We start from the raw sequence: 288,358 nt of genomic DNA on the forward strand, positions 1-288,358 counted from the left end.
AGCTTCTTTAGTTGTGAAGAACGTTTACAAACAAAAACAAAAAAAACCAAGAAAGTCCAGCTGCCTTTTGAACAATACTTGTGGGATAATCTATAAGCTTATATCTGAAGGGAGGAATTATGTGGTTTTAATTCTCAGTTTGATGTTAAAAGTATTGCAAATTTGTAAGTTTCTGTAATTTCATACCACCATGAGGGGCTTACAGTAATTTTAACTGAATGCATTTATTAGAAACTCTGCGTCTTTAAGATAGCTCTCTTGTCCAGTTTCCTGAACAAGGATGAAAAATAACAATAGATGCAAATAATGAAAAATATATTTCTTGCTTCCAACAGCCTTAGATTTTCTATAACTGTAATAATACCAGGGAAATGCAAAAATATTGAAAAACAATATAAAGAATTAAAAGAGGAAAAATATTAAAGATGAAATATTAAAGATTACCAAATATGTATCATTAAAATCAGTGGCAGACAGGACAGATTTTGCTCGCTGTCTTGAGGTAAAATGATGGCACCAAACTTTTCTCTCTGTGAGGGAAAAAGTCTTTAATTTGGGCCGCCTTATCATTATAAAGATGGGCACTGTGGCTCAGTGGCCAAGATGCTGAGCTTGTCGATCAGAAAGGTTGGCAGTTTGGCGGTTCAAATCTCTAGCGCTGTGTCACGGAGAGAAGTCCGGTTACTTCTCCCAGCTTCTGCCAACCTAGCAGTTCGAAAGCATATAAAAAATGCAAGTAGAAAAATTGGGACCACTTTGGTGGGAAGGGAACAGCATTCCGTGCGCCTTCGAAGGTGTTTAGTCATGCCGGCCACATGACTACGGAGACATCTTTGGACAGCGCTGGCTTTATAACGGAGATGAGCACTGCTGCCTAGAGCCGGAAACGACTAGCACGTATGTGCAAGGGGAACCTTTGCTTTATTATTATAAAGAAAACTAGCAATGGGTTTGGGGAGACCGATTCTGTAGTCCTCATTTATGTGTGTAGGTTCGACATAGCGGCCAACAACCCAGCACTCAGGAAATTGTGCAGTTTTCCAAACTGTTTGAGGATGAGCTGACCCTGGAACACTTGGAGAGGTCCCAGCTGGTCATCCTTTGCAAACTGCTGGAGTTGCAGCCCATTGGCACCAACAACCTCCTCCGCTTCCAGCTTTTGATGAAGCTCAGATCCATCAAAGTTGATGACGAGGTAAGGAGATGCACCCGTCTTTTGCCAAGAGCTTGGGGGGGAAAAAATCGCTCCTTCAATCTAGTTAATTTGAATGCGCTTGCAACTGTTCTCAGCGAGTTTAGGGATCTTTCCTCATGCTAATAACCCACGAGAACCGTGGTAAGTTAGGCCGAAAAACCATCATTAGCCCAGAACCCCCTGATCAATGCAGAATGGAACCAGGGTCTCTAGCTCAGTGCCGAGTTTGCAAAAAGTTTGCAAGGTTGTTCAAATAGTGAAAATTTAATACTCTTTAACTCCAGATGGATACTGGAGCTGTATGTTGAGATCTGCAAACAGTTCTTTGAGATAGGAATGATATAGCAAGGCAGGAATCCCCAACCCCAAGCAATGGGGGAGCACATGTGCGCAGCTCCGCTTGCACAACTGGCGGGCATTCATGCTTGCGCTCACTAGTGAAGCTCCATTTGTGTGAGCAGAGGGCCACACCTACTGCTGACACAGAACCATCCCTCCACACACCCTCCCCAGCCTGGCCACCAAGGCGGAAAGGTTGGGGATTGCTGGCTTAAGGTCTTTAAGGCATTGGTTACTAGATGTTTTGGAAAGAGACCATGAAGATCATCTGGTCTGACTTTCTATAAGTGCAGGAAAAACCAAATCAACCTCCATGAATCCAACTTCTTCTAAGATGGCCTCTCAAGTCTAGTGAGATCCTGACTGCAAATGAAAACAAATTACTTTTGGAAGATAGGCTCAAGATCCATCTGGATCTTGACAGACTAGAACACTGGGCCATATTTAACAAAATGAAATTCAATGTAGAGAAAAGTAAAGTCCTACACTTAGGCAAGAAAAACCAAAAGTACACATATAGACTGGGTGAAACCAGGCTTAATAGTAGTAACCGTGAGAGGGATCTTGGAGTCTTAGTGGACAACCAGCTAAATAGGAGCCAGCAGTGTGCAGCAGCAGCGAAAAAAGCTAATGCAATCCTAAATTGTGTTAACAGAGGGATACAATCAAGATCAAGGGAAGTACTAATACCACTCCGTAAAGCCTTAGTAAGACCACACCTAGAGTGCTGCATCCAGTTTTGGTCACCACACTATAAAAAAGATATTGAGACTCTAGAAAGAGTGCAGAGAAGAGCAACCAGGATGATTGGGGACTGGAGGATAAAACCGATGAACGGTTTCAGGAACTGGGCCTGACTAGTTAATGAAGAGAAGGACCAGGGGAGACATGATAGCAGCCTTCCCGTATTTGAGGGGCTGCCCCCAAGAGGAAAGGGTCAAGCTATTCTCCAAAGCACCTGAAGGCCAGACAAGGAATAATGGATGAAAACTGATCAAGGAGATAGATTCAATCTGGAAATAAGGAGAAATTTTCTGACAGTGAGAACAATCAACTAATTCTGAAACCTAATTCCCTGGTGTTTATCTCCAGAGGCTGGCCTGCCTGCCTGTATTGTAGAGAAAAATAAAGTCTTACACTTAGGCAAAAAAAAACACACCAAAAGTACACATATAGACTGGGTGAAACCAGGCTCAATAGCAGGAACTGTGAGAGGGATCTTGGAGTCTTAGTGGACAACCAGCTAAATATGAGCCAATAGTGTGCAGCAGCAGCCAAAAAAGCTAATGCAATCCCAAGTTGCATTAACAGAGGGATACAATCGAGATCAAGTGAAGTATTAATACCACTCTATAAAGCCTTAGTAAGACCATACCTGGAGGACTGCATCCAGTTTTGGTTGCCACACTGTAAAAAAGATGATGAAACTCTAGAAAAAGTACAGAGAAGAGCAATCAGGATGATTAGGGGACTGGAGACTAAAACAAATGAACGGTTACAGGAATTGGGTATGGCTAGTCTAGTGAATAGAAGGATCAAGGGAGACATTATAGCAGTGTTCCAATATTTGAGGGGATGCCATAGAGAGGAAGGGGGCCAACTATTTTCTAAAGAACCCGAAGGCCAGACAAGGAATAATGGATGGAAACTGAACAAGGAGAGATTCAAGTTGGAAATAAGGAGAAATTTTTCTGACAGTGAGATCAATCAACCAATGGAACAGAAGTTGCCCTCGGAAGTTGTGAAAATTTCATCACTTGAGACTTTCAAGAAGAGACTAGACTGCCATTTCAAACAGATCAGATAATCAGAGTTGGAAGGATCCTTGTAGGTCATCTAACCCCCGCCCAAGCGGGAGACCCTACACCATTTCTGACAAATGGCAGTCCAATGTCTTCCTGAAAGTCTCAACTGATGGCGCTCCCACAACTTCCAAGGGCAAGCTGTTCCATTCGTTGATTGTTCTTACTGTCAGAAAGTTTCTCCTTATTTGTCAGAAATGGCCCAATGTTACTTGGGCAGGGAGTTGGACTACATGACCAACAAGGTCCCTTCCAACTCTGATTCTGTTATCATCTACACTTTCTTCACTTATCAACAAATTGATTAGCATCCTCATCATTCACAAAGAATCCATTTGTAACGTCAAATCAAATCTAAACTGAAAAGGCCTCTTTTTTTAAAAGAAAAAATCGATCTTAGGTTCTAAACTGAAAACAGTACAGTTGCTGAGATTTCTTCGATCTTATTCCACTTCTGTTCAAAAAACCGTTAAACATAACTTCACAAAAACCTCCTTTTCAATTGTAGTTGGGTGCCGAGAGCGTAAGAGTCTTGTCTGATTCTAGAGCAATGGTACTAATTGCAACAGGAGGAATCATGAAAAGTATTAAATAGGAAATTTGCTTAATTAATGAAATAAAGAAATAAGGTAGGAGAAAGTAGTTTAATATCAAGGCAGATAATCACAAGAGGGAAAACAAAGGCTTTTAAGCTAATTAATGAGCCTGCCTAAGGATTCTCTGAGATTGATTTAGTATCGTTAGGTTGAGGCAGCCAGTGAATTTTGATTGTTTCCTCCCTTGTCATCTATTGACCATAAATGCAGTTTATAAATTTTCATTAATTTATTTGATGTGCTTTTCTTGAGACGATTGAAACTAGGCTCCTAACCAAGCAGGATATTGTTCATCTGTCATCTGCCTTTTAACCAGTTGATTGCTTACAACATGTACAGCAGGGGTCCCCAACCGCCGGTCCGCGGACCGGTGCCGGCGTGAACAAGCCTTACCGGGCCGCTGGTTGCTGGGCGCCGCCATCTTTTTGGTAAAAAAAGCAATTTTTCGTCAAAAAGATGGCGGCGCCAGCGCTTGAGTGAGCTTTCCGGGTAGAAAGCCATTTCTACCCGAAAAAGCTCACCGAGCGCTAAGCGCATTATCTTTTGACGAAAATCACTCCCGATGACGTCACCGGAAGTGATTTTCGTCAAAAAAGATGGCGGCGCCCAGCTGACGCCGGAACCGGGCGCAGGCGTCGAAAAGGTTGGGGATCCCTGATGTACAGGACTAAAATATCAGCATATGTGTCTTCTGAGCATGGCTGCAAATGTGCAGATTTAAGGAAGCAGAGCTATGTTTTGCAATTTAAAATTTTCATTGTTAAAAAAGAAAGCTATCTTTAAATGCAGGGCAAGCTGGCCGAGAGAATGAAGTTGGCTAAATTTTGCATGTTATTGGCAAGAACAGGTTACTTAGATCCCTTCTAAAATGGCAGTAGCCTGAATGGGAGCCTTGATTTTGTGAAATGATCTACGTGATAGCAATAGCAAAAGCACTTAGATTTATATCCTGCTTCACAGTGCTTTCCAGCCCTCTCTAAGCGGTTTACAGAGTCAGCCTATTGCCCCCAACAATCTGGGTCCTCATTTTACCCACCTCGGAAGGATGGAAGGCCGAGTCAACCTTGAGCCTGGTGAGAATCAAACTGCCAAATTGCAGGCAGCCGGCAGCCGGCAGAAGGAGCCTGCAGTACTGCACTCTAACCACTGCGCCACGGTGGCTCACAACCATATGAAGCTGATTTTTGCTCTTTCCTGCCTGTAGATGATAGCCAAGGAAGGCGTTAATGGCTTGAGTGTGTCTGAGCTGCAGAGTGCATGCAGAGCAAGAGGAATGAGGTCACTGGGCCTTACGGAGGACCAGCTCAAAGAGCAACTGAACCAGGTAAGTTAGGGATGAGGGAGGGAAGGAAGGGAACTGAGTATGAGAAGAATATCCAAAGGTATCGGGCGGCTTCATCATCCGGACTGGATGGAAACCACAAGTCACATGTGATCTTTCCCTCCGAGCATCTGTTTGGGATGCTAAAATGGGCCAAGCCAACCTTTTTAATTTTTTTCCCCCCCAAAAGGCCCATGTGATATTTTAACACAGCGTCTACCGACCTCTGTTGCTTTGCCGATAGGCAATAACTTCTTACTCCAAACCAACATCTGCAAAAATGGGAGATGTTCCCTGATTCTGAAGAGCATCACATTGGAAAAGGTTGCTATGAGAGTTGGCAGGTCTAGAATATTATCGAACATGGAACTTAATTTCATCAGTGGTTGGGGAAACATGGGGTGGAAAGTAAGAATGGAATCTGTATTGCTAAGCAAATTCAACATCCAGATAACATGGTGTTTATTAAGCACTAAGAAATGTAATTAATGCAAAATTAATAAAATTTGTTTAAAAAAAAAAAGAGAGAGATGGCAAGTCTAATTTTGAGGCCAGATCTTTAGTTGGCCTATTGGCTCAGAACGAGATTCGAAAGTATTCCAGTTTAACTTTACAGATATAAGCAGTTGTTCCGGCTGAGCTAAGGACCCAAATGGAGCAGAGAGGAATGAGAGGCTGCTTAAGTAGGCGTCATTAGTGGCTCTCATCAGCAGGTACTGAAAGCAGCTTCTTAGGATGGAGTGCTGGGCTGCAGGAGGCTCCCTTCCCATCCTGAGCAGTTAACATCTCAAGAGTATAGCTCAGGTTTGGCAGCCAGCAGCTTTAGAGTCAGATAGGGTCTCGCCACACCTGCAGCCACTTCAATCTTCCAGCAAGAGCGGGGGGCTTTCTTCTGAGCTTTTTAACTCCTCTAGCGTACCTTATGGTTGGAGTTCTTGCAACCTAAAAGGTAACGGTAAAAGTTTCCCCTGTCCAGTCGTGTATGTCGCTAGGGGGTGGTGCTCATTTCCGCTTCCTAGCCAAGGGAGCCAGCGTTACCTGAAAACATTTCCGTGGCCGTGTAGCCAGCACGACTATACACCCAGATGCACAGAACTCTCTTACTTTCCCATTGAAGTGGTACTTATTTACCTACTTGCATGCTTTAGAACTGCTGTGGGGGCAGGAGCTGAGGCAAGTGATGGGAGCTCATCCTGCTGCACAGCACTCGGGTCTCGAACCACTGAGCCATTGCGCCTCCTGGCAACCAATATCCCGCCAATTTCAGTGTGGGAAAGACTCCATTTACCTTGATGGTTCCTTTCCAAAGCACCTTTGGGGAAGGACCATGAGAACAAAGCATAATGTGCTTTTCCAGTTTCAGTGTGTCAGGAATTTTCCGGTCTCAGTCAGAGAGCCATACCAGTGCAGAATATAAAGGAAAGTTTTTTGCTACAGAAAAAGGTTGTTTGCATCTGGATGTTTCGGATTTGCAAAAGGTTAATTTCCCAGAAAATTGCTGTGAACGCTCTCTCTCCTCGTCTCTGCTGTACAGTGGCTGGATTTGAACCTCAAAGAAAAAGTTCCCCCTTCTTTGCTGCTGCTTTCTCGTGCCTTGTACTTGACAGATGTGAGTCCCAAGCCAATGGTGGTGAATACAACTAAGGTGAGCAGGTTTTGGAGCAGCGACTGTCAAACAGACTTGGTCTGTTTCCCGAGCAAGACTAGGGAGCGAGGGGTAGCAGCTTCTCCTTGCTTGGCCTTGGAGGAACCATGGTGGCGCAGTGGATGGAATGCAGCATTGCAGGCTGACTCTGCCCACTGCTATGAGTTCGATTCTGACCAATGTTAACTCAGCCTTCCATCCTTCTGAGGTTGGTAAAATGAGGGGCCAGACTGTTGGGGGCAAGAGGCTGATTCTGTAAACCGCTTAGAGAGGACTGTAAAGCACTGTGAAGCAGTAGATAAGTCTAAATGCTATTGCTATTCTACCTTCCTTCCTTCCTTCCTTCCGCCCACTGCCAGCAGTTCAATTCTGACCAATTCAAGGTTGACTCAGCCTTCCCTCCTTCCGAGGTGGTAAAATGAGGACCCAGATTGTTGGGGGCAAGAGGCTGACTGTAAACTGCTGAGAGAGGGCTGTAGAGCAATGTGAAGTGGTATATAAGTACTCTTCCTTCCTTCCTTCCTTCCTTCCTTCCTTCCTTCCTTCCTTCCTTCCTTCCTTCCTTCCTTCCTTCCTTCCTTCCTTCCTTCCTTCCTTCCTTCCTTCCCAGTTTAGAATGCAGCATTGCAGGCTTACTCTGCCCACAGCCAGGAGTTCAATCCTGACTGGCTCAAAGTTGACTCATCCTTCCGAAGTGGGTAAAATGAGGACCCAGATTGTTGTGGGCAAGAGGCTGACTCTGTAAACCGCTCAGAGAGGGCTGGAAAGCCCTGTGAAGCCGTATGTAAGTCTAAGTGCTCTTGCTAAGTGCTATTGCTTGGCCTCTTCCAGATGTGCTTATTGTAGTCAGATGTCCCTGGAGGGTACATTCATTGCACTGAGTGGGTTTGAGAAGAAAGAAGAAAAACCTGTTAGAATAACAGATTTCCTTCCTTTACCTTAAACCAGCAGTATATTTCAGCCAACTTACACACAGTACAACAAATCCCATGAGGCTTTGATTTTACCATCAGCATGGTAGAAGGTAAATCCAGAAATTTATCCCCCTTCCCCATGAAAGGCTTTGCCCTTGGGGGAAAATGGAGTATATGGAATCAAAGGCTCAGGTTTTGCTTTATTGTAATTTTAACGGAGATAATCATAGTAAATTACTGATTCCATTTCTTAAACCTTTTTCTTGAATGGACGCATTAACTGTACGTACAGTACAGCTTCTGGGAGCCTAAGAGAACTCTTATTCTTGCTAAGTGTTTAATTGCAGCATGTACAGCTTGAGCTTTGTTGATAGCTAAGTAGACTAAAGAAGGTCACAATGCCTTCTAACCACGTGTGTGTTATATTGTGCTATTGTGTCATCCAGGGTTGTCTTAACCCAGGCATTTCATTTGTGCTTTAGCCTCTGAAGAGTGAGGATGCAGAAATGGATGAGGAGGAGGAGGAAGAGGAGGAGACCTTGTTGGATTCTGCCCCCAACGTGCAGGAAAGAAAGGTGAGAATTGGGGTGTATGTTTTCAGCTGTGCCTATTTTGGAGTCCTTGGTGTCCTCTGAGCTTGGGTTGTTTGCTTGGAGACATTTCATTACCCATCTAGGTAGCATCATCAGTACTAGAGAATGTGGTCTTATAATAGCTTACCCTGCCAGTGTTGGTGGGAGTGTGATTTTTTTTTCCTAGTTAGTTCCTTGATTGTCAGGGCGTAAGAGCCAAGAAAGACACATCACACTGCTTCTGAGCAATTACTTTGTTGTTCCTCTCCTATAGACATAAATCTTGCCAAACTAAAAAGAACTATTTACATCGCTACAGATACACTCTGGGAACAGTTAGGGAGGATCCTTCTTAATCCTCTTTTTGTCCCATTGTACTTTCCATGCTTCGCTGCCTCTTTGCTCTCTGAATGCAGCCCCTCCCTCCTGGGAATCCAGACTACATTCCACTCCAATTATGGTATTGTTTTCTGCTTGATAGTTTGTCTCTTTGGTAGTTTCCTTAAGATATTGTTTTCTACTTGTTTGTTTGTCTGGTGTCATCCCCCGCTTATCTGGGTGTTGGTAGATATAAGAGGATGTGGTTCTGGTGTTTTGGTTTCCTTCTTAGCTTCTGTCTCTTTTGAAGGGCATATAAATACAGTTTGGCTTTATGTGTCTGCTATGGAAGAATATGGTCCCATCAAGAATTAGCTCATATCCCATAATTTTTCTACCAAATCCAGATTGTAGTAGAAATGAATAACCAAGCTCTGAGGGGTCCTTGGAGCTCCCTTGTGTCTTTGAAGACGTTTTATTACCCTAACTAGATAACACCATCAGTGCTTTTGGGTACCACATGATAGCCAAGCTTTTTTTGATAGCAGAGGAAAATTGATAGCATCCTTAATCTTAAAAGTGTCGGAATATGGAATAGTTCAGTCAGTTGGTTCTGATTCTGGAATACCAATCTATGGAATTTGGTTGACTTCATTTCTTTTTTCCCTCTGCTTCGAAGAGTGAAGACTTTATATTGCCGCCAAAAGACAAATTATCAGTTCCTGAAATGTCAGTGAAGCCTCCTGTGGGAGAGGTGAGTTTTACTTTTGGACCCATAGTGTACAAAAAAAAAAAAAAACAAAACCTGGCAGAAGGTCCATGGGTGGGAAGAACCTACATCTCTTTCCATCCATTCCGTCAGGGTTCCGGCAGTTACTCCAATTAAATCATGAGCCTCGAGCCACACACCCCAAAAATAAAGAGGATTTATTTGAAGCTACCATTCTACGTCCGGCACTAACCTGGGCCTAGCCAACTCTGAGATATGTAATTCACTGTCACCCTTGATCCTGCTTTCCCCCCCACCCCTCTGGGTGTATCATCCAACAAAAAACGTCCATAGCCAAGAGTCATCAATCATGCTTTCCAAAGATTTTTTCTCGGCAGAAGCTTCAGCCATCTAATCAGTCTTTGAAGAAAATATGAATGGAATGTACTTTCGATTCCACACTGCTGCCTGCTCTTTGAAACACTAATTGCTTTTTTGGTCTGGAGAGCAAGCAAATGCCACAGTACATTCATTTAGTGACTGTGAAAATGACTTGTGATGGTTTTTACACATCCATTGCGGCATTCCCATGGTCACCTGACCGTAATTCGGGTGCTTAGCAACTGGCATCGCAATAGCACTTAGACTTATATCCCGCTTCACAGTGCTTTTACAGCCCTCTCTAAGCGGTTTACAGAGTCAGCCTATGGCCCCCAACAATCTGGGTCCTCATTTTACCCACCTCGGAAGGAGGGAAGGCTGAGTCAACCTTGAGCCCAGTGAGAATTGAACTGCCGAATTGCAGTCAGCTGGCAGTCAGCAGAAGGAGCCCGCAGTACTGCATTCTCACCACTGTGCCACCACGGCTCTATTTATGATGGTTGTAGTGTCCTGGGATCATGTGATCACCATTTGTGACCTTTCCACCTCTGAAAACACTGAGAGCCAGCTGATGTACTACAGGTAGTCCTTGCCTAACAACAGTTCATTTAGTGACCATTCAAAGTTACAACGGCACTGAAAACAGTGACTTATGACCATTTTTCACACTTACCACCTTTGTAGAATCCCCATGATCATGTGATCAAAGTTCAGAAGCTTGGCAACCGATTCATACTTATGACCATTGCTGTTTCCCAAAGTCACATCATCCCCCTTTTGCAACCTCCTGACCAGCCAAATCAACGGGGCAGCCGGATTCATTTAAGAACCGAGCTGATCAACTTTATCAATTGCAGTGATTCACTTAAAATGGTGGCCATTGTAAAACGGGGCAAAACTCACTTCACAAATGTCTCACTTAAGAACAGAAATTTTGGGTTTCAATTGTGGTCATAAATCGAGGACTCCCAGTATACTGTTTTTCAAACATGACAAACTTTTAAGATGTCTGGATTTAAAACTCCCAGGATGCCCCAGGCATCTGGTTGCGAGTTCAAGCCCACAGAACCTAAAAGGCCCTGTTTGGAAAATATGGGTGTGGTGGTTAAGATGTGTTTAATATGTGTTTCCTGGTTAAGAAACCAGGAAACTTGAGTTCTAGGCCTCCTTCTGATAGGAAAGCCAGCTGGGTGACTTTGGGCCGGTTGCTTACTCTCTCAGATCAACCCACCTCACAGGGTTGTTGTTGTGGGGAAAAAATAGGAAGAGGCAGGAGTATTAAGATGTGTTTACCTCCTTGAAGTGACACACACATCCCGTGTTTCCCCGAAAATACGACCTACCCCCCAAAATAAACCCCGGTTTGGTTTTTATGTATGCGGCGAATATAAGACCTATTCCCAAAATAAGCCCTAGTTAAGACCCCACCCACTCCATTACACCGTCTGGTTGTGCGAGGTGGGGCAAGGTGCAGGCGTAAAAATCAAGGTGGGGTGAGGGGTGGAGATGCCCCACACCTGTTTGTGGCTGCGGTGTGGTCCTAAGGTAAGCGGGTAAGACATCCCCCCAAAAAATAAGTCCTGGTGCTTATTTCGGGGACCAAAAGAAAATAAGATCGGGTCTAATTTTGGGGGAAACATGGGTACATATGGGGGGAAAAAAGGATAAAATAAAAACACAATAATTGTCGTCCTTTTACCTTCATTGCTCATATTTTGCCCATGGTTCCTTCCTTTCAAAAGAGTAAAATAGAAGCTCCCCGGAACAGCAAAGCCAGCGCCAACGGCGTCTAACTGCTTTCCCATCAAAGAGCTTGGACCCTCAGGGAGAAAGAAGAAAAAAAAAAAGACCTTGGAAGCACTACCCTTGCAACTTTGCAACACGTTCGTTGGCAGCTTAAATCGACCGGCTCCTTCGCGAATCGCCCTGTGAACTCCAGTTCTCCAGACGTGACGGCCGTACATCTCAGCCAGGTGGGGGGGAATCGCTTTGCACCCCAGGGTGAAGATTCACATTCGTGAGACATCCATGTAACTTATTCCATTTTGTAAATATGTACATAATCCGCGGACTAGACCAGTTGTAACTTCATGCAGAACGGTTCCCACGTAGTAGGTATATATAATTCCTTAAAAACTTTTTTTTTTTTGCAATTAATTTAAACTTTGTAAGAAGGGACCTCCCTGCCACCCTGAAGCCTTTTTTTTTTTTTCTATGAGAAATTGTAGAAAGTTGGGCTTCCCTCCGCTCATCAGACAAGACTTGAATTGATTTATAGTCCGGTGCTTAAAAAGACTTACTTATAAGTAGGAAGAAGGCCCTTCCAAATGGTCTTGCAGAAAATTGCAGCCCCGCTTCTCAAAGTCAAATGAGAAGAATGGAAGATGGACAGCATTTTCCTCTGAGTGCGCAAATAAAATGAAAACCATCCTTGCTCCGGCTGGTTTCCTCCTGTCACACGTATAAAAGCATTATCCCTCCTTTTTACCCATTGGTGAAAAGACCACACACTCCAGCGTGTTTTTCTGTTATTTCAGAAGGAGCAAATGTTACAAAAAAACACACAGAATTGAACCACAAACCTATTTAAATAGAGTAAGGATCAATTGGAAGTATGAATTAAGTTATCTATAACTCGCTCAGGTAGAGTTAATTGATAATTTGATGATTTGATTGATTATTGATTATTATCAATAATTCGATTATTTGTAATTTTATTGTCTTTGTTGATTAAATTGTGGGTGTTGAATTAACCTGTAACCAGTGTCTGTCTGAATTGGGGTTCTAAAATAAGACTCAGTCGGGCCATACTACGAAAATGTCTGTAGTTTTTCTGCCAGATTTGCCTATCCTTAAAGACCAGTTTAAGATAAGATGACAAAAAATATATATGATAATTTCACCCAGTTTCTTAGCTTCTAGCTGAGAAATAAGTAACTTGAGGATTGCATTCATAACACAAGACAAGCTGTCAGATATATCCCAGTAGAGAATCATTTTAATCTTAACTTCATACGTTTGTCCCTGAAATAAACATTTCCAATAGACGTACAGCTAGTCCTCAACTTACAACAGTGCATTTACAACAGCACTGAAAAAGGTGACTTATGACCATTTTTCACACTTAACAACCGTTGCAACATCCCCATGGTCACGTGATCAAGCCAAGTCAATGGGGAAGCCAGATTCCCTTAACGAGCCTCTTACTGGCTTAACAACCACAGTGATTCACTTACCGACAGTGGCAAGGAAGGCAGTAAAATGGGACAAAATTCATTTAACAGCTGTCTCGCTTAGCAATAGACGTTAGGTGCAATTTTGGGATCGTAAGGACTACCTGTATAAACATCTTTGGGAAAAATCAAAGCTCACTTTTGCCCTTTTGCCAGTCTCTAAAAGCTTTGTTGTTTGCACTGACAGTACCAGAATTTCTAAAAACATTCTGAAAAAACTTGGTTGCAGATCTGTTTCAACCGTGGGGGCTCTTGATATGTGAGCTACATGTTCACTCAGTGTGTGCGCGCACACACACACACATACATAAACATTACTGAAACGAATGCTGGGATAAAAAGAGCCACCGGAGATAGCTTTGAGGAACGAAGCGCAAGGCTTGCACGCAGCTAAGCTTTCCATCTTACGTTAACTCCTGGCTTATTTAAAGTGTGTGAAAATCCCAGTGGTGGAGTTCCTACAACAGGCTGAGCCAAAACAAACAGATGTCGTTTAGTACAAAATAGGAGCCTGGGCGTCAGCTGATGGGAGAAAAAAGATCTGCAAACATGGTAAAGAAATAAATGTTAACAGAAAAACACAGATTCAATATTAAAAAGCAGGAATGAGAGCGGCGGGAATAGAACGATATATTATTTCCTTGAAAGTTGCTGGTTTGTTTTTATTTCATACTAGCTGATAACCCGGCGTTGCCCGGGTCTTTATTTATCCTAATCCTATATTAGATAGGAAAAGCCTCAATTTGGGCGACCCGGAACAAACGTAATTTCTTAACGTTGGATTTTCCCCCTTACCAGAGAGAGCCCCTTGTGGAGTACTGTGAAGCCGTTACCACAGCGCTGTGCAGTAGAAGCCATTTGAAGGCAGTACGGTAGAAGCCATTTGAAGGCACCACAGTCTGTAGCTTAACAGAACACTCACCCCGAGGGGTGTTAGGGATGTCTTACCCCCCACAATATTTGTTTCCAGAGAGTAAGTAATCTGTGTACCAAGGTTGATTGAAATTGCTTGAGACGTTCCAGAGTTATGCTGGAACATTCACACACACACAGCCATTTAGATTAGATAGATAGATAGATAGATAGATAGATAGATAGATAGATAGATAGATAGATAGATGATAGATACAGAGAGAGAGAGAGAGAAATGATAGAGATAGAGAGAGATATAGATGAGAAAGAAAGAAAAGAAGAAAGAAAGAAAGAAAGAAAGAAAGAAAGAAAGAAAGAAAGAAAGAAAGAAAGAAAGAAAGAAAGAAAGAAAGAAAGAAAAGAAAAGAAAGAAAGAAAAGAAAGAAAGAAAGAAAAGAAAGAAAGAAAGAAAGAAAGAGATTTCTTAATTGCCTATCTCCTCCAGAGAGGGATTCTGGGCAATGTATGATATAATAATCTAATGCTTATCTAATGTTACAGACTTTCTAAATTAGATCCAGCATCCTAGTTCATCCCAAAATGAAGCTTCCTAGCCCCCACTACGTTCCTGGCAGCCGGATCCTTGGGGGTTCTCTTTAGGGTCCACCAAGCAAGTCCCACCTAATAATGGAGCTCTCAGATGCCGTAGTTTGCTTTTTGACAAACGAGCCCAGCTCTCCCTGACTCTCCAGCGATCCATAGCTGACATAACTATTATTGTGGAGCAAGTGTTTTCCAGCACTACGTGTGAGGTGTGTGTGTCTATGTGTGTGTGTCACTTAAGCCCAGCCTGTGCAGCTTTGATCACTTAATTCTTTTGGAAATGTCTGTCAAAACCGACTTCACCAAGCTTTCCAATCACAACACACAATCCTTGGCAGTATTGTTTTCTTGTTCTTTTTACCCCTATTCAAAATAAGAGCCTGCTGTTTGTTTTACTGTACGAATGTTTCTATCCCTGGAATCCTTGCAATGCTTCTTAACCATTGCCTGGAGGAAGACTTTCTGGAAAGTGGGGCTAAATGTCTAGGGGGTGGGAAACCCTATCAGTGCTTTGGTACTGATCTGAAGTTTGGAGAACCCAACTGTTAAGAGTACATTTTAACAACAACAACAACAACAACCCTGCAGAGATTCTTCAGTGGGGTTAGAAGTCTCTTACAGCAGGGATCTCCAACCTTGGCAACTTTAAGACTTGGGGACTTCAACTCCCAGAATCCCTCAGCCAGCAAAGCTGGCTGAGGGATCTGGGAGTTGAAGTCCCCAAGTCTTAAAGTTGCCAAGGTTGAGGCCTCTGTCTTAGAGGTTTGCTGGCTGAGGGATTCTGGGAGTTGAAGTCCCCAAGTCTTAAAGTTGCCAAGGTTGGAGGCCTCTGTCTTAGAGGTTTGCTGGCTGAGGGATTCTGGGAGTTGAAGTCCCCAAGTCTTAAAGTTGCCAAGGTTGGAGGCCTCTGTCTTAGAGGTTTGCTGGCTGAGGATTCTGGGAGTTGAAGTCCCCAAGTCTTAAAGTTGCCAAGGTTGGAGACCTCTGTCTTAGAGGTTTGCTGGCTGAGGATTCTGGGAGTTGAAGTCCCCAAGTCTTAAAGTTGCCAAGGTTGGAGGCCTCTGTCTTAGAGGTTTGCTGGCTGAGGATTCTGGGAGTTGAAGTCCCCAAGTCTTAAAGTTGCCAAGGTTGGAGGCCTCTGTCTTAGAGGTTTGCTGGCTGAGGGATTCTGGGAGTTGAAGTCCCCAAGTCTTAAAAGTTGCCAAGGTTGGAGGCCTCTGTCTTAGAGGTTTGCTGGCTGAGGATTCTGGGAGTTGAAGTCCCCAAGTCTTAAAGTTGCCAAGGTTGGAGGCCTCTGTCTTAGAGGTTTGCTGGCTGAGGGATTCTGGGAGTTGAAGTCCCCAAGTCTTAAAGTTGCCAAGGTTGGAGACCTCTGTCTTAGAGGTTTGCTGGCTGAGGGATTCTGGGAGTTGAAGTCCCCAAGTCTTAAAGTTGCCAAGGTTGGAGGCCTCTGTCTTAGAGGTTTGCTGGCTGAGGGATTCTGGGAGTTGAAGTCCCCAAGTCTTAAAGTTGCCAAGGTTGGAGACCTCTGTCTTAGAGGTTTGCTGGCTGAGGGATTCTGGGAGTTGAAGTCCCCAAGTCTTAAAGTTGCCAAGGTTGGAGGCCTCTGTCTTAGAGGTTTGCTGGCTGAGGGATTCTGGGAGTTGAAGTCCCCAAGTCTTAAAAGTTGCCAAGGTTGGAGGCCTCTGTCTTAGAGGTTTGCTGGCTGAGGGATTCTGGGAGTTGAAGTCCCCAAGTCTTAAAGTTGCCAAGGTTGGAGGTTTGCTGGCTGAGGGATTCTGGGAGTTGAAGTCCCCAAGTCTTAAAGTTGCCAAGGTTGGAGATCTCTGTCTTAGAGGTTTGCTGGCTGAGGGATTCTGGGAGTTGAAGTCCCCAAGTCTTAAAGTTGCCAAGGTTGGAGGCCTCTGTCTTAGAGGTTCGCAGTCCTCCAGGTCATGGTTGTCCCAAAGGTGCTTTTTTTCAGGAGGCAACTGAACTTTCTTGTTTTTTTTTTCTTTTGAAGATGTTTCACTTCTCATCCAAGTAGCTTCTTCAAGCTCTGACAGGATGGTGGGGAATGGAAGGGATTTCTATTCCTTGCAGACAGCTGGCCATTTGAGCACCACTCAGGTGGCCCCGAGAACACAGATAAACCTCCAAGTGGCCTCAATGACCCTTTAAAAGGATGCAAATGACCAACTGTCTGCAAGGAGTATAAATCCTTCCCTTCCCCGCCATCCTGTCAGAACTGAAAACGTTTCTTGGATTAAACGAAAAAAAAAAACCAGAAAATTCAGTGGCCTCCTGAAAAAAGCACCTTTGGGACTTCAGTGGGGTTCAAAGTAGCTTCTACCTGCCCTCATAGGGATGCAGCCATGAAGAAGATGGCTTCCCGATGTTCACCATAACTAAGAATTCCCCTCTTTAGTCATGTCAGGGATGGTGCTCATCTGTTTCCTAGCTGAGGAAGCCTGTCAGAAGAGGCTTCCGTGGACATGTAGCCAGCATAACAATATACAGAGGCACATGGAATGCTATTACCTTCCCATCGAAGTGGTACCTATTTATCTACTTACATGCTTTCAAACTGCTAATAAGTGATGCGGTGGCCTAGAGGTGGAGCTCTCGCCTCACAATCAGGAGGCTGTGAGTTCGATCCTAAGTAGAGGCAGATATTTCTATCTCTGGGCACAATCTGCTGGGGGGAAAACCCACTGCATTGACGACAGGAAGGGCATCCAGCCAGTAAACACTCAGCTCCATTTAGTTGCTCAGACGCAAGGGATTATGGGGTCATTAAAAGAAGACTATGATGATGCTTTTGAACTGCTAGGTTGGCAGGAACCTGGAGCAAGAGCCCGCGAGCTCATCCCGTCCTGCGGTACTTGGGTCTCAAACTGCCAACCTTCTGTGGTACACTGTAACTTTTCTCTGCAGAACATCTTCCGGAGCTCTTAAACAATACAAGTAGACGCATCTATGGAAGGAAGGCTTCACAAGATTAGAACTTGCCTTCTTCAATCTAGTCCATGCCAGATGTGTTGGACTACGCTACATGTCATCCCACTCAGCTCAGCTGGACTTGGATGTCACATTCCAACGATTCCAATGAAAAAGAAGATAAACACATTTTGTGTGTGTGTGTGTGTGTGTGTGTGCATAAAGACAAACAACAGTACCAGAATGTCAGGAAAACAGAACATATACACACACACACGAATTTGAAAAGCAACTTAATTAAATGAACTCTATGCATCCGTGGCTTTTCCCTGTTTATTGATTTATAATAGAATCTAATTGCAGAAAGCTGTTTTCAGCTGCTGTTCCTACAAATTCCACCAGGGGGCAGCAGAAGCCCAGCAGCCAATTCTAAGAAAGATGGAAAAAAATGTGCTTTTTGGTTTTTTTGGTACTTGATGTAAAGATCTGCAACGTGTCACTGGTGGACGTCAGGGGAGGGATGTTCAATCCAAAACAAGGCAACTTTTTGAAAATACTTTCTACCTCATAGGCTCAACTTGAGGCACGTCACATCTGTGTACTTAGACAACTTTTATGCCCTTGTACATTAGCGAGGTTGCCAGTGTGACCTTTTTTTTTTTTTTTTTTGAAAATGTTCTCCTTTCTCTGGTTGAAACAACTTCATTTGGACTCTTATGAGAAACATCTGGATTGATTTACTTGGCTCTTAAGAGTTCAGCTGGGCTACTTTTCTGCCCAAAACAGCTGTGATGCAAATGTGAAATATGCTCCTTTTGAAATCCAATTGCAAAATGTTCTTGATGCAAGTGGACATCAAAAGGGCTGGTTTTGCACAATGCTGAACCAGAAATAAACCAAACACATTTTTAAAGTTTGCAGTCAGGCCAATCCAGTCTGTGCAAACAATTTATGATGCATTTCCCAACCCCAGAAAGTTAAGTAAACTATAGTTCCTAACCATAGGCAACCTGTCCTGCGAATGCAGCTAATATCGAAAATAATTTTTAATTGACTCCTATTTCATCAGTATCTTTCAAGTTCTGTGCTTTATACATCTGCAAAGGATTTAAAGCTCAGCTGAATCCATCATTATTTAGTCGTTCACACTATTACATAGCACTGTTGCATCATCTTACTTGATTCAGCCTGTTGCAAATGAAGAGATTGACTAAGAATAATATGACACCTCTTAAAAAAGCAAACAGAATATTTTGTATCAATGAATGGCAAACCCCAAATAACTTGCCAGTCAACCTTGATGGAACAGGTTGTCCTTCCGACGTATAACCACTGTCTCAGGAACACAAACTAGGCCTCATCCTCAAACAAGGATAGCTAAACAGGCTAAAAACATTGCACCACGTGAGCAGCCCAACTTATGACCTCTTTTCCATCAGTCATTAAGTGACTGTGGCAGTTGTGAAGCGACCAGTGTGGATCGGGTAGGATTCTACCGGTTCGGACTGGTTCTATAGAACCGGTTGTTACGATTCTGCGCAGTTTGGAGGACCGGCAAATCGTGGCCCTGGCTGGCCCCGCCCCTCTCTGCTCCCCCCTCCCCTCCCTGCCCAGTCAGTCCTTATTGAGCATGCCCGACATTGCTGACTGCATTCTCCCCTGCCCAGTCACTCCTTAAGGCAGGGGTGTCAAACACAAGGCCCGCGGGCCAAATCCGGCCCGCCAGACCTCGTCTGATGGCCCGCGGTGCCACCGCCAGCCTTGCAGCCTCCCCTTTTTTTTCAATGAATTTACTCCGTGCCTGCACGGAGTAAATTCATTTTAAAAATGGCTCAAGTTAAAAAAATAATAATAATTACTTACCTTCCGGGACCTGGCCCGACTTCTTCCTGCCCCGCACTGCTCCCTGGGTGTCGGACGTGACGTCATCACGTGGCGTCCGCCCGACATCTCCAGGGATCAGAGGAGCGCGCGGACGCCGCGGAGAGGAGCAAGAAGAAAGAAGTAAAAGAAAGAAAGAAGTAAAAGGTAAGTAAAGTAAATGGAGGGGGCAGATGGCTGGGCACTATAAAAGGGGGCAGATGGCTGGGCACTATAAAAGGGGGCAGATGGCTGGGCACTTTAAAAGGGGGCAGATGGCTGGGCACTATAAAAGTTAAAAAAAAGGTAATGCCTTGTGTTTTCCATATGTTTAATAAACAGTGTTTGGCAATATTTGTATGTTTAAAAAAAAATTAATGTTTGTTACCAAAAAACATTTTTCAATACATTGTACAATAATTGTACATTTGAATATCTACTTGTCATTATTCTGACTATGTTTCTGCTTTCAGAGCTAGTTATTACTTACATTATTACAAAAAACAGTAATAATTGAATGCAGTGACATTAATTTATGATAATAAAGAGTGGACACATAGACCTACAGATACAACCGGCCCTTTGATGGGGACCAAACTGCTGATGCGGCCCCCGATGAATTTGAGTTTGACACCCCTGCCTTAAGGTATTTTCCCCCTCCCAACGATCAGCTGTTCCGATGATCAGCTGTTCCGGGATTCCACCTTGCTGTCTTACTGCTTCCCTGAGGCCTAGGAGACGAAAAGGGGTATGCGGGGGGGGGGGGGAGTGCAAAAACACCCCCCCGGGAGGCTTCCCTGAGGCCCAGAAGGCAAAAAAACTGGCGGGGCCCCTGCAAAAAAAGAAGCCACGCCCACTCAGTCTCATGGCCACACCCACCTAGCCATGAACACAGAACCGGTTGTTTGAAAATGTGAATCCCACCCCTGGTGTGGATATAAAAAGAATGTCGCAATTAGGTGATCCAGTAATTGACTATGGAGGTGGTTTTGCCCCAAATCAGATCATTTTTGACAAAATCGTCATAAACACAGTCACGTGACCTCAGGACGTTGCAAGTGACCATAAATGCCACCCTTGAGGGCCCAAGATGCAGTCACATGACTGGGGAGGGAGGGCAATAGTCAGAACTTTGAATCCCGTCACTTTTCAGGTCGGTCGTAAGTTTGAATGCTTGCCAAGTGACTGGTCATAAATTGAGGAATGCCTGTAGCCATTTTGATGACACATAATCATTAAAAATACAGGTAGCATTTTTTGACTTGCAACCGTTTGTTTAGTGACTGTTCAAAGTTGCAATGGCAATGAAAAAAAGTGACTTATGACCTTTTTTCACACTTATGACCATTGCAGCATCCTCATGGTCACAGGATCAAAATTCGGACGCTTGATAAACCGACTCATATTTATGACGGCTGCAGTGTCCCGAGGTCATGTGATCAACTTTTGTGACTTTCTGACAAGCCAAGTCAATGGGGAAGCCAGATTCACTTAATGGCCATGTCACTAATTTATCAACTGCAGTGATTCACTTAGCAACGGTGGCCAGAAAGGTTGCAAAATGGAGCAAAATTCAATTAACCAATGTTTCACTTAGCAACAGAAATGTTGGGCTCCATTGTGGACATAAGTTGAGGACAACTTGTATTCTTATATATTAAAAGACTAATATATGCTAAAACAAAGAATAAAAAGAAAAAAAGGGAAGTGCAGGAAAAAAAATAGAAAAGCATTCTGGGAGTTGAAGTTCACACATCTTAAAGTGATTGATGTTGAAAAACGACGACTTTGCCTTTTCAATAAAATTTGTTAGTGACATAAAAACTACTAGAATGGTTCTGATTTTTTTTTACTAACGTAGACTAACACAGCTCTCTTCCTACAAAGTTTCTTAAAGAATTTCAAGCACTTCCTGGCCTTTGAATGTGGAAAAAACAGAAAATTTATATTGGAGAATTGTTGATTTATGCAAGAATACAATATGTTGTTTCCCAGATGTAGTGGTAGGCTATGCTGGGTTAGCAGGGATTTTCTTAAGATGCTACAAAAATACACATTAATACACATCTTCTTTTTAACAGAATAACAGATTTGGAAGGGACCTTGTAGGTCATCTAGTCCAACTCTCCACCCAATTCAGGGCGCTTTAGCTATAGTGAGCTAGTTTCAAGATCATGAGAAGTGATAGTACTGTTTTATGCTGCATTGGTGAGACCATGCTTGGAATACCATGTTCGGTTCTGGTTACCACAACACAAAAAAAGATGTTGAGACCCTAGAAAGAGTGCAGAGAAGAGCAACAAAGAGGATGAGGGGTATAAATGTCAGAGCGTTTGCAGTGTGACTACTATTATGAGACAATCCAGGAGTAAAACAGAGCACACAGAGACTTAGACATTTAACAATGGTTTATATACAAGACATATACAGAAATATATGTGGTAAGCAAAATACCTTCCAAGCAATCAATCTTCTTAACTCTACACGGAGAACTCTGCAATGGCTTTCGGACACAAGGAGAGAGAACACTTCCTCTAATTGCTGCCTTATATAAACACCTCTTAAAGGGGTAGAACCCACCCTCGGTCTTAAAGATGCAGTACTAATGCTGATTCATCTTCATTGCATCAGCCTTATATTGCATCAGCTTCACTGCTGGTTGGCTCTTAAATCCCAACACCTTAAACAATGAAGGCTGAAACATATAATGAACAATTGAGGGAATTAGATATGTCTAAAGAAGAGAGGGGGTAAGGGTGATATGATAGCTGTCTTCCAGTACTGGAGGAGCTGTCACACATGTCCTCCAAAGTATTTGAGGGCAGGACAAGAAGAGGAAGTGTGGAAGACCACTAAAGAGAGATCCAAACTAGAACTAAGGAGAAATTTCCTGACAGAACCATTAATCCGTGGAAGGGCTTTCCTTCAGAAGTTGTTGGAGCTCCATCGCTGGAGGCTTTCAAGAAGAGAGGTTGGACTAGAAGAAGACCTCTAAGCTCCCTTCCAACCCTGTTATTCTGCATTCTATGAATATATCTGAAAGACACGGCTTTGGAGACGATGCCAATAGATGAGATTTGAGGATTATCTAAGAGAACCTGCCAGCTTTAAGAAATACCAAATCCCTAATTATAATCAGCAACTCTTTAAGTATAGACGAGGCTAACTGTTCTCAATTAAAAAGGAAAAGAACACATTTCATTGAGCAACCATTTAAAAGCGACATCCAAAACTTTATCCACCCATCTTCCCCCCCCCAGAATGGAATCACACTCAAGAATTCAAATCTGCAAAACTAAGCTGTTCATTAGTGGGCACTGTAATGAAATGTTTTCTGTCCCAGCAAAACTTCAAAAGTTCCTCCTCTTCTGAGTCAGCAGATGAAGCCGAAAGCTTCAAAGCTTGGACCACGAGCCTGCATCGTTCCAGACATGGCCCGGCCAAATAGAAATTAACAGAGCCTGAACAACAAATCCCCAGCAAGACTTTTCAGAGAAAAAAATAATAATAATCTGGCAGAGGAAAGGTTGCAGAGATGCACATTTAAATGTGCCTCTTGTGCAAAATGTGCCTTTGGGTCTAGGAATTTACAGGCCGGGATTTAGTCTCGTCTTCCTGATTTCCTGACCGAGTGAAATGGGAGAGGCAACTAGGCATGCGGAGCTGGGAGAGTTGTGGTGTCCCAGTCTCATCCAACTGGGTTGTCACGGTGACCTAGGCCAGGTTGACCTGTTCATTCGGAACCAATCTTGGTTGTTTTCCCCCATTCATAAACCCTTCTTTCAACACCTCTGCTTCCAAACCCCAATAAGACCAATTCTCGAGACGGGGCTGCAAAACAAAAGAATTCAAGCTAAACCCACGTTTCTTAACTTTCTTCCCAATTTAAAGATGTGTGGACTTCAAACTCTCAGAATTTCCCAGCGAGCATTGCTGACTGGGGAATTCTGAAAGTTGAAATCCACATTTTTTTCAGGTTGCCAAGAAAGTTGAGAAACACTGTTCTAAACTGTAAAGCAGCTTGGTTTAACAGTCCGTGTGAACTGAAACACTGTGATCCACAAGCGATGGATTATGGCTAAGCATGCTGTATGGATTCAGTCCATTTAAGTTCTTGCATTCGACACATGTTTGAATAAATGTCTATGGAGATTCTTAGACTGTAGAAACCATGCCAGCTATGTATCCAACAAGCAGGATCCTTGCTTACTTAGAAATACCTTTTACAGTATGTGAGATTGGCTCGTTTGACAGTTGTCATGTCCCTGTCGAAGTCTGAATCCGAGGAGGAAGACGAACAACTGACAGGGAGTGGGAGTGTGGCTCCGTTGGCTGTGGAGGAAACTGGGGAAGGGCAAAGTCCGGCTGGGCAGAGCAGGGGAGAGGTAGAGCAAGGGAGAGGGAGTTCAGAGGAAGAACCAGGCCCACCCCCCTCTTCATCCTAGAGCATGCAGGGAGTAACAGAGAAGAGAGCAATGTGGGTTGCGTGGCTTACAGGGGAGGAAAGGGCCCTGATTCCCTTCATTAGCCATAGCTGAGGGTGTTTAAAAGAAATGCAAGTTCAGAGCGGCTGCTGGGAACAAATATGAGTTTATCTTGTGTTGACTTTGTTTATCTGTGTTCCTGGCGTCTTCCCAACCATGTTGAGTTATTGCCGTGTCTTCACGTCTGGAATTCTTGCTCCTGCCCTGCCGAACTAATTACCTCCTTTTGCCTTGTTTGGACTTATAGTTACAGATTTTGTTGACCACATTTTGGACTTGAATCTCTGCATCCAAAGGCTGTTCCTGGGAGAGTTTTTCTCCAGCCAGAAGGTAACCAGGACATTGGGGGCAAAGTTGGAGCTAATAAAGGGACTCCTACTGATTATCTGACTGTGTTGCCTTTGTGCCATGCCCCGGGTCACCACAGGTGCTGTTTTAAGCGGCAACTGGACATGGGCCACATGCAGCCCTGGATAGCTAGTAATACACAAGATTGTAAACTTTTAAGATTGTCGTGTCCATTTATATACATTATATAGTTAATCCTTGACTTACAATCATTTGTTTAGTCACCAAAGTTAAACAGCACAGAAAAAAAAAATGGCTTATGACCATTGCAGTATCCCCATTGTCAATTGATCAAAATTTGGATGCTTGGCAACTGGCTCATATTTATATAGAATACATTGAATAACAGAGTTGGAAGGGACCTTGGAGGTCTTCTAGTCCAACCCCCTGCTCAAGCAGGAGACCCTCTACCATTTCAAACAAATGGTTATCCAATCTCTTCATAAAAACTTCCAATGTTGGAACATTTACAACTTCTGAAGGCAAGCTGTTCCACTGATTAATTGTTCTCACTGTCAGGAAATTTCTCCTTAGTTCTAAGTTGCTTCTCTCCTGGATTAGTTTCCATCTGTTGCTTCTTGTCCTGCTTTCTGGTGCTTTGGAGAATAGCTTGACTCCGTCTTCTTTGTGGCAGGCAAACTTTCCTCACTGTGCATGTACACGCCTCACCACTCATTTTTGGTGGGTTTGAGGCCTTTTTCGGCCTCCCAGAGGCTTCAGGGAGGCTTCTGCAGGCTTTTCAGGATGAAAAGTAGGCCCGTTTCATCACTTCCTCTTGTTCCGGAAATACCGGAAGTGATGAAACAGGGCTAGTTTTCATCCTGAAAAGCCTGCAGAAGCCTTCCTAAAGCCGGACCCTGAGAGATTGGAACGCTGCTATCATATGTCTCCCTCTTCTCTTCACTAGACTAGCCATGCCCAGTTCCTGCAACCATTCATCATATATTTCGGCTACCAGTCCCCTAATCCTCTTTGTTGCTCTTCTCTGCACTCTTTCTAGAGTCTCAACATCTTTTTATATAACCAAAACTGGATGCAGTATTCCAAATGTGGCCTTACCAAGGCATTATAAAGTGATATTAATACCTCACGTGATCTTTATAAAGGTTATTTATGACGGTTGCAGGATCCTGGGAGTTGAAGTGCACCCATCTTCAAATTGGCAAGTTTGAGAAACACTGGTATAATATATGTAAATGTGATCTTAAAAGTTTACAAACTTGTGTATTACTAGCTGTCTAGGGCCACATGTGGCCCGTGGACTGCAGGTTGGACATGCCCACTCTAGACCAGAGGTGGTATCCAGCCGGTTCTGACCAGTTCTGGAGAACTGGTAGCGGAAATTTGGAGTACTTCGGAGAACTGGCCAATCCCACCTCTGACTGGCCCCGCCCCCATCTCTTCTCCGCCTCCCATTGAGTCCCAGCTGATTGGCTGGATCTTCTTTTGTTGCCCTGCAAAGGAGAATGGAGCTGGAAAGCAGGTTAGTGGGGTGGGGAGGGAATGGGGATTTTGCAGTAACCTTCCCCCAGGAGTGGAGTGGGGATGGGGATTTTGCAGTGTTCTTCCCCTGCCACGCCCACCAAGCCACGCCCACAGAACCAGTAGTAAAAAAATTTGAATCCCATCACTGCTCTAGACTTCATGTTAGTATTTTCTGTGCTGTTGACAAACGGTGCCCCTCTGAATTAGATGCTCGTTTTCTACAGGAATTTTTGCTAGGAGCAGAACTGCCATACAATCATTGTTCAGAATTTGTTTCTTCCCATAATCTTGGAAAAAGATCACATTTTCCAATGTGTGGGCAGAGATTGTGACGTTTTCTCCCTCCGTACTTCCTTAGCATGCTCCGTTGGCTTTCTTTTGCGGTCACCTCTTCACATTCTCAGCCCACATGCAAAAAAACCATTTTAATCATTATTTGTTGATGTTGGAAATGCAGAGGTTTGCCTCTGTCTGCTAACTCAGTTTTCCAGCATTGTGCCAAAAGAACTGCCAAGCAGGTTGGAAACCATATGGATGGAGTTCAGCAAGTTTGTGGGTTGGCTTCCTCATTTCACTAACATATTGTACTACCATAGAAGGGAGTAAACTGGGAGATGTAGTTGGTTATTCAGTTATGCGTTGGGAACCCAGCCAGTGCCTTACCAAGTTTTATTTTTATTTATTTATTTATTTGATTTGTCAAATGCTTACAATATAATATAAATAAAAATAAACACAAGTTTAAATATAAGAAATAGGAACTAATAATTGGGGGCAATAGGACAGGGACTGTAGGCACGATGGTGCGCTTATGCACACCCCTTACAGACCTCTTAGGAATGGGGTGAGGTCGATAGAGGTTAGTTTGAGGGTAAAGGAGTGGGGGTTTGAGCATGTAACAACAGAGTCAGGTAGTGAGTTCCAGACATTGACCACTCTGTTGCTGAAATCGTACTTCCTGCAATCAAGTTTGGAGTGGTTTACATTAAGTTTATATCTGTTGTGTGCTCTTGTGTTGTTGTGGTTAAAGCTGAAATATTCATTAACTGGTAAGACATTGTAGCAGATAATTTTGTGTACTATGCTTAAGTCCAATCTTAGCCAGCGTAGTTCAAGGTTGTCTAAGCCTAGAATCTCAAGCCTGATGGTGTAGACCAGGGGTCGCCAACCTTTTGGACCTCAAGGACCACCAAACTCATAATTTTAAATCCCACAGACCAGAGACCCTGGGAAAATCCCCCAAAAAGTCTGCAGGAAAATTCCCCACCCCATTTTCCTACTGATCGATCATTCTTTGTTTGGGATTGCAGGATACCGTCTCCAGCTCCATTCTCAGGGGGAGAGAAAGAGAGAGAGACTTTTGGCTTCATGCAAGGAAAGCAGCAGAAGCAGCAGAAGTCTTTCCTTCTCTCCTCCAAACTCTGCCAGAAATGAATCTTTGTGAGACTTGTCGCGCCGGCGCAGCCTCTTGGAGCAGGAGGCCTTGCAGGGTCCCAAAGACTCATTTCTGATGGAGTTTGGGGGAGAGAAAGAAAGACTTTTACTCTTTCCTTGCCAAAAGCAGAAGAAGAAAGAAGTGGAAAGAAGCAGCCCAGTGACTAGGCGAGGTGCGTGGGGCAAGTGGGGCAAGTTCCCTCCCTCCACCCTTTCCGACCTCCCCTCACTACCTTGTGTTGTTGCATTGCAAGGGATGCAAGCCTTGTGTGTTCCCGCACAACCTGGATTAATTGCTTTGGCGGGTGACATTTCTCTGTGGACCACCACAATTTTCTCATGGACCACTAGTGGTCCCCGGCCCACTGGTTGGTGACCACTGGTGTAGAGTATTCTGTTGCGAGCAGAGGAGTGTAATACTCTTCTCGTGAAGTACTTCTGGAGTCACTCAATTGTATTAATGTCCGATATACAGTGCGGATTCCAGACAGAGGAGCTGTATTCAAATATTGGTCTAGCAAAGGTTTTGTATGCCCTAGTCTGCAAGTCAATAATACCGAAGGAGAAGCTTTGTAAGATTAGATTTACAACTCTTAAAGCCTTTTTGGCAATGTTGTTGTAGTGAGCTCTGGCACTTAGGTCATTCGATATGAGAACTCCAAGTTGTGAAACTTTATGTAGTCCTTGATTTAGAACCATTAATTTTTTTGTTCTAAATTACAATGGCACTGAAAAAAGTGACGTATGACTGTTTTGCAGACTTACAATCATTACAGTGTCCCCATGAACACACGATCAAAATTCAGACCCTTGGCAACTGACTCCTATATATGACGGATGTGGAGTCCCAGGCTTCATGTGATCTCCTTCTGTGAGACCTTCTGACAATCAAAGTCGATGGGGATGCCGGATTCACTTAACGACCGTGTGACTAACTTTACAACTGCAGTGATTCACTTAACAACTGCAGCCAGAAAGGTTGTCAAATGGGGAAAAACTCACTTAACCACATTACTTAGTCATGGAAATGTGATGACCCAGGGTGGGATACAAAACAAACACAGTCACAGAAAACAGGTGAAGCCCATTTTTTTTGGCCTCCCGAGGCTACAGAGGCTTCCCTTGAGCCTCTGGGAGGGTGAAAACGGCCTCAAAAGAGCCAAAAATCAGCCAGGAGGCGTGCGCATGTGCAGTGCAGGTAAGTTTGGCTGGGGCTCGCGTGCCCACACAAATGGCTCTGCGTGGCACCTGTCGCACAGGTGCCATAGGCTCACTATCATGGGTCTAGTGGTTAAGACACCAGTCTAAAAACTGGGAGACCATGAGCTCTAGTGTCACTTTGGGCATGAAAGCAAGCCATGTGACCTTGGCCCAGTCTTCTCTCTCTGCCTAACCCTCCTCACAAGATTGTCGTTGTAGAGAAAATAGTAGAAGGAAGGAATATGAGGTATGTTCGCCACCAGAGTTCGGACTGGTTCTGGTGTACCGTAGCAAAACTCTTCCTATGTTTTCTCATAAAAATGAAGATCTGTGAGATACTTTAGCTGAGCATCAAAGGAACTAGCCCAAACTCATGAAGAAAATTCCATATCTGAGATCATGATACCCAATGTGGTATGTTGTTAAGTGGTTGGCTTAGGAACGGAAGGGAGCCAATTTGCCATGGCCAACTCACCATGGCCAACTCATCACAGGACAAGAGTTACACTAATATTGAAGAAATAGTCAAATAGAATAGAATTGTTAAAGAAAAAATGCCAAAGGAGGGACAAAATAAAATGTGAATGACAAAAATTAAAATATTTTTATTATTTAAAAAAGTTAAATTGTTGGAATTATCCCTCAGAGAGTTGTGCCATGGTGAGTTGGCTCCCTTCTGTTCCTAAACCAACCACTTAACAACATACCACATTGGGAATTGAGACAATCATCATTAGTTTTTAACAAATTTAAGTAAGGTCTTAGATTCATAACTGAAATAAGTAATAACATTTCTGGACAGTTCATCTACACAATACTAGATTAATAAGCCTATTTCAGCATTTGCATGGCTTTGCAAATGGTTCCATTAAAGTTTCTTTATTTGTACCATGTTAATTGAAATATACTTGAGTCAGAGCTAATGCATTGGACTTGATTTTGGAACAGTGGAACTAGTTAAATACATTCATATCTGAAACAAACAAGCAAAACCTCAACAACTTTACGGATTCTGTTCAGCCTTTACTGAATGTCACAGTGCAAGGTATTTTATTTATTTATTTATTTATTTATTTGATTTGTCAATTGTTTACAAGATAATAAGTATAAATGTATACATAGTTGTGAATACCGTATTTGCCGGCGTATAAGACGACTTTTTGCCCTGAAAAACATGCCTCCAAGTGGGGGGTCGTCTTATACGCCGGTAAATACGTTGTCACTCGGTGCAAGAGCGATGGGGCGGGCTCGCAACTTGCGAAGCCCCTTCAAGCCCAGCCGGAGTCTCTCTTCCTCCTCCTCCCCCCACCCACCCCCACCCCCTCCGCCCGGCTCGGGCGCTGCGGAGGCCAATCTGGAAGTGGGGTGGGGTGGAGCGGGAGGGTCTCTGGCGGGGCCGCCGCCCAGCCAGCCCCGAGCCCGTAATGGCCCGGGAGTGGGAGGAGAAGGTGGTGGGGTGGACTGTGGCGCCCCTCCTTCTGGGCAGCGGGCGGGGGCTGCAATTGCTCCTCCGCTTCTCCCTCCCTCTTTGAAAGACCGGGAGGGGCTGTGCTTGGGGCGGGGGGTTTCTCGGGAAGTTCCTGATGGGACCCTGCTGGGCAGGGCCACCCGGCTCCCGAGCTGCTTTCCAGGGTCCCCTTGGGAAGAAAAGGGTCCGTGAGCGGTGGAAGAAGGCGAGGGACCTCCTCCCACCCCGTCCCGTCCCACCCTCCTCTTGTCCCCTCCTCACTTAAGAGAGAAAGATCCGCCTCCCCTGCACCGAGCTGCCACCCGGCGCCGCGTCTCCCGGCCAGCGCGCTTGCGACTTGGGAACCGCCAAGTGACTTTAAAACCGAGCGGAGGCCAGAGATAGCGGAATTACCCTCCACACCACACACACACACACACACAGAGAGAGAGAGTTGGCAGCTGTCTATCCCCCACCCTTGGAGTCCCGATGCACGCACGCGGGGCTGTCACAAAGAAAGGGAGAGGAATTGAGTGCCAGCCTGAGAAAGGCGAAGCTGCCTCTCTAAAGCATTTTGGTGGCTTTGTAAGTTTGGGGAAAGGGGTGGGGGTGTCAATCAAGAATTATATCCAGAATACCCCAAGTGTTACAACTTACCGTATTTGCCGCATGAGATGACTTTTGCCCTGAAAAACATGCCTCCAAGTGGGGGAGTCGTCTTATACGGCGAGTATATAACAAACTCTATATTTTGAGTGGAAATGTTGGGGGTCGTCTTATACGCCCAGTCGTCTTATACGCCGGCAAATACGGTATATGAAATGGTTACATATAAGAAAAATAAAAGAATAGGAGAAACAATAGGACAGGGACGGTAGGCACGTTGGTGCGCTTTATGCACGCCCCTACAGACCTCTTAGGAAAGGGGTGAGGTCAATAGTAGACAGTCTAAGGTTAAAGTTTTTGGGGTTTGGGGAAGAAACTACAGAGTCGGGTAGAGTATTCCAGACATTGACCACTCTATTACTGAAGTCGTATTTCCTGCAATCAAGTTTGGTGCGGTTAACTTTGAGTTTGTATCTATTGTGTGCTCTTGTGTTGTTATGGTTGAAGCTGAAGTATTCATTGACAGGTAGGACATTGCAATGTATGATTTTGTATACCATGCTTAAGTCAGACCGAAGACGGCGTAATTCAAGGTTTTCTAGTTCTAGAATTTCAAGTCTGGTGGCATAAGGTATTCTACAGCGAGTAGAGGAGTGGAGAACTCTTCTTGTGAAATATTTCTGGACTTTCTCAATTGTGCTAATATCAGATACGTAGTGTGGATTCCAGACTGATGAACTGTATTCGAGTATTGGTCTAGCAATGTTTTGTATGCTCTGGTTAGTAGTGTGATATTACCAGAGAAAAAGCTACGTAGGATTAGGTTAACAACTCTTAATGCCTTTTGGCTATGTAGTTGCAGTGGGCTCTAGCACTTAGATCATTAGAGGTGAGTATTCCAAGGTCCTTTACAGAGCTTGGGTCATCAACAAGATCTTGACTATTCAGCTTGTATTTTATTTTCTGATTTTTTTGCCAATATGTAAGACAGAGCATTTATTTGTTGAGATTTGAAGTTGCCATTTGTTTGACCACTCTGATACATATAAATAGATAAAGGATACATTTTCATGTGTCCTTTAGCAAATTGGTCTTAATGGTTATTAAAAACCATTAATGGTAGGAGGGAATTCATTTAATTTCAGGTCGTGCATAATATTCTAGAAGTAGCTAACTGGCCAAGAAACTTTGGTGTTTTTTTTTAATGTTCTCAAAGATAAATTTTAAGCTGTTCAGCACAATTTTGAATAACACTTTCTTAATTAACAGGGAAAGGAGCCAGAATCCCGACTTTAAGTAGAATAAAATTTTGGGATCAAAAGAATCTAACTTCCTTTCTTTGGAGTTTTATCCAAGCAAGGACACAACTCCAAACAAAGCAAATTAAGATTCTTTTGATCTAAAATTATACTCTACCAGGAACGCAAGCTGAGTTTTTCCTCTACAGTAATTAATTAGGTCAGATTATGCAACCTAATGATTGACTCCTTTGAAACTATGGTCTCTGTGGGGTCTCTGAAGGAAATCTTTCTGATCCCACAGTTGATACATTACCTTCTTAGGTGGGATAGAGATGTGGAACATCATGCTATCATGTCATCCCTTTCCTTCTTTTCATTAAACTGGACATATCCATTTCAGCCAATCAGGTTTAGCACCTGCTATTTTACTCTATGGGCATAGCAAAGGCAGCAGCTTTGCTTCTTCCTTCCTCCTACTTCCCCAGATTTAGAATACAATAGAATAACAGAGTTGGAAGGGACCTTATAAGTCATCTAGTCCAACCCACCGCCCAAGCAGGAGACCCTACACCATTTCTGTCTGACAGATGGCAGTCCAGTCTCTTCTTGAAAGCCTCCAGTGATGAAGCTCCCACAACTTCTGAAGGCAACTTCTGTTCCTTGGGTTGATTGTTCTCAGGGTCAGAAAATGTCTCCTTATTTCCAGGTTGAATCTCTCCTTGTTCAATTTCCATCCATTATTCCTTGTCTGGCCTTCAGGTGCCTTGGAAAACAGCTTGACCCCTTCCTCCTCTCTGTGGCAGCCTCTCAAATATTGGCACACTGCTATCATGTCTCCCCTGGTCCTTCTCTTCACTAGACCAGCCTTGCTCAATTCCTGCAACCGTTCATTGTATGTTTTAGCCTCCAGTCCCCTAGTAATCTTGGTTGCTCTTCTCTGCACTCTTTCTAGAGTCTCAACATCTTTTTTATATTGTCGTGACCAAAACTGGATGCAGTACTCTAGGTGTGGCCTTACTAAGGCTTTATAGAGTGGTATTAAGTACCTCTTGATTTCCCCGGCTGCTGCAAAAAAACAGGAGTGAAGATTAAAAAGGCATTTCTATAAATCAGGCAGGATGAATCATCTTGCCAGTTTTGCATAGAGCCATCCATCGTTTGCAGCAACCCTGCAAAACCCAGAGCCACCTCAAGTCAGCCTGAGGAATTCCCCTCAGATCTGATCTGAATCAACCTACAGGCTAATATTGATTTTATTGATGTTCGCAGTGGTGAGCAAGGCCTGACTTCTGTTCTGGTGACTCCATAAACCCGTGAGTTATTATCACACCAGCTGTAATTTATAACGAACTGTGTCACCAATCCCTACTGTTTTCAAACAAAAGGGGGTAGAAACTGTCATGGATCCCAGATTTTTCTAGTCAACCTTCAGCAAAGCGATTCACGACATTATGCTCACAAAATTCAGGGTCTGTTTCAAAAGCATCCTCAAGACTTCAAATTCCTGTCTGAGGAGAGAAAGGTAGAAAACGAACCCAAACAGATAAAGCCATCCCAGATTAATATACTTAAGGCTTCATTTCAATAATGGATGGAGCAGAGGTGGTGTTCAACAGGTTCTGACCGGTTCTGGAGAACCGGTAGCGAAAATTTTGAGTAGTTCAGAGAACTGGCAAATCCCACCTCTGACTGGCCCCGCCCCCATCTATTCTCTGCCTCTCGAGTCCCAGCTGATTGGCTGGTTCTTCTTCGGTTGCACTGCACAGGAGAACGGAGCCGGAAAGCAGGTTAGTGGAGTGGGGTGGGAATGGGATTTTGCAGTAATCTTCCCCCAGGAGGGGGAGGGAATGGGGATTTTGCAGTATCCTTGCCCTGCCATGCCCAGCAAGCCAAGCCACGCCCAAGCCACACCCACAGAACCAGTAGTAAAAAAAATTTGAATCCCACCACTGGGATGGAGATTGTGGCATTTCCAACAGGCAATTCTTCCTTTTGAGGAAATACTTCTCTTTTGATCTTCATTCCAGAATGAAGTTTATGTATAGAGAAGAGGCGTATGCCTTTTTTTTTTTTTTTTAAGAAGGAAAGCACATTGGAAAAATATAGGTGAGCAACATATGGGAGACAAAGAGCTTCTGAACCTCCATTTTGTCCCATCTACATGGAAACCCAAGAGAAATTGGTGCCAAAACCTTAAGGAAATGATGGGGATTCAATGGGCCCATTTTTTTCCTCTCAAGTGGCAAAAGAATCACCTCATGAAGATGGTTAGGAAGGAAATTCCAGGCATAAAAGGGATTTAAAGACACTTATAATTAGATTTCACATTCCCTTTGACAGTCTTCAAGGTATTGACCAACACTCTTAGCGTTTTCTCATCTGGCACAAATAAGAGGTAGTTCATGTATGGGAACAGCTGAGATTGGGTGGAGGCCTTGCCTAAGCCTTACAACCTTGGACCTCTATGTGCTAAGTCCTTGGCTGGGATACCTCACAGCTGCACCCTTCCAAACCGCAGTTCATGCTCAACATCTGTGTGTATGTGTCTCATTTCAAGAGGGTGGGGGGATATTTTCTTTTATCTGCCTGCAAAAATGGCTTCAACTAAAAAAACAAACATCTGGAATGTTCTAGAGGCTAGAACGTTTCCTTTCAAAATCGATGAAGAGCATGCATGCCAATGAATAGCCATTTGCTTCCCCCTATGACAACTGTCACCACTTGACACGGTAGAAACGATGGCCTCCATAACAACATCAAGAGACGCTTTCGCTGCCTCTGACAGGAATTTGGAAGAACATGAAGTTTTGAGAGACATAATATTGGGAGTGCCAGGTCCCCCTTCATGTCAGTATGAAAGACAGACTTGATCTGTGACCCTGGACTTCACCTCATCCTTCAGATGTACTTGTCCTAGCAAGACCCTGTCAATTAGCAGGTCTCCCCACCGAGAAAAAGGCCGAAGGCTGGGACAGTAGAATCGAATAATAATTTAAAGTTTGGAGACAACATAGGACATGGATGTTGATCATTTCTTCCTACTAGGAGTTTACTACACTTAAATGTATATAGACTGCTCAAAAAAATAAAGGGAATACGAAAATAAGACATCCTAGATCTGAATGAATGAAATATTCTTATTAAATACTTTGTTCATTACATAGTTGAATGTGCTGACAACAAACTCACACAAAAATTAGCAATGGAAATCAAATTTAGCAACCCATGGAGGTCTGGATTTGGAGTTACACTCAAAATTAAAGTGGAAAAAAACACTACAGGCTGATCCAACTTTGATGTAATGTCCTTAAAACAAGTCAAAATGAGGCTCAGTAGTGTGTGGCCTCCACGTGCCTGTATGACCTCCCTACAATGCCTGGGTTTGCTCCTGATGAGGTGGTGGATGGTCTCCTGAGGGATCTCCCACACCTGGACTAAAGCATCTCCCAACTCCTGGACAGTCTGTGGTGCAACGTGGCGTTGGTGGATGGAGCGAGACATGATGTCCCAGATGTGCTCAATTGGATTCAGGTCTGGGGAACGGGCGGGCCAGTCCATAGCATCAATGCCTTTGTCTTGCAGGAACTGCTGACACACTCCAGCCACATGAGGTCTAGCATTGTCGTGCATTAGGAGGAACCCAGGGCCAACCGCACCAGCATATGGTCTCATAAGGGGTCTGAGGATCTCATCTCGGTACCTAATGGCAGTCAAGCTACCTCTGGCGAGCACATGGAAGGCTGTGCAGCCCCCTAAAGAAATGCCACCCCACACCATTACTGACCCACTGCCAAACCGGTCATGCTGGAGGATGTTGCAGGCAGCAGAACGTTCTCCACGGTGTCTCCAGACCCTGTCATGTCTGTCACATGTGCTCAGTGTGAACCTGCTTTCATCTGTGAAGAGCACAGGGCACCAGTGGCGAATTTGCCAATCTTGGTGTTCTCTGGCAAATGCCAAACGTCCTGCATGGTGGTGGGCTATAAGCACAACCCCCACCTGTGGACATTAGGCCCTCATACCACCCTCATGGAGTCTGTTTCTGACCATTTGAGCAGCCAACATGCACATTTGTGGCCCGCTGGAGGTCATTTTGCAGGGCTCTTGCAGTGCTCCTCCTGTCCCTCCTTGCACAAAGGTGGAGGTGGTGGTCCTGATGCTGGGTTGTTGCCCTCCTACGGCCTCCTCCACATCTCCTGCTGTACTGGCCTGTCTCCATGCTCTGGACGCTACGCTGACAGACACAGCAATCCTTCTTGCCACAGCTCGCATTGATGTGCCATCCTGGATGAGCTGCACTACCTGAGCCACTTGTGTGGTTGTAGACTCCGTCTCATGCTACCACTAGAGTGAAAGCACTGCCAGCATTCAAAAGTGACCAAACTATCAGCCAGAAAGCATTGGAACTGAGAAGTGGTCTGTGGTCACCCCCTGCAGAACCACTCCTATATTGGGGATGTCTTGCTAACTGCCTCTGCTTTCCACCTGTTGTCTATTCTATTTGTGAAATTGATTGTCAATCAGTGTTGCTACCTAAGTGGACAGTTTGATTTCACAGAAGTGTGATTGACTTGGAGTTACATTGTGTTGTTTAAGTGTTCCCTTTATTTTTTTGAGCAGTGTATAATGGAATCAACAGACGGAACCTGTTTGAAAAGGATTCATTAGCAGTTCTCACCTTAGCACTTAAAGATCTGGCCAATTCATTTCATTTGAAGCTTGTTTATTTATAATGAGGAGGGTGTTAGTGCATTGTGCCAGCTCAGCAGGTTTGGCTTGTTAATGGTTCAAGGCCGTGTGCAAACTCAGAACATTAATTCAGTCACCTGAATACTTGGGTGATTCAAACACAGCTTAAACAGTAACAAAAAGAAGTGATTTACACATAACGCATTGTGATTAAATCACAAACCCCCATAAGTTATCATTATGCTTTATAGATGAATTCCTATCCTATCTGCCCATACTTTATTCTGCGGCCAAATAGAATTTTCTAATTATGTTGTTCTAATCCACCTGGGGTATGAAGCCCCCTGGTTGACCTTGGGCCTGTCATTCTCTCTCAGCCCTGGGAAGGAGGCAACGCCAAACCACTTCTGCAATCTTGCCAAGAAAACTGCAGGAAATGGTCCAGGTAGTCTTCCAAGAAGTGGACATAACTGAACAGAAGATTTTTTTAAAAAGTTGCAAAATCCAGATGACAGCAGAGAGTGATGGGAAATTCTAATTCTCCCTCGCTATCTAGCATTTAAGGTTTTAGCAACATGGATATTGTTCTATCGCCAGAACAAAGCAGACTCGAGACCGGAGTTGAATTCAGCTCTTTATTGAACTACCAGTAACTTCAACTAAAGACGAGCCGCGGCAGCCCTTTTTATAGCGGCTGCTCACGGATCGCAGCCAATGGCATGTGTTTAAAACTCCCGCCGCTTAGGCGTCCAATCGGAACTGTTGTTATCCACCAATTGCTCGGTGGCAGTATCTGTCCAATAGGAATGCAGTATTACGAGTATGCAAAACAAGTACATAACAGATATGATAGTCCTACTCTTGATGCCTAACCCTGTGACAAATGCGACACCCATTCTCCATGGCTGACTTAATGTCTATGGAAATTCTCAGTCATCCAAGTTGTGGTTGTCCCAATGGTGCTTTGTCAAGAGGCAACTGGACTTTCTTGTTTTTTTCTTTGAAGGAGCTTCGCTTCTCATCCAAGAAGCTTCTTCAGCTCTGACTGAATGGTGAGGAATAGAAGGATTTATATTCCTTGCAGACAGATGGTCATTTGCATTCTGCAATATAAATCCTTCCATTCCTCTCCATCCAGTCAACTGAAGAAGCTTCTTGGATGAGAAGCGAAACATCTTCCAAGAAAAAACAAGACAGTCCAGTTGCCTCCAGAATAGGCACCTTTGGGACAAGCATGACCTGGAGGACTGAGAATCTCTACAGACTTTTTAGCCATACAATTTGGAATGAACAGCCTTGAAATGGCGTGGGAGTAGGAAAGGATTTCCAGAGAGAAAATATTGCAGACTACAGGAACCATTTGCACTACTCAGGTAGTACCCTGAGGACACAGATAAACCTCCAAGTGGCCTCAGCGACCCTCTAAAAAGGATGCAAATGACCAGCTGTCTGCAAGGGGTATAAGTCCTTCCCTTCCCCACCATCCTGTCAAAACTGAAGAAGCTCCTTGGACGAGAAGCGAAACATCTTCAAAAGAAAAATCAAAAAGTCCAATTGCCACTTGAAAAAGCCCCTTTGGGACATGGGTGATTTTAATTTTCTGGCTTTGAATGTATTACAGAACAAGATTCTCTAGTCTAAAGTTTTATTAGTAAATTGTGGAAATGCAACTACAAGCTAGCCGTGAGGTCGGCTTTCGTATCTATTCCCGCCTCCAAAGGGAACCAAGACAGTGGTAGGATTCACATTTTTTTACTACCAGTTATGTGGGCGTGGCTTGGTGGCCATGATGTGGCTTGGTGGGCGTGGCAAGGGAAGGATACTGCAAAATCCCCATTCCCTCCCCACCCCACTAACCTGCTTTCCAGCTCCATTCTCCTGTGCCGGGCAACAAAAGAAGACCCAGCCGATCAGCTGAGACTCGGGAGGCAGAGAATAGATGGGGTTGGTGTGGCCAGTCAGAGGTGGTATTTGCTGGTTCTCTGAACTATTCAGAATTTCTGCTACCGGTTCTCCAGTACTGGTCAGAACCTACTAAATACCACCTCTGGAACCAGATAGATTTCAATTGCTTCCTGAGCAAACTTCAGATTATCTAAGATTGCGGAGGAGAGCTGGGTGCCATGCCGTCTCTGCAGGAAAAGAAAAGAGGAAAAAGAAATACCATCCGGTGGTCATCTGGATTTTTGTAGCCCAGATGGGATGACAATAAGGAGGAAATTCTGACCAGATGGCAAATGTAAGGAAGATTATCATAATTGAGTGCCAACATATTTCCAGGCGATACCTCTTTGCCACAAGCTTTAAAAAATAAATGAAAAGCATGTTTACGATATCTTGAAGGTATTACAAGTGTGAATGCACACATAAAGATGTAAGAACTACGTGTGCTACAAAAAGAAGCACCATATAGGGTAGCTCCCCAAAGCTTTAAAAATATATATATAAATCTACAATGAGTAGCATGAGACAAGAGTAAATTAATGCCAAATATAGGGGTACCATCTAGCAAAATGAAAGACCCTGATGTTTGCTACATACATTGGAAGAACGCCTACCATTTTATACCAAGTGCCCACACACACAATTAAAAATTATGCTAAAAATATGAAGAGGTTACAAATTAGCAGGAATTATTGTCATTGAGAAGCAGTAAAGCTAATGCTAATTAAGCTAAGTTTAAGAATCCTGTAAAGAAGACACCATACAGTGCAGAATATATAAAGCAGACACACATAATCTAGAGAAAACCATGGAAAAGACAGTCATATTAACTTACCTACCAATAGTATGCTGTAATGAAAACAGTGTGTAAAGTTTGGATGCACTGAGAATGTGGGGGTAGATCAATTACCATCAGTTAGTTCTAGTAAAAAAAAGAAAGAGACCAGGTGGAACAAGCATGCAATTGCTAGTTGCTGTGAGATTCAGGGACTTGATCCTGCAAATAATGACACCAATTTAAGCAAACTACATTGCCAGACCCTGAAGCTGAGAAGCAAAGAAAATAACTAACATTCAATAAATTCCCGGTTGCAAAAATATATCTAAATTAACAAATTATGAAAGTAGTGAAGTCAATGTGAGATCTTCATTTATGGCTTTTAACTCAGAAAGCTCAAACTGCCCAAGGAGCTGCTGATCCAGTTCTACTTCTACTTCTATAACTGTCTGGTTTGGTTCTGCAACCCAACAGGACAGACACATACTTCAGAGAATAATTGGGGCTGCAGAAAAAACAATGACTACCAACCTGCCTTCAATCGAGGACCTGTATACTGCACAAGTCAAAGAGGGCTGTGAAAATACTTATAGACCCCTCACATCCCGGACATAAACTGTTTCAACTCCTTCCCTCAAAACGATGCTATAGAGCCCTGCACACCAGAACAACTAGACACAAGGACAGATTTTTCCTGAACTCTGCTAAACAAATAATTCCCTCAACATTGTCCAACTATTTACAAAGTCTGCATTATTATTACTATTAATCTTCTCATCACTCCTTATTCACCCATCCCCTCCCACTTGTGACTGTATGACTAACTTTGTCGCTTTTATCCTTACAATTTATATTGACGGTTTCCTAGTATGATTTGATTGCTTATTGTACCCTATGACTATTATTAAGTGTTCTGCCTGATGATTCTTGACAAATGTATCTTTTCTTTTATATACACCAAGAGCATTTGCACCAAGACAAATACCTTGTGTGTCCAATCACACTTGGCCAATAAAGAATTCTATTCTATTCTATTCTATTCTATTCTATTCTATTCTATTCTATTCTATTCTATTCTATTCTATTCTATTCTATTCTATTCTATTCTATTCTATTCTATTCTTATTCTTATTCTTATTCTTATTCTTATTCTTATGCTATGTTATGTTATGCTATGCTATGCTATGCTATGCTATTTAAGAGGCAAGCATGACCATTCTAATATCCAACTAAGCTCTGTATAGAAAATAATTTTCTTTCTTCAGGAGGCACAGAATATGAATGGTGCAGTTCCTAAGCAGAGGCAGATATTTCTCTCTCTGGGCACAATGAGAATATATCTGCTGAACAAAACTCCGCATTGGAGACAGGAAGGGCATCCGGCCAGTAAACACTGCTAGCTCAGTGTTTGCCCAGACTCCACCCCCAAGGGCTTATGGAGTTATTAAAAGAGGATGATGAAAAAGAGGAGGCACAGAATATGTTCCAAAATCTAATAATGAATATAGTTAGTCGTCGGCTTACAACAGTTCACCTAGTGACCGTTCAAAATTACAATGGCACTGAAAAAAGTAACTTACGATCATTGTTCACACTTATGACCATTGCAGCACCCCCATGGTCACATAATTCAGATGCTTGGCAACTGACTCATATTTATGACCGTTGCTGTGTGATCACCTTTTGCGATCTTTTGACAAGCAAAAGCAATGGGGTGGGAAGACAGATTCATTTAACAACCGAGTGACTAACTTATCAACTGCAGTGATTCACTTAACAAATGGGGCAAGAGAGGTTGTAAAATGGGGCAAAACTCACTAAACAACTGCTCAACAGCAGAAAATTGGGGTTCAATTGAGCAGTACCTGTCTTGATACTGTGATGAAAAAAGATCCTTGGTGAGCTTGCGTTGAGGAATATTCTCCCATCTTTTTCCTTTCCATTTTTCTGATGGTTTTATCTACATCTTCCATTAATAGGTAAAATGGAGACTTAGTACATCAATGATTTCTGAGGAATTACTCGGAGAAATGTAGAAGGGAATATTGTAGATCAGGGGTGTCCAAACTTGGCAACTTTATGACTTATGGACTTCAACTCCCATAATTCTTCAGCTGGGGAATTCTAAGAATTGGAAGTCCACAAATCTTAGGGGTGCCAAGATTGGACCCCACTGGGGTTGATGGGAATCTCCATAGACATGGACATTCTGGTTGCAAGGGTGGTTGAAAGTTAAGGGTGACCTCTTTCTCTACTTACTGTCCTAGGAGACAAAGCAAGTTGTATGTTGGTTCTGGGCCCAAGACCAGCAAGTGGCTGATGGAGGAGGGTGAGCTGCAGGCAAATCAAAGGTTACCTTTCCCCCAAAGGTGACTTCGCAAGTAGATGGATGGCTTTGCTTTCCTTCCTTCCTCCTACCCACCCCTGTAGCAAAGCCCACCCTTCCATTGCAAGCCCCACTTCTCCTTTACAATGCCTCCATTGTCCGTGATTATCGTCTGCAGATGCCCCCTATGAAATCGGTAGCCTTTTTCCATTGGCCCCGCCTCCTTCCTTTTTTTCCCTTTCATTCTTGTGGTCCAAGCTTTGATTTTGCTGGGCCTAAATTCTTTCCCAGGCTTGCCGTCTTGATTTTCATCCCCCAAGGCTTTCCCCGCTAACATTCAAGGTGGAGGTGAGCGGAGGAAGAAAAGCCACCAGGCACCTTTTACTGATAAAAGATATTCTTGCCCTTAGACCAGGGGTCTCCAACCTTGGCAACTTTAAGCCTGGAGGACTTCAACTCCCAGAATGCCCCAGCCAGCTTTGCTGGCTGGGGCATTCTGGGAGTTGAAGTCCTCCAGGCTTAAAGTTGCCAAGGTTGGAGACCCCTGCCTTAGACTGTCTATTGTGGCAGAGAATGGCATCAATGGGCCTGCTGAAAATTAGCATCTTTCATCAGGCTTGGAATGACATCAGGCTTGAAGAAGGGAGTGGATTGATGCTGCTATCAACAGAGAGCAGACTTTAGCAAGGAACTCCTGTCTGTGGAAACAGGGCGATTGCAACCAGTTCCTTCCTCCGATTTAATGCAATTCAGGACGATGGGAAAGGCCTGGGAGACAGTTCTCTGTTGTTGGAAGACACAGCCTTCTGGGTTCCGTTCCAAGTGGGGAAGAAAGACACTGGAAACATGGTGACTGCTTGGAAGGATGGTTGAATGGTGGACAGGACCACATGGCTTGGAGCTCCAAAGTGAAAAGAACAATGACATGCTTCAAGACGAAGGAAGGGCTGATATGCTGAGAGTGCCTGGGTTTTATACCCTCTGTTGGGATTTGAATTTGAGCTTGTATTCTGATCGGTTGTCAGGCTCCCATGGAGACATGCAGGGCTAACTTAACCATAACAACACAAGAGCACACAATAGATACAAACTCAATGTTAACCGCACCAAACTTGATTGCAGGAAATACGACTTCAGCAATAGAGTGGTCAATGTCTGGAATACTCTACCCGACTCTGTAGTTTCTTCCCCAAACCCCAAAAACTTTAACCTTAGACTGTCTACTATTGACCTCACCCCTTTCCTAAGAGGTCTGTAGGGGGCGTGCATAAGCGCACCAACGTGCCTACCGTCCCTGTCCTATTGTTTCTCTTATTCTTCTTTTATTTTTCTTATATGTACCCATTTCATGTATTCACAACTATGTATACACTTATACTTATTATCTTGTAAACAATTGGCAAATCAAATAAATAAATAAAATAAATAAAACTTGGTAGGTTGTCTTTTGAGTCTGGGTCAGAACACATAGCACTCAGACTTATATACCGCTTCACAGTGCTTTACATCCCTCTCTAAGCCATTTACAGAGTCAGCTTATTGTCCCCAACAATCTAGGTCCTCGTTTTACCAACCTTGGAAGGATGGAAGGTCGAATCAACCTTGAAGCAGGTCAGGAACAAACTGCTGGCAGTCGGCACAGTTAGTCTACAATATTGCATTCTAACCACTGCGCCATCTTGTTCAAGCCAAGATTATCTGCGCCTACGGAACTGGTAGAAATTATACACATTCTGGAAAGCAATTTTAGGAGAAAAAAAAAGAACGCTTTGGGGTTTTGTGAGAGGCAGAAGCAGCTGCGGTCTGTTATTCTAAAGGTACCTCTGGAGCTTGGTGGATTTCAAAGCTTCCAGAGAGAGATGAGTCAACTTACAAGGGGATGACAGTGGAAGAAGCATCTCGTCTTGCTCAAGAAGGCTCTTGTGACTCAAGAACTAGCTCTAGCTGTGCAGTGACAGAAACCATAAAACATCTACGTGACAAAAATGGCCAGGAAGAAATGAAATGGGGAAGGAACCAGCTGAGATCTGTCCGTTTTTAACTATCTTTATCCCCAAGGGATGTGAGTGTACAGTTCCCTACCCAGGGACAGATTATGCCTCCGAGTCCAGCAGGAAGGCAATTAAAGTTACATGCTCAATTGGTCACATTTCAGGACGTTACTAGAGACCAGCTGTCCCTGAAATGAAGCTATTTCATAAGATAAAGACAACGCACAGAGCAATGCCAAAACATCTGGCGCTCATGGCCCATAACTATGGCTTGTTTCTTTTTCTTTTCTTTTTCTTTTTGTATTTGCTGAAACAACCAGAGAGTTAGAAGTGACCGAGCAGCCTCAAATTCTTCTGCAGAACATGAATAGGAAGCATGGGTTAGGTTGGCCAGCTCTCAGATAGAATGGAATGGAATGGAATAGAATAGAATAGAATAGAATAGAATAGAATAGAATAGAATAGAATAGAATAGAATAGAATAGAATAGAATAGAATAGAATAGAATAGAATAGAACAGAATTTAGAATGGAATAGAATAGAATAGAACAGAATTTAGAATGGAATAGAAGTAGAATAGAATAGAATAGAATAGAATAGAATAGAATAGAATAGAATTTAGAATAGAATAGAATAGAATAGAATTTAGAATAGAATAGAATAGAATAGAATAGAATAGAATTTAGAATAGAATAGAATTTAGAATAGAATAGAATAGAATTTAGAATAGAATAGAATAGAATAGAATAGAATAGAATAGAATAGAATAGAATTCTTTATTGGCCAAGTGTGATTGGATACACAAGGAATTTGTCTTGGTGCAAATGCTCTCAGTGTACATAAAAGAAAAGATACATTTGTCAAGAGTCAAGAATCATAACGTACAACACTTAATAATAGTCATAGGGTACAATAAGCGATCAAATCATACTAGGAAACAGTCAGTATAAATAGTAAGGATACAAGCGACAAAGTTACAGTCATACAGTCTGTAGTGGGAGAGGATGGGTGATAAGGAGTAATGAAAAGATAGTAATAGTATTGCTGACTTTATAAATAGTTGGACAGTGTTGAGGGAATTATTTGTTTTGCAGAGTGATGGCGTTTGGGAAAAAACTGTCCTTGTGTCTAGTTGTTCTGGTGTGCAGTGCTCTATAGCAGTGGTTCCCAAAGTGGGCCGTACTATCAGTCCTTATTGCGCATGTGTGATATCGTGTGTGACAATCGCTGACGGCCACAGTGGCATGTTGGAGAAGCGGAGCAAGCAAAGCTGGAAGTCTGTCTGTCTGTCTGTCTATCTATACACACACACACATACACATAAACACACACACACACACACACACACACACAAGGTACTCAACACGAGACCTCTTGAAGAGAATTTGGAAGCTTCTGCTGATGCAAAATACAGCGATGTGGGCAGTTATGGGTGCTTGTCATTTGCCACATGTTCCATGAGTGGTATTGGCTATTGGTAGACTTCTGGATATAACTCTAGGCATGGTGGATACCTTTAAACTAGCCTTCATGGCTTGGGGGCAGGTTATTTCCCCAGTGGTGTCTGTTAGATCTGGCAGGAGAGGCATGCTCCAGGTCCCATCTGTCAGTCCCATCTGTCAGAATCTAGGAAGAAGGCCTTCTCTTGTCATGTTGTCTATCCTCTGGAACATCCTTATGATTAGACTCACCCTGACCTTTCGTGAGGCCTGAAACACCTGATCTTGTCATCGGGACAAGTCAGTTTCTTGGTTGTGATAACTGTGATTTCTGTGTTTGTGTGTGTTTGAGATGTGAGTTGGTTTTAATCATTTGCTATCCATATTGGTGTGGATTATCATTTTTACAGGTTTTTTTTATTTGTTAGCTGCCTGGAATCATGCACCTGAGAATTCACTCGGACTCTGACAACTGGGCTGTTTAATCTTGAGGGAGATGGGTGGTCTAGAACAGTGGCTGCCAACCAGTGGGCCAGGGACCACTGGTGGTCTGCGAGAAAAAATTGGTGGTCCACAGAGAAATGTCACCCCCAAAGCAACTAATCCAGGCTGCGCAGGAACACAAGGCTTGCGTCACTTGCATTGTGAACAACACGAAGTAGTGAGGGGAGGGGGGAAAGGACGGAGGGGAGGAACTTGCCCCACTTGCCCCACACACTTGGCCTGGCCACCGGGCTGCTTCCTTCTGCTTCTTTCTTCTTCTGCTTTTGGCTGCACGCAAGCAAAGCAGCAAAAGACTTTCTTTCTCTCCTCAAACTCCTCCAGAAATGAGTCTTTGGGACCCTGCAAGACATCCTGCTCCAAGAGGCTGCGCCAGCGTGACAAGTCTCACAAAGACTCATTTCTGGTGGAATTTGGGGGAGAGAAAGAAAGACTTTTGCTGCTTCTGCTGTTTTCCTTCCATGAAGCCAAAAGTTTCTCTCTCTTTCTCTCTTCCCCCAAATGGAGCTGGGGACGGCATCCTGCAATCCCAAATAAAGAATGATCAATCAGTAGGAAAACGGAGTGGGGGAATTTCCTGCAGACTTTTTGGGGGATTTTCCCAGTGTCTCTGGTCTGCGGGATTTAAAGTTATGAGTTTGGTGGTCCCTGAGGTCCAAAAGGTTGGTGACCCCTGGTTTAGAAACATGAAAAATCAAATAAATCAAATAAATAAACGCAGAGAGGTGCTGTGTTGGCATTAGGTCCCAAACACTGCTTCCAAATCATCTTCAAAATGGTTGAAACCTAGAAGATATCGGTTATGTATCTTCATTTTTCTCTCCCCCCTTGCATCTAGCAAGCAAAATGGGACCAATCAAATTAAATGCAAACAAAACAAGAGATTAGCTAAACTGGAGCTGTGCTACCTACTTGCAACTAGACAAACCATGTCAGGTAAGCTGTACACACCTTTATGGAATAGGTTTGTTGATCATAGATGCTGCATCAACCGAATATACTCTCTCCAAGGGCTTCCCTCAGAGTCCTCTTTCACTTCCCTCCTCAAAATAGTCCTCCACTAAGCCAAGGATTGGGATGCGGTGGCTCAGTGATTAAGACGCTGAGTTTGCGGACCAGAAAGGTCGGCAGTTCAGCGGTTCGAATCCCTAGCGCCGCATAACGGAGTGAGCTCCCGGAGCGTAACGGAGTGAGCTTACTTGTCCCAGCTTCTGCCAACTGAGCAGTTCAAAAGCACTAAAAATGCAAGTAGAAAAATAGGGACCCCTTTGGTGTGAAGGGAACAGCGTTCCGTGAGCCTTTGGCATTGAGTCGTGCTGGCCACATGACCACGGAGACGTCTTCGGACAGCGCTGGCTCTTCGGCTTTGTAACGGAGATGAGCACCGCCCACTAGAGCCAAAAATGACTAGCACAGATGTGCGAGGGGAACCGTTACCTTTACCTTAAGCCAAGGAAGTCCAGAAATGGTTATGCTCTGCATTCAAAAGATCTGATTCTTTCTCCCCCTTTCTTCTGTGAACTGGAAAGGTCTCCTTCTTGGCTGAAGAAGACCTTTGCAACACATGCAAAGGAGGTTGGATTACAAGACCTCTAAAGTCCCTTTCCAACTCTGTTAGTCTGTATTCTGTTCTACATGGGCAGCCTGATTTAGACCATGGTCCAAAATGGTTCTCATGCTCCCCCCAATAGGATCTGCTTCCGGAAACCATATTTTAATTTAGATTAACAAGATGAGCAACAATAATTATGTATGTACCCAGACAGTCTTCCCAGCAGGGGGAAACATCTATGATCTCCAAGATGACTGTATCAGGCTAATGTTCCAAGGGTTTTCCTGTTTTTTGTTGTTACCATTCTCTAAGCCAGTGTTGCTTCAAGTTGTTGGGAGAGAGAAACACTATTTTAGGTGACCACCTCCTCCTCCTCCTTTTTGTACCATATCTGTCATCGGACAATGGCGATCCTATTTTTATCAACAGCTGCATGAAAAAGGGCTGCTGAGTTTTGTCCAAACATTTTGAAGCCGTGATGTCCTTCTTCTTGTTTGCCTTCAATATTTCCCTGGAGGATTAAGTGAAGGATTTCGCGAACGCCATCACTCTGCTAAACAAATAATTCCCTTAACACTGTCAAACAATTTACTAAGTCTGCATTACTATTACTATTAATCTTCCCATCCTTCCTTTCACCCATCTCCTCCTACTTATTACTGCATAAATGTAACTTCGTTGCTTGTATCCTTATGATTTTTAAAAAATGACTGTTTACTAGTATAATTTGATTTGATTCTATCGCTTATCATTGTTTCCTAGTATGATTTGATTGCTTATTTGTACCCTTTGACTACTACCGTGTTTCTCATATAATAAGGCCGGGTCTTATTTTTTTTTGAGCCCCGAAAAAAAGGCTAGGCCGTCTTTTCGGGGGTGACTTAATTCCCCCCCCTTGCATCTTTGGGCGGGCGGGCAGCGATGGCTTGGATGTTGACCTCAGCGTTGGTGGGGCACTTCATATCGGGGTCAACGCAGGCAGCACCATATCCGGGTGTGCAACAAAAGTACTTCCTAACGGCAAGCCCCCCCACGATTCTCCCCATTTTGCATGTTTTAATATAGGCCTTAATTTGGGAGGAGGGGCTTGATTTCATTTCATGCCTATAAAACATGCTGGGATTTCCTATTGGGGGAGGCCGTATTGTTGGAGAAAGTATTATACCTATGATTCTTGATGAATGTATTGTTTTCCTTTTTCTTTTTATGAACACGGAGAGCATTTGTACCAAAACAAACGTCCAATCACACTTGGCCAATAAAGCAGGGGTCGCCAACCTTTTGGACCTCAGGGACCACCAAACTCATAATTTTAAATCCTGCAGACCACTAATATGAATTTTGACTGATGGTGGCTTGCTGACGTTGGCGGGAAAGTCGGTCCTATATTCCAGAGCTGCAGTAGTCACAGGACTGGCCGTTTGGTCATCCCGGAGCAGCTGCTCCTCCACCCGGGTGCACCGGCCTGCCATGGACTGGAGGAGCTGCTCCATGATGACCAGAGGACCAGTCTTGTCATTACTGCAGTTCTGGAATATGGGACCAACTTTCCCACCAATGTCAGCAAGCCACCCTGGGGAAGATTTCCCTCCCGCGCAATTGGTCTCACCTTCCAGTTCCATCTCGCATGGCTCTACTCTTTGTGCTCGGCCAAAGGGTGGAGGCCAGCGGGTGGGCGGGCCATGTGGGTGGCGCAGCCTTGTGTTCCCCCACAGCCTGGATTCATTGCTTTGGGGGCACATTTCTCTGTGGACCACCAAAATTGTCTCGCGGACCACCAGTGGTCCCCGGCCTACCAGTTGGTGACCACTGCAATAAAGAATTCTATTCTATTCTTAAAAAAAAAAAAAAAAAACAGAAAAGGATGCCGTATTTTCCCGGGCATCGCATCGCATCCCATGTCCGAAATATTCTTAACTTTCACTTTTTAATGGTTTTGATGCTTTTCCTTGGCTTTCGCAGGCGGCTTATCACCTCCTCATTTCTGATTTTGTCGACCCAACTTTGGGGCTCTGGGAATTGCAATCGGAAGCTGAATTTAGCCATAGTAAGCCAGTAGTTGTGCAGCTTCTATCTGCTGCCTTGTGACTTTGATACTTAATTCTTTAACAGCACAACCTGCCTGTGTGAAACTCTCTGGCTTAAAGACTTCTGCCTGTGATGTTCGCTGCGATGGATTGACTGACTTTCTCTGGGGACTCGTTTCAGATGTAAAACCAGTGGTATATTACCCATTAAGCAGACTAAGCTTGTGCTTAGGGCACTAGGCCCAAAGGAGGCACCACAAAAACATTTATTTAGCCTAAGTTTGGCTTCGTTTGTACAGTATATACACCAAGATTTGTCAGTGCTTAGGGCACCAGTGAGCCTTAATCCGCCACTGTGTAAAACAGATCATTAATGTTCTGGAATATTTTCTAAAAAAAAAAAAAAAAAATGCACATAGAAAATTCATGTTCCTGTCAGCTTTTCAAGCCCCTGCAAACTTAACCCTGTCAGATCTCTAGGCCCATGATGGCGAACTTCTGTGGGCACACGCACCGTTGCCAGCTGTTCTTTTGGTTTCTGGCACACACTTGCATGCCATCCAGCTGGTCTTTGCAACCGCCGGCATGCTAGAAAATGGCCCCCAAAATGCCCCCCAAACAGGCTGCTTTTCAGGCCATTTTTCGGGCCATTTTCAGGCCCAAAAACATCATGAAAACAGCCCCAAAACAGGCCTGAAAAACATCCAAAAATGAAACCCAAAATGCCCAAAAAACAGGCTGGTTTGGGGGCTGTTTTCAGGCAAAAAATGGCCTGAAAACAGCCTGAAAATGGCCAAAAACAGCCAAAAAGCAGGCATGCGCACACCGGCCAGCTGATCTTCAGGCTTCGAGCACTCCAGCCTGTGCAAGTGCACGTACATGGATGTGTGTTCCGGTGCCAGAAAGTTTCGCCATCACTGCTCTAGGTTGAAATGCAGACATTCCAGCCACCAAAGAAAAGATATTGAAGTGGACATAAATGTATGATTTATTTTCCAATTTGCCATCGATTCTGGAAAAAAAAAAAAAGGCACACAAAGGGAGGCAACAAGAGAGTTCCAGGACTCTCAACAATTAAAATTATTTCCTTTGAAAAATAAATTACAAGACTTCCAAATCTGATACAGAAATGTTTAAAAACGCAATTCATCTGATTCCATACAAAGGCAGGACAAGCTTCCGAGTATAGGATGAATGATGGTGGATTTAGGTTACATTGAAACATGACGCCAGATATATGGGGGTGCAACTCCCAGAATCCTCCAGGACAATGTTGGCTAGAGAATTCTGGGAGCAGCAGTCCCAAAAGATTTGGTGGGTACCAGGGATTCATGCCTTTACGATGGTAGGAAGAGAGGAAAGAACTTGAGAATACAGGTAGACCTTCACTTACAACCATAGTTGAGCCCAAAATGTATGCTGCTAAGAGAGACATATATTGAGTTTTTTCCCCATTTTATGACTTTTCTTGCCATGGTTGTTAAGTGAATCATTGCAGTTGTTCATAACCCAGTTGTTAAATGAATCTGGCTTCCCCATTGACTAAGCTTGTCAGCAAAAGGGAGTCCTGTGACACGGCCACTGTCATAAATATGAACCAGTTGCCAAGCATGCAAATCTTGGTCACATGACCACGAGAATATTGCAATGGTCATTTTAAGTGTGAAAAATGGTCGTTAAGTCCCTTTTTTCAGTGACGTTGTGACTTCGAATGGTCACTAAATGAATTATTCTAAATCAGGGGTCCCCAAACTGGGAGTTGGAAGTTCACAAGTCTTAAAGTTGCCAAGTTTCAAGACCTTTGTTCTCAATCGAGGACTATGTGTACTGTATGAGTGTTAAGAGTTGACTTACTTTGATTCTGCAGAGAAGGTCGAATTGGACACCGGCATCCACAGAATGGGTTAAAAATGGACACACCCCGGGAATAAAGTACTACTAGGCAAGTTCAAAGCAAGTAATACTTCACATAGCAAAATTTGTACAGGTTTGTTACTGTATTTCCCTGGGAAATACAGGGCGTTATATGAATTTTTGCTCCAAAAGATGCGTTAGGGCTTATTTTCTGATTAGGTCTTATTTTTGGAGATTGTGTCTGTCTAGCTCAGAGGTCTCCAAACTTGGCACTTTTAAGACTTGTGGACTTCAAGTCCCAGAATTCTGGGAGTTGAGTCCACAAGACTTAAAGTTGCCAAGTTTGGGGACCACTGGTCTAGCTGATTATCTTAGCTGGGGCTTATTTTTAGGGAAGGGTTTATATTACAAGCATTCTGGAAAATCACACTAGGGCTTATTTTCCGGTTAGGTCTTCTTTTTGGGGAAATGCAGTAGTAGTTGGGATAATGTAGTGGTGTTTGAAGAAAAGGAAGTGGCCATTTTTCTCACAACTTGGGAGAAGCCCCTTCTCCTATAAGACTTGAGTTCTGACATGGCCCCCAGTTGTTGTTTTTTAAAGAGGAAATGAGGATAGAGACAAATCATTTAAATGTTTTTTCCTATGCCCAAATACAGGTAGTCCTCGACTTACAACAATTCATTTAATGGCCATTCAAAGTTGCAACGGCACTGGAAAAAAAGTGACCAATGACAACTTTTCACAATTACGACCTTTGTAGCAGCCCCATGATCTTGTGATCGAAGTTCAGATGCTTGGCAACTGGTTCATACTTGTGACCGTTGCAGTGTCTTATGGGTTACGTGACCCCCTTTTGCAACCTTTCAAGGAACAAAGTCAATGAGGGGAGCCAGATTCACTTAACAACCGTAGCAAGGAAAGTTGCAAAGGGAGGGCAAGACTGACTTAACAAAGGTCTCACTTAACAATGGAAATTTTGGGCCCCATTGTGGTCATTAAGTCGAGGACTAGCTGTAAAGAAATGGAAGAGGAAGACTAAAAGAAGCACCAAGGATGAGAGTTGCAGGTTGGGGAACTCCTACCTCTTGAAGAAGCCAATATTACTCCTTGAAAAAAAAACAACTGGGTAATTACCAAGCATTGGGCTAGGTTAGATCATTCTTATAAGGAAAAACAGAGACAGAAATTCAGAAAATGAAAAGCAAACCCTTGGAAGGTCCCTGTTGTCATGCCCTTGTTGGAATCTGATTCTGAGGGGCAGATTGAGCAGCTGACAGGGAGTGGGAGTGTGGCTCCGGTGGCTGTGGAAGAAACGGGGAGCACAGTCCGGCTGGGCATTCAGAGGAAGACCCAGGGCTGCCACCTCTTCATCTTAGAGCACGCAGGAAGGAACGGAGAAGGGAGCAATGTGGATTATGGGGAAGAAAAAGGCCCTGATTCCCTTCATTAGTTGCAGCTGGGAGAACAGGATATAAGTGGGGTGTTTGCACACAGCACCTTGCTCAAAGCAGAGCGTGCATTTTCTTGGTCAAGGCTTATCTGGGTTTTCGCGTCCTCCCAACTGTGGGTGCTGCGTTATCTGTTGGAAGTCTGCAATTTATCATCCTGGCCTGCCGTGTTAATTACTTCACTGTGGTTTGTGTTGGGATTTTTTAATTTCTAATTATCTTTACTTTGGGTTCGGACTGCATTTCTTTCCTTCGTAGATTGTTTTTGGAAGAGTTTGATAATCGAACATTGGGGCCCAAATTGGAGCCATTAAAGGGAATTTATTTGACTTTTGTGACTTTGTTATTTTTATGTCACTCCCCAGGTCATCACACCTGTAGCTTTAGATAAGCCACTCACTAGGGTTCTTTGGCATTAACCCAGGAGGAGAATTACAGGAAGTCCTCAACTTACAGCCATTCATTTAACGACAGTTTGAAGTTACAACACTGAAAAAGGTGAATGATGGCCATTTTTCCCACCGCCAGTGGCAGCTTCCTTGTGGTCACATGATCCAAATTTGGATGCTTGGCAACTGGCATGTACTTGTGACGGTTGTAGTGTCTTGTGGTCACGTGATCCCCTTTTGTGACCTTCTGAGACAACAAAAGTCAACGGGGAAGCTGGATCAACTTCACAACTTAACTGCAATTATTCTCTTAACAGCTGGGCAAAGAAAGGTCCTATAATGGGGGACAAACCTCACTTAACAACTGTCTTAGTTAGCAATAGAAATGTTGGATTCCATAGTGGTCGTACGTTGAGGACGTCCTGTGCTTAGTCAAAGCTGCCAATCTAGCACGATCTGTTGGGAGAATTTGTCCATGGACAAAACCTGGCTCCTTCAGTATAAAAATGGGAGATGGGCCATTGGTAAAGACCAGCACCTAGTCTTGTTAAAATTCACTAAGTTAGGAATCTTCAGGCCTAACATGATGGATGGCATCACTCTATCTCAGGGGTCTTCAAACTCGACAGCTTTAAGACTTGTGGACGTCAACTCCCAGAATTCCTCCTCCAATCATGTCAGCTCAGGAATTCTGGGAGTTGAAGTCCACAAGTCTTAAAGCTGTCGAGTTTAAAGACCCTTGCTCTATCTTAACAGCAAGCGAGTGAGCAAAGGGATTTAGGGAGGGGGACTCTGGTTCTAGAGGGGCCTGAAGCACAGGTGAGCAGGTACATACAGGAGATGGGTAAGGTTTCAAATCCCTCCCCCAAAAAGCTCGATTACCCACAAACTCGCCCGTTTGATATAATCCCATATAAAACCGAAGCAGCAATCTTTATTGAAGTACCTAAACTGAAAATAAAAAGTTTTAGAACATAATTTAAAATAAAAATAAAACAAAACAAAAAGCAAAACCAGCAGAAGTAGCAAAATATATGATTTGTTTTGGGGTTTTCTTTTATAGCAACTGATACCTACCAGTCACTAGTAAACTGACTATCAAGGTGATATTCTCTCTGGTAACCACCATTAAAAAAAATGACCATGTAAATATATAATTAATATTTATACATTTTGTGGCAGCTATGTACAAAAGTTTTCTCTTAATTTCCTTGGTTTTGTCTGAAAATGTCCAAGCCCTGGGATCCTTGGGGCTGCCTCCTTTAAATTTTAGGCCAGAGAGCTGTGTATGATGGATGTATGATGTGGTAGATCACTTTCAGGTTTGGTCAACAAAGTACCAATGGACGGTGCCCCCGTAAGACGCCTCAGGAACAGACACTTCTCTGTTCAACCTGCAGAATGTTGGGCTGCATAGCTCCCAGAATTAGGAGGTTATCGTGGGAGTGGACTCCACTTTTGGATGAGACAGCAACAGAGCCTCGAACAGGGGAGGCTGAAGATTTTCCCCCCAGGTAGCATCTCATGCATGGCAGCTTTGATTTTTGCTTTCTGAGTTCTCACAGGTTGCATTGGGTTTATGAATGGGAAAAAGAAAGGACTTCCATCCTTTCATTCTTCACCCCTCTACTCCAGAATCTCCTTTCTGTTGTTGTTTAGACACTGCTTCCCACTCCAGATCACAAGGTATGAGCAGCTCTTCAGAAGGCTTAAGGCTTGCAAGAGATGGCAGTGTACCGAAGAAGAAGAAGAAGGTGATTATGATGAGTAGGCTTGGTTGCTTGGAATGGACTTTTTTTTTTCCACTGTTCCTCCGGTGGTCCTTCCCCTCCAGCCCAGCTGGAGGGAGACTGTGCACACATACGCACACCCATTCATTCATGGACACCCACGCTCCACACTCGTACGCACAGAAGGGTCCCCCAGATGCTTGCGGCATCAGCGCCTTTTGAGCCCACCATGGGCAAGGTGAGGTGGATGCTTGGGAAGACAAGGTTCGTCAGGGAGGGGATCATGGGAGAAAACGGAGTCCTCTCCAGATGAGCAGGTGGAACTGCGGGTGTCTGGAAAACTGGGAGAATACTGGTCCAATGGTAGAGAAAGGTCCAGGTATTCCTAAAGAGAAGGAGAGGATCGTGAGAACAATGTCTAGTGCTCTTCTCAAGTTGGCGTAAGAGTCTTGGAGACAAAACTCAGGTGAACATAGAGAAATGGGGAATTGGTCACTAACATTAAGTTTGCTCTGGTGGATCTCCCAGCTGCAACTGTAGGGATAAGTAGATAAGTTTCCATGACTTACTAACTAAAATGAAGCTGGTGTCATTTCTCTTGAAGAAGGTACAAAAGTCAACAATGGAAGAGGGAATTTGTAGCTCAAGGTTCAACTGCAGAGCCTCGATGCTCTCAAAACTTGGGTTTTCTTGCAACCTTTTCATTATCAAACTAGGTAACATCATCAGTGCTATATGTTGATGACGATTCTCAGTCATCTGCATAGAATTATATGGAAGTTTGAGTTATGGCAACTAGATTTCTTTTCTTCTTCTTTTTTTTGGTTTGAAATTTTTCGCTGCTTATCCAAGACTGAAGAAGCTCTCTGGATGAAGAGCGAAATGTTTCAAACAAACAAGCAAACAAAAAGAAAAAAAAGAAGAGCAGTCCAGTTGCCCTAACTCAACTTCTGGATCATCCGTGCTAGCATTTCTTACCTAGTTTGGGTAATTAAACATCTGCAAGAAAACCACTAAGTTCAGAGAGCATCAAGGGCCCTCACAGTACAAAACTCAACTGGACATCTTTCTGCAGATGTGAACACATACTTATGAATTCAGTTGTTGGTATTTAGAGACTAAAAATATGAAAACCATGGCTATGTTCTGTTTAGCTCTGTACCATACAGAGGCTGTGTCACTTTCTGTTTATTTAGGAATTCATTGGCCCATATAGCTGGGCCAATAGTGCCTAAAATTGTTCATCCAATGGTATGTATGGACTGGAATTTCTACTTCTCCATTCAGGAACTGAGTGTAAAGTACTCCCAATAGTGATGAAGTTGGAACTGAGTATCTGTTAGCTTTGGAAGCCATATTTTACTTAGGAGCTTCCACGCGGCCACATTTTAGTGCCTGGGAATTTGGGAGGGGGGATTTCATAGTGGGGGTAGATTAGACACAACAACATTCTTTCTCAGAGAGTCAAGGACATGTTGTCCTGCACCTGGAGGGGAGTGACTGGAGGAATGTCTCCAGTTGGGATAAACATTTGATTGGGCCATGTGAGGGACTGGTGGACGCAGGATGGATCTTCGATTTCTCTTTTGGGAAGGAAAAACCCGGTACTTCTCAGATTCGGGTTTTCCCAGATGTGCCAATAGGACAATTCTAATAAAATGGAACTTTGAGAAAATGCTTGTCTCAGAGTTTACTGGGTTGGAGTTTGTTACTTGGAACAGTGACAGTATCTAGCTTTGGATAATCTACTTAATCCAGAATAAAGCTAATTGCAAACTTCAGGCAACTGTTTTAGCTCCAGACCCCTCTGGCTTTATGGTAAAAAACAAGTAGACAATCTCCTGCTACATGAGACAAAAATATACAAAACCTGTAATTTGTCTTTTATCATGGTCACATACCTTAATTTTAAAACTACAGCAACCTTCCTAACATCTCAGATAATTTGCCCCTCCTGCTTGTGATTTTCCACTGCCCTACCTATTTGCCAATCTATCTACCTACCACCCCCCCATAAGAAAGCAGCAAAGGCTTCTCAGCAGTCTATTTAGGGCAACATGGACTTTGGGGGTCTTTTACCTGGTTTGAGGTCATGGCCACAATCCTATCTAAGTCTTCGACCAGCTGCTTAAATGTCGGCCGTTGGGATGGAACAGCGTGCCAGCAATCCCGCATCATCATGTACCTGAGAACAGAGAACAGTTAATGTGCCTGCATCTACGCTGTTAAAAACAGAGAGGAATGGGGGGGAACAGCTATCTTGTTGCATCTATTTTGCCATGGACAATCGCCATGAGACAGCTCACTATGGTCAAGTCGCCGTGGGATCATTCTACGTGGTATAATTTAATGCGATAAATGTTATCTGCCACTGTTTCTTCATTATTTCCATTGACAAAAATGGAAATAATAGCAATAGCACTTAGTGTCAGGGCTCCGACAAATCTACCCCTATTCAAATCATAAGTCTTTAGCCGCATCTCTCAGAGTTAAAAAAAAAATAGATTTATTGGGAGTGACCATGTTGGCGCTACCTGGGTGTAGCCGACACTAAGATGCATCATTCATTTCCCCCTTGACCCTGGTCTTCCCACCACCCCTGGATGTATATTCTCCAATGGGACACATCCATAGCCAAGAGTCATACTCTTCAGTAATAATCTTGCATGCCAACAGCTTCGGCTGCCTAGCAATTATCTGAAGCATTTGAGGAATGCACTACTTTCCCCCACTTCCTTTCTGCTGGCAAATAAAAAGACCAAAAGAAGTATTTTTTTAGTTGACACTTAGATTTATATACCATTTTACAGTGCTTTTACAGCTCTCTCTAAGTGGTTTACAGAGTCAGCATATTGCCCTCAACAATTTGGGTCCTCGTTTTACCCATCTCGGAAGGATGGAAGGCTGAGTCAATCTTGAGCCTGGTGAGATTTGAACTGCCAAATTGCAGGCAGCCGGCAGGCAGCAGAAGTAGCCTGCAGTACCACTGTGCCACCATGGCTCATATAATGTCAAATAATGTTGAAGAAACAGTGGCGAATAACATTTATCACATTGAGTTCTCCTGCATGGAATTATCCCACAGCAAGCTGTCCTAGACCCATTAGAGAAAACCACCAATTCCAGGAGTTGCCAATTTTTTTTATACTTGGGCACCATCATATGACCTAACATCTCACATTAAAAACACCCCAACTTGAGAACAATGATTTAAAGGGGAAGAACTGCCTGAAAATACCAAATCATGCATGTGTCCATCCAACTATGCAACACTTACGATTCCAATTGAAGACATAATTTACAATAATTTATAATTCACTTTTAAAGATTCCACCCCTTTTTTTGCCTTCCATTAGCCTTTGGTGGAATAACTAATTATCGTTCTAAACTGTATTTTTCTTTAAAAGATTCATTATTTATTAATTAAATGTAGAGGCTGCCTATCTCAACAATGAGGTAATTCTGGGTGACTTACATATTTTTTTTAAAAAACTATAGACAATAAACATTATTCATTTTATTTAATAACATTAAATTATTTTAGTTATATTGGCCAGAGATAAGATTAAAAAAAAACACACAAACTAATGTCGTATTGTTGGAATCTAGTACTCCTCTGAGAGATTTTCTCCTGTCTACCAGCCACGCTTATTTGTGGAAGATATTATTTGTGGGGATCGCAAGTTTTCCTGCCTGTTGAGCTGTTAAACATTGGGAGGGGGAGAAGACCCATATTTTGAATGTTTTTCATAACTATTATATTGTGTTTTTAATCTAATTGGTTTTATTGCCACCACCTGAGTCAGTTCAGAGCTGGGCAGTGCCTAGAAGGAATAAATTAAGTAAAATTAATCGATAACCTCCATTAGCGGAATTAGTTGGGACAATCTTGAAAATAAATGCGGTCCAATCCTGAATTAGGAAAAAAAAATGGCCTTATAGTCTAATTTAATTTGCGAAACTCTTTCTGCTGAGAAAAATAGAAAAGCTCCATGTAGAATTACACCTGGCTTTCACAGGTGCTGAGAAAATAGCAACCCTGACCATCAAGCATCCTCCATCTCGGCCAGTCAGCAGATATCCTGCGAAGTTACACCTGGTCTCTTGAATTTGATGAGGCTTTTCTCAAACTTGGCAGCATCTCAAAGGAACTTGTGTTCGCAACAGGCTGACCTCAGAGTCTGCCAAGAAGACGTTGGCCAAAGCTCCTTTTGCAAATGACCCCATCCTGCTGTGGGTCGCTGTCCAATGGGAAGATGAAGCAGAATAGAATAACGGAATAACAGAGCTGGATGGGACCCTGAAGGTCTTCTAGTCCAGCCCCTGCTCAGGCAGGAAACCCTATACCACTTCAGACAAAAGGTTGTCCAATCGCTTCTTAAAATCCTCCGGTGTTGGAGCTTTCACAACTTCTGGAGGTAAGTCATTCCACTGATTAATTGTTCTTGCTGTCAAGAAATATCTCCTTATTTCTTCCTCTCCTAAATCAAGGAGAGAACCAAACTGATTTCCTGGGCTGGTTCTCTCCTTCATTAGTTTCCATCCATTGAAGCAGTAAAAAGAGACCTCTTGAGCCGAGGAGCAGTGAAAAATCGATTTACATTTTCATAAACATTAAAAAAAAAATTGTCTTCTTTTTTGGGTCTTTTCAGGGCCATGGCATTTTGGGAGAAGCTGAGCATGGTTTGTGGAGCTGCAAACACTTTTTTGCCGAATGCCAGGGCTGTCGAGTGTCTTTGCACGCTGGGCATGCAGCTTGGCATTCTTACCCATCAGCCACTTAGCGCATTTTTCGGAGTATAAAATGCCCTTTTTCCACCCCCAAAAGTGGGTGGAAATGTCTGTGCCTCTTATACAGCAAATGTTTATGAAGCCCCGCCCACCCGCTGGCCTTCGGCCTCTGCCTCCCAGCAATTTGCCTCCTTGCAGCAAACAGTCTGTTCAGTTTTAGCACAGCCTGATTAGCACAAGCAGCTGACTGTCAGTTGGATTGGCTTCCCAATGATCAGCTGTTTCAGGCTGCAGAGATTGTCACAGCCTATTGCCATCTCCATGTGCCCAATTTTCGGCCTCGGTATCCCATTTTTGGCCTCTGTGTGCCCCGTTTTTTGGCCTCTGCGTGACCCATTTTCCACCCATTTTGATCCCCGCTGCCTGGAACAGGCCAAAAACGGAGTGTGCGGAGGCTGTAAACCAGATGCAGAGGCTGAAAATGGGCCGCGTGTAGGCGGTAACAGGCTATGGCAATCCCTATAGCTTGAAACAGCTGATTGTCAGGTGGTTGATCCAACTGACAATCAGCTGCTTGTGCTAACCAGGCTGTGCTGAAGCTGAAACAGGCTGTTTGCTGTAAAGAGCCAGAGGCAGATTTTTTTCTCTCTCGTTTTTCTCCCCAAAAGCTAGGTGCGTCTTATACTTCGGAGCGTCTTATACTCTGAAAAATATGGTAACTAGAGGCGAGGTGGCTCAGTATCTTAAAAACGCTGGAGAAGGTCTGTACTCGAGCCCCAGTATTGCACGACAGTTCGAGCCCCAGTATCGCATGACAGAATGAGCTCCCGTCACTTGCCTCAGCTCCTGCCAACCTAGCAGTTTGAAAGCAAGCAAATGCGAGTAGATAAATAGGTACCACTTTGGTGAGAAAATAATGGCATTTTGTATGGTAGTGCTGGACCTTTCCCACTGCGATGCCCGACTGTGAGGCAGCATCGGTGGAGGGAGAAAGTCCTGGATGACACTACAGAATGTTGTTGAACCTCCAAGTCTGACTCCTGTGGTGCACGAGCATGAACTGAATGGACTAGCAATTATTAGAAAGCAAACAACTACTTTGTACTCATGCTATACTGTCCTGGCTAATGTAACATTGCCATATGTTAAATAAAGGTTTCCCTTGCCCAGTCGTGCCCGACTCTAGGAGGTGGTGCTCATCTCCGTTGTCCAAAGATGTTATCTGTGGTAATGTGGCCAGCATGACTATATGCTGAAGTGCCCAGAGGGTTGTACCTTTCCAATGAAGTGGTACTTATTTATCTGTTAGGTGGGCAGGAGCTGGAGCAAGGAACGGGAGCTCATCCCCTCATGCAAAGTTTAGGTCTCAAACCCGACCTGTCAGTTTTCCAGTTGATAAGCTCAGCGTTTTTAACCACTGTAGAAAAATTCAAAGGACTAATGCAAGATTGGTGTCAGGATTCCAGCAATCGCTCTAATTAAAACATGATTCTTGAGCCAAACTTCAATAAACTTCAAAGGATTCATTAGAGGCGACATACTGGCACTGCCCTGTATGAAGCCAACTCTGGCACATGTAATTTACAGTTCACTTGTGACCCTGTTTCCCCACCTCCTCCCTGCGTGTCTCATAAACCAGATTCTTCAATTGAGCACCTTCACCGGCTGGGTGTCATCATTCATGTTCTCCAATTAAATATATTCACAGGCAAAAACTCTGGTATTTTAATTACAATCTTTTAAAGCAGTGGTCGCCAACCAGTGGGCGGGGAACCACTGGTGGTCCATGAGAAAATTTTGGTGGTCCCGCAGAGAAATGTTGCCCCAAAGCAATTAATCCAGGCTGCACGGGAACACAAGGCAGTGCCACCCACATAGCTCATGGGAACACAACTCTTGCATCGCTTGCACTGTGAACAACATGAGGTAGTGAGGGGGGAAAGGGTGGTGGTGGTGGGGAACTTGCCCCACTCTCCCCATGCGCCTTGTCTGGCCACTGGGCTGCTTCTTTCTGCTTCTTTCTTCTTCTGCTTTTGGCTGCAATGCAAGGGAAGCAGCAAAAGTCTTTCTTTCTCTCCCCCAAACTCTGCCAGAAATGAGTCTTTGGGACCCTGCAAGGCCTCCTGCTCCAAGAAGCTGTGCCGGCATGACAAATCTCACAAAGACTCGTTTCTGGCAGAGTTTGGGGGAGAGAAAGAAAGACTTCTGCTGCTTCTGCTGCTTTCCTTGCATGAAGGCAAAAGTCTCTCTCTCTCTCTCTCCCTCTCTCTCTCTCCATAAGAACGGAGCTGGAGATGGTATCCTCCGATCCCAAATAAAGAATGATCAATCAGTAGGAAAATGGGGTGGGGAATTTTCCTGCAGACTTTTTTGGGGGGATTTTCCCAGGGTTGCTGGCCCGCGGGATTTAAAATTATGAGTTTGGTGGTCCCTGAGGTCCAAAAGGTTGGCGGCCCATTTTAAAGATAAGAATTGTAATGTACTTTCGCTTCCCCCCCCCACTTTTTAGGGCAACTACTAAAACAGGTATAGGAATGTTTTATGAGATGACAATTGAAAGAGGTGGAGAGACCTGGCCCATAGAATCCGCCAAGAGCTGGATATGACTGAAGGGATATCATCGTCGTCGTTGTCGTCATCATCATCATACTAAACAGATAAATCACCCACCCAACTGGGCACTCACAGTTCATTGGTGCAATTGCTGGGTTTGTCCATGCGATGCCCTTCTTTCAGCAGTTTGAACAGCTCCTCCACTGGCACCCCTGGGTACGGAGAGCCCCCCAGGGTGAAGATCTCCCACAAGAGGACACCAAAGGACCACCTGGTCAGCATACAAGATACATCATGTCTTACACTGCAGCAGTTACAAGCAGGCTGTTACTTAGTGGTAGACGGTCTATGGATGTATGCCGCTTTGGTAGGTTTTTTGGAGTGTGTGCGTGTGTGTAAACTTGCAGTGGTGTGAGAGGGCCCTCAAAATGGCAACCAGACATAAGCCAAGAGCAGATTTTTAGACCAGCCAACCCTTGCTGCCAAGTAATACAGACTGAAATACTCTTCTTGCCTGCAGAAATTAGCATTTCATTAAACGGAGATGGATCACATCTGCTATAGTCCACCTTTGGGAATAATTCCCAGCAGACCAGCCTTAATTGAAAACGGTAGAAAATTTAAGGGAGCTGTGATCTGCAACCAAGTTAATTTTGGGAGGTGGGGAGGAATGTTAGAAGGGGGAGGGAGAATGTGACTCTAATTAAACAGGCAGGACTAGAAGCCGTAAGCATAATGAGACCTAAGTAAAGACAGTGAGAACACGATTGCTGAATCAATTGAGGTAGGAAAGTGAAGGCTGTTGTAGCTTTTATCCATCCCTTGCATCCCACCCAAACTTCCTGCCAGAGCCCCTGAAGGTGGAGTAGATGGGCAGTGAGAACAGAAAACTTTCTTGTCCCAAAGGTGCTTTTTTTTCAAGAGGCAACTGGACTTTCTGGTTTTTCTTTTGAAGATGCTTCGCTTCTCATCCAAGAAGCTCCTTCAGCTCTGACTTCTTCAGCTCCGTTCCCCACCATCCAGTCAGAGCTGAAGAAGCTCCTCGGATGAGAAGCGAAACATCTTCAAAGGAAAAACCAGAAAGTCCAGTTGCCTCTTGAAAAAAAAGCACCTTTGGGACAACCCTGGCCTGGAGGACTGGATGATCTCCATCGTCACAATATCTTGCATTTATTTGGCATGCAGGTCATTCTATCTGCTACTTGTGGGTCTGCAGCTTGGAAAAGGATATTCAAGGAGCAAGGGTGGAGAAGTTATAAAACACACAGACATGTACTACTCTCAAGCAGAAGACAATCAGATGCACACACGTAGGGTTCAAGCCAAGTACTTTATTATATTCTGCCTATTATACAGGAATCTCTCCAGAAAGCCAACCTTCAGCTGAGAATAGATAGATATAAGGCTCTATGGAGCTCAGGGAGGAGGTCAATTCCAGATCCTTAAAGAAGGGGAGGGAGGTCAATTCTGGACCTCTTGTGGCTACGCAAGGATTTGAAGCTAATTCTGCATTTGAGATCTTCCCACTGGCAGGCTGGGTATTTCCCAATAACTATCCACCTCATGAGAGAGTATGAGGTGCATGGAATCTTTAAGGAGTTAGAGAAATACTCACACGTCACTCTGGTGGGTGTATATTCTATCAAACAAGGCTTCTGGGGCCATCCATTTGACTGGAAGACGACCCTAGAAAGCAGAAAGAAGCCATATGAATCCAGAACCATGGGGAAGAGAGAAGCCATATTGATCTTCTGGTGGGGAAGAGAGAAGCGCAAGGGGGAAAGATCACTAATGCAAAAGTTCGTGGGGTAGGAAGGGCTGCTGAGCCACCAGTTACCACCCAGGCTTAATTCAGCAGCTAGCTCAACACTGAACCTCTAATACAACTTGTCCCATTGATCTGTATCAGAAAAGACAGATTGCAGTTAGGACCAAGGTAAGCTGTTCCGACCTAGGCTTCACCAAAATCACGAAGCAGACTCCTCGTCCTCAGAAAACCCCTTTTTATTAGGCTAATGTGAATTCCTATCATTCACATCCAGCAAAGTCCCGGCAAACAGGCTTTCAAGGGTGAATTACAATCATAGACCTTATCAGGCTTGGAGAGTTGCCAGGCCAATAGCTTCCAAGTGCAACTGCTGTACCAGAAAATACTAGGCAAGGAGTCATGAAGAAATCTTCACACTAATTAAATGAACAAATTGTCTCCTGCAAACACCACTCCCCTTTCACTCCTCTTTGTTCCCTATGAGACGGGCCATTCACCATTCACCTGTGGCTTTACTCCCGAGTCAACCCTTGTTCCTTATCTGTTCCCTTCTTCTGGCAGCTCTGTGCATGTGCACACTGGGAACAGGCTCCAGCTGTTCTTCTTCCCCACTGCTGTCCGACTCTGCAGGCAGCTGATAATTGTCTGACGGCCCTGGCCCTCATCAGAGCCTTCCCCAGATTCCAGGACTAGCCCATGTTCCTCCCCAACCTCCTCACTGTCCGAGTCTCCCATCAACTCTGCTGGCCACCTGCGGGCCACAACATAAACAACACTTTTCTTAGCTACCAATAATATCCAAATATATCTCCTTTAGTTCAAAGCAGTCTTGATTTTTTTTAAAAAAAAAAGTTTAAATAGGAAGCTTGATACTGGAACACATCTATCTGCAGAAATTATTTTGGGATCCACAAAGGCCTCACTGGGATATTATGGAGCAGGGGTCTCCAACCGTGGCAACTTTAAGACCTGTGGACTTCAACTCCCAGAATTCTGGGAATTGAAGTCCACAAGGTTGGAGACTCCTGGTATGGAGCACATCAGGGAACTAGCTTGCTGTCTAGCAAAAGTATGTCTTGTGGCTAGCTTTACTCACCAAACTATAGGAACGATAAAGTCTGAAGACGAAGCCTCATTTGTGATTGTAGAAAGAGATTCAGTTAATTTAGTGTGGGGTTCATCATACCAAAGCAGTAAACAAAAGCAATGAATAGATATAGGATATTTGGAAATAACTGGAAATAAAATCTTCTCTCTCATGTTTGAAGGAAGCCGATGCAATCATCCTGCTGGCTGCTATTTAACATCTTACCACCTTTATCTCCTCTTCCACAAAGGACAGGAGCATGGATAATAAGAAAAGAGTTCTTGTTTTTCTGCACTGTATGAACCATGTAAGCTATGTGAATTTAGGAACGTACACTTGTATTGGCCTTATTCTGCAATACAGTTGTCTATTAGTCTCAAGGACAGGAAGGGCTACATCTTGCCAACTGAATATCTTGGGAAGTTGGGATAACTTCTGAATGGGATTTAATTGTATCCCAAAATCTATTTTTCCCCAGATCTTGTGACTGGAGGAAAATTACACTGGGAAATCATATCATACCCACTTGTACAGACCTCAACAATCCAGCTTTAATAGGTATGGATTCCTCCTTTTTCCTTCCTTCCTTCCTTCCTTCCTTCCTTCCTTCCTTCCTTCCTTCCTTCCTTCCCCTTTTCTTTAAGGTCTACGTCACTGAAATGTTCTGCAAATTTCCATATCCCTTCTCATATCCCTCCTTCCTACTGAGCTCTCTGGAATGCTTGACAATGGAATAATTTGGGCCTCCTTTAAGAGATGCGACTCACATTGGTTGTCTTTTTGTAATAATCTATGTGATGAATGTCTCGAGCAAGGCCAAAATCAGCAATCTTCATCACAATGTCTTCTGTTACCAGCACATTCCTGGCGGCCAAATCTCGGTGAATACACTAAAGAGAAAAACACAGACCATAAAAAGATTTCTTACAATGGAACACTTCCGGGAAGGCAGAGCTAAAAGGGTTGAGACTGAAGATAAGTAAATTCACTGGATTCTTCTTTGTTTATTGGTATCCTGTCTTTATTTATTTTTACAGATAACTCAACAAAAAACATATCTCGTTAAAAGGGTATGTTAAGACAAAAAATGACACAAGCTAAGCAAATCTATACAATTACAGCTAATCCTCAACTTCATTTAGTGACCACTTCAAGTTACAATGGCACTGAAAAAAATGACTTATGACTGTTTTTCACACTTGGAACCATTGCAGTATTCCCCATGGTCACATGATCAAAATTCGGATGCTTGGCAACTGATTCATATTTATGACTGACACAGGGTTCTGAGCTCATTTGGTCCCCTTTTGCGACCTCGAGAGATTCATTTAACAACCATGTTCCTGACTTAGTAACCGCAGTAATTCACTTAATTGTGATCTTAAGATAGCGAGGACAATCAACTAATGGAACAGAAGTTGCCTCCGGAAGTTATGGGAGCTTCATCACTGGAAGCTTTCAAGAAGAGACTGCCATCTGTCATTGTCTCCTTCAAACACCATTCCCTTTTGCTCCTCTTTATTACCTATGGGAGGGGTCATTCACCATCCACCTGTGGCTTTACTCCCCAGTCGACCCTTGTTCCTTAGCTGTTCCCTTCTTCTGGCAGCTCTGTGCATGCACACACTGGGAACAGGCTCCAGCTGTTCTTCTTCCCCACTGATCTCCGACTCCAAAGGCAGCTGATAACTGTCGGACAGCCCTGGGCCCATCTCTGCCTCCGATGCAGAGCCCTCATCAGAGCCTTCCCCACACTCCAGGACTGGCCCATGTTTCTCCTCAACCTCCTCATTGTCTGAGTCTGCCACCAGCTCTGCTGGCTGTTGACAGGCCACAAGAGTTACTTAGTTTGGGTAATGAAACGTCTGCAAGAAAACAACCAAGCTCAGAGAACACCAAGGGCCCCTCATTTCAACCCTGAGCTACGAATATTCCCCTTTATTAAAATCCCACCTTTTTTCTAAGGCATCTTCATCTTTTCTGTTTTGGCACCCTAACTTATTTCTCTGAGGCTCTTCTTAAACCTCACAAGCTGCTAGTCCCCTGACCACCGCTGTTCGAAGTCTATCATTCTTGCCTTTTGCAGTTGCTCACCTTTTTGGATGCAAGGTATTCCATGCCCCTGGCCACTTGGTATGCACAGGATACCAGATCTTTGAAAGAGAGCTGTTCTTCTGGGACGTGGGTGGGGTTATAGCAATATTCCATGCCAGGAGGGCGGCGGGCTTGCAGGTATTCCCGTAGGTTCCCCTTGGATGCATACTCTACTATCACATAGAGCGGGCCTGTCGTAGAGGAAGGCAAGAAGCTTTAAGCAGAGACAGTGATACAGTCACCATCCCAATTCAATTCATGTGTATCATTTCTGATACCTAGCAGGCCATCTGGGGTGATGGCCAATTGAAGATGCCAAAGAATGAACCCCAGATCTTTTTCCTGCAAAGTAGGACTTCTGTCATGGAGCTACTACTGCCTTCTACCTTAGAAAGACTTACCGTCTTGAGTACATGCTCCAAGGAGATTGATGATGTTCTTGTGTTTTCCAATCATCTTCATCATCTCCATCTCCGAGATCAAGTCAGACAGGTCTTTTTCAGTGGCATCAGCTAGGGAGGAAAAAAAGATACCAAGTCCTCACTGAGTCCAAGATGCATTGAAGAGAGGTCAAGGTACTGGAAGTGTCTGGTTGAAATAACTCTCCTACTAATAGCATTAGCATTTAAACTTAAATACCGCTTTATAGTGTTTTACAGCCCTCTCTAAGCAGTTTACAGAGTCAGCCTCTTGCCCCCAACAATCTGGCTCCTCATTTTACCCACCTCGGAAGGATGGAAGGCTGAGTTAATCTTGAGCCGGTCAGGATCGATCTGCTGACAGTCATCAGTCGGCAGAACTAGCCTGCATTCTAACCACTGCACCACCACAGCTGTTCATATATGAAATCTGCACTTTCAGTGAACGTCAAATCATCCATAGTGTCTGTGTGTATATGTATTCCTGACACAGCCACACACACACACACCTGGATACACACACACATTGAAGGAGGTTTGAAATTCACCCGAAACTGTAGTCATTGGTTGATGTGAAAGAATAGATATTCCCATGTAAATAAGTTCAAATAAAATAAGTTCAAATATTAAAGGACTCAAAAGGCGTCGAACAGAACAAGATGGCTTTCATCAAGAGCTTCTTGCAAGAAGCAAACAAGGAGGGGTGGTTTTTTTTGGGGGGGGGGGGGAAACTTAGAAATAAAACTGTAACCTTACTTACATTTTAGCATTTTGACGGCCACTTTAGTAACTCGGTTTGGCTTGTCTTTATCCAAGCCTATTGCTTCAGCCAGTACCACTTGTCCAAAGCAACCTTCTCCCAGGGGTTTCCCTAGAATCAGCCTAGAATAAAAGCAAAGAAACGCGGTTATTTAACAGGATGCTCCCAATCTCCGCAGGAAATTCACCAAAGCTCAGCCGATAAGGTTGAAGTGTGGGTCTACGTTGCTTTTTTTGGGCTTTCTGTTCAGTGATACTATCTGTATTATCCAACAAATACCTCACTACTACTACTCTCAGAGACTTTGTAGAACGGCGGTCGCCAACCAGGGGGCCCACTGGTGGCTCGCGGGAAATTTTTTTGGTGGTTTGCAGAGAAATGTCACCTGCAAAGCACCCCCCCCCAAGCAATTAAAGTGGGGTGTGAAGGATGTGTGTTTGTGTTTATTTTCATGGTCATGATGTGCACTGAAGATGGTGCTTAATTTCATTGTACGAGGTGTGATGACAATAAAGTAAACCAACTAACTAATCCAGGCTGCGCGGAAACACAAGGCTGTGCCGCCCAGGTGGCCTGCAGGAACACAAGGCTTGCGTCGCTTGCATTGCGAACAACACGAGGTAGTGAGGGGAGTGGGGGAAAGGATGGAGGGGGGAACTTGCCCCACTTGCCCAACGCACCTTGCCTGGCCACCGGGCTGCTTCTTTCCGCTTCTTTCTTCTTCTCCTTTTGGTTGCACGCAAGGAAAGCAGCAAAAGTCTTCCTTTCTCTCCGCCAAACTCCTCCAGAAATGAGTCTTTGGGACCCTGCAAGGCCTCCTGCTCCAAGAGGCTGCGGGACAAGTCTCACAAAGGCTCATTTCTGGTGGAATTTGGGGGAGAGAAAGAAAAGACTTCTGCTTCTGCTGTTTTCCTTTCATGAAGCCAAAAGTCTCTCTCTCTCTCTTTCCCCCTGAGAATGGAGCTGGAGACTGTAGCCTGCGATCCCAAATAAAGAATGATCAATCGGTAGGAAAATGGGGTGGGGGATTTTCCTGCAGACTTTTGGGGGGATTTTCCCAGGGTCTTTGGTCCCTGGGAAAAGAGCAGTGTGGCAGTTTGGAAATCAAAAATGCATTCCATAAATAGTTTTTCAGAGACAGTAACTAGGTGACTGAAGTTTCTGCCGCGCAAAATTCTAACTGGAGAGCATGATTGATGACTCTTGGCTATGGATGTGTCCCATTGGAGAATATGAATTGTGATACACCCAGGGGGTGGAGGGAAAACCAGGGTGAAGGTTGACAATGAATGATGTGTCTCAGAGTTGGCTACACCCAGGCAGTGCCGGACATGTTAACTCCCAATAAATCCTTTTGAAGCTTTGGAAGTTTGGCTTGAGACTCATGATTTAATTGGGGGTAAGTGCCAAAATCCTGACAGCTAGCTGGGACACATAATTAGTCACTTTTTTTAGTGTTGTTGTGACTTTGAATGGCCACTAAATGAATTTTTGTACCTGTAACAAAATATTGAAGAGAAGAAACAGATTTCTTAAGCAGGGGCAATCCTTAACAAAAAGTTCAGGACCTACGAGAAAGTATTTTAAATACTGACCAGTCCCCTCTCAAACAGTCCCCACTATACGATTAACTTACGTATGGGGATTTTTGATGAGCAGGATTTCAAAAATGTAACATCTGCAATTGGGTGCAGACAGAATTGCAAAGGTCTGCTTTTGTTTTGTTTTGAAGGGAATCTGATATTTGACATTTTATTCTAGTCTTTGTTCAACGTAATTCCTCTCAGGGAACAAAACAAGAAATGCCAAGTGCACAAGAAGGGGGTAATTTTAGAAAGAGATTTGCATTTTTGCCAACCTTCGCATACATCCCTTCCAAATTCTACACTCTTGGCATTCTTTGACGCACTTTAAAGAGCGAGCAAAGAAATTATTCCCCAGGACTTGTCCTCAGTACAGCTAGTCCTCAACTTACAAATTTGTTTAGTGACCGTTCGTAGTTACGGTGGCTGAGAAGTCACTTATGACCATTTTTCACAGACTTATGACTGTTGTAGTATTCCCCAAGATCATGGGACCAAAATTAAGACATTTGGTTCATATTTATGACGGTTGCAGTGTCCTTTTGCAATCTCCTTTTGCAACCTTCTAACAAGCAAAGTCAACGAGAAAGCCAGATTCACTTAAAGACTGTGTTCCTAACTTAACAACTGCAGTGATTCACTTAACAACGGTGGCAAGAAAGGTCGTAAAATGGGGCAAAATTAACTGAATAAATGTTCCACCTTAGCAACAGAAATTTTGGGGCTCAGTTATGGTCATAAAGTCAAGGACTACCAGAAATACTTAAAGGCTCTCCCTCACTTCATGCTAAAAAAAAAAATCCTCTGATTGATGGTTCAGAAATGTTATCCTGAATGAGTTGTTTTTTGTTTTTTTTTTAAAGACCCTTCTTATGGAAAATAGCATAATGTTTCTGGAATTTTTCTGCCTCTCCTTTTTCAGTTTATAATTGCACTAGCTCTATACCCATGCTTTGCTACGAAACCATGTGGGGCTTAGTTTTTGGGGAGGAAAATAAGGGGGGAAAATTCTGCCTCTGCTCTACCAGCATCCACCGGTATTCATCTGGCTAGGTCCTGTCAGTGTGTGAGAGATTGAGGGCTGTTTGGAAACTGAAACAGTATTAGCTGTGTGAGCAAGGAGACAGCAAGGAGCCTGGGCGTGGCTTAGCTCAACTGTTCTGCACTAAAGCTGCTTGGTGCTGTGAAATTGAGACTCCTCTCCTCTGCTTGTGTTTTGCATTTGGAACAGATTTCTTTTCCGGGGAAGGGGGGGAGTAGAATTCCTTAGCATCAGAGCGTGTTAATAATAATAATATAGGAAATACTAATGCTCTGATGGTCATTTTGAAAAATCCTTTCTTAGTGAGCACCTAGAACCCAAGAGGAACCTACGTGCCAAATTTATGGTTCTGGAGACTTGGTGATGATGCATGAGTGGTATTTTGCTTTTATATATATGGATTTATACTTTCTATATAGCTGCTTTAAAACATTAGACGTGCCTCTTTGGCTGAGCCCTTCCAGAATTAAGAGGAGCATTTGGTACCTGTCCCTGGGCAATTCCCAGCGAGGGTCCTCTGGAAGCTCGTATTCCGAGACCCCGGTCAGCATTGGGGTCCCACTGGAGGAGAGCCTTGAGGGACGCACAAGCATCACACCAGAGTTCATGGAGGAACTGGAATCCGCTGAGACCTGCACCAGAAGAAGGGAGACAGTGGGGGTTACCTTTGTCAAAGTCTCCTTGAAAATAAGGTAGTTGGGAGTTTGGTAGGGGAAGAATCACCTGTCCTCCAACAAATCATATCACGTGAAGTGGTTAATACCACTTTATAATGCCTTGGGAAGGCCACACTTGGAATACTGCATTCAGTTTTGGTCGCCATGACATACAAAAAGATGTTGACTCTTGAAAGAGGGCAGAGAAGAGCAACTAAGAGGATTAGGGGACTGCAGGAGAAAACATATGAAGAATGGTGGCAGGAACTGAGCATGTCTTGTCCGATGAAAAGAAGGACTAGGGGAGACATGATAGCAGTGTTCCAATATTGGAGGGGCTGCCTCAAAGAAGAGGGAGTCAAGCTATTCTGCAAACCACCTGAGTAAGGGCAGGACAAGAAGCAACGGGTGGAAACTAATCAATTCCTGCTTCAGTGTAAGAGGAGCAAGCTAGCTCTCAATCAGAGAATGCAGAGAACTTCTAGACTGGTCCTTGCAAAGTAGACTTCTGTTGTCAGCAGCGGAACTGCAGGGGTGGTCTGCAGAAGTGAAAATTGCAATGATACAAGATAAAAAACAGCCACCTCCTCCTTCCTATTCTTTCCAAGGATTCATGGCAAATTAGAATGGATTCTTTTGTGCTTCCCGTAAGCCTCCTTGATTGCATTACGGCTGGAAGAAGAGAGCTAGCAAAAGACAAGGACATCCTTAACATGGCTCCCCTCTGCGTGCATATCTAAACTAAATCTAAATCTAATCTAAATCTAAATCTAAATCTAAAAAGAGAGCTGTGAAAATATTTACAGACCTCTCACATCCCGGACATAAACTGTTTCAACTCCTACCCTCAAAACGACGCTATAGAGCACTGCACACCAGAATAACTAGACACAAGGACAGTTTTTTCCCAAACGCCATCACTCTGCAAAACAAATAATTCCGTCAACACTGTCCAACTGTTTGCAAAGTCTGCACTACTATTACTGTTAATCTTTTCATCACTCCTTATCACCCATCCTCTCCCACTACAGACTGTATGACTGTAATTTTGTCGCTTTATATTGACTGTTTCCTAGTATGATTTGATTGCTTATTGTACCCTATGATTATTATTGTTGTACCTGATGATTCTTGACTCTTGATGAATGTATCTTTTCTTTTATGTACATTGAGAGCATTTGAACCGAAGACAAATTCCTTGTGTGTCCAATCACACTTGGCCAATAAAGAATTCTATTCTATTCTATTCTATTCTATTCTATTCTATTCTATTCTATTCTATTCTATTCTATTCTATTCACTAAGTCTGCATTACTATCACTATTAATCCTCCTATGCTTCCTTTCACCCAATTCGTCCCACTTATGAGTGTATGACTGTAACTTTGTCACATGTATCCTTACGATTTATATTGACTGTTTCCTAGTGTGATTTGATTGCTTATTGTACCCAATGACTATCATTAAGTGTTGTACTTTATGATTCTTCATGAATGTATCTTCTCTTTTTATGTACCCTGAGAGCATTTGCACCAAGACAAATTCCTTGTGTGTCCAATCACACTTGGCCAATAAAGAATTCAATTCTACTTCTATTTCTATTCTATTCATAATGTCAGGCTCTGATTCTTCCAAGCACAATGATCTCAGAGTCTCTTGGAGAAAGAATTTTCAAGAAGAGGTTATAAAAATTCCAGCAACTGAACCCTTTCCCATTTCCAACCAACATATCCCCAAGGTACAAGAGGGCAGAGGCTTCCCCCCCACACCCTGAGTTGTTTTTCTAACTGCTTCTCATGAAGCTTGCAGCTGGCTGTTTATGTAAGAATCTTTAGAATTTTATCAGTCTGGGAACCAACTCTTCTATCAACTGCACTCGGTGATTGTGCAGTTGATAGAAGAGTTGGCCTCCAGTTTATAAGAGATCCATCGGAAGCCAGGGGGGTTTCAGGGCCAGAACCTTGAATACATTAATATAAAACGGCCAACTAAATGAGAAAAATACAAAGCAAGGGGTCTGCAAAGCTGTGGAAAGGGTAGCTCACAGCAGCCCCAGGCTTACATTCCAGAGGAGGTAAGTAGGTTTTGCATCCTCATTTTGGCAGGGAGCCACCAATTAATTTAAGTGGCTTGGTGTAGTGTACAATAAAGATCCTTAATTAGCCAGGCCGTGAGGAGGATCTGAATAGCTTTTGTTGCTAACTCAAGAAGGGATCCTGACGCAGAATTCCCAAGGCATGCTGGAAAGCTGGAAAGCAACCAAAACCGCCCGATTGTTTGCAGCCCAAGATGAGATATTTGCACAGAAGCGTTTGCAAGACGATACTGCCTTTCCCCCACCCCCCACCCAACACATTTTGGTTGAATAGATGCTTGTTATTGCCTTCAAAGAGTTTGTTTCGGGGCTGATCGCTTTGTCATTTTTACTGATGGTTGTGTATGTGTTGATTCCTGGTGTGCTGTTCTGAACCCCTCTGTGAGAAACGGTGGTGCCGAAAAGTAAAATGAAATAACCTGGAATAATAAACCTGGCTATTTAAAATGGAGACCCTTGTGTGCAGTAGCTGTTGTAACATGACACCCATCTTGATGGCTCACAAACTGTGCAAGCTCTACTTTTGTTGTGGTCCACAGGCAGCCTGCGGAGCTGGCAGCAGAATGGGACAGTGGGGAAGAACATGGGCCAGTCCGGGAGTCTGGGAAGGACTCGGACGTTGGTCTTGCATCAGATACAGAGATGGGGCCAGGGCCATTTGGGAGTTATGTGCTGACTCCGGAGCTTCCAGAATCTGACAGCAGCAAGGCAGAGGAACAAGGAGAGCCTGTTCCCAGTGCACGTGTGCGCAGAGCTGCCAGAAGGCAACAGCAGCTAAGACAAAAGGGGCGACTCGGGAATAAGGCTTGGAGGTGATTGGCCCTCCCATAAGACATAAAGGAAGAGGAAAGGGACATGAGTCTTTGCAGGAAGCAACTTTGTTTGTTCTGATCAGTTTAAACTCTGAAGCTCTGTGTTGACTTTGTGCTCCGTTTGGTTTTGAAAGATTAATTGGTACTTTAGTTGTTGGCAGCATTTCAAGAAAGATAAAGGTGCGTTCTTATCAGACTTCTCCCGAAGGGCTTTGGCAGACTTCCATGGGACTATTTATAACTGGTTGAGACTCGTTATGGGCTGTGAATGACATTAATTCACAGCCGTTGAACTAAAATAAAAGGGTTTGGGATTTAACGTGTGTTTGTTGGTGTCTCAGGAAACCTTTGTCAGAACAACTTTAACATCATATGGATAGTCATTATCACTGACAGTTTTTTTTACCTCTGGGGCTTTCTCCTTCCTTCTCAGGTGAGCCCCCAAATTTCATTAATGAGACTTCCGCATTCCTGCAATATTTTAGGTGGTTTTAAAACAAAGCTGTCTAAATTGAGGGGAAAAGGAAGAATCCTGGGAGCCAGCAATACCCACAGATGCTACATATTTTAATCACTGCCCAGATTTCTGGTAAACTAAAGAGCTCTCTCTGGTACCAGTTTCTCCTTTCCAAAGAATAAAAACATATGCTGAAGAAGGCTGGGAGCAACTCTTTAGGATTACATAGACCTCAACTTACAACCATTTGTTTAGCGACCAAGTTACAACAGCACTGAAAAAAGTGGCTTATGACCAGTTCTCACATTTTTGACTGCTGCAGCATTTCCAGGGTCATGTGATCAAAATTCGGGCACTTGGCAACAGGTATATATTTATCAGGGGTGGGATTTTAACGGTTCGAACTGGTTCTATAGAACCGGTTGTTATGATTATGTGCAGTTCAGAAAACCGGCAAATCGTGCACCCTGGTTGGCCCCTCCCCTTCCCTCCCTGCCCAGTCAGTCCTTATCATACATGCGTGACATTGAGCACATGTCCGACATCGCTGACTGCGTTCTCCCCGCCCTTAAGGTCTTTCTTTTTTCCTCCTCCCAACGACCAGCTGTTTCAATGATCAGCTGTGCCAGATTCCTCTCGCTGTCTTATGGCTTCACCGAGGAGGCTTCCCTGAGGCCCAGGAAGGCAAAAATGGAGCGCCCCCTGTGTTCCATTTTTGCCTTCCTGGGCCCCAGGGAAGCTTCCTGTGAGCAAAAAGTGCCCGCCCCAGGAGACTCCCTTGACGCCCAAAAATGGAGCACAGGGGGGTGCTGGGCATCCCCCCCATGCTCTGTTTTTTTGCATTCCTGGGCCCCAGGGAAGCCTTCTGGGAGCAAAAATGCTCTCCAGCAGGCTTCCCTGAGGCCCAGGAGGCAAAAAAAAAAACAAAACAAACAAACAGGGAGGGGGGAATGCAAAAAAAAAAAAAAAAAGAAGCCATGCCCACCCCAAGTCTGTGAAGGGGAAAATGTCACGACAATGTGACACGATGAATTTGACACCGATGCTGTATATTCTGAGCTATTGCCCAACTGCCTCTCCCATGGTAATGGATGGGGGACATTTTTATCCACAGCTCCTTGCCAGATGGAGCTCATTTTCAAACTTCAGGTTCTTTAGCTTCTTCCTCCACGCTTTTTTTTTTTTTTGCTCCTGTTCTATTTAGATTTTGGAGAGTTATCCTGCTAGCGGACCAAGTATTAGAATGCTACCCAATACCTTCTTAACGTTCTGTTGAGTTGGAAAGAAGAACAGATGCCTCTGATGGACCCGCGGCCTGCTTTGCTATAGTCTCAAAGGGAAGGGGGAATCATAGGTTGCAATCAAACCCCCTATCTACTTTCTGTTACCTGTCTGCGCAAAGGGATGCTCTTGGCCAGTTTATGGACAGCCATCTGGCTGTTGAAATCGGTCTTCTTGGTAGTGCTCTTCATCTTGTAAATGAGGACGGTCACGATCATGCAGGAGATGAGGAAACCCCCTGTGCAGTAAATGATGATCTCCAAGTACAAAGGGGAGGTCATCATAGCTGGTTTGTCTTCTATAGCTGAATCAGTATAAAGAAAGCATTAGCACAGAAGATCTTCCATCAGGGCAGCTAGAAAAATCAGTAGGATCAAAAGGACAGCTCATGCCCAGCCCACAGTGTTGGTCCTGGCATGATATGCTTGTCAATCTTGCTATGATTTAGTATAATACTTCAATCAGGGCATGAGTGATTGGTCAAGAAATTATAATTTTAAAAAGCTGGCTTGGTACAGTGTCTGTACCATTGAACATAAAGCTGGTGTGTGTGTGTGTCTGTAGACCTCTGCATGACCTTGAAATAAAAGAGGGAGAGGTGATACCAAAGACTGTTCACCTCTCAACCCAACCAGCACCACCAATTCAGTTTCCAGAACGAAATCTTGCTATGCTATGCTGGGATGCCTTCCTTTAGTCCGTAACTTCACATGTGGCTACTGAATCGAAAGAAAGCCCATTCATGTTTGATGTTACGGCAGTGCCCGTTTCAAAAGAGGCTTCCTTTGAGCTTGGCCTGTGGAACAGGATGCTGGAGGGAAATAAAGTCTTCTCTTTTATATTCTTCCCTCCCAAATGCCCATTAATAATAAATGCAGGAGAAAGATTTCCAGCTCATTCATTTTGTTCTACTTTGAAAAATGTTGCTGACTTATGGACCTCCTCATGCTGCCAAAGAAAACTTTCCAGAATAATACAGACCAGGTTGGCACATCGGATACATCAAAGAGATCAAATGGTGCCACTTTTTTTCTGTTGTACCAAACTGGAAAAAGTTTTGCTCAGAAGTATTCTCAGCAGCAGAACAGTTTCTGAGATGGCAGAGCCACCTTAGTTAGCCTTTTCTAACTCATGCTACTGTAGCAACAGCTTAAAACTTGAATATACATCATATAATACCAGCAAGAAAAAAAAAATGCTGGTATTATATCAACAATCTGAATGTATGAGTAGAGATACAATACTTGAAAAGGGGATGAAGCAAGAAGTCAATGTTTCCCCTTCCCCACTCCAACTTTCTTTCCCCAAAATAATAAACAGAGAATGGTAGTGGGGATGAGAGGAGGGTAGAGGAGATGTGATCGAAGAAAATTGACAGCCCTGTTATCACCTTTCCCATCAAAGATGGCAGGGCAGTGAATGAGTGGACATGAGACAAAGAGAGGAAAAGTAAACCCTCATAACAGAAAAGACTTGGAAGGGAGCATGAATACAATTCTATAGCAATAATTCATGCCTTTCTCCCCAGTCAGTTATCAGGTTCTTGCTGGCCACCCACTGATGGCTGGAAAAAGAAGCCATCACCAAGCCAGCAGACCTGTCCACCAAGAGAAACTCATGCAGAACCTTCTAAGCCCACAGAGAATGCAAGATTCCAATCTACCAAGGCAAGATTCCAGTCTCATTCAAGGACGTGTAGGAATCATTTTGGGTCTTGGGGCTCTTCATTTTGGTAATCAGCTCTTTTGGGAGACAACTAGGAACCACTAGGTCTCGTCTTCTCCTGTGTCTCTTGCATCAAGATAAACTGGAAAAGGGGAAAAAATGGATCTCCAGCTCCTCCAAGAAGAATGGGACAATTTGCCATGGCTATTTCACCATGGCCAACTCAGCTTGGCCAACTCGCCATGGGCCAACTCGCCATGACAACTCGCCATGGACAATTCTACATGGGAAAACTCAATGCAATAGTAGTTATCCACTACTGTTTCTTCGACATTATTTCCATTTTTGTCAATGGAAATAATGTCAAAACAACAGTGGTGGGTAACGTTTATTGCATTGAGTTATCCTGCATGGAACAGTCCATGGCCATGGTCAGATGGCTGCAGCAAGTTGTCCCCTTCAGGATTCCTACATATATTGTTGAATACTTTGGAGTGAGGTTATTCATGTGGATGTATATATGCAATGGTGAACAATTATTGTGCTGTTGTGTTGACATCTAAGTAGATGTATTTGTACATGTGGACCACACCTGGATAAAAGGGCAGCCAGTGGCCCCTTAAGTTTACAACTGGCATTTTATTGTGATGAAGGAGGGCAGAGCTTAATACTCCCAAGAATGAGAAAGTCAGCGTGCTAGGGGTTCTTACTTGGACACAGTGAACATTAGACAGGCACTCAGCACCGCAACCCTGGTAAAGAGAATTTTACAATGGCTTCTTGGTAGGGCCTGGGGCTCATTGCTGTCTTTTAATGGTTCTTTTTGGAAAGCAATACAGTTTGGGTAAAGGTGAATTTTCAAAGAGGCATTTGAGCATTTACAGATGTGTCTTCAATTTGGAAAAAGTTGAGAATGCAAAGGATCTCAAGTGTTGCCCCTCTTCCTATCGTGTACTGTCTTTGGCTGGCTTTCCTATCATCCCCAAGTCCATCTTGTACATCTCCTGGAATTGAATCTTTGGGCCATGTGTGCCAACTCTGTCATTCCTCTGACAAAGACAAATCACAGAAAGGGTGACCGCCTGCCTTGAAAGAATGGAGCTGGCCTATGAGAAACTTGGATCTAGCCTCTAGTTGAGTTCTAGCTCAAATCAGAAATGCACAAGACCTTGGCTTGCGAGAGCCATGATGGGGCTGTGAATTATCCCAATTTAGCAGGTGAGGAACGAGGACCAAATGGGAGGTGATGGCTTACCTTGCAGGATGATAGAAATGTCCTATATTGGACAGGGGCTGGCAGACACATTTTGATTCGCCATCCCATCCATAAGAGGAAGCCAATTGGTGGGGGCCCTCTACTATTCCTCCTCCTCCCCCCCCACACCTCCAAACAGCCCAGCTCTTGCAAACCACGGCAAGCTACTTCCCAAAGCTAGTCAAAGAGACAGCAAGGAGACAGAGAAAGGAACAGAACCGGTATATACCTTCTAGAACCGTCAACCATGCAGAGTGATGGGAGATCCCAATAGAATTACCCGCCAAACAAGTATACTGCCCAGCATCCTCAAAGGAGACATTCCTTAAGTGAAGGACTTCCATTTCTTTGTCAGTTGTGTTAACACCAGCTGTCTAGAAAGGGGGGGGGGAGAAAAATGGAAGCAAAACAAAACAAAACAAAACAAAAAAGGAAAAGAGGACGAGCAAATGTAAGACAAGCTGAAGGAAGAGGAAGGAGATAAACATGCCTCTCAAGATCTCCTGAAGGACACAGAGACACCACTGTAGCCTAATGACAAGACATCCATAGGGCAACCACCAGTCCAGGCTGGCTTAAAGCGGGCAGTGTTAAAAACAAACAATAAAACAACCCTTCACCATATTGAATTTCCCTGCCCATCGACATGCTGGGGGATGGGCCACATGGAAAAATGGACCTTGGGAAGGCGGAGACCAGCTTAGTTTCACAGCATAGGACAGGCCAAGGGATGGATGGAAGTGGAAGGGGCAGAGAAGAGAGAAAATGTGGAGGATAGAAGCCGACAGACTCTTGACAAGAGGGAGCAGGTTGCTTCCAGCAGGAAGACACCCAAGAGGAGCCACCATTTTGTTTTGGCGGGAAAAGTGAAGGCAGTAGCAGAATTCAAAAAATAGACCTACTCAAAAGGAAGGCCTGCATCATCGACAGCCAGGTTAAAAGCAATGGGGCAAACAGTGTAACACCCACACAAAGGGGCACTTCTTTCAAAGGAGGTTTTGATTTTGCGGTCTCAATAGGAGATCTAGGCTGAGACAGCGATATGGAAATATTTTAATAATTCGTGAAGAAATGAGATCATTATCAATATTCTTCCGACCAGCTTATAACAGGGCCCTGATGGAGGGGAAAAAGAATCCCACAATTTGGTGTTCAAGCAGAAGAATTTAAGGAATAGTTTCTCATTTCTAGTTTAATTCATAAAGGAAGAGGATTAGGGACTAGAATGGAATGGAGTGGAGTGGAGTGGTGGAGTGGAGTAGAGTAGAATAGTTGGAAGGGACCTTAGAGGTCTTCTAGTCCAACCCCCTGCTCAGGATGAATGCAACAACACACTGTTAGGAAGAGGAAGAGGAGAAGAGCGTGAAAAGTAACTGATCAGCCGTTCCGAGGATTTTTCCATGGCTTCTGGCACCAGAAACAGAGGAGAAACAGGAGAGCCACAAAAGTTTGGTTTTCCCACCGCTAAGAATCGCCCAAAGTGGCATTCTTCCCGTTTACCTTCAGCCACGGGTCTGGTGACGGTCAGCCACGCAGACTGGTTAGCCTCACCAATATAATTGGAAACCTTACAAACATACTCCCCGCTTTCAGCCTCTGTCACATTATAGAGGGTCAGCACTTCCGCATCAGAGCTATTTATTCCCGAGTGCTAGAACAAGACCAACAACACAGGAGTCACACAGGGATGGGCTTCGCAGCTCTGAGACAACACCGACAATCCCATGACCGCTTCCCCTTGCCTCAGTCCAAAACAAGGAGTGGGACATTCCCTGTTCGCCTCCCCTTTCCCCATCCCCCCCCACCCCTTTGCTGGCATCTCTCACTTCCGAGAAAGCTGTAGGACAGGGGTGTGCCAGCCTTGGCAATTTTAAGATGCATGGACTTCAACTCCCAGAATTCCCCAGCCGACTGGGGAATTCTGGGAGTTGAGGGTAAGGTCCATGCATCTTAAAATTGCCACGGTTGGGAAAGCTCTCTTTAGGGGCACCAACTATATCATACCCAGGTCTTGCTTGTATACCTTGTAACAGGCATCAGTGATAATAAGAAGCTCATGGACTGCAGTTTTATTCCTAAACATAGCCTTGGTGTGTCTAAGAGTGACACTTTCAAAGGGGTTCCCTGTCTGTCAGCCTTGGAAGCCATTTTTTACTTGGAAGTGTCGAAGCTGCCACATTCAGTGCCTGGGAATTTGGGAGGGGGGATTTCATAGTGAGGTAGAAGATTAGACACAACATTCTTTCTCAGAGAGTCAAGGACATGTTGTCCTGCACCTGGAGGGGAGTGACTGGAGGGATGTCTCCAATTGGGAAAGAAGATTTGATTGGGCCATGCGATGGACTGATGGATGCAGGAGAGGGATGTCTCCAGCTGGGACAAAGATTTGATTGGACCATGTGATGGATTGATGGGTGCAGGGGAGGGATGTCTCCAGCTGGGACAAAGATTTGATTGGACCATGTGTTGGACTGATGGGTGCAGGGGATGGATCTTTGATTCTCTTTTGGGAAGGGGGAAACCCAAAGCTCTCAGATTCAGGTTTTCCCAGATGTGCCAATTTGACAATTCTAATAAAATGGAACTTTGAGGAACTGTTTGTCTCGGAGTTTATTGGTTTGGAGTTGGTTAGTTGGAACGCTGACACTGTCTCTTTCAAAATTTCCTCAGTGTTGACTTTTCAAAAGACTTCAATAGAAATCCAACATTTGGCATTGCCCAGCAATGATCCAAGATCATCCTCTTTTACCAAATGTCTTTGAGGTCCTCCAGGGATGCTGAGAACTGTTAGCATTCCAGCAAACTTCCACTCCAATCAGTAACTCCGAGACAAACATATCTCAAAAGTATCTTTATTACAATAGCACCTGGCACATCTGTGGAATCCCGAACCTAAAAGTTTTCGGGCTTCCCACAATTTCCCAAACTATAAATCCATCCCCCCTTGGCCGTCATCACAAAAGAATTTTATTTTGTCTACTTAGAGCTACTCAGTTGAACTTTCTCAGGCTATGTGGCAGCATGGAATATGGCTTCCAAAGCTGACAGAGAACATTTCAGGGAACCAGTTTATCTTTTGATAAAAACAAGTAATGTTTGTCTGTGATACTCAGCGGCATAGTCATTTATTATTACATTTATATGCCACTTTGTCAATGGTGAAGCTTTCAGTGGCAGCCATTTTGTGAATGCATCCACCATATGCTTCCAAAAGTCCACCCATGACCTCAGCTTAAAGGTTGCCTCCCAAACACATGCTAAAGGAGCAAGTGTGTTCATTTTACAGCTGTGTGGCCCACTTCAGTTCCACAGAGGCAGTCTTACCAGAAGTTACTGGAAAACTACAGGAAATTCTTCTTGGCATACAAGGATATTTAAAGCAATCTTTAACATTTGATGAGGAGAGCCTCAAATAAAAGAAGTCCCTGGCCATTTCAGAGTCCTCAAACATTGTGTCCTTGACGATTGCCTTTGATTCTATTCATGACTGTAGACATGAACCATGGCATAAGAGTTTCATCTTTTGTAGATTTTGCTAGAACTGCCAAGTTCCAAAGTTAGATGAGTTGGCATTGTCTATCTGATTGACTGGACCCATATTACTTTTCCAATCCAAGCTACATGGCCGTGTTTCTGAGATGTACCATGAGCTTCCCCTCCTAAGATTTAAGAAATAAGCCCCAGGTTAACTCAACTGTCACATCACCCAAGTGGAAAGACCTTACCTTCAAGACTTGAACAAAAGGCAAGTTATTTGGTCCAATCTTGCTTCCATTGACCTCAATGTGCTTCAGCCATTGGATGTGGGGCTGAGGGTCACTATAGACCTTGCAGACAAATTCCACATTGCTACCTAATGAGACTGTCTTGTTAGCTGGGAGCCCAGCTTGTAGGATAGGCCGGTGAGGAGATCTTTCTAGAGAAGACATAAGAGAAAAGAGTTTCAAGCAGGCTGACAAACGCAAGAGAAGAAGAAATGGCGAGAGAGTCCATATCACTCTGCCAATTTATTTTGATGCTGCCAGTCAGTCAAGAGAGTTTCACTCCAGAAAGAAAGAAAAACAAATATTACAAACAAAACTAGCTTAGCAAACAAAAAAGTAGATTGCAATAAGTATTACGACTTAAAAAGAACTTAAGCGAGCAATCGCTTTTACCTCAACCAAACAACAGATAACATCTCTATCAGTTAAATCTCTGAAGGAAATAATTCCACTCAGCATACAAAAATCTCAATTTCTGGTGAATTTTGAATTTGATGTTTCGTGATTGCGGCCTATTTAAGATATGCATTTGGTGTACACTTTTTAAATATAGACATTCTCCTTTGCAAGCAATTTCTCAGTGTTTTGGGGGGACACGTACTAATTTTTGTGTGGATTTTGCTTTATGTTTCAGTTTTCAAAAACAGAGCATTATAAAATCCTGAAAATTGCAGTGAATAACAGTAGCAAGTTAGTTACTTATTTTATCTTTTCCTGAACTCCAGAGAAAGGAAGCACTACTAAGATAATCCACCGCCTGCTCACGACTGCTAAAAGAAAAACTGTACAAACAATACAGTCAAATTTCACATCTCTTGGCATTTTGAATACTCCTTTCTCTGCTCTGTATCAGAATGCTAAAACGCCAGTTTGAAGGAGGGGATTCCTGCTGCCCAACTAACAGCTGAAGAAAAGTCAAGATTTGGAGATCTTTGAGATACCAGAGGTGGCTCTGGATGTCATCTCAACTGTTGAGGGAGAGGTCCCTCAAAGATTCCTGAGGCAATCTGAACTCATTTATGGATGTTATCAACACCCACACCCAGCGTCCCCCTTCTTCCCAAGGGGGTTGGGGAAATCCCGACCTCTTTGACATCTTCCTCACATCAACAGTGATTCTCTTCTAACACGAGTTGCAGATAATTCTTTTTTTAGCAAGATTAATTGAGATTTATTCCTCCCCATGTCATACCTACAGTGCACCAAAGTTCATTAGAATTGGAGCCTTCCTTCCTCCCCCTTCCTTTCTTCTTTTCTTCCTACCTTCCCTCCTTTCTTTTTCTTTCTTTCTCTTCCTTCCTTTTCCTTCCTTCCCTCCCTTTTTTCTTTCCTTTTCTTCCTTCCTTCCTTCCCTCCCTCTTTTCTTTCTTTCCTTTCTTTTTCTTCCTTCCTTCCCTCTTTTTTCTTTTTCTTCCTTCTTTCTTTTTTCCTTCCTCCCCGCTTTCTTTTTATTCCTTCCTTCCTTCCCACCTCTTTCTTTTTCTTATTTCCTTCACTCCTTCTTTTTCTTTCTTTCCTTTTTCCTTCTTTCTTTTTCTTCCTTCCTTCCCTCTTTTCTTTCTTTCTTGCTTTCCTTCTTTCCTTCCTTCCTTCCCTCTTTTCTTTTTTTTCTTTCTTTCTTTCTTTCTTTCTTTCTTTCTTTCTTTCTTTCTTTCTTTCTTTCTTTCTTTCTTTCTTTCTTTCTTTCTTTCTTTTTTCTTTCCTTTTCTTTCTCTTTCTGAGAACTTATGAGCTGGGATTCTTTCCACTGATAAAGGACCTTTGCAGGCAGTTCTTTAACATAACCTTCTCATGAATCCTTATTTGTCCAGGCAACCATTTTAAGTTTATGCCTCCAAGCAGATGAGAAAAACCACGATTGTAGCTTTTATGACATTAAAGGTAAAGATGCCCTTTCACAGGCTTGGGTTCTTGGTGATTCTATAGAAGCATCCATATTTTCTTGGCAACACAGAGCAGTGGGTGCCCCTGCCCTTTCCCATTCTTTTTTTTAAATAAAAAAATAAATCTTTTCAGTCTATTTTACAGCTCTAGTATTCTTTCATTGTCTCCCATTCAAATGCTAACTAGGATGAATCCTACCATCGTAGCTCAGGAAAGGTCAGCTAGGTAGGGCTACCTGCTGAGACTCTACAAAACCTCAGCCTTAAATAAGCTTTATACTCCCCTTTGTGCATGCTGGACCGCAGGGGCAAATTTTTTATTATGCCGTGTTGGCCGTAATCAAAAGCTGCAAATTCGACGGCAGAGAAGGTCACGTGTGGGTCACTTCTATACTTAGGAGAAGTGTGTGTTTGAATCGCCTGGCCAGAAAGCTATAAAGCAGTTGAGTGGACCCCCTGTAGTTACTCAGATGCAGATAGAAGTGGAGTGGGCAACTTCTTAGAAACAAAAGAGAATTACAAGACAGCTGGCTCAGAAACCAAAGCTTCCCGGTTGTCTGCCTTCTTCACATCTTCACTTCTGATGTGACAAAGCAGGGATTAGGGGGGGGGGGGAAATGTTTCCCCCTTAATTACAAGAAGCCAGAGCCAAGATTCCCCTGCTTTTTAAAAAATATTGTAGCTTGTCACTTATTAAAAATATGAAGGGAATATGTCCTTGTTGCTGCTTGTTAAGAGTTCTTAGTGACTGTATGCTACAGTCAAATTGTGCTTCAAGAAGGAAATATCACAGGACCAGGTTTTTTTCCCCCTGCCAAAAGCGGTGATTATCTTGGATTAAAAGGCAAACTTTTGCAAAACTTCACATGACTGTCCTCATCCGTGTTTTCAATCTCTACCCCCATCTGGGTTGCTGTCAGTTTCATTAGAGGGACCAAAGCTCTTAGCTCTTGCATAAAAGCCAGGGTGAAGCCTTCATGTTAGTCGTTGCTTCATAAGACACACACACACACCCATGAAATAATGCTTGGATTAATCACTTTCCCGATATTGAATTAACTCTAACATCTCAGAGTTCATTGTCTGTGGAAAATGCCACATAATAGGAAGCAATTAAAAAGAAAAAAAGTCTATTGGGAAACACAAACGGGTAGATCAGAAGTTCCAATGAATAATTAGTTTCTATCTGCGGATTTACAGTAATAAAATACAAGTTCACGACAAGGCAAATCATCAGATGTTTTGTCCAAGTAGTGAAGTGAAGATTTTTTTTCCGTTTTCTTCTTTGAATCTATCTATTCTATATTCATTTCTCACTCCCTTTTTCCCCCCACCATGGATGTCAGTGAACACAACTGGATCTAAGGGGTTCATTTTTCTGGAACTGGACTTGGGCTTCAGGGGGGCTGGGAGGGGAGCAAATATGGCTACCTCTTCACTGGAAGTCAAAGGTCAAACAAATCTAACAAGGCCCTAGTTGGTTAACAAAGAACCAGACACCATAGTGAGTGAGCATTAACCAGCCCCTTTGTTCCCCCTTGCAACCTATTTCCTTTGGTTTGCTCAGTGTAATCAAATTAAATTGCATTCTTAATGGTTCATTTAGTGGCATTTAGAGCAACTCCACAAATGACGGAGATCAGCAAGCCTAGGTTGGGAATCGAGACTAATCAGGAAATTAATTGGGGAGGCTGATGAGAAAAAGTTCTTGTATAGCCTCCGAAATTACCATAAATGTGACATGCAAGATGAGACAAAGCCTTGGGTTTGAGTGGTGGAGGCAGCCTTCTGAGAGCTGGTATGGGTGAAAATTTAAAAAGTGAACTCTTGGGAACAGACCTCTTGGGACACAGAGGCAACCCCAAGCTAAAATGCAGCATGCATTTCTTCTGTCTCCTCCAGAAAGGCTGCGATGTTTATGGAGAACTTCCGTCTACCCATTCTAAGGCAGGGGTGTCCAACCTTGGAAACTTTTAAGGCTTGTGGACTTCAACTCCCAGAATTTCCCAGATAGCCATTTCTGGGAATTGAAGGCCACAAGTTGTAAAGTTGCTAAGGTTGGACACTCCTGATCCAAGGACTTTCCAAAAACCAAAGGGAAAAAAAAAAGCAATACACTGTAGAAGAGCAGACAGAGCAGGTGGGCGGAGTTAAGTGTATCATAAGCTTGGAGTCATTACACTCCCACAAATGGTCTGAGAGATTAATGTCAGGTGCAAAGGAGCAGCACCATACATGAAGTTGCAGTTCAGAAGATTTATTGCTCAAGGCCATGGGTCTTCAAACTTGGCAAGTTTAAGACTTGTGGACTTCAACTCCCAGAATTCCTCCTCCAGTCATGTTAGCTCAGGAATTCTGGGAGTTGAAGTCCACGAGTCTTAAACTTACCAAGTTTGAAGACCCTTGCTCAAGGCTGTACACAATTTAGTCAACTAAATTCAGTGCTACATTGGTTCCAGATAAGGGTCAATGGAATTCAAAGAGGGTTGGACTTAGACTGTTTGTGGGAACGTCAAGACTCTAAGCTAATGATGCGCTTAACTCCAGCCACCAGCTCTGCCTGGTTTTCTCTTACCTAAACCACTCTATTACAAGGAGTTAAGAATCCAATAGCTCTTCCTGTACTGTCTTGCTTTTATTCATTGATTATCACAGTGATGAATAAAAACAAGACAGTACAGGGAGAGCTATTGGAAAAGAACTTTCCAGGCCTCCATCCTACTTTTCAATTGAAAGCAGGAAATATTCTGGCTGCATCATCAAGGCAAAGATCTCATTATCTGTAGAGCTCTGAAACTTTCAATGTCTCTTACATCAGCATTCTCCTCTTCATATACAAATACTAACAAACATAGACTCCTACACCAGAACATTACTGGTGCCAAAAAGATATTGGTTGCAGAACTGACTGTCACATTATTTCACAGTTATTTTTCAGGGAAACTAAAACTGTCAGCTATGAGCAGCCCAATCATGGATGGAGCTGTCCATGGTTTACACAGGAAACCAAATTTACCAGCAATATTAGCTGTGTCCTGTCAGCCAGAGATAAAATCCTGGTTTTCTCCTATCTTGCTTTGCATGATGTGGTGAGTGAACCACAAACCAAGGTTAAAATGCAGTACTGCAGGCTACTTCTGCTGACTGCCAGCTGCCTGCAATTTGGCAGTTCATTTCTCACCAGGCTTAAGGTTGACTCAGCCTTCCATCCTTCTGAGGTGGGTAAAATGAGGATCCAAATTATTGGAGGCAATATGCCGACTCTGTAAACCACTCAGAGAGGGCTGTAAAAGCACTGTGAAGCAGTACATAAGTCCGTTATTGCTATTTGTCACTGGTCAGCCAAGTCCGCTTAAAAGATGAGCCAGATGTCACAAAGTAGCATACACTGCTTTGCGGAAATTGTCCTAGCGATTCCTCCCCCTTCTGAAGATTCCCATTTCTTACCAACAACATCAAGGTGGTAGGTGTGATTGATGGTTCCATACTTATTCTCCACAATGCAAGTGTAGTTGCCTTTATCTGATGGGACCACAGAATCCATGATAATGCTCCAAGTTTGATGGCGAACCTGTTGAAAGAGGATGAAATGACTCAGAGAGGCTACCTGTTGACTTAAGGGTTGGGACTCAAGAACAAAAGGAGATGGTGGACGTGACTGCACTTTTGCCTTTTCATCTTAGAGGAAGACCAAAGGTCTCCCCCAGACCCTCTAGGTTGCACGTAACATCATCAATTGGTGGCTAAGTTTTCCTCTTCAAGCTTGCAGGCTTGTAATTGCTGTCAGCTGCAGGGTTGACCACGGAGCCATCTACATCTGGAAACAGATTATTCTTGAAGAGTGGGATGAAGGTGCTTTGCCAGCACAAGAACCAGACCTGAAAATACCTACAGCTGTTTTCCTCCCACGAAGGAAGGTTAGTTAGCCCCAAGTTTCACCAAGAAACCACACAGTACATAGACGTACATTTATTTGCAGCATCTCCAAATCTGGAATCTGAATGTGTGGACCACCTGTTTTTTTCACTAAAGTGACAGTTTATCCGTCCATCCTATTCCACCTTGCAAGTTGCACAACCTCACCAAGCAGCTTAGAAAAATTCGCAAAAGCAATACTTCAAGCTAAGGAACACTCACAGGTCTATAAGCTAAGAACCTATGTAAAAAGGAGGCGCTAAAATATAACCTCCTAAAAACATGCAATTTTATTAAAAATCAAGGAGTTTTTTTTTAAAAAAAAATGCCTTAGAAAAGTTAAACCAAAAATCCAAAGGTCAGAACTGGGGCCTTGGTTGAGAGTCTGCAGATCAGATGATGCTTAGAAAAATACACAGAAATAGAGAGAAAATACTACAACAGATTCTTCTGCCCTGTTTTATTACAAAAGAGCCGTGGTGGCGCAGTGGTTAGAATGCAGTATTGCAGGCTAACTCTGCCCACTGCCAGGAGTTCGATCCTGAATGGCTCAAGACTTCCCTCCTTCCGAGGTGGGTAAAATGAGGACCCAGATTGTTGGGGGAAAGAGGCTGACTCTGTAAACCGCTTAGAGAGGGCTGTGAAGCACTGTGAAGCGGTGTATAAATGCTAGTGCTATTGTCCTTCCTTCCTTCCTTCCTTCCTTCCTTCCTTCCTTCCTTCCTTCCTTCCCTTCCTATGGTGCACAGTGGTTAGGATGCAATATTGCAGGCTAACTCTGCCCACTGCCAGGAGTTCGATCTTGAATGGCTCAAGACTTTCCTCCTTCTGAGGTGGGTAAAATGAGGACCCAGATTGTTGGGGGCAAGAGGCTGACTCTGTAAACCACTTAGAGAGGGCTGGAAAGCACTATGAAGTCTAAGTGCTATTGCTAAATGGAAGGATTTCCATCCTGGGGGATTTATTTTAATTTTTGTCATGCACATTTCACTGTGTCCCTCCTTTAGCATCCTTTCTTTGATGATTCTATTCCACCATTTCTTTGGCTCCTGAACTTGGGAGTTAATGCTGAATCTGTTCTACAAGTGTGCTTTTTTGTAAAAGGAAGCACGAAGGTACAAAACATTGACCTGTTTTTTAAAAGTGGAAAAAATGGCCCCATTCACACCATAAGTTTTCACCGAAATCACACAAATTCACAACTCTTGTGGGTTTGTTTCTGTTTTCAGCTAGACACAGTCCCACCCAAGAAAGAATGAGATCAATATATTCTGAACTGTGATGTAATTTCCAGCATCTCCTAGGATTTGATGAAAAATCTGCCAATTTTTTGAGTTAATCCATCTACGCAAACTTCCTTCCTGCTACACAGCAGCGTTTGTGATTGCTGAACAAGAGATACAGAACTTGCTTATCCCCTTCAGATCTTTAGGGAAGAGAAAACTCATGCAATGAAAGATGGCCTCTACCTGGATGAAGCTCTAGCTCTGTCCAAAACAACAACAACAAAAAACAGCCAAAATGTTGAGATTATTTCTTTTTTGCAAAATCCACCAACAGCTCCTCCAAGAGAGAAAATTGGGTGACCTTAGGGGTCTCTCTCTCTCTCTCTCTCTCTCTCTCTCTCATATTCCACCTCACAGGATTGTTGTTGTGTGAAAAATAGGAGAAGGAAGATGGGATGGATATGTTTGCCACCTTGAGTTATTGCTAAAAATGATAAAGGCAGGATAGGAAGGAAGGAAGGAAAAGGAGAGAGGGAAGGAAGGAAAAGGAGAGAGGGAAGGAAGGAAGGAAAAGAAGGGAGGGAGGGAAAAAAGGAAGGAAGGAAAGAAGGAAGGAAGAAAGGAAAGAAGTAAGGAGTCCTGTGATGGGAGAAGTATCCACTATGAATCCAGCATGGAATGGATGACCTATGTGGCAGCACCTCTCTCTCTCCCCATTTCCCATATCTATGATTTTTTAAACAACGATTTCTATAGGGTCAACCATGTTAATAAACCTTTAGAGCCCCAAAATTTGAGCCTTTTTTACTTTCTACCTGATGCAGGCCACGGTTTTCAGCAAACCACTTTCCTCTTTGCCAAGCTGCAGGGCAACATCCGTCAAGGCTAGTAGCCTGCAAAGACCATCCACAAAAGGGACAACCAGAATGGCCCAACCTTTTCTGGAAAAGAGGTTTCGCCTGTTTGGTGGAAGTGACCAAGAGCTGAGCTAATCCAGCACAGAACGAAGAAAAAATACACAACACAACCCACTGCCAGTGACTGACGGTGTTGTGGTTCGCCAGCAGCCTGTGCAGACGGCAGTGGAATCAGACATGATTCAGAATAACTCAACGTCTGCTGTGCGCTCAGCTAAATGTCTGTTGTGAAGTCCAGCCAAACGCCTTCGCTTGGCTCGAAAGAGATCTTAAGGAGCAAGAAGCCTTGCCAGTGATGAATATAGTCCTCCACCTATGACTACAACTGGGACCCAGATTTTTCTGCTGCTAAGCGAAGCAGCCATGAAGTAAATTGCACCTGATTTTACGATACAATTTTGTTTTGTTTAATCGCACAAGTGAATCCCTGCGGTTGTGAAATGAATCGTGCGATTGTTTAAAAAGCAACCTTGTGGGTCAGGAGAAACTCTTTAAGATTGTTATTTTTTGGGGTGGGAGGCAGGCCAAAGTCGACGGAGAAAGGCCAGGATTTCATTCCTTCTCCCTCCCCACCTACCCAGTTTTCAAGATGGGGAAGAAGTTCGTTTTAAAACACCCAAGAGGACATAAAATATGCACTGTTCGTGCGACTTCTCTGGCTCCAAACGGCAGGAGACCAGTCCACTGTTTTTCAGCAACAGAGATAAGATGAGGCTCCAGGCAAAAGAACTTAGGGAGCCCAAAATCTCCTGAGGTCACAGATTGTCCATCTTTCCCTTATTTTGTTGGGGAATTATTTTAAAGGCGAGATGGAGATGGGTATAACCGAGGAGCCCTTCCGGCGAAGCTTTTATTGCCTTACCTCAGCTTAAAATGTTAAGGCTGATGACAAAACCCCTTTTTCCTTGTAACCTGTGCTGCGGTGAGAGAATTGCAGATCCTGAACTTAGTACAGGTGGTCTTTGACTTACAACAGTTCATTGAGTGTTCAAAGTTACAACGGCATTGAAAAAAGTGACTCAAGAGCATTTTTCACACGACTATTGTAGCATCCCTGAGGTCAAAATTCGAACACTTGGCAACCGGTTCATATTTATGATGCTTGCATATAATGGATATTAATGCAATGAACATTGTTGTAAATACTGTGATTATGATTTCCTAAAATGATTTGTACCCAGGACAAGATACTGTTCAATTGAAATTTGAATGTTTGTATGTTATTGCTGTGGTTTGCCAGCAGCCAGTGTAGCCGGCAGCGGAATTGGGACAGTGGGGAAGAATGAGGACCAGTCCGGGAGTCTGGAGAGGACTCGGACGAGGGTCCTGCATCTGATGCAGGGATAGGCCCAGGACTAACTGAGAGTGGGGTGCTGCCTTCGGAGCCTCCGGAGTCTGGAAGCAACGAGGCAGAGGACCGAGGGGAGTCTGTTCCCAGTGTGCCTGTGCACAGAGCTGCTAGAAGGCGAGAGCAGCTGAAACAAAAGAGGCGACTCAGGAGTAAGGCTGGGAGGTGACTGCCCCTCCCATGAGGTATAAAGGACAGGCAAAGATGATGAAACCTTTGCAGGAAGCAAAGTAGTCTGATCGGTTCAGAGTCATCCTTGAAGCTCTTTGTACTTCGGTTTGGGTTTTTTTTTTGCACTTCGGTTGCTTTCTTTTCTAGTTCATATGATACTTCTGTTTTTGGCAGCATTTCACAGAACTGAAAGGTGTGTGGGGGACTGTTTGAGATTAATTCCAGCTCAGAATGAAAACAATTCTCAGCGTTGCAATAAAACAAGTCTTGTTTTTAAAATAAGCTTGTGTGTGATTACGGTTTACGAAGCCTGGGTCAGAACAGTTACAAAATAAAATAAAAACTTATCACACACACAAAAAATATTTATGTTGCTCGCAGTCCACTGACAAGCAAAGTCAATGGGGGCGGAAGCCAGATTCGTTTAACAGCGGTGTCACTAATTTAACAACTGCAGTGAACTTAACGGGCTCCAGAAAGGTCGCAAAACTCACTGTGGTTGTAAGTTGTAAGGCTACCTGTACTCTTTATGGGAGCCCCCTCCTCTTTAATTCAAACAGCTGCCTAAAGAAGAAACCCCTCTCTGTTGCAGAAACAAATATTGTAAAAGGAAGCCAAACACAACAAGCTCTTTATTGACTTACCTTGTATCCACCAATGCGATGATCAGGTCTGAATTCCCTGCCGTTCTTCAGCCAGCGCAGTGAAGGGGTAGGTGTCCCACTAGAGGGACATCTGAACTTCACGGTTTTGGCAGCAGGAACTGCATGGAGTTTCTTCTCCATTTTCTCTGGGTAGGTCCAGTAAGGTGGGATGACTTCTGCAGGAGAACCAACAGATAGGTTGCACGTAAGGCCACGTTCCATGCAAGGGGAGTAAAGATAACGGGAGATGTTCCCACAGAAAGACAATTGAAGGGGGGGAAAAGTGTCAAGAATTGTTGGCGTTTGAGTCCCAACTGGAAGTTTTGGCAGCCAAGTCATTATCTGCATCTCCTGAACCACTCAGGATCCTGGGCAGAGGGAGCAATTCAGGTTGTTGAAAACTTGGGATGCTTTACCTAGCATGGAATCCTTCTGACCGTGGGAATCGGGTGACATTGTAGAATCAATCTCACACTATGGTTCACCACACAACTTAAAAAAAAAATTGGGCAGGGGTGGAATTCAGCCGGTTCGGACCGGTTCGGACGAACTGGTTGTTAATTTTATATCTGGTTCACTGAACCGGTAGTTCAGATGACTAGTTGGCCCCGCCCCCCCCCTTCCCTCCCATTGCCAGAGCCTCCATGTGGCCCGTTTTGGATCCCAGGTAAGTACAGAGCTCATGCAGAGACTTGGGGAGGGCAAAAAATGGGCCTCCCAGAGGCTCCAGAAGGCCAGAAACAGGCCCGTTTCTGGCCTCCGGAGCCCAGGGAAGGCTGTTTTTGCCCTCTCAGAGGCTCGAGAAAAGCCTTCATAGCCCTGGGAGGGTGAAAACACCCCCCCTGTGGTGCAGGAGGCCAACTAGGCCACGGCCATCATGGCCACACCCACCCAGAAACTGGGCAGAGAACCTGTTGCTGAAATGTTTGAATCCCACCCCTGAAATTGGGTCTGGAATATTCAACTAATCTTTCAGGTATACAGGTAGTTCTCAACTTACAACAGTTCATTTAGCAATCGTTCAGAGTTACAACGTAATGGGGAAAAAGTGACTTATGACCTTTTTCGTGCTGCAACTGTGGTGTGAAAAAAAAGTCATAGGTCGCTTTTTTCAGTGCCATTGTAACTTTGAGTGGTCGCTAAAGAAACTGTTGTAAGTCAAGGACTATTTGTAAAATAAATGGGAATCTAGTGTATCTGGTCAGGACTGTGATTGTGTGTGGTTTTTTTTTTCTGGGTGTCAGGCAATGTGGTCTTTCTTTAGCTTATTTTAGGCTTATGTTATAGTTTTTGTGCATGCCATGCCTCAAAGTGAGAGGAATCTAAAGATCAGTGGTGCAGTCAGAGGAAGGCCAAAGCAAAAGAATTTGGGACTGCAAGCAGCCGAAGTGATGGTCCATGGGCAAGGTGGATAAAAACCGATGATTTTATTTAAAAAGATATATATTAAAAATTGATTTTTTTTTAATTTAAATCAGATTTTTTTTTTATTTTTATCAAGTTTATTTTAAAAAAATGCTTTTGGGGTAAAAATCTTTCTAAAGGTAGTTTTCTATTTAAGGTACATTAATAATTTAATTTATTCAGCATGAAATGGAGCTTAGTGATGTAGCCTAAGGCTGTATATTCTGCAGTGTTTACATTTTGGGTAAACTCACTTCAATGAATCCAAGCTCTGCAAGCTAAATAGGAAACCTTTATTTTGTTTGCAAATAATAATATTAAAGATTCTAACTACCAGCAAGAATGAATCTTCACATTTAAAGAGCACCTGTCATTTCAGAACCATCATGGCGGTGCCTGTTAGCAGGCATCCACTCACCTGCTGCCCGCCACGTCCCTCACATTGTTGTGTCACTGCCACACCACCAGCCATCCCATTAAAGTGAATGGGACTGTCAGTGAGTTAGAGGAGCTGCCGCTGCAGAACAGAGATGACAGCTGCTCTTTAAAAATTACAATTTAAATCGATTTGATTTAAACCAAGCCTTTTTTTTATTAGTGATTTAAATCATGATTTAAGTCAACTTGATTTAATCAAATCCACCCTGTCCATGGGTTAGACGCCTCTAGTTTAAGCCCCAGCAAAAAGAAAATCAAAAGTTCTACACAAGACTCAAATCTCACAAGATTTGAGCTTCTTCGGTGACAGACCGAAATCGTGTCTCTGTGCGATTTCGATCCGTGCTCGCCGCTGGAGCGCCCCGAGCTGGCTGGTTTCGGGGCTAAGCCACCCCGTAGAGGTGGTGAAGAAGGGGCAGACTGCCTGCAGGGTTGAGGAGAGCCGCATCTCTCCTCCCCAGCTGGCCATTACTCCCTTTCCTGAAGGCGGTTTTAGCGGTGGTCAGAAATGGCCACCACAAAGAAGAACTCGACCGGAAAAGAATGTGCAGGAGGAAGATAAGAAGAGAAAGTTTTGGTTGACCGGGTCAAACAGCAAAAGCAACAGATAAGGTACCCTGGAATTGAAACTATTAAAAAAAACAATAACATTGTTCCCTAAGAAGATTTCTAAGCTGCGAAGGAGAGAGAAAAAGGAAAGGATTTGGTTTTTTTCCCCCTCATCTTCCTATACTGACAGCTAAGAGACTTAAGCAAGAAATTGGGAAAAAATCCACTTTGACATTAATAGGCATTTAATGCTGAAAATAGAAAGTCAAAGGGATGATAAAGATTTCTGGATAATTAAAAGCTTTTGAAAACAGGAAAGGAGAGAAAAAGAATAAAAGGGCAGGATCTGGAAGGAAGGAGACTGCCTGGAATTAAAAAGAACTTACAGCAAAATCTCAACAAGACTTACAAGATACATTTTAACTGAAACATCACAACAAAATAGTAAAACCCCAGGAAGAGAAAGTGAAAAAAGAAATAAGAAGAAACAGCTTGGGAGTATTTGGATTACTTGGTGATCTCTGGATTCTTGGTTATTGCATTTGAATGACTAAAATCAATCGGGTGGTTGTTTAAAACTGTTTAAAATGGCTCCACTTTTAGAAAAACTGAAAAGGGAACTTAAAAAGTACAAAGAAGATGCACAAGAAGGGAGAGGTTCTTCTGGCTTTGTATTTCAGTTCTTAGAAATGGAGATTTGGAACTATGAGAAACAACAAGAAATGCCTGCAGAACAAGAAGATTGGGACAAAGAAGAAGCCATCTTTAATGAACAAGTAATCTTAGGTGGGGGGGAAAAGGAAAGGGGGGAAAGAGAATGGAAAGTTTAAGATTGGGAAAAACAACCCAAAAAAAGAGCAGAGTGAAAAATAAGTATAAAATCAGAAAGCAACAGAAGAGGGAAATGCAGAAGAGAGAATTAGAAGTAGAGAGACAAGGAGGTAAAAAGGGGAGGGAGAAGAAGAGAGGGAAGAAAGAAAAGAAGTTATAAAGGACAGAAACAAAATATAGAGAAACAGGGCCTATTTAGAGATAATGGGTGAAAATCTAATGGAAAAAGGGATTCTGCAAAGGTATATAAGATAGTATTGTTATATTAGAAATAGAAATAATTTCAGAAAATATTAAACAATCTTTGATTAAAATGTTTGATAAAATAGTTCTCGTAACTTAGTGGAATGCTTGTCAATAAATAAATGTAACAAAATGAATATTTAATGATTTACAAAACATATGTAAAGAGAAATAAGGGAAAAATTAATTACGGAGATTATATGTGTTTTTAAGGAAGTATGATATTTAATTGAAAAGAAATGTTAAAGATGTTAAGACTTTTATGATTATTAATGATAGAACTGAATTGGAATGGAATGAGGGTTTATAATTACATATATTTATAATCCTTTTTTTTAAAGAATATAGTGTGTATTATAAGAATGTACCAACCAGAATTCGATTGGAAGTTATGTATTATGTATTATATTGAAGGTCATAACCTTAAGGTATATATTGAAGTTTAAATAAGAGTTGAATGTATATAATTAAAAGATATAAAGGTGTCATACTCCAATTAGTAACTACAGGAAAAAAATTGTTTAATGAGAAAAGATAATATGAAATTGAAACAGAACAGACAAAAGTATAAATATAATGATTTTAATTGAGATGTGAGATAATCAAAATAAAATTGAGAAAATTAAAAGAGGTGAAAAACTATGTAGAAAATGTAGAATAGTATAAGATATGGAATAGAACACAAAAATGAGCATGAAATTGAGTTTGTGTCTGTATGAAGAAGTTCAACCCGGGACCATGCTATTTTCAAAAAGATGTTTTACTTGTATTTTGTGTGTGTGAAAATCCAAATAAACTTTATTAAAAAAAAAAAAGTTCTACACAAGATTCGGTTCGCTTGGAAAAAGATCCCCAACTGGGTTTTGCAAGATGTCATGGCTACTTTTGAACAAGGTAGGAAAAGAGATGCTGATACGTACGGTTCGGCTTGGAGTTGTCTGCCTCCTTTTCTTCTGAGGAAGAGTCATCGTCATCATCGTCGTCTTCTGCAGAGGGAAGAGCATCTAAAGAAGATAGAAATGGTAAGTATGAGTAGAGAAAATGAGCTTTTCCCAATGAGATAAGACATTTCTTAACCTTGGGGATTTTAAGATAGGTGGACTTCAATTCCTCAGCCAGGCATGCTGGCTGAGGAATTCTGGGAATTGAAGTCCAGATTTCTTCAAGTTTCTAAGATTGAGAAACACTGAATAAAAAAAAGAAAGAATTGTCTTCTTTTTTTACTGTCATATTATACACAGGTAGTCTCATTTAAGCAGTTACTTAACAACTGTTCAAAGTTACAACTACCTCCAAAAAGTTACTTATGGCCTGTCCTCAAAGTCAAACACACACGCACCAGTTTGGGCAATTGGCTTGCATTTACAACTGGTTGCAGCATCCTGAGGTAAAACGACTACAATCTGTGCTCTTCTTTTTTTTTTGCTGGTTTTTGGCCCAAAATGTCCATTTCGGGAGAATGGAGTCACTCAATGACCATGTGGTTCACTTAACAACCATGCTTTACCGCTGTTGTAAAAATGATTGTAAAGTTGAGTCAGGCCACATGGTGACCCATTTAATGACCCCCACAACTTAGGAGGGAGACTGCAGACTCAATTGCGGTTGTTAAGCAAGGATTACCTACACTTATGCATCTTGTGAGCCCAAATTGTAGGAAATTTGGTCCCGAGTATTGGAAATACCTGATTCCTCATAATGTGGTATTATGAAGAATCAGATATTGTGAGCTGCGATGGTGCAGTGGTTAGAATGCAGTATTTCAGGCTAATTCTGCCAACTGCCAGGTGTTCGATTCTCACAGGCTCAAGGTTGACTCAGCCTTTCATCCTTCCGAGGTCAGTAAAATGAGGACCCAGATTGTTGGGGGAATATGCTGACTCTGTAAACCGCTTAGAGAGGGCTGTAAAGTACTACAAAGCGGTATATAAGTCTAAGGGCTATTGCTATTATTGCATGGCGTAGCAAGAGGTGGGAATGGAAGGGTGGACAAAGTCAAGTTTTGATTTCACACAAACATTTGCCACTGGCAAATGTGTTTCCTTCAGTGATAAAGTGCTAGAAAAGAGCAGGCCATCTTGCTCATTCCGTGCTGAACTTCTGGGATGTTATTGTTATGTAAGTTTTCTTCAGATTCAGTAAAGCGAGGAAGAATTCTTGTGCTCAGACAAATGTTGGACCTTGGAGGTATCATATGTTTCAGATGTCACTATTACTATTATCCTTAGATTTCCTCCTGAGAGAGGCAGAGCTAGTGACAAGCAATCATGTTGCCTGTCTCTAAAAGCAGGACAAAATGTGTGGATGTTTTGTCATTAAGTCAGCCATTTGGCAAGCCTGTAAGGAATATCCTGCCTGTCACTTAGTATGGATTAGTCCTTCTATCAACAGCTCATCGCCAGATACGACTGCGCCTGGACCAAAGCATTTCAGACTGCAGAGGGAACTACAAACACACAATGAAAAGCTTCTCCATGGGAGAAAAGACAACCAAAGCCTCAGGAGGCCTCCTACATCCTTCTTCTTATCTGAATTATCAGAGGTAGCAGACTCCACGGAAAGGCTTTTGTGTCCATTCATAAATGGTTGACTTGATAGAATCTCAGAATCACAACCAGAGTGGCCAAGAAGTAGGTTTTCCCAGTTGACCATTAAGATGGTGGGTCATGAATTTTGGCACTTAGGCTAATTTAGCAGATTAGGAACTATTGATGAGAGACATCAGAAAAGCTTGCAGGGTGCTAATGCTTCCATGTTCAGCTCCTGGAAATTTCAGCCATTCAGATTTTTCAGAATCTTGTTGTCTTTTAAATGAAAATCAAGTTTTTCTTCAGTCAATCCATCCATCCATCCATCCATCTTTTCCATATTACAAGAGAATGCCATTGAACCAAGGAAGCTCTGCTAAGCTGAAAATGGCTATCGTATTTTCTGTCATTCTTTCCCCATCCATCCATATAATCTCTAACCAAAACTAATGTCAGTTTCTATAGGACTTTCAAACTGGAAAAATCAAATGCATCCTCAAACTTTTTTTGTTTGTTCTATCTACGGGTAGCCAAATGAAATTCAACGGGCCCATGAAACGAAGGAGGCCCACTAAAATTGTCCATGGAATTGCCTCTTAACTTCATCAAATTGGCATACAATTCCAAAGATAAATTTAACCACCTGGCCAATTAAAATTAAAAATAACAGTTCAGAAACAAAAGTTACATGGTAGCTTGCTCCAAATAAAGCAGAATAGCATTTATTTTCTCCAACAATAAAAGAAACCGAAAGAGTATCACCTTACCCATACCAACAGAGCTCACTTCGAACCCTGATTCCATTTTTGCTCTAGGCCCGAGCATATGAGGAACGGCTGAAGACATGAATCTTTTTAAACATGTGGACAATGCTTTTTTTTATTTTAACAAACAGTTGGAGAGATTTTTCTAGTGGTGTCCCCTTGTGCATCACACTGTACAGACCAGGGGTGTCAAATTCGATTTCATCAGGGTTGTGTTTGACCTCAGGGGCTGGGGTGGGCATGGCTAGTTTGACGTCACTCATGTCACGGGCATCTGTGGTGGCCCAAATGCTCAGTTAGCAAAAAATGGGTTCCTGAGCTCCATTTTCAGCTATGACCACCTCCTGCCGCCCTCTGTCAGTTAAAATGGACCCTGGGGGATGCGTGCACACATGTGCCCCCCGAGCTCCATCTTCACTGGCAGAGGGTGGCAGGAGGCAGTTACGGCTGAAAACGGAGCCTGGGAGGGCTTTGCGTGGCCCTTCCAAGCTCCGTCTTCATTGGCAGAGGGTGGCAGGAGGCCGTTGCGGCTGAAAATGGAACCTGGGAGGGCTGTGCGTGGCCCTTCCGAGTTCCATCATCACTAGCAGAGGCACCACAGGCCAGTTCTTTGCTGTTTGTAGGGCGGCCCCGCAGGCCACATCTAAGTACCCCACGGACCGGCTCCGGCTCTCCCGGGCCTTGAGTTTGACACCCCTGGTATAGACTGAATCCTGGTCTCACATCTTCTGCAACTGGCAGTTAAGGTTGAAGAAAAAAAAGCAGTAAGGCTGACAACGACAACTGAAAATGGTCTTTTCCGGCAGCTCTCATTCATCCAGGCGGGTAGCCTGCTACAAACCTGAGACGTTCACGGAGAAATAGGTGGTCTTACTTCCCGAGGGGCTGTTGGTCATGCAGGCGTAAAGACCCGAGTCCTCAGGCACAGCGTCCCTGACCTCTACCTCCTCTCCTGTGATGCGCGTCCGGTTGTTCTCGGATAGCTGCACCCCATCTCGTACCCAGTTGATGCTCTGAACATCGTCCCGTAGCCGGCAGCGCAACTGGAGGAGGTCTCCAGGGTGAGCCGAGTAAGACTCCACTTCAAGGCTTGTTTGGGGGAGAACTGGAAATGTTAGGGGAGAAAAAAAAAAAGAGACAGAGAGAGGAGGGGAAGCAAGGTGGTGAGAATGCTTTATTGCAGATGCATTCCTCTGGCAGCATGCAAACGTCGGAGAGCGGATGCCCTCCAAACCGTTTTTAAAGGCTGGTGCTTCAGCTGCCATGCAGGTCTCTGGAAGGGCAAGGCAAGCAAGAATCTGCAACAGAGCTTTTCATTTCAGTTACCGATCCAGCACTATCGATGAAATACAGAGCTATTTTTAGATACATATACATATATATTTTTTAAAAATGTGTTATTGGGAACCAAGAACAAAGCAAGGAGCTGAGCCAAAACAAATGGCAGGTCAAGATGGGCAATCCAGCAGGAGTTGGCTTTGTCTGAACTTCAGGCACAGGTAAGCAAGCTGCCATCCGGCCTTCGGAGCAGGGAAGGACAAAGAGGAGGCAAGGGTTAAAAGCTATTATAGGAGAATGAAACCTCTCTTTCCTTTTTCACTGCACGGATCTGTTGTTCTGTAGTGCTTCCTTATGATGTCATCACTAGAGCATTGCTTGTTGACCTAGTGAGCATGCTCCGAGGGGTCCTTGGTGCTCTCTGAGCTTGGTTCTTTTCTTGTAGACGTTTCATTACCCAAACTACGTAACATCATCAGTGCTAGCATGATGGTGATATTGCCTAGTTTGGGTAATGAAACATCTGGAAGAAAACAACCACATTCAGAGAGCACCAAGGACTCCTCATGTCAACCCTGAGCTACAAATATTCTCCTTTATTGTGACCCTGCTTGGAATTGCTTCTACAAAGCTAACCATCCATTGAGGGAATCCTTGACTGTGCCATGTCGGTATGCCAGGGGAGGGACAGAATGAGCTGATTTCTTGATTTTTTTTTAAAGTGCTTCCATTTAAAATGTCGTCAAAAATATCCCAACAAAGAGGAACACAGGCAGACCACAAACAATAATTCTTACTTGAAGATCAGAGATTTATTTCATGTGCAATTTGGAACATGAAACAGCCATCAAAACTCAACTTACACTAATAGCCCATTGCAATGAGGTCCAGAGAAAATAGCTAGGTCCAACAAGGAATAGCTATGGCCAGTGGCACCGAACTCATCCCAAAACATTTTCTGCACGCTTTTCACTTCCTTCCGTATTCTTTCTTACTGACTGTCACTTTCTGTAAACACTTGTGTATATTTGAAGCTCTCAGTTGTCACCGCCGACATGCACCCCCATTCAAATCAAAAGTTTCTAGCCACATCTCTCAGAGTAAAAAAGATTGATTTATTAGGAATTGACATGTCAGAATTTCCTGGTTGCAGCCACATCATTTATTTCATCCTTAACCCTAGTCTTCCCCCCACCCCCTGGATGTATATTCTCCAATGAGACACATCCATAACCAAGAGTCATCAATCATACTCTCCAGTAATAATCTTGCGCAGCAGAAGCTTTGGCTGACAAAGCGATTATCTGAAACATTTAAAGGAATGCACTGCTTTTCCCCACTCCCTTTCTGCTGGCAACTAAAAAGACCAAAGTATTTTTTAGTTGACATCAGTCACTTTTTTCTGTGTCGTAATTTCAAACAGTCACTAAATGAACTCTTGTAAGTCAAGGACTACCTGTACTGCCCTTTCCATCAGCAAAATATCGAACATGCTAAGAACAGGAATAGCCAGAAGACGTTCGATTTTTATTTTTCAGGCCACACTCAGCCTTTATATGCATTTCAGAACAGAGACCACATAGACTTAAGATTATGATTGTTATTTTTGTTCAGAATTGCCCTTCAGGAAGAATTTTGTGAGGGTCCTTTGGGCTTTCAGAGGTTACATGTCTGTCTACAAGCTGAACATCTCTTCCCTAGCTCCTACCAAGGCAAAGCTGGCCACAATTTAATGCAAGCTATGAGTTTTGGAAGTCACAACATGATTATTCTGAGGCAAGGATTTTCTCCAGAGAACATTTTTGGCAGTGCTGTGCTGGTAGGCCCATTTTTCTCTCAGTGAGGTCAACCTTATGAGGTAGAGGAGGCAGGAAACATTACCAAATGAACTTAAAGGTCACATTCACAGAATCTTGCAAGTGTGAAAGTACTTCTCTCCACTACCTACCATTCCTCTTTACAACCTCAAAACTAGGGAAGGTCTTTTCTGAGTGTGTCTCCACACTCATATTCCTGCCGTTCTGACTGTTCCCTTTGCTGCATCTTGTTGTCCTGTGTCATGCCCCTGTTGGCATTTGACTCCAAGGGAGAGGTGGAACAGCTGACAGGGAGTGGGAGTGTGGCTCCAGTGGTTGTGGAGGAAACTGGGGAAGGGCATAGGCCGGATGGACATTCAGAGGAAGACCCAGGCCCATCCCCTCTTCATCCTAGGCCACGTAGGGAAGAGTGGATAATGGAGAAATGTGAATGGCGCAGTCTACAGGGGAGGAAAGGGCCCTGATCCCCTTCACGGGCTGCAGCTGGGAGGACTGTTTAAAAGGACAAACTGTGCATAGTAAAGTTGCTGGAAGCAAAGCGTGCATTATTCTTGTCGAAGCTTATCTGGGTTTTGGCTTCCTCCCAACTGTGGTTGCTACATTATCTGGTAGAAGTCTGCAATTTATCATCCTGGCCTGCCATATTAATTACTTCAGTGTGGTTTGTGTTGGGGTTTTTAATTTCTAATTAACTTTACTTTGGGTTCGGACTGCATTTACTCCCTCCGTAGACTGTTTTCTTTAAGAATTTGATATCCAGCCAAGGATAATTAGATACTGGGGCTAAGTTGGAGGCATTAAATGGAATTTATTCTATTTTTTGTGACTTTGTTATTTTTTTTGTCACGCCCCGGGTCATCACATCCTGTCTCCCAAGGTCATTCTCACATAACCATCACAGATGAGCACCTCCAGCTTACGAAGACAATGGCAGAGACTCTTATTTCCTATAAATTACCTCAGAACAGCACTTCATCTGGGGGATTATGGGGAAAAAAGAAAAGGCGGTCTTGGCACCAAGCTGATTTCATTTACCACACCATGATTCCAAGTCTGCCAAGGTTTACAGAATAACAGAACGGGAAGGGACCTCAGTGGTCTTCTAGTCCAACCCCCTGCTCAAGCAAGAGATCCTATACAATTTGAGACAAGCGGCTGTCCATTCTCTTTTTAAAAACCTCCAATGTTGCAGCACCCACAACTTCTGGAGGCATGTCGTTCCATTAATTGTTCTCACTGTCAGGAAACATGGTCCGGTTCTTCTTGACACAATACTATTCATGCCTTCTTCCCAAAAACACAATGGAAAAAAAATATGGGAGGTGTTGTGGCCCGCCAGCTGCCAGCAGAGTTGGTGGCAGACTCGTATGATGAGGAGGTTGGGGAGGACCTTTGGCCAGTCGTGGAGTCTGGGGAAGGCTCTGGTGGATGCTCTGTGTCGGAAGCACAGAGCATCCACTTCCCAGCTGCCTTCGGAGTTGGAGGTAAGTGGGCAAGAAGAATAGCTGGAGCCTGTTCCAGATGCGCATATGCGCAGAGCTGTCAGAAGAGGAGAACAACTGAGGAAAAGGGGCTGACTCAGGAGGAGAGGCACACATGGACGCTGAATAGCCCCTCCCTGGGAAATAAATAGAGGCAAAAGGGGAGTGGTGGTTGCAGGAGACAATAGTTTGTATTTCTTTGATTTGCTTATTGTGATACTCTGATACTCCTTGCCAGGAATTAATTTACAGCTTTGCAACTGGAAGCTTTCGGCCTGGCAATTATCCAAGGACTGATAAGGTCTGTTCTTGCAATTAACCCTTGGAAGGATTATTGCCAGGACTTTTCTGTGTTTAAATGCCATAAATTCACAGTAACTAAATAAAGAGGGGGTTTTCGGGACAAAGAATCTGTTTCTTGGTTCTGCTAAGGCTGGGTCAGAACAGGAGGAACCTGCTAATTTCTTAAATCTTTCTTTCCATCAAAAAGTAGAGGGAGTTGAATTTGCAAGAGATCTGCTCCCTTTCCTTCCCCAGACATAGAATCAGACTGAAATATCTTCTGAATTGTCAACTCTTACTCCTCCTTTATCCTGGCTGCTGAAAACCAGAATTAGTGTGATTAAACTTGCGAGACCTTCCCACCCTCGGAAATCTTTGGGGGGAGTTTTTATTATCTCAGCTGATGTGAAGTCTGGACAATGATGGCCATTCAAACCCACCCATAGCAGAGCTGCAGCCGGAGTTGCAAACTCTTCAACAAAGAAAGGGCTTGATTTACCAGAGACGGTCAGCTTCAAGAAAGCCTCCAGTTATTAAAATGCTGTCTGGAGAAACTCAGCCTCAAAAATACACTCAGAGAAAAGAAAAGCAGCTGCCACAAAACCAAACATTTGTTTGGGGAGCACAAAGATCCTTTTCCTTCCTTTTTTTGGCTTCCCCAGTTCTCCAATTCGGTGAGCTCCATTTTGCCTTTAATTAGGCAATTTGTTTCTCTAAATCAAAAGAAAAACAAGCAATGGACAAAGAGTCATCTTGGTGATATTGCTGAGTGTGGATTATGGGGACTGTAGTTCAACCCACCTTTACAGAACTAGTTTCTACTTTGCTCACAACTTTAATGTTCCACTTATTCTACGCAGGAAGTTTATTATTATTATTATTTATAAAGTTATTAGCTGCCCACAGGGTAAGTTTCTATTGATGGTCCAGAAGGTTTAAAAATATGAGTTTGTAAATAAGAACAAATTGCAGCTAAATTCCCTGTTCAGCTCTTATTTTAAATCCCGACCAAATCTTTGCTTTCTCATGTTCCTTTCACCTTCCCTCCAAAAGTTTCATCAATCTTAATCAAGTGCAAACTATGATTCTGAATGTTGCTAAATTTTCCTCAGCAGTTGGTGTTATGGTACGCTCAGATTTGAATTAAAGTAGAATAATCAGCAATTGGTAAATCACAGATACAACAGAAACAACAAAAGAAGCACACACACACAAACATTTTTTTAAGAACCCTAACATTCTAGAAAAAAAAAACAGATTTTAAAACTGTTATGAGAACTTAATAGTGTTGATCTAATGCCAGTTCATTAATTATCAATTAAAGTGAAAATCAGGAGGAGTCTGATAGCACCTTTTAAAATTAACAAATGTTATTCAAAGGCAGAAGTTTTTGTGACCTGGGTTTTTCAACCTGTCTTCTATACAACCCAAGGAGTTCATGAGAACTTGATGAGGTCCTGTGAGAGATTAAGGGTAAAAAAAGAATTCACTCAAACACAGTAGATTATCTATCACAAGAGCTCTGTCCCTTGATCAGAGATTTTGGGGGCTTTTAAATAACAAATGTTTAGAAACCTTTGCCATATCCCAAACAGTTCTACAAGATCTGCAACGAAACAAATTAACACTTACCTTATTGCAATATTTCTGAATTACAACTTCAGACAATGTTTCAATAAACATTAGTTTTTTGATATATACATTTAAATCCAACTTTAAGACTTGTGGACTTCAACTCCCAGAATTCCCCAGCCAGAAAGTTTAGACACTCATGATTTAAAAGAAAGCATTATTCAGATTACAAAACTGCTTGGACCAAAATAGAAAGTGGAAATGTTGCAGAGCTGAATCTATCAATGTATCCAATAATAAATCAAAGTTTTAAAATACTGTCTCCAGACACTATTTGATTCATGCAAAAAAAAAAAAAGATTAATGTTTATCTGTGCAAATGTCACTTCCCTAATCAACATGGACAACTATCAAAAATGTTTTATAGTGGCCATTTATATAATACATTTGTTGGATAGATCTCAAGTTTGCCTATTTTACAGATATGGCTTAGAGACAAAAATGTTCTGACTTATCTTACTCTAATAATCTCCAGTAGACCTGAAACATAATAATAATTCTATGTTCAGAATTCCCAGATGTAAAGCTAAAATATATTATCGTCGTATTGTTATCATCATCATTATTTTAAATTTATTAGCTGCCCAGTTCAAATGGACTCTGGACTGGCATACACAAGTAGAAAAAAACATAAAAGCAACTAAAAATCTAAAATTAGATTGACAATCTTGATTAAAATAATTTAATAAAGAGCAAAGTGAACCAAAACAAAACACTAGGTTGATAAACACTAGCCTTGAATTCTTAATCATAGGTTTCATTCCTAACTCACTGGTCTTATCTCAATATCACTCCCAGGTACAATGATACTTTGATACTCATCATTAATTGGTTCTGGGAGGTGAAATAAGTACCAAAAAAAATGAGTACTAAACAAACGACGATTATCGGGACAAAATTTCTGCATCAAAATGTATTGAGTATCAAATTCAATGAGTTTCAAGGCAGTGGAGTACCAAAGTACCATTGTATAATAAAAGTACCTTAACCTTTATACTTGGATCAGCTTCCTTCCAGTTCATCTTCAATCCTACAAGCTGGCTTTTGGGCTAATACTTTCCAACAATCTGAATTTTACAATGCATTCAGACATCCACTGTCAGCATTTATGACTTTGAACCAAACAGCACAAACATTTATTGAAGGGCTACTCCAAATGGGGTAGCTGGCTGAGGAATTCTGGGAGTTGGAAGTCCACAAGTCTTAAAGTTGCCACGGTTGGAGACCCCTGAAGTAAAAGCATGACAGAAGAATGAACTGGCACAATCAGAGGTGTCCTGTGAAGGAAATATGGAAGGGCAAGGAACTTTATATTACATTAATGGATCCATATGCTTTATTTTATCCAATCGGCACATTCCTTGAAGTGTCGGGCCCTGATTTATGTAGATCAAGATTAGGTTGTAAACTCCTAGTTAATCCAATAATAATTACTTCCAAATGTGTGCACATAGGATGGCAATTTTAATGTTCTCATAATTGAACTTAATGGATATCTTTGCACGTATGGATAAAAGAAAAAGGAAAAACTGGGTGGTCTCTGAACCATTATTATCCTGAAATTGGTAAGTGCTCCCTGACTATAAACTTTTGGATTATGTTCCTAAACTCAGTTTAGTTCTAAACACCTTTTGACTGTTAGAAGTTGCCACCTAGTAGATACGCTTGCTTGGAGATTCGGTAGATTACTGTGGAGAAATTAGTTAAGGCGTTCATCTTTTCTTGCCATTCGAGATTGTTATGATTTGAAATTGAGTAACTGCAAAGAGTTTCATTCCTGCCTGGGCGGCACTGTGCAACGAGGGAAGCTTGGAGGATTAAGCAGGAGAGATAGAATGCTTAGAAAACCCATTCCAGACGACAGTCAATGGTTCCAACAACTGATGTCTCCAGACACCTGTGGCCCTGTCTCACTAGTTGCCCAAGGGACCCCATCAGGCAGAATGCACTTCTTAAAGTCTCTCAGAAAGAAACATTAATGTGCTGGAAAGCTGGAAAAGAAAAAGAGACACGCAGAAGTTGGCATTTTTAAAATCAGGGATCCTCCATCCATGGGCTGTGGATTGGTCCTGGTCCATGGCCTCTTAGGAACAGGGCCACACAAGTGGAGGTGAGCAGTGGGTGAGCGAAACTGTGCATGCACAGGATCTAACTTGCATGCTCCTTCCACCACCACTCCTCTGGTCCATGGAAAAATTGCCTTCTACGAAACCGGCCCCTGGTGTCAAAAAGGCCAGCCACTTCTGATCTAAACCACACGTTGTAAACATGGAGTAAGTTGGTCCAGCCCCAAATCAAAATTTTTATTCTAAAATTTATTTCTTTGTTGATTTCCTCCTCTTTACTGGACTGTCTTGAAATGGGAAAAAGCAGATTATCAGCCACGTTTCAAGTAGCTTGATGTTCAAAAATGATGAAAAAGCCTTTCTTTGACCCGGGTTTACCATCTGTGTAGTTTCACTCTGAGATTCTTCTCCTTCTTATGCCATATAGAATAGAATAGAATAGAATAGAATAGAATAGAATAGAATAGAATAGAATAGAATAGAATAGAATAGAATAGAATAGAATACTTTATTGGCCAAGTGTGATTGAACACTCAAGGAATTTGACTTTGGTGCATGAGCTCTCAGTGTACATAAAGAAAAAATAAAATACACTCATCAAGAATCATATGATACAACACTTAGTGATAGTCATAGGTTACTAATAAGCAATCAAATCATACTAGGAAACAAATAAAACAATATATATGGTAAAGATACAAGCAACATGGTTATAGTAATAAGTGGGAAGAGATAGGTAATAGGAAGGATGAGGAAAATAATAGTAATACAGTCTTAGTAAATAATTTGATAGTGTTGAGGGAATTATTTGTTTAACAGAGTGATGGCATTTGGGGAAAAAAACATCCTTGTGTCTAGTTGTTCTGGTGTGCAGTGCTCTATAGCGTCGTTTTGAGAGAAGGGGTTGAAACAGTTTATGTCCGGGATGTGAGGGGTCTGCAAATATTTTCACAGCCCTCTTTTTGACTCATGCAGGATACAGGTCCTTGATGGAAGGCAGGTTGGTAGCAATTATAAATATCTGTCATTGGACATTGGCGATCATGTTGGTGATCCTATTTTTTATCAACTGCCGTACGAAAAAGGGCTGCTGAGTTTTGTCCAAACCGGTCCTTTAGATTTTGAAGCCATCATTCTGGGATGGTGGCTGATTATTCTTACTTGCTGTGTTTAATTTGGATGACATGCTTTTAGTCTACTTTCGCATTTAAATAAATGTTTCCGCTTAGGTATTGCAAGGAAGAGCTTTCTCCCCCCCCCCCCCCTCATATAGCATAGCAGATGAATGCGGTGGAATAAATGAATAAATAAAACGTGCATTTATAGGAGGGTGAAATGATGAAGCTAGTTAGTATTTCAGACTATGAATCCCAAATGGCCTTTTTGCAAACCATGGCAATCTGTTGAGGGTGGGAGGATGACCCGGAGCGAAAAAGGAAAAATACGTGCTCCGTTTGTAATATGACCGAGGGCAAGGAAAAGACAGATCACTTTAGCTCAACTCAGCTCTTCTATTGTGCACTCAGCGATTCAAACAGGCGAGCTAAGCTAACAAGAAAGAAGGAAACGAGGGGAAGGAAAGACAGAGCGGCAAAGCAGGCAGCAGAGAAGAAAGCAGCCAAAAAGAAAGGAGCATGAGAGGTGATGACCGAAGAAAGGGACAGATTAAAATAATCCTCCGGGGCAATTAAAAATGTCAAAACTCAGCTCTGGGGAATAGGGGAAAGAAAAGCATCCTGGAAGATGTGAAAGCAAGAGGCAGTGACTCAAAAAAAAAAAAAAAAAAACACCACCAAAATCGGCTCTACGTAATCATCTGTGATGCAGAGTTCATATTATATGAATTTAGTTGAATAGATGTTTCGTTATGTGGCTTAACAAATGCCATTATTTCCTGCTGTGACTCAGAACGTGACGCAAATGGTGACCACTTCTCTGTCCTGCATCATTCCACAAAGAAACCTGAGGTGCCAATATAGCGTTGAAAGGCCATCGGACTGGGAAACTAGTTTGAGTTCTGTCTTGGGTGCAAAGCCAGTTGGTTGAGAGTGGGCCACTCACTGACCCCCAGCCCTGGGAAGAAGGGGCTGCAAGAGTTTCTCTAGGTAGCCTCCATGATCGGTCCAAAGCTCCTGTCCTCAAAGTCTGTATTGTGTTTCTCTTGGTCTGAATGCAGGTCTGAATCAACCAAGAGCCCGACTGGTAAAAAGGGAAAGAAAGAAAGAAAGAAAGAAAGAAAGAAAGAAAGAAAGAAAGAAAGAAAGAAAGAAAGAAAGAAAGAAAGAAAGAAAGAAAGAAAGAAAGAAAGAAAGAAAGAAAGAAAGAAAAGAAAAGAAAAGAAAAGAAAAGAAAAGAAAAGAAGGAAGGAAGGAAGGAAAGAAAGAAAGAAAGGAAGGAAGGAAAGAAGGAAGGAAGGAAAAAAAGGAAGAAAGGACTGAGGGAGGGAGGAAGCAAGCAAGCTAGGATGGTAAACAAGCACTCTTTATCTATATATTGTATTTTATTACATGCCAATCTCCCAAATATTTGTTCACATGTAGTACCTCCTACCTCTTTTTTCTCTCCATCTATTTCTCTCTAACCATTTGTTTTTTTGTTAGTTTATAATCTTGCTTTTTTAAAAATGCAATTAAGATTGTATGTGTATGTCTCTGTGTATGAATATACGTTTGTGTATGAAACGGAAAGAGGAACTCCCATCCATTATCTAGAGTTAATTCTGATCACCTTGCTGTTTATAAGCTAGGCTACCAAGAGACTTCGTTTATCTCTCATGAGTGTTCTGTCTCCTTCTACCATTTACAGTGACCTCTGAGCTGTAAGCCTGAAGTTTCAAGGCTGGATGTGGCTCCCCAAAGCTGTAACTGAAGATCCAACCCGCCCCCTCCAAAAGTCAGCACCAACTCTGGCAATTTTTAATGGGCAACATATTCAACGTTCAACATGAATACAATCACGATAAGTACCACTTTACAAAGTCTTTGTAAGACCTCACTTGGAATACTGCCTCCAGTTCTGGTCATCACAACACAAAAAAGAGGTCAAGACTCTGGAAAGAGTACAGAGAAGAGCAACAAAAGATGATTAGGGGGCTGGAAGCTAAAGCATATGAAGAAGGGCTACAAGAATTGGGTATGTCTAGTCTAGTGAAAAGAAGGACATGGGGTGACATGACAGCAGGGTTCCAATATTTGAGGGGCTTCCCCACAGAAGAGGGAGTCAAGCTATTCTCCAAAGCACCAGAAGGCAGGACAAGAAGCAACGGGTGGAAACTAACCAAGGAGAGAAGCAACCTGGAATTAAGGAGGAATTTCATAACAGTAAGGACTATTAGCCAGCGGAACAGCTTGCCACCAGAAGTTGTGGTTGCTCCAACACTGGACATTTTAAAGAAGAGATTGGACAGCCAGCACCTGTTTGAAATGGTATAGGGCAGTGGTGGCTAAGCATTTTGGGCTCCCGTGCAGATAATTGCATGCGTGCTCGCATGCCAGCACCCAGAAGGCAATGCGTGCTGGCCTCATCACACCCCCTGCACATGTGCGCTGCACATCTGCACATCAATTCCCCCCTCACACGTCACAAGTCTGCACATGTGCGCATGATTCCCCTTGTGCGCCATGCAATCTTTGCGCATGCATGTGCAATCCCCTCATGCACAGCACATCCCTGCACATGCATCTCCTGCACACACCCCTCCCTGCACACACCTCTCCACCCCCTGAGCATGCATGCCAGACAGGGGTGGGATTCAAATTTTTAAGAACCAGTTCTGTGGGCATGGCTTAGGTGGTGGGCGTGGCTTGGTGGTCATGTGACTGGGTGGACATGGCTTGGTGGTCATATTATTGGCTGGGCGTGGCCAACTCAATATCACTCACATCGAGGCATGCATCTCCTCGCCTGGCCTCTCATGACTGTGGGGATGCTGCAACAGTTGTAAGTGTGAAAAATGGTCATAAGTCACTTTTTTCAGTGCCACTGTAACTTTGAATGGTCATTCCACACAAGCAAAGTACCAGCAAAGGAGGGGAAAAAAACTCCAGAGAAGTTCCTGAGACAGGAAGTCTAGTCCTGCCAAGAATGAGGCAGTTTCTGTAAGCAATACCAGAATGTTTCCTTCCTGCCTTCCTTACAGGATTAGGCCAGTAATTTCTTCTAACAACCTGTTCTCCAAACTGCTTAGAATGTTAACAACCGGTTCCAGCAAATAGGTGCAAACTGGAAGAATCCTACCCCTGGTGCCAGATATCCGACAATCAGCTGTCGGGTGGTGGCACACGCATGCGCAGTGGGGCTCTTCTGGGTGACTTCTCACGTGCCAGGGGAAATGGCTCTGCATGCCATTTCTGGCACGTGTGGCAGAGATTCGCCATCATGGGTATAGGGGCTTCTGTTTGAGCAGGAGATTGGGCTAGACTGGAACAATTCCAAGGTCCATTCCAATTCTATTATTCTATGTTCAATGATGATGTTATCCATTCAGTCATGTCCAAGTCTTGGCGATTCAATCTCTCCACATCTCTCAATCTTGCACTGCTTTTTTGAGTTTTTCGATTCTCTGGCTGGTGTCAACTTTGATGGCGTCCAGTCTTTCTGTTCTTTGCCGGCCTGGCTTCCTTTCACCACTAACTCTTCCAAATGTCATTGCTTTCTCCAATGAATTCTCCCGCACCACATGGCCAAAATAAGCGAGACCAATACTGTACACTCATACAGAAGTTTAATGTTAACTGCATGCAATTGTGAATGCAATGCAATCAATTTTAATTTATGGTCCATTTCTCATTCTACTTTTATCTTCTGGAATTTATTTTTATTTATTTATTTATTTATTTTGTCAAACAATTATTAGAATACAGGTATAAGTATAAACATGGTTATAAATACATGAAATGGATACGAATAAGAAAAAAAAAGAAACAATAGGACAGGGATGGTAGGCACGTTTTGGTGCACTTATGCACGCCCCCTACAGATCTCTTAGGAAAGGGGTGAGGTCAATAGTAGACAGTCTAATGTTGAAGATTTTGGGGAAGAAACCACAGAGTCAGGTAGAGTATTCCAGACATTGACTACTCTGTTGCTGAAGTTGTATTTCCTGCAATCAAGTTTGGTGCTGTTTATCTTTAGTTTGTATCTGTTTTGTGCTCTTGTATTGTTTTGGTGGAAGCTGAAGTATTCATTGATAGGTAGGACATTGCAATATATAATTTTATGAACTATACTTAGATCAAACCGAATGCAGGGCCTGGCACACAACTCCAAAAGGGAGACAGGACATCCTTCTTCTAAGCTAATGCTTTGGGGGCACCCCAGTGCCACTTTAATTAGGTGGGCTCTCTCACCTTCTCCCCAACCTTGCAAGCCTTTTATTTGCTTTGGGTCCTTAGAAGAGAGGGAGAGGGAGCATTTTTTTAAGATGTCAAAGCGCATGGCCGGGGTCATCTTATTTCAAAGTCAATAAAAGCTCCCATTCCCGGCACTGTTCTGCATTAAATTGCCATGACCAATGGGATCTCCGAGGGCAGAGATGCTTTTCTCCCCATGATAGACAAGCTCTCCCTCCCAGCCCCAGCCGATGAGAGAAGGGAGTCAGAGGGCAAAGACAGGCTGCTGGCCATTGGTCACCCGGAGCACAGGTTGGTAAATAGGCCTGGTGGGAACGCCAAGCGATGCCATTCACAGGCTAATGACCATATCCAGCTTCATTAGCTTTTCCAGGAAAGCGGAGACAGCCCCATGCTAGCTAAAGGATGGAGCATGGCCTCAACGGGTCTTCCAATGATTAGTGCCCCCCCCCCAAACATAACATCACTGTCCTAGCTGCAAGCAGTCACAAAACCTTGGCTATGTTGATGCAAACGAGGGGATTGTGGTTTCCCCCTCCTTTTATCACATCAGGGGCCCCAACCTCCAGCCTGCAGATTGGGACCAGTCCATGGCCTGCTAGGAACCAGGCTGCCCAAATGACACTTCATCTATGCATGTGCAGAATTTAGGTGGTCTGACCCAGGCTTCGCAAACCGTAATTATTCACAAACCTGTTTTAAAAACAAAACCTATTTTATTGCAATGCTGGGAATGGTTTTCATTCCCAGCTGGAATTAATCTCAAACAGTCCCCCGAGATAAGCACACACCTTTCAATTCTGTGAAGTGCTGCCAAAAACAGAAGTATCAAATGAACTAGAAAAGAAACCAACCGAAGTACAAGAAATCAACCGATCGAACTACTTTGCTTCCTGCAAAGGTTTCATCATCTTGGCCTGACTTTTATCCCTTATGGCAGGGGTCCTCAACCACCGGGCCGCGGACCGGTCCCGGTCCGTGGAGCACTCTGTACCAGGCCGCAAAGAAAATAAATAAATAAAAAAATGGCGGCTTTCTTCGCCTTCGGTGAATGCTGCTGGGATCGGGATCAAGGACACAAATGAAAGAAGGGGAGGGAGGAAGCAACCAAAGCCTGTCCTGCTCTCTGGCTCAGCGGCTTTGGTTTCCTCCTGCCTCGTTCCTCTCTCAGTCGCTCTCTCGCTGCTCCACCAGCCCAGGAAGAAACTGCTTCAAAGAAGCCAGGGGGGGGTGGCTTTTCCTGTCGCCGCAGCGCCTCCGAAGCGCCCGTTCACCCCCACCCCGCCCGCCCGCGCGCGGTTCAATTCAGTGCCCTGTTCTGCCTGCCTGCCTCTTTGGTTGTTTGGGAGCAGCTTCGGCTGAGAATAATAACTATTTGCCTCTTTTTATCAGCCGAAGCTGCTCCGAAACGAAGAAGGCAGGCAGGCAGGCAGAACGGAGCACTGTGGATTGAACCGCCGGCGGGCGGGCGGGTGGGGGTAAACGGGCGCTTCGGAGGCGCTGCGGCGACAGGAAAGCCACCTCCCCCGGCTTCTTTGAAGCAGTTTCTTCCTGGGCTGGTGGAGCAGCGAGAGAGCGACTGAGAGAGGAACGAGGCAGACACCTGAGGGAGGGAGGAGACACCTGAGGGATGGGGCTGAGGGAGGCAGGAGCGAGGCGCTCCCTGAACTTGGTGGTTTGTTGGCAGACGTTTTATTACCCGACTAGGTAACAACATCAGATGTTACCTAGTCAGGTAATGAAACGTCTGCAAGCAAACCACCAAACTCGATTCTCCCCCCGGTCCTTGAAAAAGTGTTTGTGCTTGAAACTGGTCCCTGGTACAAAAAAGGTTGGGGACCACTGCCTTATGGGAAGGGCAATCACCTGCCAGCCTTACTCCTGGAGTCACCCCTGCTGCTTCAGCTGCTCTCTCCTTCTAGCAGCCCTGCACACATGCGCACTGGGAACAGGCTCCCCTTGTTCCTGACTCGCTGCTGCCAGACTCCAGAGGCTCCAGAGGCAGCACCCCACTCCTAGATGGTCCTGGCCCCATCCCTGCATCGGATGCAGGACCCTTGTCCGAGTCATCTCCAAACTCCCTGACTGGTTCCCTTTCTTCGTCACTGTCCGATTCTGCTGCCAGTCTGCACTGGCTGCCAGCAAACCACAATACTAGGTTGCATGTGAAACCATCCCCCTCTCCTTTCATTCCACGAAAGACCATTTTTCTTCTGAAACCGGTCCCTGGTGCCAGAAAGGTTGGAGGCTGCTGCATTACGTCACTGGGAGTTGAAGCACATCCACTGATTAAAAAGCAAGGCACGGACTCTTTCAGGTGCACTGGCTGTGTTTTATACCTTCACAGGAAGCTGCTGGATGTCAGCTACCATAACTCATTTCTTCCAACTCGCCTGGATTTGAAGGAAAGCAATTTAGAGCTCCTTTCCAAGCTTTTAGCTGGAGAATCTTCCTATCACCTGCTGGGGTTATCTCCCTTTTCAGGCACCTGGTGATCCCCCCCCAATCTTCTAAGAGTTCCACTGTCAGTGATCGACCCGATTGTAATCCATTTTGAGAATTGTTTGAGTTTCTAAAGGCGGGGAAGACCGTTTGAGATTCTAAGAGCTGTTGCAGGCACCGTATAGCCAGCTTCCCTTGCGGCTGGATTCCCTTCACTAAAGAGAGTTTTATACATGTTTTAATAATGTAATTATAAGCTGTCAGGCTAACATGGACTTCTGAATGCCAAATGGTCCAGCTTTAGAGAAAGCCCTCGTTTCTGGGTTTCAAATTTGCATTTCAAAAAAGGGGGGAAACCAACCTTTCCTTAGCACCCTTTTCAACAGCCAACTGAGAAAACCTTATGAATGAAGGCAAGTGCAAATTCTGGTGAGAGAGAAGGGCTTCAAGCACAAGTCTGCAAACTTAGAAGACCAAACCTCAGGTCCCAGAGAAGATCCAAAAAAAAAAAAAAAACCCCTTCCCCAACACTAGTATGAAGCCTAGGAAAAGCCACACCTCTTAAAATTTGGTTTTGACTGAACTATGTTTTTTTAAAGTAAGATCACTGCATTTTTTGACATTTGTCAAAATCAGAATGCTTTACAAGCTTTCTTTCTTTCTTTTGCCTCCCTATAAAGAAATGACTGGGAATAGCAAAGATAGCAAAAAATAAATAAATACTAATACGCAAGGGAAGGTCAAAGGTTTCTTTGAACCAAAGGAACACAGATGGTGCCATGTTGGACAAAGAGGATTTGCATGGCTCCTTCACCAATCTTGGATCTACACTGCACCTCTGTTCCAACTCTCCTTCCCATGATTCCTACTGCTCCACTAGAAACTTTTTGCCTTTGGTGGTGGTGGGAAATGGGACAACTTGCCACAGTCAACTTGTTGCTGCAAACTCACTGCAGCAACTTGCCATGGCCAACTGGTTGCAGCCAACTCACCATGGGCAATGGCGCAGGACAGCTCACCACAGCCAATTCACCCCAAGACAACTTGTCGTGGGACAATTTAACAATTCTATTTAATTATTTAAAATAAATAAATATGATTTTAATTTTTGCCATTCACATTTCATTCTGTCACTCCTTTTGCATCCTTTCTTTAATCATTCTATTCCACCATTTCTTTGATATGAGTGTAACTCTTGTCCTGCAGCGAGTTGGCCATGGCACGTTGGCCGTGGTGAATTGTCATAGACCCCTTTGAGGGATGGGATGACCTATGAATGATGTTGTCACTTCCTCCTTTGGACATGATAGATAAAAAGTATTTATAGATCAGGGTTGAACTGTGGGGTCCTTGGTACTCTCTGAGCTTGGTAGTTTTCTTGCAGATGTTGCATGACCCAACTAGGTAATAAAATCTCCTCGCCAGCAATCAACACCCAAATACGCTGAGAATAACACCAAGTGCAGGCCACTTCTGCTGACTATTGGCTGCCTGCAATTTGGCAGTTCAAATGTCATCAGGCTCCAGGTTGACTCAGCCTTCTGTCCTTCCGAGGTGGGTAAAATGAGGACCCAGATTGTTGGGGGACAATAGGCTGACTCTGTAAACTGCTTAGAGAGGGCTGTAAAGCACTGTGAAGTGGTATATGTGTCTAAGTTCTATTGCTATTAATGCTGGACCAACAATCATGCACTAAATAATCCCCCAATCAAGGAACTACCAATCCAGACAAACAAGGTTAACCGTAAAACAGCCCAAACAAGGAACACCAAGTCTACTCGTACCAACACTGATAGGTTAAGCAAACCCTACTAGTACTGATGATATTACTTAGTTTTGGAATGAAACATCTGCAAGAAAACAGCCACGCTCAGAGAGCACTAAGGACCTCACAGTCTTTTGGACATGCCTAATAAGGAAAACCCTGGACTTTTATCAGGCTCAAAAGATCTCTGCAGGCCAACATCCCTGTTTTTGAAAAGGCCAGAGGTGACTGTGGTTGGAGTGCAGATGGGCTGAGATTCCAGAAGGAGGTGCACCTAAGGTAGCTCTTGAAGGAGCCTGACCTCTCCCCCTCCCCGCCTCCCTTTCCCCATTTTGAACAAATGTTTAATAAGACAGATTATCCTTGTGGCTCTTTTGTGTTGGCTCCCATTGTGTAAAGGATGTGATACTTGCCTGGGGCAGTTCCAGCTTTGGAAAGAAAAGAGTAATTCCTTAATGGAGCCTCCCATCATCAGGGCCTGCATCCAGGAAATTTCCATAACAGTGGCTGAAATGCAGGACCCCTCTCTCATTCCCAGATTTTTATTTGTTAATTTTTTTGGGGGGGGGGGTCTGAGGAAGTGAGAGAAGGAAGGTTCTCAGTGGTTTCTATTCTTTCTTTCTTTCTTTCTTTCTTTCTTTCTTTCTTTCTTTCTTTCTTTCTTTCTTTCTTTCTTTCTTTCTTTCTTTCTTTCTTTCTTTCTTTCTTTCTTTCTTTCCTTCCTTCCTTCCTTCCTTCCTTCCTTCCTTCCTTCTTCCTTCCTTCCTTCCTTCCTTCTTTTTTTTTTAGCCATCTGCATGACATCACTGCTACCATTCAGGGCTAATTAAGAGGACCAAACCTATTTCCCTGCTGGAAATAATAAGAAATGCCATTGTCCTTTTATTTGATCTCTTCCTGTGCACCCCATCCACACAGCTGCCTAGAAGGATACTGTTGCCACATATCGGGAGATGCCCAAATGCTTCTTCCCTACTTCTCCCAAATGTTTAGTTTAGTTTAGCTTAGTTTATTGTCATTGCACCTCGGACAACGAAATCAAACACCATCTTCAGTGCGCATCATGACCATGAAAATAAACACAAGCACACATCCTTCACACTCCACACATTGAACCGACCCTCCCACACACACACACACACTGCACCAACACTGCACTATACAGCAGAATTCAAAAGAGCTACTGCCCTGGGATAGAAGCTGTCTTTCAGCCTATTTATCCTTGTTTTTATTATCCTGTACCGCCTGCCAGATGGTAATAGTTCAAAAAAAGAGTTCCCAGGATGAGATGGATCTTTGAGGATGTTTTGAACTTTCTTAAGGCAGCGGGAGCTATAAAGCTCTTCCAAAGAGGGGAGAGGCAGCCAATGATCCTCTGGGCAATGACGTTAATCCTCTGGAGTGCTTTCCTATCTGCCACTGTGCAATTGGCAAACCACACACAGGTTGCAGTAAGTTAAGATACTCTCTATGGTGCAGCGGTAGAAGGTCACCAGCAGTTTTTCATTCCGTTGTTTTTTCCTGAGAAGCCTCAGATAGTCTAATCTCTGCTGGGCCCTTTTGACCAGGGCTGCAATGTGAGCCCCCCAGGTCAGGTCCTCTTTTAGGGTAACACCCAGAAACTTAAAACTGGCCACTTGCTCCACTTGCTCTCCATTGATAAGCAAGGGCTGGATGTCTGATCTGTTCCTTCTATAGTCCACTATAAGCTCCTTGGTCTTATTGGTGTTGAGGACCAAGTTATGGTCTCCATGCCACAAAAGCAACCAGTCTACCTCATCTCAGTAGGCAGACTCATCCCCCCTGGAAATGAATAAAATGAATAAAATGATGACCAAGGCTGAAAGAGGCTCCCTTAAGGGATTCTGGCTGGGAATCGGGAAAGTGGTATATGTCTAGAACAGGGGTCTCCAAACTTGGCAACTTTTAAGACTTGTGGACTTCAACTCCCAGAATTCCCGAGCTAACATGACTGGAGGAGGTCCACAAGTCTTAAAGTCCACAAGTCTTAAAAGTCGCCAAGTTTGGAGACCTCTGATCTAGAGGGAGACTGTCAGAAACAAGATCTTGGACTGAATGGATCTTGAGTTGGCTTTGGATGGCTTGAATGTCTCTTGGCTTTGGTGGCCTTCAGATGAAAAATTCACAAGATGGAGAAGGGACAATCTTCAACATCCAGGGCCACAAAGTTCATGGGATCCCAAGTTTATAAACAAAACATCAAGAACATTGGTCCTGGGCAACAAGTAGCCTGAATATGCATGCTTTGGTGACAGAGCACTGGAAAAAAATAAAGACTGATGGCCAACCGCAAAAACCTCTGCATGGTGTCCCTCCAGAGATTTGGAAAAGAGTGTCTCTAATATCTCGCACTCGAGGCTGTAATCTGAGAATCTTAGTCTAGACTCTAGAGTGAGCCAAGGAAGGCGGGGGCATCCCAGAGGTTTCAGTGCGCAGGAGAAGGAGCTGCTCCTGCCGGGAACATTACATAATGCTTTATGAAATGAGGCTGAAATTCATAAGTGTGATGTAACAACCAAAAGTTCTTTGCCACAGTTTGGGCAATTAATTTTTTTAAATGCATCTTTGAAATGAAATTAAAACCCCAAAGCAAGGACAAAGGGCAAACCTACAGGTTCTTAAAGAGCTGGGAAGGGGGAGGAGGAGAAGCAGAAACAGAAGGAGAGGAGGAAGAGAAGAAGAAAGAAAAGGAGGAGGAAGAAGAAGAAAGAGGAGGAGGGAGGAGGAGGAGGAGGAGGAGGAGAAGAAGAAGAAGAAGAAGAAGAAGAAGAAGAAGAAGAAGAAGAAGAAGAAGAAGAAGAAGAAGAAGAAGAAGAAGAAGAAGAAGAAGAAGAAGAAGAAGAAGAAGAAGAAGAAGGCATGGGAAGAAGAAGGAGGAGGAGGAAGAAGGAGGAGGAGGAGGAAGAAGAGGAGGAGGAGGAAGAAGAAGAAGAGGAGGAGCAAGGAGAAAAAGAAGGAGAAGAAAGGTTTCTGGCATGAGGAGGAGGAAGAGAAGGAGGAAGAAGAAGAAGGGGAAGGGGAAGAGAAGGAAGAAAAGAAGAAGAAGAAGAAGAAGAAGAAGAAGAAGAAAGAAGAAGAAGAAGAAGAAGAAGAAGAAGAAGAAGAAGAAGAAGAAGAAGAAGAAGAAGAAGAAGAAGAAGAAGAAGAAGAAGAAAAGAAGAAGAAGAAGAAGAAGAAAGGTTTCTGGCGTGGGGAGGAAGAGGAGGAGGGAGGAGGAGGAGGAGGAAGAGAAGAAGAAGAGGAAGTGGAGGGAGGACGAGGAGGAGGAGAGGAGGGGAGGGGAGGAAGGGGAGGAGGAGAAGAAGAGGAGGAGTAGTAGTAGTAGTAGTAGTAGTAGTAGTAGTAGTAGTAGTTCTTCTTCTTCCTCCTGCTTGCCAAAGGCCAGCTCCAGGTGGACAGAAGGAGCTGGGCCTTGGAGCAGGAAATCTGGAAGTGGGAGGAGGGGAACAGCAGCTGCTGGATTAACCTTTACTGGTTGGATGTTCAGGGGGAGTCCCCAAATGGAAGGAGGGGAGGTGTTGCAAGCAAACGGTCCTGGTCCTGCGCAGGAGAAGTCCCTCTGTGTTTGCTTGCTTGTTTTTTTAAAAGTTGCATTTGCATTCAGAGCCTTCCCCCCAAAAGGGCAAATGGTACTTATTGGCCAGCCCTGGGGATGCAGAGCCACAAAGGGGAGCCCAGAACAATGAAAAAAAAAAAAGACTGAATGGCTGAGATCAGCAGGTCCCCTCTGCGGTTGCCATAGAAACGCCACCAGGGCTTACTAAAGGTATTTCCTGAAGAGAGAGAGAGAGAGAGAGAGAGAGAAGAGAGAGAGAGAGAGAGAAAACGCACGTGCATTCGTGCACATGTACACACAGCCACCCCAGATCCCTTAATCCCAACAGGAAGTGCTTAGCTGGGCCTCTGGGGATCAGCCTCTTTTTATCTGGGGTGGGGGGAGAGGAAGAGGAGGGGGAACCCCTTTCTAATTGGCCTTTCTTGAAGGCTGGCGAGGATCAATTCTGCTGGAGTGGCGCGCCAAAGGTATTAGCCATTGCTTTCTCTCAATCCTGTTGCACGGAAGCTGTGCGCGATGTCTGTTTCTTATTTTGGCAAACAGCCTCAGCGGCTGAACGCGAACCCCGAGCAGGTGGGAGGGAGGGTTAGCGGTGGGCGGCAGCTAAGGTTGCTTCTTATTCCTTCTCTATGCTCCCTTCATCTTCCCAAACTGGGACCCCCAACCCCAGTCCTCGTTTTTTCCCCCCAGCTTATTCAAACCAAAAGTTAACAAAAATGTTTGATGCCCTCAAATATGCATGGAGGGGCAAACCTGTTGTGTTCACTACCATCGGAAGATGGCGATCGCTGGACCAGAATGTGTTCTGACCTAGTTTCTTCCCAAGATCGTGAAGCCGATTCCTCATCCCGACAAAACCCTTTTTATTTAGGTTAAAGTGAATTCCTCTCCAGCAAAATCCTGGCAAACAGTCTTTCGTGAGATTTCACAACGACAGGCCTTTATCAGGTTTGGAAGAGTTGCCAGGCCGATATCTTCCAAACGCCACGCTGTAGCAGCAATTATTTGGCAAGAACTCAGGAATAGATCTTCACCCTAATAAATTGAACTAATTGTCTCCTGCAAGCCCCACTCCCCTTTTGCACTTCTTTATTCCCTATAGGAGGGGCCATTCACCGTCCACCTGTGCATTTACTCCCGAGTCGACCCTTGTTCTTTAACTGTTCCCTTCTCCTGGCAGCTCTGTGCATACCCACATTGGGAACAGGCTCCAACTGTTCTTCTGCCTCACTGATGTCCAACTCTGAAGGCCCTGGCCCCATCTTTGCCTCCGATGCAGAGCACTCGTCAGAGCCTTCCCCAGACTCCAGGACTGGCCTATGTTTCTCCTCAACCTCCTGACTGTCCGAGTCTGCAGCCAGCTCTGCTGGCTGGCCACAACAGAACGAAAGCTACAAGCACAGTTGGACGAGGGTGGTTCAGACAGCAATAATAGCACTTAAGACTTATATACCACTCCGTAGTGCTTTATAGCATTCTCTGGGTGGTTTACAGATGTCAGCATATTGCCCCCCCCCAACAATCTGGGTCCTTATTTTACCCACCTCAGAAGGGTGGAAGGATGAGTCAACCAGGATCGAACTCCTGACAGTGGGCAGAGTCTGCCTGCAGTACGGCATTGCAACCACTGCATCACCAGAGCTCTCTGAGGTGAGTCAGCTGCAAGAAAGGAGGGAAGCAGAGGTCCATCTTCTCTTTTTCATGCACCTGGAGGCTCCAAGTTCTTCCCCTGCACTGCCTCATTTTGGGGATCCTTCCTTTCGCAACTGATTATATAGAGAAACCTCTCCACTATCTTCTCTGGAGGAGTCAGGATGGTGCTTCCTGAACTCCCAAATGCATCTGGAGAGCATCAGGTTGGGGGAAGGCAGAGAAACAAAACCTGTTCTGGCCATTATTCCTGGGACTAATTAAGCGCACACTTAGTTAAAACAACTCTTGTTTTACTTCAAAGCTGGGAATTATGTTCATTCCCAGCCTGTAATGAGTCCCAAACAGTCCCTCGAGATAAGCACCCACCTTTCTCTACTTTGAATTGCTGCCAACAACTAAAGTGCCAAAGTAACTATAAAAAAAACCAACCGAAGTACAATGTCCACACAGAGCTTCAAGGTTTAATCCAAACCGAGTGAACGACGTTGCTTCCTGCAAAGGTTTCTCTACCTTTGCCTGTCCTTTATACCTTATGGGAGGGGCAATCACCTCCCAGCCTTACTCCCGGGTCGCCCCTTTTGTCTTAGCTTCCCCTTTATATTCAGCTGTCTGCAAGGAACATAAATCCTTCCATTCCCCACCATCCAGTCAGAGCTGAAGAAGCTTCTTGGATGAGAAACAAAACTTCTTCAAAGAAAAACAAGAAAGTCCAATGGCTTCCTGAAAAAGCACTTTTGGGATAACCATGACCTGGAGGACTGAGAATCTCTACAAATGGTCATGTCACAAATGGTCATGTTTTCAGTTGCCGCTGCAACTTTGAACAGTCACTAAATGAATGGTTGTAAGTCGAGAACTACCTATATTGTGAAGCAACATCTTTTACAAACAGACCAGGAGGGAAAAAAAAAACCTCATATAACACATTTCATATTTCAACCCTTCCAGAACAAACTGAGGAAAAATTATTAGTTTTTTGCCCCCTTTTCTTCTCTATTGCTGTGTAACTACAAAAAAATCAAAACAAAACTTGATATGGGAGACTTTTAATCCCTCCACTTTGGGAAGAATTTTTTATTTATGGTGTCCTTGTCTGTATGGTGGTCATTTCATCCTGTTCTTTTGGTTGATTTATTGTACGGAATTCTTTATTTATGGTTATGTTAGTGTAGTACAGACTGTTCTGCAGGGCTCCGAGCTGAAAAAATGCTGAACAAAAACTGGGTTCATAGCAACCTTGGAAAAAGAGAATTTGGTTTGGCAAGAATGGAATAGTTGAAAATAATTGACCATCATGGGTATTACCTGACAGACATCAATATGTAGCTGTAATAAAGACATTTCCAGATCTTTGGCATTCTTAAAGTTCTCATTTGAATCATATTTAATCAAAAAGCCCAATGGATCATTTCAATAATTTGTAGATATTGAAATTTCTTAGGATATATTTTTTTTCTTTGCAGTATGATTTATATAACGATTTATGACATTGAGGTACATATGATATGTATACATTAGTTTACTAAATTGGTAAAAAAAAGGATCCGGAATTTGAAGTGGCTTGTATGATTTCAGATGACTAAACCTTGCTTTTAAAATTTGCTTCAAAGTCCTAACTCCTGTTTTCCATTACATAAACGAGTTTCAATTCTGTTAAAAACAAATCTAAAATGTGTACATTTCTGTTTCTTGCTACAGGAGAGAAGGTTTGTAGGATCTTGAGGCCAAACCTGGTATTTTTGTTTGTTGCCACTCATGCATATAATCCTAAATTATAGTTTACTGTTACAGGCATGTACTTGCCTCCTGATTAACTGTATACAATATCATCCCATACCTAAGCAGGAGGTTTCCATATAGTTTAATTACAGCACTTTAATTAAAGCATTGCCTCCACCTTTAGCAAACAGAAGCCAAAAAACCAGTAAATGTTTATAATCTAAAAAGCCTAACTCCTTTGGAAAATTGATTGATGGAAAAGAGGACAAAAAGCAATCTGTCATGCCCCTGTTGGGGTCTGATTCTGAGGGGGAGATTGAGCAGCTGACAGGGAGTGGGAGTGTGGCTCCGGTGACTGTGGAAGAAACTGGGGAAAGGGCACAGTCCGGCTGGGCCTTCAGAGGAAGACCCAGGCCCACCCCCTCTTCATCCTAGGGCATGCAGGGAGGAACGGAGAAGGGAGCAACGTGGCTTACGGGAGAGAAAGGGGCCCTGATCCCTTTCATTAGTTGCAGCTGGGAGAACAGGATATAAGTGGGGCGTTTGCACACGACTCCTTGCTGGAAGCAAAGTGTGCATTATCTTGGTCGAGGCTTATCTGGGTTTTGGCATCCTCCCAACTGTGGGTGCTGCATTATCCTTTGAAAGCCTGCAATATATCATCCTGGCCTGCTGTGTTAATTACTTCAGTGTGGTTTGTGTTGGTTTTTTTATTTCTAATTATCTTTACGTTGGGTTCGGACTGCATTTCTGCCCTTGGTAGACTGTTTTTTTTTTTTTTTTTGTTTTAAGAATTTGATATCCAGCCGAGGATAATTAGACATTGGAGCCAAGTTGGAGGCATTAAAGGGAATTTATTCTACTTTGATGACTTTGTTATTTTTGTGTCACGCCCCGGGTCATCACACAATCAAAGATACTATCATAGGTCTTAGATAAAACACCAATCACCACTGTCATCATTACCACCATCACCACCCTGCTTTCTTGAACTAAGGAGAAAATCCCTAATGGTTAGAACAATCAACCAATGGAACAGCTTGCATTCAGAAGCTGTAGGTGCTCCATCATTGGAGGCTTTCAAAAAGAGACTGGACAACCATTTGCCTGAAATGGTATTGGGTCTCCTGCTTGGGCAGGGGGTTGGACTAGAAGACCTCCAAGGTCCCTTCCTACTCTATTATTCTATGTTCTATGAATACCTTTGCTTAGGCCTCCTATTTCTTCACATCGTCTCTTCTGAACAGCAGGCAGTATGAATCCTGAAAGATTTGGGGTTTTGTCTTACCCAGACCAGAAGTCCATTTCCAAATTTCCCCTGATGCAATCCAATCTCCTTCTGTCACCAGAAAAGCTCTGCTGTTGGACCAGATTAGTCATGACCCTAATTTTCAGGAGGGCCACAGTTCTCCCCTAGCACTGCTCCACTCCAACTGATCTTTCAGCAACACGTGGTTCCTGAACCTGGAGCCAGCAGCCAGGAATGTATCCGTGACTTCATCAAATCTCATTTTAAATCCATACCAAGTCATTAGTTCAGGTTCTTAATGTCTGTGGAGATCCTCAATCACCCAGGTGGTGGCTGTCCAAAAGGCAACTGGGTTTTCTTGTTGTTTTTTTTCCTTGGAGAGGTTCCACTTCTCATCCAAGAGGAGAATGGAAGAAGCTTCTTGGATGAGAAGCGAAATACCTTCAAGGAAGAAGAAAAAACCAAGAAAGTCCAGTTGGCTTTTGGAAGAATGCCGTTGGGACTCGGGTTCTTAAGGTTTGGAAATGGATTCCAGTCATTTGGTTCTCACTTGACCTTAGAATACAATAACAGAGTTGGAAGGGACCTTGGAGGTCTTCTAGTCCAACCCCCTGCCTAAGCAGGAAACCCTACACCACTTCAGACAAATGGTTATCCATTCTCTTCTTAAAAACTTCCAGTGTTGGAGCATTCACGACTTCTGGAGGCAAGTTGTTCCACTGATTAATTGTTCTAACTGTCAAGAAATTTCTCCTTAGTTCTAAGTTGCTTCTCTCCTTGATTAGTTTCCACCCATTGCTTCTTGTCCTGCCCTCAGGTACTCTGGAAAATAATTTGACTCCCTCTTCTTTGTGGCAGCCCCTGAGATATTGGAACCCTGCTATCATGTCTCCCCTAGTCCTTCTTTTCATCAAACTAGACATACCCAGTTCCTGCAACCGTTCTTCATATGTTTTAGCTCCAGTCCCCTAATCATCTTGGTTGCTCTTCTCTGCACTCTTTCTAGAGAATTCTGGGCGTTGAAGTCCACAAGTTGCCAAGTTTGGGAACCTCTGTGGTAGGCAGTTTGTACTTTCAGACTGGCAAGATTCTGTCAACATAGCCTTACAATGAAATGGAATTAGTCCATCTGGTGTGTTTCCTGTCTGGGTTACCTGACAATTTCCTTCTCTACTACTAATATGCTGAGATTCTAATATAATATATGATGATAATCTATATGAGGTTCCTCGAGGCAGGAGACACTAGCATTGATGCTTTAATGCAGACTTCATCCCAAATTCCAATTTAGAAGGAAAAACAGTAGGTTCTTTAACTAAGGCTGTGGCGTGTCCACTTTCAGTTTCAGCAAAACAGCAGGATGCTATTTTAATAAGTAATCCTCGGGTTTTGGAAACAGCAACATCTCTAATGATTTGTGGGCGAGAATTAGAGAGATTTGGGAACATTGAGTTATCCAGGGGCAAGACCCAGCAAAATCAGCTCTCTGGCACTGAGAAGTCTGCCAGGCTCCACACAGTCTCAGATTTCCAGTCAGAAAGGATGTCGCCTTTCAGCTCAAATAATCATCTTTTAGCCAGCATTCCTTTTCGGGGAGGGCGGTGGCGGGGAGGGTGTGTGGAATAGCGAATTTTTCTCAATTATCTTTGCTCAGCAATATTTCTACCTTGGAAAAAAAAATTGTAATGAAGTCCCCAATTTGAAATGTACCAAAAGGTTGTCTTCTCATCCATGGCTAATTTCATCGGTTGTCCCTAGTTTAATTAATCAATCTAATTGTCTATAAGTGTATTGCATACCAGATCGTGATGATGCACAAAGATCCACTCGACGAAAAAACGGTTGGTTGTTCAAGATTCAGCGGATAGAGAGAACAGAAGTTGAATGTAAAACCTGTAAATCTTACAAAATAAAAATAAAAAAATCCCACCCCTCCCAGATCAAAGCTCAAATGACTTCCTTAATTTTTCAGTAATTGAAGGTTCTGGAAAAAGAGTTGCTGCCCTCAGAGAGACTGTAAGGGAGAGTACCATCTGCTCTCTGGAGTTATGATGCATAGGTGTGCATCCAAAAAACCCAGTCCAGTTACAATTCTGGGTTCAGTATCATTTGAGGACACTTCCAAAAACTCTGCATGAGCCGAACAAACCAGGCAGAATGAACTATCGGTAATTACATACAGTGATACCTCAGTACTCATTGGTTAATTGGTTCTGGGACAAGTGATGAGTACCAAAAACGATGAGTACCAAACACATTTTCCCCATAAGGTATAATGTAGTGAGTCACAAGGCAGCCGATATTGACACGTAGCTTGTGCATTGAGTACCAAACAAACAATGAGTAGCGGGACAAAACGTTTGCATCGAAATATGCTGAGTGCCAAATTTGATGAGTTCCAAAGCAGTTGACTACCAAGGTACCAAAGTAATCATAAAATCCTAGGGCTGGAAGGGACCTTGGAGGTCTTCTAGTCCAGCCCCCTGCCCATGGCCCAGGGCAGGGGGCTGCCCAGCAAAATGGCTGTTCAATCTTGTCTTGAAAACCTCCAGGGATGAAGCACCCACAACTTCTGGAGGTAAGTTGTTCCACTGGTTAATTGTTCTCATTGCCAGGAAATTCCTCCTTAAATCTAGGTTGGTTCTCTCCTCAATTGGTTTCCATCCATTGCTTCTTATCCTGCCCTCAGGTGCTTTGGGAACTAAATTAACCCCCTCTTTTCTGTGACAGCCCCTCAAGTATAGGAAGATGCTATCATGCCCCCCTAAGCCTTCTTTGCTGGCTAGATAAATCATCGAGATTGGGCCCTGAAAAATTTAGACAGGAGGAAAGATGCCTTGTTTGAGGTGTTTGTTTTGGAGGAAGCTCCTGCAGATTCAGCAGAGGTTGCAGATCCAGCAAATATCGGAGCATATAAAGCCAGGCATATTCGCCAGGCGGCAAAACCACAGAATTCCATCTTACTTATTTCAGCCACGCTATGCGATCAAACTTACTGGAAAAGTCAGTAACGCTCGGGATAGTATGTGGTAAAAGGAAACGAGGTTGCCCCCAAAACACCATCAAATCCCACGTCAGCCAGAGGAGAAAACAACCCAAAGAAAATCAGAAAAATATGGAGAGAAATATGTCCATAGAATCAGGGACAATTGGATACGATTGAATGGATAGCACCATCCTCCTCATTATGATCCACAGAGAGCCAAAAAATTGGCCTGCACAAATTTTTAATAATGCCCTAAACAAATTTCTCAGCAGAGATGCAGGAAACCTAATTGGCTCATTCATTTTCACCTTGGATGATGCTTTTTTTTTAATACCTGCATTTCCTCTTCCTCCTCGTTTCCCCCCCTCTTCCATAGTTTGGGCAAAAGTTAGCAATCAATCTTCCTGCAGATTGGATTTTTCAAGCATTTTTCAAGCTTAAATTGGCCCTGTTGTCGCTCAAGAGTTATTTTTAATGGGGGGAGGAGAAGAGGCTAGCCAGAGTGTAGGGGGCTCTCCTTTGTTTGCAAGTCTGGAGCCGGGGAGGAAAATGCAATACTTTTGCTTCCCCGCAGGAAAAGGAGTTGTAAAAACATGTCCCAGCTGCTACACATGACCTTTGACCTCCCGGTTGTTCAGTAACTGCTTTCTTCTCTTTGCATCTCCCATCGCAGCCTAGTAATTAATCACAGCATCAAACAAATCGGTAGGTCACCAATGCTCTCGGTCCCTTAGCCCAGCTTATACACGCCCCTCAGCTGAGCCAAATTCCTCCCATCCTTAGATTTCATGGGCAGTTTGCAAAATACCCAAACCAAACACCCCACACCATCCCATGCATACTTGACACAAAAATCTGCCTAGGACAGACTGGAAAATGAATCTCTGCCAATGGTTATTTACATTTAATTTACTCTTTTACTTCGTCCGTATTTCTTACAGCTCAGAAAATCTAACTCAGGGTGGTACACAATAAAAGGATTCCATAAAATAAACAAAACCACTCTACAATTACAAACGTAAGTGTTGTGATTGAAAAGACTAGGAGAGAGGATTCAATGTGAGCAGGCAATGTGGCCACCACTGTTTCCTTGAGGTCCCCCAGCCTGTTGGCCCAACCATGCTTTGATGGACTTCTTGAAAGATTCCAAGGCTGGGAGTCATCCTCAGTCTCTTTCTTTAGCTATCAATAAGACATTCCCAGATTTCACATAGCAACAAAACCGGCTTGTTGACAGGGCCACATTTGGCCAAACAAGTGCAACATGCTAACTGAAATAAAATGGAATGTATTTTGGCAACATGCAGCTCTCCAACAACAATTTTTTGTATGGATCATAGGGGCTGTACCACTCACTTTGTGTTGTGGTTCGCCGGCAGTAGGTGCGGATGGCTGAGGTCTCAAAGAGCAAGGATTCAGATGAAGGGAGTCCCTGTGTGTGATACAGGGATGGGGCCAGGACCATCAGGGAGTGGAATGCTGCCTTTGGAGATTGTGGAGGCTGGCAGCAGTGATGAAGAGGCCCCTGAGGAGCCTGTGCCCAGCGCGCATTGCTCGAAGGAATTCTGGGAGTTGAAGTCCACAAGTCTTAAAGTTGCCAAGTTTGGGGACCCCTAGAATAGACTGAACACTCCTTAACCTTGGGAGCTTTCAAAAATGTCAACTCCCAGAATTCTCTTCATGGCTGGATGGAGAATTCTGGGTGTTGAAGTCCACAAGTCTTAAAGTTGCCAAGTTTGGGGAGCGCTGGTCTATTCAATTCTCGGTGTTGTCTGAGCTTAGTTGGACTGACTTCAGAGCGTTGAGAATGCCAAGAACCACCAACCACCAACTTTTGAACTATATATACTTTGTACTGATATGGGAAGAAAAACAGCCTGATATGTAAACTTTTTAAAAACATTTTTTTCTAACCTGTCTCAGAAAACTAAGTACTATCTCGGCACACTCAAGTCACCTGTAAAAATAAAGTCACTTATGGGGTGCTAAGAACATAGCAATAAATCAATGCAGTTAAAAAATAACCCTATTAAAAGGGAACATACTCAGGTTCAAGAATCCAGCTAATACTGGCACAGAACAGAAAGAGCTGAACTGAGCCTGCCCTTCAGTCATACCCGTGATTGAGATAGGGTTAAAAAAAATTCCAGTTCTGTTAGTTTCTAACCTTTGGGCTAATGTCCTTATCAAGCTATGTTAACGGGTGAAAACTTGTTAAAGAGATCACAATTTTCTGACATTTAATCAACTTGCTTGCCGGAGTTGTGGCTGCTCTATCGTTGAAGGTTTTCAAAAATAGATTGGACAATTATTTGACTGGTGTAAGGCTTCTGCTTTGAACAGGAGGCTTGACTAGAAGACCTCCGGGATCCCTTCTAACCTAATAATTCTACGTTCTCTGTTATGTTTCCTCAGAGGATCAGCATGGAAATTTGCACACACCTCCGTAGGCCTGTTTTTACCAATTAAGAGAGGCAGATTGGTGTAGTGGTTAAGGCACTAGGCTAAAACCGGAGAGTTCTGGCCCTACATTAGGCACAAAGCCAGCTGGGTAATATTGGGCCTGTCACTTTACCTCAGCTCTAAGAAGTGACAATGGCAAACGACTTCTGAAATCTTGTCAAGAAAACCGAGAAACTTGCCAAGTATTACCAGGAGTCAATTCTGATTCAAAGACACACACACACACACACACACACACACAAAATTAAATAAATAAAACAAACTCCAAACTTGTGTTCTGTGCACTCCAAGCTATTAACCATACTCTGAAAGTATAAATTACCATTTAACCAATGAATTCTAATTTACATCTAAATTTGGGGAGTGTGTCTTCTAAAGGTTTGCCTTCAGCTCCAGATTTAGCAAGCCCATCTGTAAGCTTCGCTGACTCATTTCTAAGAAACAAGTTGCCAACAAAAAGTACCAAATTTCTCCCAGATTGTTTTACTCATCACCTTTATAGCCAACAAAAGGATATGAGGATAGACTACTGCTTCTACATCCGTGCTACTTGAACTGTTTTTTGGAAGCACTGTTCTGTTAGCTCTAATTTCCTTTAAAAGGTTCTGATTTGAAGATTCAACTTTCTTTCAGTTAAAATCCAGATAATCCACACACGTGAAAAAAAAAAATCCATGTTAGGCTACGATACATCCAGGAGACTGACAAGATGTTGTATATGTTACAATGTCTTACCAGTTAATGAAGATTTCAGCTTTAACCACAACAACACAAGAGCACACAACAGATATAAACTTAATGTAAACCACTCCAAACTCGATTGCAGTAAGTACGATTTCAGCAACAGAGTGGTCAATGTCTGGAACTCACTACCTGATTCTGTTGTCACCTGCTCAAACCCTCACTCCTTTACCCTCAAACTAACCTCTATCGACCTCACCCCATTCCTAAGAGGTCTGTAAGGGGCGTGCATAAGCGCACCATCGTGCCTACCGTCCCTGTCCTATTGTCCCCAATTATTAGTTCCTATTTCTTATATTTAAACTTGTGTTTATTTTTATTTATATTGTAAGCATTTGACAAAATAAATAAATAAATAAAATAAGATGTTCATATACTTTCCTAATCTAGAATCTATTTAGAGCTTCTATTCTAAATACATACACCATCCATCAAAGGTACAGATAGATCAATTGGTATCTCAGTGCCAGGAAACAATGGGCGAGGATATCTGTGTATGGTTATAGCAACTCCATACCACCGGTTTCGTTTTCTTTTAATGCTTTGGGAATCTGAGCAGCCTAAATACCATTTAAGGTAAATGTTTTTCTCTTCATCACTAGGACTAACGGTCTTTAGTTCAAGAAGAAATTATCAAGATGGAGAAGGGATTCCAGAAAGCGCAAATGCTACAACAATCTTCTACCATCATCCAGATGTCCCAGCTTACAAATCCTATCCACTAAGTGTCAACATTCAAAGGTGTCGCGTGGACATCGGGTAGGATTGGGTGAACAGATGCTAAATTCTGTGATTGCCAAAGATTACCATAGGCCATAATAAATTTGTGGTTGGGCCCTTATACCAAGCTAATGAATAAAGCACCAGCCACATGCTGTTAGCTCTGCTGGAGGCAAAATTGCAAAGCAGCTAATTTGCCATTTCCATAAAGCTGAAGGTTAATCACAGGAGGTGTTGGAGCTCAGCCTCTAGGGATGAAGCATGCAGTTCTCCCCCCCCCCCCGCCTCTCTGTATTGTTAGTGTTCACATCCTGAAACCTACCTAAATAGGTCCATCACAGAATCTAAAGGGAACTTTTGTACCCACGATCTAACTAAGATTAGTTTTTTTTTTTTTTTTGTCGAACAACACAATGCTTTCTCTTTCCTTCTCTAACTGAAGTAAAGAAAGGCGCCATTCAGATGTCCCTCTGGGATGGTGCAATCTATCCAGGAAAAAGCCAAACATTTTTTGTTGTCTCTTGTAACGAAAATATGAGCAGGATCTAGTTTGAGTCGGTCACCAGGACCAAATGTTTATTCTTCCAAGCCCTTTGGGTTTGTGGCTCAAGCCCATTTTCAGGGAACTCCTGTCTCTCCAGAATATATGCACTGGGCTGTTCTGTATGTTTTATTTATATGGATTTCTGACTGTATGGAAGTCAGGTGTTGGTTAGGCTGTCGATGGCTGGATCCTGCAACATTATCCTGGGACAGGGGTCGACAACCTTTTGGACCTCAGGGACCACCAAACTCATCGTTTTAAATCCTGGGGACCACTAATATGAATTTTGATTGACGGTAGCTTGCTGACGTTGGTGGGGGAGAGACAGAGAGAGAGATCTGATCTAATCTCTCTCTCTCCCCCTCTCTCTCATACACACACACACACACACACACACACACACACGCATGCACACACACAGAGGCGGGGTGGGATTCAAATTTCTTAACAACCAGTTCTTGGGTGTGGCCTAATTTGTGGGTGTGGCTTAGTGGTCATGTGACTGGTTGGGCATGGCTTGTATGTAAATATTGAATTTTTTATTTAAAAAAAAGAGAGCAACTTTTATCCAAAATCTTATATTTACCTTCATTCTCGTAAAATATCAGCCCACAAATTGTATTGTGACCCTGGAAACTAACTTGTTGCCCATTTAGCAAAATGACGCTTTTCCTAAGGGAGAGGTTGATAAAAGAAATGGGACAAAACTTTGGTCTTAAACTTCATTCTCCTAGTTATCTTTCAGTAACTGCTTTTGTGCTGTTAACTTTCCTATTTCTTTCCCAGCTTTATGAACACTGCTTACAAATCCAGTGTAGATTACTCTTTAGAAAGTATTAACAGATTGTTTTCGATGATAAGGAGCTTGGCAATTAATCATTCAAAGGCTGCCGTTTTGTTTTGATAAGCTAATGTGGAATGCTGCCTGGGGCTCAAATGGGCTTTCAAGATCCTGAGGTTTGTTTTGAATTTTTACATGAGAAAATGTCCTTTTGCAGGCTGGTGGAAGAATGCTGCAGCCAAATGGACATTGGATAAATACTGAGACAGGCCTTCATGTGCTTCAAATAATAAAAAAAAATACAGATATTCAAGATGGTTCCACATCAGGGTGATACCTTTGAAGGACAAAAAAACCAAACACAATTTCCCTGTCCTTATCTGATCAAATGAACAGTAACTTTTGGCTTGCTTCTAATCTAGCCATCGGCCTCAACATGAAAGAATATTTATTCTAGTTCATAATTTGCAGCTTTAACCTTCTTCTGGCACCTTGGAATAATTCTCTTGTACAATAACAACATCCATCTGTTGCAAGCTTCTGACATGAAATCTTACAGGATTTTGCCAGATGCTTTCCAGCTCCATTCTCCTGTGCAGGGCAACCAAAGAAGACCCAGCCAATCAGCTGGGACTCGATGGGAGGCAGAGAATAGATTATTTGTTTCATAGAAGTTGGAATTCAAGTCCAACCAGCCAGTTAAGGTCTCCCAGATAGGTGGTTGTCTAGCCCAGGGTCTCCAACCTTGGCAATTTTATGACCAGTGGTGGGATTCAAATTTTTTTACTACTGGTTCTGTGGGTGTGGCTTGGTGAGCGTGGCAGGGGAAGGTTACTTCAAAATCCTATTCCCTCCCCACCCCACTAACCTGCTTTCCAGCTCCGTTCTCCTGCAGGGCAACCAAAGAAGACCCAGCCAATCAGCTGGGACTCGGGAGGCAGAGAATAGAGGGGGGGCAGGACCAGTCAGAGGTGGGATTTGCCAGTTCTCCGAACTACTCAAAATTTCTGCTACCGGTTCTCCAGAACTGGTCAGAACCGGCTGGATACCACCTCTGTTGTGGCTATATAAGGATTCTAGGCTGATGCCTCTTTTCACTCCATGCCCACTCTGCCAGTCCTTCTACACAAACTATAATATGGCCTCCAACCTTTTGGGCACCAGGGAAGGGTTCCATTGAGATAGATTTTTTTTTTCTCCTGTGGAACAGAAGGGATGTGGTTTCACATGCTGCCTGCATCCCATGGATGGGGCTTCATTTGTTTGTGTGGACTGGTTTCTGGCATGCCACGAACCAAGGATTGCGAGGAGCCCTAGCTTATAGTGAGACTCAGTTCATTGTAAATTATAAGATCATGTTTATGGCATAATATGTTTTGGAAACCAAATCATTATGTTTGGTGAACTAGAGTTTGTGTGGACCATGTTATGTGAACCCAGATCCACAGCGTACCTGGGAAAGGCACCTGGCTGTGCAGATAGACGTGTTATGAGTAGCAGGCTATCAAGAGAGCTCTGTAAGAGTGCCTTCCTTCAAATGTTAGGCTTGATTTAGGTGTGTCAAAAAAACAACAACAAGATAATGTCTCCGATTACACACTACTGACTGCCATCTTAGTTGTTTTCTTTTTGATACCTCTCCCTCTAACCCTCTTGCTTCAGTTTGGGAGATTTGCAAATCCCGGAGAACCAGGTTTGCCTTGTATGTCTGACATGGCCAATCCTGCACAGGTCACACAGCCAGTGGAGAACACACAAAGATGAAACCAGATTTCTGCCAGGTTTCATGAATGAGAGTGGAGGAAGAGACCGGATTCCCCCACCCTCCTCTGTTGAAGAAAATATCTTGGACTGATATACCCGGTTTCCCCGAAAATACGACCTACCCTGAAAGTAAGACCTAGTTTGATTTTTATATGTGCTCCCAATATAAGCCCTACACCCCCCCCCAAATAAGACCTAATTAAGATCCCGCCCACTCCAGCGTGGATGGGTAAAAATTAAGCTAGGGTGGGGGTGGTGGAGCTGCCCTCCTACTTACCTTTGGACAGTTGTAGCCAGGCCTGGCATAACCCAACACCTGCCTTGCCGGCCCATTTCTTCTGTGGCTGATAACAAAGGTCCAGATCGATCCGGAGCTCTGTTACCGGCTGCAGAGGCCTTCGGGAAAGCCTTGCTGACCGCAGAAGAAGTTCCTGAAGGCCTCTTACAGCGAAAAGGAGGCCGGGGGCGATGTGCGCAAGTGAGGTTAGTTAGTAGATGACTTCCCCCCCCAAAATAAGACCTGGTGCCATTTTTGATGGGGAAAAATATAAGACAGGGTCTTATTTTCGGGGAAACCCAGTATTATAATACACACCCAATAAAATATTGTTCCTGGTCAGAAATTACGACAGTTCCTTTCAGTTCTTCTGGAAATATGTTTGTCAGAAACCCGCTCTGGTAAGATTCTTCTCATTAACCAACATCATGGCTGTAGAACACACGTAAGAATGGAAACAAACCAATGAACATGAATAAGGCAGATGAAGCTCCTACCTTGCTCTGGCAGGGTTTGCGCTGGTCTTGCAGTGGACAGCGTGGCTATGACCAGCACAGCCCCCAAAATAAGACACTTCCACATAAACATCCCACTTCTCCAGCTACTGGTCAGCAACAGAGTTCTCAGAATCCATGAGAGCTTGGATGTTTTCTGGCCAACACAGAGATGTTTCCTTCTTCCTTGAAGTGTAGGTCTTCAGCTATGCTAAGAGGAGGAGAGGAGGGGGAGAGAGAGAAATGAGTTAAATGCACCCGAAATTTCAAATAATCAAAATGTAATACTTCCAACATTTCAATTAGGGCCCCAAATTTAAGATCCTTTGTGTCCTGTGTGTTGTTACGAATAAACAGATGTTTTGTAGGCACCATTCAGATAGTCCTTGACTTACAATCATTCAACAACCATTGTTAAGTTACAATGACACTAAAAATTTTTTTGACTTAGGACGGCCTCAGCATCCCTGCAATCACACAATCAAATTCAGGTACTTGGCCACAGGTAAGTATTTATGACAGCTGTAACTTCTTGCGGTCATGCAATCAAATTTTTGACCTTCTCCAACAAGCAAAGTCAATGAGGAAAAGCACATTTCCTTAATAACTTTGATTCATTTAACAACAAAAGGTTCAATGTTGTAAAATTGGGCATGATTCACTTAACAACTGCCTTGCCTAGCAAAGAAAAATTTGGTCCCAAGAGTCATTGTAAGTGGAGGACTACCTGTGATGACCCGGGGTGTGGCACAAAAATAACAAAATCAATAATAAAAAATAAGTCACAAAATTAGATAAATTCCCTTTAATAACTCCAACTTGGCCCCCAATGTTCAGTTATCCTCAGCTGGAGATCAATATCTTTCAAAAACAGTCTACAAAGGGAAGAAATGCAGTCCAAACCCAGACTACAGGTAAATTAGAAATAAAAAAACCAACACAAACCACACTGAAGTAAATTAACATGACAGGCCAGGATAATGAATTGCAGACTTCCAAAAGATAACAAAGCACATACAGTTGGGAGAAGCCAAAACCCAGATAAGGCTCGACAAAGATAATGCACGCTTTGCTTCCAGCAAGGTGCTGTGTGCAAATGCCCTTCTTATATCCTGTTCTCCCAGCTGCAACTAATGAAAGGGATCAGGGCCCTTTTCTCTCTCATAAGCCACATTGCTCCCTTCTCCGTTCCTCCCTGTGTGCCCTAGGATGAAGACGGGGTGGCCCTGGGTCTTCTTCTGAATGCCCAGCTGGATTGTGCCCTTCCCCAGTTTCTTCCACAGCCACCGGAGCCACACTCCCACTCCCTGTCAGCTGCTCAATCTCCCCCTCAGAATCAGACTCCAACAAGGGCATGACACTACCTAGATATTCGCATTGCAGGTTTAAAAACTAAACAGCATTCCCAATCCGAATTAATAAATATTTCCAACACACAAATACACACAAATGCATACATACCAAATAAATGCATATAGTACAACTACATGTTATAAGGTATTTTATCTCTTTGAACAGACGACAGCTTAAACCAGTGTCTCTTCATACGGTTTGCATATGGTGAAACATGCCAATTATTTTAAAATAGGAACCAAAATAGGTGCAAAAATGTTCTTTTAAAATGTCCATAGCAGGAGTGTCAAACTCAAGGCCCGGGGGCTGGATCTGGCCCCGGGTGCATAGATCTGGCCTGCGGGGCCGCCCTAGAAACAGAGAAGTACCAACCCGTAAAGCCCTGTCTTTGCTGGCAGAGGGCTGCAGGAGGCTGTTGTGGCTGAAAACGGAGCTCGGGAGCCCATTTTCACTGGCAGAGTATTGGGCCACCACAAGCATCCCCAACACGAGTGATGTCAAGCTAGCCACGCCCACCCTGGCCACGCCCACTCTGGCTCCCGAGGTCAAACACAACCCTGATGGGGCCCTCAATGAAATCAAATTTTTGACTCCCCTGGTCTATAGAGATTCTCCATCACCGGTTGTCCCAAAGGTGCTTCCCCCCAAAAAAAAGGCAACTGAACTTTCTTTCTTCTTGAAGACATTTTGTTTCTCATCCAAGAAACTTCTTCAGTTCTTCTCTCGGATGAGAAGTGAAACATCTTCAAAGGGAAAAAGAAAGTCCAGTTGACTTTTGGGGAAAAAAAAAAAAACACCTTTGGGCCAACTGATGATGGAGAATCTCCATACACATTTAAAATTGGAACATTTTTAATCACCTCTGTGTTCATGGTGGGAACACACAGGATTATTGCTTGCATGTGGAATGTTCAACCATGGCTTGGTTTAATCATTCTTCCAAGTATGCAAGTCATCGGATGGGCAAAGTATTAGACTGAGCAGAAGTTGCCAAAATTAAGGAGCAAATTGCCAAAACAGTGACTTGCAAGATCAAATTTGCCCTTTATTTTCACAAATTTTAACCTACAGAGAACCTGTTAACAATTCACTGAGGAATTAAGACACCCAATCAGTAGAATACAAAATAAACAGCAAGAACAAAATCAAAACCAGCTAAGTAAATGCAATTCCATAAACTACTTATTTCAAAAATAGCACTAAATAATCTTTTTTTTTTTTAGGGAAGGGCTTCACTCAGTGTAAAGAGATACTTCTGCTTGTACCATGTACAAGAGAACAACTCTGAGAGAACATTAATTTAATCCACTTCACAATGTTCTGCATGTTTCTTTGCACATTTGAGTGGCTTACCAAAACTCACAAAACTTTGCTAGGAAAAAATGCTTCAATAATACAATAAAACATCTGTCCAAAAAAAAAAAGGCAAGAGGTGAGATCAGCCAACAGTTAGAATCATGCCCGTACCTTAAAAAATAATCACAATCCTTCAGGAAATAACTGGATGGATGGATGGATGGATGGATGGATGGAAGGAAGGAAGGAAGGAAGGAAGGAAGGAAGGAAGGAAGGAAGGAAGGAAGGAAGGACCCTATATCCAACCCTATAATTCTATGTTCTATGGAAAATGGAAAAGCAACAGTGAGATCCTGAGTAACACATTTAGAACCTAGTCCTCATAGTTAGGGTCAACTATTTCAAAAATGTGTTGTTCAGGCTCTTGCTGTTGTTTTCTGGCCTTCCAGACTGGTGCCAGTTTTGTTTAAGTGCCCAGTTTTGTTCCATGGCACCAGGGCTTTTGATAAGCAAGTGGAATTTGATCCAGTGAGCCAAGAACGACTGAAAAGCTGTCAGTATTTTCAAAAGTGATCTCTCCGGCTCCAAATGGTTTTGTTTATTCACATACCACTCGAGAGGAAGCCAAATTAGGAGAAGGGGGCTCTTTTGCTCCCATGACCCTTTTAAAGAAAGCTGGTGAGTGGAACAAAAGGAAAGAAGAGAGAACATAGAATAATAGTGTTGTCAGGGACCCTGGAGGTCTTCTAGTCCAACCCCCTTGTCCATGGCAGGAAACTTCTTGAAAACCTCCAGTGATGGAGCCCCCACAACTTCTGAAGGCAAAACTGTTCCACCAATTAATTGTTCTGTCAGGAAATTTCTCTTTATTTCTAAGTTGCATTTCTTTTTAGAATAGAATAGAATAGAATAGAATAGAATAGAATAGAATAGAATAGAATAGAATAGAATGGAATGGAATGGAATGGAATGGAATGGAAGGGAAGGGAAGGGAAGAGAATTCTTTATTAGCCAAGCGTGATTGGACACACAAGGAATTTGTCTTGGTGCATATGCTCTCGGTGTACAAACAAGAATACATTCATGAAGAGTCAAGAATCATCAGGTACAACACTTAATAATAGTCATAGGGCACAATAAGCATTCGAATCATACTAGGAAACAGTCAATATAAATTGCAAGGATACAAGCGACAAAGTTACAGTCATACAGTCACATGTTTCCATCCATTGCTTCTTGTCCTGCCCTCAGGTGCGCTGGAGAATAAATTGACTCCTTCTTTTCTATGACATCCCCTTGAGTATTGGAAGAGAGCTATCATGTCACCCCTAATCCTTCTCTTCATTAGACTACACATATCTGCAATCGTTCATAATGTGGTTTAGTTCCAGACCCCTAATCATCTTTGTGACTCCTCTCTGCTCTAGGTCTCAACAACTTTTTATATTGTGGTGACCAGAACAGTGATGGGATTCAATTATTATTTTTTTACTACCAGTTCTGTGGGCATGGCTTGATGGGCATGGTGTGGCGTGGCTTGGTGGGCATGGCAGGGAAAGAATACTGTAAAATCTCCATTCCCACCCCACTCCAGGGGAAGGTTCCTGCAAAATCCCATTCCCTCCCGACCCACTAACCTGCTTCCCAGCTCTGTTTTCCTGTGCAGGGCAACAAAAGAAGACGGAGCCAATTAGCTGGGACTCGGGAGGCAGGGAATAGATGGGGGCAGGGCCAGTTAGAGGTGGTATTTGCTGGTTCTCCAAACTACTCAAAATTTCCGCTACCGGTTCTCCAGAACTGGTCAGAACCTGCTGAATACCACCTCTGTTCTATACCAATTAGAAAGCAGGGATTACTCTGTCTAAAAACTGATATGTAAAGAGTTGAAAATGAATAAAGCATCAACTTGTGACCAACAATCCATAGGGATACAACCAGGTAATTCTGAGGTCCTTTGTGGACACATTTTCATACTGCAAGAAGGACAAGAAAAGGAGGACAGGGAGAAGGAGAAAGAAGAGAAGGAGGAGAAGGAAAAGGAAGACAGAGGAGAAGGAGAAGGAGGAGGACAGTGAGAAAGAGCTCTTACCAGGGAAGCATAAAAGCAGTGCCGTCACTTCACATGATTGAAAAAGTCGAAGGAAAACTATAATGATTTAAAACTGGCTGTAGCCCCTGAATTTTTCTTCTCTGAGACACCTCAAAGTTGGCTCTGGAAATGTCATGGGGAAGCCCATCCTGGTTCCATTTGAGTGCCAACTTCATGGTTACAGCATGATTCGTAAGGTTGAATCACATGAGTTGATGTGCTGTACTTCAGGCATGGGAAAAAAAAGGGCTCGAGAGCACGGAAGTGGCGTCAGAAGGAAAACATGCAGTCTGCAGCCAAATTCAACTGCAATTTTTGGAACAGAAGGAAGGAAAACCACCGTCTCCTTGAAAATGGTGAGGTGAAAAAAAGCAACAGATCCCAACTTTTAAATGTAACGAAAAGAGGCTAAGCTGTCCCCCAAATCGCAAAGAATCCTAGGTTTTGAACATTGCACAGAAGTAGCAAAACACATTCACAACCACCAACTAGGGTGATTCACTTAATATCTGTGGCAAGGAAGGTGCTAAAATGGCGGGGGGGGGGGGGGGGGAGAGAATCTCTTCACCAATGTTTCACTTAGCAACAGAAACGTTGGGCTCAATCAGTTTAGGACTGCCTGTATTCCCAATAAAGCAACACAAAAATAAAACTCTGGAGGTGTATTTGGAATTTTTATATCAGGTATTTATGAGAAGGGACCTGGACAGCTTTTAAAGATATGGTGTCCCCTAAGCAGGCTTCTTTCAGGACACATCTGGACTTGGAAATGATGGATGACTGTGACAATAGACCTCACCTTAAAAAGGAATGTTTATTTAAGATGGAGCTCTCCATGGGGCTTCTCTAGCTAAACCTAATAAGAGACTAAAACTCCCTGCAGTAAGACTGCTGACGTCAGGGACACATCCACAAAGTTCATGTAGCAACATATGGAAGGAATTCTTTTGTTCAGAGATGTTTTTGCAACATTTCAATCTACTCTACCGCCCTGGGATTTCCTGGTCTTCTCCAATCCGACGAAAGAGCAGGTCTGATCTTCCTTAGCATTTTTTTTTCAGACGACTAAGGTTGGCCAGTTGCTGATGGGGATATATTACAATGTTGATGCTTGATTAAAATTCCATTGTAGTTTGCTGCTCTTTGATAGTAAGCAGGGACCATTTTTATGCTTCTGCTGGCTCACAAATTCCAGGCGTGATGGATCTATCCTTCTCAAGTTGGGTTCCCCAGATGTGTTGAAACTCCAATCCTCATGGATGGTGACCAGGAGAATTGGCAATTCTGGCATTAGCAGTGCCAATCCGTTGGGGAGACTCCCAGTTTCGGGAAGGTTAATCTAACCTACTGTTCTCAGAATTCAGTGATGGTAAGATGGATGGACTTCAACATCTGGAGTCTTCCAGGAGTTGAAGTCCACTCATCTCAAAGTCCCCAAGATTGAAAAACACTGATCTAATCCATTTGCTGGCCAAACCTGGTGATACATTTAATAAGGAAGGCTGAGCATGGAACAACTGATGCTTTCCAATTGTGGTGTTGGAGGGGACTGTTGAGTGTCCCTTAGACCTGGAGTCTCCAACCTTGGCAACTTTAAGACTTGTGGACTTCAACTCCCAGAATTCCTCAGCCAGCAAGCTGAGGTTGGAGACCCCTGCCTTAGACTGCTAGGAGATCAAACCAGTCAATCCTAAACAAAGTCAATCCTGATTGGAAGGACAGATACGTAAGCCGAAGTTCAAGTATCTTGACCACCCAATGAGAAGAGAGGATTCCTTGGAGAAGACCTTGATGTTGGGAAAGATGGAAGACAAAAGGAGAAGGGGACAGCAATGGATGAGATAAATATAAATATAAAGCCTTAGTAAGATCACACCTAGAGTACTGCATCAGTTTTGGGTCACCACATCATAAAAAAGATGTTGAGACTCTAGAAAAAGTGCAGAGAAGAGCAACCAGGACGATTAAGGGACTGGAAGCTAAAACATATGAAGAACGGTTGCAGGAACTGGGCCTGGCTGGTCTAGGGAAGAGAAGGACCAAGGGAGACAGGATAGCATCTTCCAATATTTGAGGGGCTGCCACAGACAGGAAGGGGGGGTTCAAGCTATTTTCCAAAGCACCTGTAGGCCAGGCAAGGAACAACAGATGGAAACTGAACAAGGAGAGAGTCAACCTGGAACTAAGGAGAAACTCTCTGGCAATGAGAACAATCAACCCATGGAACAGAAGTTGCCCTTGGAAGTTGTGGGAGCTTCATGATTGAGTCTTTCAAGAAGAGATTAGACTCCATCTGTCAGAAATGGTGTAGGGTCTCCTGCTTGAGCAGGGGGTTGGACTAGATGACCTACAAGGTCCCTTCCAACTCTGATCATCTGATTATATGTTTAATTATGAGATAGTTAGATAGTGTCATCAACACAATGAACATGAACGTGGGGAAATTCAGGGAGACAGTAGAGGACAGAGGGGGTCTGTACAGGTGTGCTGTAGAGGTAGTTCTTGACTTACAACAGTTTACTTAGTGACCATTCAGAGTCACAATGGCACTGAAAAAAGTGACTTATGACCATTTTTCACACTTATGAACGTTGCAGCTTTCACATGATTTACATTTGGATGCTTGACAACTGACTCACATTTATGACGGTTTGCAGTGTCCCGGGGTCCTTCTCACAAGCAAAAGTCAATGGGGAAGCTAGAGTCACTTAACAACCGGTGACTAATTTAACAACTACAGTGATTCGCTTACCAACGGTGGCAAGAAAAGTCATAACCAAGGGGCAAAACTCACGGAACAAAAATTTCTCACTTAGCAACATAAACTTTGGCCTCAATTGTGGTTGTGCGTCGAGGACTACCTGTAGTCCATGGGGTTGCAAAGAGTCGGACACAACTTAGTGACCGAACAACAACAACAACAACAACAACAACTTCAATGTTACACACATGGCCAAAGAGTGTTTCAAACAGGAACAGGAGTCCCTTATGTAATATTTACTTCTTCCTCGCGTATGTGCTGCAGGGAAAAGAAAATATTGTATTTCCACTTTTTAACTAGTGAAGAGGCCATTGAACTCGAAGAATATAAAGACTCAGCTCTTCTTGGTATTTACACAGACGCTAAATAAATTTGAACAACCTCGTTGCTCACTGCACAAGGATAGAAAGCAAACAGAGTCGCCCTTCAGTTCCTTCCTTCCATCCCAACTGCGGGAACTTATTCATCTCCAATTTGGTCCCCAACCCACCTTCATAACATCCTCTGGGGTGTTTACACTTAGGATTTTAGCACATCTTCAAAATAGTAAGTAACATTTTACTTGCCATGGGTACTACCCCCACCACACGGCAAGACAACAATTATAGGGGCCTACTGGCACATGGGCGCACCACGGTCACCATCCAGCAAGTCCGATAAATGGTAGCCGTTCCAGAAAGATCCACAGAGAATACAAAGAACTGCGAGGAGACGTTAGTGCCCAAAAGACAGAAAGATTTTAACACAAATATTTCCCAAAGCACCAGAAGGCAAGACAAGAAATGGATGGAAACTAAACAAAGAGAGAAGCAACCTCGAACTAAGGAGGAATTTCCTAATGGTGAGAACAGTTAACCAGTGTAACTGCTTGCCTTCAGAAGTTGTGAATGCTCCATCACTGGAGGCTTTTAAGAGATTAGACAGCCACTTGTCTGAAATGGTGTAGGGTCTCCTGCTTCAGCAGGGGGTTGGACTAGAACAGTGGTCGCCAGCCAGTGGGCCGGGGACCACTGGTGGTCCGCGAGAAAATTTTGGTGGTTTGCAAAGAAATGTCACCCCCAAAGCAATTAATCCAGGCTGCGCAGGAACACAAGGCTGCGCCGCCCAAATGGCCAAGTCCCTTATGTGATATTTACTTATGGCCAAATGGCTTGCGTCACTTGCATTGCGAACAACACGAGGTAGTGAGGGGAGGGGGGAAAGGGCGGAGGGAGGGAACTTGCCCCACTCACCCCACTGGCCTGGCCTGGCCACCGGGCTGCTTCTTTCCGCTTCTTTCTTCTTCTACTTTTGGCTGCACACAAGGAAAGCAGCAAAAGTCTTTCTTTCTCTCCCCCAAACTCTGCCAGAAATGGGTCTTTGGGACCCTGCAAGGCATCCTTGCTCCAAGAGGCTGCGCTGGCATGACAAGCCTCTCAATGATTCATTTCTGATGGAATTTGTGTGAGAGAAAGAAAGACTTCTGCTGCTTCTGCTGTTTTCCTTGCATGAAGCCAAAAGTCTCTCCCCCCATCCCCGAGAACAGAGCTGCAGGTGGTATCCTGCAATCCCAAATAAAGAATGATCGATCGATAGGAAAATGGGGTGGGGAATTTTCCTGCAGACTTTTTGGGGGATTTTCCCAGGGTCTCTGGTCTGTGGGATTTAAAATTATGAGTTTGGTGGTCCTTGAGGTCCAAAAGGAGGTCCAAAAGAAGACGTCCAAGATCCCTTCCAACTCTGTTATTTTGATGCCTGGCTTTGAGAAAACATCCTATCCTGGAACTAATCTTCAAACATTTTTTTAAGAACATGCAGTATAAATGAATTTTGTTTTCCCCCTTCCTTACAAGGCATATATTGACATATGGGCCGGTGGAACATCAACAAGGTATCACTGGATTACTGGTTATAGAACTGGAAGTCACTGCAATGGGAATGATCCAATGGAGGTACCATCACTTTCCTCAATGAATCCCAGAAACTGTAGTTTGGTGGAATTTCCTGGAATTCAAGATTTTTTCTGCTTGTCATAGACCTAGGCTGTTCATGTGGGGATGCGGGGGAAATTGCTAACCAAATTTAATTTCCTATGTATGCTTGAGACACTAATGCATTGATAAGAAATGGAAGCAACCTCTCTTGGGTGTCGATTTTCAATGAATGTTCTTTTAGTAAATAACACCAGCCAGCTGACCTTTTGCGTTGCAAAACTGTAGCTGTAAACAAAATGTAGCCCTCCTTCTTCCCTCTTCATCAGAGACAGGCAATCTGTATTTAGACCAAGGGCGGCAGCAGGAAAACTGATTTACTTCACATCTCAATAGGCCAAATATTAAATGGCATGGCTTACATCAAGTTAATTATATCATCGTTTCTTCTTTCTCACACATTAAAAATTATATTTACTTTGCAGAGAACTGGTATTTTGATGCTATGTTAAAAGGGTTGAAACTAAAAGAACATAGAATAACAGAGTTGGAAAGGACCTTGGAAGTCTTTTAGTCCAATCCACTCTCTACACCAGCCAGCTGAGGAATTCTAAGAGTTGAAGTCCACAAGTCTTAAAGTTGCCAAGTTTGGAGACCTCTGTCCTACACCAATGCCATTTCAGACAAATGGCTCTCATGTGTCTTCTTTAAAGTTGTGCATCCACAACTTCTGAAGGCAAACCATTCCTCTGATGTTCTCACTGTTAGGACATTTCTCCTAGTTTAAAAGGCTGCTTCTCTCCTTCTTTAGTTTCCATCCATGGTTTCTTGTCTTGCCTTCTGGTGCTTTGGAAAGTAGGTTGACATCCTCCCTTCTTTGTGGCAGCTCCTCAAATACTGAAACACTGCTATCATGTCTTCCCTAGTCCTTCTTTTCACGAGACTAAGCATACCCAATCCCTGCAACCATTCTTGATATGTTTTAGTCTCCAGCCCCCTAATCATCTCTGTCAACCTTCTAGGCTAGTAGGTTAATGGCAGAGGTGAATCCAGGTCATAGCTCATGCTCTTTACCAAACCACTCTTACTGGCAGCAATACAGCCAAAAGAAGTGACTAAGAGCAAATTCTAATGGTCTTATTTCATTCCCTGTGGCTTAATAATTGAGGATCTCTGAGTCAGTTATGACATTCTAAATATTAGACCTTTAAAATAAACAATACAGTGCTATTTTGAACCAATGCACAGGAAATACACAACTTTACACAACCCACAACACCGGGACTCATTGGGCATGAAACCTAATGACTGATTATAACATTATAGGAGTAACTGCAACGGGGATGTCTTTTTCTGGGGCAGGAAACATATTCGCATGGTAGCATCCCAGTCTAGGAAAGTGTTTATTAACTTGGCAGCTTCCAGATGGATGGGTGTCAATTCCCAGAATGACTGGTCAACTGGGCAATTGTTGAGAATTTTGGGTGTTGTGTACATCTGCAACTTGCCAAGATTAAGAAACATGATTTAAACCATTACTCATAGGTATGTGTTTGTCATGTATTGACTGACAGATCATATTAACCAACAGATCTTACAACTCAACACATTGTCTCATTCCCAGTAGTTAACAACAGTTAAGTAAAGACCATTAGCACTTTGTTAAAATGGCTTTTAAAGAAATCCCTGCAACGGCTGGCTTTGTACTATTAGTTTCACCTAATCTTGATGCTTTCACACCTAAAATGGAGTGAATAGCACATAGCTTCTTAATTGACATTCGTAACAGAATCGCCCCAGAATAGGGAGAGCTGGAAAGTGGGTTAGTGGGGTGGGGAGGGAATGGGGATTTTGCAGTATCCTTCCCCTGCCGTGCCTACCAAGCCACGCCCACCAAGCCATGCCCACAGAACCAGTAGTAAAAAAATTTGAATCCCACCACTGGTATAGTCACGATAAACACAGGCTATGATCATGCAGAAAATTCTATAAGCAAATATGAAATTCCTCTGTCTCTCTCTCTATTTTATATATGTTTACCTGTGCACTTCCGCAGGTTCAGGTATCTTATTCAGACCTAACAAATATATGCCCTGACCTCCTTCTGTTATTTGAAGCCTTTTTTTTTTTTTTTAAAATACCCAGACAATTTTATCTTTTTCTGTCTTCTCCTTGTTATGTCAGGCTGACCGAAAATTATCTAGGTTGTAGGCTATTGATTTTGGGTGCTATGAAACGGCAAACTGGTTAATTGTTGAATGTAACATTGCTGTCTAGTTACTGCCTGGCAGAAGAGCTGCTGACATTGTTTTCCGTCCCAGGAGCCAAACTAACATGGCTAGCCAAGGAAAGTTTGTCTTTGGTGAAATAGGATGCTCTTAAGAGAACAAAATGCAGGGCATGAGCTCCACTAAGAGGGAAGACAGACAACAGCAAAACGTAGACACTATTGGGAGATATAGAACAAGAACGGTGTACTGAAATGGCATCTTCATAAAGAGCATGGTTGGTTCTCCCAAAGTTGCTTTCTCAAAAGCCAACAGGGCTTCCTATGTTTTTCCTTGAAAACTCAAAGGTGCTTTTAAGAGGCAACTGGACTTTCTGGTTTTTCTTTGAAGACTTCTCATCCAGGAAATGCAACGTTTTCAAAGGATGACAGGAGAAACGTCTTCAAAGAAAAACCAGAAAGTCCAGTTGCCTCTTGAAAAAGCACCTTTGGGACAACCATGACCTGGAGGATTGAGAATCTCCATAGACTTTTCCTCAAAGACATTTCGCTTGTCATCCAAGAAGCTTCTTTAGTTCTGGATTCCGGGCAGTACTGAAGAAGCTTCTTGGATGAGAAGCAAAACGCCTTTAAGGAAAAACAAAGAAAGTCCAGTTGCCTCTTGAAAAAGCTCCTTTGGGAAAACTATGACCTGGATGACTGAGAATCTCCATAGATGCATGGCTGGTTCCTGAAACTCAAAAGTATCTCAGTCCTAGGCTAATGATCTCCTTCAGGGTTAAGAACCAGATCCCTGAGTGGAATCTGGGAATTGCCTAATTGGTGCCTATCAAATGTAACCAAGAGTTCCTGCCTGGTCAATGACAGTTTGGATCAACAGACATTTCCCAAGAATTTTCCTTTGGCAAGGAAGCAAATGTATGTCACCCCACACTGCAACCTTTGGAACAAGTCCTTCGCAGCTTCCTGTCAGAGCAAAGTCCAAGTTTTAAAGTGGATATCCATTTGGCCAAGTCCTTCTGCTGAACTCAAACTGCTTTCACCAGGTTGCAGAATTAGTTCATAATATTTCCTGAATGGGAAGGACTGAAGAATGATTCTCCTGCATATCGATTCCACACAATGGACGAATGGAGGGAAAAACTGATGGAACCAGCAGAGATGGCAAAATTAAGTATTTTGGTGAAAGGAGGGAAAAAAAGATCAACTCTAGTTTTGTTTCTACTTGGAAAGTGCTTCTAGACTTTGCGCTGAAGACAGGGGGGAAAAAAAATCAAATCTTGACTTTACTAAGTATCCAAAAGTAAAATGTCAAGGTTTATGTTATGCTAGAAAAGGTTGGCATGCTTTTTTCTTTCTTTCCCCCCCTTTCTCCAATACTCTTTTTCTCTCTCTTTCCCTTTCCCATTTTCCTATTGTTTTAATTGTCCCTTGTATTTTGTATGATGATCATCTTAATTTAAAAAAAAAAAAAAAGAATGACTCTGTTGTAACGGAATGCTACAATTAAATTGCCACCTGCGTTCTCTTAGGCCATTAAACCATTTTCCGTGCTTTGCTGCCTAAAACTTTTGCTGAAATACGAATTACAAATTGGCTCCCAGAAAGTTTAAAATGAGTGCTATAATAAGAGATACAAAAAGTACATCTGAGAATATTCTAGGGGGGAAATAAAAAGGAAACAAAGTCAAGAGGCATATAAGCAATAACAATTAGATCCTGATCATCATGGCCAAAATCTGCTCCTGGCCACCCACCCATAACCTAGCAAAACTGTGGAATACTTCCAAAAGAAAACAAACTTTGCCCGTGTGCATAGAATTCACACCCGCTTCACATAAAGGAGATCCAGTCGGTCAGTTCTAAAGAAAACCAACCCCAAGCATTCTTTGGAAGGACAGATACTGAAGCTGAAGCTCAAATACTTTGGCCCCCTAGGGAGAAGAGAGGACTCCTTGGAGAAGACCTCTGGTGTTGGGAAAGATGGAAGGCAGAAGGAGGGGGTGCCAGAGGATGAGATAGTTGGATAATGCCGTTGACCGGATGAACATGAATTTGGGCAAACACCGGCAGACAGGGGAGGGCCTAACATGCTGCAGTCCATGGGGCCTTGGAGTCAGGCACAACCTAGCAACCAAACAGCAACAACAGAACACAAATATTTGATGAATGAAGGCAAAGATATGTGTGTCCCAGGATGAAGTTGCAGGATCCAGTCTGGATCAGTCATCGGGACCAGAGGTTTTGTCTTCCGAGCTTTTGGACTTGTACTGGAGCCAATTTCAGGGAACTTCTAGAACTTCCCATCTTCAGGGAACTTCTAGAACTTTCCATCTTCAGGGAACTTCTGGAACTTTCCATCTTCAGGGAACTTCTAGAACTTTCCATCTTCAGGGAACTTCTAGAAATTCCCATCTTTAGGGAGCTTCTAGAACTTTCCATCTTCAGGGAACTTCTGGAACTTTCCATCTTCAGGGAACTTCTGGAACTTTCCATCTTCAGGGAACTTCTGGAACTTTCCATCTTCAGGGAACTTCTGGAACTTCCCATCTTCAGGGAACTTCTAGAACTTCCCGTCTTCAGGGAACTTCTAGAAATTCACATCTTCAGGGAACTTCTAGAAATTCACATCTTCAGGGAACTTCTAGAAATTCACATCTTCGGGGAACCTAGAACTTCCCTGAAGATAGTCTCCAGCACGAGTCCAAAAGCTCGGAAGACAAAACCTCTGGCCCCAGTGACCGACCCAGATTGGATCCTGCAGCACATATTTTACTTAAGACAGCAACTTAAATATATATACGTACTTGAAAACAACGCATAAGAGGAATTCTGTTAAGAATGCATCCAATTTTTTTTCCTAGTCTAGGTCTGGACAATTTTCTTGAAGGGAAGGCTGCATTTAATTTTTTGAGCTCCCACCCCCCAAAAGAGCCATATTGTAGTGACTGTTTCAGCTGCAGAGATTAAGTCATCCATTTGCCACAAAAATACTCCTGGGAAGCATCAAGCCCAGAGGAAAATCGTAACAGCTCCTATTTCTCTTCCGATATATTTCCTTGGAACCTGGATGTCCTTTATTAGGGGTCCCAATGGGGGAGCATCCCGCTGGACGTGGTTGATTGAGTAACAACAGAATCCCCCCTCCCTCCTATTCCACTCCCTCCTTCCCCATCTGTAATTGGATTGTAGCTGTTGGCATTAACTTATTCCTATTTGTGTGTGTGTATATTTGTGTGTGTGTATGTGTATGTGTGTGTGTGAGGGGGGGGAGATTGTAAGCCACCCAGAGTTACCCTGTGGTAAGATAGATGGCCAATAAATTTTATAAATAAATAAATTAGCAAGCGATCCCTTCATGGCCTTCACAGCTAGTAACAGCCTATTAAGTTTCCCATTTTGATAGCCAACAGATCCATAAGATTATCTCGCTTAATTTCAACTAAACTAAACTTTCTATAGTTGTAGCTTTAGTTCTGATGTTTCTTCCTGCACAGTTTCAGGGAGGGAGCTGTAGATAAGGCACCCTGTTTTTCTATCTCCTCAGAACATCAAATTGGACCCCAAATCCACAGCATTACCTAGCCATGCACCCACACTCGCCCCATTAAACATAGGGTAGATCCAACATGGGAAACGTCATTTATATACCTTTCAAGAGAAGAAGTCAGCTTGAATGCCACAAGTCCACTTTAATAGCTCTGAGTAATCCCTTATTCCTACTGTAGTGCAGACAATTACCAAGTCAACAAACCCTTAACTGCATTTCCAGGGTTCAAAGCATGTATTTCATTGTAATCATTATCTCACCTCTAATAAGCAGGTCCATATTCTAATCTCCAGACAGAAAGCCGTGGACAGGGAAGGTTTAGTCTAGGAAAGAACGTAAGGGCTAAAGGCCTCCTAAATTACTATGTTCATCCTCATACCAAGCCATGGTTTGATTTATCGTGATTCAACTCCACCACAATTGCTGGGATTCACAGAACATGCCAAAACCATAAATCAGGGTTTACAAACCACAAGAGCCAAAAGATTCTCCACCAAGCAAATAAGCCATCTTCTAGCTCAGTTGATTACACCACGAATCAAGTCTGAAACCACGGTGAGATTTAAACCAAGTATGGAAGCCCACTCTACCTTATGCGCTATGCCAACCTTCCCTAACTTTATGATGCCTTGAAATATCTGTCATACTGTAGTTCCCAGCCAGCTAGCCAACCGGCAAGCTTGTTGGGAATGATGGCATTAGGCGTCCCAAACACCTGCCAGTTTTATGTTTAATTATCAGCCTGAAAAGTACAAAGGAAGAGAGCAGAGACTCAAGACCTACCAGCTGGAAACTATTTTGTAAGCCTGTCATTGAAAAGTTATAATATGTATCAGAAAATACAACATGAGAAGCAATTTAACTGCGGAATGCATGCAGTTTGCAAATGCTTATGGCCAATTTCTCAGTCCAAATTCTACCAGACCCAACATCTTAAATTAAAGTACAACTTCAGTTATAACCTTGTCCCCAATTAGCAATCTCTCTCTCTCTCTCTCTCTCTCTCTCTCTCTCTCTGTGTGTGTGTGTGTGTGTGTGTTTCAGCACATAGCAGTACTCAGTTGGTCTTTTTACAGTTCAGAAGATGAGAGACTGCCACAGAAAAGTGGAAGTATAAGCATAGATGGGAGGGTTGAAAAAGATCCCGGAAAGGCAACCGTGGCAATCCGTTGCCAAGAAAATGCATTGGATGCAGCCATGAAATCACCAAACATCAAAGTCAATTTGGAGGTTTTATTTTGGGAGGCAACAAAAGAGTACGAATTCTGAATGAGGAGAATTAGGAGTGGGGGGGGACACTCGCTTCTGCCCATCAGAGTAGAAACCATTTTCCTAAAAATAGTCCTAATTGCTTTGAGAACAGAGGGGAAAAAAACTGCACCGATCAATTGTTCAAACAGCTTCAGAAGGAAAATCAATATTCAGATATGGAAACGCAGTCAAAAGCTTCCTCTTCTTGCAGGATGTGTACATGGGCCCAACACAATTTTAAAGCCCTGAGGAAACTATCTAGCACAAACTCTCAAAAAGTTAAAAAAAAAAAAAAGATAAACTAACACCTTTTGAAACAGAAATTATCTGCACTAAGTTCTTTTTTTTTTTTTTTTTTTTGCACACCTGGCAACTTCCAGAGAAGTTGAACTTGTGATCTCGTACGCCTCTCCAAATGCCCTCACCCAGCCAGATAGATCTGCCTTTAAACCACTCCTTGACTATACAACAACTGCTAAGATTGTCCTAAAATGGAAACACAATTTGTACAGACTTGGCTTAGCAAGTGATGTTACTCTTTGGCCACAGTCATTTGTATAGGTAGCCATAGCTGATGACCTTACATGATGGGTAAACTCAATTGATTGTGTCTTTTTAATAGATAGATAGATAGATAGATAGATAGATAGATAGATAGATAGATAGACAGACAGACAGAGAGACAGACAGACAGACAGACAGACAGACAGAGATAAATGGATGGAGAGAGATAAATGGATGGAGAGAGGTAGATGGATGGATAGAGAGAGATAGATAGATAGATAGATAGATAGATAGATAGATAGATAGATAGATAGACAGACAGAGAGAAATAGATGGATGGAGAGAGATAGATGGATGGATAGAAATAGATAGATAGATAGATAGATAGATAGATAGATAGATAGATATATTGATAGATGATAGTTAGATAGATAGATAGATAGATGATATATTGATAGATGATAGATAGATAGATAGATAGATAGATAGATAGATAGATAGATAGATAGATAGATAGACAGACAGACAGAGATGGATGGATGGATGGATGGATGGATGGATGGAGAGAGAGAGATGGATGGATAGAAATAGATAGATAGATAGATAGATAATGGATGGATGGATGGATAGAGATAGATAGATAGATAGACAGACATAGATATATAGAAATATAGGTTAGATATATATTCATCAAGCCAAACAGTTTGATGTTCGTAATTCATCAAACCAAACCGTTCTGCACCATTCTGAGAAGCAAAGCCTAGAATCACGCTAAAGAGAAACCTATGACTGATAGTCCTTGACTTACAACCAAAAGGAGACCCACATGTCCCTGAGACACTGCAGCTGCCTAAATACATGCCAGGTGCAAAAGCATCCACATTTTGATCAGGAGATCAAAGGGATGCTGCAACAGTCGTTAAGTGTGAAAAACGGCCACCGGTCACTTTTTTTAGTGCCACCGTAACTTAGAACGGTCATTAAACAAATGACTCCAAGCCCAGGACTGGCAAGCCCTCATTATACCCTAATGTCCGGATGGTGAACCTATGGCACGCATGCCAGAAGCAGCATGCAGAGCCCTCTCTGTGGGCATGCGAGCCTTTGCCCCAACTCAACTCCGCCGTGTATGTGTGCGCATGACTCCCACTGACCAGCTGGCACATGCACAGGGGTGTGCATGCACAGGGGATGCATGTGCATGTGCATGGGTGGGTTGCATGTGTGGGGACACATGTGAATGTGCAAGGTAGGGTGCATGGACAGGGGACGTGCACGCATTATATTTTCGGCATGCGCAGGTGCCAAAAAGGTTAGCCATCACTGCCCTAATGCAATGCATATAGCCAGCTAACCTCCATTTACTCCGGCTATGTTTATAGCAGGTGTGAACAGGATTGTGGCATTGTTTTGGGAAACCAACTCTTTCTGCAAGCATCTTCCTGAGAACCTGGTCAGAAGAACCAGTGTGTTGGTGGCGTTTCACAACAAAGGCTATTTTTCCCCTCTGAATCGGATGCTGCAAATATTTACAGACCCCTCACATCCCAGACATAAACTGTTTCAACTCCTTCCCTCAAAACGATGCTACACAGCAGGGGTCTCCAACCTTGGCCACTTTAAGAGTTGAAGTCCACAAGTCTTAAAGTGACCAAGGTTGGAGACCCCTGCTACAGAGCACTGCACACCAGAACAACTAGACACAAGGACAGTTTTTTCCCGAACGCCATCACTCTGCTAAACAAATAATTCCCTCAACACTGTCCAACTATTTACAAAGCCTGCACTACTATTACTATTAATCTTCTCATCACTCCTTATCACCCATCCCCTCCCACTTGTGACTGTATGACTGTGACTTTGTCTCTTGCATCCTTACGGTCTATATTGACTGTTTCCTAGTATGATTTGATTGCTTCTTGTACCCTATGACTATCATTAAGTGTTGTACCTGATGATTCTTGACTCTTGACGAATGTCTCTTTTCTTTTATGTACACTGAGAGCATTTGCACCAAGACAAATTCCTTGTGTATCCAATCACACTTGGCCAATAAAGAACTCTATTCTATTCTATCTATTACTCGAAATGTCTACCTGACTGAAAAGGGGAGATTGCAATTTAGCTTTGGCTCCCACCTGTTTCGCTCCAAAGGAACTAAAGCACAAGATCCTGAATCTCCCAGAAACTGGAGCGTCCTCTTCATCCCAGGTCCTACGTGCCTGCACTTCTTATTATGTTCAGACAAAAGACAACTTGCTGTAAGGGACCTCTCCCATTCCTTTCTTTCTTTCTTTCCCCCTCGAGCCAATGTCTCGTTCCCAAGCCGGAGCTTCTTTTCTATTCCAGTCAGGGACTGTCTTGATGCTTTTTAATCCTCTCTGAAGACGACAATGGAGGAGTCTGCCAACCACCCCTGAGATTACGGAAGGAAAGAGCTTGGGTGCGCTGGGGAGGAATGGCTTTCTGCCAAAGAACTACAGTGACAGGCCCCAACACAGCTCAGTCTTGGTGGGTTCCTCTCCGCGCCGCGATTTATTTACTCCCAGCGAGGCTGGGAGAAACAACGAAGTCTGCAGGAATCCATCTGCTCAACTTTGCATATTCATCTTTAGCCCTCTTCCCTCCCGCTCCTCCTCCTCCTCTCCTCCCCCTGATCCTGGGCTGCTTCTGCTATGACTGCAAACAAAGTCGAATTTATTGTATTTATTTTAGGGTGTCATTCTCCTTGGCCAAGAGTGACATCTGAAAACAGGAAACGGGAATAGAATTCCCTGCTCGGTACAATTCGATTCACTCAACCCCTCTTCCTTTTTAGCAAGGTTTTGGGGGGAAAATTTCTACATGAGATATGAAGATTTTGGTAAGGGGAAAAAAATAAAAGAGGTGGGAAAATGGTGCTTCCCCCTTAAGGGTTGGGGGAGAGGAAAGAAGTTAGTTTCTCCTCCTTCCCAGGATAGTGATAGTGGTTTCTCCAACCTCAAAAACTTAACATTTAAGTGCATAAGCGCACCAACATGCCTACTGTCCCTGTCTTAATTTTCCCTTTCATTCGTATCTATTTCATGTATTAATAGTCATGTTTATACTTATATGTATTATCAAATGCACGCTTGACAAAATAAATAAAATAAATAAAATTTAGCTTTTAACAGACAACCTGATCACCAATGTCAAATGATGAGATTCAGCAAATTTGGCAGCACCTTGAGGTCCTTTTAAAGACATGATTCTTGGTTTAAAGTTCAGCCTTAATCTATAAAGATGGAACTGGGGTTTTCCCCTTGTTGGTGCTTTTTGAATAACATATTTAAATGTTATCTAAATCTGAAGCTCTAGAGAAGTCCTCGATCGTGCAGATCTAGGATGAGAAGGGATGACCATATCTAGAAGGCAGCAGCAGAAGAAGCATCATAACTTCTCTTTTTTTTCTTAACTCTGCCAGGCTGGGTGTCCAAACTCACCATCCTCACGTTGTCTTCAATGTCTAACTCCTACCTGTTCAGATACGTTAAGGTGAATCAAAGATCTCTAGAACAGTGGTCGCCAGCCAGCAGGCCAGGGACCACTGGTGGTCCATGAGAAAATTTTGGTGGTCCCGCAGAGAAATGTCATCCCCAAAGCACCTCCCAAAGCAATTAATCCAGGCTGCGCGGGAACACAAGGCTGCGCCACCCACATGGCCCGCGGGAACACAAGGCTTGCGTTGCTTGCATTGCGAACAACATGAGGTAGTAAGGGGAGGGGGGAAAGGACAGAGGGGGGAACTTGCCCCTCTAGCCCCACTTGCCTTTCCTGGCCACCCGGCTGCTTCTTTCTTCTTCTGCTTTTGGCTGCACACAAGGAAGGCAGCAGAAGTCTTTCTTTCTCTCCCCCAAACTCCACCAGAAATGCGTCTTTGGGACCCTGCAAGGCATCCTGCTCCAAGAGGCTGCGCTGGCATGACAAGTCTCTCAAAGACTCAATTCTGGTGGAATTTGTAAGAGAGAAAGAAAGACTTCTGCTGTTTCTGCTGTTTTCCTTGCATGAAGCAAAAAGTCTCCCCCCCCCCTCCACAACAATGGAGCTGGAGATGGTATCCTGCGATCCCAAATAATGATCGATCGGTAGGAAAACGGAATGGGGAATTTTCCTGCAGACTTTTTTGGGGATTTTCCCAGGGTGTCTGGTCCATGGGATTTAAAATTATGAGTTTGGTGGTCCTTGAGGTCCGAAAGGTTGGCGACCCCTGGACTAGAAAACCTTCAAGGAAATGATTGGTGTAGTCAAACCAAACAAAAATGATTTCCCCGTTTTAAAAATAAAAAATAAGAGTTTTGAAGAAGCAGGGACTGAATTAGTACAGATCTCAGGTGCTTGTTAATGCTTCTAAGCAATGCCACTTTGGAGGCAGAAACTTTAAGAAAACTTAGCCACTTATTAACATTTGATTTGCTGCCAACATTTCGAGATTGAAATACACTTTGTCTTTCGAATTCCAAGCCACCTAATTTCAGGCTCTATTTTAATCATTAGGGTCAAGTGATATTTTGATAAACGGACAAGGAACTAAGAAATGAAACAGAATCCTGCAGTCTGATCACAGGAACTCAAAGAGAAAAAATTCATTGAGCTCCTTCTTCAAACAAATGCATACAACACCATAACCTACAATTCCGAAAAAGGTGGGGAGAAGTCATTGGAAGTTCATTTAATTAAAAATATCAGGGAGCCAGGCTGGCAGTAAGCAATTTGAGCTGAAAAACATCCCAGCCCCAATTAGAAAACACAATTCTGGAACAAATAGAGCATTAACTGGATTCCATGCATGGCAAATTCCTACCGATCCTACATTCCCAGCAGAGGCTCAAGATTAGTATGATAAAAGCACTAGCATTCTCCCTGGGATGGCTCAATTAGCACAGGAGTTACTATCTTGATGAAAGTCATGAAGCAGTGAAGACAGGAGTGTCAACTCCATGCAAGGGGAGGAAAATGGACTTAAAACACAGATTATATCTTCTGTGAAGGGACATACTCTGCACCAACCAGGAAACAAAACAATCTATCTGCTGACACAACCACACACACACACACCACATACCGATTTGATGATGTTTAGATACCGTTCCTATACCTTAAGGTCCATTCATTTCTTGGATCTTCTTCACACATACTAATAGCTCTGGAATAAGCTTCGCTTCTGCCATTTTTCACTCCCTGACCCTTAGAAACACTTGGAAGATGATCTAAGGTTGTTTTCACTCCAACTGCTATCAAAACACGAAGAAGAAGAAGAACCCCCTAAGGAGCCAACTAATGTTCTCTCCAACAAACAAATGGGAATGTGTCAAACTAGACCCCTCCACATCACAATTGCTGGTTTGGTGCTTTGTAAAAGAAGAGTCATCCATCATGGCAACATCACCCCACTTCCAATTTAAAAGAACGGTGCCTGGTGAATTTATCTATTTATTTATTTTATTTATTTGATTTGCCAATTGTTTACAAGATAATAAGTATAAGTGTATACATAGTTGTGAATACATGAAATGGGTACATATAAGAAAAATAAAAGAAGAATAAGAGAAACAATAGGACAGGGACGGTAGGCACGTTGGTGCTCTTATGCACGCCCCCTACAGACCTCTTAGGAAAGGGGTGAGGTCAATAGTAGACAGTCTAAGGTTAAAGTTTTTGGGGTTTGGGGAAGAAACTACAGAGTCGGGTAGAGTATTCCAGACATTGACCACTCTATTAGTTAGTTGTATCCAGTACAATTAGTTGTATCCAGCATGGACTTTTAGACTTCAATCAGAACAGAGCTGGAAGGGACCTTGGAGGTCTTCTAGTCCAGCCCCCCTGCTCAAGCAGGAGACCCTAAACCATTTCAGACAAAAGGTTGTCCAATCTCTTCTTTAAAAACCTCTGGTGTTGGAGCACCCACAACTTCCCCATGCTCCACTGTGGGAGCACGAGGAAGACACAAGGTGAAATCTTGGGAATTATTCCCACCAAAAGGAACACATTTTCAGCTGCCAAACGAAGACACCCAGAAATTTCATCAGCTGAGCTGGAAAGAAATCAACTCAGCTCCTGAACAGAAAACAAGGTCAAGTGATCACACTGGTGCCAATATGAGTTTGGAGCAGTACAAAATGGCACATAGGGAAACATCCTCAAGAAAAGAATGAAGGGCTCCATACAAATGGAAGATATAGTACAAGACCTTGGGATATAATAACAGAAGGTTCTCTAACAATTTTCCTAATAGGCATTGGAAGTAGTTTTGCCCTCTTCTACAATTTATCTGTGGAATCGATCCTCTCCTGCTCCATTATGAAACACTATCCAAAAGTAAAAGACAGAATGCAAATATTTTAATTAAAATAAATTGAAATATAAAGGCAGATCCATCCCCCATCTCTCTCTCTCTCTCTCTCACACACACACACACACACACACGCAGCAGCTTTAATGATAGAACAACCAAGATAGAAGAACAACCAAGATAGAATTATTCTACTTGCTCAGCTGGGAATCCTGACGTTTTCCGAGAAGAAAGAGACGTGTGTCTTGATCTAGCAAATGTTCTTTAATTGTCGTAGGACAGAAGGAATGGTGCTAGAAGGTCTACTTTCACATGAAATACACAGAAGTCCCCATGTTTGTTTTTTATAGAGGGGGGAAAAAAAGTTTAATCAATAACACGCAACGTAGTATGTACGCAATCAGAATCCTCAAACAAGTCCACAGGACCATGGGTGGAAAACAGTTCTTGGCTGTGAGTGAAAAAAATAGCACCACCAATGTATTCCAGTTAGGAAAGCAAAAAATAATGGATGGATGGATGGATGGATGGATGGATGGATGGATGGATGGATGGATGGATGGAAGGAAGGAAGGAAGGAAGGAAGGAAGGAAGGAAGGAAGGAAGGAAAGGGGAGGGAGGGAAGGCAGGCAGGCAGGCAGGCTCTGACTTCCAGAAAATTAAAAAAGATATTTCCATACTTTTCATTGGACTGCTGAGTGCTAATAAAACAAGGAAACCTTTGAATTCTTTCAAGAATTTATCTGGCACCTTATAGCAGATTGCCGGTGTACACAAAACAGCCCCAAAATGTCATATGGAAAGTGCAATATATCCTACTAACTTTCCTTGCTAAACAGAATGCCAAATTATCACTTAAGCACCTTAAAAGATGGGAGCTCAGCCTTCTCTGGGTGTTTATTTGAAACGTCATTGTTCCTTCTTACTTCAAATGTTGTATTTGAATTTTTAAAACAAGAAAAGGTCTTTTTAATTCATAAACTTAAATCCCTTCTCGACCAATGTAAAACAGCATCCAAAAGAAAGTAATCCAATAGAAGATGCCACCGATCATAAGCGTTTCTTATGAGCCTTTTATTGTTCCACACAAGAATGGAGAATGAGATCTGTGTCTCACCGTTTAGCAAACCAACAACACTTAATCTGTCTTAATTCCCCAGATTTAAGACTGCAGGATAAGGTGAAGGGGAACCTAATTTCCCATTTATGATGTGATCAATGTAAGCTCCAGAGAATCAGCATTTTTATTGAATCAGCCCCTGAGGAGCTGATCTGGAGTTGGCACTCTCTGGCCCCAAGATTTTTATGGCTGAGAAGAATCATTAGCTTTACTTTAATTCATTTGGTAGACTTTCCACCTTGAAAAGTCGGATCTCTTGAACTTAGAATAAGTACTTCCAAAACCACCCTATCCTTCTTTTCTTTTACGGACCCTCTTCACAGTTTGTAACAAACCATTGCTTCCTATGCTTATTGAATAAAACATAATAGGTGGGATTTAGACATACTCATAAATCACGGTTTAGAAATCAAGTTGGCTGGATTCATGTAACATACTGGTTGTAAAACCAAGCACTATTATGATTTAACATCATATATGCAGTTCTAACCCAGCCTGAAAAGTGTGCATTCTGTCCTGCAGCTAACATATTAACCCAACCACCATACGGCCATAATCCAAAGCCAGAACACTGTTGAAGTTGCACATAATTGTTTTTTTCAAAATATCCTAGATGGAAAAATCCCCTTATCTTGAGGTACACTGCCACGATTTCTATTTATTTATTGAAAAATATTGGTAGTTACAGTACCTTTTTGAAGGTGTCCTTTCAGTTAATGATGAGGGGAGAGGAGCTTTTAATTTGGAATAAAGTACTTAAAAGATATTCAATTCTTTTAAAAAAAAAATCTTTTATGGGCTCTGATACTGTTGGATATTAGCTACGGCACACACCAAAGTGAATAGAAGCTGGAGTAATAAGAAAGATTAACTGGCCCCCAAAGTATCAAAGGGAGAAACAATTTGCTTCAAAGTTGATTCTAAGTATCTATCCCTTAAGGCATTTATAAATATGTGTATGCTTATAAATGGGAATATTAAGATATTATTTCCTCCTGAGCTGGCAATTAATCACAAAGAGGCAGCCATGGTCTGGAATATAAGACAACAGAAAAACACCTGCAGGATTCTTGCAGAGATCCTGTTCCATAGCAAAACATCTGATTTTATGGCTATATTGCAATGACCCTTGGTGAACCAACAAAACACCCTTTTGCACCTGTATTTGCACAACACGTAGGTGTACCTAATCTTGGAGTGGAGACACACACCCATGGGAGCACTCGGTAACCTTTCCCTTATCTTGTATACCTTGGAGCAAGGAGGAAACATGTCACAGGTGTAACTATCTGTTAAGGGGCGTGCATAAGCGCACCATCGTGCCTACCGTCCCTGTCCCATTGTCCCCATTTATTCATACCTATTTCCTGCGTTCATACTCATGTTTATACTTATACCTATTATCTTGTAAGCCAAGGATTTTCAAACTTGACAGCTTTAAGACTTGTGGACTTCGACTCCCAGAATTCCTGAGCTAACATGACTGGAGGAGGAATTCTGGGATTTGAAGTCCACAAGCCTTAAAGCTGTCAAGTTTGAAGACCCCTGTATGTAAGCAATTGACAAATCAAATCAAATAAATAAATAAATGAAATGAAAATAAATAAAACCATCTGTCTAAAACAGAGCTCCCCAAACTTGGCAACTTTGAGACTCATGGACTTCAACTCCCAGAATTCCTCAGCCAGCAAAGCTGGGAGTTGAAGTCTACAAGTCTTAAAGTTGCCAAGTTTGGAGACCTCTGGTCTAAAGCGCTGTTGTAACTTTGAACAGGTCAGTAAATGAACTGTGGCTAGTCGAGGACTTCCTGTACCAGCTGAGTACTAGGCTCTAGTCCAGGGCGACTTTTAAGACTTGTGAAGTTCAACTTCCAGAATTCTGGCGGGGGAATTAAAGACCGATGGATTTCAACTCCCCTAGCTGGCTGGAGAATTCTGGGAGTTGAAGTCCACAGGTCTTAAAAGTCACCACAGGTGGACACCACTGCTGCAGTCCACAGGAAATGACATCATAGTCCACTCTTAATGATGTCACAGGACTCTGCTCAAAGACCAGTACCTACCAGCCAATGCAGCAGTCAGCTTGCTTAGTCCTTTATGAAAACCAGCCCAAACCGAAAGGGAAGACTTGATATTCAACCCCTCCAGAAGAAAATCAACATAGGGAGGCCCCCCCCTCTTCAAGCCAATTTACACCTAAATTGCACCAATGCCTTGTAAACAACTCTCCTCCCCATTCTTCCCACCTCATCAAATAGATTTTAAACTTTAACAGGTGGCCAATGTACCCCAAAACTCCATTTGTTGGGTCAATGCTAACAAAAGTACACAGACAGGAGCAGTTTGGCACGGTGGAGCCTGGCAATGCATTTGTTTTCCTGGAAGGAGCCTTCAGCAACGAGGAAAGCTTTCGCCCAGCCCCTCATCAGCCTTCTGTTCCCCTTGCTTTTGGCTTCTACTTGGCAACCCAGCAGGCAGTTTGGTTTTAGAATAGAATAGAATAGCAGAATTGGAAGGGACCTTGGAGGTCTTCTAGTCCAACCCCCTGCTTAGACAAAAAACCCTATACCTACACTACTTCAAACACATGGTTATCTAACATCTTTTTAAAAACTTCCAGTGTTGGAACATTCACAACTTCTGGAGGCAAATTGTTCCACTGATTAATTGTTCTCACTGTCAGGAAATTCCTCCTTAGTTCTAAGTTGCTTCTCTCCTTGGTTAGTTTCCATCCATTGCTTCTTGTCCTGCCCTCAGGTGCTTTGGAGAATGGTTTGACTCCCTCTTCTTTGGGGCAGCCCCTGAGATATAGGAACACTGCTATCATGTCTCCCCTAGTCCTTCTTTTCTTCAGACTAGACATACCCAGTTCCAGCAACCATTCTTTGTATAATTTAGCCTCCAGTCCCCTAATCCTCTTGGTTGCTCTTCTCTGCACTCTTTCTAGAGTCTGAATGAAAAACTGCTGGTGACCTTCTACCGCTGCACCACAGAGAGTATCTTAACTTACTGCACCTCTGTATGGTTTGCCAGTTGCACAGGGGCAGATAGGACAGCACTCCAGAGGGTTCACGTCATTGCCCAGAGGATCATGGGTTGCCCTCTCCCCTCTTTGGACGAGCTTTATAGCTCCCGCTGCCTTAAGAAAGTCCAAAACATTCTCAAAGATCCATCTCATCCTGGGCATCCCTTATTTTTGAACTATTACCATCTGGCAGATGGTACAGGACAATAAAAACAAGGACAAAGAGGCTGAAAAACAGCTTCTATCCCAGGGCAGTAGCTCTACTGTATAGTGCAGTGTTGGTGTGGGGTCAGGGATTTTCAATTCAATGTGTGGAGGGTGAAGGATGTGTGTTTGTGTTTATTTTCATGGTCGTGATGTGCACCGAAGATGGTGCTGGATGTCGTTGTACGAGGTGCAATGACAATAAAGTAAACTAAGAACTAAACATCTTTTTTACATCGTGGCAACCAAAACTGGACGTCGTATTCCAAGGGTGGCCTTATCCCAAGGCATTATAAAGTTTTCTTGTCTCCTTTGTTAACGGAATCACTGCAGGTGTTAAGTTAGTAACACGGTTGTTCATTAATCTGGTTTCCTCATTGAATTTGCTTGTCGGAAGGTTGCAAAAGGGGATCCCTTGAAGATGGGGGTTCCTGAGCCCCCCAGCTGCTGGCTTGTAGCCTCAATTCATTCCTGCCCCATGAAAAAGACAGCTCGCCTAGCACGGACAGTCCTTGACATACGACCGCAATGGATGCCAACATTTCTGCTGTTCGGTGAGAACATTTGCTTTGCCCCATTTCGTGAGCTTCCTTGCCACCGTGTTTAAGGGAATCACTGCAGCTGATAAGGGAGTAACCTGGTTGTTAAGTGAATCTGGATTGTCAAAAGGTCCTAAAAGGGGGAATCAAATGACACCGGGATGCAGCAATGGTCATAAGTGTGAACCAGTTGCCAAGCATCTGAATTTCAATCACATGATGAAGGGGAATGCTACAAAGGTTGTAGTGGTGAAAATATGGTCATAAGTGCTTTTATTCCCAGTGCTGTTGTAACTTTGAAAGGTCACTAAATGGACAGTTGTAAGCCGAGGACTACCTGTAACAGCTCTCTAAATCAGGGGTCTCCAACCTTGGCATTGGTTGACCTCACCTCTTTCCTAAGAGGTCTGTTGGGGGCGTGCATAAGCGCACCAATGTGCCTACCGTCCCTGTCCTATTGTTTCTTTTTTTTTCTTATTTGTATCCATTTCATGTATTCATGTTTATACTTATACCTGTTATCTAATAATTGCTTGACAAAATAAAATAAAATAAAATAAACTTTAAGACTTGTGGACTTCAACTCTCAGATTCTGGGAGTTGAAGTCCACAAGTCTTAAAGTTGTCAAGGTAAACTACCTGGCCTCATCAATGAACCAAAACCCATCACGACTTGTACAGTACCAGCTTTTCCCCAAAGCTGTTTATTTTTTTCCCCCTTCAAAAGACAACTGGACTTTCCTTGAAGACTTCCTTTTTTCAAGAAGCTTCTTCAGAACTGAGCTGCACTGAGAACCAAGGAAGTTCCTTGGATGAGAAGCAAAACGTTTTCAAAGGAAAACAAGTCCACTGCCTTTTGGTTAAAAAAAAAAAAGCACCTTTTTTGACCTGGGTGGTTGAGAATCCCCATGGACAGTACAACCTTTCCTCACTTAAGCTCTGCTGGGCTACAGAATCCATGCTAGGTGGGGAATTCTAGGGCAGGGGTCTCCCACCTTGGCAACTTTAAGACTGGCAGACTTCAACTCCTAGAATTCTGGGAGTTGAAGTCTTCCAGGTTTAAAGTTGCCAAAGTTTGAGATCCGTGTTCTAGGGTGCTACCAGAGAAGGTACCAAACCGAAGCTCCATCCATGTGTTTGACACCCCACAAAATTCCATTGCAAAACAAAACAAGACCCTTTTCTGGCCCACAGTGCAAATTTCAGAAGAGGAGGGAGAAAAATAAACCACCAAAGGGAGACCAGTTAAGGAAGGAGCAATTTCTACTTTGGGAGGGAGAAAGCTCAAAGTAAAAAACCATCAAAGAACCAATAGCTCCAAACGGGGTTGCCTTTAAAAGGCGAAGTTGGGTCTGAAATCCTGGATAAATTCGAAGCCCACCCCTCTCCCCAGAGATTAGTTAAGGGGCCCTTAAGAGTATCTCAGAGGTTAGACTAATGATGGGATTAAAAGATAAAGGAGAAAGGGAATATTACATGATTTGGGGCTACATGGTTCAGAGTGGTTAGAGAATAGATGTATAAAGACTGTATATACAAGTTATTTAAGAGGGACAGGAAATATATGTATGTACATTTGTAAAAAGGTTAAAATATATATGTAAGAATATTGATATAAAAGCAGTATATAAGAGGAAAGGAAGAAAAATGGAAATACAAATATGTAATTATGTGATACCAATACTGAAGCAGCTGTAAAGATTGGAAATGTGGTGTAAATGTTGGAAAATGTGTAATATATATATATATGTATGTGTGTGTGTATATATGTATATGTATATGTGTATGTATGTGTGTGTGTGTGTGTGTGTGTGTGTATGTATGTATGTATGTATGTATGTATGTATGTATGTATGTATGTATGTATGTATTAATCTCAGAGGACACCCACACACACCCTCCTTCATTTCAAAGATTTCCACAGCTCACTTGGAGTCCAGAAGAAGAGGAACCAAGCCTTTCTCCAGCTTGGCGCGCTCCCGGGTTAGGAAAGCCCCAGACCCCCCCCGCTTGCAAAAAAAAAAAAAAAAACCCACGCACGTCTGTATGTGTGCCCGCTTGTTCCTGGCGTGCACGGGGACACGAGCCACTGCACCAAACCGGAACGGGACGGCGGCCAACACCCACGTCCGTCCGTCCCCAGTCAGACACCCACCGACCCACCTTTGCCAAACCCTGCCGCTCTTTCCTTCTCTCCTCACCCCCCCCCCACCCACCCCAGGGCACATCCGCAGCCTTAGTAAGCGCCCCTCCGCGGGCCTCCGGTCGTCTCTTCCTCCTTTGCCGCCCCCACCCCCGCCCATCTCGCACCTCCGGCGGGGAAGCGGACCGGGTTCCGAGCCTTGTCCCCCCACCCACCCACCCACCCACCCGTCCGTCCCCAAGATGTTGCACTGCCAGGCGCCCAACGCCGGGGGCGATGGAGAACCCCGGGCTCCGCTGCAATAACCAGCGGGAACTTTGCCAATTGCACTCGCTGCGCCCGTCCGTTCCTCCCCAAGCCCGGCCAACCTTTCCAGCATTTCCCACCCACCCCCGGTTCTCCTCCTGGGAAAAGCTACCCCTCCCTCCCAACAGGGATCGAGGGGACCCCTGGATGGCTCCCCGGACGGTTCCGAGGGCCGAGAGGCCCCAGAGACCCCCACTCGGGAAAGGGGAAAAAGTTTGGGCGAAACTTTCTCCCTCCAGCCGCGGGCAACTTACCCTTCGGACGGGGGAGGGGGCCCTTCCCGGGCGCAGGCGAGCCTTTCCGGGGGGAGCGGGGGAGAAAGTCGTCCCCCCTTCTTCTTCCTCCTCCTCCTCCTCTTCCTCCGAGGCCGGCGGTCCCAGGTGTCCCCCCCCCACCCCCCGTAGGTCCGACTCCGCCGCCGCTGGGAAACAATAGGCGAGCCACGCGCGCTCCTCCTCCTCCTCCTCCTCGGCTTTCAGAGTCCGGGCTCCATCGGCGGCGGCGCCGATCCGCCGAGAGCGCAGGCGAAGGCAACCCAGCGGCGGCGGCGGCGGCGGTGTAAGCTGCAACTCCGCCTCCCCAGTGGCCGGAGGAGGGCGGCCGGAGCAGGCAAGGCAGGTGGGCGCGGGAGAAGCGAGACGGCGGCCACGGGGCGCTCCGGAAGGGCTCTCCGGCGCGCGCGCTTCCCGGGCAGAGAGAGAGAGAGAGAGCGACGGCGGCGGCTTCTTCCTCGCGCTCCGCAGAACGGCCGGTGCTGGAGGCGAGTCACTCGGGCGCTCGCCCAGTCCGGCGGCGGAGAGCAGCCGGGGAGGAGGAGGAGGAGGAGGGCGCGGGGGGGCGGGAGCGAGTGAGTCACTCCCACCCCCGCCCGGCCCCGCCCCGTCCGCCCGACTGCCAGCCCCTCCTGCTGGGGGGTCGGGGGGTCTTCGGGAGCTCCGACGCTGGAGCGTTCGCGGGGAACCCAGCCGAGCCGGGCTGCCTTCCACCCGGGGCGGCGCTGCACTACGACGCCGGCCGGCCCGCGGGCTGCTGGAGTTGATTGTACCTGGAGTTCATTGTACCAACCGCGGTTCCTTTTAGCAGCAGCCCCCCCCCGCTCCCTTCAGACCTCAATGGGAAGAGGGTGGTGGGGAAGGGGCGAGCCTCTTGAATCCCTGCCGGATTCTGGAGTACAGGTAGTCCTCGACTTACAACGGTTCGCTTAGTAACCGAAGTTACAAGGGCAGTGCGGGGGGGGGAAGAAAGTGACTCCTGACCATTTTTCACACTTAAGGAGAGTGGCAGCATCTGCTTTACATTCCGATGCTTGACCAGGGGGGTTCATATTTATGACGGGGGGGGGGTGTTGGGTGATTCTCTTTTGTGAAGAACCAAGGGGAGGGGGGGGGCGGGAGCCAGATTCAGTGAATTTCCCAGCTGCGGTGAGCGAGCCAAGTCATAAAATGGGGCAAGACTCACTTCACCCAAAGAGATTGGATTGCCATTTGTCAGAATTGGTGTAGGGTCTCCCGCTTTTTGCGCAGAAGGTTGGACTGGATGACCTATAAGGTCCCTTCCAACTCTGATTATCTGTTCTCACTTTGCAACATAAATTCTGGGCTCAGTTGTGCTTGTAAGGCAAGGACATCCTGTACTTTCTTCCTCCTGCATCTGCCCCGTTTTCCAAGCTGGAAGATTTCAGGCTGGAGTTGGAGGAGTCTCTGTGGGGTGGCAATCGACGGAGAAAGGAGTCAGGCCGTGGGGTTGCTTTTTAAAGCCTGATCAGGCCTCCGCAGGCAAAATGGGAACGTGGTAACGAATTTGCTGGTACCAGCATTTGCTTTTTGGTGTGTCCCCGGATTCCCTTTCAGACTGGGGTGTTTGTGGCCTGGAAAGTGACTGCCTGGGATTATACAGATTAAAGTCTACAGCCGTGATGGGCGAACCTCTGGCACGCAGAGCCCTGAATTTCGATCACATGACCATGGAGATGCCGCAAAGGTCAAAACTCTGAAAAACATTCATAAGTCATGTTTTCCAGTGTCGTTGACTGGTGGCCTAAATCTCAGTAACTCATTTTAGATTTACCCGCAACTAAGCCATGCTGGTTTGTAAACAGGCACCCCAATCCACAGTGAGACAGGTTGGTTTACTCAACCCACAAAACCTTTGCTTTCTTTGGTTTTGGTTAACTTTGTGCAAACTCAATGTATGTATCTTGGGAGCAAATGCACCAAAGACAAATTCCTTGTGTGTCCAATCACACTTGGCCAATAAAGAATTCTCTTCTCTTCTCTTCTCTTCTCTTCTACTCTACTCTACTCTACTCTACTCTACTCTACTCTACTCTACTCTACTCTAATTCTTCTATTCATATTCTTCTATTTTTTTCTTATTCTATTCTATTCTACTCTTATTTTTCTATTCTACTCTACTTCTACTCTACTCCTACTTTGCTCTACTTCTATTCCATTCCACTCTAGTTCTATTCTGTTCTATCTTATCCTATCCTATCTTGTCCTATCCTATCCAAGTAATTATGGCTTATTCAGCAAAGCATGGTTAAATAAACTGACATAATAATGGGGATGAACCAGTCTAACAGGGTTAACTGAACGAGCCACAACTAGCTAAATTTACCCTTTAAGTCATAATGTGGTTATTAGACTGTGTTAATGTGAACACCAAGGAAGTTAGGAGCAGTTTTGAGCCTAGACCAGGGACCTCCAACCTTGGCAACTTTAAGCCTGGAGGACCAACTCCCAGAATTCCCCAGCCAGCAAAGCTGGCTGGGGAATTCTGGGAGTTGGTCCTCCAGGCTTAAAGTTGCCAAGGTTGGAGGTCCCTGGCCTAGACAACATGCTCTGGAAGAACATAGAACACAGAATAATAGGCTTGGAATATCAGGGAATTGCACAAGTGTCCAAATGAAGTTAGAGATGCTGATACAAAGTTGTAATTTTTATATAAATATATTTAACTTCTATATTTACAACAGACAATATAGGAACAACATGAAGTAATTCACAGATAGTGTACAGAACACATGGAAGAAAAAGGCGGGAAAAGGGGAACCTTTTGGGCCATTGTACCCTTTACTGTTCCACCCACTAACTTTAAATATCCCAACAATGGAGGTCTTCTCTAGTCCACCCACCACCACCACCCCACTCAAGGAAGAGGCAAAAGATGTGCCTCAACAATTTTTCTAATTTCTGGGCTTCTTTGGGTCTGCCAACACTTCTTTATCTCTCAAGGTGTTCCAAAGGTGGCTCACACATTTTGTGCTACACCAGAGGTCTCCAAACTTGGCAACTTTTAAGACTTGTGGACTTCAACTCCCAGAATTCATAGCTGGCTGGAGAATTCTGGAAGTTGAAGCCCACAAGTCTTAAAAGTTGCCAAGTTTGGAGACCTCCGTGCTACACCATAGTTTGTTTTAACTATGGTTTGAATCAACTGCAGCACTTACTTCATGCCACTAAACTACAGAATGGAAGAATCTGCATCATCTGTACAAATTCACAATCTGGATTCCTAAATACACCCACCCACAACCGAGCTTACTAAATTGTGTTATAAGCATGCAACTCATTTTCTTTTAAATTTTTCTACCGAAAGAGTTTAAGGACCTTGCAAAGTGGCAGGTGCTCTTGACATTTTCTTTTCTTCAAAATGCCCTCTAGGGAATGAAAGGAAAAACAGGAAGGAAGAAGCAGGAAAATCCTCTATTAATTGTTGTTTTTGTTGGGAAGCTGAGTTGCACTGAATCTGGGGGCACCCCAGGCAAGAGATCTTGGCCTTTTGCCTGCTAAGCTAAGCACCTGCCCAAAGTTTAGGATGAAGTTTTTCTTCAGGGAAAATGACTGTATGGGAACAAATTGGGCAGAGCTCTGATCTCTTGAGAATCACTGCAGTTAAGGATGGATAGACGAAGCCATTTCCAGTCATCTTTCCTAAATTCAGACTGTACATTCTCTCCAATAGAAGATAATATTCGTAGCTCGGGGTTGAACTGTGGAATCCTTGGTGTTCTCCCGAGTCAAGGAACTACCAACTCAGACAAACCATTGATAATAAACAACAAGGAACCACCAAGAGCTTTCCCATCAAAACTGACAGCTCAAGCCCTTGTATATGTGTCAACTCAGGAAGCTCAAACTGCCCAAGGAGCTGCTGATTCAGTTCTACAGAGGAATGATGGAGTCTGTCACCTGCACCTCTATAACTGCCTGGTTTGGTTCTGCAACCCAACAGGACAGACACAGACTTCAGAGAGTAATTAAGGCTGCAGAAAAAACAATGACTACCAACCTGCCTTCCATCGAGGACCTGTATCCTGCACAAGTCAAAAAGAGGGCTGTGAAAATATCTACAGACCTTCACATCCTGGACATAAACTATTTCAACTCCTTCCCTCAAAACAATGCTGTAGAGCATGGCGCACAAGAACAACTAGACACAAGGATGTTTTGTCCCGAATGCCATAACACTGCTAAACAAATAATTCCCTCAACACTGTCCAACTATTTACAAAGTCTGCATTATTATTACTATTAATCATCCGATCATTCCTTTCACCCATCTCCTACCACTTATGACTTTATCCTTGTTTGCTTGTATCTTATGATTATTATTGACTGTTTCCTAGTATGTTTTGATTGCTTATTCTACCCTGTAACTATCATTAAGTGTTGTACCTTATGATTCTTGACTCTTAATGAATGTATCTTTTCTTTTATGTACACTGAGAGCATTTGCACCAAAACAAATTCCTTGTGTGTCCAATCACACTTGGCCAATAAAAATAAAGAAGAAAGAAAAGAATTCTATATAAAGAGAGAGCAAACCTCACAACCTTCTAGCACTGATCATCTTTTCTTCCTAGCATATTTCCTCAAGTTCAGGGTCTAATTTTCGGGTCATTGAACGCCACTTTGCTTGTTCAGCTGCATCTCCAGGGCACAGGCCCATGGCTTTCATATCTTTGTTGATGGTGTCTTGCCATCTCTGTTTTGGACACTCCTGAGGTCGCCGGCCATTGAGTTCTAGTTGGTAGGCAGTCTTGGCCACGGTGGAAGGTGCTGCTCTCTGGACATGTCCATACCAGCGGAGTCAGCCTTCTCTCATCTCTATAATTGGTGCCACACCAAAATGTTGTCGAATGGTGTCATTTGTGATGTGGTCAAGAAGGGAGATGTCTGATATCCAATAGAGCATTTGCATTTCCATGGCACGGAGAGAGCTTTTGGTCCCTCTTGTTGCTGCCCAGCATTCAGTGCCATACAGTGCAACAGAGCGGATGGTTGTCTTGTAAATCTTAGATTTAAGATGGGTTGGCATTCGTCTGTCAGATAACACACTGGTGAGTTCTCACCAACCCTTCTGGCACTGATGTTACCTAATTGGATAATGGAACATCTGCAAGAAAATAACCAAGTCCACAGAGCACCAAGGGCCTGTCTGTTCTCTCCCTTAATCCCAAGAGTATGGAGATCGGTTCACAGCCAAAGAAAGGCAAACCCACATGATGGCTTATGCTTTGTAAAAGTATGGTCATCGCTCAGACTTGGTTTTGATTTCAAGGTATATCGAAACTCCTAAATTCTCCTGTCTCTCTGATGGAATCACCTGAATTTCTGTTGGCTACACAGCTATTAAAACACAACAGAAAGAAAAGCAGCAGAAATGTTGTCCTGGCCTTCTCTCAACCAAAAATAGTTCCTCCTTAGGAATTCCTTCGCTGATATCTATCACACTTGACCAATAACTGGGTAGAGGAAGTAGATGGTTAAAAGGGGTTGCTGAGCCAAGACTGCAGTTCTTTTTCTGGCATGCTGTACTGTAGTTCCTTTCTTCCATTTAGAATGTAAAATCAATAGTTGTAAATCAGATGAGCTGGCTATAAAAAGCTGATTCTGATACTTCCTGTCTTTAAACAGTAAGTGTCCATGTGCAGTTTGGTTTTCTCTGCTTGTCTAGTGTTCTGCTTGCAGTGAATCTTGCAGCCATACTGGGGGAAATGCAGGGTTTAATATATATATATATATTTGTTAATTATTTGCTTGGAGGTGGTTCAAGTATGAGCTGTCTGTTTCAGAGGAGAAATGGTTATCCTATCATTCCACATAATGCTCTAAAGTCAGAAGGACATTAAGATTTTGCTCTCCCTCCTTCCCTGGTTGTGGGGAAAGCAGTGCCAGGAAAAGCAGATCTTAGAGTCTAAACCACTTTTCTTCCCTACTTTAGCAAGGATCTCTAATTGTGATCCAATAACCAGAGGAAAATAAGGTATAAGAAAAAAGAGGTAATCATATCATTTTTATCAATAGCCATAGCATTTAGGCTTATACACCAATACAACATTTAAAATGAATATTGGTTGAAATTAGAGTTTGAAAAAGAATGTTACTAGGTATGATCAAAAGTAAAAGTTATTACTATCAGAAGAATGTGGCAAATATTAATAATTGAAAAATGAAGGACCAAGTGCTGTTGCAGTTATGTATAACAACATTAGATTACGTAAGCTGGACTAATTTAGTAATGTTTTATGTATTATTATTGCTTTTGTATCAAAATGATGACACTCAGATACCACGCTGGTCACGAAATAACATTGATGTATGTTTTTAAAAATAAACTACCCCCCAAAAAGAAGATATATACTGCTGTATAGTGTTTTACAGCTTCCCCCTAAGTGGTTTACAGAATTAGCCTATTGTCCCCCAACAATCTGGGTCCTCATTTTACCCACCTTGGAAGGAGGGAAGGCTGAGTCAACCTTGAACCTGGTGAGATTCGAACTGCCAAATTGCAGGTAGCTGGCAGTCAGAAGAAGTAGCCTGCAGTACTGCACTCTAACCACTGCGCCACCATGGCTCATTTGTTCCCCATAGGACTCAAAGGTCAACACCATGGCTGTCAAATTCATGGCCCGCAGGCTGGATGTGTCAGGCGCTGGCCATGCTCACACCTGGTTTAGTGAGGGGAGGGGAAAGTCCCAATACATCATGTGACATCACCGTGACAACACAAGTTTGACACCCCTGGTCAAGACCAACCATTCCCTTCCCTCTAAGCCTAGGATAAGTACGTTTCCAAGACTGTAGACTGGTTGTTACAGAAGGCTAAGGTATAATATAGTTTTAGCTTAATATATTTTGTGAACTAGCCATTCTGATCAAGAGATTCTAGAAGCTGAAGTCCACACATATGGATATTGCCCAGGTTGGGAAGAAGTGTTTAGTATATTGCATGCCATAAACCCAGTCACTTGCAACTTGTTCAATAAATCTTGGCTCAATGAACCAAAGCGTAATATAATCTATAAACCTACTCTAAAAGGTACTTAGCTCCTGGGAATTAAATAAATGACATTTCTACCTTCCCAATCACTTTGGCTTCTGTGTAGCTAGATAAATCCAGGTAATATTTCCATGCTATAAAAGGACAGTTGCTTAACAAGGCAAAGAAATACAGGTCAACCCACTTGTTCAGGATGGAGGAACAAGCAGATAAAAGCAAATAACATTGTAAAAGAAGACTGCAAGAGTAAAACCAATAATAGAAGAGTCTTTCACTCCTACGAGTCAGGATTCTTGCTTAAACTAGACCTGTGGTTTAGCTCATCTGTAGTTTTGGCAGGAACAAAAGCCAAGAGGCTTATATAGTCCTCAGGTAGGGAGAATAATTTTGACTGGCTTGTCTTTTCTTTGGCCCAGAAATACCAGGAAAAGAACCATGATTGATGGTAGGGGAGGAAAATCATCCCCAAAATGAAGTTGGGAGGAGAAAGTGGCAAACTTCCCATCCATTTTTGCATATTTGCAGAGAGACGTTGGCTGAAAGGGAAGGAGGAAGTGGAACAGATCCAGCAGAATCATGCTCAATTCCTCAATTCTTTAGCCAGCATCCTCCGGGCTCTGGAGGCTCTTCGGAGGCCGGAAATGGGTCCGTTTCTGGCCTTCTGGAGCCTTTGGGACAGTGGTGGGATTCAAAAATTTTTACTATTGGTTCTGTGGGCATGACTTGGTGGGCGTGGCAGGGGAAGGATACTGTAAAATCTCCAGTCAGAGGTGACATTTGCCGGTTCTCCAAACTACTCAAAATTTCCGCTCCCGGTTCTCCAGAACTGGTCAGAACCTACTGAATACCACCTCTGCTTTGGGAGGTTTGTTTTTTGTCCTCCCCCAGCCTCCGCATGGGCCCTGCACTTGCCTTGCATCCAAAATGGGCCGCAGGGAAACTCCGGGGAGAGGAGAGGAGGGGTGGGAGGGGCCAGCCAGGGTGGGATTTTGCGGTTCTTTGAACCGGCCATAACATTAGCTACAGGCGAATTCATAGCAGCCCACCCCTTATTTAGACCATAAGTCCCATATTGGTTTCCACTAGGTCGCCATTTTTATTAGGTGGATTGAATACTGTTTGGGCAGAAATGAAATGTATAGACGACAAGGGGTTATCTAGGCTTGTGACTTGAATTAGTCTGGTGGTCATTTCCTTTCTCCAAAGAAGCCTAGGAACTCTGCCAAGGGCTCCTGTTTAATACAATTGTCTGGATTTCAGGATAAGCCATCTTAGAAAGCCAACTGTTCTATATTAACGTACTCCAAACCCTGAATCCTGATTGGTCCACACGGACCGCAACCTGATTGGACAACTAAACGGCCGTGATTGGTGCGCTAAGAATCAACCGCGATTGGCCGAGCCGATCGCGGGAGATTCAAAGCCCTGTCATTGGACGCCGAGCTGTGAGCAATCCCTATATGAAGGGTTGCCGCAGATTGCAGGTCTTGTACAGAACTGTATACTGAATAAAGAGCTGAATGATCACTTTTGGTCTCGCATCTCTGTGGGGACCGATCTACCCGATCTAACACCAACTATAAACACAACACAAGGTTATATAATGGAACAGGATGCTATATCATGTGGTTGTTGTGATTTGGAACCAAGACTTGACGTTTGGCCTCTGAAACGATTTACTTTGTTCTAGTGAGCTGGCACAGTTAAAGAAACTTATGATTTAGGGCAGGAGTCTCCAAACTTGGCAACTTTAAGACTTGTGGACTCCAACTCCCAGAATTCTTTAGCTAGCCATGCTGAGGAATTCTGAGATTTGAAGCCCGTAAGTCTTAAAATTACCAAGTTTGGAGACCTCTAATTTAGGCCAATGCCCAGATCAGGTCATCAATTCAGTCCTGAGAGGACCTTGGATTTAGAAGACAGTAAGATGTTCAATTTGAGTCACATCTGTTAATAGGTAGATCTCAACTTCTTGTATCTGTTGGAGTTTCTACATCTATTTCAAAGGAATCCCCTTTGATAGCAGGCAACCTATATGATAAGAAATAGACCTGTAATGATCACTCCATTCAGAGGTGGTATTCAGCAGGTTCTGATCAGTTCTGGAGAACCGGTAGCGGAAATTTTGAGTAGTTTGGAGAACCGGCAAATGCCCCCTCTGACTGGAGATTTTACAGTATCCTTCTTCTGCCACACCCACCAAGCCACGCCCACAGAACCAGTAGTAAACGAATTTGAATCCCACCACTGATTCCATTCTATAGGAAAAGTGCTCATGGAAGTTAATTGCACACTCCTTGTGCAACCTGAACCAAAAGTAACAGCATATCAAGAAGGGGTAGAGCTGTTGTGTGTAAGTTTTTCCCTTCCAACATGTGCTTTTCCTGGACAGCAGCAGTTTTTCAACCCCTTTGCAACTGGGAGCAACTTGACAAATTATAATAACACTCAGAAGAAAATGAGAACTTGGAGGCAACAGGCAGACATTAAAACGACTGATTTCTGCAGCGCATTGAGAGCTGCCTGTTCCTCATAAAAATCTTTGAAAAGCACATTTCCAATCCTCTGCTGCTGAAGCGCACATAGACAATTAATCCCCATTGGAAACTACATAATCACAGGAAAAGTCAATTTCCTCCATATATTTTCCTAGGTATGAATGCCTACTCTTCTGTGAACCAGCAGGAAACCAGACAAACCACATTTCATCGGAGGAAGGATGGAAGCAGAATTGGTGGATGAAAGAAAGCAATAGAAAGCTCTCTCGGTTGTTTTCTTGCAGATGTTTCATTACTCCAAAATAGGTAATATCATCAGAACTTTATTTGGTTATTATTGTTCCAGCCAGTTGGATGTAGAAGACTATTTGTCTGAAAAGGTATATGGTTTCCTGTTTCCTGAGCAAGGGTTGGACTAGAAGACCTCCAAGGTCCCTTCCAATTCTGTTATTCTGTTAAAAGATATTTCAGTAAAAAAGAACGTTAAGGGAGTCGATCTCACTTGACTACAGAAGCAGCTTAGGTTTGTCACAACATCCAAATCTCTTTCCCAAGTCTTTCACTGCTAGATTATTGGTGCTCTCTTAAGCTTGCTTGTTTACTTGCAGATGTTTCATTATCCAAACTAGATAACATCATCAGTACCATTACTTCAGGTGCTCAGAGAGCACCAAGGACCCCTCATTTCAACCCTGAGCTACAAATATTCTTTATCAATATCCTATATCCCAGTTTTAAAGACACAAGGGACTCCCAGTTATACATTGACTAACATAGTAGACCCTCAAACTAGCTAGAAGGCATTTGAGCATACCACATTCCCCAAATTAAAAGGTGCGGAGTAGGTGCACTTGCTATTCAAATGGTCATAAATTGCAATAATCTCTGGTTCAGGTTAACTAGAGTTTGGTTATGAGGCTCAAAGGTTGGGTGCATACGTCATGCTGAGCCATTTTTGGGCTTTGTGGGTTATGTAAACCAAAGCATTGTGGTTTATGAAACCACAATTTCTGACTTGATGGTGTAGGAACTCAGTCATTGGTTTATTCCACAAAGTGAGTAAGCCCCCTTCTCTGGGAGAACTCCCTGTTGATCATTCCCAACAAGCCAACTTGCAACCTTTCTCATCTGAGGTTAAAGCTTCAAATCACCTTCTAGAAGAGTCTGCTATGTTTCTGTTAATGATTCTACGGGAGATTGTTCACTGTTTTACCAATCAATCAATCAATCAATCAATCAATCCCTACCCTTTGGTTTGTGATCTTGAATCATGACACCAGAGAAAGAAGAAAAAGAAGACTTGTGAAACTCTCACAACAAACAGCTGTAACACAGCTGTAATGCTCTAATGCAGCCGGAAGTTGTTTGTATTCTTATCATCACCAGCTGGGATGGAAGCAATTCAGAAAGAAAGTAAACAGACTGATATTTCATCTCTGCCAACAGAGTAAGTTCGGTCTCTCTGCCATACAATGGAAAGTTGGTCCAAAGACTCAATACACAGGGTGGAAATCTTGTTGGCATTGGCTTCCATTATTCGGATAAGGAAAGAAGCCGAATAATGGGATAAATGGTACAACTGGGTAGAACGCAAGAAAAAGAATGTATAGAATAAATGAACTCAGGAAACATATATACTTGTATATACTGAATATATAAAATAATGGTTTCAAGCTTCTCCTCTAATACATAAACATTATGAAGGTTCTATTGATTAAATAATACAGTTATAATCCAATAGTAATAGTAGAGTAACATGTGTTACTTATTAATTAATATGTTATCTATAAGAGACAAGGAATACTTGCCAATTATTATTTATTATTGTTTATTAAGAACTATCAAACCTATTATCAAATGTAATAGAAAGAAATATGTTTACTGTCTTATTAGTATGTTTACTATTTTTTATTTCTGTATACTCGTAGGTTTATATCTTTTTAATCTTTTGCAAATAAAAGTTTGTTTTAAAACTTAAAAAAAAAAAAGAAAGAAAGAAAGAAAGAAAGAAAAAGAAAGAAAGAAAGAAAGAAAAAGAAAGAAAGAAAGAAAGAAAGAAAGAAAGAAAGAAAAGAAAGAAAGAAAGAAAGAAAGAAAGAAAGAAAGGAAGGAAGGAAGGAAGGAAGGAAGGAAGGAAGGAAGGAAGGAAGGAAGGAAGAAGCTGAACTGAAGAATGTTAGTTGCAGACAAGCAATTGTTTGTTGCATTTTGCTGCTCCAACCTGGGGTTTTGCAAAATTTTGAAAAACGCTCTATCTACATCCAATTAAGATCAATCTACATTGTCAGCAATAGTTTTCCATCTGATTAAGGGCATGGGTGATGATTTATGGGAAAACTCTGATAATAGTAAAGGACATGTTGGATGGTTGTACATAAGCAATATATTTCATTGCTGTGAGGATTGTGTTGCTCATAAAACACACACTGAAGGTCCAAACTGTCTTTGTGATGGATGGAATAATTTAGATTTTCTCCTTATTTTTTGGATTGAGAATGTAAAGAAGTGGTACTGTTAGTTCTGAGTGAATGTGGAAAGATTTGCTATTTGTTATGTATTGTATGTAGCTAGGGGTTTTCTATCAGCATTACAAAACTGAGGTTGGGTAGAATAGTTTGACATAGAAAGCAGTTGTGAAATTGATTGAGAATGGACAAAGTGCTTACAGAAGAAATGGCCATTGCAAATAAGTGTCTCTGTTGTGTTGTTCTAGGGACATCCACAGGTTGTGTGTGTATGTGTGTAAAAAAGTAAAGATGACAACTGTGACAGCGTAATCAAAGCTACACACCCGTTTAAATGTGCATTGCATGCAACATATGTCAAAGTAGCTGGTCTTTGATCACAGAGTCTCAGCTGTCATCTTCACTTTTTTGATACCTCACAGATGCCTCTGGGCCACAAATTTTGCACACACAAAGGCAGATTGCCGGGAGAACTTGCTTTCAACCTGCTTAGACAAAACACAGTGTCGGGATTTTAAATGGTTGCTGCTATCAGGAGGAAATATTGATTCAAAATAAGTATGGACTTAAAAATTAGATTGGCTCAGAAGTACACCCAAACATTATGGATTATGCAAAGCTAAGGAAAATGAATCTCATTAAAATATGATTTTGGACTCCACTGTTTTATTGTTTATTTCCAATGAGCTGTTTTCTTTATCAAGTTGAAAGGTCCTGTATTTAATACAATTTAATTCTTAAACATTAAGGTTATATCCCTTTATAGATGGAAGCAAAGAAAGATTTTGGTTTTAGCTTTTTAAAAAATTGCTGCTGTTTAGTGATTTTTCTAGAGTTTTGCAATCCAGAAGTGGTGGACTCTTGCACAATTTGCACTCTTGCACAAAAACTCTTGCACAATTTGAATGCATTTCTGGGACTTGATCAGATATCTAAGAATGTCATGCAAAAATGATAGTTCTTTGAATTATTTGGATAGACAAAGGTTTGAAGATTTCAGGGCAGGGGGCCTTTGGTATAACCCCCAGGTCAGTGGTGGGATTCAATTTTTTTAACTACCGGTTCTGTGGCCGTGGCTTGGTGATCGTGGCAGGGGAAGGATACTGCAAAATCTCCAGTTAGAGGTGGTATTTGCCGGTTCTCCAAAATACTCAAAATTTCCGCTACCGGTTCTCCAGAACTGGTCAGAACCTGCTGAATACCACCTCTGCTTCAGATGTAAATGTGGTGGTACAGTGTGTGTAACTGAGTGGACATTTTAATCTCCGCAAAGCACATCTCTGTTACCGTGTATGAGAAGCTAAGCATTAGCTGACATTAGTGACATCAAGCCAGGTTAATTTTCTGTAATGCCCCAGAGACTTCAAAACTTGTTCTGACCACTGAAGCTGGCATCAGTGCTCAATGTTATTATTATATGATTATTATATCAATAGAGGATTTGCTTATATTAGAAGATTTTGGAAAAATTTAGATTCACAATGACTCTTGCTTTAAAAGTGCCAAACCCTCTTAAACATTAAAAGAATAAAAGAAAGTAGTGTAGGAGAAGGACAGAAAGAGGATAGAGGCAAGAGAAGAATCAGCTTGGAATCCTTATGTTCCCAACAAACAGACTAAAGACAAGCCCTCTTGAATTCTATTAACCCTTATCTAGCCCCAATTTAGTGTTGATCGTTGGTTGATGGTGTGCAAAACATGAGCTATAAATAAGCTTAACTGGCACTTAATATGTGATCCTGATTCCTTGCACCAGACATGGTGCCAGGGAGAATTGAAAGGGATGGAGGGACATGTCTAGGTGCATGCATATACAATGCCCCATAGAGCTCTTGTGCAAGGCCTCCTCCATGAGCATCCATAGCAAAGGGGGAATGTAAACAAACAAACAAACAAACAAAAAACCAAGATGGCAGCTTGACTTGCCTGGCTATGGCTGCCATCTTGGTACCCCCTTGGATGCCCTTGGTCCTCCCACTGCCAGTGGGGCCTTGCCAGAGGTGGAACCATAACTGCTAACCCAAAGTGTCAAATTTGGTTACCAGAGAAGAGAACATTAAAAAAAAAAGGAGCTTGGTTTCCTGGATAGAAGACTGAGTTTGAGCTACTGTTGCTTATTCCATCTGTTAAGGAATTCTGCTGGGTGAGCTCAAGGAGAGAAGCCTTTTCCACTGTGGCCCCATTCTTGTGGAACTTTCTACCACTGGAAGTGAGAACTGCTACCGCCCTTTTGGCATTCTGGAAGGGTATCAAAATTTGGGTGTGTTTTTTTTTTGGCTGCTTGGGGCCCTGAGGGAAGCACTCACCATTGGAGGCAGCTGATGGGGTAAGAAGACCTCATCCCTGTCTCATCCGTCTCTCAGTTCTGTTTTTTGTATAAATGTCTATGGAGATTCTCAGTCATTCAGGTCACAGTTGTCTCAAAGGTACTTTTTCAAAAGGCAACTGGACTTTCCCTGTTTTTCCTTGAAGAGGTTTCACTTCTCATCCAAGAAGCTCCATGGGTTCTGTTTTTTGTACAGTTTTAAAAATTTAATTTATAATCATTCTAATATTTTAATTATTTTTCCAGTTCTCTTTGGTAATCTCTGCAAACTGTCCAGGTGGCATACACTTGTAATAAATAAATAAAATCCCAGGTGAATTTTGCAAGCTTGAAAGCGAAGATAAACAGCTCCAAAGTTGGTCTCGGAGCAAAAAAGCAAGCAGTTTTTAAAAAGGGGGCAGGTATCAGCTGGGCTGTGCGGGGGATGAGCTGCCTGCTTGAAGGAGAATGACTAGCCTGCAATTGTCACATACCAAGGAGCTCATTAAGGAAGGTCACATGATGGTTTATTGTCTGCAGACAACAATCAGGCCAGATAGTTGCACAGTGGTGTTTGCAACCAGAGCAACACTTAAATGCTTTTCTCTAGACTGAAGTGCCTGAGAAGGGAGCCACTTATTACATTGTTGTTTTCTTCTCCCATGGCAGCGTCAAATGTTCATTATCCCTCATTGCACTCATCAAGAAAGCATCTTGGTTCAGGACAGGGGGTTGATTTAGCATGCCAACCTACGGTGCTGTGGGCTAGATTCACATCTTCATTTTCAAGACTTCCACCTCTGAGATCCTTAGGTGTTTTCATCCTTCTGGAAAAACAGCAGCTCCTTCCGATTTGAGGAGGACGACAGAGAGAGAAAACACACGAACAATTATTCTTAAATAGCCATCAGGATTCATCCAAAGCTCTGGTGGTGTATATCCCTCCAGTCTGGCAATTCGTCATACATTATTTTCCCTCCTTTGGTCAATACAATTGATCACTTCTATTAAAAGATTTCCAGCAATGACTTTATTCACATTTTGGCAGCATTTAAGATCCAGGCTAAGGAAAAAAGAAAGGAGAGAAAAAGCAAGCAAGAAGTGATCAATGCAAGTGGATAGTCTTGGCTCTTATTGGTGATGCCTACTTAAAATAAATGTTGCAGGCTTGAACTGCTCCTTAAAGAATAAGTGTTTGTCGAGCCTTTGCTCCTGATGTTTCTGGGCATCCGTTGTCCCAAATCATTGGAAGGAGAAAAAAAGTACAGGTTGTCCTGACTTACAACCACAATTGAGCTCAAAATTTCCATTGCGAAGCAAGACAGTTCTTAAGTGAGTTCTGCCCATTTTATAACTTTTCTCGCCAGTTCTGAAACGAATCACTGCAGTTAGAACAATTAAACAGCGGGACAGCTTGCCTCCAGAAGCCGTGAATGCTCCAATACTGGAAGTTTTTAAGAAGAGCTTGGAGAACCATTTGTCTAAAATGGTATAGAGTTTCTTGCCTAAGCAGGGGTTGGACTCGAAGACCTCCAAGGTCCCTTCCAACCAGTGATGGGATTCAATTTTTTTTTTACTACCGGTTCTGTGGGCGTGGCTTGGTGGGCATGGCTTGGTGGGCGTGGCAGGGGAAGGATATTGTAAAATCTCCAGTCAGAGGTGGGATTTGCCGGTTCTCTGAACTACTCAAAAGTTTCCGCTATCGGTTCGCTAGAACTGGTCAGAACCTGCTGAATACCACCTCTGCTTCCAACTCCTGTTCTGTTCTGTTCTGTTCTGTCCTGTCCTATTCCTATTCCTATTCCCATTCCATTCCCATTCCTTTCTCTTCTCTTCTCTTCTCTTCTCTTCTCTTCTCTTCTCTTCCTATTCCTATTCCTATTCCTATTCCTATTCCATTCCTTTCTATTCTCTTCTCTTCTCTTCTCTTCTTTCTCTTCTTCTCTTCTCTTCCTATTCTATTCCTATTCTATTCTTTATCTCCATTCTCTTTCTCTTCTCTCTTCTCTTCTCTTCTCTTCTCTTCTCTTCTCTTCTCTTCTCTTCTTATTCCTATTCCTATTCCTATTCCCATTCCTTTCTCTTCTCTTCTCTTCTCTTCTTCTCTTCTCTTCTCTTCTCTTTCTTTCTTCTTATTCCTATTCCTATTCCCATTCCCATTCCTTTCTCTTCTCTTCTCTTCTCTTCTCTTCTCTTCTCTTCTCTTCTCTTCTCTTCTCTTCTATTCTCTATTCCTATTCCTATTCCTATTCCTATTCCTATTCCTATTCCCATTCCTTTCTCTTCTCTTCTCTTCTCTTCTCTTCTCTTCCTATTCCTACTCCTACTCCTACTCCTACTCCTACTCCTACTCCTATTCCTATTCCTATTCCTATTCCTATTCCTACTCTACTCTACTCTACTCTACTCTACTCTACTCTATTCTATTCTAGTTGTTAAGTTAGTAACATGGTAGTTAAGTGAATCTGGCTTCCCCATTGACTTCGCTCATCAGAAAGTCACAAAAAGTGATCACATGACCCCGGGATGCTGCAGCCATCATAAATACATGCCAGTTGCCAAGCATCCAAATTCTGATCTTGTGACTGTAGGGATGCTGAAACAGTCGTAAGTACAATAAACGGTCATTAGTACTTTTTTCAGTGCCATTGTAACTTTGAACAGTCACTAAACGAATGGTTATGAGACAAGGACTACTGTATAATGATCCAGATTGTTGGTGGCCATAGGCTGACTCTGTAAACTGCTTAGAGGGGGCTGTGAAGCCCTGTGAAGCAGTATATAAGTCTAAGTGCTATTGCTATTGCCCTCCCTCCCTCCTTCCTTTCCTCCCTCCCTCCCTTCCATGGTGCAGAGGGATTAGAATGCAGTATTGCAGGCTGACTCTGCCCACAGTCAGGAGTTCGATCCTCACTGGCTCAAGGTTGACTCAGCCTTCCGTCCTTCCGAGGTGGGTAAAATGAGGACCCAGATTGTTGGGGGCAAGAGGCTGACTCTGTAAACTGCTTAGAGAGGGCCTGTGAAGCACCGTGAGGCCGTATATGCTAACTGTGCACCCATTTTAACGTCTTCCAATTAAAGTCCTCGCAGTTTCCAGAATGCGGAAGACCAAAGTCCAAAGGGACCAAGTGAATGGTCTTCCCAGCCTCCTCCCGGCCCTCTTAGAGGCCTTATTCCTGCGAGCAGGCATTCAAGGCGCTGAGCCCATCTCTCCCTCCAGCCCGCAGCTGTGCTGAGCACCCTAGGAATCCATTTAATTTGCTCTGAGGTTAGCAGTGATCACTTAGATACATGCTCTGTGACATCCTCGGGGATAATTATTCACTGCAGTGTACTTTCTGCTTGAGATGAATCTGACTTCTGGCCTCTCATTGATTCACTGGGGTAATTAATTGTGGCAAGAACCAGCTTTGAAGCATGGATGTTGTAGGCTCTCTTAACTTCTTATACATCGTTCCACTTTATTATTATTATTATTATTATTTTTAAAGGAAGTGGAGTTTTGCTGAAGGAACAGTTCACCTTTTGCTTGCTCCTGAAATCCTCCTTCCGTAATCCAAAAATGTATAGGCAGCGGAAATTAAGAAGGATTAAAAAGAGAGAGAGGAAAGAAAAAAATGACAATTACTCTATGGACAGAAAGAGGGAAATAGATAGCCTAGTTTTTCTTTCTTTCTTTCTTTCTTTCTTTCTTTCTTTCTTTCTTTCTTTCTTTCTTTCTTTCTTTCTTTCTTTCTTTCTTTCTTTCTTTCTTTCTTTCTTTTTTCTCTTTTTCTTATTTCCCATCTTTTTCTCTTTTTCCTATTTTTGGTTTTCAGGTTTGGCACTTCTACAGTACTCTTGTTGTATTGCGAAATTCTAACATATTTTTCAAAAGGAAATATATTGGTAGAGTAGTCTCACTTCAGACTTTTGCTCATATATGCTTCTGAATAAACTGAATTAAAGAATAATAATTCCAAAGTGAAATTTGATCTGTTTAGGGGCAAGACCATGGGGATGTTACAACAGTCATAACGGTGAAAAACAGTCATAATTCACCTTTTCCACTTTGTTGTAACTTCAAACAGTCACTAAATGAACTGTGGTAAGTCAAGGAGTATCAGTATACTTTTTCCTCCATTAACTTTTTTTCATGACATCTTCAAATGGACTGTGATGACCCAGAGTGGGATACAAAATAAACACAATCACAAAAAACAGGTGAAGTCCCTTTTATTCTTTCACTTTGCTTTCAAACTCCAAATATCCTTGACTGGAGACAAAAAAACTCCCACACGAGAAGTTACCAGAAGGAGGAAAATGCCATTTAAATTATAAAGAGTAAAAAACAACACAAACCAGGCAAGATAAGGGCTGGAGGACATCCACAGATAACAGAACACACACTGGAAAAGACGCCAAACTCAGAGAGGAACCATAAACTAGAAATATTTCCATGCTTTGTTTCCAGCACTCTCCAGTACTCAGGTCTGTCCCCTTATTCAGTTGTCACAGCTGCAGCCCATGAAGAGGATCAAGGCCACTGGTGGGATTCAAATAATTTAACAACCGGTTGTCTGCCCTAATGATTTCTTCCAACAACCAGTTCACCAAACTGCTCAGAAAGTTAACAATCGGTTCTTCCAAACTGGTGCAAACTGGCTGAATCCCACCACTGATCAAGGCCCTCTCCTCCCGAGTAGACAATGTCTTTCCCTTATCCTCTCCTCCCTACGTGCCCTAGGATGGAGAGGGGATGGGCCTGGGTCCTCCTCTGACTGCTCAGTTGGCCTCTGCCCTTCCCCAGCCTCCTCCACAACCTCCGGAGCCACACTTCCACTCCCTGTCGGCTGTTCCTCCTCTCCCTCAGAGTCAGTCTCCACCAGGGGCATGACATGGACTTATTCTATTTGAGTTTTCCTGATTTAAGTGCCGCTGATCTTTAAAATCAGTTCACCTTGGACCCTAATCAATAATTGTTTTATTTCATTGCTGCAATCTCTCTTGTCTCATCCTAAAAGAGACAAGCAACATATTTACATAAATATATAATTACACCGAATCTTTAGAAAAAAGGATAGTGATTTCTAAGCTGCGTGCGCCTTGCTTTAAATATCAAAGCAAACAGGTGCCTCGGAGCATCTGGCGTGCAAATGTTGCCCATTTCTGAAACTCTTTCAACCAAATGCTTCTTTCCTTGGGGTTTTCTAGCAGGAGACACCCACCCCACCTCTGGGAAAGGCACAGCTGGTTTAAATTGTTGCTGGTACCTTCCTGTGTTCCAAAACATCTTTTTGCCTTCACGGTTAAAGTGTTGCACCAGCCTAGCATTTCTCTTGCTTCCCTTTCCCCTCTCCATCCCAGTCTTCTCCATACCTCTGCAAAACTTTGCCATATCATTAGGATCCTCCTAGGAGTTGATTCCCTCCAGCATTAAATTGATCCTTTACCACCCATATTTCCTGATCAGGGACCCTTTTTGAAACACTTTCCTGCATTGCAAAAGTCTCAAAGGTGCTTTAAAAAAAAAAAAAAAACAACGCCTGGGTTTTTTTTTCTCCTTGAGAAAGGAGAAAATGTTTTGCTTTGCACCCAGGAAGCTCCATCAGTTGGTCAGTTTCGTCAACTGATGAAGCTTCTTGGATGAGAAGTGAAACGTTTTCTTCTTCTTCCTTAAGGAAAAGAGAGTCCAGTTGACTTTCAAATGACTGAGAATCTCCACAGACGTTGCAAAAATCCCAACATACAAAAGCATCTGTTTACCACTCACAAATGTGAACATTTATTTGATCATACTGTCTTGTCTCTTCACCTTGGCCAACAGCTGCAAAGACATACTTATTTAATCATCCAGAATAACAGAGTTAGAAGAGACCTTGGAGGTATGTTCAACCTCTTGCTCAAAAAGGAGACCGTATACCCCGATGATGAACCTGTGGCGCGTGTGCCAGAGGTGGCACGCAGAGCCCTCTCTCTGGGCACATGAGACATTGCCCCAGCTCAGCTCTGTCGCCCATGCGCACATGCCTCCCACTGACAAGCTGATCTTTGGGCCTCTGCTGTGCATGCACAGGGGTAGGACACATATTTGGGGGAGCGGGGTGCATGCACAGGGGTTGGGGTGCATGCACGGGGGACATGCATGCATTGCATTTTGGTGATGCGCACATATGTGCGCGCTTTGGGCACTTGATGCTGAAAAGGTTAGCCATCACTGCCATATACCATTTAGGACAAATGTCTATCCAGGGGTGGGATTCAAAATTTTTAACAACCGGTTCTGTGGGCGTGGCTTGGTTGGTGGGCGTGGCTTGGTGGTCATGTTATTGGCTGGGCGTGGCCAACTCAATATCACTCATATCGAGGCACGCATCTTCTCACCTGGCCTCTCATGACTGTGGGAATGCTGCAACAGTCATAAGTGTGAAAAATAGTCATAAGTCACTTTTTTTAGTACCATTGTAACTTTGAATGGTCACTCCACACAAGTAAAGTACCAGCAAAGGAGGGGAAAAAAACTCTAGAGACGTTCCTGAGACAGGAAGTCTAGTCCTGCCAAGAATGTAATAAGGGTTAACGGAGAGGCAGTTTCTGTAAGCAACACCAGAATGTTTCCTTCCTGCCTTCCTTACAGGATTAGGCCAGTAATTTCTTCTAACAACCGGTTCTCCGAACTGCTTAGAATGTTAACAACTGGTTCTAGCAAATAGGTGTGAACTGGTAGAATCCCACCCCTGTGTCTAGCAAATATCTTCTTAAAATCTTGCTTAAAAACTCTTCTTAAAAACTCAATTGATGAAACATCCAGAACTCCAGGAAGCAAGTTGTGCCACTGGTTAATTGTTCTCACTGTCAAATAATTTCTCCTTAGTTCTGAATTGGTTCTCTCTCTCTCTCTCTCTTTTTAATAAATTTATTTATTCAATGTTTATGAAATTAAAAACATATATTTGCATTTTACAGCATTATTTAAGTAGTAGATACACTTGTACTTTTCTTCTCTTGATTATTTTGCATCCATTGGTTCGTGTCCTGCCTTCAGGTGCTTTGGAGAATAGAATGACCTCTTCTTTCTCTCTGTGGCAGCCCCTCAAATATTGGAGCACTACTCTCCTGTCTCCCTGGTCCTTCTCTTCACTACAGTAGCCATGCCCAGTTCCTGCCACCGTTCTTCAGTTGTTTTAGCCTCCAGCCTCCTAATCGTCTTGGTGGCTCTTCTTCGCACTCTTTTGGAGTCTGTCTCTATTGACTCTCCACTTCTTTGCAGTGATGGGCAAAATTTGGGATCAAGCCCAGCTCTCTCCCATGCTCAGGTGTAAGGAACCTATAGTATAGATGAAGACGGTCATAGATTGGATAGCGTGAAGAAAAGTAAGCATTATTCCTGATGGTGTAGTTTGGTCTACAAATAGAAAAACACAGAACAGCAATTACATTGCAAGCAGGGCAATGCTCATCTGAATGCTATCATACTGTATTGTACAGCAGCGTTTCTCAAACATGGCAACTTTAAGAAATGTGGATTTCAACTCCAAGAATTCAAGGACAAACAAGGCTGGCTGGGGAATTCTGGGAGGTGAAGTCTCCACATTTTAAAATTGCTAAGGTTGAGAAACACTACTATATAGCAAGACATGATAACTATGGGGATTAATCTCATCACTGCACACCTGTTTCCTTACATAGGGTTTCATGGCCTCTTCTGTTATTTTATTGTCCAATCAGAAGATCCATTTACAGTTTCATCCCTTTTGTAGTTTTCCTATCTTGAATAAGTTACTCAGCATTAAATAGCATTCAGGTTTGGAGTAAATATATTCCAAAACACTTTGGGGTTCAGTCTGTGTGCTTGGTAATGGAATTAACCCATTTTCTCATTTCACACAGCATACTGCTGTAAACTAGTCAACAAGGTAATCAAGGTTAACGTGCTGTGCAAATACCAAGTGCAAGGTTTCGAAGTGTGTCTGTTATGCGTGTTGTGTAAAATATTTGATTTTTAACCTGCATTGGGAGCTGCAGCCTGCCAAGGGAAATTCTTGATAACCTCATCTGTGATCTACAGAAGCCAAAAGGCTTTGACTGAACTCTGTTTAGCTCCGTTGAAATCAATGAACTCAGAAACAATTTGGCTGGTATCGCTCATTCCTTCTTCCAGGCACGCTGCCAGGAACATTAATGGAAAAGGGATACAAATAATAAATATCACTACAATATATATATATGACACATCAGCAATTTCAAAGAGGAGGCAGCAAACTCTCATTCTCTCTGGATGGAAAGATAGCTTGACATGAAATCTTTTTCTGCCTTAAAAGAGATGGAGATGGAGGGTTTTTCCCCCCAAACATGTATTCATTTTTCAAGTATATATTCATCCATTTCCCGTTTCTGCACTGCTTTGCAGTTTTGGAAATCTGTACTATTGCAATCGTTTTTGGATGCAATATCTTTCTATACAACCAGGGTGATAAGGGGACTGAAGACTAAAACATATGAAGAACGCTTACAGGAACTGGGCCCGGCTAGTCTAGGGAAGAGAAGGACCAGGGGAGACAGGATAGCAGTCGTCCAATATTTGAGGGGCTGCCACAGAGATGAAGGGGTCAAGCTATTTTCCTAAGCACCCGAAGGCCAGACAAGGAATAATAGATGGAAACTGAACAAGGAGATATTCAACCTGGAAATAAGGAGGAATTTCCTGACGGTGAGAACAGAAGTTGCCTTCGGAAGTTGTGAGAGCGCCATCACTTGAGACTTTCAAGAAGAGATTGGACTGCCATTGGTCAGAAATGGTGTAGGGTCTCCCGCTTGGGCAGGGGGTTGGGCTAGATGATCTACAAGGCCCCTTCCAACTCTGATTATCTGTTAAATTCTGTTAAATACTTCCTTTTCCTTTTTTCTTTTTGCAAACACCTTCCCTGACTGTGTGCAAATAACGTGTGTCGTGTTTGTTGTTTTTTGCTTTGCCAAGGGACCTGGTTCAGGAATGAGGTGGAAAAAGCGCTTCTGTGACACCTATCCTCTCAAAGTCATTGTGCTATTGAATCTCCATTAACGGGAGGAAAAACCTTACTGTTAGACTTGCAAACTGATGGAGGGGACGGCACTTGTGGGACTTGGCAATGTCAAAGTCGTAACGCCACCGAGTAAATATCAACAACAGCAACAGCAACTCTGGGATGCTTGCAACCATCTATGGAATGACAATAAAACCAATAAAAGGTAAAAGCTGGCAAGTGCAATGAAGTGAGGGGGGGGTCTCACTCTCCCCCTCCTGGGCAAACAGCCAGGCCTTCAAGGCTCTTCAGAAAAACAGCAGGGGAGGGGAAGTCACCCAGATCTCGGGGGGGAGGACCCCATTCCAGAGGCCAGGCTGTCATTCCGAGAAGACAGACTTCCAAGATTCTGAGAAATGACAATATTTAATGAAAGGAACAATGCAGGATCAAAACAGCTGGGCAGATGCTATGGGAGATTGGTGATCCCTCAAGTAACCAGGCCCTAAGTAGTCCTCATCTTAGGATCACAATTGAGCCCAACATTTATGTTGTTAAGTGAGGCAGTTATTAAGTGAATTTTGCTCCATTTTACCACCTTCCTTGCCACAGCTGCTAAGTGAATCACTGCAGTTGTTAAGTTGGTAACACGGTTGTTAAGTGAATCTGGCTTCTGTTATGGCCCGCCAGCAGAGCTGGCAGCAGAAATGGACAGTGCGGAGGTTGGGGAGGAACATGGGCCAGTCCTGGAGTCTGACGAAGGCAGAGATGGGGCCAGGGCCATCTGACAGTTATCAGCTGCCTTTGGAGTCGGAGATCAGTGGGGCAGAAGAGCAGCTGGAGCCTGTTCCCAATTTGCACATGCGCAGAGCTGCCAGGAGAAGGGAACAGTTAAGGAACAAGGGTGGACTCGGTAGGAAAGGCACAGGTGGATGGTGAATGGCCCCTCCCATAGGGAATAAAGAAGAGCAAAAGGGGAGTGGTGTTTGCAGGAGACAATTGGTTCGTTTAATTAGTGTGAAGATTGGTTCGTGACTCTCAAAGACTCTTTGCCAAGTATTTCCTTGAACAGCGTTGCGCTTGGAAGCTATCGACCTGGCAGCTCTCTAAGCCAGATAAGGTCTGTGGTCGTAATTCACCCTTGAAAGATTATTTGCCGGGACTTTGCTGGATGTGAATGATGGGAATTCACATTAGTCTAATAAAAAGGGGTTTTGTGGGGACAAGGAGTCTGTTTTGTGATTTTGTTTCGTGAGCTTTGCTGGCTGGGGAATTCTGGGAGTTGAAGTCCTCCAGGCTTAAAGTTGCCATGGTTGGAGACCCCTGGTTTAAAGGAGCACCAGAGGCAATGCAATCCTAGGAAAAAGTCTCGGTCTCTAGAATTCAGGTAATTTGAAGCATTTCTTCTTTTCTGTTGCTACAAAAATTCCATTACGTGAGAAGCTGATAATAGCCTTTTCAGTATGCTGTCATTTTGGAGTTCAACTGGTTATTCCTTTCATAGGAGAAAGGCTTTAATTATAGGTCTTTGCCCTGGGGCTATGATTTCTGTCCCACTGGTAGGAGAGTGAGCTGTTTTTGTTTGTTTGCTTTTTTAAATTCTTTTTGTTTTTCCCCTCTTTCTAACTACACATGGGTATTTATAGTGGAAAAACCACAACTCAACAATGCAAACAACTGGAGGATGGCCTTTTTCTCTGGAGAGTTAGGACGATAAGATGGAGGCTTCTGTGGAATTTCAGGAGCCTTTCCAGTTGGACCGGCTGAAAATTTCACTGCTAGAGGAGGTGCAACAGATGACAAACCTATTTCCTTCCTACCCAAAGTTGAATGATACCTCTGCATTTCTACAGAACGATTAACACCCTATTTTAGTTCATCAGGTAAAGCATAATGCAGGCATCCCTCAGCTTAAAACCATTTGCTTACTGAGCGTTTGAATTTACAACAGTACTAAAAAATAGTTTATGACTGTTCCTCACACTTACGACTGTCCCAGCATTCCCTTGGTCAGGTGATCAAAGTTCAGGCTGTAATCTGAGTTCCTGGCATCCTCTCAACTGGGTTACTGAATTACTGCCATTCCTTCGTGTTTGGAATTCCTTCTCCTGCCCTGCCGGACTAATTACCTCCTTTTGCCTTGATTGGACTTATAGTTACAGTTTTTATTGACCATGTTTTGGACTTGATTCTCTTCAGTCAAAGGCTGTTCCTGGGAGAGTTTTTCTCCAGCCCAGAAGGTAACCAGGACATTGGGGGCAAAGTTGGAGTTAATAAAGGGACTCCTACTGATTATCTGACTGTGTTGCCTTTGTGCCATGCTCCGGGTCATCACACTTACTCTACTCTACTCTACTCTACTCTACTCTACTCTACTCTACTCTACTCTACCCTACTCCTACTCTACTCTACTCTACTCTACTCTACCCTACTCCTACTCTACTCTACTCTACTCTACTCTACTCTACTCTACTCTACTCTACTCTACCCTATTCTACTTCTACTCTACTCTACTCTATTCTACTCTACCCTATTCTACTTCTACTCTACTCTACTCTACTCTACTCTACTCTACTCTACTCTACTCTACTCTACTCTACTCTACTCTACTCTACCAAGCAAAACCAATGGGGAATCCAGATTCACTTAACAACCATGTTATTAACAGAACCACTGCAGTGATTAACTTAATAACTACGCCGAGAAAGGTTGTAGTGTCCCTGTTGCAGCAATCCAGGTCATGTGATCATCCTTTGCAACCTCTCCAGGCAACTTCTGACAAGCAAAGTCTGTGGGGAAAGCCAGATTCATTGGATACCATGATCTACAATATCCTCTCTTTGCAGTTCAGAGTATTGCAATCGGAATCTTTCCTTCCAAGCAGAATTGCTCTTTAATTAACACACTTGTATAAATAACACCGGAAGCCAGTTTGGGGAAGAGCTGAAAGTGCTGAATGAGAAACTAGGTTCTACCAGTCTTCCCTTAGGCTTTGAAAGTTGGCTGGATGGCTTTCAGCCAGTCACTCTCTCTCTCTCTCAGCCCAACTCACCTCGCAAGGTTGCTGTTGTTGTAGGGAAATAAGAATGGGTGGATCATTAGTCATACTGCATAATTCTACCTTGAGTTGCACCAAATTAAGGGCAGGATATAAATCTTGCAAATAAAATTAGGTTAAGGGACAAAATAGTGCAGGCAGTCCTTGATTTACAATTTTATTTAGTGACTGTTCGGAGTTACAATGACACTGAAAAAAGCGACTTATGACCATTTTCAGGCTTACAAACCATTACAGCTTCCCCATTTCAAAATTCAGACACTTCATATTTAGGATGGTTGCAATGTCCCAGAGGTCATGTGATCCCCTTTTGAGACCTTCTGACAAGCAAAGTCAATGGGGAAACCAGATTCACTTAACAACTGGGTTATTACAGATTAACAGAGTTGGAAGGGACCTGGTAGGTCATCTAATCCAACCCGCCACCCAAGCGGGAGACCCTACACCATTCCTGACAGATGGCAGTCTCTTCTTGAAAGCTTCCAGTGATGATGCTCCCACAACTTCCGAAGGCAACTTCTGTTCCATGGGTTGATTGTTCTCACTGTCAGAAAGTTTCTCCTTATTTCCAGGTTGAATCTCTCATTGATCAGTTTCCATCCGTTATTATTCCTTGTCTGGCCTTCAGGTGCTTTGGAAAATAGTTTGACCCTCCTCCTCTCTATGGCAGCCCCTCAAATATTGGAAGACTGCTATCCTGTCTCCCCTGGTCCTTCTCTTCCTTAGACTAGCCAGGCCCAGTTCCTGCAACCGTTCTTCATATGTTTTAGTCTCCAGTCCCTTAATCATCCTGGTTGCTCTTCTCTGCACTTTTTCTAGAGTCTCAACATCTTTTTTATAGTGCAATGACAAAAATAATTTAACAAGAGCGGAGATTCACGTAACTACTGTGGTGAGAAAGTCGTAAAACAGGGCAAAATTCACTTAACATAGGTCTCGCTTAGCAACAGAAATGTTGGGGCCAATTGTGATCGTTGGTTGAGGATTACCTAAACTCTGCCCTCTAAGGGGCCTCTTTGCAGAGCAAGCAATGTGAACAAAGCAGCTGTGGTCCTTGGAATACAGCTGTGTCCTCTCTGGAAGGCAGGGGCCAACCCTTTCTGAGGTCTCTGTGTGTCCTTGCGCAGGTCACGCAATTGCTGGGACTGTGGCAATGTGAATAAAGCAGGTGTGTGCAAACAGGCACACGACAATCAGGCCACCTGCAAGGACACAGCCAACCACGTGAGGAAGGGGTCTTTTACTTATCCCACTAGGATTTACCAAATACCCTTTTTGAAACGTTGGACTGAGCAGTGCCGTGTCACACTCTGGTTGTGAACAAAATGCAAGCAGGGAATGCAGCAAGTCACAGAGTTGAAATTATTATTATTATTATTATTATTATTATTATTATTATTATTATTATTATTATTATTATTATTAAAAATAAACTCTATTAAAGATTAAAAAATATATACAATGTGTGAAATACAACGTTTCATTGCAAATGAAACCAATATACAAATACACAACAGATAAACATAAAACATATATATTTCTAATCAGCTAAGATGGTGTGATCTTATTGAAAACAATTTTAGTAATATTCATTTTTCTATTTTTAGTATATGCTCTTAATCTAACCACTTCATTTTTCAAATCCTTATCTTTTAATTCCTTGTTTTTTCTCCTTGATCCAATTGTACCATTTTTCCCAAGCTGTACTATATTTTGAGTCTACCTTATCCCTAAGTTTTTGTGAAAGTCGGTCCATTTCAGCGCAGTCAAGAACTTTCTAAATCATCAAATTATTTGTTGGCATTTGGTCACCCTTCCAGCATTGTGCCAACCCAATTCTTGCTGCCGTGATTATATGGAGAATTAAATATTTCATTTCTTTTTGCATAGTCCCCTTTTAACATTCCCAACAAAAATATTTCAGCCTTAAATTCTAATTGTATATTTGTAATTTCTTTTATCCAAATTCTAATTTTTCTCCAGTACTTTTTACTTTTTGGGCAAAGCCATGAAGTGTGGAAGAAGGTACCCCTCATTTCCTTACATTTCCAGCAAGTCGGATTTAAGTTTGGATACATATTTGCTAACCTTGAAGGTGCCTGATACCACCGATAACACATTTTATATTGGTTTTCTTTATAAGCAACCAATTTTGTTATTTTATAATTTTGTTTCCAGACTTTCTCCCAATCTTCCAGGTTAATGTTGTGCCCTACGTTCCTTGCAGAGTTGAAATTAATGCAGAAGTTGTCAAGGACACTCTAGTTTCATTTATCCTTTAAAAAAAAAAAGAAACTAAATGCATATTAAGTATGTGATTGTTCACAGTTGTTTAGGTACATGTTAAAAGGAGCCTCTGGGGGGTTAAAAAAAAATCTACGGTGGATTTCTTGCCTGCCACAAATCCCTCTCCTTGCTCACCAGGCCCCCAGCTCTGATGTCAGGGGAGAAGTTTTGCAAAGGAAAAGTTGCTCAACAGGTTCTCCAACATTAAGCCATTTCCACGACTGAGATTTTGTAGGAGAGGTATGTTAAACTGGGATAGCAAAAATGTGAAGGAATCTGGTAGCACGGGTTGTTTTCAAAGGCGGGAGCCGTAGCCACTACGTGCGTCCGAAGAAGTAAACTCCTGCATCACTCAACAGCTTCTGCCTGTTAATAAAATGTACTAGCCAAAGAAGATGCCAGCAGATACCTGACTTTTCACTACCAAGAGTTATAACTCTGCCCAATCTGCATATATATTAAATGAGCAATGGCTGGGAATTTTCCCTGAAGAAAATGTGAAAAAGAGTTGGAGTATATCAGTAAAAAAGACTCAAAGCTGCAGCAAATGCTACATGATCGGTATGGATAATGCAGGGCTAAATAAAATGCATTTGATACTTATAGCATTACAGGTAGAGACATCGGGTTTACTCATTTTATAAGTGCTTCTTGGCATAAACTAAGGAGAAAGCAGATTGGCTTCAGAAGCATGATCTAATTTTTTTCTCCAAGCCTTTTTTTTTTTTTTTACATTAAACCCTAAAAGAAAAGTTTCTGGTTTCATTTAGAACTTTGATCTTATATATGTTGATGGCAGCAAGACGACTGTATGCCCAAAATGGAAGGACATATCAATTCCCACCATGGACGAATGGCTGTAGATGCTGATGGAGTTGGCAGAAATAGCTAAATTGACCATTTTGATTAACGGGGAAAAAAAACCACCAATGCCTTTATTTCTACTTGGAAACCACTTCTGGACTTCGTGCTTGATGTGGAAAAAAACAAAGAAACTTTGATTTGGGGTTTTACTGATTAGATATATTTGTTCTTATAGAATGGCTAGTTTCTATTATTATGAAAAAGTAAAAAGTTGAGGGTAGATGTTAAATGCCTTATTTTACTGCACCAAAGCAGTTGGAAGTCAATGCCTTTATTTTTTTTCTTTTCCCCTTGTTTTCTCCCACTATCCACTTCTCTTTTTCCTTCCCTAATTGCCCCAATATTTACTTTGGTATTCTCTTTGTATGTCATATTATAAATTAATAAAAATTATATTATGAATAATCAATTTAATTATTTAAAATAATTTTAAAAATATTTTAATTTGTGTCATTCACATTTTATTTTGTCCCTCCTTTGGCATTTTTTTTCTTTAATGATTCTGTTCCACCATTTCTTCAATATTAGTGTAACTCTTGTCCCCTGGCGAGTTGTCCTGTGGCAGTCTAGTTCTGAAAGCTTGGACCAAACTTTCAAAAGTCAACATGGTGGCCAGAATGGTGTAACCAAACTTCTGCCTCTTTTAAAATTAGATTTATGTACAGACATTTCTGCAAGGAGGGATTGGTGTGCTTTGAACCAATAATGAAGAAATGCCCTACATTTTTAAAATTCCTTTGTAATTGCTCCACAATAGCTCCACACGGTACTCACACTTAGTAAAACAAGAACCTACTAAGGATTGTCCAGAACTGTTACTATGATTCTGTTTTATTATTAAGGATCTGTAAAATCTGCTTCTGTTTTCTGAGTAACTGGAATGTTTTTAAGTTCTAAAAATAAATAGATTTGAGGTTTCATTTAACTGAAACCTTTACCCACATACATATCAAATATCACTTCCCACTCAACTTAAGAAGCGTGTTTGAAATATATGTGCGTGTACTGTATGTACTTATACTGGTCTTATTCTAGGACATAATTGCTTCTATATCAGTGGTGAGATTCAAAACATTTTAGTACCGGTTCCGTGGGTGTGGCTTGATGGGCGTGGCAGGGGAAGGATACTGTAAAATTTCCATTCCCTCCCCACTCCAGGTGGAAAGATACTGCAAAATCCCATTCCCTCCCCACCCCACTAACCTGCTTTCCAGCTCTGTTCTCCTGTGCAGGGCAACCAAAGAAGACCCAGCCAATCAGCTGGGACTTGGGAGGCAGAGAAGGGATGGGGGCGGGGCCAGTCAGAGGTAGTATTTGCTGGTTCTCCGAACTACTCAAAATGTCCGCCACTGGTTCTCCAGAACTGGTCAGAACCTGCTGAATACTACCTGTTCTATACCAATTAGAAAGCAGGGATTACTCTGTCTAAAAACTGATATGTAAAGAGTTGAAAATGAACCAAGCATCAACTTGTGACCAACAATCCATAGAGAAACAACCAGACAATTCTGAGGTCCTTTGTGGACACATTTTCATAATGCAAAAAGGAGAAGAAAAAGAAGGAGGACAGGGAGAAGGAGAAGGAAGAGAAGGAGGAGGAGGAGAAGGAGGACAGGGAGTAGGAGAACATGGAGAAGGAGAAAGAGGAGAAGGAGATTGCAAAAAACATCTTCACTTGGAACAGCTTACATCTTGCAATGATACCTTCCATAACCATCAAACAACATTATCTGTCTGTGCCAACTCTTAGAAAGGACTCGGTAGGTGGATAAAAATACCAAATCCGGTCTGATCATTTAGCTGCCTGTGACCAACTATAATAATAATAATAATTTCAAAATATCTGGAGCACCACTTGAACTCTATTGGCATTGACAAATAAAATATCAACATCTGCTTGTCCCAAGTCCTTGGAAAAGTCTTGATAGGTGGATAAAATGCCAAATCCAGTTTGAGCATCTGGTTGATTAAGTGATGAACCATGATAGTACCAACAGTCAGAGGCACTTTGGTGCAATCCCAAAAGAAGCATCACTTGAACTCCATCGGCATTAACAAAATCACCATCAGTCAATTGCCAAAGGCAGCTCTACTTGGAACTGCTTCCATCCTGCAATCATACCTTTAATATTATTGAACAACTTAATTGTTCCTGCTGTTGAAAGTTAATTTATGTGCTACCTTAGCTATTAATTGCAGTGGAGTATGCCTGTTGCAGCTGTGTGTGATTAATTTCACTTTTCCAGTTGACCTGGTTCCAGATAACCACCAATTTACCACCAATTTACTTCTCCTCTCCAATCCAGAGAAGCAACAGAGTTCCCATTGCTGCAATGTCTTCTTTTTTCTGGGGAACAATGACTCAGGCATAGACAAGGTGTTGCCTCCTAAGAGGATGTAGATTTACCAATTCATGCTGATAAAACTAATCCCTTTTCAAGCATAGTAACTGGAGCAATCCTCTAATTTAAACTGGGAGGGGCCTGGGAAAAATCAAATGCTGGCCAATCAGGCCAGAAAGAAAGATGCACTAGTTTTATTTCAAATACCACTCCCTTTGGTGAGATTTCAGGAGGAAAGCTACTTTTCCCCCTTTCCAACTTGTAGTTCCATTGTGTTGAGCAAGAGTTGAGGAACATGGGCTGGGCGATTTCCTGAGCTTAGATTAAAGATTGCGGTTGCTGCTGTTGTGGCAGTAGATGGAGTCTTTGCAAAGAACAGAGAGGAAGAGAAGGCCATGCAGGATTTTCAGGAAGCTTTTGTTGACAGATTTATAGGGCAGATGCCCTTTTTACTGGAGTTCACTTTGAAAACGATCTTCAGATGTACTCGGCTGTGTCTCTTGGGAAAACTCCCAGATTTACTGGATCCATCCCTTGGGAAGGAGGTGAAAAAACTGGAATGCCAGCTGCAGATGGGGATGGCAAGAGACAAGTCTGGATGCTTATATCAGAATTGGATGCTTGGAATTGGGTGGCATTGGAACATACCTTTATTCTTGTGCTTTAGCAGCTTAAGTGGGGCAGACGGGTGTATGTCCTTTGCCATGGAGTTTTCCCATACTTATTTGAGGTCTTTGTTTCTAGTGGTATCCCCATAGTTTGCTCACAGAACGGGGCAATTCGCCACAGCCAATGCATCAAGGCCAACTCAACTGTGGGACAAAGGACTGCGAAACAATTTAACAATTCAATTTAGTTATTTAAAATAAATTAAAAATATTTTAACTTTTGCCATTCACATTTCATTTTGTCTCTCTTTTTGCATCCTTAATTTAATGGCTTTGCTGCACCATTTCTTTGATATTAATATAACTCTTGTTTTGCAGGAAGTTGTCTCATGGCGAGTTGGCTGCAATGAGTTGGCCATGGTGAGCTGCCATGGTGACTTGACTGTGGTTAGTTGGCTGTGGTGAATTGACCATGGTTAGTTGTCTGTGGTGAGTTGTCAGTGGTGAGTTGTCTGTGGTGAGTTGGCCATGGTGTGTCGGCCGTGGTGAATTGGCCATGGTGAGTTAGCCATGGTGAGTTTGAGTTGGCCATGGTGAGTTGACTGTGGTTAGTTGGCCATGGTGAATTGGCCATAGTTACTTGGCTGTGGTGAGTTGACTGTGGTTAGTTGGCCATGGTGAATTGGCCATGGTTAGTTGACTGTGGTGAGTGGCCATGGTGAGTTGGCCATGGTGAGTTGACTGCGATTAGTTAGCTGTAGTGAATTGACTATGGTTAGTTGACCATGATGAGTTGGTCATGGTGAATTGGCTGTGGTGAGTTGTCTTGCAGCGAGTTGGCCATGGTGAGTTGGCTGCAGCAAATTATCATAGACCCATCTGGCCACTAGGAGGATGTCTAGTCTGGAGGGACCAGAAATTGAACTCCATACATGGCAATAAAAAACCCAGAGAAATGGCAGTGCTTTGAAAAGGGAGGAGAATGAGGTAATGGAGAGAAGTTATGGGAAATGAAGAAGAGGAGAAATGTTCAAGGAAGAAAACAAAGGCACAGAAATGAAGGGTGATGTTTTCCACAATGGGGATAGAATGTCTCAGTCTGAAGAAGACCTTGGGCCCTCTCAACCAGGCACACAGTTCACCAGGGCTATATTTGCCAACAGTCTGACCACATTTTAGCCTCATATGTTCTGTAAACAGAACCAGTGAAGCTAGTTGATGGGTCAGCATGCTCCAGGTACCAGAACACTGAGTGCATCAAATGTACCAAGCCATGCAAACATAGGCTAAGCCATAAACTGACCACTGGCTTTGCTCCATCTCTCTGTGGTTTGTTGTCAATGTGATGCCCAGCGCTGAAAGCTGCCAAGAGCCAACTTGAATATCCATCAAAGCTAGTCTTAGTTTTGTTTATGATTACATTCTCTGGCTTCTTCTGGTTACGAAGCATCTTGCATAAGCACCACGCACTCTTCTGGAACTTTGGATGAAGAGCCAGAGGATGTGAGTGGGCCCATTGTTGAGCAACCGCTAAGGTTTAGCAGGACACGCAAAGTTGGTCCATGGCTTTTATCCACCAGGCTCTCTGCTGTTATTTTCCATCTCTTTGTCCTAAGTCTTTCTTAAGTCTTTATTCAGACTGCTGTTTTGCTAAATCTTTTTTTTTAAACAAATCATTCAGGTTGAGAAAAACAGGACTTTTCTCAGTGACTTTGACCCTGCAGGATTTTTGGAGGAAACATTAAAATACAGGTAGTTCTTCTTGACCACAAGTGAGCCAGGGGTGGGATTCTACCAGTTCACACCTATTCACTAGAACCGGTTGTTAACATCCTAAGCAGTTCGGAGAACTGGTTGTTAGAAGAAATTACTGGCCTAATCCTGTAAGGAAGGCAGGAAGGAAACATTCTGGTGTTGCTTACAGAAACTGCCTCTCCGTTAACCTTTATTACATTCTTGGCAGGACTAGACTTCCTGTCTCAGGAACTTCTCTGGAGTTTTTCCCCCTCCTTTGCTGGTACTTTGCTTGTGTGGAGTGACCATTCAAAGTTATGATGGCACTGAAAAAAGTGACTTATGACAATTTTTCACACTTACGACTATTGCAGCATCCCCACAGTCACAAGAGGCCAGGTGAGGAGATGCGTGCCTCAATGTGAGTGATATTGAGTTGGCCACATCCATCCAATAACATGATCACCAAGCCATGTCCACCCGGTCACATGACCACCAAGCCACACCCACCAACTAAGCCACACCCATAGAACCGGTTGTTAAATTTTGAATCCCACCCCTGCTTATTTTAAAACATTTTAGTTAACCCAGCAGGTGGCAAGTGCCATCTATAATACATTTGATATAAGTTTTCTTTATAAAAAGTTGCCATTGTTGTTTTATAGTTTCTTTCCCAGTTTTTAGGATAGTTTGATGTGTGATGTAAACTCAGGCTGGCAAGATGTCAGTCTTTCCTATCTCCCAACTTCTCTTTTGCAGCTACCTCAAATATACCGCTGACCTTTAATACTGTATTTACATTTATTATTATTATTATTATTTTTAAACAAGTTTTATTAATTTTTAAAACACACAAATTATCATTATTTATTACATGTTTAAACCTTTTTTCATTGTAAATTTAACAAGTCAGATAAATTATGATTCTGTTTTAAACCATTTCCATATAACATACCAAAACCTCTTATTCAATTTCTCTTTACTTCTCTTTACTCTTATTCAATATCATTATTATTATTTCATCTATTTCTTTCTGACTTAGTTACCATTATTCTCATTCTATATTTCTATAAGTTTTTACTAATTCTCCCCCAAAAACATATACACACAACACACAAAACATAAAAAAAATCTTTTTGGAAAGTAACTTGGACCCAGGTGTCTCTCTCTTCATGGACTTCAATTATATTCATGCTCATCTTAGATATCATTACTTATTTTATTTACCATTCTAAGTCTTCTATATTAACTTCTCCACATATTTCACCCTTCTTAATTCTATCTTAATTAATCATCTTAGTTTGAATCATTATATTTGTATCTTTTGTCCATTTTTTATCATCCCTTTATCTCATTCCTTATAAAAAGGAAGAAAATAAGTTTCTCCTGAAATCATTAATCAGAGTATGATGCCTTTCTATCCCCCCCCTAAGTTAGTCAAATTAATCTTTAAAATAATATCCAATACCCAATCCGATTTTGCTTGGTACATTCTATCTAACTAATACATCCAAAATAATTAAGTACATAATTAGACAATAAATCCAAATATTAAAAAAGATACTATAATAAAAATTTTATAATAACATCAATACCATAATCTTATTAAACTCTTTAATTAAAACAGTATTCTAAACCTCCCTATTATTAAATTTTAAAGCCAATCATTTTTAAACATTTTAACATTTTAATCTCTTATCAACTCTTAAACCATTACAATACTACCATCTCATCTTATGTACCTTGCAAAATCTTTTTTTAAAAAAATTATACTTTATCCATTATCCATAAAAAATTTCTTTTTTCCATTTAATTTCAAAACATTGTAGCTTTTCTCCACCTTTTCCCTTTCTTTCTTCTCCCAACAAACCTTTCTACCCCCTTCTTCTAACCTCTGCCTTACCGGCTTCCCTTCTCTGTCGTATTCCTTTTCCTTTTGTTTACTATCATCATATTGGTTTTGCACCTTATTTTCCCTTTCTTAAATGTTTTTTAAATCTTAAGTCCTTTAATTTTTTTCTTTTCTCTCTTCCTTCTTTCTTGATCAAATTCTGAGATTCATTAAAGATGGCTCCTTCCTTTCTTTCTTGTTCCTCTGCTGTCTTCATCTGCTGTAATGTTTGTTGATAGTTAATAAGCGCCATTTCTAAAAAAAGGAAAGCTTCTTCCACACCATCTTTACCATTTTTTTTGCTTGTTCATATTCTTTTCTTAGTTCCTCAACAGAAAGAGCCATTATAAATCTTTTCTTTTCTTTTCCCTTTCTTTCTTCTTACAACAACCAGAATATTCAAAAGAAAATAAAAAAAATAAAACAGTCCCAGAGTTATCAGTCAGTCCAAACCAAGGCAGAGTTCTCACTTTCTCCTTCTGGGGTAATATCAATCAAAGAGAAAGAAAGTCCAAATCTGTTTAAAATCTTATTGCAATATCTTCTAGTCTTCAAATCCTTAAGGCATCTGCTCCAACAAAGTCTTAGCATACAAATATTTTCTTTTTAATCCTCTCTCTTCCCACTCATCGCTTAAACCAATTTTCACCTAAAAAAATAGGTTTCTTAATATCCAGTTATTTATTCCGTAGGAAAAGAGGGAAAGCTATCCTTTCAGCACCATCCAACAGCCGCTTTTTTCCTCTTCTGGCAGGTATTATTCAGAAAGTCATACTTTTCAGGAATTTTATTAAATATGTCTTAGAGTCCTAGGAGCCAAGAAAAACTTTCTCCTCTCAAGCACTTTCTCCACTTCCTCCTGCGCATTCTTACCCGGCTGCCAGCTTCTTTGTGGCGGCCATTACGGACCGCCGCTGCACCGTCCTGGGAAAAGGGGTTCTGCCGGCCGGGAGGGGGTCTGCAATACCCCAACCCCTTCTCCGGATCCCCCTACCTTCAGCTGCCCCTACAGGGCAGCCTAGCTCCGCACCCGTCTGGGTCGGAGCCCCAGAGCGCTAGCGCGGCAGGGATCGCGCAGCTCGCAAAATCCCTGCCGCTCGGGCCGACAAACCGGAAGTCTATTTACATTTATTATTAACACTAGCTCAATACCAGTGCTTCGCTACAAAACTCTGTGGTCGGGCTTAGTTTTTGGGGAGGAAAATAAGGGAGAAAATTTTTTGCTTCTGCCTACCAGCATCCATCAGTATTCATCTGGCTAGCATCCTGTCAGTGTGTGAGAGAGCTGAGGCCTGTTTGGAAACTGAAAGAGTATTTGCTGTATGAGCAAGAAGAAGGCAGCAAGGAGCCTGGGCGTGGCTTAGCTCAACTGTTCTGTACTAAAGCTGCTTGGTGCTGTGAAACTAAAACTGAAACTCCTCTCGTCTGCTTGTGTTTTGCATTTGGAACAGATTTCTTTTCAGGTGGGGAGGTGAGGAGTAGAACTCCTTAGCATCAGAGCATGTTAATAATAATAATATAGGAAATACTAATGCTCTGATGGTCATTTTGAAAACTCCTTTCTTAGTGAGCACCTAGAAGCCAAGAGGAACATACGTGCCCAATTTCAAGTTTGTAGGCTTTACAGTTCTGGAGATTTTGTGATGATGCGTGAGTGGTCTTTCACTTTTATATATACAGTATGTAGAATCTTCTTTTGAATTCAGGAAAACTTCTAATTTAGTAGCTACTGTTTGTTATTACTGGGACCAAGTCCCAAACTTTTTAGGGGTTGCAACTGACTTGCATTTTGGCTCTGAAATCAATTTTGTGCCTGTTCAAATGTCTGATGCACCTTGGCCCAAAAGAGAGGCATCTGTTACTCAGCTTCTGTCCTGACTCGGCCTCTGAGAATTAAGATGCTGGCAGAGAAGGAGAGCTTGCTGTTTTTCATTTCCTTGTCCCTTTGAGGCACTTGATACATTCTCCAGAATTCAGGGGTTAAAACATCTCATGATTTTTTTTTTCTAGGAAGAAAATAAACACTTAGAACAAGTTTGTCAAACCTGATTTCATTGAGGGCGGCATCAGAGCTGTGTTTGACCTCGGGGGTCCGGGCAGTGGTGGGATTCAAAAAGTTTTACTACTGGTTCTGTGGGCGTGGCAGGGGAAGGATACTACAAAATCTCCATTCCCTCCCCACTCCACTAACCTGCTTTCCAGCTCCATTCTCCTGTGCAGGGCAACCAAAGAAGACCCAACCGATCAGCTGGGACTCGGGAGGCGGAGAATAGAAGGGAGAGGGGCCAGTTAGAGGTGGGATTTCCCGATTCTCTGAACTACTCAAAATTTCCGCTACTGGTTCTCCAGAACTGGTCAGAACCTGCTGAATACCCACCTCTGGGCCAGGGTAAGTGTGGTCATGGTGGGCATGGCCAACTCGACATCACTCGTGTCGGGGGCACCTGTGCTGGCCAAGTGCTAAGGCAGGACTTCCCTCAAACCCTCTCTCCCTCTCATAATCTCCTTCCTTCCTTCCTTCCTTCCTTCCTTCCTTCCTTCCTTCCTTCCTTCCTTCCTTCCTTCCTTTTCTTCCTTTTCTTCTTCTTCCTTCCCATCTTCCCTTCTTTTTCCTTTGTTATTCCTCTTTCCCTTTCTCCTCTCCCATCCTTTCTTGCATGCTTATTTCCAGGGTGGCACTGCAGGCCAGATCTAAGTACCCTTATGGGCCGGATCCTGCCCACAGGCCTTGAGTTCAAAACCCTGACTTAGAAAGTGAGCTAGTTTTCTATATACAGATAGTCCTCGACTTACAACAGTTCATTTAGTGACTGTTCAGTGTTACATACTTACAACCATTACAGCATCTCCATACTGCATTCTAACCACTGTGCCACCACGACTCTTAAGAACATACCGATAGAACATAGAATAAAAGGATTTGAAGGGACCTTGGATGTCAAGATGAAGAGAGGTACTAATACTACTCTATAAAGCCTTAGTAAGACCACTCCTAGAGTACTGCACCCAGTTTTGGTCACCACACTATAAAAAAAGATGTTGAGACTATAGAAAGAGTGCAAAGAAGAGCAACCAGGATGATTAGGGGACTGGAGGCTAAAACATCTGAAGAACGATTGCAGGAACTGGGCCTGGCTAGTCTAGGGAAGAGAAGGACCAAGGGAGACACGATAGCAGTCTTCCAATATTTGAGGGGTTGCCCCAGAGAAGAGGGAGTCAGGCTATTTTCCAAAGCACCTGAAGGCCAGAGAAGGAACCATGGATGGAAACTGAACAAGGACAGATTCAACCTGGAAATAAGGAGAAACTTTCTGACAGTGAGAACAATCAACCAATGGAACAGAAGTTGCCCTCGGAAGTTATGGGAGCTTCATCACTTGAGACTTTCAAGAAGAGATTGGACTGCCATTTGTCAGAAATGGTGTAGAATCTCCCACTTGGGTGGGTGGGGGTTGGACTAGATGACCTACCAAGTCCCTTCCAACTCTGTTAATCTGTCTCCTAGTCCAACTACCTGCTCAAGCAGAAGACCCTATACCAGGGTGTTATGTCTCACCTGTACAAAAGAGGTGAGAAGTCCAAATTTCCAACTGAATACAAACAAGCAAGCAAATCCAGAAATTATAGAGTTAAATTCCTTGAGCCGATAAAGTTCTTGGCAGTCTCCCACACGCTGTCTGCCAAGTCCGACAAGAAAGCAGGAATATAAATCACACAGGATACTCCGGAGCTCCTCTGAATAAGTAACACGTTGTCCCGAACGAAGAACCCAGAGCGAACACACCCACTTTTATTCCCTGTGGGGCGTGTCAGTCCCTCAGCTCAGTCTCTGATTCATCCCTTCTTTCTGCGTTGCAGCTCACACTTTTGCGACACTGCCTCGCATCAAGCCAGCATTCCTCTGCTGGATTCTCAGTCAGAGACTCTGATACGCCCTCCTCCTTTTCCTGATTAGCCTCAGGTCTTCCCTCCCGGTTATCTGCCAACACCTGAGGCACAATCAGGGAGGAAGGCATTGCCGAAGAGGAAGGTCCTGGGGAGGAAGGCATTTCCAAAACCTCCTCTTCCCCATTGTCCGAGTCTTCGTCCTCTAACAAAGCAGGCTCAAACCTCAGAGCCACAACATCAGGGGTGTCAAACACAATGCCCACAGGCTGGATCCGTCCCATGATGTGGTCATATCTAGCCCTCAGGGCCATCCTGGAAAATGTAAGGGACCAGCCCGCATTGCTTCTACCCAATGCAAAGGAGAAACATGCCAGCAGTTTAGGGAGTGGTGTCAAGCTGGCCACACCCAGTGAGTGGCATCAAGTGTGGCCCACCCAGTTGGCCACACCCCACCCAGTCGGGCAGGCTCAGCTGCCCCCGGCCCCCGAGGTCACCCACAGCCCTGCTGTGGCCCTCAATGAAATTGAGTTCAACACCCCCGCCCTATGCCATTCCAGACAAAAAGGCTGCCCAGTCTCTTCTTAAAAACCTCCAGCGAAGGAGCCCCCACAACTTCCCAAGCTGAGCTCATTCCACCTCTCACTGTCAGGAAATTTCTCTTGGGCTTTAGGTTGGATTTCTCCGTAATGATCTTCCACCCTCCTAATGTAAAGCAGTTAATGATGAAATAAGGAACAAACAATGTAGGTTGTAATGCAATAAAAATCCTCCCATTAATTAGAACCGTACAAAGCAGATCCCAATAGGAAGCTGTTTCAGTCATAGGAGCAGCCCAAGGACAGACCCACCGGCTGCCGTTTCCAAACGCTTGAACAAATAGTTACTTGGTACTAAGATATAGCAGTAAGATAAAGCTAATGAAATCTGTCAGCACTCGTGTAATTTTTTCATCTGTTGCTCCAAATGGAAAGGCAGCTCCCTTGTCATCAGGCGTCAAATCCTTGGGTGAAATGCTGCCTGCTACCACCATTTTAAACTTAATTTGGCTAGTTTTATTCTGGATTTCTACTGCTGGATCAAGGAGATACACATGGTAGGGTGGAACCAGTAACATAAATCAAGGTGGCAGCTACAACCACGTGATTGAACCTCTGTTCCTTTTTAAGCGTTCATTGTGATGCTTTGATCTTATCATGGGCGATATTTTGCCCTTTTGGACCCCCAGTTACTTCTTCCTTATTACATTGTTGGATTACTTAACACAGGGTTCAAAGACCCCCATGAAAGCTGTCTGTATGCTGCGCAGTTGTCCTTTAGAAACCATAGTACGTTGGCGTATTGTGTGAACCCAACCAATTGCACTTTAGTCAATAAATCAGTCTACCCAATCTGGTACCTTCCCAATGGCTGGCGATCACAAGTCCCAGAATCCCCCTGTTGTCCTGGTTGGGGAATTGTGGGAGTTTCAGTCCCAGCCCATCTGGAGTGGTCAGGAAGGAATAGGCTGCAATAAACCATGTGTCAACTCATAAAATATTTCTATGGTTTTTTTTAGAGCTGCCAACAGAAAGGGAGGTCAGAGCAGTGCGCCAGCTTGCAAACCAAAACTGCATTCCATAAATGTTTTCAAAGATAGTAATTAGGTGACTGAAGTTTCTGCTGTGCAAAATTCTAACTGGAGAGCATGATTGATGACTCTTGGCTATGGATGTGTCCCATTGGAGAATATGGATTATGATACACCCAGGGGGTGGAGGGAAAACCAGGGTCAAGGGTGACAATGAATGATGTGTCTCAGAGTTGGCAACACCCAGGCAGTGCCGGACATTTTAACTCCCAATAAACCCTTTTGAAGTTTTGGAAGTTTGGCTCGAGACTCATGATTTAAATGGAAGTTACTGCTGGAATCCTGACACCATGATTAAACCAACTTTGCTCAACACAACATGTGAACCAAGCCTATCAAAGCTTACTATTCTCAGCCTCACCTAAAGGCAGCGACCTAGGTCAGGCTTCCTTTTCCTCCCAATAGTTATTCTGGAGAGCATGAACCAAGTATCTTCCTCCTGAACATGCACAAAGTGCCATTGCTCTGAGAACAGAAGGATTCTTAAAACAAAAGGATACTCACAAGTCCACCTCTTTTTTTTCCTTCTGCAAAGCAAATAACTAATTAAAACATCTGTCATCTGTCTGTATTCTTCACGAGCTTTGCATCTTTATCACAGCTGCCTTAGAATTTTAAATTCACTCCAACCCAGTGCAATTTTAGCTTCTTGGCATCGAAAACAACTTTTTCCTCCCACCTCAGGCAGGGCCCCAGTGATTTTAAGGGCAGCATGTTGACAGAAAGATGATTTCAAGACTGCTGGAAAAAATAATATTTGCTTGCTTGGTGGACAGAAGCTACCAAGACCGGTGCTGGGATTCAATTTTTTTTTTACCACCAGTTCTGTGGGCGTGGTTTGGTGGGCATGGCAGGGGAAGGATACTGTAAAATCCCCATTCCCTCCCCACTCCAGGGGAAGGTTACTGCAACATCCAATTCCCTCCCCACCCCACTAACCTGCTTTCCAGCTCCGTTCTCCTATGCAGGGCAACCAAATAAGACCCAGCTGATCAGCTGGGACTCGGGAGGCAGAGACTAGATGGGGGCAGGGCCAGTCAGAGGTGGGATTTGCCGGTTCTCTGAACTACTCAAAATTTCCACTTCCGGTTCTCCAGAACTGGTCAGAACCTGCTGAATACCACCTCTGACCAAGACCCTTTGGCTGTCTGAAACTAGCATTCCAGAAAGTCACTTGCTGTAATCTAGAAGAATCAAGAAATTTAGGATTCAGCAGTGATTCCAATGGTGGTGCTGGCATGTCACTTCCCCAGACTGCATGAATCAGACATCTTTTGCTCTCACTATTCTTTTTTTTTTTAAAATACATTTTATTGATTTTACAATTAAAACAAACCAACAACACATACATAAATGAAAGAGAGAAAAAGAAGAAAGGGAGAAGAAAACAGAAAGAAAAAATAGAAAACAATTAAAAACATTCTCATCTTCAACAGTTTGTAAGACCTCTTTTTTATCCTTATTTTATGCCATATACACACACCTAATCCTTACATATATCTGTGTATCACTACTATGGATTTATCCTATCCTCTTTTGCCTTTTAGTGTGAAGTCTATCTTTGGTCTATCCATTTGTACCAGCAGTTCCAGCTATTGTAGTATATTGAAGTGTCTTTATTTTTTAATGCCAAAGCTAATTTGTCCATTTCTGCACAACTTGAAATTTTTTGAATGATCATCTCCTCTGATGGAACATGAGGGTGCTTCCAACATTGTGCAAAAGCCAATCTGGCCACTGTCAAAATATGTATTATTAGATATTTCACTTTTTTTGATATTTGTTTATCAAAGATCCCTAAGAGAAGGGACTCTGGTTTGAATTCAATCTGTTCTCTTGTCATTTCCTCCAGCCAATTTCTAATTTTCTGCCAATATTTTTGAGCTTCTGTACAGGACCACCACATATAGAAGAAAGTTCCCTCTTTTTTTTTTGCATTTTCAGCAATTTGGACTCATATTGGGGTGCATCTTCACTAATCTTGAAGGAGGAAGGTGCCATCTATAAAACATTTTATAGGCATTTTCTTTGTATGCTACTGATTTTATTATTTCTACCCCAGACCTTTTCCCATTCTGTTATGGTGATGCTACATCCTATATTCCTACTCCGGGCTATCATGTTCCCTTTTACAATTTCTTCTTCTAATTCTACTTCTAATAAATAATTATAAAATTTTGTTATATTTTTTTTGCCTGATCCTAATAAAATTTTATCTAATTGCTGGAGTTTATTGTTAATTCCAAATTCTTTCCTGTCCTGTTTATATCTACTTTGAATTTGAAGATATGCCCACTGATCAATTTTTAGTCCCCGCTCTTGAAGTTCTTGCCACGATTTCAAATTTCCTTGTGTATCCAATAGATCCTTATATTTAATCATTTTAGTGATATCCAGATTATTTGGTTGAATCATCACCTCCATTGTTGAAATCCAAATTGGTATTTTTAAATAGTGTTTTTTCCATATTTTCTTCCAATTAGTTAATAATGAGTCTCTGATTAGGTGTCTGTGAAAATATTTCTGGCTAGTTTTCCCTGCATCCCATAAAAAAGCATGCCACCCCCTTTGCAAGTCATGGCCTTCTAAGAATAATATTCTCTTATTGGTTAAATTCACCCATTCCTTCAACCATACTAAAGAGGCTGCACTATAATACAACTCCCAATTTGGAAGTGCCAGCCCGCCCCTGCTCTTCATATCCTGCATTGCCTTTAAATTTATTCTAGGTTTTTTCCCTTGCCAGATAAATTTTACAGTTATTTTATTAAGTTCTTCAAAAAAAAATTGTGTACTTTGATTGGGATCGTCTGAAATATATATAGGAATTTTGGAAGAATATTCATTTTAATAGCAGCAATCCTGCCTAATAATGAAAGTTGCAGCTTGCCCCATGTTTCTAAATCCTTCTTTACCTGTTGCATCAATTTATCATAATTATTTTCCTTAAGTGTCTTACAATGTGCTGTCAACCATATTCCTAAGTATTTAACTTTCTTTATCACTTGTATTCCTATAACTTCTTCTTGTTCTATTTTCTGTTTTTCTGTTAAATTTTTAGTCATTAATTTTGTTTTCTTCCTATTAATTTTAAGTCCGGCTACTGCTCCAAATTGTTCTAATTCATTCATCAATTTTTGTCCTCTTTCTATTGGTTCCTCAATGAAAAAAATCATATCATCCGCAAACACTTGCAACTTATATTCTTCTTTCTTAACCTTTAATCCTTTTATGTCAGGGTTCTGTCTAATTCGCATTAGTAATGCTTCTAACGATAATATGAAGAGCAGGGGTGAGAGTGGGCAGCCCTGTCTGACTCCTTTTTCTATTTTTATTGGGCAGGTATATTCCCCATTTATTATAATATTAGCCTGTTGTGTATCATAAATGGTTGTTATAATATTTTCAAATTTGGTGCCTAAATTCATATTATAAATTTTTTGGATTAAAAATTGCCAATTTAAATTATCGAAGGCCTTCTCTGCATCTAAAAACATAAGTGTTATGTTCTGAGCATGGGCGCAAGGAACGGAGACGAGGCCGTGAACAGTGAACTTCAACTCTTTATTAACGATCAGGAACAGAGCAAAACCCTGGGCAGCAACAGCTCTTTTAGGGCTGGCTGCTGTCCCATTAACCAATGACTTACGTTGAAACGTTTAAATTGTACCCAATGAGAGACGTTCGCTAATTAGCCAATCAGATTGCTCCGTAAGGACCAATCCCAGCTTGCTATTCACGGACCAATCAAAAGTGCAGGATTACGAGCCTGCTTTTCTATTAAGGTTGTTAAACTTTATTAAATACGTTTATGTTAGTTCATAACAATAAGTGCAATTTGTTTTTTGGGGTGGGCTTCGTAAAATTCTAAGACATCTAGTACTATTCTTAAGTTGTTCCTGATTTGTCTGGTCAGGAGAAATCCATTTTGATCTTCACATATATGCTCATTTAACATTCTTTTTAGTCTACTTGCTAAAATAGAAGTGAATATTTTGTAATCAGTATTTAACAGTGAAATCGGCCAATAATTATGTATATATCGGGGATCCGAATCCTTCTTCAGGATCAGTGAAATCAATTCCCCCCTCCATGAGTCCGGCATCCTGGCTGCCAATAAGACGTCATTAAAAACTTCCACCATAAGAGGTCCAATTTGTTCTGCAATTGCCTTGTACAGCTCCCCTGGAATCCCATCTGGTCCCGGGGATTTATTGTTTTTCTGGTTCTCTATTGCTGATTTCAATTCAAACCAAGTAATGTCTTTGTTTAATAATTTTTCCATTTCTTCCCCAATTGCTTTATCTTTCACTTCATCTAAATAGTTTCTTATTCTATCTTCGTTAACTTCTTCCTTTTTATATAACTCTTCAAAATACTTATGGGCAATTTCTTTTTTCTATTCTATCTCCTGTTGTATATCCCCCTTTCCATCTATTAGCTGGTATATCAATCCCTTTTCTTTCCTTTTTTAAGTCTATATGATAGCCATCTCCCTGGCTTATTAGCATGCTCAAAATAAGTTTGTCTAGTTGTATTCAAATGTATAATCATTCTCTCTTGTTCAATTGAATTCAGTTTGTTTAGTTATTATTATCTGATTTTGCAATTTTGAATCCTTTGGGGTACTCTGTAATTGAGTTTCTAATTCCTTAATTTTTTGTTGTAATTTGTTTCGCTGGGCGTAATTTTTCCTTATTCCTCTTGGCGTTATAAGAGATTGTTATACTTCTTATTACTGCCTTCATTGTATCCCAAATGTTTTGTTTCGTAGTTGCTCCATTATCATTTTCCTTTAAGAAATAATTTAGTTCCTCCTTGAGTTTGTTGGTGTATTCTTTTTCTCTTATTAACTGAGTATTTAACATCCATCTTTTCTTGGGTTTATCTCACTATTCTTAAAGAATCTGGAACTTGCAATCACAACATATTTATAACTCATGGAAGGCAAACTTAAGTCTGCTTCTGATTTTAAGCATATTACTGGATCAGCTGATTTGGAGGGAAGTCTTTGGTTCTAGAAAAAGAGGTTTATACTATTCCTTATTTCACATTTAATGACACCCTTGGAAAAGGTCCTCAATTCACAACTGTATTTTGCTTTTTTCCCCCCAAAGACTCTTCTATGGGTTTCTTGGCTATCCAGTCCTTCCTAGGTTGTCCAGTAGCTGAGGCAGAAGTGAAGGTGTAGGGAAGAATTTGAATAGACTAAAGCTGGAAGGGACCTTGGAGGTCGTCTAGTCCAGCCCCCCTGCTCAAGCAGGAGAACCTATACCATCTCAGACAAGTGACTGTCCAGTCTCTTCTAAAAAACCTCCAGTGATGAAATACCCACAATTTATGATGGAAAACTGTTCCACCGGTTAATTGTCCTCACTGTTTGGAAGTTCCTCCTTAATTCCAGGTTGCTTCTCTCCTTGATTAGTTTCCATCCATTGTTTCTTGTCCTGCTCTCCAGTGCTGTGGAGAATAATTTGACCCCCCCTTCTTCTTTGTGGCAGCCCCCTCAAGTACTGGAATATTGATATCACGTCACTCCTAATTCTTCTTTTCTTTTGATTAGCCAAACCCAAATCCTGCAGCTGTTCTTCATCTGGTTCAGTCTCCAGGCCTTTGATCATCTTAGTGGCTCTTCTTTGAACTTTTCCCAAAGTCTCAACATCTTTTTGGTAGTATGGTAACCAAAATTGGTGGCAGCATTCCAGGTGTGGCCTTACCAGGGTTTTTATAAAGCGGCACTAATATTTCACGCGATCTTGATTCTATGCCTCTGTTTATACAACCCAGGATTGTATTAGCTTTCAAAGGAAGCAAATGAAACATCACAGGAAATGATTGATGCTACAATTCAGGATTACAAATTAGCAAAACAACAACAACCCAACAACCTTTCATGGACGACACACGTTGTAAGTGGGAATTGACTGGGGAGGGGGCGCCATCAGGCTCTAGGAGTCACTGCCATTGTGGTTTGGAGAGGGGTTTGAAAGCAGCTCTGGAGAATTTGACACAAAGCCAGAAATTTATTCTCTTCTTCATCTCGACTCCTAGATGTCCTTTGAAATCCTGGCCTGGAAACTTTGAGTGCAGATATCCTCACAAGTTACTTATTAATCCCTTTCAGAAATGCTGTTCTGCTTGCCACATGCCCATATCAGCAGGAAGTCTCGAACGTGTGTGTGTCAATTCTGCAATCACTGGAGGACCACTTACACGTAACATTTTGCTAGCATTAAACTGATTTATTCCCCTTCTTTCTCCTCTCTGAGAATGTGCTAAATAGGTTTGGGCTTTGGAGGGAGCCTTCTTCCTGTCTGGCATTCAAAACTGGGCACTCCTTCAAGTAAAATAATATCTGCGCAGTAGCCTTAAACTAATTTCAGCATCCTTTGAGAAGGCTACTGAGGAATTAAGGTATTCAGTACGGGCCAGGGCAGTAATGGAGTAATTGTGTTCTGCTTATATCCTTAGCGACTTCCTTTGCCACGCTCAATTAATTTTCCCTGGGTTGAGCTGCATCTTGCAAGCTCCGTGGAAATGCTGCTTTCCTGCAATATTGGGATGAGCTATGTTTGCAAGGCCTTGTCAGCTGGAAAGCTGTCAGCCCAGATTCGAGACCCAAGCGCCACACAACAGGGTGGGCTCCCACCCCTCACCCCAGCTCCTGCCAACCTAGCAGTTCAAAAGCAGGCAAATGGGAGTAGATAAATAGGTACCATTTCCGTGGGAAGGTAACAGGGCTCCATGATGTCCTGCTGGGATATCTTTAGATAGCACTAGCTCAATGGCCTCGAGACAAAGATGAGCACTGCCCCCCTATAGCAGAGTAAGACTCACGAGGACTTCTCCTGTACTCCGAGGTTTGCATGGCTGGGTCTCTCCTTAACACCCTTTTGAAGTTGGGATTCTAGAAAAAGTGCAGAGAAGAACCAAGATAATTAGGGGACTGGGGGAATAAAACATACAATGAATGGTTACATGCAGTGGTGGGACTCAATTTTTTTTTACTACTGGTTCTGTGGGTGTATTTTTGGTTGACACTACTTCTTTTCAGTTTCTTTCTGAGCCTAAAATGTACATAACCAAGACTATCAATTTTGGGTAATTATAATCAGAGAGATGGGGTTTTTTGGGGGGGGGGGGAAGGTTTGAGATCTCCTTGGTCCCCATCTTGCCATAAAGCATCCTATGCAGTGGTGGGATTCAGCCAGTTCACACCACTTCAGGAGAACCGGTTGTTAATTTTCTGTGCAGTTTGGCGAGCTGGTTGTTGGAAGAAATCATTAGGGAAGAGATCCAGTTGTTAAAGTTATTGGGATCCCACCACTGATCCTATGCATTAATGTACTTTCTGTGCAACGATATGCACAATTAAGAGCCCGTCCTGCAATTCATGTGTGTGGAAAGCAAATAAGAGGAATTGAGCAAAGACCCACCAAACATACAATAGCAAACAAGAATTTGTCTGGTTGTTGATGTGATGATTGTGTCACAGAAGCTGGATTGTGATTCTGAAAACAGACCTTATGTCTCTGCAACCAGAAGCTCCCACTGGAATGCAACATGTTGATAGATGCCCTTTCCCTGCTTGGCGAGTTTTGCTTGGTTCCTGCTCCACATCTGTCAGAGGAGATCCATTTGTTTATTACCATTGTATCTATTTTATTTTTCACGATACAAATTTTGTATTTACACATTGCAGAGCAGAAAGATTGGAGAGGAAGGGATGACAAAAGAGCCCAGATATGGGGAAATGTGTCACTGAAAGGTCTGAGATTTACTTTATGTTATAATTTAAAAGATATATACATACACAACCAGAGGTGTCTATAAGAGGAGAGCAATAATCAGAAAGATCAAGTGGACTGCTTCAATTCCAAATGGAAAACCTGTTCCTTTTTTACATGTGTTGTGTGTACCACTACAGAACTATGGGGATGCCAAGAGAACCCAGCCAGGCCCATCAAGACAGAAGAGTGACACTCTGGGGGAATTGTATCCTTCTCACAATAACAATCAGAAAAGAGACTGACTCAGCCAAGAGTGTGTTTCCCTGTTGATCTACTTCTGGATTGGCCAAAGTCACACTGACAGAAGATTTTATTTTGTCTGGTGGCAATTGTCTCACTCATAAAACCTATGAAGAGCACTCCCACTGATTCAGCTGGTCCTCCTGCATTCAGCTATTTGTGTGGTTGTTTTCCCTGACCGCTTGTCAAGAGTGGGGAAATCAGGAGATTCAAGCAGTTCAAATGAGTATAAAGTATTTGTTGCAAGCATTAAGCTCTCTACAAAAATCTGAGCTACTAATGGTCAAGGGAAATGCGACGGAGATAAGAGAGACATTCAAGGTAAGCAGGACTTAAATCTCTTGCGGGCATCCAGGGACTTGTGACTTATGATGCGTTTGATCCTTCCCTTGGGCTCAGCCTGGTCATCTCTTACACTGCTTGAGTGATCGGTGTTTCTAAGTACGCAAGCACAACACATTCCTACATTGTGGTATGAACATGTTCACTAGAGAGATATGGCTAAGAGAAGATGCATGCAAGGAAGAAAAAAGTAGGCTGGGGAGTTTTCTATTGGCAATTTTCAAATGGACTACCTCCTGTTGAGAAGACTGGTTTGGGAAGTTTGACTGAAAAAGAGCAACATGCCAAAGAAAACCAGTAAGAAGATATCCTGTGTTCCCTGAATCACCAAAAGAATTGGTCTGCCAGAAAGGAGTTGTTTCGTAAAACAAAAACAAAAGCTATGTGAAATGGGTAGGAATGAAGAAATTGACACTTTAGACTATACTACTTTGCAGGCTAAACATTGGCTTAAACACGTAAACAAACCAATGCCGGCAACAGAGAACTGAAGGCCTGCGTAATGATGTGGTCTTTCCAGTATCCTTATTTCTCTTGCAACCAGGAAGAATATTCATCATGCTCAAATTCTAAAGTTAGCAGATTCCAAACTGTACTGTTCATCCTATACTTCCCAAATCGTAGCTTATTTTGCAAAATTGTCTCCATCTAAAGAAAAAAAGACACAAATCCAGAACCTGCAGAAGCTGCTCCAACCAGGGAGAGTTCCAGTGGTGAGGACTCTATTTTAAGATACTGGATTTCCTTGGACCAAAGAATGAATCCTGGAAAGAGGATAAAGTTGTCCTTTTCCATGGTTTATTTGGTTGTTATCCCCGTGAGTTAACCTGCATTTGATTAGACCATCAATGGGCAAATAATGCTTGATTGCTGAGGTCTTGACTTGAAACTTTTCTGGGTATCCAAAAAAAGGGGTTATCTGTTTTTAAAAAAAATTGTTTTAACTGCATTGGGTCCATAAGACCTCAGGACCAAGTGTTCATTACTCCAGAGATAGTGGGAAAGAGACAGAAACGCTCAAGCAAATTAATACATATCTTGTTTATCATCATAATTGCTTTAATAGGTGCATATGAGTTTCAAATGAAGCAATATCTCGCCTACAGGATTCCCAGCGTGCTGAACACTTGCTTCACTACCAGCTGGCCTCTGAGCGCCCTTTTCTGGTTGGCAAAGCTAGGAAGGAGCATACATGGCTCATAAAATTGGCCTTTAGACTAAATGTGAAGGCCATATATGCAATAAGGAGAGGTATATGTGACAGTGTGACACAAGACAACATAATAATATATTACACACCTGTCATCCTTCTGGGCATGGCAGAGTGTTTCAAGACAGGATATTGTTTGTCACACAAAGGCTACTTTGTGTGGAAAATGCAGGAAAAAACAATTTAAAAAAAATATGAACATGGAACAACCCAAACTGCAAATGAAAAGGTATAAAGGGGGAATTTCTGGAACACTTCCACATAGACACTCCTTAAACATTATTAAATGTTCCCAGGAGTAAGAAAAGTTTTGGAGAAGTCATTCATCTCCTCTACTTTTTAAAGCTGTATCACTAAGCAAGAATCTTTCTTTCTTTCTTTCTTTCTTTCTTTCTTTCTTTCTTTCTTTCTTTCTTTCTTTCTTTCTTTCTTTTCTTTCTGAAAGTTATTTCTCTCTTTTCTCCTTTCTTTTTCTTTCTTTCTCTTTCTCTCTCTTTCTCTTTCTGCATACTCACATGCAGTTCTTCTCTCTTTATGGTGATACAGTAGTTAATACACTGCATTAAGCGGTCTTAGCTTAACAAACTATTCATTTGTGGGTCTATATTAACAATTTCAAACTGGACTCATTCTATCCTAGAACAGGGGTCACCAACCTTTTGGACCTCCAGGACCACCAAACTCATAATTTAAAATCCTGCGGACCAGACACCCTGGGAAAATCCCCAAAAAAGTCTGCAGGAAAATTCCCCACCCCGTTTTCCTACCGATTGATCATTCTATATTTGGGATCAAAGGATAACATCTGCAGCTCCGTTCTCAGGAGGAGAGAGAGAGACTTTTGGCTTCATGCAAGGAAAGTAGCAGAAGCAGCAGAAGTATTTCTTTCTCTTCCCCAAACTCCACCAGAAATGAGTCTTTGTGAGACTTGTCGTGCCGGCACAGCGTCTTGGAGCAAGGAGGCCTTGCAGGGTCCCAAAGACTCATTTCTGGCAGAGTTTGGGGGAGAGAAAGAAAGACTTCTGCTGCCTTCCTTGTGTGCAGTCAGAAGCAGAAGAAGAAATAAGCAGAAAGAAGCAGCCCAGTGGCCAGGTGAGGCCCGTGTGGCTTGTGGGGCAAGTTCCCCCCCTCTGCCCTTTCCCCTCTGCCCTCACTACCTTGTGTTGTTCACAATGCAAGTGATGCAAGCCTTGTGTTCCTGCAGGCCATGTGGGTGATGCAGCCTTGTGTTCCCACACAGCCTGGATTAATTGCTTTAGGGGAAGTGCTTTGGGGGTGACATTTCTTTGCGGACCACCAAAATGTTCTTGTGGAGCACCAGTGGTCCCCAGCCCATTGGTTGGGGACCACTGTCCTAGATATGACAATCAGAATAATTATTTTATGGGTTTCTAGAATTCCTGCTCCTTTCTCAAGCTCTCTGCTGATATCTGGTCTGTTCTCCAAAACTGCAGTTTTTTTCCATCACCCATTCTGTGCTGCAGGTCTGTCTGTCTGTCTGTCTGTCTGTCTCTCTCTCTCTGTATGTGTGTGTGTGTGTGTGATCTTGCTCCTGCTCATCAAAAGGGATGAATAAAGAATTGGCAGAAATGAGAGACTGAAAGAAAGTAAAATATTGCCTTTCATTCCCAGATTATAATTTAGTTAAATTCATATTGCTGCCCCATGGAAGGTATATTGACATGGGTCCTTCCCTCTCTGTCCCATGTACACTACTGTATATATGGAATATACACAAGATGAGCCCAACTGGACTAACGTTGATCTTCGTTTTTTGTTTTTGTTTTGGTTCGTGTGGTTCATTTATGGATCATTGTATTTTACATACCTCAGAACATGGAACATGGAGTCCTGGAGCTGGAAGTGACCTTGGAGACCTGCTAGTCCAATTCCATGCTCAAGGTGGGAAACTTTATACCATTCCAGATTGTCCAATCTCTTCTTGAAGGCTGTCAATGGAGCACCTACTCCACTCTGGCAAGCTATTCGATATTCCATTGATTAATTCTTCTTACCATCAGGAAATTTCTCCTTACTTCTAAGCTGGAGCGCTTTTTAACAAGCTTCCACCCATTACTTCTTGTTCTGCCCCAGTTAATTTGGAGAAAAAGCCAACCCTCTCTTCTCTGTGATAGCCCCTCAAGTACCGGAAGGCAGTGATCATGTCCACTTGGATCAGAGGTGATATTCAGCAGGTTCTGACCAGTTCTGGAGAACTGGTAGCGGAAATTTTGAGTAGTTTGGAGAACCGGTGGTAACCTTCGCCCTGGAGTGGAGAGGGAATGGAGATTTTACAGTATCCTTCCCCTGCCACACCCACCAAGCCACACCCACCAAGCCACACCCACCAAGCCATGCCATGCCCAAGCCACGTCCACAGAACCAGTAGTAAAAAAATTTGAATCCCACCACTGCTGCCATGCCCACCAAATCATGCCCACCAAGCCAAGTCACACCCACCAAGCCACACCCACAGAACCAGTAGTAAAAAAATTTGAATACCACCACTGGCCTGGATCCTTCTCTTTGATAGGCTAGACCAGGGCTGTCAAACTCGATGTCAACTCATAAAATATTTCTGTGGTCTTTTTAGAGTTGCCAACCGAAAGGGAGGGGGAAGCAGTGGGCAGCTTGCATTCCATAAATGTTTTCAAAGATAGTAACTAGCTGACTGAAGTTTCTGCCGCGCAAAATTCTAACTGGAGAGCATGATTGATGACTCTTGGCTATGGATGTGTCCCATTGGAGAATATGGATTATGATACACCCAGAGGGGTGGGGGAAAACCAGGGTTAAGGGTAACAATGCATTATGTGTCTCAGAGTTGGCTACACCCAGGCAATGCTGCATCTTTTAACTCCCAGTAAATCCTTTTAGAGTTTGGCTAGAGACTCATGATTTAAATGGGGTTAAGTGTCGGAATCCTGACACTCGATTTCATTGAGGGATGCATCAGGGTTGTGTTTGATGTCAGGGGTGGGGACCAGGGTGGGCATGGCCAGCTTGATGTCACTCATGTCAGCAGCGCCTATGGTGGCTTGAGCCCTCTGCCAGCAAAAACAGGCTCCCGAACTCCGTTTTCTGTTGCAACAGCTTCCTGCAACCCTCTGCCAGCGAAAATGGAGCTCAGGAGGGCCATGTGCGGTCCTCACGAGCTCCATTTTGGCTGCTATGGCAACCCTCTGCCAGTGAAAGCAGCTTGAGAGGGCCATACACAGTCCTCCCAAACTCTGTTTTCCCTGGCAGAAGCATTGTGGGCTGGTCCTTCGCTGTTTCCATGGCGGCCCCAGATCTAAGCACCCCATGGGCCTTGAGTTTGACACCCCTGGGCTAGACATACCTAGCTCCTTCAACCATCCATCATATAATTTAGCTTCCAAGGGCCTTTCTCTTCTTTGTTGCCCACTGTTCTGACCCAAGCTTTGTTCAAATCAAACAAACACAAAGTAAGTATAAAAGCAAACCTTTTTAATGCAGTGCTGTGAATTCTGTGCATTCATAACCAAGAGTCATTCAAAATTAATTGTCCCATATAAGAGCAAGCCCTTTCAAGGTTGTGAAAGGCTGCCAAGAACAAAAGACTAATTGCAGATAAATATCCCAAGCCAGAAGATTCAAAAACCAACCGGATCAAGCAGGGCTTCAACAAGGACTCTGAGCATAAAGAACTTCTTTGCTTCCTGCAAAGAAGCCAACCCCGAAGGCTGGCTTTTATCCCTTATGGGAGGGGCCATCCCCTTCCAGCCTTACTCCTGAGTTGCCCGTGCTGCTTCAGCTGCTCTTTCCTTCGAGCAGCCTGCGCGCACGTGCACTGAGCATAGGCTCCCCAGGGTCCTCTTCATCACTGTTGCCAGACTCCACAACCTCTGAAGGCAGCACCCCACTCTCCGTTAGTCCTGGCCCCATCCCTGCATCACACATAGGCCCCTCATCCGAGTCCTTGCTGTCAGAGACCTCAGCTGTCTGCACCTGCTGCCGGCGAACCACAACACCCACTGTCTAGGATCTCAGCATCTTGTTGGTATCATGGTGACCAGAACAGTACATAGTATTCCAAGAGTGGCCTCATTAGTGCAATATCAAGTGGTATTACCACTTCTGTGATAAATGGAATTAAATGGGTTCACACATGATGGCACAAATGATAGGAATTCAATTTGGCAGAGTAATAGTTGAATCACACACCATTGCCTGAGTGTGGATGAAGACAATGTTCATTAATCCACCCAGGCACATTGTGTACTGCTAGGACACTTACATTAATTTATTGACAAAGCTTGCGATGTTTCCCCATTTAGTAGAGCCAGGTTTTGAGTCATTCAGAATCCTTCCTTGTTAGCCCTGGATCTTCCGGAGATATTTATTTACTCTCCAGGTTTAAAATAACTCTCAGCTAATCTAGGCCAACCTTTCACAACCTGGCTACAGCATGACCTGTAGGATGTGGACCATGGCATTTGGATTCTCCACCTTCACAAAATCGGAGATTGAAATGACTAAATTGGAGGGGGTTGGTTTTTTTTATCATGAACAAAAGCTGGAAGACAAGAAATGATGTCCCTGTAACTGATAAAAGAGTGATTTACTCCCCTTTGTTTGTTTTATAGAACTGGACATCCTGTATGAAGAACATAGTCCAAGTATGTCTCCTCTGTTTGCTCTGCTCTGCAAAAGCAAATATTATATCTTTCTTACCTGGGCCTCATTTTTGGAGTCAGACTTCCTCTTGATTAAAGTCTCCTGCCTGCAACCCAGTAGTATTTCAGACAGCAGATTCTTTAAAAAAAAAATACCTGCAGGTATTTTATAGACTCCTGTATATGTGAAACATACATGCGGTGGCTCAGTGGCTAAGACGCTGAGCTTGTTGATCAGAAAGATTGGCAGTTCGGCAGTTCGAATCCCTAGCGCCACGTAATGGAGTGAGCTCCCGTTACTTGTCCCAGCTTCTGCCACCCTAGCAGTTCGAAAGCATGTTAAAAATGCAAGTAGAAAAATAGGGGCCTCTTTGGTGGGAAGGGAACAGCCTTCCGTGCACTTTTGGAAGTGCTGGCCACATGACCACGGAGACGTCTTCGGACAACGCTGGCTCTTCGGCTTTGTAACGGAGATGAGCAGCGCCCCCTAGAGCCGGGAATGACTAGCACAGATGTGTGAGGGGAACTTTTACCTTATATGTGAAACAAAGCAAGGACAAGGACTATGGCTGAGAACATAGCAGTCTTCTAGTTCTTGAGGGTCTCTCATAGAGAAGAGAAGGGGTGAACCTATTCTTCAAAAGATCTGAAAGCAGGATAAGAAGTAATGGGTGGAAAATCATTAAAGAGAGATCCAATTTAGAACCAAGGAGAAATTTCCTGACAGCAAGAACAATTGATCAGTGGAATAGCTTGCCTCCGGGAGTTGAGATTTTCAAGAAGAGATCGGACAGCCATTTGTCTGGACTAGTATAGGGTCTTCTGCTTAAGTAGGGGTTTGGAGTCCAACTTTGGACCAGAAGACCTCCAAGGTCCTTTCCAATAGCACTATTATTCTACGTCCGACATATTGGGTTAGAGCAGGGGTGTCAAACTCGATTTTATTGAGGGCTATATCAGGGTTGTGTTTGACCTGGGTCTGGCTAGTCTAGGGAAGAGAAGGACCGGGGAGACAGGATAGCAGTCTTCCAATATTTCAGGGGCTGCCACAGACAGGAGGGGGTCAAGCTATTCTCCAATGCACCCGAAGGCCAGACAAGGAATAATGGATGGAAACTGAACAAGGAGAGATTTTTCAACTTGGAAATAAGGAGAAACTTTCTGACAGTGAGAACAATCAACCCATGGAACAGAAGTTGCCCTCGAAAGTTGTGGGAGCGACATCACTTGAGACTTTCAAGAAGAGATTAGACTCCATCTGTCAGAAATGGTGTAGGGTCTCCCGCTTGGGCAGGGGGTTGGACTAGATGATCTACAAGGTCCCTTCCAACTCTGATTATCTGTTATCTGACCTCGGGGGGCAGGGAGGTGTGGCTGGGGGGGGCATGGCCAGCTTGATGTCACTAATGTCAGGGGTGCCTGTGGCGTCCCGAGTGTTCTACCAGTGAAAACAGGTTCCCAATCTCCGTTTTCGGTTGGGACGGCCTCCTGTAACCCTCTCCAGTGAAAACACCACTCAGGAGGGCCTCTGAGCTGCGTTTTCACTGGAGAGGGTTGCAGGAAGCCGTCCCAGCCGAAAACGGAGATTGGAAGCCCATTTTGGCTGGCAGAGGCACTGCAGGTCGGTCCTCCCCTATTTCCAGGGCAGCCCCATAGGCCAGATCTTAGCACCCTGCAGGCCAAATCTGGCCCGTGGGCCTTGAGTTTGATACTCCTGGGTTAGAGAGCTGAGATTAGGCAACAAAAGAGAAATATTCAAAGCTATTAAAGAGCAGATTCCTCAGATTCCTTCGAGTGTGGGAATCGATCACTGAGGGAGGACAGATGTTGCCTCTATTAGTCTGAGTTCTAGGCAAGCATCCTAATGGAAAGGTGATCTGATTGGATCAGTGACTCATACAAGGAAGCAGTAATTGGCCTCCAAATAGGTTTAATAAATTTGTCATGGTTTTATGGGCCTGGACCATGCTCTGCCACAGGAGCCTTAAGTTTAATCGAGAGTGAGACGCGAAAAATGAGAATGAGAAAATGACAAGAGTTTGTCTAGTTTCTCTGTTGTAAACTCTATTTACTTTTTTACTCTATTTACTCTTATGGTTATGCACATTTTTAAATAGTTTTGTTGTTCGAGTTATATGCATCAGAGGTCCTTATTTCATGCCTTAACTTTGTAAACCTTGGGCTAGTATAGTGTGGACAAAAAAGAAAAGAAAGGGAAAGGAAAGGAAAGGAAAGGAAAGGAAGGAAGGAAGGAAGGAAGGAAGGAAGGAAGGAAGGAAGGAAGGAAGGAAGGAAGGAAGGAAGGAAGGAAGGAAGGAAGGAAGAAAAGGAAAGGAGAGAAAGGAAACAAAAAGAAAGGAAAAGGAAAAAAGAAAGGAAAAGGAAAAGGAAAGGAAAGGAAAGGAAAGGAAAGAAAGGAAGGAAGGAGAGAGAAAGAAAGAAAGAAAGAAAGAAAGAAAGAAAGAAAGAAAGAAAGAAAGAAAGAAAGAAAGAAAGAAAGAAAGAGAAAGGGAAAGGAAAGGAAACTAAAGGAAAGGAAAAAAGAAAAGAAAAGAAGAAAAGAGCTTGACTTCTTGTGAGTCCATGGGGAATTCCATGTTATTGCCTTAGAAACAAAGCAGAATTGTAGGTTTTTGCCTATAGCTGTTGGATTATTTAATAGCTCCCCATATTGGTTATATACAAGTTCAATCTGTTTAGCCTTTTGAGATCAGCCGAAGGCAACTTTATTAAGTGATAAAGACATGTGTCTTCCCTCATGCAACCTCCCAGTCATGACTACATTCTTGTTGGGTCACTGACAGGTTTCATGCCTCCTAGTCTCCTTGTATAATGTACAGCCTTTCAGCCATTCTATAGTCATCATAAATCCTAGAAGAACATCTCAAACTAGGGGCCTATTGGTAACTCAGCAGCATCTTCAGAGGGGGTCTGATTCTATCATCAGACCTGGAGTGTTTCAGATATCTAGCTTGTGAATCACACTTTCTCCTTTGCGACTCCTTTGCTCCTTTGCGATTCCAACTGAAGGTAGAGCAGCCATGAAGACCTTTGAAAAGATCTTCAAATGCTGTGATGTGTCTATACCTACCAATCAGAGGTGGTATTCAGCAGGTTCTGACCAGTTCTGGAGAACTGGTAGCGGAAATTTTGAGTAGTTCAAAGAACCGGCAAATCCCACCTCTGACTGGCCCCACCAACCCCATCTATTCTCTGCCTCCCATTGAGTCCCAGCTGATCGGCTGGGTCTTCTTTGGTTGCCCTGCACGGAGGGAACGGGGCTGGAAAGCAGGTTAGTGGGGTGGGGAAGGAATGGGGATTTTGCAACATCCTTCCCCTGCCACGTTCACCAAGTCACACCATGCCCACCAAGCCACGCTCACAAAACCGGTAGTAAAAAATGAATCCCACCACTGTGTCTAAGAGTGGACAATGCCTTGATGGCACATCAGTAATCATTTTTGGAGTATATCATTTAAACAGGGTCAGCAATCTAATAAACTGGCTTTGCCAACCAATGAACCCAGAGCTTGATTGACAACTTCCAGGCAAAGTCAAACAAACATTCTGAATGGATAAACACTCTGTCTTCCTATAACGGTTGCCTTTTTGTTCACTCCATTTACAGAGGCCCAACCAACAGCCTCTTTTAAGACCTCTATTCCTCCTTCACCACCATCTCAATGGTTTCCAACCCATTAACAAGATGATGCTTTTGGTTGAACACCAAAATTTCTTTTTTCTTGTAATGGCAATTTTTCAAGTTTCATTCTGTGACCAGTCAAAAATAACAACAGCAACAGCACTTAGACTTATATACTGCTTCACAGTGCTTTAAAGCCCTCCCTAAGCGGTTTACAGAGCCAGCCCATTGGCCTCAACAATATGGCTCCTCATTTTACCCACCTTGGAAGGGTGGAAGGCTGAGTCAACCTTGAGCTACTAAGGATTGAACTCCAGACAGTGGACAGAGTTGGCCTGCAGTACTGCATTCTAACCACTGTGCCACCACAGCAAGGAAAGAAGGAAGGGAGGGAGGGAGGGAGGGCAATAGCAACAGCTCTTAGACTTATATACCGCTTCAACGGTGCTTTACAGTCCTCTCTGTCTTAGCAGTTTTACAGAGTCAGCATCTTGCCCCCAACAATCTGGGTCCTCATTTTACCCACCTTGGAAGGATGGAAGGCTGAGTCAACCTTGAGCCAGTCAGGATCGAACTGCTGGCGGTGGGCAGAGCTAGCTGCAATACTGCATTTTAACCACTGTGCCACCATGGCTATCAAAGTTTTGATTGTAAAGCTTGCAGCATATTTCATCTTTCATTTGTTGAGAAATCTTGTGGATTTGCAAAGGAGGTAACTAATGGTTTCTGGTGTCCCCCCCCAGATCCTTCCTGGGGATCCTTACAGCATGGATTAAGGAGAGGTGAACAATAAAAAAAAAAAAAACCACACTGGATTTTAGGGTTCAAACTCAATCCTTTCAAATAAAAGTTCTTTCTTGTAACATTAGCAAAGCAGGCAATAACTATGCCATGTGTGTGCTTGGTTGTCGACTATCTATGGAAGCCACCATTGCTTCTTTTAATTAAAAGGGTTTGGTTGGCTGCAGGTAAACCCCATCTGTGCCTGCAAAGCACACATTCCACATGACAGCAAGAATTATATTTTGGCCTTTCTGACCCCACAGAGTCTTGGGATGAGGCAGTTCTTTCTCTTTCCCTGCTTTCCTCTCCCTATTCCTTCCCTCCTCCCTCCCTTCAGCTTTGGGATCCATCCAGTCTGGGTTGTTCTTTATGATTGATTCTAATTTGGCCAGATGTTTCCTTGGCTTGAATCCAGCAGTTTGAGCTTAACCAAGCATCCTGTCTCTGCTGCTAGAGAAGATTAGCCTGTGTGTTTCAGTGCCAGCTGGAAGCTCCGGTGGCTGCCCCTGAGACCATCATCCTGCGCCCATTTTAGAGTGCCTAAGGAAGTTGGCCCAAAAAACCAGGAATTTTATGGACTTGACCTATAATCTGGAGAGTTCCATGATTTCTGAGGTTCCTCTGTGGTTGATCTGTTAGATATCGGTTGTAACTTAGTAGTTTTCTAGATTGGAAGGTTTTATAAATCCTGGTTTAAGGCCCTTAGTGGGTTGGTTCTTTTTTCTTGTAATGGACGAGCCTCCATAATTACCCCTTGGACCACTACTGCTGTTGCTTCTAGTCTCCATTAGACTTCAATCAATCAATCAGAATAGAGCTGGAAGGGACCTTGGAGCAGGGCTGGGATTCAATTTTTTTTAACAACCGGTTCTGGTGGGCGTGGCTTAGTTGGTGGGCGTGGCTTGATGGTCATGTGACTGGCTGGGCGTGGCCAACTCAATATCACTCACATCAAGGCACGCATCTCCTCGCCTGGCCTCTTGTGACTGTGGGGATGCTGCAACAGTCGTAAGCGTGAAAAATGGTCATAAGTCACTTTTTTTAGTACCATTGTAACTTTGAATGGTCACTCCACACAAGTAAAGTACCAGCAAAGGAGGGGAAAAAAACTCTAGAGAAGTTCCTGAGACAGGAAGTGTAGTCCTGCTAAGAATGTGATAAGGGTTAACGGAGAGGCAGTTTCTGTAAGCAACACCAGAATGTTTCCTTCCTGCCTTCCTTACAGGATTAGGCCTGTATTTTCTTCTAACAACCAGTTCTCTGAACTGCTTAGAATGTTAACAACCAGTTCTAGCGAATAGGTGCAAACTGGTAGAATCCCACCCCTGCCTTGGAGGTCTTCTAGTCCAGCCCCTGCTCAAGCAGAAGACTCTATACCATTTCAGACATGTGGCTGTCCAGTCTCTTCTTAAAAACTTCCAGTGATTAAGCCCCTACAACAGAGATGGTATTCAGCAGGTTCTGACCAGTTCTGGAGAACCGGAAGTGAAAATTTTGAGTAGTTCAGAGAACCAGCAAATACCGCCTCTGACTGGAGATTTTTACAGTATCCTTCCCCTGCCACGCCTACCAAGCCACACCCACAGAACCGGTAATAAAAAAAAAAAATTTGAATAGCACCACCGCCCTACAACTTCCCCATGCTCCACTGGGGAAGCATGAGGAAGCTTCTACAGTTTTCATTTTTGGCATGCTGGGTCCAACTTTGGACAGGGAGGATCCGAAAGCATTTAATTAGGATGTTCAGAACGGTATGAAAGAATTTGCTCAGATTAAGAAAGTGAAGTTCTAGTAAAATCCCCTCAAGGTAACTAACACCGCATCTGGGTGGCTCAAGAGAAGGCTGAATAGAATAGAATAAAGAACCTTTCTGCCAGTTCAGACCAGTTCTAGCAAACTGATAGTTCCGACCGTCAGCTGGCCCCACCCACCCACCCCACCCTATCCTATTCCTATATTTCCTTCTTTTCCTTCTTTCTGGCTCATCTGATTCATGCGGCACAACTGATTTCCCGTGCCTCAGCTGTTCTACTTACTGGGGCTGCCCAAGAAAATAAGCAGTTGAGTTTCAAATGGCTGTTTTTTGAACGCTGTGTGTGTGTGTGCTCAGAGCATGACTCATGGTCCAGAGGTGGTATTCAGCAGGTTCTGACCAGTTCTGGAGAACGAGTAGCGGAAATTTTGAGTAGTTCGGAGAACTGGCAAATACCACCTTTGACTGGCCCCGCCTCATCTATTCTCTGCTTCCCATTGAGTCCCTGCTGATCACCTGGGTCTTCTTTTGTTGCCCTGCACAGGAGAACGGAGCTGGAAAGCAGGTTAGTGGGGTAGGGAGGGAATGGGGATTTTGCAGTATCCTTCCCATGCCACACCCACCAAGCCCCGCCCACAGAGCCAGTAGTAAAAATGTTTGAATCCCACCACTGTCATGGTCCATCAGGGCTTGAAGAGATGATATGGATGAAGGCCAGTCTTCCTTCTCATCTCAACTCTATCCCTGCCAATATAAATCTGTGGGGACCACTGGTGGTCTGTGTAGGTACTACAGGAGATATCCCTGGCTTGCCTTCATAGTTATTATTGCATTTAATAAGAAATCGTTTTCTAAAAATGGCCCTGAGGTTCAGAAGGTTATGAAATAATCCTAAATTGTATTAACAGAGGGATACAGTCAAGATCAAGGGAAGTACTAATACCACTCTATAAAGCCTTAGTAAGACCACACCCAGAGTACTGCATCCAGTTTTGGTCACCATCGTTGAGACTCTAGAAAAAGTACAGAGAAGAGCAACTAGGATGATGAGGGGACTGGAGGCTAAAACATACAATGAACGGTTGCAGGAACTGGGCTTGGACCAGGGGAGACAGGATAGCGGTCTTCCAATATTTGAGGGGCTGCCACAGGGAGGAAGGGGTCAAGCTATTTTCTAAAGCTCCTGTAGACCAGACAAGGAATAATGGATGGAAACTGAACAAGGAGAGATTTCATCTGGAAACAAGGAGAAACTTGCTGACAGTGAGAACTATCAACCAATGGAACAGCTTGCCCTCGGAAGTTGTGGGAGCTTCATCAGTTGAGACCTTCAAGAAGAAGAAGAAAAAATCTTACAAGATTTTGGTTTTTCTCACCTGCACCATTTCAAGCAGATTTTTTTTTTTTGCAAGATTTAATAATTAAACAAAATATCTTTAACTGGGATGTCCATAACTGGGGGAGCAATGTGTTAATGGTGTCTACAGATGACAATTCTGGCTGTTGAAATGGTCCACAAAACCTTCCCATGAGAACACATTGAACAGTCTGCACAGCAAGCTGGAACTGAGAGTCTAAATCCCATACCACCAATCCCACGTTATTAGCTTTCTATCCATAGCCTGCAACTGTGTATAGCACTGATGGGTTAATTAATTAATTAAAATTAGATGCCTCCTGATTCCCAACAAATATGGGCAGCTCACAACTATCAAAAGGAGAAAAAAAATAGAATAAACTGATTTAAAGGAAGGAAAACAAAGATAAAAGGCAAGAAAACAACAGACTGGACCAGAAAGAACAGATGGAAACCTATCAAGGAGAGATCCAATCTAGAACTAAGGAGAAATTTCCTGATAGTGGGAACAATTAATCAGTGGAGCAAGGAGACACTAAATCATTTTTCCTTAATTCTGCTTGCATCTCTTCTTGATAATTTTCCATCTGTTACTTCTTGTAAAGAACTGTATATTCAATAAAGAGCTGACTGTTCACTTTGGTCTCGCGTCTCAATGGGACCGATCTACCCGATCTAACAGTGATGTCACCCCTAGTCTTTGTTAGACTACGCATACTCTGCTCCTGCAACCAGCCTCCAAATCATCTTTGTTGCTCTTCTCTGCACTCTTTCAATGCACAGGATTTTTAAAAACATGCTTTAAAACAGCCTCATCTTTCTTTGTTTAAAATATTTTTTTATTTGCTTTCTCTTTACATACAATATATGCTTAATGAACAGCGTACTGACTGGGTCAGTTCGTTTACATAGTAACACTTCTTAAGTTCCTAATTTCTATCCCTTTTATCCCAACCATTGATAAAACAAGCCCCAAGTTTGAAAATATTATGTGTCTTCTTTTTCTTTTATCTATCCATTTCTGCACAGTCTAATATTTTTTTTAAGTTATATCTTCTTCTGTAGGAGTTTCCTTGCTTTTCCAAGGTTGTGCAAATACAATTCTTGCTGCTGTTAAAACATGCAATATCAAATGCACTTTCCTTTATCGTATTTTTCTGGTATTATGCCTAGCAAAAGTAGTCTCACTTTTTAAAATAAACTTGCCATGAATAGTCAAGTCACCTGTTCCCCAACAGTGAAAGCACCCTTTCTTAAGTTGATGCCCTCCAAGGGTGCTGAGATTTCTGCTCCCAGAATTTCCACCCTAGAAGGGCATTTAGATGGAAAGGGCATTTGGAGGGCATTTAGATGGAAAGCTTTGTTAATCAAGACTCTAACCAATTGCTTTCTGGTTTTATTCTGTTTACTAATGTAGAAAGTTAGCACCCACCTGTCTCCTAGAAAATTGAAATATCCTAGGAAATATTTAAAAGGCAGAATATTTCCCCTAAAAAGAGTAGAAACTCAAGAGCAGAAACTCACCTCAGAAGCAGAAGCTCATCCCCAACTTTGTTAATGGGTGGGCCATTAAGGCCTGGGCCAGAATACTTTACATAACAAAGATCTCCAGGTAAAACTATAGCAATTGCCCAAAGCCCTTTCAGTGCATCATCCAGCAAGGCTAAACCAAGCCTAGAACTCAGGACAGCCTACAGAGTTGCCCCTGCATGGCCCCATGGGAGTCTGACAACCAATCAGAATACAAGCTCCAATTCAAATCCCAACAAAGATTATAAAACCCAGGCATTCTCAGCATATCAGCCCTTTTCTTGATCTCTTCCTTTACCCTGAAGCATGTCATCATCCTTCCTTTTCACTCTGGGGCTCCAGGCCATGTGGTTCTGTTGTCCACCATTAAACCATCTTTCCAAACAGTCTCCATGTTTCCAGTGTCTTTTTCCCCACTTGGAACTGAACCCAGAAGGATTTTTCTTCCAACACTAGTATAGAAAGTTAGCACACACACCCCTCCTAGAAGAAGGAAATGTTTTGAGGAATATTAAAAAAAAAAAGGATAAAATATTTCCCCTAAAAGAGAAATACAAAATCTTAAGGGAGACAGAAACTCAGATCTCCACTCCCTGCCCCCAAGCAGATACTGAGCTGGGGCAGCTTTTAGAAATGCAGCAAAGTCTGAACAAAGGCAGATTAGCCCTCACCCAAGAGCCAAAACAGGGCAAAGCCATTAAACTACAATAGGAGTTATTGCATCACCCTCAGAAACTTCCACCAAACTTAGGATTTGTACTTTGCCTATAGAGCCAGCTATGACCCCTACATGGCACCATGGGAGCCTGACAACAGCCAATAGAATACATATTTTTGCACAGGAACAGGAAGCTCAAGTACAAAGCCCAAGAGAGGGTATAAAACACCCCCACTCTCAACCCCATGTGGTCATCTGCCCAGAACCCAGCAATTCTCCTTCATCATTAAACCATCTTTCCAATTAGATTCCAGCCTCCATTTTGTCTCCAGTGTCTTTCTCCTGGCTTGGACCTGGACCTGGATGTTTCTTCCAACACTAGTAAAAGGCTGAACCAAGATTATGGATGCCTTGCTATAAGAAAAGAAAGCACCCTCCACTGATACTTCCTAATGAGACAGCAGCACTTTTGACCTCTGTCTGGTATTTGACCCTGCTTCTGTTTTCACCCATCCTGGACCAATTTCATCCTCAAACACAGACCAAAAGATAGAGAACCATCCCAAAGGTTATTGGCTGCACCTTTCCCTAGACTATGTTTGTCTCTGCTAAAGAGCAGTTCATATTTGGCAAGGCTTTAAATAGCTTTGTTCATGGGCCATAAATACTAACACACCTAAATTACAACCTGCACCCAGGCCACAGGAAAATGCAGGAAGTATTTTTGTATGGCTAAAGATATCCTTCAAGCTGAAGAATTCCAAAACAGCCCAGGAGTTACAACCCTAAAATCCAGAATAAGTCGCCGTTGGTCGTGATGGATAAAATTCTTAGGAAACTCGTTTGGTTTATTAGAACCCTCCCCATAAATGTTGGGTAAGGAGTACTTCCTACATGGGGTTGTAGGAAGTAGTTGTAGGAAGTGGTTGAGGGAAGTCGTTGTAAGAAGTGGTTAAAGGGGATGGTTGTAGGAAGTGGTTACTAAGTCATCACATGGGACTATGGCTAGGTACAACCAGAAGTGAACCAAGTGTTTGAGACCGAGAACGTCACTCCACCTTTGAGTTGTGTGCTATGAGAATGCAAAATGTGGACAGGACCAGGAGAAGGAAAACAGGGACAATTTAAGATCAAATTTAGTTCCCATTACATTACATTATATCTCTATAATCCAGTTAAGATTATGACACGTATTTTATTACTTCCTCCTTTCGTCACAAAAAATATTATAATTTTCCAGCAATTTAGAGGTATCTGGCCTGTGTTTGAGGATTTGAGGTGGCACATGTATTTCTGGAGCCACAGGTTGAGACAGGTTCTTCAACTTCCACCCCAGCCCTCAATCGTTTTTTCTATTTATCTTAGTGACAAAGTTTCTTTAACAAGTTTTGTTGAGAAGAAAGGAACGCAGTTTTAAGAACTCCAGCAACTGAATTATTTCCCATCAAAAAGTCAATTATTTCTCAAAGTTTGTTAGGGCAGAATCCTCTTTCTCTTCCTATTGGCCTTTCTGCGAAGTGCTAGGACTTTTCAACTGATAACACAAGAGCCTGCAGTTAGTGATTTACAAAACTTTCTTCTAAATTGTTTTGGACTGAGAAATAACCTACCTAGATTGTACACTCTAGTGTTTAGGACCCATCATCTGCTATCTTTTGAGTAGGATGCACTTTAATCAAGAATCTGGCTCATTGGTCACGGTGTTTAAGGTTACAAGAAGTAGCCTTTCTGAAACCTACACCAACTCAATGTCTTGATTTTTTTTCAACCTAAACCACCCTGATCCTTGAATGGCTGGGTGGACTGGACATTAACATTTGAACCACTATAAGTCCACGTATTTGCCATATGCTAAATGAATGAATGAATGAATGAATGAATGAATGAATGAATGAAACATCTGAAGGGCTAGGCATGGTCAACTTGGGCAATGTGTCAAAGATCCAGGATGCTAAAATCCTCACTTGTTGCTGAACTTTAGCAGGCTATGTCTGCATCATGTGCTTAATGGTCACTCCATCTCCTCCAGCCTTCTCTGTGGAAGCTAGGAAGAATAAAACCACAGCTGCCAGCCAGACAACTTGGTCATCCCGAATCATGTAGTGCCAGCCCAGGAAAGTCTCTGGATTGACAAGGAGAGGAATACACTAGGCTATATTATGGAAGAACAACCACTGAATGAGATTCAACTTCTAACTCAGTACTTATTCTTAGGATAGGATTGGGGTTGGGGGGAGATCTCTGCAGATCTCTTGGGGGAAAGATAGAGTTGTTGGAGAGGAAGAGGCAGAGCCTAAGGGCAGAGTTAAGAGAGCTGTCAGTCTGGAATCATTAAGTTGCTACAAGCGATCTAAGTCCACCTCTCCCCCCCAAATTCCATTGATTCTTATCTAGTGCTAAATTATTGTTACTATTAGTTGACTTGATTCTTGTGTATGGGCGTGAGCAATAAATCTCCTGAACTAGAATTTAACATGCGATCCTGAATATTTGTGCCTGACAGGAGTATCGGTATGGAAATCCAATGAATAATATAATTTATTAATTTATAATAAATGAAAAGAATAATTGAAAGGACAGCCAAGTTTGTTTACTTTGTTAAAAGCAACAGTGTGTGCAGTTGTCCTATTTTTCATGTCTTAATCAAGGCTTCTTCAACATTAGATTGAATGGGGAGACATGAGAGCAGGCTTCCAATATTTGTGGGGCTGCCAAAGACAGGAGGAGGGGGTCAAGCTATTCTCCAAAGCACCCGAAGGCCAGACAAGGAATAATGGATGGAAACTGAACAAGGAGAGATTTTTCAACCTGGAAATAAGGAGAAACTTTCTGACAGTGAGAACAATCAACCCATGGAACAGAAGTTGCCTTCAGAAGTTGTGGGAGCGCCATCACTTGAGACTTTCAAGAAGAGATTGGACTGCCATTTGTCAGAAATGGTGTAGGGTCTCCCGCTTGGGCGGGGGCTTGGACTAGAAGATCTACAAGGTCCCTTCCAACTCTGATTATCTGTTATCATTGGAGTGCTGGGCATCCCTCAGCTACAGTATCTGAAGGGTTTCACCTGGCAAAAGCTCTTTTGTCTTTAGTCAACAGTCATCTCTCTGTGATACTGAAATCGTTTTCCAGATGGCTCCCCCACCCACCCCCCAAAAAACAGATTATGAACATCGATGCAGAAGAAATCAAGTCTCTAACTCTTCACTTTCTGTTGTTCTTGGCCTTGGTGATTTCTGAATATGCCGTTTCTGAACATAAACAGTGGTGGCTAACCATGCTGGATTCTGATGAATCCTGTCCTTGGTAAACATTTTATTTCTGGGGCATGAAATGACTTTCACAGGCAGCTCACACCGTTTCAAACAAGTGTGCCCTCTTCTCTGACAACTTGAGCTGCCCCAGCAGGAGAAGTGGGTTTTGTGATTCATGGAAAGGAAATGGGCAGCGAGGCCAGCAAGCGAAAGAGAAATGGTTGTTTTTTTTCTGCTGAACGGAACCACAAAGAGCCAGAAGATTAATACAGTTTGCTTCCCTCCACCTTTTCCACCCCTCCCATCCAGAGGGCAAAGGAGCTGCTATTTCTGTGTCACAGGGAAGAAGAATATTTTCTTTAGTGTGTCACGGACAACAAAGTATTTACTGACATTCCTTTCTTCTCTTCAGGCCTCCAGATTTCCTCTTTTGCCTCTGCAGGGTTTCCAGATGAGGTGCTATCAGCTCCAGTAGATTCTATGCGGGACATCGGAGAAGCAATCTACAATGTTCTGCACAGTTCTGATAGTTTTCCATAACCCACTTGATGTCCCATAGGCATCCAGTTTTATTTATTTACTAGCTCGATACCCATGCTTCGCTATGAAACTATGTGGTCAGGCTTAATTTTTGGGGAAGAAAATAAAGGGGGAAAAAATTCTGCCTCTGCCTACCAGCATCCATCGGTATTCATCTGGCTAGTGTCCTGTCAGTGTGTGTGAGAGTTGAGGGCTGCTTGGAAAGTGAAACAGTATTTGCTGTGCGAGCAAGAAGGAGACAGCAAGGAGCCTGGACGTGGCTTAGCTCAACTGTTCTGTACTAAAGCTGTTTGCTGCCGTGAAACTAAGACTGAAACTGAAACTCCTCTCCTCTGCTTGTGTTTTGCATTTGGAGCAGATTTCTTTTCAGGTGGGGAGGGGGAGAAGAACTCCTTAGCATCAGAGCGTGTTAATAATAATAATATAGGAAATACTAATGCTCTGATGGTCATTTTGAAAACTCCTTTCTTAGTGAGCACCTAGAAGCCAAGAGAAACATATGTGCCAAATGTCAAGTTTGTAGGCTTTACGGTTCTGGAGATTTTTTGATGATGCGTGAGTGGTATTTTGCCTTTATATATATATATAGATTGAGCGTATGGCAAATACATGGACTTACACAGAGGTGGCATTCAGCAGGTTCTGAGCAGTTCTGGAGAAACAGTAGTGGAAATTTTGAGTAGTTTGGAGAACCGGCAAATGTCACCTCTAACTGGAGATTTTACAGTATCTTTCCCCTGCCACTCCCACCAAGCCACGGCCACAGAACTGGTAGTAAAAAAAATTTGATTCCCACCACTGGACTTACAGTGGTTCCAATGTCAATGTCCAGTCCACCCAGCCATTCAAGAACAGGGTGGTCTATGTTGGAAAAAAAAAACAGACATTGGGCCGGTGTAAGCTCTTGCTAGGCATTCAGACAACCATGTGATGGATATTTTGTCAGAGCACCACAGTCACACTGAGGTGTAGAAACAAGACCTCACTTCCTGGCAGACACCATCTTGGGTACGGATCCTGTTCAGAGTTGAACAATGCTGGAAAGCAGACCCTCCTTCCACATGCTGCAGTTGTGGTTTCTAAGCCTCTTTGGAAACTGGCCTCAATATGTCCTGTTAGGCTGAGAACTTGATATCCATTGCTATGTATTTAGAGAGCCAAGGGTTCTACAAAGATATCTGATGGCTGCCAACTGTCGTTAACTGCTAATGTAGTCTGGCTGCCAATTGTTGCTAGTAATTTGGTTCACACTACCATGTTATCCAGGGTGCACCACGAGGAGGTGAACTACCATGTTTCTCCAAAATTAAACCCTGTCTTATATTTTTTTGCCACCAAAAAAGGTACCAGGTCTTGTGCCTGTCCCTCCCAGCCTCCTTTTCGCTGTCAGAGGCCTTCAGGAACTTCTGTGGCTGGCAAGGCTTTCCTGAAGGCCTTTGCAGCCAATAACAGACCTCTGGATCAATCCAGAGCTTTGTTATCAGCTACAGAGGCCTTCAGGAAAGCCTTGCCAGCCTTGCCTGCTGCAGAAGAAATGGGCCAGCAAGGCAGGTGTTGGGGTGTGCGAGGCCTGGCTACAACTGCCCAAAGGTAAGTAGTAGGGCAGCTCCATCTCCCCTGCCATCCCCACCCTAGCTTAATTTTTACTCATGCACTCTGGAGTGGGCGGGATCTTAATTAGGGCTTATTTTGGGAATAGGGCTTATATTGGGAGCATGTGTAAAAATCAAGCTAGGACTTACTTTCAGGGTAGGTCGTATTTTCGGGGAAACAGGGTAGCATCACACTCAGTAATTGATACAAAGCAAGTCCCACCATTCTTAAACCAAGAACATAAGACCAAGGACATACCTTGTACAGTAGCAGCATAAGATGAACCCACATATGGTTTTGACAATCCATCACCGTATAATTCCATATTTTTAATCCGGTTTTGTTATGTAAATATGCACCCGCCTGAACCTTCTAACAAAAAAAAGGGAATAAAGAGATGTCTTATGGTCCATAAATGAATCAATAACACTTATGGACTATAATGCCCATCGAGATTTGTCCCAGAACCTCCAGTACTAATCCCCCAGTCCCTAGGATCCACGTAAGTAACTTGGACAAAACGTCTTGATATCCCAGCTTCCATCCTTGCTGTTTTCAGATAATATTGGAAACAGCTCGCTGCCAAAAACTCCAGGAAATCATTGCCAGTCACTGGTAGATGATATTATTCCATAATGACAGTTTCCTAAAGTTCTGCTTAAATTATAAGCATTTATACAACTCCAGATGTAACTGAATATTTTCGATACAGACCTTCTCAACTTTGTTTTCCAAAGAGTGAATCTGAAAGCATTTACAATGGCAAATGTGTGTCCTACTGCTGAGCCACTACCTGGTCTATCATGCTTTCTATCCTCCCAAAATATGTTAAAGGATAGTGTTTCCCAATGCCATGCCCTCCAGATGAGTTGTATTACACACACACACACACACACACACACACACACACACACACACCTTATCCTCAGCAGCATGCTAGGTGGTGCAAAGTATCTACTGAAGTGAAGTCCTGACTATTGTGCTGCAGGAAACTGCTTTGACCCTCTATTTTTCTAGGTTGTTTTAATATATAAAACAAATTATTAATGACTAGATTAGGGGATGGAAAGGATGCTTATCAGATTTGGATGGAACAGTGAAACAGCCAGATATTTTAAAAGACAAAAATAAAATCCATTGCAATAGTTGGAAAGAAGGGCTGGTTAAAAGTCACCTAACAGAAATCAAACGCTCTCCTTTGGTAACAGCTTTTGTGAAGATGATCTTGATTGCAAACTGAATATGAGGCATCCAATGATTGATTGATTGATTGATTGATTGATTTGATTTGTCAATCGCTTACAAGATAATAGGTATAAGTATAAACATGAGTAAGAATACAGGAAATAGCTACGAATAAATGGGGACAATAGGACAGGGACGGGAGGCACGATGGTGCACTTATGCACGCCCCCCTTACAGACCTCTTAGGATGTGGTTGCGCATCTTATCTGTCTAAACATGGTTTTCCAATCCTGGGACATCACGTTTCCATTTGATTCTGCTTTGTTCAGATCTGTCTTGGAATATGTGTTTGGGTCTGGGAATCAAAAGAGTTCACAAACCGAAACAGATTCATGGAAAGTTCACCAGGATGATTAGGGAAGTAGGCAGGGGTGGGCTTCCAAAATTTCAGCAACGGGTTCTCTGCCCGGTCGCTGGGTGGGCGTGGCCATGGTGGGTGTGGCCTATTTGGCTTCCTCCACCACAACCGGGGTGGGTGGGTGGGTGTGGTGTTTTCGCCTTCCCCAGGCCCCAGAGGCTTTCCTCAAGCCTTTGGAAGGGTGAAAACTTTCTCCCCCGGGCTCTGGAGGCCCTCTGCAGGCCTGTTTTCCCCCCTCCCTGAGCCTCCGTGTGGGCCGTGCACTTACCTCGCATCCAAAATGGGCCGCGTGGAAACTCCTGGGAGGGAGGGGCCCAGCCAGGGTTGGGATTTGGCAGTTCTCCAAACTGGCCATAATGTTAGCTGCGGGTTCTCCCAAACCTGTAGTGTCATGTCCCTGGTGGAGACTGACTCTGAGCAGTCAGAGGAGGACCCAGGCCCATTCCCCATCCATCCTAGGGCATGCAGGGAGGTGAGGATCAGGGTAAAACGTGGTCTACTTGGGAGGAGAGGGCCATGATCCCCTTCATGGGTTGCAGGTGTGAGGTTGCATAAGAGTTTGGACCTGCGTGCTAACAGACGCTGGAGACAATTTAGTGTTTTATTCCTAAAGAAGGTTTATCTTGGTTGGCGTTCTTCCGACGGACTGTCCCTGGTTATCTTCCTGAACTTGGCAATTATCTATCCTGGTCTGTCGAGGAACTTTATTCAATGTGGTTTGTTTTTGGTTTTTGCTTCGTTATCGGCTCTTTGAATGTGAACTGTGTTTCTTGCCTTTGAAATGTTATTTTGAAAATAGTTTACTCCTCCACTGTGAACAATTAAACAGCAAAGCCAAGTTGAAGGCATTAAAGGACTTTTAGTTACGTTTTGGATTTTGTTATATTTCTGAGATACCCTGGGTCATCACATGTAGCAGCCCATCCCTGGAATTAGGAACTAAATCCAATGAAAGGAAAATGAAGTTACTGGAAATATTTAGCCTTCAGAAGAAGACTTGGCGATGGTAACAGTCTTCAAATATTACATAAATATGGCTGCTAGTTGTAGGAAGGACAATCCTCTCCATCTATGGTGTGAACTGGTTTGCTCCCTTCTTCCACCTCCCTGTACTCTTTGTCCATTTTCTATTGCTTTTGCAATCCTGTACCTTTTATTTCTTTTCTTGTGTCAAGTCCCACATCCAATACAGTGAAAGCGCCGAAGGAACGTTTGGGAAAGCAAACACATCAAAGCCGATAAATGGCTTTCATTTCAAAAGTAATAAATATCTTTATGGAGTAGCTGGCATGTTTATAAAAATTCCACACCACCACATCAGTCAAACCAGGATCTGGAAAGCCTTTTATGCCACAAGAACAATACAATAGAGATAATATAAGAAGCAGACCATCTCGCTGCTGATACAATTGGTCTCTTTTCACTTCATCATTTTGACACAGGGTACTTTGGGATATGTACTTTTTGGAACACTATGAGAATGTGTGCGTGTGTTTTCCCTCGAGGATAGAATTTGGAGCAAGGCATTAATTATCTAGGTCCTTCTGCACTATAATTGTAGATGATTTCACCAGACGTATTTAAATTGTGGTCTGGACTAATTTAACCTGGCTGAAAATATCTACTAGTCACACCCCTGTGTATATTACATATAACCATTGGGTCAATAATATTATATTCAGAAAATCCTGCTACATCATAAAATGATAAAAGATCCCTTTTATGCATACTTCCTTGAGGGATGAACACTCCCACAATGTGCCAATGGTGGGGTGCATTAATTGAAGCATGGTCTTGTATTTATTTAGTTTATTTTTTTATTTTATTTTATTTGTCAATCGCTTACAAGATAATAGGTATAAGTATAAACATGAGTAAGAATACAGGAAATAGATACAAATAAGTGGGGACAATAGGACAGGGACGGGAGGCACGATGGTACACTTATGCACGCCCCTTAAGGTATTGGAAAAAAAAACCCAGCATACTAAGAAACAACCAAGTGTTTTAACATAGGTGGATCATTGGGAAGAGGAACAGTAAGAAAGTATAGCAAAAATCAAGTTCCGATGAAACTGGAGAAAGAAGAAATCAATACAAGCCTTCAAGTAGAGATGGCATTCATTTTTTTTGCCCAATAATGTGGTCATGGCAGTGATACCTCTAACCCTGATGGGCTGAACCAATGTGTTGACCACAGAATGTCAACAGCCGGGTGACTAATGGTGTTGGAATGTTCCCAGTCTAATCTCCATGACAGATGGAAAGGGCATCCATTCAACTAGAATTAAAACATCCTCTAACTCCGAATAAGCTTTTTTAATGAAACAACCTGCTTCAAGCATCACCATGCAAACTGTTTGCTCAAGATGAGGAATGCGGAGAAGTGGAAGTCAACAATATTGTGGCGAGGGCAGAAGAAATCACAGTTGGTGGAACAGAAATATAACATCTGCCATTTTAGGGTGTTTTTTTCTCACTACAGTTCTCTGCGTTCCTTATCTTAATAAGGAAAGTTTATTGCTAGGTTTCAGGCATCATGGACAAAGGGGATCTGTCAGTTTCAAAAAGGAGCAGTTAGCTGAAGTTATTTGTGGCCCTAAGGAGCAAACATTGCCGATCCCTGCTGGATATAGTTGGGCATAAGTTTGAATTCCAACTGGGTTCCAGAACATGATGGTCAAAGTGGATCTGTCGGTTTCAAAGAGAGTTGAGATTATTTGTGGCCATAAGGAGCAAAGCTTGTCATTCCCTGCTGGATTTAGTTGGGAATAAGCTTGGGTGCCAGCTGGGTCCCAGGCATCATGATCAAAGAGGCCCTGAGGGTTTCAAAGAGGAGATTTGAGGTTATTCATGGTCATAAGAGGTTGACATTCCCTGCTGGATGGCAGATATAGCTTGGACCAGGAGAGATTATACTAAACACCCCCTGCCCAAAGTTGGCTTTTGTGTTAGCTTTAAAGGGACAGCCAAAAAAGCCAATGTAATTCTAAATTGCATTAACAGAGGGATACAATCGAGATCAAGTGAGGTACTAATACCACTCTATAAAGCCTTAGTAAGACCACACCTAGAGTACTGCATCCAGTTTTGTTCACCACATTATAAAAAAATGTTGAGACTCTAGAAAAAGTACAGAGCAGAGCAATCAGGATGATTAGGGGATTGTAGGCTAAAACATATGAACAACGGTTGCAAGAACTGGACAAGGTTAGTCTAGGGAAGAGAAGGATCAGGGGAGACAGGATAGCAGTGTTCCAATAGTTGAGGGGCTGCCCCAGAGACGAAGGGGTCAAACTATTTTCTAAAGCACCTGTAGGCCAGATAAGGAATAATGAATGGAAACTGAACAAGGAGAGATTCAACCTGGAAATAAGGAGGAATTTTCTGACAGTGAGAACAATCAACCCGTGGAACTGAAGTTGCCTTCAGAAGTTGTGGGAGCTTCATCCCTGGAGGCTTTCAAAAAGAGACTGAACTGTCATCTGTCAGAAATGGTGCAGGTGTCAAGCCTGTAGTGAGTTCACAAGTCCAACCATTCAAGTGATCCTGACTCACCCGGAGTTGACGGGACCCCTTGTCTCCGCTGAAACGCTGAGCTAAGTCCCTGCAAGGACCCAATGGCCCTCATGAATTCCCTGCAGAATTTAGTGGCAACTCAGAATTCGTTTTATGATGGATGCATTACTTGGAACCTGACAGTAGGGTCTCCCACTTGGATGGGAGGTTGGACCAGATGAACTACAAGGTCCCTTCCAACTCTGTTAATCTGTTAAAGTAACCTCCAAACACAGGAGCCTTGCTGAAGGAGATGCTGCTTTTGATGGTTCTTTCAAAGGAGAAGAAAATAACAGTGAAGTTGTCACTGGAGTTTGATATTCTCTCACTTACTGCATTTAGTTCTGAGATGACCAAGTGCATGAATGACGTCTTTGATTGCGCAATCCCCGCTGCAGGAGAATGCAGATCCCATGCTTCCATAGAGCAAAAAAATGTATTGGTTATTCATCACAAAACGGTGCATTAGTAAGCCAAACATTTAAAATATACCGTAAAGAGTTCTGAAAGTAAGGCAGAAAAAAATGGGGAAGAACATACTTCAAAAAAAATGTGTTTCAAAGGATGTGTTTCAACACACACTCTGTTTTAGCTATTAACATTTTAGGGATATAAACAAAACATTTTTCTATATCCTCCCCACTCATTCCCTGGTAGAAATTATAAACCCGAGCAAGTAAGGGGAGAAAAAAATACAAGCAGAAAAAATTAGGATTGTAGAAAAGGAGGGGAACCTCTCTCTTTTTTTTTTTCCCCACTAGGATGCATGCCAGCCCTCTGAAACTGGGGGATGTTCTGTTGTTTACGATGGAAAAGATGAAAAGATGGAAAATATCATTTAAAATCTCTCGCCCCTGCCTCAATTTCAGCTGCAGGGCAAGTGATGATGGTGTAAACTCCGTGTGTTGCAGCTTTGCTGTTTTTCCACTGGTTTAAGAAATAGGAAAGAAGGCAGACAGCAGAGGGGAGAATGTGGTTTCTTTCCTGTGTTTTCTAATTATTTCTCAGACTCCTGTCAATTTTTAGTACCACAAGGGCTTTGACATGAGCCGGGGGAGGCAAACCGCAGTGAGCAAAAAAGAGAGAGAGAGAGAAAGGGAGAATGGGTTACTTCACTTCCTGTCCATTTGCCAAGCTCCACTATTTGGGTAAATGATTTATTGATGACAAGGATTTTCATGGTTCCCTAGGAATTCTCTCTTTTAGATAGTACTACAGTCAAGGCAATAATTGCTTACCTTCCCACATGGAATATGGTGGGGAATGGAAAGGTCTAATGCAGTGGTCCCCAACCTTTTTTATGCCGCGGCCCGGTACCGGCATCAGCTGGGCGCCGCCATCTTGTTTTGATGAAAAAGTGCTTCCGGTGAGCTTTTTACCCAGAAAAGCTCACCGGAAGCACTTTTTCATCAAAACAAGATGGCGGCGCCCAGCAAACCAGCGGCCCGGTAGGATTTGTTCCACGGACTGGTACCAGTCCGCGGACTGGTGGTTGGGGACCCCTGGTCTAATGGAAGGACTTGCATTCCCCACCATCCAGTCAGAGCTGAAGAAGCTTCTTGAATGAGAAGCGAAACAAAGAAAAAACAAGGAAGTCCAGTTGCCTCCTGAAGAAGCACCTTTGGGACCACCATGACCTCAATGATTGAGAAAATCTACAGACTTTTTAGCCATACAATTTGGGATGAACAGCCTTGGAATGGTATGGGAGTGGGAATGGATTTCTAGAGGGAAAATGTTGCAGACTACAGGAACCAATAGCACTACTCAGATGACCTGAGGACACTGACAAATCTCCAAGTGGCATCAACGGCCTTTCTCTAAAAGGATGCAAATGACCAGCTGTCCGCAAGGAATATAAATCCTTCCATTCCCCACCATCCTAGTCAGAGCTGAAGAAGCTTCTTGGATGAGAAGCAAAACATCTTCAAACAAAAACCAGAAAATCCACTTGCCTCTTGTAAAAGCACCTTTGGGACAACCATGTCCTGGATGTCAGAGAATCTCCATAGACAACTTGTTCTGGTGTTCTTCTCAGTATTTCAGAACCACTACAGACTACCTTAGATACGCAATGAATGGAGGATGCCGGATACATAATGCTCCCTCTGCCTATCACCCACTCACTTTGCTTTCTAAGAATGGCCACTCAAATATTCACATGCAGGAAGTTATAATCATTCTCTGGCATGGTTTGCCCAGGTTAATCTGGGTCCACAATAAATCGAGCAGCAGCAATCGTCTGACATGCAAATTTTAGCTGGAGTCAGCCTTACTTCTTTTCTATCCCTTCTTTGGGTAGAAAGGTATTTTTCCTTGAATAAGTTTTGGGAAGATTCTATTACTGATCTAAGGTAAAGCCTTGTCCAGTCATGTCTGACTCTAGGGCATGGTCCTCAATCTCCCTTTCCTGGCCAAGACAACCAGCATTGTCTGAAGACATTTTCTATGTTCATGTAGCCAGCATGGCTGTACATCAAAAGTGCATAGAATGCTATTATCTTCCCTGAAGTGGATCCTATTAATCTACTCGCATTTGCATGCTTTCGAACTGTTAGATGGGCAGGAGCTGGTGCAAAGGACAAGAACTCACCCCATATCCAGCCAACAACTCAGCCTCTTTATCCTTTCAGCCATCGCCGTACACCTATAACATGGGAACAATGGTGACTAATGTTATTGGGATACTATAGGACTAGTGAAACAATCCCAGACAGGGAAAACTGTTTTAAACCATGAATACCAGTTGAATAGATTATAAAGCAGTGCACAGTATATCAACGTATCCAGCCCAGTTGCACTCCATTTTAGCTGTTCCTTTTGCACAAGTGTCTAAACAAGCTAGGAAAGAGAATCTCAAATGACAGCTAACATGGATATTATTGTAATTGCAATTAGAAGCCAGGAAAAAGAAGAAGACTGCTCGAATCAAGAGTTTGTTGTTAGCTTAGAAATCTTGGCTTCCTCTGTCTAATAAGCTGCAATTCCCAATTTGGGCATCACAGAAAATTCTTGTGGTTTGATCGTTCAGTTCTGCAAATAGAAGAGTTAATAGGAAATGATCATCACAGTACCAAAACAAACAACTTTGCCATGAATTGCTTCCTTCCTGTCTTCCTTCTACATGAAAGTGGGGGACCCTATTAGCTTCGACATAATCCATTGCCATCTGCCAGACTTTGCTGGACTCAATTGCTTAAAATGGAATTGCATATAAAAAGAACATACATTTGTTGTGAAGTTTGCGTAGGAAAGGAAGTTAGGCAGGGTGACTTGAATTTCAATAAGATCCACATTTACATACCCTGCAGAAATCACTGAACGTGTTAAAGAAACATAGATCCAAAACCTCTATAATAATAATTGCAAACTGGGAGAATAAATTGGGATAATTGTTTATTTTTTAAATAAATAAATAAATAAGCAAACGTGATTTGCTGAAAATAGCATCAGAAGGGGAATAATATGATATTATTGAAACAGGGTGGACTGATTCAAATCACCCCTCCTAGTGAGTCCATTATATTGGCATACACACTGAATACTCACAGTGTGGTTTATTAAACAACTTTCCATACTGCAAAGCGATTGACATACATGCCTGAAGAATGCAAGAGGACTTGGATGCTCTAAAGCAAAGATCTCCAATTTTGGCAACTTTAAGACCTGGTGGACTTCAGATCCCAGAATTCCCCAGCCAACATAGTCATCAAAAAGTTTACACAATACTTACCATAGTATTATAGCATAGCATACCTGGCTAGGGAATTCTGGGAGTTGAAGTCCACAAGTCTTTAAGTTGCCAAGGTTAGACATCCCTGCTCTAAAGCAGGGGTCACCAAACTCATAATTTTAAATCCTGCGGACCAGAAACCCTGGGAAAATCCCCAAAAGTCTGCAGGAAAATTCCCCACCCACCCCATTTTCCTACTGATGTATCATTCTTTATTTGGGATCGCAGGATACCGTTTCCAGCTCCACTCTCAGGAGGAGAGAGAGAGACTTTTGGCTTCATGCAAGGAAAGCAGCAGAAGCAGTGGAAGTCTTTTTTTTCTCTCCCCCAAACTCCGCCAGGAATGAGTCTTTGTGAGACTTGTCACACCGGCACAGCCTCTTGGAGCAGGAGGCCTTGCAGGGTCCCAAAGACTCATTTCTGGCAGAGTTTAGGGGAGAGAAAGAAAGACTTTTGCTGCTTTGCTTGCGTGCAGCCAAAAGCAGAAGAAGAAAGAAGCGGAAAGAAGCAGTCCAGTGGCCAGGCGAGGTGCGTTGGGCAAGTGGGGCAAGTTTCCCCCTCCACCCTTTCCCCCACTCCCCTCACTACCTCGTGTTGTTCGCAATGCAAGCGATGCAAGCCTTGTGTTCCCGTGGGCCATGTGGGCGGTACAGCCTTGTGTTCCCGTGCAGCCTGGATTAATTGCTTTGGGGGTGACATTTCTCTGCGGACCACCAAAACTTTCTCGCAGACCACCAGTGGTCCCCAGCTCACTGGTTGGCGACCACTGCTCTAAAGCAACATTGTACAGCCTCGGAGCCTTTAAGATGCATGGACTTAAAATTAGAACTTGGAACTCCTAGAATTCCCCAGGCAGCCTTTATTATCATGATGTACTATATAACCTGAAAGCACAGAATGAGCTCTGTGCATCAGCTGCCTTTTCTCAGCTGCAAGCCTTCCTAACAGACCAGGGAATAAATCTCTTTCTACATAGACATGAGTATAGCTTACACTTTTAAGGACACTGGTTCTCTGCTATAAAAGGCCTGCTTGGTCATCTTGACACATCTGAAGGTGGGGCAATCTCAATGCTCGATAATGCATTAGGGTCTCCAGAGAAAAAGAAGAACGGTTCATCAAACTACTTCGCCAAGCAAAGATGATTCAGAGAAAGATGTCTCATGACCCAGGCACTTGAGGATTGTCAATATCTGAATAGGTTCAATGACTGCTTCTTGCAAGTAATATAATGGAATAAAAATGGTGTCACATCTTTAAGTAGAAAAGTGGGTCTTCATTCAAAGGGTAGCCAGGATCTCCATCCCACCGTTGGTGCCATGGAAGGTACAGGGAACAAAACAGGATGAATAAATAAATAAATAAATAAATAAATAAGTAAATAAGTAAATAAATAAATAGCAGAATGTTCTGGCCCTGGCTTCCTAAACTGTAGTTATGCACACACTTATTTTAAAAACAAGACTTGTTTTATTGCAACGCTGGGAATTGTTTTCATTCCCAGCTGGAATTAATCTCAAACAGTTTCCCGAGATAAACACACACCTTTCAGTTCTGTGAAGTGCTGCCAAAAACAGAAGTATCAAATGAACTAGAAAAGAAACCAGCCAAAGTACAAAAAAACCACGAACTGAACTACAAAGAGCTTCAAGAATGACTCTGAACCGATCGAAATACTTTGCTTCCTGCAAAGGTTTCATCATCTTGACCTGACCTTTATACCTTATGGGAGAGGCAATCACCTCCCAACTTTACTCCTGAGTTGCCCCTTTTGTTTCAGCTGCTCTTGCCTTCTAGCAGCTCTGCGCGCGCACACACACACACACTGGGAACAGGCTCCCCTTGCTCCTCTGCCTCGCTGCTGCCAGACTCCAGAGGCTCCGGACTCAGCACCCCACTCCCAGATGGTCCTGGCCCCATCCCTGCATCGGACACAGGACCCCCCATTCAAGTTCTTTCCAGACTCTCTGACTGGTCCCCTGTTCTGCCCCACTGTCCAATTCTGCTGCCGTCTGCACAGGCTGCCGGCGAACCACAACACAGAATACAGAATAACTATTGGAAGGGACAGAAGACTATGGAAAGTCTTCTTGTCCAATTGCCTGCTCAGAAGACTCTATACCATTACAGACAAATGGATGTTCTTAAAACCCTCCAATGATGGAAAATCCACAACCTCTGGAGACAAACGGTTACACTGATTAATTGTTCTCATTGTCTCATTGGATCTCTTATTGATAAGTTTCCATCTGTTACTTCTTCTTCTGCCTTCAGGTGCTTTGGAAACTAGGTTGACCTCCTCTTCTCTGTGACAGCCCCTCAAATATTGGAAGACTGCTATAATATCACACCTGGTTCTTCTCATCGTTAGACTACACATACCCAGTCCCTCCAACCCTTCATCATATGTTTTAGCCTCCAGTCTCCTAATCATCGTTGTCGCTGTTCTTTGTACTCTTTCTAGAGTCTTAACATCTTTTTAGGATCAGGGTAATCAAAACTGAATATGGACACATAATGCATCCAGTTTTGGTTGCCACAATATAAAATTGATGTTGAGACTCTAGACAGAGTTCACAGAAGAGCAACGAATAATGTTTAGGGGACTGGAGGCTAAAACATATAAAGCAGTGGCCGCCAACCTTTTTTGTGCCACGGCCCGGTACCGGCATCACAAAATGATCCGCGGCCCGGTACCGGCATCAGCACGCATGACAAGGCAAGGCGAGCCGAGCGACCAGCCAGCCAGCCGTCTCCCGCTTCTCCCGCCACCTTCAACTCCTCCTTTGTACCTTTGTCGACGGGCTTCGGGACGGCTTGGGACGGTCGCCGGCTCGCCTTGCCTTGGGTGCTGAAAGAATCCTCGCGCCTTAGTTTCGTTCAAGCCCCCTTCGATGAAACTAAGGCGCGAGGATTCCTTCAGGACCCAAACGCCGCTTTCAACCGGAAAAGCTCACCCGGAAGCACTTTTTCGTCAAACAAGATGGCGGCGCCCAGCAAACCGGCGGCCCGGTAGAAAATGTTCCACAGACCGGTACCAGTCCGGGGCCCGGTGGTTGGGGACCCCTGATATAAAGAATGGTTGCAGGAATTGCGTGTGGCTAGTTTAATGAAAAGAAGGACTAGGGGTGACATTAGCAGGTTTCCAACTCCTCAGGGGCTGCCACAAGAAGAGGCGAGGGGGTCAAACTATTTTCCAAAGCCCCCTGAGAGAAGGACAAGAAGCAATGGATGGAAATTAATCAAGGAGAGATCCAATGTAGAACTAAGTAGGAATTTCCTGACAGGTAGAACAAATAATCAGTGGAACAGCTTGCCCAGAGAAGTTGTGAGTGCTTCATCACTGGAGGTTTTTAAGAAGAAACTGGACAGTCATTTGTCTGAAATGGTATAGGGTTTCCTGCTTGTGCATGGGTGGGACTAGAAGACCTCCAAGGTCCCTTCCAACTCCTGTTATGATGTTTATTCAGAGGACACGTTTTGCAAACCATGTGAGGTATAGTCGCAGCCTTCTTGCGAGTGCAGTTCTGGAGAACGATTACCATTCTGGAGATCAACTAGCGGCACTGTTCATTTTCTCTAATGACTCTTAGAATTAGCCTGCATCACTCCACGGTGTTTTACGAGGTCTGGAGCTAAAATCCACAGACAAAAGCAGAGTACACCAGAAAGTCTCTCAAAAGATGATATTTCAGTTTTATGGCTCGGGAGGGATACCATTTCATTTGCAACTGTGAAAGCAGATACAAAAAAAAAAAAAAAAAGCCCCGGTTAAACTTTGATTGGGCTGGTCACCAAGGCAGCAGGTAGAGCACTGGAAGGATAAATCCAGCTGTGGAAAAGGAAGCAGCACTATCTCAGTTTACAGATGGGCCCTGTGTAATATTGCAGGAGAAAGGCCTGTAAATCGTGTGCCTCCTTGTCCATTGTCTGGGCAACTAAGAGCTCTTCCCAGCTTTGAAAAGGGAGGAGGAAGAAGAAAATGCAGGAGTCCAGGGCCAACAACGTTGCGATGCCCAAAGCTAATGTTAGGCCTGCAAAGAAAAATGTACTTTTGCTTTTGATTTCATTTCTGTCTCTGTTTGAAGAAATCAGCTGGTCAGTAAAAGGAGGTAGAAGCCCCCCTTCTGGACAAAAGACCATCTGTTATTAATTCTTTATGACAGAGGTGATAAAACCGGGATGCCCAAAAGCAGCTAAGAAACAATCCAGCAATAAAATACATTAAAAAGACAGCAGTGAGAGATCAAAGCGAGCTTTAAAAAAAAAAAAACCACAACATTAACAAGCAGGGAATGGAGCTGAGATAATAATTGGGGGAATGGCAAAAAGCACATATTATATAGACCATTACAAGGCCTCTTAACCAGACACTTTGAGCATCTGGGGAAAAGTAGAGGATATAAATATGATAAATACAGTGGATAATCTGATCTCACTAGGAATGCTATTATAAAGAAAGATCCTGTTGGATATCATGAGGCGCCAAGGTTCAGAAAGCTTCAGAACGTATTAGCCTCTATAAAAGTATCCACCTGATATCTTCAGAGAGATCAACAGAGTTGGAAGGGATCTTGTAGGTCATCTAGTCCAACCCTCCACCCAAGCAGGAGATCCTACGGCATTTCTGACAGATGGCAGTCCAATCTCTTCTTGAAAGCTTCCAGTGATGAAGCTCCCACAACTTCCAAAGATAACTTCTGTTCCATTGGTTGATTGTTCTGTCAGAAAATTTCTCCTTATTTCCAGGTTGAATCTCTCCTTGATCAGTTTCCATCCATTATTCCTTGTCTGGCTACGGGTGCTTTGGAAAATAGCTTGGCCCCCTCCTCATCTCTGTGGCAGCCCCTCAAATACTGGAAGACTGCTATCCTGTCTCCCCTGGTCCTTCTCTTCCCTAGACTAGCCAGGCCCAGTTCCTGCAACCAGTTCATCTTATGTTTTAGCCTCCAGTCTCCTAATCTTCCTCATTGCTCTTCTCTGCACTCTTTCTAGAGTCTCAACATCTTTTGGGGGTACTTATGGAGAAATGTTTTACCAACAAGAGGAGGATGCTACAAAATTGCACTCCTTAAGTTGCTTTTAGGGTGACTTCACACTAGGGTGGGATCTCCACTGCTAAGAAAAATGCAGAGAAGGTTGAGATTTACCCACCGAACCAGTCATTAAAAATGATAAAATTAGCTGCCGGTTCACTTGAACTGGGGCAATATGGTAGCAGCCTACCCGTGAACTCAAGATTGTTGACATGCTTGACCTTGTTGGAAGAAACATCTCATCTGGTTCAGTTCGAAGTGGGGAGAAAGAGACTGGAAACATGGAGGATGATTGGAAAGATGGTTTATTGATGGACAGGACCACAAGGGTTTGACGTCCTGGGCCGCTGACCACATGGAGGGTAGAGTGAGGGTTATTTATACCCCCTCTTGGGCCTTGTCCTCGAGCTTCCTGTTCCTGTGCAAGAACATGTATTCTATTGGCTGTCGTCAGACTCCCATGGGGCCATGTGGGGTCATGTCTAATTTTGGAGCTTGTCTGAGCCAAGCTTGGTCTGATGCAATGAAGGGGCTTGTTATGTAGTTCCTATTGTGGCGGAATGGCTTTTCCCTGAAGGATAATCCCATCATCCTGGATCTGAAGGTATTTTATTTTGTAGATAGGCTGGCTCCGTCTTTCTTAATGGACAGCAAATATCTGCTGGCGGCAGGGAGCTGTTTTCTGTCTTTAAAACACGTTTCGCCTTTTATCATCCAGGGAAATATAATCTTCTGCCTTCTTTTAAATACTTCCTAAAATATTTCACTCTTCTAGGAGAGGGGTGGGTGCTAACTTTTGTTGGAAGAAATATCCTTCTGGGTTCCGTTCCAAGTGGGGAAAAAGACACTGGAAACATGGAGGCTGTTTGGAAAGATGGTTTAATGGTGGACAGGACCATATGGCTTGGAGCTCCAAAGTGAAAAGGACGATCACATGCTTCAAGATGCTGAGTGAAGGAAAAGAAGGGCTGAGATGCTGAGAGACCCTTAGTTATATGCCCTCTGTTGGGCCCCCACCTTATTGTTTCCCGTTCCTGTGTAAGAAATGTTTCCCATTGGCTGTCAGACTCCCAGGGGGCGGGGTCTTAGCTAACTTTATAGGCTTCGTCTGGACCACATGGCTTCACCTGAGTGCTGGCTGATGCAATCTTCCCAGGCCATGGGGTGAGATAGGTAGAGGGCTTTGTTATGTAGAATACTCGGCCCAGGCCTTAATGGCTTGCCCATTAGCAAAGGTGGGGGCGGGGGTGAGTTTCTGCTTCTGAGCTTCTACTTCTCTTTTTTAGGGGAAATATTCTGCCTTTTTAGTATATCCTAAAACATTTCATTTTCCCAGGAGAGGGCTGGGTTTTAACTTCCAACACTTTGTACCACCTTAAACACCCTTCACCACTATGCCGTGGGTAGAATTGCGATGGTGGAGATGGGACCACACTGCAGTGCACGAAGAGAACAAGAAGAGAAGCCGGAACTGGAAGAATTTCTGGAGCCTTCTTTCCGCCATGTTTCTCTGACTGAGCCTTCAGCCTATAAATCTTTACAAGCCACACCGAGGAGGAGGAGGAAGGATGAAAGGGACTGAAAAACCTAGGATATTGTGTGTGTGTGTGTGTGTTCCCCCCCCCTTTTTTTTCAGGAGTTGTGTTTTGCAAACCCTCGTTTTGGAACACAGTGCGAGGAGCTCCCTGGTGCCTGCCAGAAGAGGCTGGTAACAGCCCTCCATAAATCAAAGTGATGAAGAAGGGGCTAGAAAGCAGGAAAGCAGCTGATTCAGGCTTGGGAAGAACAAGAGAAGGTAGGTGGAGATGGGGTTGGGGGGGAGGCTTGCTGGCAAAGCGGGGAGCCGTTTGCAGTCAGCCTGGAACAATCACTCCGTCCATCTGCGGATGCAATAGATTATCTCTGGCTGGGAGCAAGCAACTGCCTCTAAGAAAATGGAAGTTGACGACAGAGGCATTGTTTCCCTCCCACAGTGTCCCTGAAACACAGATCCACTTTGTCTTCGAGGACTCCGAAAGGAGTTTGCACAATGGGTAGCAGCCCCTTTTTTTCCTTGGGTCTCCCTTCCCTCCCTCCCTGCCCAAAGGAGGACTCGGGCTTTTAAGCAGGGGGAGACAACTCGTGGCTAAGGGCCAGCCTCCTAAGACTGCTGTTGGGAAGAATTATCCTTCCGGGTTCAGTTCCAAGTGGGGAAAAAAGACACTGGAAAAAACATGGAGGCTGTTTGGAAAGATGGTTTAATGGTGGACAGCAGGACCACATGGCTTGAAGCTCCAAAGTGAAAAGGAAGGATGATGGCATGCTTCAGGGTAAAGGAAGAGATCAAGAAAAGGGCTGATATGCTGAGAGTGCCTGGGTTTTATAACCTTTGTTGGGATTTGAACTGGAGCTTGTATTATGATTGGTTGTCAGACTCCCATGAGGCCATGCAGGGGCAACTCTGTAAGTTGTCCTGAGTTCCAGAGTTGGTTGAGCCTTGCTGGATGATAATGCACTGACAAGGGCCTTTCAGCAATTGCTATAGCTTTACCTGGAGATCTTTGTTATGTAAAGTATTCTGGCCCAGGCCTTAATGGCCCACCCATTAACAAAGTTGGGGGTGAGCTTTTGCTTCTGAGATGAGTTTCTGCTCTTGAGTTTCTACTCTTTTAAGGGGAAATATTCTGCCTTTTAAATATTTCCTAGGATATTTCAATTTTCTAGGAGAGGGGAGGGGGCTAACTTCCTACACGGCACTGCCAGATGTTGGTTTGCTGCCATGCAAAACAGTTGCAGCTTTAAAAAAAAATCTCACAGCTGGTTATGTTTAAAAAGTACAAGAAAAACATCCCACCTTCCTTCCCGCCCAGCCTTCTCTTCTCCTCTCTGCCTCATCCACTTCGCATCCTTTCCTAACCCACTGCAGCCACCTTTGCCATAATAAACACGAAGGGCCATCCTGGCCAATGAAAACGGGCTCATTCCAGGTTTAGGGAATGAATCTGTGCCTGGCTGTGTAGAGTCCCCGGCTTGGGCACCTGCCATAAGTGTAGGCATTGATACGAATGCTGTCTGGAAACGGTGGCGGTGGAATTGCAGGCGTTGGCTGCAGACCCACGGGTGTGGAAAGGCTGAGATAGCACAGGAGCCCCCCAGGGTTGCGTGCTAAACCCCTTCCTTTATTTTTTTGTACACACATGACTGCACCCCATTGTATAACACCAACACAATTGTTACATTTGCGGATGACACAACAGTGGTGGGGCTCATTAATAAGAACAGTGAGTCTGCTTGTAGAAAGGAAGTACAAGGGCTGATACTGTGGTGTAAAGCAGTGGCCCCCAACCTTTTTTGTACCACGGCCCAGTACTGGCATCACAAAATGATCCACGGACCGGTACCGGCATCAGCACGCACGACCAAGGCAAGGCGAGCCGAGCGACCGGCCAGCCAGCCGTCCCCCGCTTCTCCCCGCCACCTTCAACTCCTCCTTTGTACCTTTTTTGTGCTTTTCGGGCTCTTTCTTAATCTCCTCCTGAGTAACGCGAGACTCCACCACCATCGGGACGGCTCTTCGTTCGAAGCCGCCCCCCCCCCTTCGACGAAACTAAGGCGCAAGGATTCCTTCAGCACCCAAATGCCGCTTTCCAACAACCGACGACCGACAAGCTCACCCGGAAGCACTTTCTCAAGCGCCATTGAAACAAGATGGCGGCGTCCAAGCAAACCGGCGGCCCAGTACAAAATGATCTACGGACCGATACCAGTCCGGGGCCCAGTGGTTGGGGACCACTGGTGTAAAGAAAATAATCTTACACTTAATACCAAAAAAACTAAAGAACTTATAATTGACTTCAGGAGGAAGAGAGGTGTACATTGACCATTGTACATAAATTGCGAGGAGGTGGAGAGGTTGGTAGTTTTAAATTTTTGGGCATTTATACCTTGGAGGACCTCTTATGAACTATGAATGCTAACATGCTTGTGAAGAAGGCACAGAAGAGGCCGTACTTCCTGAGAATGCTCAGGAAGATAAATCTATCTCAGCATCTACTTCGGTCCTACTACCGCAGCACCATTGAGAGTGTCCTGACATACGGTGTCCTTGTATGGGATGGGAGCAGCTCTGTAGCAGACAAAAAAAGCTCTACAGAAAATCATTAAAACTGCCCAGAATATCATCGGGCTCCAGTTACTGGCCCTGGATGACATCTTCGCATCTCGCTGTTTGAGGAAGTCGCACAATATTCTCAGAGACTCTTCCCATCCTGCTCACAATCTTTGTGGAACTGTTGCCTTCTAGCAGAAGATACAGAACAATTAAAACTCAGACCACACATTTCCTGAACAGTTTTTATCCCAGAGCTATAATTGCGCTTAACGATGAACTTAAGGACCACCATCAGTGAGCTGTTGGACAGTGTTGCTTGGTCTGTTGTGTGGATGTTTGTGTGTTTTTAGGGGATGGGGAATTTTGGTGGGTGGGGTGTGTGTTTGGGGATTGTTATGTGTGTGTTTGTGTGTGTGTGTGTTGGGTCTGGTCTCTGGGTGTTATGTGAACTTCGTTGCATGTGTATACTGTGTATATATACGTACAATGACAATAAAGAATTCAATTCAATTCAATTCAATTTACCTTTTGTGCACAAGAACTTGGATTCAGCGGTCAACAGAATAACAGAGTTGGAAGGGGCCTTGGAGGTCTTCTAGTCCAACTCTCTGCTCATGACTTCTGCCCATCATAGTCTCCTATATTAACTCACAGAAAGCATTCAAGGAGTTCCAATGGCAGAGGTTTAGAATCAAAGAAAACATCTTCCCTCCTTCCCTCCCTCTCCTCCCTCCCTTCTTTCCTTCCTCCCTCCCTCCCTCCCTCTCCTCCCTCCCTCCCTCTCCTTCCTTCCTTCTTCCTCCCTTCCTCCTTCCCTCCTCCCTCCTTCCCTTCTTCCTTCATTCCTTTCTTTCCTTCCTCCCTCCCTTCCTCCTTCCCTCCCTCTCCTCCCTCCCTTCTTTCCTTCCTCCCTCCCTTCCTCCCTCTCCTCCCTCCCTCCCTCTCCTTCCTTCCTTCTTCCTCCCTTCCTCCTTACCTCCTCCCTCCCTCCCTCCTTCCTTCATTCCTTTCTTTCCTCCCTCCCTCCCTCCTTCCCTCCCTCTCCTTCCTTCCCCCTTTCTCCTTTCCTCCCTCCCTCCCTACCTCCTCCCTTCCTTTCCTTCCTTCCTTCCTTCCTTCCTTCCTTCCTTCCTTCCTTCCTTCCTTCCTTCCTTCCTTCCTTCCTTCCTTCTGTCTTCCTTCCTTCCTTCCTTCCTTCCTTCCTTCCTTCCTTCCTTCCTTCCTTCCTTCCTTCCTTCCTTCCTTCCTCTCCTATTATACACGAACCATTTTTGCTCTTCAGACACCATTTAGCTGCTGTGCTACATTCATTCAATGTTCCTTCCTGGCCCCCACCAACACCTGTGCCTAAGCCAAAGGCAGCCTCATGTTGTTATTGGGAGGATGTGATTGTTGGCATTCAGGCCAAGTAGAAGGACCCAGTTCTGTGTGTCCTACAACTGCCATTTCTGCTGTATTGGGGGGTGGGGGGGGTTGCATTCTGGCCCTTGGCTGCCCTTTGGCTGTACAGGGGAGATGACTAAAGTTCATGGATTGTAATCCAGGATGAATGCTTCCCAAGCTGTTTGTCTTCCCTTCTTCCCAGCTGGGATGGCTGGCATGCTCGGTCTCTTCCACAGGACGCCCTGGGTTTCTGCTGAGTCGGCTGGACTCAGCCTCCAAAAGAAAGCCCTGGTGGACAGTCGCTGGCATTGTCTCTCCAAGGTGATCTCTTTAACACTAACTCTGCCTGCCTCCCACCAGAGGATATGTGCTTGTGAAAGCAGATGAATCTGCTTGGCAACGAAGAGCAGCTCTGGGACTCAACAGCTTTGCTTTCAAAGGCTCATTAATGTTCCTCAAACTTGAGCAGATGGAAGCGCATCCTTATGGAAAAATGATGTGTTGGACCTTTCACAATGTTAAGTTCTGAGCATGGGCACAAGGAACGGAGACGAGGCAAAGAACTAGTGAACTTCAACTCTTTATTAAAGATTAGGAACAGAGCAAAAACTCTGGGCAGCAGCAGCTCTTTTATAGAGCTAGCTGCTGACCCGTTAACCAATGACTAGTGTTCAAATGTTTAAATTGTACCCAATGAGAGATGTTACACTAATAGCCAATCTGGTTGCTCCGTATGGACCAATCCCAGCTCGCTATCCATGGGCCAATCAAAAGTGCAGGATTACGAGCCTGCTTTTCATGCATAGTGGACAAGCCTTTATTAAATAGTTTTTTATTAGTTCATAACACACAACACCTGGTGTTTGGGGAGGAATAAAAATGTTGGCTGGGCCCCCTAGCCCAGGATAGGTTGGGACTGTGGTCTCTGGTGGTGGAGGAGTGCAGAAGAAAATTCAGTAACAAGGCTGAAGGCTGAGGTTGTATCTACCAGCCAGCCAGCCCTGCTTTGGTTTACAGAGGTGCCAGAAGCTCATCACCCTGGCTATATTGTACCAATGTTATCTGTTCTGGAAACTACTATTGATCTCACCCCTTTCCTAAGAGTTCTGTAGGGGGTGTGCATAAGCGCACCAATGTGCCTAACGTCCCTGTCCCATTGCTTCTTATTATTTTTCTTATATGTATCCATTTCATGTATTCATAACTATGTTTATACTTATACCTGAAATCTTATAATTGCTTGACAAATAAATAAATAAAATAAATAAAAAATCTATGAGCGAAGCAACCTGGAATTAAGGAGAAACTTCCTAACAGTCAGAACAATTAACCAGAAAGACTGGGGGTCACAAGGTAGTAATGTTCCAATAATTGAAAGGCTCCTACAAAGAGGAGAGGGCCAGCCTTTTTTTCAAAGCACCAGTAGTAAAAAAAACTTGAATCCCACCACTGGGTCTGTGCATCTCAGACTCTGTGCGGAGTCCTTCCTTGTCAGCACTGCGTTTGGAAATACTTACTTGGCAGCTCTCCAAGCTAGATAAGGTCTGTGCTCCTAATGACACCCTTGAAAGGCTGTTTGCCAGGCCTTTGGCTGAAAGTGAATGCAAGAAATTCACCTTCGTTTAATAAAAGGGGTTTTGTTGGGACAACGAGTCCACTTAGTGCTTTTTGGGGAAGCCTAGGTCAGAACAGTAACTTGGAACGGTCCCTGAATGAACCGTTGTAAGCCGAGGACTACCTGTGTGGCTGCTTGGCAACCAGTATGTATTCATGATGGCTGCAGTGTCCCAGGGCCATGGGATCGACCTTCCCAGCTGGCTTCCCATAAGCAAAGACAATGAAGGAAGTCAGATATGCTTAATAACTATATCGTTCACGTAACAATTGCAGTCATCATAAGTCGAGGATTATCTGTAAATCAAAAGGTCTGTGTTTGCACAACATGCTAAGCCAATGTCAGATAATCACCGTTTTGTGGGATATGCGAACCAGGACAATGTCTAGGACTGTATTTTTGCTCCACTTCTGTTATGATATTATTCAATTTAATTTTCTGTTAACAGCGCTGGCCAGCGGCTGCCTGTGGCCAAGCCTACAACAACTCCTACTTAAATAAATGACCAATCAATCAATTAAAAGAGGATGGGAAGAAGGAAAGAAAAAGAAATCCCATGTAGCAAGAGGGAGGTTAGAGCAGGCACTAAGAAAAAGGGATTGGAAGCATCAATCAATCGGTTTGTGCTGAATATGTGAACTCCTTGCTTTCTGGAAACAGAACTATTATATTTATTCTCTATTGACTACTGACTATTGTCCAACCAGCTGATTTTTGGAAGAGTAAAACTGCTACAATATTAATTGGTATCATCTCTCTCTGTCTCTTTGTCTCTGTGTGCGTTGTGTGTGTGTGTGTGTGTGTGTCTCTCTCTCTCTCTGTCTGTTTTACTTATCTGGTCTATGTATTCTGTCTACTCTATCTGTTGTATTTATATCTAGCTATCTGTCAATCTATCATCAACCTATTTTTATCTATCTGTTCTATATATCCACTCTATGTTGTATCTTTCTTTTGTATCTATATCTATCTGCACTGTCTATTTGTCTATCATTTATCTCTTGTATCTATCTTTTGTATCTATATCTAGCTATCTGCCTGTCTATATATTTGTTGTATCTATTTTTTTTTTGTATCTATATCTAGGTATCTGTTTGTCTATCATCTACCTATTTTATCTATCTGTTCTATTTATCTACCGTATACTGTATCTATCTGTTGCATCTATATCTATCTATGCTATCTGTCTATCATCTATCTATTATATCTATTTATCTGTTATATCTATCTGTTGTATCTATATCTAACTACCTGTCTTTCTGTCTATCATCTACCTATTTTATCTGTCTGTTCTATTTATCTACCGTATACTGTATCTATCTGTTGCATCTATATCTATCTATGCTATCTGTCTATCATCTATCTATTATATCTATTTATCTGTTATATCTATCTGTTGTATCTATATCTAACTACCTGTCTTTCTGTCTATCATCTACCTATTTTATCTGTCTGTTCTGTTTAACTACTCTATCTTTTGTATCTATATCTGTGGGTGACACTCAGCCAATCCTTTTCTCTCAGCCCTAGGAAAAAGGTCACAAATAAACCATTTCTGAAGTCTTGCCAAGAAAGACGTAGACTACATGCCCAAGATAACCGTCAATAACTCTGCTTTTCGCAGCCTTCCTAAATCTCATTTCCTGTTTTATTGGCCATTTCCTCAGGCATGGATGGATGGATCCTCATAAGCAGCCATTTAACTCTCATCTATTTGTTATTTTCCTTTCATCCGATAAACAATTAGACAGCCCAACACCCTTCAGGATAAACTAAGGTTTCCTGGCTGCCTCCTCGCCTGGTGATACACGTTGACTGCCCCATGGCAACGGCATGTGATGTCACAGGATAAGGACCTCACGCCAGGATTTAATTACAGAACCAGGTGGAAGGCACCGATCAAGAGCTCGGAGGGGAAAAGTACTTGCTCGGGGTAGGAAAAAGACATTTACAATCTGGAAGGAGAAGGAGAAAATCCAGAGGGGAGACTTGTTCTGCTTTGCCTGAGTTGTCCAGACAAAATTATAATAATTCTGAGCAGGAGAAAAAAAAAAAAAGTCCTTTCCCTTGGTTTCGAGATTACAGAGTTGGAAGGGACCTTGTAGGTCATCTAGTCCAACCCAGAGGTGGTATTCAGCAGGTTCTGACCAGTTCCAGAGAACCGGTAGCAGAAATTTTGAGTAGTTCAGAGAACTGGCAAATCCCACCTCTGACTGGCCCTGCCCCCATCTATTCTCTGCCTCCTGAGTCCCAGCTGATCGGCTGGGTCTTCTTTTGTTGCCCTGCACAGGAGAATGGAGCTGGAAAGCAGGTTAGTGGGGTGGGGAGGGAACGGGGATTTTGCAGTATCCTTCTCTCGCCATGCCCACAAAGCCACACCCACAGAACCGTTAGTAAATAATGTTGAATCCCACCACTGGTCCAACCCTCACCCACCCAAGCAGGAGACCCTACACCATTTCTGACAAACGGCAGTCCAGTTTCTTCTTGAAAGCTTCCAGGGATGAAGCTCCCACAACTTCCGAAGGCAACTTCTGTTCCACTGGTTGATTGTTCTCACTTGTAGAAAATTCCTCCTTATTTCCAGGTTGAACCTCTACATCCATTATTCCTTTTCTGACCTTTGGGTGCTTTTGAGAATAGCTTGACCCCCTCCTCTCTGTGGCAGCCCCTCAAATATTAGAAGACTGCTATCATGTCTCAACTGGTCCTTCTCTTCCCTAGATTAGCCATGCCTGGTTCCTGCAACCATTCATTGTATGTTTTAATCTCCAGTCCCCTAATCAGACCTCCAGGCCACCTAATGAGAAGGAAGGACTCACTGGAGAAGAGCCTAACGATGGAAAAGATGGAGTGCAAAAGAAGAAGAGGATGACAGAGAAGGAGGTGGCTGGATGGAGTCACTGAAACAGTCAGCGTGAGCTTAAATGGACTCCAGAAGATGGTAGAGGACAGGAAGGCCTGGAGAAATGCTGTCCATGGGATCGTGATGGGTCGGACATGACTTCGCAACTAACAACAACAACAACCTCTAATCATCTTGGTTGTTCTTCTCTGCACTCTTTCTAAACATGGTTTTTTATAGTGTGGTGACCAAAACTGGATGCAGTACTCTAGGTGTGGTCTTACTAAGGCTTTATAAAGTGGTATTAATACCTCCCTTGATCTCGATTGTATCCCTCTGTTAATGCAACTTAGGATTGCATTAACTTTTTTGGCTGCTCATATTTAGCTGGTTGTCCACTAAGACTCCAAGATCCCTCTCACAGTCACTGCTATTGAGCCTGGTTTCACTCAGTCCCCCCTGGATTTGTATTGGCAAAATAGAGGACTTAAAGCAGGAATCCCCAACTTCCGATCCGTGGGCTGGCACTGGGCCGTGGCATGCCAGAAACCGGGCCATGCAAACAAGTGAAGCCCCATCTGTGGGATGCAGGCAGCAAGCAAAACCACGTCCCCTCCAGTCCGTGGGAAAACCATTCCCCACAGCACTGGGCCCTGGTGCCCAAAATGTTGGGGTGCCACTCAGGAGTGGGCTGCTGGGGGTTTGCTGGGGTTCAGGAGAGCCCCTAGCTAAGATTCTGTGCAGTTTGGAGAACTCCCAAATCCCACTCCTGGCTGGTCCCGCCCACCCCTCCCCTCCCAGGAGTCCCCAGGTGGCCCGTTTTGGATGCAGGTAAGTGCAGGGCACGCATGGAGGCTTGGTTGGGTTAAAAATGGGCCTCCCGGAAGTTCGGGAAGGCCGGAAATGGGCTCATTTCTGACTTCCGGAGCCCAGGGAGGCCATTTTGGCCCTCCCGAGACTCATGGAAAGCCTCCGGAGGACAGGGAAGGCAAAAACACCCCCCGCTGCCGTGGTGCAGGAGGATGACTAGGCCACGCCCACCATGCCACGCTCACCCAGCAACCAGGCAGAGAAACCCTTTGTTAAAATTTTGAAAGCCCACCCCTGGTGCCACTGACTTAAAGGGCTCTTTTAAGATGGCTGTCAAGGAGATCCCAGTTCTGAGTCCTGAGCAAAGATCCTCAGCCCCTGGATTTGGGGGGGTGTTTAACCAAAAGGAGGGTCACTGTCTTAACATTTTTGGATGTGGGGAAACCCCCTCTGAGAAAAGGCAGGAACCAACAGCATGCCGCAAAATTGGCCCGTTCTCTGTGCAACTCCGAGTTAAAAGGATGCGCCAGAGTTAAAAGGATGCACTGTGCCAATTCCATACAACTATGAAGACCTTCTCCTCCCCCCTCACCCTTTCAGCTAAGTCTTTAAAAGCAGCAAAAAGAAAACAAACCTTCTGCAAAGAAGGTTTTTGAACTAATGGGAAACATTAATAATGCTTTTTGTTGCAATCAGCGCAAGGCCACAAAGAGACGGCTTTGGAGACAGTCTAATTAAGCCCGATGTGTTCTTCCCCATTTCTCCTCCTCCCTCTCTAGCACGTCATCTCCTTCCGGGAGGATTGACTGGCTCAAAGCAACTTAAATTCCAAAGACTTTCAAAGCCTGGGGAATGATGGTGGGGAGGAGGGGGAGGAGGAGGAGGAGGAGGAGGAGGAAGAAGAAGAAGAAGAAGAAGAAGAAGAAGAAGAAGAAGAAGAAGAAGAAGAAGAAGAAGAAGAAGAAGAAGAAGAAGAAGAAGAAGAAGAAGAAGAAGAAGAAGAAGAAGAAGAAGAAGAAGAAGAAGAAGAAGAAGAAGAAGAAGAAGAAGAAGAAGAAGAAGAAAGGTTGGCATGGGGAGGAAGAAGGAGGAGGAGGAGGAAGAAGAAGAAGAGGAGGAGGAGCAAGGAGAAAAAGAAGGAGAAGAAAGGTTTCTGGCATGAGGAAGAGGAAGGAGGAAGAGAAGGAGGAAGAAGGGGAAGGGGAAAAGAAGAAAGAAGAAGAAGAAGGAGGAGGAGGAGGAGGAGGAGGAGGAGGAGGAGGAGGAGGAGGAGGAGGCGGAGGAGGAGGACAACCAAGGACTCTTTTATGACAATAGAAGCTTTGAATGGTTTTATCTTCCGCATGAGCCCAACACCTTTTGTCCCAATCTGAGTTGATGTTACCTAAGTAGCCCAGATGCATTCCCCCCTTCCTTCCAAAGAGGTTTCTATTTACAGACGTGTGTGTGTGTGTGTGTGTGTGTGTGTGTGTGTATCCATTATCAATCCCTATCCGGTCTCAGAAACATAACCACCAAAAGGCAACATCCTTGTTTACTTTGTGCGGGGCAGCAATGGAAGGAAAGGTCTCCTGGCTTTGTTCATCCCATCAAATATCCATCAAGGCAAGTCACTGTGAACTTGGGGAGTCTGGGGTTTGATCAACATCTCTGGAAAGGTAGACAATTATTCACCCTCAGCAAAGAAAATGCTGGCTAAGTATGGGTGGTTAATTGATACTTCCACAGTCAGGAAAACATCTAACCACAGAAATGATCAACCTGCAAAGACTAGACATTGCAAGCAAGGTAATTACTATTTTCTTGCAGTCAGAAAAGTCTGGTTTATCTTTCCATTCTGCGTTGATCTGAGGAGCGGTCCTGCAAGATTCCTAGACATTAGATAGATCCCCAGCAGTGTATCAAAGAGTTATTGGAGAACTTTTTCTCACTTTAAACAAGAACTGAAAGGGGCAACTTATGGCCTTTCCAAGTTATTGGACACAGCCTAAATCAGCATGGCCATAAACAGGGATGGGTGAGACTATTTTTCTCCAATGCTTTCTACCTGTCCCATCAAATGTAATAAGGACATGCTCTGAATCCTAACTCTTAAAGCATATGATGAACCATGGTGGTGCAGTGGTTAGAGTGCAGTACTGCAGGCTATTTCTGCTGACTGCCAGCTACCTGCAATTTGGCAGTTCGAATCTCACCAGGCTCAAGGTTGACTCAGCCTTCTATCCTTCCGAGGTGATTAAAATGAGGAACCAGATGGTTGTGGGCAATAGGCTGACTCTGTAAACCGCTTAGAGAGGGCTGTAAAATATTATATATTTTATATATTAATGACCTCTGTGATTATATTAAGAGCAACTGCGTTCTTTTCGCTGATGATGTAAAACTATTCAACACTACTGACAATGCTGCTATCCTTCAAAAAGACCTCAACTATGTGTCAGAATGGTCAAACAAATGGCAACTTCAAATCTCAACAAATAAATGCTCTATCTTACATATTGGCAAAAAAATCAAAAAATAAAATACAAGCTGAATAGTCAGGACCTTGTTGATGATCCAAACTCTGTCAAGGACCTTGGAGTACTCATCTCAAATGATCTAAGTGCTAGAGCCCACTGTAACTACATAGCCAAAAAGGCGGTAAGTTGTTAACCTAATCCTGCGTAGCTTTTTCTCTGGTAATATCACTCTACTAACTAGAGCATATAAAACATTTGCTAGACCAATACTTGAATACAGCTCATCAGTCTGGAACCCGCATTACATATCTGATATTAATACAATTGAGAAAGTCCAGAAATATATTTATGAGAAGAATCCTCCATTCCTCCACTCATAGCAGAATACCTTATGCCACCAGACTTGAAATTTTAGACCTAGACAACCTAGAACTACACCGCCTTCGGTTCGATCTAAGCATAGCATACAAAATTATATATTGCAATGTCCTACCTATCAATGAATACTTCAGCTTCAGCCAAAACAATACAAGAGCACTAAATAGATACAAACTAAAGATAAACCGCACCAAACTTGATTGCAGGAAATACGACTTCAGCAACAGAATGGTCAATGTCTGGAATACTCTACCCGACTCTGTGATTTCTTCCCCAAACCCCAAAATCTTCAACATTAGACTGTCTACTATTGACCTCACCCCTTTCCTAAGAGGTCTGTAGGGGGCGTGCATAAGCGCACCATCGTGCCTACCGTCCCTGTCCTATTGGTTTTTTTTTCTTATTCGTATCCATTTCATATATTTATAACCATGTTTATACTTATACCTGTTATCTAATAATTGTTTGACAAAATAAATAAATAAATAAATAAAAGCACTATGAAGTGGTATATAAGTGCTATGCTTATGGATGGATGGATGGATGGATGGATGGATGGATGGATGGATGGATGGATGGATGGAAGGAAGGAAGCCATGTTGGTGCAGTGGTTAAAGTGCTGTATTGCAGGCTAACTCTGCCTATAGCCAGGAAGTTCAATCCTGACCGGCTGAAGGTTGACTCAGCCTTCCATCCTTCTGAGGTGGGTAAAATGAGGTCCCAGATTGTTGGAGGCAAGAGGCTGACTCTGTAAAACCGCTTACAGAGGGCTGTAAAAGCACTGTGAAGCGGTATATAAGTGCTATTGCAAAGGATGGACGGACGGAAGGAAGGAAGGAAGGAAGGAAGGAAGGAAGGAAGGAAGGAAGGAAGGAAACAAGCAAGCAAGCAAGCAAGCAAGCAAGCAAGTAAGCAAGCTGTATTGGTGCAGTGGTTAAAGTGCTGTATTGCAGGCTAACTCTGCCTACTGCCAGCAGTTCGATCCTCGCTGGGTGAAGGTTGACTCAGCCTCCCATCCTTCCGAGGTGGGCAAAATGAGGATCCATATTGTTTGGGACAATATGCTGACACTGTAAACTGCTTAGAGAGGGCTGTAAAAGCACTGTGAAGCAGGATATAAGTCTAAGGGCTATTGCTATCTGGTGGACGCAGGAATTATCCCTTCTCTATCATGTTCACCGCCCTTTGGAGCAAAATTCCACCTAAAATTAGATTGATCCTGGTTCTGCAGGATCAAGTTGGGAGATCAAGTTTAGTTCAGGGGTGTCAAACTTGATTTCATTGAGGGCCACATCAGGGTTGTAGTTGACCTCGGGGGGGAGCATGGTCGGGGAGGGTGGGGTATGGCCAGTTCAACATCACTTGTGTTGGGGGGAGCCTATGGTGGCCCAAGCATTCTGCCAGCGAAAATACGCTCCTGAGCTCCATTTTTGGCTGCGATGGCCTCCTGCAACCCTCTGCCAGCATAAATGGAGCTTAGGAGGGCTGTACACGGTTTTCCTGAACTCCATTTTCACTGGCAGGGGCACCGGTCCTTCACTGTTTCCATATCTAAGCACCCCATGGGCTGGATCTGGCCTGTGGGCCTTGAGCTTGACACCCTTGGTTTAGTTCACGAGTTGTGTGAATTTGTGCTAATGTGTTTATCCTCGGTCGCCATTCTTCACTTTTGCTTTCTACGGTGGTGGGTTCCTGCACATGTGTTTTAAATTTATATGAATGTGTTGATGTCTTCACCCTTCAGAATCTCTTGGCAAGAAGTATCGATCTCAAGAAATAAATAAATGTTTGAGAATATCTAGAAGGTTAAGAGTTTGCAGCCTTTGGATTAAAAGGTTTACTAGAAGGAAGGGATGAGTTTTTTATCCATATTGACACCACATGCAGAGGACTGGTGGGATTCAAAATTTGTACTACTGTACTGGTTCTGTGGGCGTGGCTTGGTGGGTGTGGCTTGACTTGGTGGGCATGGCTTGGTGGGCATGGCAGGGGAAGGTTATTGCAAAATCCCATTCCCTCCCCACCCCTCTAACCTGCTTTCCAGCTCTGTTCTCCTGGGCAGGGCAACCAAAGAAAACCCAGCCAATCAGCTGGGTCTCGGGAGGCAAAGAATAGATGGGGGTGGGGCCAGTCAGAGGTGGGATTTGCTGGTTCTCTGAACTACTCAAAATTTCTGCTACCGGTTCTCCAGAACTGGTCAGAACCTGCTGAATGCCACCTCTGATACAGAGAAGTAGATGTTTTATTGCTAAATACTGTTGGCCAATACCCTTGGAAAATAAAAGGCTGTAATTCAGGGGCACAGCTTCCAGATTGAATAATTGATGTTCCTGTTTTTATATCCTTCCTTGTGTACACATTCCGGACATAATTCTATGTTTTAAGTTGTAACCTCAGCTTGAATACCATTCCTATTTTCCAGACCAGAAGTCCCAGTTTTCAATGAGGGAAAAATATTTAGAAGCCAGGGAAGAACACAGCAAGGCTGCAAGAACTTACATTTCAGTTATATTTGTCAGTGAATAACTGAACCAGCAGGTAAGAGGAGTGACGCAGTGCAAAAAAAAACAACCAGGTGTTTGTTTGCACGTCTGCTGATTAATTGGATGAACCAAAAATGATGAGAAGGAATCATCCCAGGGAGAGGTCAGTGATGAGCAATTCCCTGACAATATCTTACCAAGAGCTCCTATGAGGCCCACAAACATTGACATAATTTATTTCCTAGCTCAGAAGAGGAGGTGGACTTCCTCACTCTCACACGAACAAACCATCCCTTGACTTTTCAAGGAGATCCTGGATTTTTTTCCAAATCTGGAGCAGGCCCTGGCATCAGTCCATCCCAGGTTCTGCTCCTTGGGCAGATTAGAAGTGTAACTGAATATTGGGAGAGTGGGAGGGAATGGTAGGAGCAACGGCTTCTAAATATAGAAGATCAAAACAATGACACATTAGAGTTTCTTGACTGACAGAACAAAGAGTTGAGTGTGGAGCCTAATTCGCCAGTACTGCTTTCAAGTCCCTGATCCCAGATGGCAGGAAGTGGTAGAAAGTCGGAACAATACTGTTTTTTTTTTTTTTTTTTTTTTTTTAAATCAACTTCAAGAGCCAGATTTTTCCATCTCTTCGCAAGATGGTGACTCGAGAAAGACCTTCTAGTGTTACGTGGCACCCAGGCAGCCAGGATTCACAATTGGTGGCTCAGTTTTGGAGGACAAAAACAAAAATTGTGATGCCCAAGCGGGCAGGTAATCTGATGATCGAAGAGCCAGGAAGTATAATAGGAAGAGTGCTGAGAAGAGAAATGAAGAAATACTGCGGTGGAGAAATTCTCGTGAGAGATTTGCCATAGTCCTCTGCTATCACGAGCTTTTAATTTAAGAAATGGACTGGATGAAGAGATGCACACAAACCTCTATCAATGTAGGGTTTCCTATTACTTTGAGCTTGGAGTCCATATCACAAAGTCTGCAGATGCAAGTCAATTTAGCAACTTACAGTAGTTCATTTAGCGACTGTTTGAATTTACAAAGTAAGTAATATGTCCGTTTTTCCTACTGATAACCATCACGGCATCTTCGTGGTCACATGTGATGCCCTTGGTTGAATCGGACTCTGAGGTAGAGGAAGAACAGTCGACAGGGAATGTAGGTGTGGCTCCGGAGGTTGTGGAGGAGGTTAGGGAAGGGCAGAGGCTGACTGGGCAGTCAGAGGAAGAACCAGGCCCATCCCCTCTTCATCCTAGGACACACAGAGAGGAATGGAGAAGGAAACAACTTGGCTTACAAGAGAGGAAGCGGCCATGATCCCCCTCATTAATTGAAGCTGGGGAGAATAGTATATAAGAGAGACGGTTACAACACAGCATTGCCAGAAGCAAAGTGTGTTTTATTTTGAGCTGAAGTTATCTTGGTTGGCGTCCTTCCAACAGACTGTGCCTTGTTATCTCCTTGAATTTGGTAATTACTTGACCTGGTCTGTTGTGGAACTTTCTTCATTGTAGTTTGTTTTTGTTTTTCATTTCACCTTTATCTGCTCATTGAGTTTGGACTGTATTGCTTTCTTTTGAATACTATTTTTGAATAAGTTTTATCTCCAGCTGAGAATTATTGAACAGTGGGGCCAAGTTGGAGGCATTAAAGGACATTTATTTACGTTTCGGATTTTGTTACGTTTGTGTTACACTCCAGGTCATCACATCACGTGATCAACATTCAGCCACCGGGCAACAATATTTATGATGGTTGCACTGTCCTAGGGTCACACGATCACCTTTTGTAAATTAGAAAAGAAGGAGGAAGTCAGATTCGGTTAACAACTATGTTACTAACTTAATTGCAGCGATTCACTTACTAAGCATGGCACGAAAGGTCATAAGGTGGGGCCAAACTCACTTAACAACTGTCTCACTTAGTAGCAGGAGTTTTGAGTCCAGTTGTGGTTGTACTCCCTGCTATGAAGTTCCTGCAAGGTGATCTCCCCTCCTCTCCACCTTGGCAGGTGAACAAAGAAGGTGAAAATGGAATGGTGGAAGCAGAAGGACCCTATCACTCCCAAGTGCTTGGCAAGGTTCAGCCCTTTTCAACAGAAGAAGCATTCCTGCCCCCGTTGCAAGCCAAGGGAGGAAAGCACCAGAAAGACCCACACACCCCTGTCTAAAGCTGTAATCACTCATTCCTTCCTCATCTCAAACCTTTGGCTGCTTTTAGACTGTTCGTTTATTTTAGAACATGCAGTGGGCTGCCGGTTGGCAGCACTCTTGAAGCAATTTGCAAAACCAAGTCAAACACTTTAATTTTGTGTTAAAAAAAAACTTACAACCGACGTGCAGACCAGAAAGTGATGGGAAGCGCTAGCTTAAAACCCAAAGATTTTCAAAGGGAGGAGATAAAGTTACAGATCTCAAACCAGGACCAAAGGCCGCATAATCCAGCGATACCATGTAATGATGGCAGTCCAGAGTCAAGGTATTCCAATGAAGGTCTAATGGGACCCTCCTGGCTCTCACACACTAAACATCAGTTAAGGACAGCATCAAACCGTTGGGAGAAATATCGATCTGGTTCAGTTCCGAGCCAGGCGAAAGACACTGGAAACATGGAGGTTGATTGGAAAGATGGTTTAATGAGGACGCAGAACCACATGGGTGGTTCTGGGCAGCTGACCACATGGAGTTGAGAGTGAGGGGTACCTTCTCTTGGGCTTTGCACTTGAGCTTCCTGTTCCTGTGCAAGAACATGTATTCTATTGGCTGTTGCAGGGGGTCATAGCTGGCTCTGTAGGTTATCTGAGTTCCCAGGTTTGGTTGAAGTTTGGACTCTGATACAATGACCTTAGGAGATTGTGCAATGTAGCGAGCTCTGCTGCTGGCGGGTTAATCCTATTATGTCCTGAGGGTTCATGTCTTAATCCCACCATCCTGGAGTTGAAGGTCTTTGGTTTTGTAGATAGGATGGCTCAGTCTTTCTTAACGGGCAGAAAATATCCACTGGGGGCTATTAAGGAGGGTGGAGGCTGCTTTCCAAGAGCACGTTTCTCCATTTCTTATCTAGGGAAATATAATATCCTGCCTTTTTAATATTTCTCAAAATATTTCATTCTTCTAGGAGAGGGGGCGGGTCCTCCCTCAAAACTATATGATCCCGAGCTGAAACAAAGTTTTGTTACAAAAACATGCTCTTCAGAAATGTTTCCACAATTTCTTACTTTAACACCGAAAGGCAGTGGTGGTATTCAACATTTTTTACTACTGGTTCTGTGGGCGTGGCTTGGTGAGTGTGGAAGGGGAAGGTTATTGCAAAATGCCCATTCCCTCCCCACTGCACTAACCTGCTTTCCAGTTCCGTTCTCCTGTGCAGGGCAACCAAAGAAGACCCAGCTGATCAGTTGGGACTTGGGAGGCTGATAATAAATGGGGGTGGGACCAATCAGAGGTTGGTATTTGCCAGTTCTCAGAACTACTCGAAATTTCCACTACCGGTTCTCCAGAACTGGTCAGAACCGGCTGAATACCCCCTCTGCTGAAAGGGTATTTTAGAACTGAAATGGCAAAAATGACTACTTTGATTAAAGAAAAGAACATACTGTAGGTACTTTTGTTTCCACTTGGAGACCGCTTCTGAATTTCATGGTTGAAGTGGAAAAGAATGAAACTCTGACTTTGGGTTTCATCAAGTAGATTGATAGATCTTTATAGAAATGGCTGGCTCATATTATTACGAAAAAGCAAAAAGTTGTGATTTGATGTTAATGCCTTATTTTACTGCAACAGAGAGAGTTGGAAATCAATGCTCCTTTTTCTTTTTTTTCTTATCCTTCCTCACTTTTCTTCTGCCTTTTCCTCCCCACTGCTTTTCTATTTGCTTTTGTATTTTATCATATTTTATGATTCCATAAAAATGTTAAAACGGAAACACTGAAAGGGTATAGCTACCATTAAGAATAGCAACACTAATCTTCTCTCCTCCCATTAAAAAGTCAAACCCAGTTGGCAACTGAAGTTTATTTCCCTTCTAATGCTGTAATAACATGCCCCACCAGGGATAAAGGGGAAAATATTAAGTTGCTTTAAGTCCAAGCTGATCCCATTTCATACCGTCAAACTGAGCCAAACTGCAGTTTGCTTTTGGCATTGTGGCTTCTCTGCATTTTGCAGTGTGGCTTGCCCTCAAAAGGGAGGATGCATTTAAAAGAAAGGTGCACCCGAGTGCCAATTTTTAAGAGAATGATTCCTAGACTTGTTCGGGAGTAGCATGGGCTGAAAAGTGAAAAGTGGAAAGACGCTCTTGAGCAATTTGCATTCGTGGTATGCTGCCGGTTCGCACCGGTTCTCACGATCTGGTAGCAATGGTCAGCAATTGCCCCACCCACCTGCCCCGCCCTTTCCTGTCCTATATTTCCTTTGTTTGTAGCTCAGCTGATAGGCACGGGAGAAGAGATTGCCATGCCTCAGCTGTTTTACTCACCAGCACTGACGGTAAGGTAAGTTTTCATGCTTAAAATTGCCCATTTTAGAACACTCCCCATGCATGGAGCATGCACCCACAGGACTGGTAGTAAAATATTTTGAATTCCACCACTGGCAATTTGTAATAGCATAACAATAGTGAGAACCAGTTTAATGCAATGATTAAGGCAATGATAGATTGATCGATCAAATGTATAAAAGTTCCTTCAGTAAGGAGATGGGCAGCTTAAAAGATTGGATAGATAAATAAAGCAGCATTCTAGAAACCAGGAGGCCATGAACTCTGGTCCTGCTTAGAGGGAAATCTGACAGGTGACCTCGGACCAGTCAGTCTCCCTCACTTCTAGGAAGAAGGCAAAGGGAAACCACTTCTGAAATCTTGCCAGTAAGACTCAGAGGTGGTATTCAGCCGGTTCTGACCAGTTTTGGAGAACCGGTAGCAGAAACTCTGAGTAGTTCAAAGAGCCAGCAAACACCACCTCTTACTGGCCCTGCCCCATCTCTTCTCTGCCTCCCGAGTCCCAGCTGATCAACTGGATCTACTTTGGTTGCCCTGCACAGGAGAACGGAGCTGGAAAGCAGGTTAGTGGGGTGGGGAGAGAATGGGGATTTTGCAGTAACCTTTCCCCAGAAATGGGGAGGAGTGAGGAGGGAATGAGGATTTTGCAGTATCCTTCCCCTGCCACACCCACCAAGTCATGCCCACAAAACCGATAGTAAAATTTTTTGAATCCCACCACTGGTAAGACTGCAAGGGGTTGTCCAGGCACAAAACAACAATACCAAGAGATGGGAGGAATACATTGAAAGGAAATTAACCAACCTGCAAGAATTAGATACTACGAGAAACCTAAACGGTTTGCCCATTCTCATTCTCCACTATGCTATAAGGCAGTTCTGACTTAAGAAGTTTCTTGGATGAGAAGTGAAATGTCTTCAAGGAAAAACAAAGCCCAGGTGCCTTTTGAAAAAGCATCATCTGGATGACTGAGAATCTCCATAGACTGTAATCGTGATATTTTATACTATTTTTGATGTTTTAATTGTAAGTGGCCATGAACCACTTATTGCGTGGGCAGCTATGTGAATCGAGTAAATAAATAAACTCTCCTAATTGCTAAAATTTGCAGAAATGCGTGCTGAACTCTGCCCCTCTCTGATGAGTGTCTGTTTTCCCTTTGAAATTGTCAAGTGCCTTAGGATAATAAGTTGTCTGGGTCTCTAGCAAAACATGAACAAGCCAAGAACAATACCATGTTTGAAGCCACAGCCCTCCCATCAAAGCCCAGGATGGAACTAAAAGGGACTCAGTTGTAAACAGTACAGATCTTCTTTTTAAAGGCATTTTGTTTGATATAAATCTTTCCAAAACCGAGTTCCCATTAGGCAAGGCGGGTTTTGATTAGGCCTCTGTTAACCAGACGGGTGGTAAGTGAACTACTTTGAACTGTTAAAGGGATCAAAGTTGGAGAGCTGAGGGGTGGGGAGAGATATTTTGGGTGGACTCACAAGCAGTGAAGGCGGCAGGACAGGGTTGAGGTGGGGGGGGGCTGCCAAACAGCTGGAGGAAAAGGACACATTTAAAGAAGATAGTTTGGTGTCAGGTGTCTTGACTCACAGAAAATGCGTCCTCGCTCATGTGTTTTTGAAGAGCAATTTGAACATGGTTGTCCATCCCCTCGAGAGACCAGCAGTAACATTAACTGTCCACCTTCCCTTGTTTCTGGTGATGACCAAAATGCTCGTCTTAGCAAGATCTTGAGATCAGAAGCTGAGATCTTTCATCTCAGACAAGAACTCCAATTCAGCATCAACTTCTTTGGGATAAACATGTGTACATCCTGCCTTTGGCAAAGAAAAGAACCAGACACATTTACATCCGATGGATATGGTCTGCAATAGATACAGACCAATAAATCTAGGCTGGTCTTGGAATGGAATGGGAGAGTGCAAAAAAAGAGACAATCGTTTGAACTGGAAGGGTTCCAAAATATATGTGAATGTCCCCAATGATGCGTAGAGAGCTTTGTATTCACACCTCCAACTGTGGATCAGTGTAGAAGCAGATTCACTGGAGAAGAGCCTAATGCTTGGAACGATTGAGGGCAAAAGAAGAAGGGGGTGGCGGAGAATGAGCTGGATGGATGGAGTCACGGAAGCAGTTGGTGTGAGCTTAAATGGACTCCGGGAGATGGTAGTGTTGTGGCCCACCAGCAGCCAGTGAAGCTGGCAGAAAATTTGGACAGCGAGGAGGTTGGAGAGGAACATGGGCCAGTCCTGGAGTCTGGGAAAGGCTCTGATGAGGGCTCTGCATTGGAGGCAGAGATGGGGCCAGGGCTGTCCGACAGTTACCAGCTGCCTTCGGAGTCAGAGATCAGTGGGGCAGAAGAACGGCTGGAGCCTGTTCCCGATGTGCACATGCACAGAACTGCCAGAAGAAGGGAACAGCTAAGGAACAGAGGTCGACTTGGGAGTAAAGCCACAGGTGGATGGTGAATAGCCCCTCCCATAGGGAATAAGGAGGAGCGAAAGGGAAGTGGTGTTTGAAGGAGACTATTAGGGTGAAGATCTGTTCCTGACCTCTTGCCAAGTATTTTCTGCTAAAGAGTGGCGTTTGGAAGATATCAGCCTGGCAGGTCAACAAGCCTGATAAAGGTAGGTAGTCGTGAAATCTCTTGAAAGACTTTGATGGAGAGGAATTCACTTTAAACTAAATAAAAGGGGTTTTATTGGGATGAGAAGTTGGCTTCGTACTTTGGGGAAGCCTAGGTCAGAACAAGTAGAGAACAGGAAGGCCTGGAGGAACATTGTCCACGGGGTTGCAATGGGTTGCAACGACTTTGCGACTAAGAACAACAAGAAGCAGATTCACTCCCAGTTGGGTGTGAGGGCCTTACACTCGGAATTGCTAAATAGACAACCATATTTTAGCTTGATGCTTATGTGCAAATCTAGCATGTATTGCTAATGTATGGTTCAGTGAATTGTGAAATTGAATTGAGTAAACCACTATCACGTGAACCATGGTAAATGTATGGCATGAACACATCCACCAGAGGCAATCTCCTTGTGTTTGGGGACCATGCTTTCTCATTGTATGTTGCCTGAGGACCACAAGAGATGTCACCCTGTTCCTCATTTTAATGCTTATTACATTTAGACTATTGGGATGGGGTATTTTTTTTTTTTTTTTTTGCCCTTAGCTTCCTTTCCAAATAAGAGCATCTATTTTGATTTTTCATCTCTTCCACAATGTTCCTCAAGCCAGAAAAATAGCATCTATATCTTTGAGTCCCATCCACTTTTGAAGTCTCCAGAGCTACATTTATTTAGCACATGGCATACAATGTCAGGGAACTCTACCCATGCTAGTCACAATGCAGTCCTGACAGTCTAGATCAGAGGTCTCCAAATTTGGCAACTTTAAGATTTGTGGACTTCAACTCCCAGAATTCTCCAGCCAGCTATTCTGGAATTTGGGGTCCACAAGTCTTAAAGTTGCCAAGTTTGGGAACCCCTGGTCTAGATTGCTAGTTCATTCTGTTCTGAGCTTGCACCCCTATCCTTGGTGCACCACCAGGGGCAAACTAACTTTACACCAATTAGCTACTGGCGCTCAAGTTGCTGGCTCTTCCCGGCTTCTCCACCGGTCTCCACTCGCCTCATATCATGATGCCTCACATCTGATCAGATCCAGTGCTGCCTTCCACTCACTGCACACACAAACACAGGCTAGGTATTTTTTTTCCTGCACTGAAGTGGTACCCATTTATCTACTTGCAGTATTGCATTATTTTGAATTGCTGAGTGGTGTGCTGCCCCCTTCACTCACACTCACACACCAGTGTGTTTTATGGAGGGTTTTATTTGTCAGTAATTCTCTTCACCTGGCTTTATAAGTGTCCCAACTGAATAAACAAATATAAAGCCCCCAGGCAAAACTTAAAGTCTATATTAGCTCATGGGCTATAATAATAATTCAGAGTCTCAGGAAACACAAACAAGCACACAGCCACAACCCACACACGTTGCTTCCAGCAATGCTGCCTTCTGCCTGCTGTGCTAAATAACTTTCCCGGTACAGCCCATCAAGAAGGGCGAGGCCTTTTTCTGAGTAATCTGGCAGACCTCTGCTTCTCTGCCCTGTGTGCTCTGAGATCCACAATGGCATGCAGCTCCTTCACCTCTTCTTCACAGGCCTGCAAACTGTTCTGCCAGCAATTCAGGGTCAGTAATTCCTAGGAATGCTCTCATTCCCCCTCAAGCCAGCCTCTGAGGAAGTGTCCGGAGGATTCATCCAAAGGAGACATCACAGCTCCCTGTTGAAGCAGAAGGACCCTAAACCATTCTGGACAAATGGCTGTCTACTGTCTTCTAAAAAAAACCTCCTGTGATGGAGCGTCCACAGCTTCTGAAGGCAAGCTGTTCCACTGGTTAATTGCTCTCCCTGTTAGGGCATTTCTCCTTAGTTCTAGGTTGGATTTCTCTTTGAGAAACTTCCATCCATTACTTCTTGTCCTGCCTTCGGGTGCTTTGGAGAATAGATCGATGCTTGAAGGCAGTGTCATGGGGACATGGCAAAAAGCCAAGACAGTCAAAGCCTCCTTGTGCTATAGTGTGCTGCCAGAGGGGACATGGCCAGAAGCAAACTTGGCAAGTTCTTAAGCACTACGGCTTAAAACTGCAGCAACGTATTTACTAAGAAGAGAAGTTATATTTATGAACTGGACTGGGTGCAAAACTTCAGAGGACCTGGGAGACTTCAAAATCTGCAAGATGGCAGGTGTGACATCAACCCTCCTCCGCTGTGCAGATTTTTACACGTACACACCCATGAAGGTACATTTTTCTTCGAGCTGGTTTGGAGTACCTGCTGGATGGTTGAAGTTGATTCTTGGCAAGCTGGAACAGGAGCTGAGAGACTTACTAAATCATCCCATGCCTTGCAGAAGGAAAGAGAAAGAAAGAAAGAAAGAAAGAAAGAAAGAAAGAAAGAAAGAAAGAAAGAAAGAAAGAAAGAAAGAAAGAAAGAAAGAAAGAAAGAAAGAAAGAAAAGAACCCATATCGGTTGAATTTCTGCCAGCTGCACAATTTTTAATAAGTAATTCTCTGCCCTTAGTGTGTGTTTATGATAATCTGTGCAGCCTAAGTATTTATAAGCAGGACTTGCTGGTTTTCATTGGGAAAAAAGGTATGCTTAGCACATGTTTTGGCTGTCATTAACATTGTTTACAGCAGCACTCTGAAGTCTCTGAGCTCAGTCTCCAAAACAGAAATGAGTTGTTTGAAGCTCAACAAATCCCCTCATCAGAAGAAATGACAGGGAATGAAAAAATGGATATCCTAGCACAAACCACTCAAAATGGTTGCTGGCAAACTTCTCCAGCTTAGATGGATCCCCAGGTCCTTGTTTCATTGAGGAGCAATTATAGACTTGCCTAGGAAACATGTTATGCTTTCAAGGACGTTATATAAGTGTTTAATATTTCTGTGTTGTGTCTGCTTTAAAAATGGCCATTTATTTTCAGTACATTTCCTCCCTCCCTCCTTCCCTTCCTGTCCAAAGTAGAAAAAAAGACCATGGTTTCATTACATGTTATGCTGAAACAAATAAACTATCATTCAGGGGTGGGATTCAATTTTTTTAACAACCGGTTCTGTGGGCGTGGCTTAGTTGGTGGGCATGACTTGCTGGTCATGTGACTGGGTGGGCGTGGCCAACTTGATGTCACTCACATCAAGGGGCGCTTCTCCTCACCTGTCCTCTCATGACAGTGGGGATGCTGCAACAGTCGTAACTGAAAAATGGTCATAAGTCATTTTTTTCAGTGCCATTGTAACTTTGAATGGTCACCAGTTTTAGACCAAAACTCAAAAAGGGTATGTAAACTCACGTTGGAATGTCAATCTTTCTAGCTAGCCAAGAAGCCTTGCTGAATGTCACTCATCTTGGTTCCTTGTCATTAAAAGCTTCTTCCTGGCAGCTCTGCTTCATTATTCAATTATTTCTTCAAAGTGCTAACTCCAACAGGGGAGTATTTCCTCCCAACAGCAGTGTAAAAAGCTTAAAACAACCCTTCCCCTTTAAGAAAGTACCAGCAAAGAAAAAAAAACCCTCCTTCGGAGACAGTAAGTCTAGGCATACAGCCAAAAATGCAAGAAGGGTGGAAAAAAGCAAAAGGAGATTTCTTCCAACAACCGGTTCTCCGAACTGCTTAGAAAGTTAACAACCGGTTCTAGCGAATAGGTGAGAACCTGTAGAATCCCACCCCTGCTATCATTACATTCTTGCAGTGATTTCTCTCTGAGAACAGCAGGCAACGCTGGGGGGTGGAGTTAAACGAGTTATCAGCCTAGAGTGTAATGGTCCCACAAATGGTCTAAATGAGGGGCATCAAACTCGATTTCATTGAGGGCTGCATCAGGGTTGTGTTTGACCTCGGGAGCCGATGTGGGTGTGGTTAACTTGTCACTCATGTCAGGGGCACCTGTGGTGGGCCGAGCACTCTGCCAGCAAAAACAGGCTCCTGAGCTCCATTTTCAGCTGCAACAGCCTCCTGCAGCCCTCTTCCAGAGAAAACAGATATCTATTTTTGCTGGCGGAGGGCTGTAGGAGGCCACTGTGGCCAAAATCAGGTCTCAGGAGGGCCACATGTGGCCTTCCTGAGCTCCGTTTTTGCTGGCAGAGGCACCACGGGCCGGTCCTTTGCTGGTTCTAGAGCAGCCCTGCACACCAGATCTAAGTACCATGCGAGGTAGATCTGGCCCCCGGGCCTTGAGTTTGACACCCCTGGTCTAAATCCCAAACCTCTTGAATTCTTATTTATCATCAGTTTAACATTAACATTAGTTGAGTAGATTCTTGTATATAGGAATAAGCTATATATCTTCTGAACCTGCAACTTAACTCATGGTCTTGATTCTTTGTACCTGACCAGTTGGGTTCATCCTGCATGTTGAGTTCCCATATTTACCTTCCGTAGCTGTTAAATATTTCAGGAAGGGAATATGTCCCACAGTAATAGCAGTCTTCCAAAATTCAGTTGATTCTAAGTACACTGAACAATGTTACTGAGTCAGAGAAATAGACAATTGAGATAGAAAATGCACATATTTTAGCAACCAAAATATGTTTGGTTTTCTACCTACTGCCACATTTATTTATTAGAGTCTAATATTTTTTGGCTCTGAATGAATACAAGTTTGATTATTACTTTTACACTCCTGTATATTTGATATACTTTTCAAAAAACCAAATAATTAAGAAGTAGATTCTTTTTTCCTTTGCAAATTCCTTGTGGAAAGATCAGGTGGAAAGTTCTGCCTTTCTCCTGTTGTCCCCATGAGAGTTCTCCTAATTGTCTAGTCAATTTTACCAACATTTTTTGTTTAAGATCAACATCTTTATCTTTTTCTGGTTGGATCTACACAATCCATTTACTTACCTCTAGGGCAAGCTTGTATGGTATAATATATAAACTGGGTTAATTGTTTTGTTTTCAAACTTATGGTTGAGTGTTTAACCCATCCTGTTTGATGATCTAAAGTTTTCTTGCATTGTACAATGAGGAACATGAGATAATTCACTCACAATTTCAATCTTTCCTGAACACAACTGGTCTCAATGCAAACTAATCATTTGCTGACTTGATTTTCCCACTCCTTGTCCTGGCTTCTTATAGACTTAGACTAACTTTATAGTCAGTTTGAATGTACACTAATTGGCATACATTAAAATGAAATTTTGTCGTATACAGCTCTCAAAGGGTCACCACCTCTACATAAACATGACAAAATAAACACATAAATAAATAAATACAAATTTATGCATATACCCACATATATTATGTGACACGGAGAAAGACACAGAGAAAGCAACACAGTTTAGTCCAGAGATATACACATACATGATAAGAAAAATGAATCTTGTGAGTTTACTAGGCGGATGGCATAGGATACAAAGCTATTACAGAATCTGGTAGAGCCGCTAGAAATTCTTCAAAACCACCTCCCAGAGAGGAGCAACAGAAACAGACTCTGAAGTGGGTGTGTGGGGTCTGTAACAATGCTTCGAGTTCTAAGCACATAGAGCTTCTAAGCAGTTTCCTGAATAACGAGCCTCCTATAATCTTCTCCGCTGTCCTCACCACTCTCTGTAGGGACTTTCTATCTGAGGCGCTGCCACTACCAAACCAAACAGGGATGCAGTTTGTTAATTCTCTCAGTTGTGCTTCTGTAAAAAGTGGCCAGGACAGAAGGAGAAAAGTGTGCTCTCCTCATCTGATGCAGGAAATGCAAGTGCTGGTTTGCACACTTCACTAAGGATGATGTGTGGAGAGACCAGTTCAGATTGTTAGTTATCTGCACCCCCAGATGCTTAATAATGTTGACTACTCTACAGCTGCACCTGTCAGCTCTGAGATTCAGCTGCCAAGTGTGAAAAGGGGGGTGGAGGAGTTGGAAAGTTCAAGGGTATTCCGTATGTCGCATTAAGATATTCCAGCTGTAGTTAATTGATTCTCGTGATTAATGAAGTGTAGAAGTGGGAGGAGAGAAGGTGGATTTTGTGTAATGCACAGAAATGACTTTCACTTTTGGAAATGCCTTAGAAGTACCAGAGCTGTGCATAATAAATCAGTTGGAGATAATATTGTCTTGGAGTGACTGATTACCATGCATAATTTCTGGATGCCTAACAGCAACCTTGATACTGAGGGGAGTATGACCATGCCGGTTCTTTCTAAAATCTACAATTACCTCATTTGCTTTATTAACATTTAGAATTAGGTTACTTTTATTGCACCAGTCCACCAGAGCCTTCACCTCTTTCCTAAGCATATCTTAGAAATGTTCCACAGATAATTCTGTTAGCACCACAGACTTGAAACATAGTGACTCTGCCAATATGTAGGACAGAGCGTTTATTTGTTGAGATTTGAAGTTGCCATTTGTTTGACCATTCTGATACATAGTCGAGGTCTTTTTGAAGGGTAGCAGTATTGTCAGTGGTGTTGAATAGCTTTACATCGTCAACAAAAAGAACACAGTTGCTCTTAATATGATCACAGAGATCATTTGTGTAGAGTATGAAGAGAATTGGTCCTAAAACACTGCCTTGGGGGACACCACTGTTGACAGGTACAGAATTTGATAGGACACTCCCAATTTTGACCGTTTGTTGCCTGTTTGACAGGAATGCTTCTGCCCAGTTATGCAGGTGTCCAGAGATACCATAAGATTTTAGTTTTAGGAGTAGTTTGTTGTGTACCAGTGAATCAAAGGCTTTACAGAAGTCTATGTAGATTGCATCTATTACTTTGCCCTGATCGAGTTGTGTAGTCCATATGTTTTTGCAGTGTAAGAGTTGCAGATTGCAGGATAGTTTTTTTCTGAAACCAAATTGTTTATTAGAGAGTAGGTTGTTTGTCTCTAAGTGGAGGATAATGGATTGGTTAATAATTGATTCCATGACTTTACAGGTGACGCAGCATAAAGAGATTGGTCTGTAATTTTCGGACCAGGCTGGGGTCTCCCTTTTTGAAGATGGGGATGATCGTGGCTTGTGACCATAGTTTTGGCAAGGAGCTGGTCCTGAAAGATTTTTTGAAGATTATGCTTAGAGGTTCAGCTATGGCAGTGGGTAGCTTTTTTAAGAAGTAGGCACATATTCCGTCTGGTCCAATAGCTAGAGATGGTTTTAGATTGCGTAGTGCTTTTTCAACATTGTTTACTATAAAATTGATCTGTATTAGATCATTGTAGTTGTCTGTGGTTTGACTAGGAAATACTGGGCATGATCCATTGCTGTTTACAAATACTGACCCAAAGAATGTTTTAAAGAGGTTGGCTTTAATAGTGTCATCATTGCAGTCTTTACCATTAGGTCCTTTCAGGGGTGGGATGGACCTTGAGTCTTTTAGTTTGTTGTTTACAAAATTGTAGAAAGCGTGGGTGGAATTGGTGCGTAGAAGGTTTTCCTCTTGTTTAATGTGATAATTGGTGCATTCAGTCTTTATCTGGTGGCATAAATTTTTGTATCGGCTTTTGAAGTTGGCAACGTGGCCAGATTTGTTTTTCTGCCAAAGTGATCTCTTTTTGGATTGAAGCTTCCTTATTGTTATGGGTAATCTGTTTTTTTCTGGTTTTTGGAGTTGTTATTGGTACATATAGTTTGATGACTCTTTTGACTTCAAGTAAAAATATGTTGTAATGGTCTTCAACAGTATTGCATCCAGTGAATAGAAATTGCCAATCAAGGAATGAGAGATCGTTGTCTATAAGATCATAGTTGCCATTTTGACGTTATAATTGGGGATCACATCATTGTGTTGATTTTTGTGTGGACGTATGTTGAGACAAAAGTCAATCATGCTGTGGTCACTGTTGGAAAAGGGTTCTTTAATTTGTATTCTGTAAATTGAATTCAAACTGTTGCAGAAGATGAGATCAAGGCTGTTGTTAAGTCTAGTATTGTTGGTTACCAGTTGTTCCAGTCCCAGGTTTGTTACAGCATTGTAGAAGGTTGCATGTTTGGGTTCAGTTTTACATTCGTTTAGGGTCCAGTTAATGTGTGGTAGATTGAAGTCATCAAGAAAGATAAAAGTGTGTGGGCAGGATGTTGCCCATGTTAGTAGTGAATTTAGCTTGTTTACATGTTCAATGTCATAATCAGGGGCTCTGTAACATAGTAAGAATCAAAATGTGATATTTAAGGACAGTTCACAGATAATGGTCTCAGGAAAGCAAGCCCTTGGGTAACTTGGATATTTTTTAGATGTAAGGACTTTTTATAGAAGATAGCAACATCACCTCCTCTACGGATTTCACGATCTGATCGGTAAACATGATAGTCTCTTACTGTGGTAATGGAGTCAGGAAGAGATGCATTGAGCCATGTTTCACAGACAAATATGATGTTGAATTTAGCCATATTTAGTAAGAGGAGAAATTCAGGTATTTTATTCACAAGGCTTCTTGCATTGAGTAGCTTGCATTTAAGGCCAGTTGTAATTGGAATTGAGGTAGTTAGGGGCATGTGTGCCTAGTTTTGAGTGATGGTGGGTTGGATGAGGTAGGGTTGGATGTGGAGTTGTGGGTTGTGTGACTTACTTTTGATACAATCAGCACGGTAGTCAATGTAGAGATCCTTCTCTCCATTGTCTAGACATCTTTTGAGTTCCTTGTGGAGTTCACGGGAGTGGATTCTTTGCAGTATGGATAAGTCTGGTCTTGAGTGAAGTTTTTTGTGGTTGGGATTGGTTTTTGCAATGGCATTTATTGTATGAATGAATATGCATTTGCTGGACTCATTTTTGCAAACAACTACAACATTTTGGGGCCATCGAGCCATCATTGTATTTGGACTCAGGGCCATCTCTGATTACTTCAACTTTAGGCTCTCCATCACGTTGGTTTTACAATATTTCTTCCCTCCTTCCCTTCAGTAGCCTTATAAGGAAAGTAAAAAGAGAGTAGAAACAGGTAGAGATAGAAGGGCCTTTTGACCTGTTGGCAAAGAATCAACCCCAAAGATGCTACTAGATATAGATTTTAAATCATTATGTGCCTAATCTGTCCAATAACCAACATTCTTGGATACGTTCCTGACTAAGATAACATGTGCGTTACCACTTTTGACCCCTTGGATGTATTACACAGTGCACTAGTGTGCTTTTAGTTTGACATATTGTGTGAATTCAGCCATTGTGGCTTGCAAAACAGGTTTGTGGCTTAACAAGTTGTGCAAATTCAGGATTTATTCAAATACATTGTGGTTAATCAAATGTCTGGGAATTATTAGCTGTTAATTGCCCTGAGTTATTTATCAAAACAATAAAGGCAGGATATCAATAATAAAATAAACAATGTGTGAATGTCTTCTTTTGTTGCGGGGATGATGGTGGTGGCTAGTTAGCTTTTACATCCAATGAGAGGATATAAGATGTGAAAGAGAAACAAGAAAAGCAATTCCAGTTAGGTGAGCCCAGCTTTGGGCTCAAGCAAATTCTGCATCATTAACATTAATGTAGGTTAATCAATTATTAACTGTTATTTAGGTTGGGCTTGTTTTTGCAATGGAAAAGTGGTTCTGCTTTAAAAAATGCCAGTACTAAAAATAGCTTTCTAACTTAAATAGAAATCCTTGTTTCATCCTTGTGTTGTTTTTGCAGGATCCTAATTATTTGTATGAATATTATACTTATTACTTTTCTTCCTTATTTACTTTTGGACAAACCCCCTATTATTGCCACTTGCACCAATGTTTTTCACTTAGAAATGGGAAAAAAACCCTTATGAAAAGTTTTTTTAAAAAAACAAACAGAGAGCAGTTTGCAGAGGTCAATTTCTTTGGAAATTTCGATTTCTAAGGAAGCTCCTGGCTTATGCATCCAAAGATTGGGGTTTAAAATCAGGAGCCCGTTACCAAAAAGCCTCATAAGGGCATATGTTTTAATTTTAGCTCTCCATTAAGAGCTCTGTGTCTCTTTATCCTGGACCACAAAGATCCAGAGAGGGAACAGTTTCTTTTTGTAAACCAATTATATTATGGCAATTAGTGTCTGTAGCTGGACATTCAATCATCATCTGTGTTCATCTATAAATAGATACAGTAGAAGTATTTTCATAAGTCCTGGTCTGATGCAGGAACTTCAGATTGCACATGAATATACTGCTATAGTTATATTCATTCTGCAAAAATACAAAACTATTAGCAAAGTGATACAGAAAACTCTAGCTCCTTGCTGTCATCTATTAGATGTCCAAGGCTTTGCAGCCTGAATGTGGTTGACTTAATGTTGTAGAGCTGAAATATTTTCCTACTGGTTTGGCTTCTATATGTTGCCATTTCTGACATCCAGATGTATTCATTTATCCATGGAAAAATACTGGCTGGTGATAGCAGAGAACCAGTGGTGGGATTCAATTTTTTTTTACTACCAGTTCTGTGGGCGTGGCTTGGTGGGCATAGCAGGGGAAGTTTCCTGCAAAATCCCGTTCCCTCCCCACCCCACTAACCTGCTTTCCAGTTCCGTTCTCCTGTGCAGGGCAACCAAAGAAGACCCAGCCAATCAGCTGGGACTTGGGAGGCAGAGAAGAGATGGGGTTGGCAGGGCCAGTCAGAAGTGGGATTTTCTGGTTCTCCGAACTACTCAAAATTTCCATTACTGGTTCTCCAGAACTGGTCAGAACCAGCTGAATACCACATCTGCAGAGAACCTTAATTATGACAAAATGACAGGTGGACGAGATAGTAAATTGTTCAACCAGACTCAACCAGGAGGGAAAATCACAGGGTTGGGTTCTCTATAATAAAAAACAAACAAACACAAACTTCTACAGAACATTCAAAGTTTAGGCTACTTTTTAAGAGTCCTGAATATAATGACATGTATTTAAAAGTGGAAGATGTTGATCTTTCTCCTCCACTATAATTCCAGGTGTTTTGGTCTCGCAACAGGTTCAACCACCTCTTGTGATAATGGACGAAGTCCTCCAGAATCCTTTTCCTTTTGTGTCTCATGTGGTTTTTGTCATCCTCTTACATATGTTGGTAATCTGTCTCCTTGAGGCATGACAGATGAGATTATTCCCAGATGTATTTCCAGCAGCCCAGGATGGATGTGGTAAACTCCATGATGAAAACCAAACCCAAAGCCAGATGGGCCGTGCCCAGTTCAGCATTGTTCACCTCTGCTTCCAAGATTCTCCCTGAACAAACAACCCCTTAAGCCTTTCACTATTAGTAAAAAGAAGACATTATTAAGCAAATGTCTATCTTAAAGTCTTTGAACTTGGCAAGTGGACTTTAACTCCCAGAATTCCCAAGCTAACATGACTGGAGGAGGAATTCTAGGAGTTGAAGTCCACAAGTCTTAAACTTGCCAAGTTTGGAGACCTCTGAGTTAGGGTGATGAACTTGGTGTAGGCAAATCTACCATTTGGGTTGGTGACTTTGGGCCAGCCATTTTTTTTCAGCTTTAGGCTGAGAAGTCAAAAAATGCTTTTCTACCTTCTCCAACCATTATGGTGGATTAGGATCTATAACAAGGGTCTTCAAACTTGGCAAGTTTTAGACTTGTGGACTTCAACTCCCAGAATTCCTGAGCTATGACTGGAGGAGGAATTCCGGAAGTTGAAGTCCACAAGTCTTAAAGCTGTCGAGTTTGAAGAACCCTGGTCTATCTGATGAAGACCCTCATCTCCAAATATTGGGATAGAAAACGAATTGTCTTAAGGATACCTCACAGTTCCACTGTTGTGAGTCTGAAGAAGATACTGAAGGAGAAGTTCAGAGATTCCCAACTGCTATTGGTTGGGGTGGATCTAACTGGCATTGTTCTCCATCATACTATTGTTTTTGCTGGAAATGATGCTTGGTAAGATATATTTTTTTGCTTTTCATGCTTCTGTTTGAAGGCATAGAACTTGTAATAGATTTTGAATAGGGCTGTCAAGTTGATCTGAGAAATTAATACCACTTATATACAGTATAATCATTAGTACCATTTTATAAAGCCTTAGGAAGACCACACTTGGAATACTGCATCCAATTGTGGTCACTATGCTATAAAAAAGACATTGAGACTCTGGAATGAGTGCAGAGAAGAGCAACCAAGAAGATTAGAAGGATGGAGGCTGAATCATAGGAAGAATCATTGCAGGAATTGGGTATGTTTAGTTAATAAAAAGAAGGACTAAGGGTGACATGATAGCAGTGTCTGATATTTGAGGGGCTGCCACAAAGAACAGGGGTGGAGGTCAAGCTATTCTCCAAAGCATCTGAAGGAAGGACAAGAAGCAATGGGTGGAAATTAATCAAGGAGAAAATCAACATAGGACTTAAGGAGACATTTCCTGACGATGAGAACAATTTATCAGTGGAATGGCTGGCCTTCAGAAACTGTGGGTATGCAGTTTCTCTGGAGGCTTTCACGAAAAGGCTGGACAGCTTGGACATGTGTGGAAGCCAAAAGATACTGGACTAAAATTCAGACGTGGCTGGAAAAAATGACAAAACAGCATATAGACTTGAAACCAGATATATTTTTATTGGGTATCTTACCTGAAGGATACAACAGAGAATTGACATATTTGATTATTAATGTTTTAACTGCAGCTAGAATTGTATTTGCTCAAAACAGGAAACATGAAAAAATTCTGATAGAGGAGGATAAAGAAAATAATGGAATTTGCAGAGATGAGTAGATTAACATTGGCAATTAGAGAGCAAGAAGAAAAAGAATATTTTAAGATATGGGATTTATTTTATTAATGGCTAGATAGAAAAACAGGAAAATGAAATATATTGTAATATAAAGGTAATACAATAGTAAATATAATACAATAGTAATGCTATGTTATAAATGTTTATTATGGAATGAATTATAATATGAGCTAGAACTAGTAAAAACTGAGATTTGCTCTAAAAGGATAATGTGAGTTTGCAATTAAAGTCTAATGATGATGTAATAATAGCAAAACATGACATGGAAAGTTCAGTAATATAATCTGAGTATAAATATATCTGTAAGAGGGAAAGACTATAGATATTATGCAAAAGAAACATGTACCCACTGACACACTGTACAATTGAAAGAAGGTTTTATTTGTTGTTTTATGTTTATGTTTGTTTATGTTTGTTGTTAAAAAATAAAAAAACTTTTACATAAAAAAAAGGAAAAAAAAGGAAAGACTGGACAGCCATTTGGACTAGAAGATCTTGAAGATCCCTTGCAATTCTTTTATTCAGTTATCCTAGGCCTGACATTTTGCGATGGTTCTTTAGCCTTTGCAGGGTTGAACTAAACAAGCTCCAGTCGAATATCAAAGTGTTCTTTCAGCGATCAGGGTTTCTGCATTGATTCACTGATTTTCTTAGAGTGGGGTGGGGGGGAAACACAAATGAAAAGTAAAACACATAAAGGGAAAAAAAATGCATTAGCTCTTACAACTCTTACATTAGCTTTGCTACCAGCTCCTCATCTATGCACAGTG

The 288,358-nt window shown here is 43.1% G+C and overlaps 2 protein-coding genes across 6 annotated transcripts in view; one reads left to right on the top strand and one right to left on the bottom strand.

Moving 5' to 3' along the window:
- LETM2 (leucine zipper and EF-hand containing transmembrane protein 2) overlaps positions 1-12,552 on the top strand; it is a 24,114-nt gene extending 11,562 nt beyond the window's left edge. For both annotated transcript variants that reach the window (XM_026681141.2, XM_087969641.1), the window contains exons 6-11: positions 992-1,195; positions 5,137-5,256; positions 6,788-6,898; positions 8,295-8,387; positions 9,382-9,456; positions 11,535-12,552. In XM_026681141.2, coding sequence (XP_026536926.1) covers positions 992-1,195; positions 5,137-5,256; positions 6,788-6,898; positions 8,295-8,387; positions 9,382-9,456; positions 11,535-11,585 — 654 coding nt within the window. In that variant the 3' untranslated portion in view covers positions 11,586-12,552. The remainder of the gene's footprint in view (positions 1-991; positions 1,196-5,136; positions 5,257-6,787; positions 6,899-8,294; positions 8,388-9,381; positions 9,457-11,534) is intronic.
- A 37,163-nt stretch (positions 12,553-49,715) lies between these two features.
- On the bottom strand, positions 49,716-167,523 carry FGFR1 (fibroblast growth factor receptor 1). 4 transcript variants are annotated; one of them, XM_087969623.1, is made up of 18 exons: positions 166,979-167,523; positions 136,141-136,348; positions 99,897-100,160; positions 96,684-96,767; positions 92,299-92,474; positions 87,525-87,648; positions 82,156-82,346; positions 79,931-80,081; positions 75,618-75,814; positions 70,697-70,842; positions 67,586-67,707; positions 66,808-66,918; positions 66,407-66,597; positions 65,080-65,202; positions 63,073-63,143; positions 61,591-61,728; positions 56,253-56,358; positions 49,716-54,558 (listed from the first exon to the last, which is right to left on the bottom strand). In XM_087969623.1, exons 2-18 carry the CDS (start codon positions 136,229-136,231, stop codon positions 54,382-54,384), a joined length of 2,463 nt encoding a protein of 820 aa, XP_087825749.1. In that variant the 5' UTR covers positions 136,232-136,348; positions 166,979-167,523; the 3' UTR covers positions 49,716-54,381. The 4 variants fall into 4 exon arrangements, with proteins under 4 accessions (XP_087825749.1, XP_087825750.1, XP_087825751.1 ...); XM_087969624.1 differs by lacking the exon at positions 79,931-80,081 and adding an exon at positions 78,660-78,804 and having other exon boundaries at positions 166,979-167,521; XM_087969625.1 differs by lacking the exon at positions 99,897-100,160 and having other exon boundaries at positions 166,979-167,522.
- Positions 167,524-288,358: the final 120,835 nt, after the last annotated feature.

The sequence above is a fragment of the Notechis scutatus genome, chromosome 7, assembly GCF_049901735.1.
Source record: "Notechis scutatus isolate UNSWTSFEM ecotype Mainland chromosome 7, rNotScu1.2, whole genome shotgun sequence".
NCBI classification, from domain to species: domain Eukaryota; kingdom Metazoa; phylum Chordata; class Lepidosauria; order Squamata; family Elapidae; genus Notechis; species Notechis scutatus.

What these genes read in the sequence shown, in the direction of transcription:
- FGFR1 (XM_087969623.1), bottom strand. Translation starts at nt 136,231, where the DNA reads ATGTTTATGTGGAAGTGTCTTATTTTGGGGGCTGTGCTGGTCATAGCC. An exon ending in TGGGAATTGCCCAGGGACAG is followed by an intron (nt 67,708 to 70,696) that starts GTACCAAATGCT and finishes CTTTTATTCTAG; the next exon opens with GCTGATTCTAGGGAAACCCC. An exon ending in TGGAGCATGTACTCAAGACG is followed by an intron (nt 66,598 to 66,807) that starts GTAAGTCTTTCT and finishes CCTCTACGACAG; the next exon opens with GCCCGCTCTATGTGATAGTA.